Source organism: Hemitrygon akajei, chromosome 27 (genome assembly GCF_048418815.1).
Source record: "Hemitrygon akajei chromosome 27, sHemAka1.3, whole genome shotgun sequence".
Taxonomy (NCBI): domain Eukaryota; kingdom Metazoa; phylum Chordata; class Chondrichthyes; order Myliobatiformes; family Dasyatidae; genus Hemitrygon; species Hemitrygon akajei.
The window spans coordinates 34,286,656-34,573,775 of NC_133150.1; the positions used below are offsets into that span (position 1 = coordinate 34,286,656).

The 287,120-nt window shown below is 42.1% G+C and overlaps 1 protein-coding gene and 2 long non-coding RNA genes across 4 annotated transcripts; 1 reads left to right on the plus strand and 2 right to left on the minus strand.

Annotated features, from left to right (window-relative positions):
* Positions 1 to 57,738: 57,738 nt before the first annotated feature.
* On the minus strand, positions 57,739 to 186,845 carry LOC140717246 (cyclin-dependent kinase 18-like). Of its 2 annotated transcripts, XM_073030605.1 has the most exons (16): positions 186,525 to 186,845; positions 150,674 to 150,821; positions 113,216 to 113,340; positions 111,157 to 111,282; positions 107,713 to 107,769; positions 106,673 to 106,787; positions 99,665 to 99,759; positions 97,008 to 97,070; positions 92,341 to 92,464; positions 88,721 to 88,841; positions 79,994 to 80,091; positions 78,099 to 78,204; positions 77,596 to 77,638; positions 68,376 to 68,466; positions 66,416 to 66,493; positions 57,740 to 63,939 (listed from the first exon to the last, which is right to left on the minus strand). In XM_073030605.1, exons 2-16 carry the CDS (start codon positions 150,789 to 150,791, stop codon positions 63,902 to 63,904), a joined length of 1,398 nt encoding a protein of 465 aa, XP_072886706.1. In that variant the 5' UTR covers positions 150,792 to 150,821; positions 186,525 to 186,845; the 3' UTR covers positions 57,740 to 63,901. The 2 variants fall into 2 exon arrangements, with proteins under 2 accessions (XP_072886707.1, XP_072886706.1); XM_073030606.1 differs by lacking the exon at positions 186,525 to 186,845 and having other exon boundaries at positions 57,739 to 63,939; positions 150,674 to 150,813.
* A 45,265-nt stretch (positions 186,846 to 232,110) lies between these two features.
* On the minus strand, positions 232,111 to 264,235 carry LOC140717028 (uncharacterized). Its single transcript, XR_012096420.1, has 3 exons — positions 264,166 to 264,235; positions 260,717 to 260,823; positions 232,111 to 232,567 (listed from the first exon to the last, which is right to left on the minus strand). It is a non-coding gene; the product is annotated as an uncharacterized lncRNA (long non-coding RNA).
* Positions 242,239 to 262,198, plus strand: LOC140717027 (uncharacterized). The gene is made up of 4 exons (XR_012096419.1): positions 242,239 to 242,351; positions 243,615 to 243,713; positions 258,005 to 258,126; positions 261,696 to 262,198. It is a non-coding gene; the product is annotated as an uncharacterized lncRNA (long non-coding RNA).
* Positions 264,236 to 287,120: the final 22,885 nt, after the last annotated feature.

The window sequence follows — 287,120 nt, forward strand, 5'->3', positions numbered from 1 at the left end:
GGGAGTCCTTACGCAGGATTCCCTTAAGGTTAATTTGCAGCTTGAGTCTATGGTGAAGAAGGCAAATGCAATGTTAGCATTATTTCTAGAGGATTAGAAGATAAAAGCAAGGGCATAATGCTGAGACTTTACAAAGCACTGGTAAGGCTTCATTGGAGTACCGTGAGCAGTTTAGGGCCCCTTATCTTAGAAAGAATGTCCTGAAACTGCAGAAGGTTCAAAAGAAGTTCACGAAAATAATTCTAGGCTTGAATGTCTTGTCATATGAGAAGTGTTTGATGGCTCTGGGCCTGTATTCACTGGAATTCAGAAGGATGAGGGGCGTCCTCATTGAAACCTATCAAATTGTGAAAAGCCTTAAATGAGTGGATGTGGAAAGGCTGCTTCCTATGGCAGGAGAGTCCAAGACCAGAGGACACAGCCTCAGAATAGAGGGGCATCCTTTTAGAGCAGAAGTGAGGAGGAATTTCTTTAGTCAGGGAGTGTCACAGTCTGGTCTGTGGACCCGAGTTCCCAGTAAAGTCTGTGTCCAAGCCAAACCAAGTTCAAGTTCCAGATCAAGCCAAGACCAAGTTCTAAGTCAAGAACTAAGTCAAGACCCAGGTACCGAGTCCCTGCCAAGACCCGAGTTCCCAGTCAAGTCCAAGTCCCAAGTCCTAGCCCAGGTTGTATCCTACCTCTATGTCCATGTTGTCATCTTGTCCTTGCTCCTTGGCTTCCCTATCATATTTCTTCAGTGTTTATGTCTTGCATTTGGGTCCACTCCTAACACCCCCCTTGTGACAGAGAGTAGTGAATTTATGGAATTCTTTGCCAGAAGTAGCTGTGGAGGCCAAGTCTTTATATTTAAGGCAGAGATTGATAGATTCTTGATTGGTCAAGACATGAAGGGTTACGGAGAGAAGGCAGGAAATTGGGGCTGAGAGGAAAATTGGATCTGCCATGACGAAATGGCAGAGCAGACTAGATGGGCCAAGTGGCCTAACTCTACTCCTCAATCTTATGGTCTTATTGCTTGTTGCTTATGATTCATCCTGTTAATTTCCTTATAAATTTCAATCAAATAATTTCCTTGAGTAACTACAATACTAGATTGTCTAAAACACCTCATAACTAAAGTCCATCAGTGGTAAATGTTCTGCTTCTCCTTCATTGAATGTCTCCTTCTTGAGATACAACAGCTGTACCTGTCTATGAGAGCTTAATACCCAACAAAAAGAGCAAACCGTAGCACAGAGAGGTCCTTAACAAAATTGTCAATGACCTCAAGCTCAGCACTGATGCCAACAGAGTCTCATTTCTAACTCTCCCAGATCTAAGTGCTGCCTTCAACACAATTGACCACAGCATTCTCTTAGACTGCCTTTAAAACTGGGCTGGCCTCTTTGGTAGGGCACTTAATTGGTTTCTTTTGCATATCTTAAAGAGATAAAAAATATCTGTCTGTTTTGGAGAACAATTTTCTAAGAGATACGATGTACCATTTGGTGGTGCTCAGGGAAGTGGTCTTGGGTCCCTGTTTTTTCTGCTTATACATGTTCCCCTTATGGGAAATCATTAGAGAGCATAAACTTGACATCCACAGTTATGGAGATGACACGCAGTTGTATATCTCAGCTGAGCCAGATGATGGTAACACCCTACCTTCTTGGTGTGGCTGCAATAAACAAATGAATGAGCAATAATTTCCTTAAACTAGATGAAGATAGAACTAAAATACTTTTGGGTTGGTCCCAAAGCCAAAAGAGATAAACTTCTTGATAAACTCAGGAATTTGGCTTCCCTTGTAAGTCAAAAGCACCAAGCCTGGATATTATTCTTGATTCAAGTCAGAATTTTAAACTCTACATAAAGAATGTGACCAGAGCAGCATTTCTACACATAAAAACTATAACAAAGGTACTACATGTCCATTTCTGTCATGTAATGATGCTGGAAAACTTAAGTCACGTCTTTATATCGAACAGACTAGATTACTGCAGTGCATTTTTCACTGGCCTTCCAAAGCAATCTATTGACAAACTTTAACTCATTCAGATCACTGCTGCTAAACTTTTAACTAAAACCAGGAAACATGAACACATCACACCTAACTTTCATTGGTTTCCCGTATTTATTAGAATTGATTTTAAAGTTCTCTTACTTGTTTTTAAAGCACTAAATAGTCTTGGACCAGAATACATCGCAGAATCATTTCTGTTGTATAATCCTCCTCGAGCTTTAGATATCCTTCTTCTGGTCTCTTAAGTTTAAATAATTTCCCTCAAAAGATAATCAGCAGGTCAGCTTTTTTTAAACTACAATTCTAAATTGTGGAATTCAATACCTGAAACTATAAGGGATGCTAAAACTAGAAGGTGACATTTTAAACACCAGCGCAAAATCTACTTATTTAACCTTGCTGTTAACTAACATCTTTTTGTCTTTTATTTTACGTTTATTTATATCTTTTTTGTATTTTCATGTTTGCACTTTATCCCTCTGTAAAGCACTTTGAACTACTTCATCTGTATGAAGAGTGCTCTATGAATGTGTAAGTTATTATTATTAATAAAAATAAAATAACTGATCAGATATGGATGATGGGAAAAGAAGCTTATCATTTCCTGATTCCCCTCTTCTACATTTCTGAAATGGAGGACTTAAAATATCTGCTATGTTATTTGAGATGCTGGGATTTAGATTGGGACCTAATGGATGAACAGATCTATCCCTGGCTCCAATCTCACCTGCCCCACAACTCCATTCAGAACCACCCTCTCAGAGGGAAGTTGCGTAAGATCATAAGACACAGGAACAGAATTAGGCCATTTGGTCAATTGAGTATGATCGGCTATTTAATCATGGCTGATTTATTATCCCTCTCAGCTCCATTCCCCTGCCTTCTCTCCATAAACCTTGACACCTGACTAATCAAGAAACTATCAATCACTGCCTTAAATATACCCAATGACTTAGCCCCCATAGCTGTCAGTGGCAATGAATTCCACAGTTTCACCACCCTCTGGTCAAAGAAATTCCTCCACATCTCCATTCTAAAGGGACGTCCTTCTATTTTGAAGTCTGCCTTCAGGCCCTAGACTCCCCCACTATAGGAAACATCCTCTCCATGTCCACTCTACCTAGGGTTTCCAATACTCGACTGGTTTCTGTGAGATCCCCTGCCTTTCTTCTGAACTCCAGTGAGCACAGGCCCAGAGCCATCAAACGTTCCCCATACGTTAACCCTTTTATTCCTGGGATCGTTCATCATAGCAATAATCTGAAGACAAGGAGAGTTCTCTGTGCTGTAAATATTTATTCATGCTGTAAATATTTATCCATCAACCAAATTTGGCATAACATACTATGGGAGTTTGCTGTGTATTTCTTATGCTGCAATGTCTTTCTTCAATGGCTGAAAACCATTTCAGTCATAACTGAGGCATAATAAAAATAGAACTCCACTCTCACAGGAGTAAATCGTAGCGATACAGGGGAGTATTTCTCTCTTGTCTTTATGAAGCAACTCAAAACTGTTATGCTAAATGTGATCTAATTCCAATTGCCACCAAATGCTCTCCCACATCTCCAAGAGTTTTTGTAAATGCGGTTCCAGCTTCACATAGAATTGCAACTTTAATCTTCATTGTTGTAAGCTCAGCTGCTTCGCTCATCCAAGATTACTTCTCTCTGTTCATTAACCCAGTTTGTCAATGGGCCCTGGTTCAGCTGGCATGTGTCTGGCTTCTAGAGTCTCACCCATATTCCACAAATGCAAAGTACTGAATCAAGAGTATGAAATCAATTCAAATAAAATGAAGGTGTACAAGGAGTGATGTTAAAGAGTTTGAGGAGTGGCTTTGATAAAATAGATTTAGACTGCTTTAGCCTCTATATACCTTTTCAACCTCTGGTTCCAGCTTTTGGACAAGCCATTTGACTTTGGAGGGATTTATGCCTTAGAAATAACTTATTTTCATATCATATTCCATTAGAGGCTACTGCAAAATAATCAGGATGGGAAATTCCAAACAATTCTATCCTTAGTTTATGATACACACAATGTAATTCCCACTATCTTTCACATTTTTTTCTTTTTCCATTGGCATGAGGATTGTGTCAAAGAATAGAAATAATTCTGTTGTGTATGCAGTCCAAAATGATACTGAAAAGCTAACCAGAAAATGTAAAGTCAAAGTAAATTTCTTATCAAAGTATGTATATGTCAGCATATCCTACCTTGACATATGTTTTCATACATGTGTTTACCAGAAAGTAAAGAAATACAATAGAAATTATGAAAAATTATATATAAAAGTGATAAACTACCAATATGGAAAAGAAGAAAAATTGTGCAAATAATAAAAAAATAAATAATATTGAGAATTTGAGTTGTAGAAAATTAGTCTATAGATTTTGGAATCATTTCAGATTTGAGGTGAGTGAAGTTATCCATGCTGGCCTAGGCTCCTGATTATTGTATGGTAATAAATGTTATTGGACCTGATGGCGTGGAACCTGGTACCTGTAAGGCTTTCCTATAAGCCTTCCCTGAAGGCTCTTGTATCTCCTGCCCGATGGTAGTAGCAAGAGGAGAGCATGACCTGGATGGTGGGGGTACTTGATGATGGATGCTGCTTTCTTGTAGATGTGTCCTATGGTAGGAAGTGTTTGGCCTGTGATGGACTGGTCTATATCCACCAATGTGCAATCATAGACATTTATAATAAATAGAACAGTCAATGTAACATAGAGTACTCTCAAATCAGCGTGAGTTAATCAGTCTGATGGCTTACTGGAAGAAACGGTCCCGGAGCGTATTGGTCCTGGCTTTTATGCCAGAAGGTACAGGAACCTGAGGAAACACACTCAATGTGTTAGGAAAACCTCTGACATGAGATTTTTAAATGGACTAATGATGCATGAACACCAACTCACTTTTTGCTCTTTTTTTTGTAATACTTATTTTTAAAAAAGTCTTTCTTATTGTAACTTATAGTAATGTTTATGTGCGGCACTGTAGTGCTGCTGCAAAACAACAAATTTCACATCTGTCAGTGATAATAAACCCGATTCTAATAAACGCACTGCGGTGATTTCCCAGCGTAGCACCATCATCATGTTCCAAGTGCACAATTCACGATTCAAGATTATTTATTGTCATCCTTCGGTACACAAGTGTAAAGGAGAACAAAGTAATCATTACTGTGCATCCATTTCAGCACAAAAAAAATAAGCATAAAGAACACAATAAAAAACCAAAAAAATCACAATAAATATAAATACAAAAGCTATCCTATAAAACACATGTACAAGTAACTTATATGCTGTAGATAGAGTGACCGTATGTGCATAAAGAGATGCTAAGTGATGTGTATGTAGTGGTGATGGGTGGGTTAATGGGTGGAAGCGTTAATTAGCTTGATGGGTTGGGGGAAGTAACTTTCCCTGAGTCTAGTGGTCCTGGCGTGGGTGCTGTGTCGCCTCTTCCCTAACGGGAGTGGGAGAAGCAGTCCATGAGCAGGGTGGGTGGGAGCCTTCATGATATTGCTGGCCTTTTTCCAGCACCGTTGTGTGTGCATGTCCTTGATGGCGGTAGACAGCATTGGGCAATTTAACTACCCGTTGTAGAGCTCTCGTGTTTGTCGCAGTGCAGTTTCTGTACATGCGGTGATGCGGCAAGTTAGAACACTCTCAGCTGCTGGGGATGGTTTCTCCTACCTAGAAAATAGCTGGTTCCTTTCCAAGTCACACACGATAATGAACTGGAAATACATCAAAGTTCCTTCTATGAAACTGGGTCAAATTCCCTCAGCTCACTTCTTGTGAGTACTTTTACTGGAAGAACTTCACCTATGCATGATGCCTCACTAAAGTCAAACTCAATTTTATTGCCATTTTCACAAGTACAAATCAGGGAGGCGGAACAAAATTAAGATGGTGCTGAACGGTGACACCTTTGCTTGCATCTTTGGAAACAGCTCTATTTCCATCTTTAATATCTTTATTTTTTCCTTTCAGGGTTCTTTTGAAGACCCTGACCTGGAGTTACACGCAGACTTCGGTTCTTTGCGGGAATGGGACCCGTTCTCGGGGTTTCAGAACTGGCCATTTTTTGGCAAGCCAAAGGCTCGGCCTAAGAGTCTGGCTCGAATTCGGAAGCCTAAGATCTCAGGGGTTCGGAGACGGGTGGATCGAGGGTTGATGTCTGGGCAGGAGACCTGTCATTGTCATTGGGGGGAGTCGGGATATCTGCTGTGGGCCCGAAGACCTGGGATCTTTGCGATCTTCAGACACAAAGCTCGAAAAAGCAACGTAATGGACATCGTAAACCAGCGAGTTGCTTGTTATGTCTCCCCGCTCACTGGGAAAATGGAGACACCTTTTTCTCCCTTATTAGGAAAAGAGAGAATCTGCAGTATGTCAAATGCTGGGTGTAACTAAAAGTCTTTGGAGTAACTGCAAGTCTGCGTCTTAGCTATTGCTTTGCTCACACTTGAGTGCTCAGTGGCAGTGCTGATGCTTGTTTATTTTTGCCGGTGGGGGGAGGGGGGGTTTGTTGCTTGCTGCCGCTTACACGCGAGAGCGCGGGTAGCTGGGGGGGACTTTGGGGTTCTTACATTTATCTGTTGTTCATTCTTTGGGGCACTTCTCTGTTTTCATGGATGTTTGTAAAGAAAAATCATTTCAGGATGTATATTGTATACATTTCTCTGACAGTAAATTGGACCTTTGAACCTTTGAACACGTATGCACAGACACAATAATAAATTTACTTGCAGTAGTTTTTCAGATACATAGCATGATATAAGTAGCATTTATACAAAAAAATCAATTAAATATAAATTAGATTCAATTTTACAAGAAAGAACACAATTAGAACTAACAAAAACTAAATCCATTCAGTGCAATGTGAACATAGTGTTCCTAAATTGTAGTGATTTCAACTGTAACGCTGAGTCGATCCAGCATTTTGTGCGTGTTGCTTTGGATTTCCACCATCTAGAGAATTTCTTGTGTTTATGTTTAGAGTTGTATTGGTTGGTTGAAGAACCTGATATCTGAAGGAAAGTAGTTGTTCCTGAGGCTGGTGGTGTGAGACTTTAGACAGGCGGTAGCTTGTTCTTCAATGAGCTAAAATGGTGGGAACTATTGGTCAAGGTGATCTCCAACACTAATTCACCTGTTTTCAGAGGACCAAGCCAAATGGGAATTTTCTGAATCTTATCTAGAAACATAGAAAGCCTACAGCACAATACAGGCCCTTTGGCCCACAAAGCTGTGCCGAACATGTCCTTACTATAGAAATTATCTAGGGTTACCCATAGCCTTCTATTTTTCTAAGCTCCATGTACCTATCCAGGAGTCCCCTTAAAGGCCCTAGCGTGTCTACCTCCACCACCGTTGCCAGCAGCCCATTCCATGCACTCACCACTCTGCATAAAAAACTTACTCCTGACAAATCCTCTGTACCTACTTCCAAGCAACTTAAAACTGTGCCCTCTCATGTTCGCCATTTCAACCCTAGGAAAAAACCTCTGACTATCCACACAATCAATGCCTCTCATCATCTTATACACTTCTATCAGGTCACCACTCATCCTCTGTTGCTCCACGGAGAAAAGGCCGAGTTCACTCAACCTATTCTCATAAGGCATGCTCCCCAATCCAGGCAACATCCTTGTAAATCTCCTCTGCACCCTTTCTATGTCTTCCACATCCTTCCTGTAGTGAGGCAACCAGAACTGAGCACAGTACTCCAAGTGGGGTCTGACCAGGGTGCTATATAACTGCAACATTACCTCTCAGCTCCTAAACTCAGTCCCATGATTGATGAAGGCCAATGCACCATATGCGTTCTTAACCACAGAGTCAACCTGCGCAGCAGCTTTGAATGTCCTATGGACTTGGACCCCAAGATCCCTCTGATCCTCCACACTGCCCAGAGTCTTAACATTAATACTATATTCTGCCATCATACTTGACCTACCAAAATGAACCACTTCACAACTACCTGGGTTGAACTCCATCTGCCACTTCTCAGCTCAGATTTGCATCCTATCAATGTCCCTCTGTAACCTCTGACAGCCCTTCACACTGTCCACAACACCCCCAACCTCAGTGTCATCAGCAAACTTACTAACCCATCCCTCCACTTCCTCATCACGAAGGGTAAGGGTCCCAGAACAGATCCCTGAGGCACACCACTGGTCACCGACCTCCTTGCAGACTGACCTCCATCTCATTGCTCATTCTGGAATTTTCCTTTCTGCCATATTTACCACATTTACACCAACAGTGTAAATGCATTTCACTGAGTTTTAGGAACTTTGAGAGCTGCTGATGGTAATGAAAAACGCCACATAACCGCGTTGAATTAACTCATCTCGGGCTTCCAGCCAGGCGCAGGTATTGATTATAACCAGCGGTTCGATAACATCTTCATCATCAGTTTGTCGTCAAAACATTGGTTATAACCTGTATCCAGCTGTAAGTCCGAGAAGAGTTTGATCCGCTTCCGTCTGGTAGGCGCTTCAGATCCCTCCAGACTAAGACTAATAGGCACTGGAGAAGTTTTTTCCCTACTGCGGTCACTTTGCTGAACAGTTAACTGCCGGTTAACTGTCGGCTAACTATTACTTGGATTGCACTACCTGTATGTATAATCTATATTTTCATTTATATTTATCATTATTATTGTTATGAGCAGAGAGACAACATCTGCCGGAAGTAAATTCCTTGTATGTGCATAGGTACTTGGCGATTAAAGTCTGATTCTGATTCTGATTCTGATCATATATGCCGGGAGAGCACTAGATCCTTCTTTTACATAACCCTGTATCATTTTTGCAAGTCACAAGTTTAAGGAGAGAATGAAAAGCTTTAAATAGGAGACTGAAGAGCAACCTTTTTCACACAGATGGGGGTATGTAGATAAAGAGAGCTGCATGAGAAAGTGATTGAGGCCGGTAAAAAAGAACAGTATTTAAAAGACATTGAGGCAGGTAGATGGATACGAATGTTCATAGGAAGTGTTGCAGGTGGGCTGCACAGTAATGTAGTGGTCACTGTGATGCTTTACAGAGCGGCGATCGAAGTTCCATTCCCACTGCTGTCTGTAAGGAGTCTGCACATTTTCCCCATGACCATGTGCATTTCCTCCCACATTCCAAAGACATGCGGCTTAGGGTTAGTAAGTAGTGGGCATGCTAGCTGGCACCAGAAGCATAGTGACACTTGCGGTCTGTCCCCAGCACATTCTCCATGTTGGTTATTGCCGCAAAGGATGGACTTCATTGTATCCTTTGCATTGTACAATTATAGGCCGTATTTTGGGTAATGATGTCTGAGTACAGAGAGGAAAGTAAGAACCTGGTGGCATGGTGCAAAGACAATAACATATCCCTCAACGCCAGCAAGACGAAGGAATTGGTTGTTGACTTCAGAAGGAGTAGCAGACTGCACGACCCCATCTACATTGGTGGTGCGCAGGTGGAACAGGTCAAAAGCTTTAAGTTCCTCGGGGTGAATATCACAAATGACCTGACTTGGTCTAACCAAGCAGAGTCCACTGCCAAGAAGGCCCACCAGCGCCTTTACTTCCTGAGAAAGCTGAAGAAATTTGGCCTGTCCCCTAAAATACACACTAATTTTTATAGATGCACCGTAGAAAGCATTATTCTAGGGTGCATCACAACCTGGTATGGAAGTTGTCCTGTCCAAGACCAGAAGAAGCTGCAGAAGATCGTGAACATAGCCCAGCACATCACACAAACCAATCTTCCATCCTTGGACTCACTTTACACCACACGCTGTCGGAGCAGTGCTGCCAGGATAATCAAGGACACGACCCACCCAACCAACACACTTTTTGTCCCACTTCCCTCCAGGAGAAGGTTCAGGAGCATGAAGACTCGTATGGCCAGATTTGGGAACAGCTTCTTTCCAACTGTGATAAGACTGCTGAACAGATCCTGACCCGGATCTGGGCCGTACCTTCCAAATATCCGGACCTGACTTGCACTACCTTACTTTCCCTTTTCTATTTTCTAATTATGACTTATAATTTAAATTTTTATTATATTTACTTGGATTCGTACTTCAGGGAGCACGAAGCGCAGAATCAAATATTGCTGTGATGATTGTACGCTCCAGAATCAATTGTTTGGTGACAATAAAGTAAAGTAAAAGTTTCAATGTTTCCATGTGTTTATGACAAATAAAATTAATCTTTAAAACTGATACAAATGGGACTGCCTTAGAGGAAACATTGGTCATCATGGACAAGTTGGGTTGATGGTCCTGTTTCCATACTGTATGACTCTATAACACTAAGTTATGAAACTGAATTACACATTATAGAAAGCTGAGGAAACAACATAGGCTGGATTGTCACTGAAGTACTGAGGGAGTGCAGGTTTATTCAGATGTCGTCTTTCAGTTGCAATTAAACCGAGACCCACTAATCCTTTTGGTGATTAAATTAATTGCAGAGTATCCAGAATCTAAGATCAGTGATCCAGAGACATCCGATAGTGTAACTCAGTAAAAGCTGTAGAGTTTAGCAACTAAGTTAATGTGGAATGTAAAGCTAGCATTAGTGGCGGTGGCCAAGGAAACACCAGATTGTTTCAAAGCCACCCTTTAGGTGTTGGAACTGCTTCTATGTTGTATGTCAATGATTTGTATATGGTATATGTCAATGATTCAGATGACAGAATTGATGGCTTTGTGGCCAGCTTCGTAGATGACATAAAGATAGGTGATGGGGCAGGCAGTGTTCAGGAAGCAGAGAGTCAGATTAGGACAACGGGCAATGAAGTGGCAGATGGAAGAGTGTAGGAAAGCGCATAGTCATGGACTTTGGTGGAAGGAATAAAGGCATAGACTATTTTCTAAACACAGAGAAAATTGAAAAAATCAGAGGTGCAAAGAGTCTTGGCAGTCCTTGTGCAGGATTAGCTAAAGGTTAACTTGCGGGTTCAGTTGGTAGTAAGGAAGGTAAATTCAATGTTAGCATTCATTTTGAGGAGTCTAGAATATAAGAACAAGGACGTAATACTGGATGTGCTGCTGAGATTTCAGGAGGCTTTGGTCAGACTGTGCTTGGAGTATTGTGAGCTGCTTTAGACCCCTTATCTAAGAAAAGTTATTCCAGCATTGGAGGGGGTCCAGAGGAGATTCACAAGAATGATTCCGGGAATGAAAAGGTTAACATATGAAGAGTGTTTGATGGCTCAGGGCTTGTACTTGCTAGAGTTTAAAAGAATGAGGGAGGATCTCACTGAAAGCTATTGAATATTGAAAGACCTGGAGAGAGTGAATGTGGAGAGGATGATTCCTAAAGTGGGTAAGTCTAGGACAGTGGGCACAGTCTCAGAAAAGAGGGATGTCCGTTTAGAACAGTATTGAGGAGGAATTTCTGTAGTCAGAGGATGGTATATCTGTGGAATTCATTGCCACGGATGCTGTGGAGGCCAAGCTGTTGAGTATATTTAAAGCAGAGATTGATAAGTTCTTGAATAGTCAGGGCATCAAACGTTATAAGGAGAAGGCAGGAGAATGGGGTTGAGAGGGCTACTACCTAGTGCATAGGTGAGTAGTAGAATCCGAGTGGATTTGATGGGAAAGTGGGGATAATATAGACGGAGGATTAATGCAAAATAGGTGCTCGTTGGTCAGCGCAAACCTGTTAGCCAAACGGCCTGTTTCTCTGCTGTGGATCTCTGTTGCCATAGTTAACATGCACCTGTGCTTCATCTGGTCTCTCACTCCAGTCTGAATTCTAAATGTCCTGCATACTTCTTGGCAATCATGTATAGCCAACAAGTAACACCATTGTCACAGGATGTCCCTATCTCAAGGATGGATAGTAAATGAATAAATGCAAAGGCTCAAATTTCAATCAATTTATTATCAAAGTACACAGGAACATATATGGCACCCATATGTTACTCTGATATCTACTTTCTTGCAAACGTTCCAGTAGGACAAAGAAATACAATAGAATCATTGAAAAACACCACAGAAAAGCAACCTATGTCCAAAAGAAGGCAAACCATGCAAATACAAAAAGAAAGTAATAATAAATGAATAATATTGAGAACATGTGTTTTGAGTCCTTGAAAAGTGATTCTGTAGGTTGTGCTCAAGGATCAGTTCAGTGTCGAGTTGAGTGCAGTTATCACACTAGTTCAGGAGCCTGATGGTTGAGGGGTAATAACTGCCCCTGAACCTGGTGGTGTGGGATCTAAGACTTCTGCTCCTCCTTTCCAATAGCAGCAGCGAGAAGAGAGCACGGCCTGGATAGTGAGGGCACTTGCTGCCGGGTGCTGCAGTGCTCACTGGTGTGGAGGGTTTCTCCTGCGATGACAGAAAGGAGTCAACGCTGATGAAGGATAACACCAAATGGACTTTACATTATTTACCCTGAAACTACCAGGTAGAGGAGATTACCTGATCATTTAACCCATTACAGCGCGTGGGATCCAACCGTGCGGACAAAGCTTCCACATTTCCTAGACAGTAATCGTGACCACACAGTATATTACAAAGTACGGAGCTTTGGGACATTCAGAGCTCATGAACGAGATAATAGGCATGTAAGTCATCCCTTCCACTGACGTTGCAGCCTTTTCTTTCTGCACTTAGCAGATGACGTGTGTGTTTGCTCATTTGCCGTCTTTGGTTGGGTGACAGGCATACAGATACAATGCCAGATTGCAGATTAACTAGTGGCACCTTCCTCTGAGTGGCTGAGTGAATAAAAACTTAACTGTCAGGGCATCATGCTGGAACTATATTACCCCATCTGTGAGCACTGATGATTAAATATTCACCATTGAATACCTTTTAATTTTAATAGGAGGAAAACGTTAGTTTAGTCAATCATTACTTGTTGCAAAATAAGTAAGGGATGAGAAAACAATCTGCATTTACTTGGTTATTTAAGCGTTTTTGCTCTGATGTGATACAGGATGCATGGTGGCCAATGTGTGCACAGGAAGGTCACCTTCAAAAGCTGGTGCCTGAAGGAGGTGGGATCCATCATCAAGGACCCTCACCATGCAGGATATGCCCTCATCTCATTACTATCATCAGTGAGGAAGTACAGGAGCCTGAAGATGCACACTCAAGTTTTAGGGACAGCTTCTTCCCCTCCACCATCAGATTCCTGAATGATCCCTGAACCCATCAACACCATCTTGCTGCTGCTCTTTCACACTATTTACTCATTTCTTCGGCAACTTACAGTAATTTTTATGTCTTGCCACAAAACAACAGCTTTCACGATATATGCTGTTCCTTTCCACGCCTTGTGACGCATCGCGCAGCAGCTTTGCCGTTTCTGCAGCATTTTTTGTCCGCTTTTTACGAGGCCGAGTTGCTAGTTCGATACTCAGCCCAGTACGGATGGAAAGCGTGAAAGGAGCCGGCTGGATTCGAACCTGGGACCACCCGCGTCGAAGTCCGGTGCGGATGCCCCTGCTCCGCCGGCCGGCTTTTCACGATTTCTGTCAGCGATAAAAACCGGATTCTGATTCCGACAGACAGGAGTGACTTCAACAAACAGATAACAGAGCTAAATTGCACCGTCCACAAAAATGGGCATGAGGTTGAGGATTAAAAACGGAAAGTGTTGAAAACACTCAGCAAGTCAGGCTGCATCTGGGCAAAGACAGATAGATAGATAGATAGATAGATACTTTATTCATCCCCATGGGGAAATTCAACTTTTTTCCAATGTCCCATACACTTGTTGTAGCAAAACTAATTACATACAATACTTAACTCAGTAAAAAAAAAATATGATATGCATCTAAATCACCATCTCAAAAAGCATTAATGATAGCTTTAAAAAGTTCTTAAGTCCTGGCGGTAGAATTGTAAAGCCTAATGGCATTGGGGAGTATTGACCTCTTCATCCTGTCTGAGGAGCATTGCATCGATAGTAACCTGTCGCTGAAACTGCTTCTCTGTCTCTGGATGGTGCTATGTAGAGGATGTTCAGAGTTATCCATAATTGACCGTAGCCTACTCAGCGCCCTTCGCTCAGCTACCGATGTTAAACTCTCCAGTACTTTGCCCACGACAGAGCCCGCCTTCCTTACCAGCTTATTAAGACATGAGGCGTCCCTCTTCTTAATGCTTCCTCCCCAACACGCCACCACAAAGAAGAGGGCGCTCTCCACAACTGACCTATAGACAAACAGAGTTACTGTTTCAGGTCAACGACCCTTTGTCAGAACTGGAAAAGAGAAAACAAACTTGTTAGTGTAAGTAAGGAAGATATGGATAAGACAAAGGGAATACTTAGAATTAAAGAATCATAAAGCACAGAGCAAACCACCAAGTAAATGATGATGACCATTCTATCTGAATCCCATTTATTACCACTTAATCTGTGGACAGTTATGCCTTGGCTATTCTTGTACTTATCCAGATCCTCTTGTGTAGTAAATCTTTGCCTCTACCTACTTCTCAAACAGTGCTTTCCTGATCATAACAACCCTCTGGATAAGAAAATCCTCCTTAGTTCCTCTGCAAACCTCACACACTTCACCTTAAACCTTTAATTCCCCCACCGAACTGTCTGTCTTCACTCTCCTGTAGGGCCAGGGTGACATCAAATGCAGATCAGAAGAACAGCACTTCATATTTGGACTGGATATGGTGTGAACATTGGATTCTCTAATTTCAGGTAGCATTCTCCTCCAAAGTCCCCTTCTCCTCCTCCTAATCTATCAAGGCCTTCATGGGCATGGTCTTCTTACCAAACTCCCTCCTCCACCTTAGCCCCCATTTCTCACACACTCCTCTCATGAGGCCCCCTCCTACCATTTTCCTCCTTTGGTTCCAAAAAATTTCTTTTCCCATTGTATTCCTTTATTTATTTTACTTTATTTAGATACATAGAACGGTAACAGGCCCCTCTATGAGCTCGCTCTGCTGGATTATACCCATGCGACTAACCTGTACATCTTTGGAGTGGGAGGAAACTTGGACCGCTGAAGGAAATCCACATAGTCACAGACAGAATCTTAAAAACTCGTTACAGGCAGTAGCATGAATTGAACCCGATCACTGGTGCTCCCACAACTTTATGCTACCTGCTACACTATCATCCCACCACTCTTTTACAGCCCTTTATTGTCTCTACAGCCTCTGTCACGACCCTCACCCTTCATTCTCCCACCTGATTCCACCCACAATTAATCCCTCCTCACTGGGATCTTCCTTTCACTTGTAGCACACAGAAAACACAGGAGGAACTCTGCAGGTCAGGAGAGGAATAAACAGTTAACATTTCACACCAAGTCCCTTCAATAAGATTTATCACTAACTCCACCTTTCGCCTGCCAGCCTTGGCACCACCCTCCCCCCTCACCTCTTTCCCCTCCATCACTTGGTTCAAATGAACGGTCCTGACCCGACGAAGGGTCTCGGCCCGAAACATCGACAGCGTTTCTCCCTATAGATGCTGCCTGGCCTGCTGTGTTCCACCAGCATTTTGTGTGTGCTGTTGTCCGAAACATTCACTGTCCATTTTCCTCCACAGAGGCTGCCTGGCCCCTGAGTTCCGCCAGTGGCTCATTGCTGCTCTTCTGGTTAAATCTACCTGCATCTCAAGGGTTGTTACTGAAATGGGTTTATAATTGCTTCACGTACCAAGGGACAGTGAAAAGCTTGCCTTGTGTACTGTGCATACAGATCAAATGATTGCGCAGTGCAGTGGGAAAGAGCAAGGTAAAACAGTAACAGTACAGAATGAAGTGTAAAAGCTACAGTGCGGTAGAAAGTGCAAGATCACAATGTGGCTGCGTTGATTGTTAATGCAAACGATGTGTTTCACTGCATGTGACGCTGCTGTTGTGATAAATAAATCTGAGTCTGAATTTGAATCGGGATGTGAACGATGAGGTAGGTTGTGAGTCTTATCGTTCAAGAGCTCCCGATCAAGAGGCTGATAACAGGGGTAGAAGCTGTCCTTGAGGCTGGTGGTTCGTGCTTTCAGACTCTCGTACTTTCTGCCCAATGGGTGGGGGGAGAAGAGAGAATGTCCAGGGTGGGGGTTATTCTGGCTGCTTTACCGAAACAGTATAGACCGTGACGGTGGTGGGGGAGGGAGGGTGTGTACTGCGGTTAGAGTCACTGCTCGTACAAGTGAATCAGAGCACAGAAATGTTGGAGAGGTTCAAGATTGTCCAAGACAAAGCAGACGGCTTGACTGAGCATCCAAACCTCTGCTGGTTCTTACTCCACTGGCAGCAAACAGCAAACTCGTGCTGCGGGACTGTGCAGTCCAATGGCGTGCCAGCCTTCAGTCTGTGGCTTCAGGCAAGGGCAAGGGCAGCATATGCATTGGAACACCAGTTGCAAATTTCCATTTCAAATCTCACGTTATCCGGACTTGGAAATCTATTCGTTGCTGCTTGCTCTGCCTATACCCTGGGACGTCCTGCCCAGCCACACTGAGAGAACACCTGCATCACACAAACTGCAATGATTCAGCATTACAGCTCACCAGCTCTTTCTAATGGGCATTCAAGGCTGGATGATACACACAGTGCCGCTATTGACGAGTTACTAAATAACTAGAAACATGGAATACAAAAAGGTATGCAAAGTTATGCGTGGTATAGATAGGGTAAATGCAAAAGCAGGCTGTTCTGCACTGAGGTTAGAACAAGAGATCATAAGTTCAGGGTGAAAGGTGAAAGGGGAACCTGAGGGGGATCTTCTTCACAGAGGGTGGTGCGAGTGTGGAACGAGCTGCCAGTAGAAACGGCGGATGTGGGTTCAATTTCAACATTTAAGAGAAATTTGGTTAAGTACGTGGATGGGAGTGTTATGGATGGCTATGGTCCAGGTACAGGTCAATAGGACCATGCAGATTAATCGTCTAAATGGGCGAAAGGGCCTATTTCTGCCGTGTGATGATCTATGACTCTATGGGAGAGCGTGACTTACAAGATTTTCTGATCGTAGGCTGGAGGTTAAGAAGTGGGGAGTTCAGATTAGGAGTGACGCCCTGTGGACAGAGGGCCCACCATTTAAATTCTCCACAGCCACTGGGAGCTCCGTGTTCAGGAGCCAAATCCCACTGACCTGAGTACTGCAGGGATTTCAGCGATCAAGCATGGGTGGTCAAGGTCACCGAGTGCCTGTTCAAATGCCATATCCTAGCAACCACTCCAGTAGCTTTAGGCATTGTTCAATTTGTCACACCCCCAATGCTCACTTACCAGCGATGTCATGCCTGTCATTCATCTGCTCCACCTTACCATCACTCGGCATATTTTGTGCCTCACCCTTGCCCCTCCCCCCACACATCCTGACAGTCCAACCTTGATAGCCAAAACACTCAGACTTCCTGCCCATCACCTCCCTCTGATTCGCCCCTCCTTCCCTTTCTCCCATGGCCTATTGTCCTCCCACGCCCGCCCACTCACCAGCCCTCCCACTTGGACTCACCTATCACCTGCCAGCTTGTACTCCTCCCCCACCCGCCCTAACCTTCTTGTTCTGGCTTCTTCCCCCAGTCCTTTCCAGTCCTGATGACAGGTCCCGTCCCAAAACTTTGCCTGTTTATCCTCCTCTATGGATGCTGTCCGACTTAGTGAATTCTTCTGGCATTTTGCGTGCGCTGCAACAGATTGTTGGATATTGATTGAAGCCCTTCCCTCTCTTTTGGAGAATCAAGTGATGGAAAACCAGAGGCAGGAGGAGTTAAATTGTTTGGTCCCGATGATTTGTGAGGCACCGGCACAGCAGACTGCCAGAGACTAAAGTCAAAATGACTGTTACTAGGATACTATGGTACTGAGCCGCATTGGATTTTGTCTGACAAGAAATTAATGAATTAGAACGTAGAACATTACAGCAAAGCACAAGGGCATTCAGCCCACAATGTTGTGCTGACCTTTTAACCCTCCATTTTTCTATCATCCATGTGCCATGTACAGACTCTTTAACTACAGGTCAGCATTGACCACAGTGAGTGCTAACTGACTCTCGGGTGTGTCTTTTCCCCCTTTGCTTCCGGTGAATCTTCACCAAGTGCATGCTTATATCAAGGTCCAGGTCCCCAGTGGCTGCACACCCCAAACTTCAACTGGCCCACTTTCCGGCCACCATCATGGACTGACTGCAGTGTTCCATACAGAACCTGACCAAAGAGAAAGCCATTCGGCTTCCAACATTAAATTACCTCATAGCTGATCTGCATCCTGCATTTCTAACCATTCTTATCAATGACTTTGCATGATGAGCTCTCCAAGATCTAAAATTTCAATTTAACCCAACCCCTACTGTCTATGAGATCTCCACTACTCTTTGTGTGAAGGAGTGATTTCTAGCACCATTATAGAGTCATACAACATGGACACCAACACTTCAGCCCAACTCTTCCTGGCTGACCAAGATGCCCATCTAAGCTTGTCCGACTTGGCTGTATTTGATCCCTGTCCTTCTAAGCTTTTCCTTATTCATGTACCTGCCCAAATATATTTTAAATGCTGCTATTGTACCTGCCTCGACCACTTCCTCTGGCAGCTCATTCCATATACCTGACACTCTCTGAGTGAAAAACTTGGACCCCCAGGTCACCTTTAAATCTTTCCCCTCTCACTGGTGAGATCACTTGGGCTCTCATTGAAACCCAGCAGAAATTGAAAGGCCTTGACAGAGTGGAGCTTGTTTCCAATAATAGGGGGAGTCAAGGACCAGAGGGCACAGTCCCAGAATGCAAGGGCGTCCCTTTGGAACAGATAAGAGTAGGAATTTCTTTAGCCCGAGGGTGGTGAATCTGTGGAATTCATTGCCACAGATGGCTGTGGAGGCCAAGTTTAAAGCGAATGTTGATAGGTTCTTATTAGTAATGGCATCAAAGCTTGCAGGGAGAAGACAGGAGAAAGGAGATAAGAGGGATAATTAAACAGCCATGATGGAATGGCAGAGCAAAGTCGATGGGCTAAATGGCCTAATTCTGCTCCTATGCCTTATGGTCTTATTACAGTCACCTTAAACTTAAGCCTTTTATTTTAGAACATAGAATGTGGCACAGGATTAGGTCATTCTGCCCACAGTGTTTTGCTGAACCAGCTAAAAAGCAAATAAAAAGCCCCTAAACATTAATCCTTCCTACCTACACCATGTCCATACCAGGCAGCGCATTCCAGGCATCCACCACTCTCTGAGTAAAAAAAACTTCCCCCTCATGTCCCCTGGAGCCTACCCCCTCTCACCTTCAATACATACCCTCTGGCATTAGACTTTTCAACCCAGGGAAACAAATACTCTCTGTCCACTCTGTCTATGCCTGTCGTAATCTTGTAAACCTCCATCAAATCTCCACTCAGCCTCCGACGATCCAGAAAAAAACAACCCAAGTTTATCCAACCTCTCGTGATAGCACACACCCTCTAAATGAGGAAGCAGCCTGGTGAACCTCTTCTGCAACTTCTCCAAAGCCTCAACCTCCTTCCTATAGTGGGGCAAACAGAACTGTATGCAATACTCCCGATGTGGCCAAACCAGAATCTTATAAAGTTGCAAGATAACCTCCTGACTTTTGAACTCCTTAGTCTCCTGTACTCTGGGTAAAATTCGCTCTGATGCTTCCACCAGTCTTACAGACTCAGGCAAATTTACATTATCATGTAAATCTGATAACCAGTTGGCCTGTGGGACGTTGTACGATAACAGAGCAACTCAGGGAAGCATGTGTCTCACAAGGGGAACATGCAAATTCCAAACTAATTGTGCTAGAGGTCAGCATAGAACCTTAGTCCCTGAGCAGTGAGGCAGCTACATTGCCTAACACAATAACAATTAGAGGCAACAACACACACAAAACGCTGGTGGAACACAGCAGGCCAGGCAGCATCTATAGGGAGAAGCACTGTCGACGTTTCGGGCCGAGACACTTTGTCAGCGCTTCTCCCTATAGATGCTGCCTGGCCTGCTGTGTTCCACCAGCATTTTGTGTGTGTTGTTGTTTGAATTTCCAGCATCTACAGATTTCCTCGTGTTTGAACAATTAGAGGCAGGCAGCATCTATGGAGGGAAATGGACAGCTGATGTTTTGGTCGAGACCCTTCATTTGAAATTAAAAGATATGGGGTAGATATGGTACGATAGCAGTTAGCTTAATGGGTATTACTGTGCCAGCTATAAGACCAGGGTTCAATTCCCAGCTCAGGAGCAGAAAAGCCTACTATAAATAATGGGTATAGCCCAACCCATCCCAAGCAAAGTACTCCCCAACATTGAGCACATTCAGAAGGAGTGCAAACAGAAGGAAGCAACATCCGATATCAAGGACCCCCTACCATCCAGGCCATCTCTTCTCGCTACTGCCATCAGGCAGGAGGTACAGGAGCCTTAGGTCCCGCACCAGTAGACTGAGGAACAGTTATAACCCTAAAACTATCAGGCACATGAACCTGCATGAATATTGTCCTCTCCTATCAGATTCCTTCTTTTTCGGCCCTTTACTTTGTCCACCTATCACCTCCCAGCTTCTTACTTCGTCTCCACTCCTGCGCCCGCCCACTCACCAGCCCTCCCACTTGGACTCACCTATCACCTGCCAGCTTGTACTCCTCCCCCACCCGCCCTAACCTTCTTGTTCTGGCTTCTTCCCCCAGTCCTTTCCGCAATTCAGAACGAATTCCGCAACCTACAGACTTGCTTTCTCTTCGAGAACTTTACAGCTCATGTTCTCAGCGTTTATTTACTTGCCTGTTTATTTATTTATTTTCAGAGTTTGTCATCTTCTGCACATTGGTTGTTTGTCTGTCTTTATGTATAGCTTTTTCATAAATTCGAATGTATTTATTTTCCTGTAAAATAACTTCAAGAAAATAAGCCTCAGTATAATATATGGTGACATATACAGTATGTACTTTGATAATAAATTTACCTTGACTTTGAGTTTGGTTTTCCATAAGGAATTTGTACATTCTCCCTATTCTCCTGCGGGTTCTTCATTTTCCTCCCACATTCCAAAGATGTATGGCTTAGCGGCAGTGAGTTGTGGCTTGCTATGTTGGTGATGGAAGCTGACTCCAGTGACTCCTTGCTGATTTGATTTGATGCAAGCAGTGCATTTCACTGTATGTTTTGACATACATGTGACAAATGCAGCTAATCTTTAAAATTTTTAAAGGTAGCTTTATAAAAAGGTGTAGGGAATGGCAGGGTAAGAGGTGGCTGGAGGTTAGTGTATCAAGGAAAAAGGGTGATAGGCAGATGGCGTGGTGGGGAACAGTGGGACTACCTTTGTAAACTGGGAAGTGATTGGTAGAAGTGACAAAAAGATGAAGATCGAGGAATCTGATAAGAGAGTATTGAATAAGAAAAGAGGTGAGGAGGGCAGACGTGAGTAATAGGATAGGGGAACCAATGGAAGGTGTGTGTGGAGAAGGTGCCAGATGGAAAGAGACATGGCAATGGAGGCCATGAAAATCAGGAAGGAAGAGTAAGAGGGGGCGCAGGTATCGAAAGTTAGAAGGTTCAGTGTTTATTTCCCCAGATTGTAGGCTCCTCAGGTGCAAGATGAGGCACTGTTCATCTAGCTGCACCCACCACACTATTTTACTAAACACAAAGTACACTGCACTGCAGATGCTGGGGTCAAAGTAACACGCACAACACGCTGGAGGAACTCAGCAGGTCAGGCAGCATCCGTGGAAACGAACAGTCAACATTTCGGGCCGAGACCCTTCGTCAGGACTGAAGAGGGAGGGGGCAGGGGCCCTATAACTCTATTTTACAACCTGAATTACGATACAGGTGAGTGCCACACATTGTACATTGGACACAATTCCAGATCGTTCAGTGTCTGAAAGGATTATTTTCTTCTATCACTTCTAAACATCTCCTTGGGGCATCCACTGGGAATTGAGGATAACTCACCTCCATTCCAACTATTGTGGCTAATGAGCCTAATGTTGGAAATGTAGGTGGCAGCAGGTGCCTGACAGGGCAGACAAGTGTGCTGGTTGTGAGGTGAGGTGCTGCTTCTAACACTTGGACAGGGTTTCTGCGTGCATTCAGCAAATGGTTTCAAGGGTCTCAGCAGTATCACAAATCTTTCTTCTCTGCTGCAAGCGGTCACTGGCTAGAAGTTCCCAGAAGCTAGTGGGAGCAGCGCATTTCTTCAAGGCATATCCTTGATCCTTTTCTCTGTCCTCCTAGTGGTCCTTCTCAGGATAAGGATGAGTGCTTTGGAAGTCTGTTGCTGGGTATATAAACATCACAGCCAGCCCACAGGAACTGGCTGAGAGTAACTGATGACTCACTCTGGCGATGTTGACCTGCCATAGGATGTTGGCGTTGCTTTACCAGTGGATTTAGCAGATTTGGCAGCAGCTGGGCATTACTTTGAAGTGCCTGCTAGAAATAGTCGAGGTTTCAGAAACAGAGAGGACAGGCAACAGCGCTGCCTGGTAGATCATGAGCTTTACACCATGCTTGGAAAGAAAATGCATCTCAGAGTCGTATATGGTGACGTTTATGCTCTTTGACAATAAACTTACTTTGAACTTTGAATGTCTGAGTTGTTGATTGTTAAACATGAAAACATACAAATCTACAGCACATTACAGGCCCTTCGGCCCACATGTAACCTACTCTAGAGAACACCAAAGACTCCCGCAAATCACTACAGAGGTACCGTGGAGAGCATTCTAACTGTTTGCATCGCTGTCTGATATGGTGGGGGATGGGAAGGGGGTGGACTACTGCAAAGGATCGGAAAAAGCTGCAGAGGACAGTACACTCAGCCACCTCCATCGTGGGCACCAGCCTCTCCACCCATCGAGGACATCTTCAAAGTCAGCGGGACACTCAGCCTTTTTGAAGGTGCCCTCGATGGTGGGGTGGCTAGTGCCCATGACGGAGCTGGTAAGTGTATGATCCTCTCCATCTTTTCTGATCATTAAGGGTCCCCACCACCCAGGACGTGCCCCCTTCTCATTTTTACCATCAGGGAGGAGGTACAGCAGCCTGAAGATGCACACTCAACATTTTAGGAACAGCTGCCTCCCGCCTGCCATCAGATTACTGAGTGGATATTGAACCCAAGTACATTACCTCACTATTTTTTGCACTACTTATTTGATTTATTTTTATTTCCATCTCTTATTGTATATACATTATATAACTGCTGCCAGAAAACAATAAATTTCATAACATATAGTATGTTGGTGATAATAAACCTGATTCTGATTCCTCAATTGATCAAAGGCTTTCTGACGCATTGAAAGCAAATTATATGTACTGCTCCAAGATAGGCCATTCAGCCCAAAAGCCCCTGCTGCTGTTTACATTCCCTGTATTGCCTTCCATTGTCTCATCTCCCTTGTGCAGGCTTTTTTCTCAGAGTACCTAAGCGTTCATGGCTTCCTGCGCTGGTGATCTCACATTCTAAAAGCTTTCAATAACAAGGGACCTCACTTCCTCGTGTTTAATAATATCATATTTATGACTCATGCTTTTGGATTCTCCTATAAATGGAAATATTCTCACCAGATTTACTTTGCCGAATCCATTCATAATTTAATGACATCACCTCAAATCTCCACTTTCCAAAACACAACCTTCAATACTGCGTAATTACTACATTTCTGGATTGGTATCCGGTACTCGGGGGATCGATCCCAAGACAAAAGTTCAAATCCCACACTTGCATCTTGGAAATTTAAATTCAAGTAATTTGTAAATGTAGAATGTAAAGTTAATGTCAGCAAAACTAATCTGAATGTTGTCATATAAACCCATCTGTTTCATCCAGGAATAAAAATGTGTCATTGTATACTCATAATCATATTATAAATGATAGCTACTAAACCCTTTTGACAAGGATTGAGGGCTAAAATTCTTTCTGTAATGTCTAATGGACATTCTTTCGAAAAAGACTTTAATTCATTATACAAGAAATTTCTGACTTGCAAATATCTAAAAAAATGGGTTTTAGGTAAATTATATTTATTAGATAGCTGTTCAAAGGACATAATATTATCATCCAAAAACAGATCACGAAAACATGTTATACCTTTTGTTTTACATAAAAGAAAAGCTTGATCTATAGATGAAGGCCGAAAGAAGTAGTTAGATATTATAGGACATGACAGCATAAACTTATTCAAGCCAAAAAATTTACGAAATTGAAACCAAATTCGTAATGTATATTTGACTATGGGATTAGTTATCTGTTTATTCATTAAGAATAATTAAGAAAAATTAAGAAGGAATGGCAAGAAGAATTGCATTGTCCTATATCTACTGAGCAATGGGAAAAAATTTTATCATTGGTAAATTTGTCCTCTATCTGTGCTAAACATGCCCTAATACAATTTAAGGTTGTACATAGAGCTCACATGTCTAAAGATAAACTTGCTCGATTTTATTCTTATGTTAATTCAACCTGTGACAGATGTCATTCTCATGTTCCTTCATTGACTCATATGTTCTGGTCTTGTCCTTGTTTACAAAATTATTGGAAAGATATTTTTAATATTATTTCAAGAGTTTTAAATATTAATTTCCAACCGCATCCTTTTACTGCAATTTTCGGTTTACCAATGATAGATAATAATCGTCTAGCCGCTTCATCTCAACGAATGATTGCATTTGTTACATTAATGGCTAGAAGATCTATTTTACTGAATTGGAAAGAAATTAACCCTCCAACTGTATTTCAGTGGTTTTCTCAAACTATCTCTTGTTTGAGTTTAGAAAAAATTAGAAGCGTGGTTTTTGATTCTTCAGTTAAATTTGAGGAAACTTGGAGACCATTTATTCAACATTTTCATATGAGTTAAATGGTCTGATCCTTTAATTATCCTTAAGTATTTGGATGGAGGTTCAGAGTTATCGGCACTACTGTATGTATTTAACATTATGCAATGGCCCATGTTGGTTAGTTTTTTTAAAGTTTTTTTTTAGTTTTTTTCTTTTTTTGTTTTTTTTTTCTCTTTTTCGATTCTTTTACATTAATACTATGAGTTTGGGAGGCCTTATATATTGATTATTATATATCTGATTGTCTATTTAAACTATTAATTATGTACTCTCAAATGTTTTGTATTCATATTTCACTTATGTTTTTCTTAAAATTAATAAAAAGATTTAAAAAGAAAGAAAGAAAAATGTGTCATTGTTTACTTATGATTGTAGGCCTAAGAATGTGGAAAATCCTTAATTGTCACATAAAATGACTAGGGGGCCTTATACTTTGCCAACAATGTCCACATGCTTTAATGGATTCTTTTAAATATGTAAACAAACAGAAGGACATAGAGCAGTACAGCATGGGAATAGGCCCTCTGGCCCACAATGTCTGCACCAATTACAAGGTTGAATTCAACTGAACCTCCTCTGGCCAAACATGATGTGCAGCAGGATGTCGGAGATTGTTTACCAGTCTGTTGCAGCGAGTGCAGTCTTCTTTGCTGCTTTATGTTGGCGGATCAGCCTCGGTACTGGTGATGCAAAAAACACTAAATAAACTCATCAGAAAGGCTGGATCCGTCCTTGGCTACAACCCGGACTCTTTAGAGTTAGTGGTGCAGAGGAGGTCACTAAACAAGCTGTTATCCTTTATGGACAATCTAGCACATCCTCTCCATGACCTACTGAATAAGCAGTGGATCCCCCTTGCAAACAGGCTCATTCAGGCCCGCTGTCACAAGGATCGTTATAGAAAATCTTTCCTACCAAATGCAGTAGGCACATACAACAGTTCATCGCTGTGTAACAAGAGAACACACATCATAGTACAATAGTCTCTGCTTTATTATTTTATACATTATTATTGCACATTGGTAAATTATTATTGTGTATATCATTATTTAAGTATTGTATTTAAGTTAAGTATTGTATGTAATTAGTTTTGCTACAACAAGTGTATGGGACATTGGAAAAAAAGTTGAATTTCCCCATGGGGATGAATAAAGTATCTATCTATCTATCTATTTTGTACTTTATTATTAGCTAAGTCAGCACACTGTTAAGTGTGTTTTTAAATGTTTCTGCTGTAATGAAAGAATATTCCTCTCAGGATCAATAAAGTACTTACTAGTATAATTAATAATAATATTATCCATATCCCTCCATTTCATGTATATTTATGTGTCCACCTAATAGCCTCTCAAATGATTCTACCACATATGCCTCCTCCACTATCCCTAGCAAGCCGTTCCATGCACCTACCACTCTGCATAAAGCTTTACAGCACCAGTTGTAGGACCGGGGTTCAATACCCACTGCTGTCTGTAAGGAGTTTATACGTCTCGCCGTGACCATGTGGGGTTCTGCCAGGTGCTCCAGTTTCCTCCCACACTGCAAAAACGTACGCGTTAGGGTTAGTGGATTGTGGGCGTTCTATGTTGGCGCTGGAAGCGTGGTGACACTTGTGGGCTGCCACTGGCTTATCTCGGACTGTGTTGGTCATTGACGCAAACGGAGGATTTCACTGTGTGTTTCATTGCACAGTTTGCCTTCTCTTACACATCGGTTGTTTGTCAGTCTTTGTTTGCTGTTCAAAGTTCAAAGTAAATTTATTATCAAAGTACATATATGTCACCATATACAACCTTGAGATTCATTTTCTTGCAGGCATACTCAGTAAATCCAAGAGCCATAATTTATTCAATGAAAGACCGCACCCAACAGGGCGGACAGAAGACCAACAAACTGTGCAAATATTAAAAGAGATACTTGGAGCAGACTAAATGACAACAAGGAAGCATCGAATGGCTGGCTCAGAATTGGAAACCTCTGGTGTTACCAGCTGGGGCTGAGAAAAAATAAAATACAACAATAATTAATTAATAAACAAACAAACAAACAAACAAACAAACAAACAAACAAGCAAGCAAGCAATATAAGAGAACATGAAATGAAGATTTAAGTGTTATTTGGTAACTGGAAAGGCATAACATGCAGTACTGTGCAAAAGACTTGGGCACCCCAGCTATATATAAGTACCTAAGACTTCTGCACAATACTATTTTGTATTTGTAGTTTATCTTCTTTTGCACATTTGCTGCTCCCCAGTCTGTCTGTGTGCAGTTTTTTCACCGATTCTATTGTATTTCTTTGTTCAACTGTGAATGCCTGCGAGAAAATGAATCTCGGGGTGACATGTACAGTATGTACATTGGTAATAAATTTACTTTAAACTTCGAGTTAACTTTTCAGGTCTGGGGTCCTTTTCCAGATCTGGCAAAGGGAGAATGCCAGGAAGCTTTCTGTGTCGAGAACATGGGGGAAGGTGGATGGATCAAAGGCAATATCTCCACAAGACAATTCCAAATAAGTGGAGTTAGGATCAGATTATGCTTCTTTGTCTGTGTAATGGGTTTTGAAAAGCCAAACTGTGGGACATGGGGGACATGGGCAGCAGGTTAGCCTATACAAATAGAAAAAGTTTTCATACAGACTGAAATTCTCTTGTCTAAATTATCCACACTCCACCTTTGTCATTACTGAAAGCTAGCTTATTTTCCTTTCTTTCCCAGTTCTGACAGTGGGATTCCATTATGAATGTGCACAGAGGGACATGTGATGGAAAAGTTAACACAGTACTTTCATATGTAAGATGGAGACACAAACGACCTGTACTTTGCCAATACTTCCCTTACCCCTTCACACTGGCTGTCTCCCCATTGCACAGTTTTAATCCGAACATTGACGGTACAGATGTTGCCTGACCCATTGAGTTCTTCTAGCAACTTTGTTATTTTTTTCACTTTCAGATGTACGGTTATTTTAATTAATTCAATATTTCAAATTCAAGTTATTGTCATGCACATACATAAACAGGGTATAAATGCCATTAAAACAAGCTTTTTGCAGCAGCAGCATGGTACATTGCAAACATGACAAACATAAATTAAAATAGATTTTACATAACCTTCACAACAAAATAAATATAATGACATTGGTGCAAATTGAGACAAACGTAATCTGAGATAGGATGGGGTTTTACAGTTCCTTTGGAGAACCTGACGACACTGAGGAAGAAGTTGTCATTGAACCTTGAAGTATATGTTTTCGATCTCCCATCGTTCCTGTCTGATCCCAGCAATGAGAAGAGGGCCCGGCCAGGATAGTGGGGGTGCTTAGTGAAGGAGGGAGTTTATGAACAACAATGGCATTTATTACCTGTCCCCAATTGCCCCAGAATTGAGGAAGCAATTAAAGATTAACCATATTTGTGTGTTTGAACTCAAACAGATCAGACCAGAGAAGGACAAAGATTTCCCTCTGTATAGGGCTGTAGTGAATTACCACAAATAGTTTCCACAATAATCTTGTGGTTTTACTGTTATTCTTATGAAGAAATGCTTGTTTAATTACTTGATTTTAATTTCTGCAGCTGGCATTGTGGGATCCTAACTAACTGGATTAATAATCTAGAACTCTTGACAACTAATCCAGTCATTTAACCATTATGCTACTTTATGTTACTTTACTTAACATAAACCTGGCTCACTTCATCAAAGCAAGTCACGAGCCAAGGCACTAAAATTAACTTTTAATAATTATTCTCTTTGGTAAGAGACCTAGATTTGAGTTTAGCCCAGGAATTCCACAGTTGTTCATTTGCTAAAATGCATCAACTGCCTTGTCTATGTTTTATGTGCAGGTCACATTGATCACTTTATAGAACAATCAGTCTAGGACACTCCTTCCTCCCAACTTATCTAATTAGATAAATGAGTCCTATGAAATTCAGGTGAAAGAATTTGCATTGGCATCTTGATCTAACAATAGAACTTCAAAGGGTGAAAATTTTCAGCTTGCTGCACTTAGGGAGTATTTCTGCAATTTGAAAGATGGCATTTGGTAAATCTAATCTAAACTGTACAGAATTAACAGCATAGAAATAGATATGCTGGATCAAGTAGTCCAAAATGATATTTATCATCCCCACAAAGCTTAATCCTACCCTAATAAACACAGGAAACACACTCAGAAGGACAGTACAGTCCATGTTAAGAAGAGTAGAATTGATGTTTAAAAACGCAAACACAAGGGAATCTGCAGAGGCTGGAAATTCAAGCAACGCACACAAAATGCTGGTGGAATGCAGCAGGCCAGGCAGCATCTATAGGGAGAAATACAGTCGACGTTTCAGGTTGAGACCCTTCATCAGGACAAATGGAAAAAAGAAATAGTAAGAGATTTGTCTCCCCTCCCCCTCCCACTTTCAAATCTCTTACTATCTTTTTTTCAGTTAGTCCTGACGAAGGGTCTCGACCCGAAACGTCGACTGTACTTCTTCCCATAGAAGCTGCGTTCCACCAGCATGTTGTGTGTGTTGGTAGAATTGATGTTTCAGGACTACCTTCCATTGATGGTTCAAGTCATCTCATCCTGTTAACGCACCAGGCAGGTCTTCCGCTTCAAACCCGGCAGATCCAGTCAGAAGAGGCAGCGTTTCAGCTTTATGGTTGGAGGGAAGCTCTGGGCTCCTAGAGCAGGCTGAATGAAGTGAGTGCGGCTGCAAGTCGCCAGTGCAAGAGGGAAAGCCTGGGCTTCTTCAGAATCTGGCTGAAGGGCCAGTGTTGCGCTGAGGTGTTCTGTGATCCATGTTCCAATTCCCAGGTTAGGAAGTCTGCCTGCCCGGCCTCTGCCAATTTAAACAGTGTGCATATTGAAGTAAATAGAACGACATACCCTCTGAAAAAATAATGAGGAGGCACTTCTTATTAATCCATGTACTAGTTAATTGCCTTTACGAGTGTCACTGTTTTTAAATTTTAATCTTTCAGCCATCTCTTAATAATTTGCAGTTTTGATACTATTTTTGTTTATTATAATTCTTGAATGCTTTGGACAGTGGGGCCTCACCAGCAATCAAAACCATTAGAAGATAAAACATGGAACCCTACAGCACAGAAGAGGGTATTTGGCCCAAAATTTTTTTAAAAGGCTTACAGCATGGTAACAGGTCCTTCTGGCCCAAAGAGCCTGCATAACCAATTACACTCATGTGACTAATTAACATGTTTGGAATGTGGGAGAGGAAACCAGAGTGCCCCTAGGAAGCCTACAGGGTCATGGGGAGAACATACAGACTCCTCTCTCCTGTTCCTCCATCTCGCATTCTTCATCTCTGGACGTAAACCGTCTACTGATATGTTTTATAAACGTACCGATTCCCATGGCTATCTTGACTACACCTCTTCCCAACATGTCTTCAGTAAAAATGCTCTTCCCTTTTCTCAGTCCCAGGATGAGGCTTTCCTTTCCAGTACATCAAAGATGTCCTCCTTCTTCAAAGGACAGAATTTTCCTTCCTCCACAATTGATGCTGCCCTCACCCACATCTCCACCATTTCCCATCCGTGCGCACTCTATCTTCCTGCCACCTCAAATGTGATAGAGTTCCTCTTGTTGTCATAGAGTCCATTCTCCCATACGGATGCGAGACGTGGACACTCACCAAGACCATGTGAAAGTCACTGGATGGTTGCTATACACGAATGCTCCGGATGGCTCTTGACGTGAGTTGGCAACAGCACATGACGATCGTCGAGCTCTATGATGACCTACTGATGCTCACCACTAAAATCGAGGCAAGAAGACTGTAACTAGCGGGGAACTGTCTACGCCACCCTAAGCTACCTGCCAGCCTAGTCATCACATGAGAGCCCAAGCATGGGAGGATGAACCCTGGGCACCCTCCCAAGACTATGGTCAACACACTCCTAGAAGATAGCGGCGCGGCTAATGTAGATGAACTGAACACACTGATGAGGGAGAGGAAGGAGTGGAGAGTCCGTCATCGTGCCCGACGCCAGCCCCTGAGTCAAGTAGTAGTAGCAGTCCTCTGGTCCTCACCTACTGTGCCACGTACCTCTGCATCCACACATCATTCTCCACAACTTCCACCATCTTCAACAGGATCCTACCACCAAATTCATCTTTACCTTCTCACCTTTCACTCTCCGCTTTACACAGGGATTGCTCCCTTAGTGATTCCTTTGTCCTTCCCTACTAATCTCCCAAGTTGCATATATCACTAAAAATGACAGATATGTTACACCTGCCCATTCACCTCCCCCTCACCTCCATTCAGGTGAGGCAACACCTACCTGTGAATCTGTTGAGGTAGTCTACTGTATCTGATGCTCCTGATGCAGCCTCCTCTACACTTCACCTGCAAATGTGTTGGGGTTGTCATATCCTGTGGTCCTGATATGGCCTCCCCGACACTGGTGAGATCCGAAGTAAATTGTAAGAACACTTTGGCAAGTGCCACCCCTCCATCAATCAAAAGTGGCATTTCTCAGTGGCCAACCATTTTAAATCTAATTCCCATTCACGTTCCGACATGTCAGTTCAATTTTCCATGATAAGGCTACTCTCAGGGTGAAGGAGCAACACCTCGTACTTCATCTAGATAGCCTTCAACCTGATGACATGAATATTGATTTCTCCTTCTGTTTTTTCCTGCCCCTTTCCCTCTTCTTCTGTTCCTCACTCTGGCCTCTTACCTCTCCTCACCTGCCTATCAGCTCCCACTGGTGCCCCTCCTCCTTCCCATTCTCCCATGGTCCACTCTCCTCTCCTATCAGATTCCTCCTTCACCAGCCCTTCACCTTTCCCACCCATCTGGCTTCATCTATCACCTTCTAATTAATCCTCCTTCCTCGTTCCCCACCTTTTCATTCTGGGGTCTTCCCCCTTCCTTTCCAGTCCTGAAGAAGAGTCTTGGCCTGAAACGTCAACTGTTCGTTCATTTCCATAGCTGCTGCCCTCCTCCAGCATTTTGTGTGCATTGATCCATGTCCCTGTTTTCTAGTTATTATCCCTCACTTTTCTTTCCTCTACAACACATGAATACACCAAGTTCCTCTAATCACTGCGTCCTCTGAGAACAGGAATCTTCTGAAGAGTGACATCTCTCAGCTTGATGAGAACATCAAACTGCTCCCTGATGGAAAATCACTGGCTCAAAGCAACTTCAGGTAGCTTGGTGGTGTGTTGCAGGGTGAGACCCCCGTTTGTCGGGGTTGACCATGGATACTGCATCCTAGCTGTTACATGGCTGCATGATACGGGGAGAAAGCTGTTGATTTCAGCACGAATGTCTTCTCACCTTCATCTAGGTTGAACAAGTTAGGTCTCTATTCATTGGAGCGTAGAAGGTTGAGGGGGGATTTGATCGAGGTATTTAAAATGTTGAGAGGGATAGATAGAGTTGACGTGAATAGGCTGTTTCCATTGAGAGTAGGGGAGATTCAAACGAGAGGACATGATTTGAGAGTTAGGGGGCAAAAGTTTAAGGGAAACACGAGGGGGTATTTCTTTACTCAGAGAGTGATAGCTGTGTGGAATGAGCTTCCTGTAGAAGTAGTAGAGGCCAGATCAGTTGTGTCATTTAAGGTAAAATTGGATAGGTATATGGATAGGAAAGGAGTGGAGGGTTATGGGCTGAGTGCGGGTAGGTGGGACTAGGTGAGATTAAGAGTTCGGCACGGACTAGGAGGGCCGGAATGGCCTGTTTCCGTGCTGTGATTGTTATTATATGGTTTACCTTGTCAGATTGCACAATCTGTTATGGCGTTGCCTCGACATGGGAGGGTTTGCATCACAGGCAGGCAGGCTGCTCACTCCAGTAGCCCTGGTGGGTAAGTCACACCCGCAGTCTGTTTCTGTGTTGGCTGGCTAATCTTGGAGCTTTCTCCCTGCCTCTTCTTCTCTCATTTCTCCCTATGTAGCTGTTGTCTGACTGTGATGGGAAGTGTGCCCTCAAGGGTTGAAGCCATTCTGGAATGGGGCCCAGTCAAATACTGGCAGGTGCATTAACATGGGTGAGGCCCCTGGGGGGAATGATGCATGTCCTTTTCAATATATCACTCTGGGTGCAAACCATCTGAACAATTTTTATTAAAAGTACTTTTGGCTAATTCATGCTAGTCGAAGTGTCAGCCAAGGCTCTGGGATCCACTCTCCACACCACTTTGTTTCAACGTCCCTCCTTCTCTCTCCTTCCAATCTAGCTCTTATCCAAGCTTGTGCTAACACCCCCTTTTGTGACTCACAGTCCTTTTGACTGTGGAGACACAAGAGACTTCACATGGAGGAAACCTGAAGCAAAAAACAAGAAGCTGGGGAGCCCTGTGGACCAGGCAGCATCAGTGGAGGAAAATTGGCTGTCCATTGACTTCCTTCCGAAGTTTGTTTTTGACTCCTTTTGATTAAGTTTAACACACCTTACAAATGCACATCAAAGTTCAAAGTAAATTTATTATCGCAGTACATTTGCTGTTTGTCTCTTATATACAATCCTGAGATTCACCCTTTCGCAAGCATTCACAATACAACAAAGAAATATAATGGAATCAATGAAAAACTTCACACAAACATAGACTGGCAAGCAGCCAATGTTCAAAAGAAGACAATCTGTCCAAGAAAAAATAATTGGGCCGGATCAGGTCTGCAGCCTTGCGACAGTTCTGCAGAGAAGAGGCCGCCTGCCCCAATGTGTGGCACACGCTACGGAGCAGCAGCTACACACAGGAGCACGGAACAGACGGAAGGTCAGAAGGCAGTGTACTCGGCCTCTTGCTGTGCACTGGGCTCAGCCCTGAACCTGGCTTTGGTCCCATAAGAAGCTGAGCCGAGGGCCTGGATGCCTTCACGTCCAGACCCTCGGCTTCATACCAGCCGCAGATGGTGCTGCAAGCATGGCCCCTTTCGTGAGCAGGTACATCATGGGACCATCAGCAGGGCAGATCAGGTGGAGCGCAGATACTCAGAACTTCACAAAAGTAGGCAATGAGAAAGGATATGATCCAGAAAAGAATGGGGCCACCCACCTTCCCCAACAAGTTAATTGAAGACAACTTATTTGCTTTTTACTTTGATTAGTTGTAATTAAATTAATTTATAAGTTGAAAGTGCATTTATTATTTTTTTCAATTTTTGTATTAATTTTATTTAGATAGAGGTGTACAAAATGATAAGGAGCATAGATCAAATGGATAGCCGGGGACTTTTTCCCAGGGCAGAAAGGCTTAATACGAGGGGGGCATAATTTTAAGGTGATTGGGGGAAAGTCCAGGGGGAATGCCAGAGGTACGTCTTCTTACACAGGCATGGAACCCTTTGCCGGGATGGAGGTAAAGGCAGATACATTGGGGCATATAAGAAACTCTTAGATAGGCATATAAATGATAGAAAAATGGAGGGCTGTGTAAAGGATAGGATAGATTGATCTTACAATAGTTTACAAGGCTGGCACAATACCGTGGGCCAAAGGATCTGTACTGTGCCGTAGTGCTTTACGTTCTACATTCTAATTATTTTTATATTTTTCAACTCTTTCTAAATGCCACTGATCATCAGAGACATTTGGGTAAGGATCTCGGCAGCAAAAGGCCTCGAGTTTGTGGACGGAGCCCTAGATTGCAACACCGATTGGAACGGCTGTCGCAGTCAGACCTGGGGACGTTAGGAGCTGCAGGTCTGGGCAGGACCAGTGTAACAGCAGCGATTCTGCAAGAGGTGAGCGTGAGCTTGGTGCGACCTGACTCAAGTTTGCCACGGAACTTCGAGCGTTGTGTGTAGTGGGAAGGATGTGATTAAGTTAGGGAAAGCACAGAAAAGGACATTGCTTGGACTGCAGGGTAGGAGTTAAAGGGGAGATTTGCGAGGCTAGGACAGTTTGTACTGTTCGCAAGGAGGCTGAGGGTTGACATTATGGGCATTTATAAAATTTTTAGAGGCCCACGGAACACTGCTAGGAAGTCTTTATCCCAGGGTAGGAGACTCTAAAACTAAATGGCACAGTTTTGAGGTGAGGAGGGAAAGACTTAAGGAGGTTCTGGGGGGAGGCAAGTTTTTCAATCAGAGTGTAGTGGGTATAGGGAAATAGCTGCCAGAGGCAGTGGTTGAGGCAATTATAATGAGAAGGTTTAAAAGACAGTTGGATAGGTATATGCATAGGAAAAGATTAGAGGGATATAGGTCAAATGGGGTTAGATACCACAGCCATGCAGTTTGGTTGGATGGACGAATTGGACCGAAGGATCTGCTTCGGTGTTGCATAGCGGCACGACTCTCTGAGTCTAACCACAGTAGGCAAAGGCACTAAAGTTCTTGGCACTGGGCTAGGTTTTTAGCTAGATGCAGATCTCAATGTTGCTACTTTTAATTCAGTTAAGGTCAGACCCAGATCAAGAGCAGCAGAGCTGAATCAGCTGAAATCAGACTGATTCAGTCGTCCACTGTGGAACCAAGCATACCTGATTCCCTTCAGAGCAGAAACAAAGGGTGAGTGATTTTTTTTTGGAACAGCTCAAGAGACTTGTGCAAAAACAATGCAGTCAAGGGGAACAACAAATTACTTTAGAAGTGAAAACTTTGAAGGAAAATGTAAACTGTCTTTCAAGTCCAATGCCAGGAACTAACCTAATATTCAAGATAAACAAAACTAGTCAGGGACTTTAACCAAGAATATGTTGTTAACATAAGAAATAAAAGCACGTATTTAGTTAGCAACTTCCAGGGAAGCTCATGAAGTGCCCTCCTGTAATGGGAGATTCGGCAAAGTCTGGGGCTGGGAGGGAAAATCAATCAGCCATGATGAAATGGTGCAGCAGACTTGATGGGCCCAATGGCCTAATTCTGGTCTTATGGTCTCACAAGTGATGATGAGAAGATAATCTTGACAGAATGACAAATATTAGGAGGACTTTAGAGGAAAGCCTTCTGTTCTGACCTGAACTAGTAGCACGATGTCAGTTAAATTCACATTCTTTTATGGTAGGTCGTGGATCTGGGGGTCATAGAGCTTTCAAACTGATGTCAGGACTGAACAGTGGCATGCACAGAGTAATGTATAGGGCATCGTTGTTACAACAAAGGTTTGCCAGAAATAATCATTAAGAAAATGAAAGATCTCAGCATCTGTTTGTCTTTATAATTTGTGTATATCTGATCTGGGAGGGTGGAGAAACGTCTCTACCAAAGGAGGTGTGAGGTGCTCCTTCCCTCCATTCCCCACCACCCCCCCCCCCCCCCCCCCACTAGCCGGCAGGTCACTCCTGGGCAAGGTGTAGAACTTGCTTAGTGCCCTGATCGGTGTCACATGAAAACAGGATCAGGTGGTGGATGGTCGTACATATCACAAGTCCTGGTTACGCGACCACTGACGCCAGGCAGACAATCTCTGAAGAGTACTGATAATGGCTGGGGTCACCCGTCCTGTAAAGATAATGGCAAACCACTTCTGTAGAAAAATTGCCAAGGATGATCCCGGTAACTGTTAGTGGGAAGACAGTGATTGCCCACGTCATATGTCATGGCACATAATGATGATGGTTGATCTCGTCCCTCACTAAGAACCAAATTCTGAAAACATGCCTCTCTCCTGCCACTGTAGTACTCCTGAACAGACCTCTTGTGAAAAAAGATTAACTCTTGCCTTGTGATTTACTTTTTCCTTATATGTGCATCTTAACTGCACTTTCAATAACACTGTATTCTAAATCCTTCTATTACTACCCCCCTTTGTACTACATTGATGAACTTACAAGAGCCTCAGGACTCACACCACTAGGTTCAAGAACAGTTACTACCCCTCAACCATCAGGTTCTTGAATAAAAGGGGACAATTACAACCAATTGCCTCATCATTGTGATGTTTCCTTCAGCCAATGATCTCACGTTAAGGACCCTTCATCTCATTATCTCATGTTCTCATTACTTACTGCTATTTATTTATATTTACATTTACTGTTTGTATCCTGCATGCTGGTTGATTTTTCATTGATCCTGTTTTTGCTGAGTGTGCCCACAAGAAAGTGAATCTCGTGTTTGTATATAGTGGCATCGGAGATAGCCTTATGCTACAGTCACTTTTCTTACCAGGGATTCCATTATGTAATTAGAAAGAGTAACACATACAAAGTGCTAGAGGAACTCAGCAGGTTAGGCAGCATCTATGGAGGGGAATAAGCAGTCGACATTTTGAGCCAAGGCACTTCATCAGGACTTAATAAAATTGTGATTATAAAATTGGCCATATAAAATGTAACTAGTTTCCTATTAATTTGCCAAGATCTTGGCCTAATAATGGGAACAGATGATACTTTTCAGACTTAACAACTGATGCAAACAACCCCAACGTCCAGCTCATAAAATTCAAAGCAGCCAAGCTAATCAATATGAGGAAAAGGATTCGATAGTTCTGCTTGAGTTTTTCTCTCTTATAAGAACAGCACAAACAAGGAAAGTTGGACCAGTCGTATTTTAAATGGCGAAGACACTTCACAGAGTTGCACAGCATAAAATAGCTCCCTTGGCCCAACACGTCCACGTAAATCTTTTTGTCCATCTACACAAAGCCCGCGAGGAGCAGAGAGAGATTAGTGCAGGAAGGTTTGTCCTGTGGTTAATCGTGAATGCCCTCTGCTGGAGAGTTTGTGTCTTCAGGATTGCACTGTGTCGGGTTGTTCAGCACATAGAACCAACACTGCGGGCAGATAGACGCAGAGAGAACATTCAGACTGCTCACAGACAGAGCCAGAGGTCAGGAGCACGCCACTGTGCCATGAATTCAGGCAATACATTTCAAATTATCACAAACTGCAGAGTAAATGGCCTTTCGTTCTTATGGAACTCATCGTAAATCCATGTCCGCTGGTAATCAACCTGTAGTTCCCTCGATTTTCACTCTGACGCCGTTATCAGTTTGAACATGTCAAATCTCCTCCTGACCACTAAAAGAACAATACAGTCCACTGGCACTCAGACCGTGCGATGTTCTGTGAAAACCCTTCTGCAACCAGTGTGGTTCCTTTAAACCAGGTGCCCATGAGCAGGTAATCTAGATTGACATTCTACATACCCTCCCAGGTTAATGTGAGGAGCCACAGTAATGTTTTAACGAATTCTGTCTGGAATACTGGGCAAATACATCCAAGCCAAAACCATTAAAAAGCAATCTGGCTGTTTCGCTATTTGAAGAAGGTGTCTGCACAAAGGTGACTACGTATCCCTAGTATTAGGTTACAATACTACCAAGCAGACAGATAATGGAGAGTACAGCGTCCTTGATTTTCTTGTGAATTATTCAGTTTTTGGGATCTGGCCATCACTGGCAAAGTCAAAGTCGAGTTCACTGCCATTTTCACAAGTACATGCACACACTGCTTCAATGAGAAGCATCCTTTGGCAGTATCAGAGGCGCATAGCTTCATATAAGCAGCCTTCACAAGAAAAGTATAAACTATACACATTTTTCTACAAGAAAGAACACAATTATAACCATAAAAAACAAGGCCCACTTTAGTGCAAGACTACAGTATTGCTAAACTGTGGTGCTTAGGATTGTGTCAGTTGATTCAAGAACCAAGCAGTTAAGAGAAGAGGCAGTTCTTGAAACTGGTGGTGCAGGACTTCAGGCTTCTGCATTTCCTACCCAACAGTAGCTGCGAGAATATGGCATGGCCGATAGCGAATTAATCTTGAGGAAATGATGGTGTGTTAGAAACACGAGAAAGCCTGCAAACACTGGACATCCAAAGCAACACACACAAAATGCTGCAGGAACTCAGCAGGTCAGGCAGCATCTATGGCAGCGAATAAATAGTTGACATTTCAGGCTGAGACCCTTCTTTCGGGAGCCTTTTTCGTGATAGTGAGTTGCTTTCTTGAACCTTTGCAGTCATTCCAGAGAAGGCGTTCCCACAACAGCGTTGGCTTGTGAGATGTGCGATTTAGAACCAGCAGCGATCAAGAAGAGGGCGCCATATATCCAAGTTGGAATGGTGTGTAATTTGGAGGACAACTTGTAGGTGGTGGTTTTCCCTCTGCTGCCCTTGTCTGTGAGATGATGTCCATGTAGCCATAGCGAGCAATTGCAGCAGATGGTACACACTGCACTGGTGAGGGAGGGAATGAATGTTAGGATGATTGATCGTGTGCCAAACCTATGAGATTCACTGAGAATGCAATCATCCTGCTAACTATCAACTCCTTATATACTTTGAAGATCATGAAAAACCCTTGCGGTATCATGTGACTCAGTCATCACTGCCTGATGAAGTTCCGATGAAAGGTCACTGACTTGAAACTTTGATGGTTTCTCTCTTTACAGATGTTGCCTGACCTGCTGAGTATTTCCGACACTTTTTGTTGTTGTCTTTTTCAGCCTCCAGCCTGCTCGTGTGGCCACATATTTACAGAGCTTACATCTACTTCCTATACCCCTGACTCCCTCAAGGAGGCAAAATAAACTTGGCATGTACCCATCGACCTTTGCCAGTTTTTATTGATGTACCATAGAAAGTATTCTGTCTGGATGCATCATGGCTTGGTATGGTAACGGCTCTGAAAGTGAGCACGAGAAACTGCAGGGAGATGTGGGCGCTGCTCAGCAATCACATGAACCAGGGTCCCCTCTATGGAATCAATAGAGGGGAGCCTGGTTCTGGCAAAGACTACAGTCAATGTTTCCAGCATCTGTTGGCTTTCTCCTGTTAGTGATTGAACATCCTTGTGAACTCCTTTGCCGCCCTCTCCAAAGCCTCCATGTCCTTCTCGTAATGGGGTGACCAAAAATGAACACAATACTCCAAATGCAGCCTGAGCAAAGTTTTATACAGCTGCCATTATGTCTCTCATACTCAATGCCCCAACTGATGTAGACAAGCATGCCATACACTTTCTTCACCATTTTATCTACTTGTGTTGCTCCATTCAAGGAGGTATGGACATGGACCTCAATTCAATCCGTGCGTCAACATTTTAAGGGTGCTGTCATTGTGCATACCTCTTTAACTCACCCTCCCAAAGAGGATCACTTCATACGTGTATGGATTAAACTCCATCTGCCCTTCTTGGGAATCTCTGGCCTGTGACTACTCAATGTAGAGGAGGAACATTTGGGATGGCATTGAGAACCTTGTCTCCATGTGTGGGGGTCGCATGGAAAGCCTGTGTAAATGGGAGAAGGAGCATGGCGTCTTGCAGGCTGCTGCCCCATTTGCCCCACCAGCACCTTCTGCCCCTTCAGTGGAGGAATTTACAGTTCTCATAATCCTCGGCCTCCTCAGAATCCACAAAACTGGGAACAAATCATCCTCCGTCCTGAGGGGCTACAGAAGAAGAAGAAAAAGAAGAAGGAGAAGAAGGAAGAGGAGAAGAAGAAGGTGGAAGTAGCAGGAGGAGGAAGAGGAGAAGGAGGACAAGGGAAAGGAAGAGAAGGAGGAGGAGGGGAAGGAAAAGAAGAAATAGACTTAAGTAGCTGAATCTGTCAAGTTTCTTATTAACCCACACCCAGGATGTTGATGGTGCGGGATTCAGTGATTGTGCAACTCTGGCAGGAAATAGATATTCTAACAGCAGCAGAACAGTAACTTGGATTACCTATTGGCATTGTTCGTACCTGTGTTAAAATTAACTTAGCATTTTGGTTCAGCAGATTGTGAAGCCAACGTCCAACAGTGTCTGTCAATTTCTTATCATGATTAACAACTCCCAACCGAACACAGTATCATGATGTAATTTGTAAGATGATCACAAAAGGTTGCATTGAAGTGTTCATGGTCACCTGTCCCTTTGTTATCCAGCCCGTGGTGATAGGAAATAGAGACGGCTCTGAGGCTGTCTACAAGAAGGGTCAGAGCCGTCTCTATTTCCTGAGGAGACTGAGGTCCTTTAACATCTGCCGGACGACGCTGAGGATGTTCTACGAGTCTGTGGTGGCCAGTGCTATCATGTTTGCTGTTGTGTGCTGGGGCAGCAGGCTGAGGGTAGCAGACACCAACAAAATCAACAAACTCATTCGCAAGGCCGGTGATGTTGTGGGGGTGGAACTGGACTCTCTGACGGTGGTGTCTGAAAAGAGGATGCTGTCCAAGTTGCAAGCCATCTTGGACAATGTCTCCCATCCACTCCATAATGTACTGGTTAGGCACAGGAGTACATTCAGCCAGAGACTCATTCCACCGAGATGCAACACTGAGCATCAGAGGAAGTCATTCCTGCCTGTGGCCATCAAACTTTACAACTCCTCCCTCGGAGTGTCAGACACCCTGAGCCAATAGGCTGGTCCTGGACTTATTTCCACTTGGCATAATTTACTTATCATTATTTAATTATTTCTGGTTTTATTTTGCTATATTTCTACTCTATTCTTGGTTGGTGCAACTGTAACGAAACCTAATTTCCCTCGGGATCAATAAAGTATGTCTATCTGTCTTTCTGTAACTGTAGCAAGCTACTCCAGCTCGTGGGCATGTGTATGCACACACACACACACACACACACACACACACACACACACACACACACACACACACACACACACACACACACACACACACACACACACACACACACACACACACACACACACACACACACACACACACCTGACAGCAGTTCTCTACTCAACAAGACATAATTGGTACAGCACTGAGTGTGGTTATTTAGTTATGTCAACCAGTACTGTCCTCAAAGCCCTGAACACATCTTGCGCTGTTGATCAGGAACTTACACATCATGTTTGAATTATATTTGTGATTTTCCTGTGAGTGCTGCTTATATGATGTTCTGTGCCTGTGATTCTGCTGCGAGTAAGGTTTTCATTGCACCTGTACATAGGTGTATTCGAACATATGGCAATAAACTTTAAACAATTTCCCGCTGACTGCCTGTCCTCTCCTGGGTGCTCCAAATTCCTCCCCTATCCCAAAGACTTGTTGGATAGTAGGTTAATAGGCCGCTGTAAAATAACTGTGATCGAAGCTAGTGGCAGGGGAATTTGATAGTACCAGTCGGCACAAGAGAGAGAAAACAGGTTACAAGAGAAATGATTTGGAATGGGATTGATCCAAGGGTGAGCATAAACTCGGGCTACGTCCACACTAGACTGGATAAATCTGTAACTGAAGCGTTTTCTCTTTGTTTTGACCCTCTGTCCACACTGAAATGGTGTTCTCCACCCTCGAAAACGGAGCTTTTCTAAAACACCCTTCAGAGTGTGTAAATTTGAAAACGCCGCTTGGGCAGAAGTAGTGTGGACAGGGTAACCGGAGATTTCTAGAAACGGTGTCATGACGTGCCGGAACAGACGGCGGCATTTCATTGTTTTCCTGAACACAACCCCCCCACACAACCTAACAATTTCAGAACAGACGGTGAGACTGAAGCCAGAAGAGTTAGAAATGTACTCACCAAATACTTTGACCCATAACTTACTGAATAAATAAGTATACTCACCTTGATGTGTTTTCTGTCCTTGCTTGTATGAAGGTGGCTTACCTATTTATGCAAGTAGTTCTCTGACAATAGATGTGTTACAGCCTAATGTAACATTGTATGGAATTACAAGATAACACTGATACAGACATGTTTTATACATTTAACAAGGTGCTTTATTAATACAACAGAATTAGTCAGTTTTTCAATATTCGTCGTCAGCCGGGTCATACTGTGGCCTGAACAACTCCCTTTTATGTCATAGAGTAAGAGAACCAGGCAGCATTCTGTATTGCTGGTGCTACTCATGTTGCAACATGTGTAACTAGGCTCTTGAAACTTGGAATAGAAAATGAAGCTAGGATCTTCGATTTATTTCACTGGTATTAGCCATCAGTATTAACCACTAGAGAGCAGCACTTGTACTATCAAGGTGTCTGTTTTATTTGACTGCGTGTAAATATACATGCTTATGCAGTCAGTGCCTCTTGTGTGTGGCATGTATTATTCATGAGAGTGAAGCTTCTGGGTGTCTACGACAAGCAGGCAGCATCCAGGACTTGGAGTCAGGCACGCCAGGAGTAAAGTTAGTAAATAATTTGTCACGTAAAGGGTGGTAGTTGTGTGAAAATCTTCCACGGACCACAGTTATTAATATTAAATCTGAGCTTGATAGATGCTTGCTACCAAAAGTATTACGTTTATTATTAATAATGTGAAAGGACAAATCAAAAGTCAGATGTTGGGTTGCGGCTGTGATCTCACTGAATGGTAGAACAGGCTTGTGGGCTGAATGGCCGATTCCTGCTTCTGTGTTCCTGTTTTGTTCATTTGTATCTGTACAAAGCTGTGTGAATGTGTCTATGTAGATCTGGTGCAAGTGATTATATATAGGTTCCTATGATACCAGGGGTGTGTGTGTGTGTGTGTGTGTGTGTGTGTGTGTGTGTGTGTGTGTGTGTGTGTGTGTGTGTGTGTGTGTGTGTGTGTGTGTGTGTGTGTGTGTGTGTGTGTGTGTGTGTGTGTGTGTGTGTGTGTGAGAGAGAGAGAGAGACTCTATGCTTTTGGAATGGAAATGTTTTTTCGGGACACCTGTGTACTTTCGCAATAAATTATTGAACGGAACTAATTATCCTGAACATGCTGACAAGATGAAAAACCACCCAGAACCTTGCTCTGACATAAATAGTTTACAGATAATTATTAGTGTCTGCTGAGGCAGGGTACCGTGAGTATATGAATGCCTGGCATCCAATCTGATTGTTCTGGTGACCAGAGATCACTGTATTATTGAGGAGGACCAAGTGGGGTAGGTTGGGAAATCCAGATAGCAGAAGTATCTTTACACGGACTTGGAATGTTATAGAAACAATTGTACACTCACCCATCAGAGGGGTTCAGCTGCTGTTGTTGGTCAGATCCAAGCTCCACTTGTAGACAACTGTCATCTTCCTGCAAATGCAGCAGTGCGGCTAGGTTTGTAGCGATCTCACCTTTGAGTTAAAAAGTTAAGGGGTCAAATCCCACTCCAAAGAACAGAGTGATATATATGATGAACTCATATTGCAGTATTAATCAAACACTCTACCTTGGAGGTTGTGGCTATCAGCTGAGACTCAAAGTTGAGCTCCACCTGTCTTGGGGAAGGTGAAGTCTTCCTCACCACTAGTCTTCAGTTAAAATGGGAATCCTCTCCCAATACTTATCTTCTAATCAACTTCATTGAAATGGGAAATTGAGTCATCCTTATACGAGCATTTGTGAGACCTTGTATTCCCTGCAATAACAGCGATGATGACAAAATTATTCTTTTGGCTGGAAGACTGCCCCAGCTACTGTGCTGTCTGCCTACTAATATGATGGACTTTGAATTCAAGACTTTAGGCCTACTGTTCCAGGATTTGGATCTGAGGACTCAATTTGGTTCAGAATGTTGTTGTTCACTTCGATTATTTGCATGATTTGTGTGTTTTTTTTCTTTCTTTTGAGCATTGGGTATTAGTTTTATATTTTTTAAATCAGGTTCTTGCTTTGTGGCAAACAAATCTCAAGATTGTAGAATTTATACATTCTTTGATAATAAGTGCACTTTGAATCTTTGAATTAAAAGCTTTTCAAGGCATCCTGATGGCAAGAAAGTCTCTATTTAAATTCAAGCTTTTTTTTTTGAAATTCCTCAGCAGTAATCATTGCCTCTGCAGGAGAAAGAACGAAGAATCTATTTTGCAGGGTTTGACCTCAATGGTAGATTCAGTCTAATTTCTGTTCCAGCTGCAGATGAATTAGTCAGTGACAAAGGTGAAAAGACACCCTGCCAAGAGTTAAAAAAAAAACTGAAAGACTTCAAAAATTAGTAGCAGCTCCTTTTCAATCCATGTTTGTCTTTGTTCAGTCAAGTGAACATGTTTGAGACATATAATTCCACTCTATCCCACCTGCGACGTCTGTACCAGGTGCATTGCACAAGAGCCTCAGTGCATGTTAAGGATTATAATGAGCAAGGAAAGAGGCACAGATGAGACAGACCTTACATCTTGTGTATGCTATCAGCTGTTCTTCGTCCCAGTTCCAAGGCTAGCAGGTGCAAAAGGGAGACGACCCCAAAGGTGCTGGAAATCTGGAGCAACACACATACAAAATGCTGGAAGAACTCAGCAGGTTAGGCAGCATCTATGGAGGGAAATGAATAATTGAGATTTCAGGCCAAAACCATAAAACCATAAGATGTAGGAGCAGAATTATCAGTCCATCAAGTCTTCTTTGCCCTTCTATCACCACTGATTTAATCTCCCTCTCAATCGCATTTGCCCCCTTTTACCATAACATTTGGCATTCATACTAATCAAGAACCAATTAGGCTCAGCTCTAAATATATCCACAGCTATTTGCAGCAATGAATTCATCACTCTCTGGCTAAAGAAATTCCTTCTCATCTCTGATCTAAAGGGACTTCCTTGTATTCAGACGCTTCGTCCTCTCATCCTCGCCTCTCAACACATTGGACACATCCTCTCAACATCCACTCTACTGAGGCCTTTCAATATTCAATAGGTTTCAGTGAGATACCCCCCCCCCCCCCCCCAATCACCCACATTCATCAAAACTCCACCAAGTACAAGCCCAGAGCCACAAACGCTCCTCACATGTTAATCCTTTCATTCCTGGGATCATTCTGGTGAAACTCTTCTGGATCGTCTCCAATCCCAGCCACCCTTGTTAAAAGGTGGGAGAGGTCCACTGAAAATCGTGAATAGTGTTGGAGCATCCTAACAAGAGATTAATTCATCAGTTCTCTCACAATGAGGTGGCCACTCTCTACTGCACTGGCCTCGGCCCACTCTGATCAACCTGAGGTCATAATACAAAGCCATGCACAGCATAGAAGTGGTTTCTCTCCACTTCAAATGAATATTACGCAGTGCATCTGTTATGTACCTCTCGCAACATTTGCAGGTGCTTCTGAGTGGACCTTGTTCCAACTGAAATATTACACAGGCAGGAGGGATCATCCTGCAATATATGGTCCATCGTCAGATCAGATTTCTCACCACATAGCAGCTAAATAGCCCCTCGTGCCCAGACAAGTCAGAGAACACATAGTCAATCTTCATCTAGTAATTGAGGACTTTGTGTATAATACGTAGCAATCATCAGCGACTTTGTCTGTTTTCCACAGTATATGTGACTTCCCCAAGGACTTTGATACCTGCCCTGATATTTATTTATTTGTCTGTCTGTCTGTCTGTTTATTTATTTATTTATTGCAAAAGCACAGAGCAAACCCTTTTAACCCTTCGTGCTGCACGGCCCAACAATCCCGTGATTTAATCCTAGCCCAAGCACAAGATAAGCAACACACACAAAATGCTGGAGGAGCTCAGCAGGTGAGGCAGCATCTATAGAAAAAAGTACAGTCGACGTTTCGAGCCCCGACCCTTCGGTAGGACAGATGCTGCCAGGCCTGCTGAGTTCCTCCAGCATTTTGTGTGTGTTGCCTGGATTTCCAGCATCTGCGGATTTTCTCTTGTTTCTAATCACAAGACAACTTACAATGACCTATTAACCTCCCAGCTGGCACGGCTTTGGACTGTGGGAGGAAACTGGAGCACCTGGAGGAAACACACACAATCACAGGGAGGACGTGCAAACTCCTTACGGACAGCGAGGGGAATTGAACCCAGGTTGCCTGCACTGTAAAGTGTCGAGCTAGCCAGTATGCTTCCAGCCCACCCTAACAACATACGTTTACAACATGATATCATCATGAGACGGGGTATCTTGCGGAACTTCCAGTGATGTGAGCTATTCTGCACACGTAACTGAATGATTTTCCATGTTTCAATTAGCTTCAGATCATCAAGTTAGATATGGCCCTTGTGGCTAAAGGGATCGGGGGTATGGAGAGAAAGCAGGTACAGGGTTCTGAGTTGGATGATCAGCCATGATCATACTGAATGGCGGTGCTGGCTCGAAGGGCCGAATGGCCTACTCCTGCACCTATTTTCTATGTTTCTACGTTTCCATCAACAATAACAATGGCTTTAAAATCATTGCGATCTCTCATCTGGCTGCCAGGTATTGATTGGGCTGTTATCATGTGCACCCTTGATCTACGTACATCGTTATGGACATTGGTGCCTCACTCCATGACTGCTTGCTCCATTAATAATGGCAGGTTTTCCCACTAAAACCTCCCTCTGCAGATGAAAACAGGTCCCAGTAAAGTATTGCCAGTACTATATTTGACTCCTGATGAAGGGTTTCGGCCCGAAACGTCGTCACTACCTCCTCCCATAGATGCTGTCTGGCCTGCTGAGTTCTGCCAACATTTTGTGTTTTTATGTATTTCCAGCATCTGCAGATTCACTGGTGTTGCCAGTACTATATTTGTAGCCTTTGTGATCTGAAGGCCTGGACTGATTGAGATCCCTTCACGTTCGGATTGAAGACCCTGACCTCAAGTTACACTCTGACTTCAGTTCTTTGTGGGAATGGGACCCAATCTCAGGGTCTCTGTGGTGAACTACATATACCTGTCTGGACACGCCCCCTGCTGACTGCTCCTGTGGCTCCTCCCACAGACCCCGGTATAAAGGTGATGGAGGTCTGAGCCCGGCCTCTCAGTCTCCAGGATGTAGTATGGTGGTCACTCACTGCTCGTTCCTTCTTCCAGTCAATAAAAGCCGATACCTCGTTTTTACGTCTCAGAGTGAGTTATTGATGGTGCATCAGTCTCATGATCGGCCGCTTTTTGATAGCCCAAGGACGCAGCATTACAGCTCTAACAACCTGGGCTCAATTGATCCTCATGGCTTTTCGCGGAGCTTGCAGGTTCTCTCCGGTTTGTCTTTGGCTGTCGGAGTTCCAAGGGCATGCAGCTGAGTGGCTTGTGTCATCACAATAAGTTGCCTCTGGTGTGTAGCTGAGAACTCCTGTGTGTGACTTTCTTTAACGTGGGATGGCTGACGCCTAGGCAGCCACCACATAGAGTCTGACAGAGCCCAGTGGCATGGAATGCAAGGAGACTGGGCACACTTCACCTCTGCAGCCCTCCTCCGCCTTCACTGCCGTTGAGATGTGTCATCATCTTCCGCCAGCTCCCCTGAGCAATTCTGTTGCTCTCCCCTGAACCAGGACCCCACTGAGAATCATCAGCCCGAGGTCTCCACACCAGCACTGACCTCATCACGTCCGGAGATCTCAGCTCCAACCTCAACGTTCCCCAGTCCTACACTGTCCACCTCTACCTTCCAAAATCAGTCCTGATGGAGGGTCTCAACCCGAAATGTCAACTGTCCATTTCCCTCCATAGACGCTCCCTGACCTGCAGTGTTTGTTGCTCCAAAGACCACCAGAAGGCACCACAGTTAGCACAATGCTATTATTGCTTGGGATGTCAGAGTTCAGAGTTCAATTCCCGCCACTACCTGTGAGGACTTTGTACGTTCTTCCCATGACCATGTGGGTTTCCTCTAGTCTCCTTGCAAAGACATACCAGTTGATAGGTTAATTAGTCATTGTAAATTGTCCTGTGATTGGGCTAGTGTGAATCAATGAGTTTCTGGGCAGCACAGCTCATTGTGCTGTTCCTTGCTTTTTCTCTAAGTAAACAAACTCTTTACAAACCTTCCAGGCAAATGTGCGCTCAGCAGTAGATGCGTCTCACCCCCAGGGCAGTTGTCTCATGATCAGCAAGCAGTGGCACATCCAGTTCTCCAGCAGGGCTCTTCTCACTACCAGTCAGCCAAAGTGTCGGTACTTGTTTGAAACTTCTACCAATGTGGAACTCTACCAGTGGTTTGATGGTCAGCTTATGAAAACATCCCTCATGATCCAGCACCTTCTTTTCACAAGAGTTTCTTTGCTAATTTGCAGCAGTTTGTACCCAACTGCCTGAAGAATTGTACACGCAATTATGCAACAACTAACCACGTGATAGAGTACTCCTGAGTAATAGAAACCCATAAATCAGCATTGACATTCACTCTCAATTACATCAACAGTTATTGAATAATGCAGCACAGAACCAGGCCATTCAGCCCAACTCACCCATGCCAGCCAAGATAGCCCCAATAGATTACATTGGACCTACATCCCATCCATGTAACTGTCCAAGTTTTTATTAGAATTGCGATTGTACCTGCCTCAGGCAACTAGTTCCAGTTGTGCACCAGCCCCTGCATAAAAATGTTGTCTCTCATGTCTCTTTTAAATCTTTCACCTTAAACCTACACCCTCTAGTGTTTTTTAAATTTCTTTTCCATGGAAACAAGACTGGCTGGATTCATCCTATCTATGCCCCTCATGACTATATATAACGTGATAGAACTGTGGGCGTTCAGCCCCCAGACTCCTACACTCCAAGAAATGACGTCCTAGCATGTCCAGCAGCTCCGTTTAACTTAAGTCCTCAAATCTTGGCACCATCCTCATAAATCTTTGCTGCACTTGTCGTCAGCAATTAACCGGACTCTGAAAACTCTCACTTGCTCTTCTACCTTGTGCATTGTCATGTAGTGGTTGGCGCAGTGCTTTATAGTACAGGCAAACTGGGTTAATTTCCCACTGCTGCCTGTAAGGAGTTTGTACGTTCTCCCGGTGACCGAGAAAGGTTTTATCCAGGTGTTCCGGTTTCCTCCCACAGTCCAAAGATGTATCGGTTAGTGGGTTAATTCATCACTATCCTGAAAATTAATTAATAAATTGTCCTGTGATTAGGCTAGGGTTAAATCAGGGGACTTGAAATGCCAAAAGGGTCTACTCTGTGCTGTATGTCAATAAATAAATGAATAAATAAACAAACAAACAAATAGATGGAGAGATAGACAGATAAATAAGGAGAACAGCATAGCTCTGTCACCAAACTGTTTTGCGGTTTGAAAAAAGAAACGACATTTTGACACAGAAATTGACTAGTTGGATGCAGATATTGACCAATTAGTAACCACAAGGACATTCATATTCCTAATTTGCATAATCAACCACACTATGAAAACACAGTTATTAATAGCCAATAGAATATGCAGGTTAAAGACCAATAATACTTCAGAATTAGTAAGGAAATTGACCAAGAGTAGGTGTCACCCTAGAATCTTTCATTTGCATCCTATCTTGTCTCAGTATGCCAAATGGCTCCAGTCCCCTGTTGTACAAAGGGAAACTGCGTTCTTCAAATAACTTTCTTACCTGGGTTGACAACACACAATCTGTAAACGACCCTTTCCTGGGCATTATCTTTACCCTTCTCTTGCTGCACTGTGGCCTGGTACAGCCACTGCGAGGGCTGGGTGGGAAAGGACCACAATATAGAGTTCTTCTGCTACTGGACAGAGAGAGGCTGGGTTGGATGAGGAGGTCCCTCAATTACAGTACAGTACTAGCTGTACGATAAAAAGCAGAGGGTGCCACAAAAGTTGCAATAGTCCTATTAGTGTTAAGGAATGGAAAAGGGGAGCGCTGGAAGTATTGACTATGAATGTAAGTATAAAAAGGCATTGCACACAGTTTATTCTTGTGAATAATACTTTATTATGAATGAAGTTTACTTTGATAGAAAAATTGTTGCCATAACTTCCACTTTCGAACACTTTCTAACCCACATGATGAAATGTCTGGACTGGGCATAAAGTAAAGCTCTGGCCTAATTAAGGAGAGCCAGCATGGGGCTAAGGCAGTGGATATATTGATTTTAGTAAGGCTTTTGACAAAGCCTCTCATGGGAGGCAAATCCGGAAGATTACGATGCATGGGATCTGTGGAGAATTGTCTATTTGGATTCAGAACTGGCTTGTGCATAGAAGGTAGAGGGCAGTGGTTGAAGGGATTTATTCAAGCTGGAAGCCAGTAATTAGTGGAGATCCGCAGAAATCTGTGCTAGGACCTCTGCTGCTTGTGATATATATAAATTACCTGGATGAAGATGTGGATGGGTGGGAAAGTAAATTTGCAGATGATACCAAGATTGGTGGAGTTGTGGATAGTGTAGAAGACTGGCAAAGAATACAGCACGATATAGATCAGTTGCTGATATGGGCAAAGAGGTGGCAGATGGAGTTTAACACAGATAAATATAAGGGGTTGCACCTCAGTAAGGCAATTGCAAGGAGACAGTATACTGTTAAGGCCAAGATCCTTAACAGTACTGCTGAGCAGAGAGATCTTGGGATCCAAGTTCATAGCTCCTTGAGAGTGGCTACATAGGTCGATAAGGTGGTTAAGAAGGCTTATGGAATGCTTGTTTGTATTAGTCGAGCCATTGAGTTCAAAATTCAGGAGGTTATGTTGCAACTTTATAAAATTCTGGTTAGGCCACACCTGGAGTATTGCAAACAGTTCTGGTCACCTCGCTATAGGAAGGATGTTGAGGCTTTGGAGAGGGTGCAGAAGAAGTTCATCAGGATGCTGCCTGGTTTAGAGGGCACGTGCTGTCACGAGAGGTTGGATAAATTTGGGTTGTTTTCTCTGGAGTGCTGGAGTCTGAGGGGAGATCTGATAGAGGTTTCCAAGATTATGAGAAGCATAGAGAGCGGGCAGAAAGCATCTATTTCCCAGGGTTGAAATGTCTAATACCAGAGGGCATGCATTGAAGGTGAGAGGGGTAGGTTCAAGGGGAATGTGAGGGGTAAGCTTTTTACTCAGAGAGTTATGGATGCCTGGAATGCACTGCCTAGTATGGTGGTAGAGGCAAATACCTTATAGGCTTTTGAGAGACGTTCAATTAGGCAGATGGCTGTAAGGAAGATGGAAGGATAGGGACATGTATAGGCGGAGGGATTAGTGTTTGGGTGTGTTTGATTTGCTTTTTGACTGGTTCAGTATAACTGTGGGCTGAATGGACTGTTCCTGTGCTGGACTGTTCTATTTTCTATGTTGTATGTTCTCATTTCATTCCCCCCTCCACCTTCCCCCTCACCTCCTCACCTTGTCTCACCTATCACCTGCCAGCTTCTATTCCTTCCTCTCAAACACCACCCAAGCCCTCACCCACTGCCAGCACCTACTCCTTCTGGTTTCTCCCCCCTTCCTTTCCTGTCCTGATGAAGGGTCTCGGCCTGAAGCATAGACTGTTTATTCTCTGGCAGAGATGCTGGCTGACTCGTTGAATCCCTCCAGCATTTTGCGTGTAATACTCAAGAGCTCCAACACCTGCAGAACCTCTTGTGGCTTATGAATGAATTTTAGTGCTGGAAGATACATTGGAATCTCTCTCAGAGGAAAAAAATCCCAAAATATCAAAGAAATACTTGTAAGCAGACGACTTTTATTTCACCTGGGAATATGTTCTTTGACCAGTCTCAATGCATATTTTTATGAAATTACAAACAAAGTGGTTATAGAAAAAGCAATTTATATAATTTACTTAGATTATATTATTAGGGGGAGAGAGAGACCCTGTAGTATGTCGGGTGAACAATTAGTTTCTGTTGTACTGCAGATCATGGTCTGTCTGGGGGGCTTTGCTTGGTGGGTGGTGTTGCTTTTTGTTGGAGTAAGTGGGGAAGTGGGAGGGGGAGGGTAGATGCTCTGCTGCTGCTTGTGCATGGAGGGTCTTTGGGGTTCTCGTGTTCTTACCGTCACTCAGTCTTTGGGGCACTCTTAGATATGAGTTAGATATGGCCCTTGTGGCTAAAGGAGTTAGATATGGCCCTTGTGGCTAAAGGAGTTAGATATTGCCCTTGTGGCCAAATGGATCAGGGGATATGGAGAGAAAGCAGGTACAGGGTTCTGAGTTGGATGATCAACCATGATCATACTGAATGGTGGTGCAGGCTCAAAGGGCCAAATGGCCTACTCCTGCACCTATTTTCTATGTTTCTTCTGTTTCCATGGATGTCTGCAAAGAACAAGAATTTCAGGCTGTATGTTATATACATTTCTCTGACATTAAATGGAACTACCAAACTATCTATGGACCTCAACTAGGTCCCCCTTCATTCTCCTCCGCTCCACTGAAAACTAACCCGTTCTCTGTCCATAAGTGAAACACGCCATCCCAGGCAGCATCCTGGTGAATCTCTGCACTTTCTCCATTATGGCTATATCTTTCTGACTAGAAATGCACACACCACCACAGCTGTGGCCTAACCAATGTTTTAAAAAGTTCTATCAGAACACACAGAAGTTATCATCGACCCTGAGTGACAGGAAGGAACTCATTCACTTTTTTCTTGTTCTGCTTCGGAATTCAGAATCAGTTATATGCAGGAGTATTGATTTTAACAGTTGTGACGAGGAATCCCTTGTTGAGTAATCTTTCTTTAAACTGTATTCCTGAAAAGTTCCAGGGACTCCTTAATCCTTTATCCAAATAGTTAATCACTAACTGGAACATTGTGCACTGTGTAGCACATACAGTAATAAAGAAAATATCTAACCAACATTTGACAGAACAGCTATTTAATATTTTACCAGTTCTATCAAACCCTCAGTGAATACGTTTCATTGTGTGCAATATTCAGAAATGACTCAATCTATGGTCAGACTTTTAAAAATTTAGGACTAAGTGTACCTTCATAATTAGATTAACTGTATGGTGACAAAAATATCTGCATAATAGACAACTGATTACAGAAGAGGGTGTTTGTAGAACAAGTGTAGAAGGCTACAGATGCAGACTTGAGCAACCCCTGGTATTTACGAGGAACTATAGAGTTGTAAGTACTGGCTGGTACAGAAACCATATATATATATAGACATGCTTGAAGAATTTTCAATTTAAATTTCATCTTCATCCAACATTAACCAAAATAAATCTGCTTCTATATGTTACCTTTCCATTATCTGGATAAAGACTTCATAGTCAATGATTGGGGTCAAGGCCTCAGTTTTAATATCTTCCTTTAAGCATCTTAACTAACATAACATTCGTTGCCAATTCAGTGCTCTGTAAGGTTTAATTAAACATATAAATCTTGAGAAGAAAGCTGGTTCTAAATTAGAGGAGAGATTTTTATAAATGAACTAAGTTGACATGGGTTATTAAGATGAACAGTAGTAGCTGAAGTAAATTACAACAGACTATCTGTTCTATTAATATGCACAAAAGGTTCTTGTTGAACTTGCGTCTGCGGTAGGGGGTTGGAGAATAGGCTGAGGAGAATTTTATTGACTATAGTAATGATGCTTTTATTAGTTATTGATTTCTTAATGGCAATTAATCATTCTGAAATGGCAATGTGGGGCCTATCATTTCTGTTTGTATTTCATGCTTGTCTTATCCCATTGATGATTGGGGAAAACGCTATTGATGAAAAGTGTACTTACACTGCTATTAAACCTTGCTATAAGGCCATAAATAGAACTTCCATTTCTGTAGCGGCATCTGTCCCTTCTGGGTTTCCCATGACAATGAAGTACTCTGGAATTATCATCTTTGTAAGCAGGAAACACAAAGCAACATACGCACAATGCTGGAGGAACTCAGCGGACCAGGCAGCATCAATGGAAGAGGGTAAATATTTGATGTTTCAGGTCGAGACCCTTCACAGGACTCACTCTCTTCCACAGATGCTGTCTGACCGGTTGAGTTCCTCCAGCATTTTGCGTGTGTGTTGTTTCGGATTTCCAACTTCTGCAGATTTTCTCATGTTTGTGACGAGATGCAAACGTTTGCGGACACTGCAAGACAGGATGGTCAGCTGCAAGACCATTCCTCCATAGAGGCAAAGAGATGATTGACGCCCCAGTTTGAGACCCTGCATCAGGAGTGAGAGCGTAGAGGGAAGAATCTGGAGCCAGCATAAAAAGGTGAGAGAAAGGATGAGGCGGGGCCAGTAGATGATAGCAGGGTTGTCAACAAATGGTCATAATGTTGCTAAACTGTAGAGATAAGGGTTGGTTCAAGGGAAGTAGTTGTTCTTGAATCAGGTGCTGTGGGACTTCAAGCTTCTGGATCTCCTGCTCAATGGTTGCTGTGAGTAGAAGGCATGGCCCGGATTGCGGGGATCTTGGATGATAGATATTGCCTTCCTTAGGTAGCATAGAAGAGTGGAGGAGACAGTGGATGGGGCAGAGGGAGTTTCCATAAATGGCTAAACTAATGTAATGATTAATTAAACAATTAACCTCTGAAGTAACACACTTCAGATGCTAGAGGAACTCAGCAGGTCATTCAGCATCTATAGAAGTGAATAAACAGTTGACCTCGCGGGCCGAGACCCTTCATCAGGACTGGAAAGGAACAGGGAAGATACCAGAATTTAAAGTGGGGAGGGGGGATAGGAGGATAACTAGAAGGTGATAGGAGAAGCCAGGTGGGTAGGAAAAGGAAAGGGTTGGAGAGAAAGGAATCTGATAAGAGAGAAGAGTGGACCATAGGAGAAAGAGAAGGAGGACAGAACCCAGGGGGAGGTGATAGACAGGTGGGAAGAGGCAAAAGGCCAGAGTGGGGAATCAAACAAGAGGGGTGGGGGAGAGAGTTCTTTTTACTGGATGGAGAAATCGAGATTCATGCCATCAGGTTGGAGGCTACCCAAATGGAATATAAGGTGTTGCTCCTCCACCCTGAGGGGGGGCCTCATCGTGGCACAAGAGGAGGACATGGCCCGACACATCAGAACAGGACTGTGACTCAGAATTAAAAAGTTTGGCCACTGCGAAGTTCCAGTTTTAGTGAATAGAGGGGAGATGCTCGACGAAGCAATCAACCAATTTACAACGGGCCACACCAATGTGGAGCAGCCCTCTCGGGGAGCACTGGACACAAGTAGATTCACAGGTGAAGGGTTCCCTCACCCGCAAGGAGTATCTAGGGCTCTAAATCAGGGGTGTCAAACTCATTTTAGGTCATGGGCCGGATTGAGCAAAATGCAGCTTCATGCGGGCCGGATCAGTCGGACGTGTGCGAACGCAGCTTTCATTGCCTCCGTTTTTTCAGCCTGCTCTCATGTGTCTCAGTCTCTGCTATAACTACAAAGTGTTTCACTTTACAAATTCCGTTTCTTATGAAGAAGACTGCCGAGCAAGACTGCCGAATAAACACTAAAAACCCTGAAAACCTGGTACCTGAATAAACTCAGCATTAGCCATATCGTACGCCATAGGCGCTTCGATTACTGGGGCCAGCTTTAATAGTAATTAGATATTATCTCGTGGGCCAAAGATAATTCCACCGCGGGCCAGATTTGGCCCGCGGGCCTTGAGTTTGACATATATGCTCTAAATGGAGGTTCCACAACCAGAGGTCATCTCTAAAGGAAAGATTTCCTTTGTCAGTTACTATGTGGTCTTTATTCGCTCAATGTCAGCTTGTGGGTATGCACTGTCCTTGGATTGTTTACCTTTTATGTCTACTTGTTTTTCTTTGCACAATCCCTGGTTTCTCACTTTGCTTTGCAGATGTCTCATTCAGCATCATGGGAATTGTTAAGTTCTTTGTATTTATCATTTTTCTTCAATGTGGGATAATTTAGTTAGCATGTTATTTTCAAAGTTTGGAATCCCTACATACCCCAGAAGGCATGCCAGCCTCTCTCTGTTGATAAAACTCAGATCGAGACCTTCTGTGTTTCAGCAGTGATTTCTGTTCGTCAAGATTCTGGACAGTTCGTCTGATCTCCTGTTAGTTTTTTTTTAGTTAACTTATATAATAAATCATTAGTTTTGTTTGAATTGCCAAAGTTTCTGTGATTCCAGCACTTGAGTTTGCCAGTGCTTCTCACAGGAAGTGAGTGAGGAGGTGAATGGGCAGGTGTAGCATTTTGACTGCTTGCAGAGACAAGTGCCGGGAGAGACGAATGGACAAGGAAATCGTGGAGTAAGTGACCCCTGTGGAAAGCAGAGAGAGGGGGAGGTAAGGACATGTTTGATGGTAGGGTTCATTTGGATATGGTGGAAGTTGTGGATAATGATGTGTTGGATGCAGAGACTCATGGGGTCATAGATAAGGACAAGTGGAACTCTATCACTGTGAGGGCGGTGGGAAGATGGGGTTGCACAGATGCTTGGGAAATGGAGTTGGTGTGGGTGACAGCAGCATCAATGACAGAGGAAGGTTAACCCTGTTCTTTGAAGAAGGAGAACATCTCCGATGCCCTTATGTTAAATTCTGAAGTCTTACTGACTTCAGGAGGAAGAAGCTAATGATCCATGAGCCAGTCCTCATTGGAGGATCAGAGGTGGAGAGGGTGAGCAACTTTGAATTTCTCAGTGCTAACATTTTGAAGGGCGTGTCCTGAGGCCAGCACATAACTGCAATTAGAAAGAAAGCTCAGAAGTGTCTCTAATTCCTCAAGAGTTTGCAAAGATTTGACATAACATCTAAAACTTTGATAAACTTCTAAAGATGTGTTGTGGAGAGTGTATTGACTGGCTGCATCACAGCTTGGTATGGAAATGCCAATGCCATTGAATGGAAAATCCTACAAAAGTAGGGGATACAGCCCAGTCCAACATGGGTAAAGCCCTCCCCGCCATTGTGCACATCTACATGTCACAGGAAAGCAGCATCCATCAACAGGGACCCCCACCACCCAGGTCATGCTCTTGTCTCACTGCTGCCACCAGGGAGAAGGTACAGGAGCCTCAGGATTCACATCACCAGGTTCAGGAACAGTTATTACCACTCAACCATCAGGCTCTTGAACCAAAAAGGGACAACTTCACATGTCCTATCATTGAAATGTTCCCACAACCTATGGATTCACTTTCAATGACTCTTCATCTCTTGTTCTCAATTGCTTGTTTATTATTATTATTTCTTTTTTTTGTATTTGTACAGTTTGTTGTCTTTTGCACACTGGTTGAACGCCCAAGTGTGGTCTTTCTATTGATTCGATCACGGTTTATTGATTCCATTGTGGTTATTATTCTATTATAGATTTATTGAGTATGCCCATGAGAAAATGAATCTTAGAGTTGTATATGATAACATATATGAACTTTGATATTAAATTTACTTTGAACTTTTTAACTTTGATTTGCATAACAATTAATCTGAAACAGAAAACTGTAACTCACAGCAACTCAAACAACAGATCCTGGCTGAATACAACTAGTAAATTACCAGGAGACACCAATCAAGAATTTTTTTCAAAGCATATTTTAATAAACATTGAATAAATTCCAGGAGTGAGACAATATTACATTTTTTTCCTTTCTCTATAATATATGGTGGAGTGATGGTACAGGCTGTACTATTCAACATTCACATAGAATTCACAAAACAGAAGTCAAAGAAACCCTGAGCTTCAGAAGAATCTCTGTTAAATACACATACCACTCCCCATTGCTAATTTTGTGAGCCATAGAAGTTTTCAAATTGTTATTGTACATATACTAAGACCAATAATTCCTTATTTTGATTAGGATGTCTTGGATTTCTCTATTGGTGTTCAAGTGTTAACAATGGTTGCTTGAGGTTTCATTGTGCATAAGTGAGTGTGGACCTATCAGGGTGAAAGATATTAGCCAATGGAACATTCTGCAGACGCCGAAAATCCAGAGTAACACACATATAATGATGGAGGAACTCAGCAGGTTAGGCAGCATCTATGGACAGGAATAAACAATTGATATTTTGGGTCCAGACTATTCATCAGGACTGATTATTGCTTTCCATAAACACCGCTGGACCTGTTAAATTCCTTAGCATTTTAGCCACTGGGATCATCATTTCCTTCTGTCACAAAAACCAATGGAATGTACCTAAACTCTGGACTAGCTACATTTAACAATTTAGAAAGCAACACAACTACTCAGACTTTGGACCAATCTCACCTGCCCAGTCTTTGGACCAATCTCACCTGCCCAGTCTCTGGACCAATCTCACCTGCCCAGTCTTTGGACCAATCTCACCTGCCCAGTCTCTGGACCTATCTCACCTGCCCAGTCTCTGGACCTATCTCACCTGCCCAATCTCCAGACCAACCTAAGCTAATTAGCCTCAAAGCCAATCTCACCTACCTGTGTCAGGAAGAGAGGCCTCCCACCACACCATCTTAATGTTCCTTCCAAACAATGAAGAAATTCCAGTCCCAGTTACCCAAATTCACTTGTAACCAAAGTCAACATTCAAATGCTTTTTAAAAATTACTTATTGAACCTGCACAGTAACTTTCTGCAATGCCTCAACCTTTGGGTTGTTCCAGCCTTATTTTCATTAACATATCACTAACAGCCTTGTGAACATGAAGCAATTAGTACCAAAGACATTGCGTCAAGACCTTCTTGAGCTCATCACATACACAGTCTGGGTCCTGTGCTTTCACCATCTTTCTGTACTTATAATGACAAACAAATGGCCTATCATTCTTTAACAGTTTTTAAGATCACACTTTTAACACAAGGACACCAGCAATCTGGAAAATCTGAGTAGGAGCTTAGCCATCTATTTTTGCTTCCTAAATCATTACAATGCACATTAATTTTGGGTGAACATCAAGTAACAGAAGCATTTTTTCCTGTGGATAGGAGAGGGCAATAAAAAGTACACATTATGATAAATACCAGATGAAGGGTCCTGGCCCAAAACGTCAAATCTTTTCTCTTTTCCATAGATGCTGACTGACCTGCTGAGATCCTCCATCATCTTGTGTGTGCTACAGATGTTATACTGTGGTGACACTCCTCACCTGCGTGGCTCTCTGTAGAAGAAGCTGGAATGTTGTTTTTATTTAGAGATACAGTGCAGAACAGGATCTTCAGGCCCAATGAGCTGTGCCACCTGGCAACTCACTGATTTAACACTAAGCCAATCAAAGGACAATTTATAGTAACCAAAAACCTAACCAGTACGTCTTTGGACTGTGGGAGGAAACTGGAGCCTCCAGAGGAACCCATGAGGTCACAGGACAATGCACACACTCCTAACAGGTGGCTTTGGAAATGAACACTGACCTCTAACCCAGCAAGCAGTAATAGTGTCACTCTAACCTCTATACTACCACATCACCCCACAGATGCTGGTTGTTGAAGCGTGTAGATAATGAAAATAGTAACCGATGGTGAAATTCCCAGTACTTGGGTAATGGCAATTACCCATTCATGGAAAATAATATCAGAAAGAATTATTGGCAAGGACTAGTTTTTGGAAGAATGTTTTTTCTATTAGACAGAAATCAGTTGAAGCTCAGAGTTTCTATGTATTACTTGTATCACATTAGCTAAAAATAACATATTTATTGTATTAACTTCACAATACCTGTTTGACACCAGGAGAATTTCAAGTTGGTATGATTTTGTGACCTCTGTATGTCCCAGGGTCCTCTGTATATAATGGAATCATGTTGGAAACACAGAATTTAATGTTATGCTTAGCAAGATCCTAATAGCAGCAAAGTAATCATGATTTAAATTATAATTTGAAGAGGATTTTAATTAAACTAAGTTTAGTCATGTTGGTTGAGTAATTAGTCGTGGTTTGCAGAAAACTGCCCTGTCCCTCTTCAAAGTGGTGGAATCTCCCACAGCTTCCCACAGAAAGGAAGAGCCAAAGAAGTCTGGGCTGCCTCAAGGAAGATGAATGACCAGACTTATTCACAAGTACAATAATGATGTCTGGATGATTCTACTGTCAATGGTAAATTGTCAGATTTTGCAAAGCCACAAAACATTGTAATGGTTATTGCAACAAAGGTATCTATGTAACATGGCTTTAATGACTGCGCTTTGAAATACTTATTGTCTCCCAAGTTTTATCCAACAATAATGTCAGAACATGGAAAATTATGGGGCAGATTAACTTCAAAATACTATGTATTAGACATGTTGGCAAAATTGAAGTCCATCAGATAAAGGAACAGAATCGGCATGGGTGCAAAATTGACTAAAGTATACTGAACAAAGAGCTGTGGAACAAGGCAGTTTCTTAGACTCGAGGGTGGCATATGACAGAGGAGTCAGTGCTAGGAACTCCATAGCTTATAATATAATGATGGAGACTGGGGAAGAAATGTAAAGTGCATTTTCAAATTTTGTCAATGATCTTTAAGTTTCTTTTTTAAAAATACATTCTCAGGATGCGAATGGACAGGCCGGGCCAACAGTTATTGTCCCTCTCTCTGAGGCAGTTCAGAGTCAGCCACATTCACAACGAAGTCGTTGTGCAGCTGCACAGCCCTCCCCTCAGACACCTCACGCACGGCATCTGCTCTACCCAAGACGGAAGGGAAGCGCAGAGAGTTCTGAGCAGAGCCCAGCCCATTGCGCAAACCGGCCTCTCCTCCACTGACTCAGCCTACACGTCCCGCTGTCTCGTGAAACCTGCCGGCATAAGCAAGGACCTCACTCACCATGATCATTGCCCCCTCTCTCGCTCAGCAGAAGATACAAACACTCGAAGGCATGTACCAGTGGACTCAAGCATAGCTTCTATGCTGCTGTTAACAGACTCTTGAATGAATCTCTCTTAGGTTAAAGATGAACTCTTCATCTTCCAATCCACCTTACAGTGGCTCTTGCTCTCTATTCCTTTACCTGAACTGCAATTTTCCATAGCTACTACACTATACACTGAGTTCGGTTTTTCTTTTTACTAATTCAGTGTACTTAAGTATGGCATCGACATACTGTATCTTGGCACATGTGACAATAACAAAACAACTGGCAAGGATCAAGATCCATAGCAAGACCCTAGCAAGTATAAATCACCTTTCATATCTCAAGAGCTACCTCCCAATGAAGGTAGATTTCAATGGTCAAAACCACCTCCAGTACATCAGCACAGTTTACAGCCATCTCAGGCAAAGGATATCCAAACACCAAGCATGTTTGGGACCTAATGGTAACCCTGCTCAGTACGAGAGGAAGTGCAGGCATGTTGTTTGGTGTGCGTGCTCGGCTGAGTGCCCAGTGAGGTGGAGTTGTCATCTGGGGGATTATGACTGGATACCTCCAAGTCTAAGCCATAGCAGTGATCCCTGCCCCTCTGCATGCAGTATATTGGATCATGCATGATCATCTACAATGGACTCCACAAAGCTCCAGAGAGGCATCACTAATATATCACTGCAAAACTTTCCAACTCCTTTGGCAAAGACATGGAATGCGTGTCAGAGTCTGTCTCTCCCAGGCTTGTCCCCAGTATCAAGGATCTGGTTACACCTGACTGGCCTACATAAAGCCTGGAAACCCTGAAGATCCTGGGCCCACCATCAGTCAGAATTACCTGGCCCTAAGTCCAAAACAGGAGTAACCCTGCACAGAAAGCACCTACCTTTTATATTATTAAAACCCCATGCGGTACTTACCCATGGCAAGATGCCAAATGGTATCAGTACCTGCACACCAATTTCCTTTACCCAGCTAAGCATGTTTTTCATCATTATCTACTCCCAAAGGCTATGCACCAATACTACTTACTCTTCCACATTTCAAGCTTAACACCATTTTGTCTTACAACCACCATTTAGTGTTACACATTTTTGGCACCATTTGAAAAAAAAAGAGTCAAATAACATTTCTGGCAAACAACTATTTCCTTACAGCCCACTATCAGCTTGGACAATCCCTAAGCTCACTGTTAACTCGAAACCCCTGGGCCTTCTTTTAGCCTGAAGCGCCTGTGCTCACAGTCAGCTTTGTTCCCTGAGCACAGAATTGCGAAGGCCCCACAACTATTGGACACACTTTCAGCCCCTGTCCATTGGGTCCAATATAAGATTGTTTCTCCCGGGTGCTGCAGCCCAGTTCAGCTAGAACCCTATGAAACCTTGACTCACAATGAGTCCATGCTCACCGGACTTGCTTCACGTCTACGACGATAGACAGGCCTTCATAGCCTGAGGTGCACTTGTTTCCTTTGGCCTGCCATGAGTCTGTGGACCATGGGTTCATTATAAGCCTGTGCCTATAGGCACACTGTGATCCATGTCATCGTGTCTTCCCCCTTCCACCCCACACCCAAAGACAGAAGATGCAATCATGCATAGTATGTAGAATGGTACAGCACAGTGCAACCGGCTCACGATGTTGTGGTGACAGGTTAACCCACACTAAGATCCATCTCTTCCTTCCCACATAGCAATCCATTTTTCTTCCATACATGTGCCTAAGACTCTCTTAAATATCCCTAATGTATCTGCCTCTACCACCAATCCTAACAATGCGCTCAATGCACCCACCACTCTGTGTAAAAAATCTAGTTCTGACACCCCCTTTACGTTCCTCCTGAAAATCCTGTCCTCCCATATTAGCTAATTCTGCCCTGGGAAAAGTCACTGGCTGTCCACTCAATGTGTGGCTCTCAACATCTTATAGATCTCTATCAAGCTTCCTCTTATCTGTCTTCTCTCCAAAGAGATGAGCCCTAGCTCTCTCAAGCTACCTTCAGAAGAGAAGCTCTCTCATCCAGGCAGCATCCTGGTAAATATCTAAAGCTTTCCCATCCTTCCTGCAATGAAGCGACCTGAACTGAACACAATACCGCACATTTTTTTTTAGAAAAACAACATTACATCTCAGCTCTTGAACTCAATCACCCAACCAATGAAAGCCCACTTACCATATGCCTTCTTTAACATCTATTAATTTGCATGGCAACTTTGAGGGGTCTGTAGATATAGACCCCAAGATTCCTCTGCTTCTCCACACTGCTAAGAATCCTGCCATTAACCCTGTACTCTGCCTTCAAGTTTGATCTTCTAAAGTGAATCACTTCATATTTTTCTGCTATTTCTCAGCCCAGCTCTGCATCCTGTCAGTATCTCATCACAACCTACCTACAACGACCTTCCACACTATCCACAACACCATTTGAAAACACCATTGTGGAAAATGGAAGGTGAAAGACTTCCATCGGCCTAGAAGAGAGGGCTGCTGAATGCTGACCTGTCCTGATGTCTTGGGAAGACAGCTCCAACACAAAAGCTGCTCTGAGATGACAGGATACGGCATCCAAGCCTCACAATCAAGAGATGTTCAGATTGGCATTTTGGCAATTTGAGTCAATGGAACAGTTTGTGGCACTTAGGCCAGGCTTCACTAGATATTGAGTTAAGGAACTGAGGTGACCTGATGGAAGCATGATATGCATGGACCAGTGAGAATCCAACGGCAGCATGAACTTGATGTGATGAATGGGCTCCTCCTCTTGCTGATGACATTTCCCAATGCCATTTCATCACATTTTACTGATGTTGATCTCACAAAGCCATTGTCTTGTTTGACTGTGGCCTCACCTTGATCCATGACACGTTTCAAGAGGGCGAAGAGCTGTTGTTCCTTCATAACGTGGCGGTTGGCACATCTAGAATAGTACACTCTGTCTTCGATTCTTCCCCCTGTCTGGTAGACAAATACTATGGTCAGTGTCTTTAATTATTCCCATTATTATTCATTGATAATTTACCTTCAGAACCTGGGTGAGTGAGGGAAGTTGCACTGAGACATTATCAGCAATCTTGGCTATATCCAATGCTCCACAAATTCAGAATGAACTCTGCTTTACAGTAACCAGTGCTTTAATTCTAGTTATGGCATACTTATCAACACCTAAATCTCACTAACCACTCTAACAAGCCCCATAATCCCTTATAAAATTCAAAGTTCAAAGTATGTTTATTATCGAAGTACATATACAACACTGAGTTTGTTTTGCAGGTATACTCAATAAATACATAATAGAATAATATCCATAAACTGCGCAAATAATAAATAAATAAATAAATAGATAAATAAACAAACAAACAGTGTATCGATAACATGAGATGAAGAATCCTAAAAGTGAATCCTTTGGTTGTAGGAACACGTCAATGATGGAGCAAATGAAGTTGACTGTAGTTATGCTCTTTGGTTCAAGAGCCTGATGGTTGAGGGGTAATAACTGTTCCTGAACCTGGTGGTGTGAATCTTGAGGCTCCTGTACCTTTTTCCTAATGGCAGCAGTGAGATGAAAGCATGTCCTGGGTGGTGGGGGTCCCTGATGATGGATGCTGCTTTCTTGTGACAACACTCCCTGTGGATGTGCTTAGTGGTGGGGAGGGCTTTACCTGTGATCGACTGAGCCGTATCCATTGCATTTCATAGGATTTTCTGTTCAAGGGATTGGTGTTTCCACACCAGGCTGTGATGCAACCATCAATGTGCTCTCCATTACACATCTACAGAATTTTGTCAAAGTTTTAGGTGTCATGTAATGACATCTTCACAAAATCACTGCCATGCTTTCTTTGTAATTGCATTGCATGCTGGGCTCAGAGCAGGTCCTCTGAAACAATAACACTGAGGAATTAAAGTTGCTGACCCTCTCCACCTCTGATTCTCTGATGAGGACTGGCTCGTGGACTTCTGGTTTCCTCCTCCTGAATTCAATCATCAGCTCCTTGGTCTTGCTGACACTGAGTGAGAGGTTTTTGTTCTGGCACCACTCAGCAAGATTCTCAATCTCCCTCCTTTATGCTGGCTGGTCACCACTGTTGATTTGGCTAATGACAGTGGTGTCGTCGGCAAACTTAAAAATTGGCATAGGAGTTGTGCTGAGCTAACCTCATTGATTAGGTTTGAGGGGGTGGTGTGGTATTGAATACCAAGCTGTAGTCATTAAAGAGCATCCTGATGTATGCATCTTTGCTGTCCAGACAAACATTGAGGGTTTTTAAGGAGGAGATTAACAGGTATCTAATTAGTCAGGGTATCAAGGGATATGGGAAAAAAGCCGGAAATTGGAACTAGACAGGAGAATAGTTTAGCTCATGGTGGAGTGGCAAAGTGGACTCGATGGGCCGAATGGCCTGCTCCTGCTCCTTTGTCTTGTGATCTTGTGATATTCCAGGGTTGAATGAAGAGCCAATGAGATGGCAATTTGAGCAGATCTAAGTCACTTTTCACGCAGAAATTAACATGTTTCATCAACAACCTCTCAAACACTACATCACTGTGGACATAAGCGCTACTGGATGACAGTCACTGAGGCAGCTTACCATATCTTGGGCGGCAGTATAATTGAAGCCAGCTTGAGGCAGCTGAGTACCTCAGACTACTAAAACAAAAAGTTAAAGATCTCAGTGAACATTCCAGCCAGTTGATCAGCACAGGTTTTTAGTACTTAGTCAAGTACCCCACCTGGGCTGGATGCTTTCACCCTCCTGAAGGACGCTCACACATTGGACTCAAGGGACTGAAAGTGCAGCATCATCATGAGCTGTGGGAGTTCCTGATAGTTCCTCCATGTTTTGATGTTCAAAGCGAGCATAGAAACCATTGAGGTCATCTGGAAGTGAATCCCTGTTGTCACCTATGTTGCTTGAATCCTGGTGATGTTCTGCGGTCTACCTACTTTATAGCCTCCAAAAATCCTAACAAGGAGTGCAAACATCTGGTGGATTTTTGTTCAGCTGTGCAGCCTCTTCCATTCACTTGAATCTATTGTTTAGCATTTAATTTGATTTTTTTTTAAATCATCCAGATTAGCAATGTAGTCCCTGTTGCTCCACACTAACCAGCACTCCAAGCTTAATTATTCCATTATAATCAGTATTGTAATCTCAGTTACCTGAGCACTGATGACCCACAGTAACAGTACAGTAATCCCAACTATTTCACATTGATTTTACCTTACATTATCCCATGTGAACTGGAACACTAAGGCCTAGTTATTTTGCACTAACCAGTATTCCCAATTCCCACACGAACTGGAGACAATCTCTGAGCCTATACCATCTACCTCCAGTGACAAACACCTTTACTCAGACAAGCACTCTCTACCTTCTCTAAACTGATAGAAAGCATGCCTCAACAGTATGGGTCCTCGCACAGAACTCACCAGACTGGGGATATGAAGACCCTCGGTAACCTGGGTCCTTTTGCAATTGGATTTCTTTCAAAGTAAAAATACTGATATCTGGAAAGAAAAAAAAAACAAAATAGTTAATTGCACATACTGTAAGCATAATAATTTGGAAATCCCAACCATTTTATAAAATCTGCCGGCTGAAAGCTGCTCCTTCCCTCCGCTAGCATGCAGGTCATCGTCGGGAGGGTGCTGCACCTGCTTAGCAACTCCCCTCATGCCTCTCGTGAAGCCACAGAAGCTGGTGGTGGATGGTCATACGAGCAGCAGATGCACATCACTATGCGACCACTGACGCCAGGCAGACAATCTCTGAAGAGTATCGATAATGGCTGGGCTCATCCACCTTGTGAAGACACTGCCCAGAAGGTGACAAAAGCAAACCCCTTATGCAGAGAAAATTGCCAAGAACAATCATGGTGATGTAAAGACTTGCCCGTGTCGCACGATAAACTGGCTGAAAGGAAATCCTGTTCCTGGCATTATGAAAATATAAAGGGTTACGTTGTTCTATCCGTTTCACCTTTGTATCTTCATAAATGGGTTAGTTACATACAATTACAAAGCATTCACTACACAGAAATAGGCCAAGTTACAAAAGCCGATTTCCCATTATTCTCAGCTCTTGAATCTGAAAAAATAATTTATCTGTTTACCCTAAATACAAGGGGTGATCGATAAGTGCGTGGCCTAAAGTGGAAGGAGTCAATTTTAGAAAACTTAGCACATTTATTTTTCAACATAGTCCCCTCCTACACTTACACACTTAGTCCAGCAGTTATGGAGCATACGGATCTTGGACCTCTAGAAAGTGTCCACAGCAGGGGTGCTTGATAAGTTTGTGGCCTAAGGTAGAAGGAGATGAGTTATACAGCTCCCGTTACATGCACATGCAGTTCAACTCTTTGAGTGATTATGCAGAAAGTTTGAAGTTAATAATTCATTGGGGTGATTGATAAGTTTGTGGCCTAGGGTAGAAGGAGATGAGTTATGTAGGGTGGATGTTTTCAATGGCTGGAGGGATCTAGAATGAAAGGTTTAAATTTCAGTAACAAAGCAAGAGATTTAGGACTGAGACGTGAAACAATTTCTCCACTCAAAGATGGTAAACCTATGGAGTCTATGGTTGTAGAGGCCAAGTTGCTGAATGTATTTTATAAGGAAATGCTTATATTTCTAGATCTAATAGGTATCTGCTCATTAGACATATTTAATGTGGAAATAGATTAATATTTGAAAATCTGAGCAACTGGGGGTATTAGGAATTGGCTTTTATAACAAGGCTGTATCTCTGTAATGAATGCTTTGCATTTGTAGGTAACTAGCTCATTTGAGGGTGAGATGGATCGGGCAATTTAACTTCTTGTATTTTTGTGAGGCCAGGATATGGATTCTCTTTACTTTCCATCATTTCCAGATTGGGAAATGATATTGAGATAGAAGATCTGTCATCACCTACCGAATAGCAGAATAGTGAGTGGCCATGTACTGATCCTATTTTCTCCGTATTTTCAATGAGATGTGGTATACAGTAAACCTCACGATGCTGAAATAAATTATCATACCAACTATTTTGACAAAGGGTCTCGGCCCGAAACATCGACAGTGCTTCTTCCTATAGATGCTGCCTGGTCTGCTGCGTTCCACCAGCATTTTGTGGGTGTTGCTTGAATTTCCAGCACTGCAGATTTCCTCGTGTTTTCTATTTTCAGTGATGAGTTTAAGGGATAAATACTATTCAAAAAAACAGTATACTCCCTGGTATCATTGATACCAGCAGTTCCAGCAGTTCTTCATTCAACCTGTTTCTGACTCAGGGTGAGTGTATGAACCAAGGAGATCTTTCTTTCTCTTAAGATCCCAGTGATACTAACAGTTATGTTTTTCAACAAAACAGAGCAAGAAAACATCTCACAAATAAGAAGGAACTCACTATCTGGGACAAGATGCACCCTCTCTCCTAAGCTCTTGAAATAAACGTGCAGGAGGGCATCCTCGGCCGAAATCCTCTTCTTAGCTTCATACTGTTACAGGGATCAAATTGACATGTTAGACACATTTATGCTAGGAAGTTCTATATTTTAACTTACCACAACTTAAGTCAAAACAGGATAGATCAAAGAAAAAGTGCAAGCCTTCCATTAAGTAAGTCTGTTTCTAATAAGTCCTTCTTTGTAGCAACATATTGGTTTCACTCCTGCCTTAAAATGAACCCTTTTATGATCAGCAGGAGATCAAAGCTAGCAGACTAATCCCAATATTTTTCTGCTCTCCCAAGTTTTCCTACTTTGTGGTTTCGCTGGTGTGTGGCAGGCCAGATGAAATGTGCATCGTTCCCTCGCCACAGTATCCTTGTGGTTTCCCACTTGCCTCGGAACTCTGGAAAAGATTCTGTAACCTAGCCAAGGTAACACCTCCATTCTGTAACCTGGCCAGGTTTACACCTCAATTCTGTAACCCAGCCAAGTTTACGTCTCATCCATTTGGTGGGGCTCAGTTTAAATTTTATTTTATTTTTTATTTATTTAGGCATACAGCTTGGATAGGCCCTTATGGCCCAACAAGCCACATCGCCCAGCAACCTACATATTTAACACCAACATAATCACATGACAATTCACCTACTAACTGGCATGTCTTTGGACTGTGGGAAGGAACTGGAGCACCCAGAGGGAATACACATGATCACAGGGAGAATGTACAAACTCCTTACAGACAGTGACAGAATTGAACTCCAACCTCTGGAGGGCCTCGAGCTATAATAGCGTTGTGCGACCTGCTACACTATTGTAATGGCCCATGGTACAGGGAAGGTGCCAGCCGGAAAGACACTAAGAAACAGGAACCAACCAGGAGGCCATTCCACCAAATCTCAATCCCAAAATAAGTAATTCCGTCAGCTCACTAACCACTCCCCCCTTCCCCCCACCCATGCCCCAAAGCTTATTCTCTCTCACATACACATCAACTTTCCATTGACTTCCTTACCTACACTAAGGGGTAGTAAGCAACTCCAGTGGGCAGTTAACCAACCAGAATGCCTTTGGGATGTGAAAGGAAGCTAAAGCATATCAACATAAGTAAACATTATCAAAGTATGTTTAAGTCACCATATACTACCCTGAGATCATTTTCTCGCAGTCATTCACAGCAGAACAAAGAATAGAATAGAATCGTTGAAAAACTATACAAAAACAAAACTGACAAACCACCAAAGTGCAAAAACAAACAAACTGTGCAAATACAATACAGTAATTAAATAAATAATATCGAGAACGTGTGTTGCAAGGTCCCTGCAAGTGAGTCTATAGTTGTGGAACCAGTTCAGCGTTGAGCTGAGTGAAGTTATCCACGCTGGTTTAGGAGCCTGATGGTTGAAAGGTAATGACTGTTCCTGAGCCTGGTGGTGTGGGATCCAAGACTTTTGTACCTCCTTCCCACTGGCAGCAGCAAGAAGAGAGCATGTGTAATCATATGACAGAAAACCACACAATCACAGGGGATTGTGCAATATATTCACAATTGCAATTGCAAATGTGCAATATTCATCTGATGTCAGGATCAAACCTGTGTAGACGGTGCTATGAGGCATCAGCACAAACTCCTATATTCAAACAAATAGGGATGGTTTTTGAATTAAATGAGGCAGTTTAGGCAGTTGCATCATAGTTACGTTTTGGACAAAAATCATAAAGACTAAATTATTGATGTGCAGAATGCAACAATTCCCATCATGGTAAACTTTGAAAGAAATTTGAAATCAAAACCTAATCTGGGTAGTGGTGATTAAAAACCCACTTGGTTCACTTATGCCCTCTGTAAAAGAAACCTGTCTTTTGGATGATCCTATTCAAAAGCAGTTGTGAGGAAAAGTCTTGGCCCAAAACGTCAACCGTTTTTTACCCCTTCATTGACTTGCTGAGTTCCTCCAGAATTTGGTCTGTGTTGGGAAAAAAAACCTGTCATCTTCAACAACTTAACAAATCCCTGGAGGAATGCAATGGATTAGGCAGCATCCGTGGAGAGAAATGGACAGTCAACCTTTGAGTCAAGACCCTTCACCTGGACTGATGCAGAACATCAACTGTCCACTTCCTTCCACAGATCCTGCCTACATGTTGAGTTCCTCCAGCACTTTTACTGTTCTCCATATTCCTATATTTACAGCTCCTTGCGTTACCTTTATCTGGCCTGCCCTGTATATGCTCTATACATGTGCTCTCTTAATACCTAGTTTCATGTCCCAACAGTACAACCATATCTTTGCTAATTAAGGATGAATGCTAAATGATGGTGCAGCTAATGACTCTCAAATCCACAAACAAATTCACTACAGTATTAAGTCGGATGAGTCGAGCACGTGATCCATCTCTGCTCTCTTCAGAAATCCCCAGATTCTAAACAACTCAATTCACTACAGATGATATCCAGATTCTGCATTGAGTACTAGTATGAGCAAGAGCCTAGGCACCTGCCAACATTGCAGCTGTAGTTCTAGAGATCTGTGACACCTCCAGCCAAGCTGTTCCAATATTGGCCTCTAAAGCATAATTAGACCATTCAGCCCATCTTGACTGCTATGCCATTCTATCATGCTTGACTTATTATTAGAGAAGTGGTTATTGGTGAACTCACAGTCCCCTGGGAAGACAACATCGATGAAGCCCATGAGCGCAAGTTAACCGAGTATGCAGAAGTAAGATCAGAGTGCAGAGACAGAGGGTGGAAGGTCTCATGCTATCCATACGAAGTAGGTTGCCGTGGTTTTATTGCGCTCACTTTCCAGAAGTGGCTGCGTGACCTTGGCTTCACTAGAAGAGAGATCAAGTTGACCAGCAGGGCTGTAGCTGAGGCAGCAGAGACAGGATCATCATGGGTGTGGACCAAGTACGTCCAGAGGGGCAGATAGTCGGGCAGTGTATTCATCTTTTGCAAACCCTTCAATAGTTGCATAGGCACCTGAAGAGTAGACTATCTGCTGGATGAAAGTGACCAACAACTCTGATAGAGGCAGATGCCAAGTTGTTAAGCTCATCAGTGGGAGGTGGTGCTTTAGCACTGCTGGCCCACCACTTCGAGGGAGTCTTGATCATAAGCAGGCCGAAACTCCTGAGGACAGGTGGCAGATCAACTGATGATCCCACTGGTGATAGCACAGGACAGTTAACATCTCAGTCCACGTGTGTTTTCAATTCAAGTCCCTCTCAACTCCAGATATTGTCAGATATATCCAACTCAAGAGATTGCAGCACACATCTGATCAGTGAATTACTACATGTAATCAGCATTGTGAAGGAAGGTGGCATCATATTTACTCTCCAACAACCTACCCCCGTGGCCAGTGTAGGGATTCGCCAGGAGCCATTCAGTTGCAGACCTCATCACAGCCTTAATCCAAATACGGGGCAAAGAGATGAATTCCAGAGCTATGGTGGGAGTCACTGCCTATGACTCTGGGACAGCATTTGACCAGCAGAGCATGAAGATACCCATATAAGAGCATCACAGAGAAAATAGTACAGTGGTTAGAGCCAGACCATGCCCGGGGAAGATGGCTGTGGTTGTCAGAAACCAACTATCCAAACGCCATGACATCGGTGCAGGAGTTCCTGCGGACAGATTACAAGGTTCAACCATCTTTAGCTATTTCAACATTGATCTTCCTCCCATCGTGAGCATAGAGGTGTTCACTGGTGACTGAACGATGCTCGGTTCTATTTATACATTCCTAATGTAATGCCCTGGGAAAGGTTTCACTACTAATGTAATGGCTTCTCTGTAGCCACAGTGTGTTCAGGTTATGACTGGAGGTAAGGGGAGCTTTGGATGAGGGGAGGTTCTTCTTTCTTGTGTGCCCGAGTGCAAGGTACTCATGGGCATTTGTTTGGCGGAAGATGGAGAGAGAAGATGTCAGAACGGAGAGGTCGTAGACTGCGGGTCTGAGTGGATGTGGAATGGGGTCGAGAGTTGACAATGCCCGGGGGAAATCGATGGAGGATGAACGGATGAGAAAATTGTGAGCCCCAACGTGCACATTAGACTATTTTATTAAAATGGGCACTTTTCTTTTTGTTTTCTTTACTAACTCTCTAGTCAAATTAAGAATTATAAAGCTAAATCATTTAATTGCAAAATGTGTACTGTTTGTTATTTCGTGGTACTGATTTGTAACAGGGGAAAACATCATGCAGCATCCACACAAATGAGATTTTACAAGTTTGCAGGCCAAAGAGTGTCTTCCACTAGATGTAACATCACTGACCGAACCTAGGGTTACACTAACAAAAGGGAACAGCCCCCTGCCTTCATGGAGCAAAACCTACACAACATACAGACGTGGGCTGTTAAGTGGTAACCAACATTCAAAATCTGAAGGAAATTAATTATCAAAGTACATATTTGTCACTGTGTACAAGCCTGGGATTCTTGCAATAGAAGAGTTAGGCAGTGGCCTTCTCTGCACATAGAGTGCAACCTCCTACCTTGGAGAAAGCAATACTGTTGAATGCCAGTCCCACCACCAATAACCTGGGATCATCAATGACTGGAACCTCACTTGTACCAGCCATATAAATTCTCTGGGTAATAGAGCAAGTCAAAGGCTGGTATCCTGTGGATCATGAATGATCTCCTGATACCTCAAACCCTTTCCATCAACTACAACTCAAGTCAGGAGCGAAGAAAAGTTCAAGTTTGAGTTTAATTGTCATTCAAACATACATGAATACAGACAAATGAAACCACGTTACTCCAGGGTCAAGGTGCAAAACACAGTACCAACAGTCACACACAGCACAAGGTACCTATAGCACATGTAAGATAGAAGTAAAATACAGTCCAGAAAAAGAATAAAGTCCAAGTCTCCAAGTTTATGAACGTTGCAGCTGTCTGCAGTTGAACACAATACAGCTTGTGTACTGCCGAGCGAACACTGGGGGACAGCATCAACTCCAGTGTGGACGTGTGATGCACTGCACCACCTCTGGTACTCCAGCGGAGCACCTGACTCTATTGCCTCCCCCTGGGCAGCAGCAAACAGGTGAAACCACAGCTTAAAGCTTAGTCCTCTCTATGACCGAGCCATGCTGCCTCGCCCCGACATTTGCAAAAAGCAATTAGGATGATCACTCATTGTTAAGGCTGCACACCTCCGTTGTGCACCTACAACTCTCTGTCAAAGGCAACATCGCAGTCCACACCAAGTCCAGCTCCTTCAGTTTCTCAGCCAACGATGGTGTAGACCTTATATTCTTAATGTCCAGCAGAGTTTTGGGATCATAAAAAGTGTTTAAAAGCACAATAACTCCTTTGGTTGACCTCATAAAAGCTGCTTTATCCGAGCATGCTTCCATATTACCAGACGGATCGTGGATGGATGATGATGGATCACGCGAATCTCGAGGTCAAGCAAAACAAAATATCTGCATTATTACCACTTTATTCTAAAAAGATATACCCTCCAGCACTGGCACACTATAGCTCAAGTGTGTACTGTCTACAAAATTATCTACAACGACCCCACGCACCTTGGCCATTCCCTCTTCTCCCCTCTCCAGTCAGGTAGAAGATATCAAGGACTGAACGCATGTACTACCAGGCTCAAGCTGCTGTTATCAAAGTTCTAAGTTCAAAGTAAATGTATTATCAAAGTACATATATGTCACCATATACGACTCTGAAATTCATTTTCTTGGCGCTGTACCCAATAAATCCAAAATAGAATAATAACCATTATAGAATCAAAGAAAGACCCACATCAACTTGGTTTTTCAACCAGTGTGCAAAAGACACAAGCTGTGCAAATATTAAAAAAAACAATAATAATAAATAAATATCAAGGACATGAGATGAAGTGTCCTTGAAAGTCCATAGATTGTGGGAACATTTCAATGATGAATTAAAGTTAGCCCCTTTGGTTCAAGAGCCTGATGGTTGAGGGGCAATAACTATTTCTAAACCTGGCATTGTGGGTCCTGAGGCTCTTGTACCTTCTTCCTGATGGCAGCAGTGAGAAGAGAGCATGTCCTGGGGCTCGGTATTTCTGATGATGATGTTATCAGACTCTTGAAGAGACTTCTTGCATGATAAGTTGTACTCCTGATTTCCACTCCAACTCATAAAGATTTTTCACTTTATTTTCCTGAACCTGACTTTTTCAGTAGCTTTTACACTTTATTCTGCATTGTTATTACCTTATCTTGTTCTTCCTCCATGTACTGTGTAATGATTTTGATTTTTATGGACAGTGTGCAAGACAAGCCCTACATTGGGTCTTGGTATATGTAACAATTATAAACCAGAGCCAAAATGCACCAAATATACTTGCCTGGGCTACTCTGATAGTACCTGCCAACTTATACCCTCACCAGTACCATGAACTACCAGGAAATGGATAGGAACATAGGAACACCACCATCTCCAGGATCCCATCAAAGTCACACTTCATCTCAACTTAGAAATACAATGGGGTGGTACGGTAGCATAGTGGTTAGCACAATGCTATACAGTACAGGCAACAATGGTTCAATTCCTGCCACTGACTGTAAGGAGTTTATATATTCTCCCCGTGACCGTGTGGGTTTCCTCCCACAGTCCAAAAATATACCATTTGATAGGTTAATGAGTCATTGTAAATTGTCCAGTGATTAGGCTAGTTGGCATGGCTCAATGGCTGAGGGGATCTATCCCAAGCTGTATCTCAATAATTAAGTAAATAAATAAATAAAACTTGACTATTGTTCGGTCCCTGGATCTAAATGTTGGAACTACCTCCCAGCAGCTCCATTGGAGAGCCATCACCAGAAAGGCCAAAGCAGTTCAGGAAGGCAGCTCACCAGCACGTTCCCAAAGGCATTTAAGGTTGGGCATCAAATGTCGTTAATCATAAACATGGAAAAGTCTGCAGATGCTGGAAGTCCAAAGCAACATGCTCACTAGATGCTGGAGGAACTCAGCAGCACCTATGGAAATGAATAAACAGTGGGCATGTCAGACCAAGACCCTTCTTCAGGATTGGAAAGGACAGGGGAAAATGCCAGAATAAAATGATAGGGAGAGGGGAGGTAGGATAGCTAGAGGGTGATAGGTGAAGCCAGGTGGGGCAGAAAAGTAAAGGGCTGGAGCAGAAGGAGAGGAGAGTGGAGCATAGGAGAAAGGAGAAAGGGAAGGAGAATGGGGCCCAGGGGTAGTTGATTGGCAGGTGAGAGAGGTAAGAGGCCAGAGTGGGTAATAGAAGAGGAGGGGAAGGGGAGAGAATTTCTTTTTAACCAGAAGGAGAAATCGATGTTCATGCCATCAGGTTGGAGGCTACCCAGATGGAATACAAGGTGTTACTCCTCCACCCTGAGGATGGCCTCATCATGGCACAAGAGATGGCCATGGACCGAGATGTCAGAATAGAATGGGAATCAGAATTAAAATGTTTGGCCACTGGGAACTTCCACTTTTGGCGGGTGGAAATGTTGTTGACCCTGCTTGTGATGCTCAGATCCCGAAAGCATGTCAGATTCTATATCCATATATAATCCACTCTGAGTGAGCAAAGTGCTCTTTAATGACCTGTCATACACAAAAAAAAATGAAATCTTGATATCCTAATCTACCTCATAGTGATCCTTGCAGAATTTGGCTACCAGGACTGCATTTTCTCTGCATTTGTAACACCATATTCTGCAGTCGGTTTTCATTTTTACAGCCTCAATGTACTTTTGTAAGGAACAATCCATCTGGTTGGCATACAAACCATATCCCAGCAGATGTGATAATAACAAACAATCACAATTCAAATAAGGAAAAAGCCATTGTAAAACACCGACACAAATGATTCTGCAGATGCTGGAAGTCTTGAGCAAAACTGTTGGAACTCAGCAAGTCTGGAGGGGAATAAGCAGTCAATGTTTCAAGCCAATACTCTTCCAGTGATGCTGCCTTACTTACTGAACTCCCCCAGCAAGTTTTTTGTGTGAAACACAAACATTTCCATCTTCTGAATTTGCTGCACGTATCCTCTCCCCAAATAGACTCCCTTCTCACTAATCTAGTCTAGACAGTGTTATTTTCAAAGTCATTAGACTAAGGACTGTGACAGGTCCACCCTCCAAGTCGTTCTTGTGAGCTCATTTAGTTGTTTACTCAACAACATTGCCTTGAGGTACTGAGAGATATACTTGGCTTATGTGTCCAATTACTCTTCTCCCAAGGTAAGTTGTCTTGAATCCAAACATATATTGATAAATCTGTTTGGTTTTGAAAAGACACTGCAATCTGATTTCTTCCATTGTCCAACTAATGACGTTCGGACATGGGCATGTCACAGTTTATGCCAGATTCAGAAGAACAATTCATACTGAGAAGTGTCTATTTAGTTTCCATAGTGACATGAAATGGCTAAAATACTGTTCTGACTACATTGTACTGTCTAGGGAAGTACAATTTCAATTGTGTAGTCCCAAAATAAACAATGCTACATTATCTTTATTCTGGGTTATAGTGATTGCTTAAGGTTGTCATGGCCATGGCCAAGGGAGGTTTTGGGGATAAGCGCCCACTACCTACTAAATGGTGTGGGCATCTCAAATAGCCAAGTTCAGCTCCTGACTTTCACATGCAGCACAGCTACTAAGCCCGGCGGAAACATTTCTACTGGCAGGAGAAAGGGCAAAGGTGATTTACTGGTGCCTTAAAATCAAGAACCATGAGGCTTGTCAGCCATGGTTGGCAGGTCATCCAGGAGGAGGTAAATTCTCATCTCAAACTTCCTTACGGCTATACCCACTGATGAGGAAGGCTTCAGGAATATGCGCAAGGAAAAGTGCGGAGCTGGAGTCCCCAGGGCAGTCCGAAGTTGAGTTCAATGCTGACTGTCAACTCCCGTGGCACCACTGGTGCCAAACTGTATCCGTCTCTACCATTCCTTTGGAGTCATCAGCTGTATGGAGAGGGGAAGCCTTCTGGACAGGCAACAGCTTGCTCTCCATATCGTACTGCCCTGGCCTGCATGTCACATAGATAGCTAGGATGCAACAGCCATGGTCAACCCCAACCACCAGAGAGCCTAAGGGTTATAGTGAATAATACTTCACACAAAGAACATTGATCAGAAAAAGTTGAATATATATATATATTAATAAATCTTCAATTAGTTATGCTCTTACCAATAAAAGATTGGAAAGAAGATCTAATCCTTCAGTATCCAGCCTAGAAGAACAAATCAGAGAATTTATGAGCTTGTCACCTGAAAAGGAGATTGAAATGTTGTCATAGACAATGATTCAGTAACTTCAAATCTTCAAGTGAGTGAAAAAGAATCTAGTGCTTTCCCGGCGTATATGACGAATAAACTCTTCTTGGGCTTCCAGCCGGGTACTGGTATTGATTTTAACCTACGCTTCAATGATAAATGGTAGAGTTTGTCATCAAAACATTGGTTAAAATCAATACCTGTACCCAGCTGGAAGCCTGAGATGAGAGCAGGGCTGGGCACGCCAGCTTGTTTTTTGTTCTCATGTCAATGGAGAGGTATTTAGCACATATGTGATTCAGAGAGCTGCTTCCTATCACTAAGCCATAGATGGTGCCCCTCTGCTTACAGAAATGTCATGAAATATGCTTTACACCATTTACAGCATGAAATGAGCAGGGTAAATTACCAGTGTACCTGGGAACGTGATGTATCATTGGTTGAGGTTGGTAATAAGGAAAGCTATAAGCTTTGAATTCTTCATTTGATGGTATTCCTGGCCATGTATCTTCTGTGGGAGTTCCTGAAACAATATGTTATAGAATTTGTATTGTTAGTAACTGTGTACAACTGATTTGTTGATTAATGGTCTGATCTGTGTAATTTATTGTGCTTTTACCTATGGACATGGTGTTAGATGGAATGTAGCTGCATAGATGGTGCTTTCTCAGGTATGGAAGACCATGTGCCTTTTAAAATCAGAAGTCAGGTTTACACAATAATTTAAAATAAGTGTCTGTGTTTGTGTTTATATCAAAGTCCTCATGTTAAGTGAAAATACAAAGGATTTTCTGAGTGTAAAAAGGGGTAGGGAGACAGAGCAGAAAGCAAAGGTTGACCATAGTATATTCCAAAATACCAACAGATTCTTGTCCCACCATGCTTACCAGCTCCTGAATTCCACATCCTCTCAAGAGGATAATGAATAAATGGAAATAGAGGGGGAGAAAGCAGAAGAATTAAATGGAGAAAATACAAATTGTCAAACAGAAAGGAAATCCAACATACTTGTCAGATAGCAAGGTCAGGCACCAACTGAGTATCTTACATTCACCTTCACCAAGGAAGATAATGTTTCTGGAGTCTCAGGAAAGGAACATATAACTGAGATGTTTAGTAGATGGTTTAAAATTGTTAATGGGATGGTAGTAGAGAGGCTAAGGGTAGAAGAGAGATTAGTTGTATACAGTTCAGATAGATAAATCATGGGTTCAAGTCGGCTGAGAGGTACTAGAATCTCTCACAAACAAGAGAAAATCTGCAGATGCTGTAAATCCAAGCAAACACCAGTAAAATGCTGGAGGAACTCTGCAGGCCAGGTAGCATCAATGGAAAAGTGTACAGTTGATGTTTCAGGCCAAGACCCTTCGCAGGGCCTGCCCTGTCCTGCTGAGTTCCTCCGGCATTTTGTGGGTATTGACATAAGAGAGGAATTTGCTGAGATTTAGGTCATACAGTAGTATTCCAATAGCCTGTAGACAGTGATTGACTACCAAAAGATGGAAAATTGTTTACAATTTTCCTTACAGTTACCCTTACAAAGGGAAGTGTAAGGATGATCCCTGAAACTAGGCCTATTTCTTTAATTTTTGCATTCGGGATGCATTTAAAAATGATAATCGGAGAGAGTCACAGGGACATATAAAAGAACTAACATTTTGGAAGGCAGCCCTGGTGGGAAATGGAGGCAGATTCAATCCTGACACTTAAAAGGGTCTGGATAACCACTTAAAAATAAAGTGTTTGCAAGGACGTGGAAAGAAGAGACGAGGCAAAAGCAGACTCTTATTGCACAGAGTCAACAAAGGCTCAGTGGGTTGAATGTTGTAAGCTTCCTCTGATTCTATGGAGATTGGAAAACAAAGCACAGAAGTAACTGAATAATTAACTACAGCATTCATCACGATATCAAGTGGTTGGAACGTGCTTAGATTTCACAGATATTTCTTTGATCTGTGGCATGGATGATAAAGATAAAAATGAGATCAAACAAGTCAGAAAATTGAGTTCCACTAACCCAAGGCTAAAACAACGGTAACAATATGGCATTGATTAAGTTATTACATTAATTAGTATTTATAATTCTGTAGTAAGAAATATGATAACCCATCTAAAGAACCTCTGTAAGGTTTGTAAAAAAAAGATTTCAGCTTATGTCTGATTTATTCCAACTTTTGTAGCTGTGAAGCAGCTAAGCTCCTTGTCTAAAATATGTTAACACTGACGATTAAATTCTAGCATATCACTTCAGGATCTGTGATTGGATGGGCAAGCTTGGTCCCCAAATCATAGTATATCAATGCTACACTTACCTAAAAGCCTGAAAATTAAGTGTAATTCTTCCTTCACGGTGGAACCAGGGAACAATGGCCTTCCAGCAGCCATTTCATATAGAATGCAGCCAACTCCCCTAGGAACACAGAGTAGAGCAAATGATAGTGAAACTATTACACAGCCAGCCCTTGCAGTGTAGAACAGAGATAGACAGCCTAAAATAAATTATAAGCATTTCTGAGGTTTCTGTCACAGACACGGGTCAAACCAAAGTACTTCACCGTTGGGGAAATAGTTTTGAAGTGTGGTTACTCTTGTAATGTAGGAAACACAACGGCCAAGTTCAGACAACGAGTTGTTGAGGTTTAGGGAAAGATTAACTTCAGACATATCTCTCTTTGAGAAGTCATTTGAGGGATAAACACTAACCATATCACCACAAATAACTCTTCATCTGCTCTTTAAGATATGGTCATAGTACTTTCGAAGGTTCATTTTAATATCCATGTGTATATACAGTATACAGCCTGAAATTCGTACTCTTCACCATAGAATGAATGATAGAAACATCAAAGCCCCCCCCCCAACCCTTCCTTCACACACATAGTGGCATCGATCTCCTTCTCCCGCCACCCACGCCAGCAGAAGCACTGACCCCCCCCCCCCCCCAACCATGCAAGCAACAGGAGAAGCCACAAAGCCCGCAGGGGTCCTTGACCCAGAGCCTATTGAAACTAAGACCACAAACCAGCACTTCAGTATCTCGGACATCAACCCAAGAGAGCTGTGGTTTAATAACTCATCTGAAAGACGGCACTCCAACTTTAGAACATAGAACAGAGAAAAGTATCACACAGTACAGACTTCACAGCCCATTATGTTGTGACAACATTTTAACCTATGCCAAGATCAATCTGATGCCCTTCTCCTGCAGAGTCCCCTTTTCCCTTTCATCCACCTAAGACTCTTTTAATTATCCCTAAAGTTCCTGCCACAACCACCAGCCCTGTCAGTGTGTCTCATGCAGCTGCCACTCTCTGCATGAACAAACATACCTCTGACACCCCCCTATATTTTTACTCCAATCACCTTAAAAGGATGCCCTCTTATTTTAGCCATTCCACACTAGGAAAAATATGCTGGCCATTCATTCTATCTGAGCTTCTTATATACCTCCATTACGTCACCTCACATCCTCCTTTGCTCCAAAGAGAAAAGCCCAAACCTGCTCACCCTTTCCTCCTTTACATGCTCTCTAATCTAGTCAGCTTCTCCAGTGTCCGTCTGAAATACGTGCCCAAGTCTCCAAACCAGCAAGCTTTTGATCAGCTTTGGTGACCACAGCTGTCTCCCAAGGCTGAACACTGACATGACGCTCCAGCAAGGAGTTTCACAAGTAGCAGCTCAGACTGGGAGCTAAAAACACAAATCCTATGGATGGCGATTTGCTGCGTTTCTGTTATGTGGAACTGTTAAAAATGCTGCGTAAGAAAAGGAGGAATCAGACACCAATTAAAGCATTTCAGAGCTGGGAGCCATTTTGCAAGCTGTGAAAGCAGATTACAATTACACAACATGGAGAATTCAATGAAAGCAGAATAGTTTCAGAAGGGGACATTCATTTGCTTCATGTTGAGATGGAGAATAATACATCACAGAAGGGTTTGTACAGACCCTTGGAAGAGTTATCCAATTAATACCATCCTTTTGCTCTTTCCCTAGGGCCCCAGCAATCTTTCCTTTTTCAAGGGATTATCTAATTTCCATCACTAAATCCACGTCCCTCTCAGTCAGTGCATTTTTGTTCATAATTATTCACTGCACAAAAGAAGCATCTTTCTCCCAGGTAGCTGGGTAATTACCTTAAATCTATGCCTTCTGCTTATTAACCTTCCCACAGCAGGAAATGTTTTTGATGATTGAAACAAAGATCTTTTAAATTAGTTAATGATTCTTTTACTTACTTAGGGATTAAAATCACAAAAAACCATAAAGAATTATTTGGGTTTAATTTTCTACCCTTAATTGATCAGATTAAAGGATTGTTTACTAAGTGGTCACCATTATCTTTATCTCTGATAGGTAGGATTAATGCTATTAAGATGGTTATTTTACCTAAATTTTTATATATTTTTCAAGCGGTACCAATTTTTATTCCGAAATCCTTTTTTACTAATGTTGATTCAAAAATTTCCTCATATATATGGCAGAATAAAAATCCCAGGTTAGGTAAAACATACTTACAGAAGACAAAGAAGGAAGGTGGGTTGGCATTACCCAATTTCAGATTTTATTATTGGGCAGTTAATATTAGATATTTGTTATGTTGGTTGAAAGAATGGGATGGTCCTTTTGGCCCTCATTGGGTGAGTCTGGAAACTAAATCGGTATCAGGTTATGCTCTGGGTTCTATTTTAGGGACATCTCTCCCTTTTGCTCTTTCTAAATTGCCGAAACGAATTGACAACCCGATAGTTAAATATACCTTACGTATATGGTTTCAATTTCGGAAATTTTTCGGGTTGACTCAATTCGTTTTAAATAGTCCTATTGTAGCTAATTGTTTTTTCCATCCCTCAATTATAGATCAAGCTTTTTCGGCTTGGAAAACGAAGGGTTTATTAAGATTTTCCGACTTATTTTTGGACAATTGTTTTATGTCTTTTGAGCAATTATCTAATAAATATAATTTGCCTAGATATCATTTTTTTAGATACTTACAGGTTAGGCATTTTTTAAGTACGGTACTTCCTACGTTTCCAAATTTTGTGTCTTCAGATATTTTGGAGAGTTTGTTTGAATTAAACCCTTTTCAAAAAGGGCTTATATCAAAACTTTATAATATAATTATGAAGATACGTTCAGTGCCCTTTGATAAGACCAAAAATGATTGGGAAAGAGAGCTCAATCTTATTATTCCTATTGAGAATTGGGATAAAATTCTTCAATTAGTTAATACATCATCTATATGTGCCAAACATTCATTAATACAATTTAAGGTTGTACATAGGGCCCATATGTCCAAGGATAAATTAGCTCATTTTTATTCTTATATAAACCCTATTTGTGACAGATGTCAATTAGAAATCGCGTCTTTAACTCATATGTTTTGGTCATGTCCGCTTTTGAAAAAATATTGGAAAGATATTTTTGATATTATCTCTGCGGTACTGAACATCGATTTACAACCCCATCCTATTACCGCAATTTTTGGTTTACCGATGATGGACTCACTCCATTTATCTCCTTCTGCCTGTCGAATGATTGCTTTTCTTACTTTGATGGCTAGAAGATCTATTTTGTTGAATTGGAAGGAAATTAATCCTCCCACGGTATTTCATTGGCTTTCTCAAACTATGATATGTCTAAATTTAGAAAAAATTAGAAGTGCTGTATTTGATACTTCTATTAAATTTGAAAAGATATGGAGACCATTTATTCAATATTTTCATATGATGTAATATGGCCCTGTGCCAAGCTTATTGGTTTTTTCAGCTTTAATTGTATGTATGTTGAGAGGATCGGAGTTGACGACATTGATGTTTATGTATTCTTGTGAGATACTATAAACAGCCCTTTTTTTTCTCTCTTTTTCTTTAGTTTTTTCTCTTTTTTTTGTTTTCTTTTTTTTCCCCTTAGATATTAGATTAGTAGGATAGTAATTTTGCATATATTTTGTTTTCTTTTTCTTTTTTTATATATTATATATTATGAAATATCCAGATTTACCTTGTTCATATATATACTATATGGTTCATGTTTTGGGAAAACTTATTTATATTGTATTCATTACTTATGTATTCTTTCATGTGTAATGGGAATTTGTAAGCTTGTAATCCCTTTATTAATATATTAACTGTATTTTGTTCATAATATTTTAATACTAATAAAAAGATTGAAAAAGAAAGAAAAGAAACAAAGATCAGGAACGGGGAAGTATCAGGTGCTCTAGGTCTGTATGTGTGAGTCAAAATCTTCATGCCCGACTACATGGGTGGATCAAGAGACCTGGAAATTCCAGAATAATGAGTGGATAAGAAGATGGATCTCTGCAAGTATCTTTACAGGAAAGGATTGTGGATTGAACTCCAACAGGTTTCCCTCCTCGTCAATACACACAAAATGCCAGGGGAACTCAACAGGTCAGGCAGCATCTATGGAAATGAATAAACAGTTGATGTTTTGGGGCTGAGACCCTTTATCAGGACTGAGAGGGAAGAGGGAAGATGCCAGAATAAAAAGATGAGGGTGGGAGGGTGGGGAGAAAGGACTCTAGCTGGAAGGTGAAAGGGGAAGCCAGGTGGGTGGGAAAGGTGAAGGGCTGGAGAAGAAGGAATCTAACAGGAGAGGAGAGTGGCCCAAAGGAAAAGGGGATTGAGGAGGGGACCCAGGGGAAGTAATAGGCAGGTGAAAAGAAGTTTAAAAAGTCAGAAAGGGGAATAAAGGAGGGAGGGGGGAATTTGTTTACTGGAAGGAGAAATCCCTCCTTGTCACAATTCAATGATTATTCCACAAATGGGGAGGCCAAGGCAACAAATTTCTACCTCACTGGAGTGACATTGCCTTTCCTATAGGATGACTATGTAAAAATTTGGGGTGGAGTTAAAACTATCTCCATCCAACGTTTCAGAATTTGCACACTCAGGCGACCTTTCAATGCTCTAATAAGAAACTAGGAGAATGGGAGCAGAAGTAACACACAAGGGAGCTGAAGAAACTCGGCAGGTCAGTCAGCATCAAAGGAGGGAAATGAACAGCCACTGTTTTGGGGTTGCCAAAGCATCAGCTGTTCATTTCCTTCCATAGTTGCTACCTGACATTGAGCTCCACCAGCTCCTTTGTGTATGGTTCCAGATTGCCCGTATCTGCACTTGTAACTCCAAGAGCTGGCGTAGACCGCTTGGCCTCTCAAGCGTGTCCCACCGTTCCATATGATCGTGGATGACCTTTCCCAGGCCTTATCTGTGCAGTTCTCCATAGCACCTAATTCCCTGAACTTTCAAAAAAAAATCTACCTCCTCTTTAAATGCCCTCAACAACCAAGCCTCCAGAACAATCTGGAGTAGGGACACTAATACTGATTAACACACACAACATGTTGGAGGAACCCAGCAAATTAGGCAGCATCTGTGGAGGGGAATAAACAGTTGATGTTTCATGCAGAGTCCCTTCAAAGGAAGAGGGCAGAAGGCAGAATAAAAAGGTAGAGAAAGAGGAAGGAGAACAAGCTGACAGGTGATAGGTGAGACCAGGTGAGGGAGAGGTGGGTGGGTGAGTAAGGGGGAGAAGTGAGTAGCAGGGAAGGGACAGAAGAAGGACTCTGATAGGAGAGGACAGTAAACTACGGAAGTAAGTCAAGGAGGAGGGAATTAGAGCAAGGTTACGGGCAGGTGAGAAGCAGTAAGAGAGTAACAGAAATAGGAAGTGGAAAATGAGATAAGGAAGGAAGGGGAGAAATTATAAGTTAGAAAAATTGTCACTTATGCCATCAAGTTGGAGAGCACCCAGAACTGAGGTGTTGCTTTCCAACCTGAGTTTGACCTCATGGCAGCAGAGAGTGCCAGGGCCAGACATGTCAGGGTGGGAATGGGAAGACAAATTGATAAGGGTAATCTCCAGGAGATCCTGCTTTTTGCAGCAGACAGTGCAAAGCTTCTCAATAAAACAATCCCCCAGTCTGTGTCTATTCTCATTAAGGTAGAGGAGCAGATGACTCCAACAGACTCGCAAGCAAAGTGTTGCCGCACATGGAAGGACTATTTGGAGCTCTGAATGATAGTAAGAGGGGAAGTGTAGGGGCAGGTGTAGCACTGGTTATGATTACAGCGATGAGTGCCGGGAGGGAGATCAGTAAAGAGCGACAAGAGGGTTGCTATTTTCTGGGTTCAATTCCATTTTCCTTCCCTTATTTTTCATTGCACATCAATGGGAAACCCGGCCTTACATTGAAAAGATGAGGAAACAGAAGACAGGGTACTGAATTTCCCAAATTTACCAGGAGCAAAATGTAGCTTTTAATTTGCAGGATCAAGCTCAAGGTCTTCTTCTTTTTCACAGAGAACTCCATAAAAACAGGGAAAATTATTGACTGGATTGTGGTGACAAATAGCTTAGCAGGCATCCTGCCTTTTAATACAGGCAAATGATCATTTCCGACAAGGAAGAGTGCAGCCACTGAACATATTGCACTGCCACAGACAATTTGCATTGCCATCAACATCCTGAGGATTACTTTACTAAACCAGCTGTAATAGCTCTGAATCACTGATTCAGAGATGTGAGTTTGCATTCCCTATGGTTCTGGGGAATTTAAATTTAAGGAATTAAATCAATGTGGAATTAAAGCCAGAGTTAGGTATGGTGATCGTAAAACCACTAAAACAATGCAATAACCCATCCAGTTCACTAGTAGTCTTCTTAACCGCTTAAAGAAGGCGAGAGAGTTGAAGAAGCTTCGGGAAGGACCATTCGGATTTGGCAGCTGAAGAAATGGCTATCAATGGTGGAGTACTAATAAGAGGACAGAGACTGGATCCCGTGACAAGTGATTCACCTTTTCATTTACCAAAGCCTTTACACAATCTATATGGCACCAGCTGGAAATCTGGCAAGATGCCCCTACTTGCCTGGCTAAGTGCAGGTAAGATACCACTCAAGAACATGGACGTGGTCTGATCTGATGATTTCAACATCCACCACCTCAATTCACTCTTTCCAGCATCAGCAAGCCATGCCAGTCAATGCACCACCTATTCAAGAGACTTACTTTTGCTAAGCAATGAAATTCAAGTTAGTCAACCTAAATTTTATTGCTTCGCAAAATAAAGCATTCTTCAGTGTTGTCGGCTATTTCACTCCAGATGCTGGAGTTTGAAAGAAACATCCACAGAAGTAGCTTGTCAAGGCTTCTGCAAATGTTTTTTCCACATAAGTGACTTCTTAAGGAAGAGTTCGTAATTTTGCTAAGCAATATATTTTTGGTCGAATGACTTGATACTTGATGCTAGCCAAAGGCAAAAGTCAAAGTCAAGTGGTCATAGTGTTACTAAAATAGTGATTAGGATTTTGCTGGTTGGTTCAAGAACTGAATGGTTAAAGGGAAATAGATGTTCTACCAAAGATTTCCATTTCTGGTTGGGTTCCAGCAATTAACTTCTGAGATGCATACCTTTGTCTAAGCACATGGTTGATTCTTCATTTTGGTACGCAGTGATAATATTGAGTCCCTACTGAGGAGCATCGTTTTCAATACATCATGAGATAGCACAAAGCCCAAGTGGGGGACTAGAGTTCAAACTCTTCAGAGAGAGAAACTGTTTTAATGTCTATAGGCAACACCCATTTTGCAGTTGTTGAACTTGAAAACAGAAGTGAACTAACTAAGTTGTTTACAACAATTTAAACAGTGCATAGCATTACCGATGTGAAACTATATCCACTTGCGGGAGACATTTCAGAATAATTTGGCCTAGTTGTAAAATTAGAACCAACTCATGTGAGATCAGGTGATGACAGGAAATACTTCTTCACACAAGGAGTGGGAATTCATGACATCCACTGGAATGACAAACTTCAAAACTCAAACCGATAGATTTTTGTTACCCAGATGAATTGTAGAAACCAAGGTAGATGAAGTTTTGGGAGAGGTCTATCATGATCAAGTTATATGAAAGAGTGAGTTTGATGGGCTGAAGAACCCAATGCTATTCTGATGAACTTAGACTCAGGGTAATACAGCACAGAAACAAGTCAATCTATTCCATAATGACTGGTCTCTCTCCCTAGCCCCATAGACACACATGTGAATCATAGTCCCCCATACCCCTCTCATCTATATACCACCTATCTAAACTTCCCTTAAATGTTGCAAAAGAATCACTCTGCCACTGGCAAACCTATCCACACTGACACTACTCTGAGTGAAGAACTTCCCCCTCAGGTTCCCCTCAAATATTTCACCTTTCACCCTAAACCTATGACCTCTAGCTCCAGTCTCACCCAACGGTGGGAAAAAGACTACATCTATATACAATATACTCCTCATAATTTTGTATACCTCGATCAGCTCTCCCCTCATTCTCTTCTTCTCCAGGGAATAAAGTCCTAACCTATTCACTTTTTAACAATCACTCAGGTCCTCAAGTACTTGCAACATCCTTGTAAATTTCCCCTTCCTGGAGTCAAGGTTATTGACATCTTTCCTGTAATAGGTGCCCAGAAATGCACACCATACTCCAAACTGACTTCAGCATCTTATATAACTTCAACATAACATCTTAAATCCCATACACCGTCCTCGGATTTATGAAAGCCAATGTGCCAAAAGCTCTCTTTATGACACTACCTACTTGTGATGTCAATTTCAAGGAATAATGAATCTGTATTACCAGATCTCATTGTTCTACTGCACACCCGAGTGTCCTACCAATCACTATGTAGGTATTACCATGGCTTATCCTGCCAAAATGCAACACTTCACACTTGTCTGTATTAAGTTCCAGCTGCTAATCTTCAGCCTATTTTTCTATCTGGTCCAGATTGGGCTGCAAATTTTGCCAGCCTTTCTCACTGTTCACTAGGCACCCAACACTTTGACAGGAAGATCGGAAGAGTAGATAGGTTCCTACTTTAGATCTGTGGATGCCTGTGCCTCATTTACCGCTATACAGACAGTAGAATTTCACAGATTTTGACATCATCCCATCCTGCACAGGAAATGCCGTTAACAAAAAAAAATCTAAAAGATTTCTGAATGTTATTCTCACCATACGTCGATCTGGGTGGAATATTCTGTTGAACCCATCAGGACATCTGGGGGTCGATACCACAAGGTCACCACTTCATTTGAGTAGGTTTTGGTAGGGACAGATTTTGCCCTTGCCAGACCTGAGAAAGAAAGATTTCGTATATTTGAGTAGCGCACTTACTATTTATTACTTATTTTGAGACAGAAGGAAGCAATTAGGCCCATTAAATCTATGCTAGCATTGATCCAGGCACTTCCTTCAGTACCCTGCCCCTTGTCTTAGTTCCCTATATCTTTGAAACATATTCGCTCTCACATGCCCATCAATTCCCCTGTGAGTTCCTCCAGCAGAAAATTTGTTGTCAGGGAAGAGCAATATATAGAAACATAGAAAACCTACAGTACAATACAGGCCCATCATCCAACAACGCTATGCTTGTTCTCATTTTAGAAATTACCTAGGGTTACCCATAGCCGTCTATTTTTCTAAGCTCCATGTACCTTTCCAGGAGTCGCTTAAAAAACCCTATTGTATCTGCCTCCACCACCATTGCCGGCAGCCCAGTCCACACACTCCCCACTCTCTGCGTAAAAAAACTTCCTCCTGACATCTCCTCTGTACCTTCTTCCAAGCACCTTAAAACTGTGCCCTCTCATGATAGCCATTTCAGCCCTGGCAAAAAGCCTCTGACTAATACCTCTCATCATCTTATGCACCTCTATCAGGTCACCTCTCATCCTCCATCACTCCAAGGAGAAAAGGCCATGTTCACTCAACCTATTCTCATAAGGCATGCTCCCAAATCCAGGCAACATCCTTGTAAATCTCCTCTGCACCCTTTCTATAGTTTCCACATCCTTCCTGTAGTGAGGTGACCAGAACTGAGCACAGTACTTCAAGTGGGTTCTGACCAGGGTCCTATGTAGCTGTAATATTACCTCTCGGCTCTTAAACTCAATCCCATGGTTGATGGAGGCCAATGCACCGTATGCCTTCTTAACCACAGAGCCTTGAGTGACCTATGGTCTTGGATCCCAAGATCCTTCTGATCCTTCATGCTGCCAAGAGTATTACCATTAATACTATATTTTGCCATCATATTTGACCTACCAAAATGAACCACCTCACATTTATCTAGGTTGAACTCCATCTGTCACTTCTCAGCCAAGTTTTGTATCCTATCAATGTCCCTCTGTTAGCTTTGACAGCCCTCCACACAATCCACAACACCCCCAACCTTTGTGTCATCAGCACATTTACTAACCCATCCCTCCACTTTCTCATCCTGGTCACTTATAAAAATCACGAAGAGAAGGGGTCCCAGAACAGATCTCTGAGGCACACCACTAGCCACCGATCTCCATGTAGAATATGATCCATCTACAACCGCACTTTGCCTTCTGTGAGCAAACCAATTCTGGATCCACAAAGCAAGGTCCCCTTGAATTCCATGCCTCCTTACTTTCTCAATAAGCCTTGCATGGGGTACTTTTTCAAATGCCTTGCTGAAATCCATATACACTATATCTACTGCTCTACTTTCATCAATGTGTTTAGTCACATCCTCAAAAAATTCAATCAGGCTCGTAAGGCATGACCTGCCTTTCTCAAAGCCATGCTGACTATTCCTAATCATATTATACCTCTCCAAATGTTCATAAATCCTGCTACTCAGGATCCTTTCCATCAGCTTACCAACCAGTGAAGTAAGACTCACTGGTTTATAATTTCCTAGGCTATCTCTATTCCCTTTCTTGAATAATGGAACAATATCTGCAACCTTCCTGTCCTTCAGAACCTCTCTTGTCCCCATTGATGAAGCAAAGATCATTACCAGAGGCTCAGCAATCTCTTCCCTCACCTCCCAGAGTAGCCTGGGGTACATCCCATCCAGTCCCGGAGACTTATCCAACTTGATGCTTTCCAAAAGATCCAGCACATCCTCTTTCTTAATGACTATGTGCTCAAGCTTTTCAATCCACTGTAAGTCATCCCTACAATCGCCAAGATCCTTTTCCGTAGTGAATACTGAAGCAAAGCATTCATTAAGTACCTCTGCTACGTCCTTCAGTTCCATACACACTTTTCCACTGTCACACTTGATTGGTCCTATACTCTCACATCTTATCCTCTTGCTCTTCACATACTTGTAGACTGCCTTGGGATTTTCTTTAATCCTCTCTGCAAAGGCCTTCTCATGGTCCCTTCTGGCTCTTCAAATTTCATTCTTAAGTTCCTTCCTGCTAGCCTTATAATCTTCTAGATCTGTATCGTTGCTTAGTTTTTGGAACCTTTCGTAAGCTTTTCTTTTCTTCTTGACTAGATTTTCAACAGCCTTGTACACCACTGTTCCTGTACCCTACCATCCTTTCCCTGTCTCATTGCAATGTACCTATGCAGAACACCACACAAATATCCCCTGAACATTTGCCACATTTCTGCCGTACATTTTCCTCAGAACATCTGTTCCCAATTTATACTTCCAAGTTCCTGCCAGATAGCTTCATATTTCCCTCTACTCCAATTAAACACTTTCCTAACTTATCTGGTCCTATCTCTCTCCAATGCTCTGGTAAAGGAGATAGAATTGTGATCACTATCTCCAAAATGCTCTCCCACTGAGAGATCTGACACCTGACCAGGTTCATTTTCCAATACCAGATCAAGTACAGCCTCTCCTCTTGTAGGCTTATCTACATATTGTGTTAGGAAACCTTCCTGAACACACCTAACAAACTCCACGCCATCTAAACCCCTTGCTCCACGGAGATGCCAATCAATGTTTGAGAAATTAAAATCTCCCACCATGACAACCCTCTTATTATTATAACTTTCCAGAATCTGTCTCCCTGTTCCTAACTTCCACCCACAAAGACTCCGTAGACAATCCCTCCATGTCTTCCTCCTTTTCTGCAACCATGACACTATCTCTGATCAGCAGTGCCATGCCCCCACCTCTTTTGCCTCCCTCCCTATGCTTTCTGAACATCTAAAGCCTGGCACTCGAAGTAACCATTCCTGCCCCTGAGCCATTCAAGTCTCTGTAATGATCACAACATCATAGCCCCAAGTACTGATCTGCGCTCTAAGCTCATCCGCTTTGTTCATGATGCTTCTTGAATTAAAATAGACCATCGGTCTGAGTGTTTTCCTTCTCTATCACTTGCCTATCTTCCCTCTCACACTCTCTACAAGCTTTCTCTATTTGAGAGCCAACCGCCCCTTCCTCCATCTCTTCAATTTGGTTCCCATCCCCCAGCAATGTCTACCCACCGGGGGAAGTATGCAGAAAAGCATTAGCTGTCAGCTCCCAATTCATTCATGGTCACTATAAGATTACAATAACAAATCCCCTGCTCTTGGAACTAAGCTGAGGATCAAAGTTCAAAATTCAAAGTACATTTACTATCAAAGTATGCAAACATTATATAACCTTGAGATTTGCCTCCTTACAGGCAGGCACAAAACTAAGAAACCCAAAAGAACCCATTAAAAAAAACAACAAACACTCAATATGCAGAGAGGAAAAAAGTGTGGACGTCCCCATCTCTGGATTTACGTGTCCTTGAAGTTCAGCAATGCAGACCAAACATAGATGAAAGATGATTGTGAAAAGAGAATGATAAGAGAACACTTGCCAAAATCAGCTAATTTTAACTCTCCTCGTTCATTGATGAGCAGGTTCTGTGGCTTCAGGTCTCGATGTAGAACCTTCCGCTTGTGGCAGTAGGATAATCCTCTCAGCAATTGGAACATAAATATCTGTCAGCAAAAGAAAAATGTTGCATTATAGATAAAAAGAAGACCAGATTTATATATATATATATATATCTTCAGTTTATTTTTACATTTCCATTTGGTCTGATTAGTTTAAATTATTTATTCCCCACATGAGCCATCACTAACCCTTCTTCATCTAACTCTGTTCTGTTCATTGTACTTACCCAGTTTTATCCTCTGAGCTTATGCAATTAAATGCCAGTTGCCTCAACAATTCAAATGGTAGCAAATTCAACATTCTACACATCTTGAGGGTAAATAAGATTCTACTAAATGCTTGAGTTGGTTTGGAGACTTTAGTTTTGAATCAATATTCCAGTCTCATTATAAGACATCATCATCACTACATGCCATGTTACATGATGTAGGTGTTTATGGTCTTTCACCGTGATTGTTTTTGGTAAATTTTTCTGCAAATGTGGTTTTCCATTGCCTTCTACTGGGCAGTGTCTTTACAAGAAGGGTGACCCCAGCCATTATCAATACTCTTCAGAAATTGTCCGCTTGGCGCCAGTGGTCACATAACCAGGACTTGTGATATGCACCAGCTGCTCTTACGACCATCCACCACCTGTTCCCATGGCTTCATGTGACCCTAATCAGGTGGGGTGGAGTGGGGGTGGAGTGGGGGTGGGGGGGGGGGGGTTAAGCTGGTGCTAACTTGCCCAAGTGTGACTTCCAGGCTAGCGGAAGGAAGGAGCACCTTACACCTCCTTTGATAGAGACACTTCTCCACTCCACCACCCAATTATAAAACAAAGTAATAGAAATTCAGTGTCTCTCTTGCAGGTGACAGGATATATTCCTTGCCTTCTTCCTTATACATTTTGCCTAAATGTCTAGAACTTTTAGTGAGCATATATTTGTTTTAAATCATGTGGGGAGATGAAATGTGAAATAAAAGCTTTTCTGAGGAATGTCAGTGGGAGGCCAACTTTATACTTCATTCACAATCAAGAGAAGAAAAGTTCAACCTCTAGGGTCAGAGGTTGGCTTGCAGATCTCTGCTGATGTCAGCCAAGACACGTTACAATCACTTGCTCAATCCCCAGATCATGAAGCTGGGGGGTGGGGTGGGCAGAACTGTCTCTAAAAGTTTCTGTCTGTACAGGCTATCAAACAATATTTGACCAAAGTTGACCTGCAGCCACCAGGAAAGCAGAGGCTTGACCCTTGATACCATGTGTCCCTGGCTTCAGAAGACAGCGGAAGTTAGCGGAAAGTTCAAGACTGAATAGAGAAGAATAAACCTGATGGTAGAAAACCTTGGCAAAAACTTTCTCAGATGCTTTGCATGGCCTTTGATTAATAGTGTTTCTTTACAACAACTGATATTCACTTACTTTACTGCAATAATTATTTTATTTATATAACCCTTTAATGGAGTAAAGTCTTTCAAGGTGCATTTCTGGAATGTTATCAGATAAAATTTGCCTCCACACCATATTAAGATCTCACAGCAGAGGACCAAACTTTTGGCCAAACAATAGATTTTAAGATATATTCATATGAAACATATAGTGAGATGGAGAAGGTGAGGAAGGAAATTCCAGAAACAATGGAGTGATGAAAGTCTAGAGGCACCATCACTAGAAGACCCTATAGAACCATAAATCATTATAAAATCATGATCAGTATAGATGAGGTGAGTAGCCACAGACTTTTCCACCAGGTAGGGTAATCTGGAGGACATTGGTTTAAAGTGACAGGGAAACAATCGAAAAGGGACCCAAGGGGCAACATTTTCACACAGAGTGGTAGTACATGAAACTAGCTACCAGGAAAAGTGTGAGAGGCAGGTACAATTGTGACAGTTAAAAAAAACATTTGGACAGGTACATGGATAGGAAAGACTTAAAGGGATATGGGCCTAATGCAGCCAAATAGAATTAACTCAGATTGGCAACTTGGTCAGCATGGATGAGATGGGATGAAAGGCTTGTGTTCCATGCTTTATAGCTCTATAATTCTATGACTGAATGCGGAGATCCTTCAGACACTGTGAAGTTTAAAGAGATGAAGTCGGGTGGCTGTGGAACGACTTGAGTTTATTAATTGAGGTGTTGCTAGGTGGGGTTTCAGTGTTATGAGAGATGTGGACAAGGAAATGCATGCATCAAATAGCAAAAATATGCTCATGTTGGGGTTGTACAAACCTACAAATTACTGTAGATGTACTTTTTCTTTATTTCTTTCCGTAAAACCATGCAATTTAAAGTCAACGATTTACCTGATTATCAAGGGCATCAAAGTTTACGGGGAGAAAGCAAAAGAAGGGTGTAGAGAGGAATAATAAATCAGCCATGAGCAGACTGGCCTAATTCTATTCCTATGTCATATGATCTTTGGGTCTTCTAGTTTCGGGGTTTTTTTCAACATTTAATCATTTACGGAAAATTAGCAGACATGTTTCTGTCATCTGGGTGTAGCAATCCTGAAGTACTTTAAAGCAATACTTTCAGTGTGTTGAGTAAGACTTCTCTTTGTTGCCAAAATCTGAGTTAGTACTGGATTTCGGATGAGCAAACTTCCGGGATTTACTTCACTGAGGATCAAAGTTTATGAAGCATTAACTTCAACAAGCACCTCTAGTCATTAGGCACAGGAATGATTAGTGAATAAAGCGAGTTTTATTTCAAAGTAAGGGATTGTCAACATTTAGAAATTTTCCAGAATAGCTTTTTCAATCACAAAGGTCGGACACAGGGCTTCTACAGGACTCAGCAAGGAATATTCTCAAGGAAACTCCACAAGAACTTTGTCACGGACAGGCGGTCCCAAGCCTTAATGTGAAAGGAGGAAAGTTGTGCATGGGGCTATCAAACCTATCCCTTAAAAAAACACAGCGTTACAGAAATACCAACAGAAACTTCAAAGACTTCATCCCTGGAAATGGAAGGATCTTCGAAGATGTGCTACACCTAGGGTCAACTTGAAAACCTGACCCAGAACAGAGGATTTTGGTGAGCTGCTGTTGGCAGCCTATGCACCAGTTGGGTGAATGGACTTAAGAAGAAGAGGAAGTAAATCCATAGGAAAAACTTAACCTTTGGGAATTAAAGACTATACAATGCCGGACACCTCTGTTGAATGCACAGAGGTGTTTGGCATGGTAAAGTCTTTAATATTCTGTAAATGTCCTTATTCATTAGTAATAAAACTACCAGATCTGGGGAGAATATTGCTATTAAACTTACAGTCAAGATTAATCCAGTTAACAATAATGACAGACTTATTAAACAAATTTGCCTGGATGTTGCCTGGATTGGGGAGAATGCCTTATGAGAATAGGTTGAGTGAACTCGGCCTTTTCTCCTTGGAGCGACGGAGGATGAGAGGTGACCTGATGGGGGTGTATAAGATGATGAGAGACATTGATCATGTGGATAGTCAGAGGCTTTTTCCCAGGGCTGAAATGGCTAACACGAGAGGGCACAGTTTTAAGGTGCTTGGAAGTAGGTACAGAGGAGATGTCAGGAGCAAGTTTTTTTACGCAGAGGGTGGTGAGGGCATGGTATGGGCTGCCGGCGACAGCAGTGGAAGTGGATATGACAGGGTCTTTTATGAGATTCCTGGATAGGTACATGGAGCTTAGAAAAATAGAGGGCTATGTGTAAACCCAGGTAATTTCTAAAGTAAGTACATGTTCGGCAGAGCATTGTGGGCCGAAGAGCCTGTATTGTGCTGTAGATTTTCTATGTTTCTAAAATTTGACATGTCTACATGAAGATGCAAGAGAAGATGGTTGAAAAGTTCAGTCAAAGATAGGGCTTTCGGGGAATCTTAGAAGTGGAAGGTGAACTAAGAGATGGAGAAACTTGGGGAGTGATCCCCACAGTTAGGGATTTTGGTAGTTAAAGAACAATTGTAACCTCCACTCGTGGAATAGAAACAGAAGAATAGTGAGGTCTCCAATGGTTAGAGAACCAGGATGAAAGATGAAGACCAAGAGGGTTTTGCAAGCAAGGAAATGACCTTGCTCAATAAAAAACTAGTGAAGATCAGCAAGCATAGAGAACATGAGTGAGAGCCATTATATAGTGAAGAGAGTTAAGGTAACCATTTGTTTATGGGCAGTGGAAAGGAGGTCCAGTGTACAATGGAATATAATGCTAAGGGTTTTGCCAGCAAGTTATGGTGGATCTGCAATGTCTCCTTAGTAGAGATAGGAGGATTTCTGACAGTACAGATCTTTAGTTAGAAGTCTTATCTCGGGGTTAAATACAAGAACAGTGTGAGAAGTCAGGTATGAACAGAGTTAATGACTAGGGATAACAAATGAACTGCAAAGAGTCCCCTCCTTTCTAATTAACCCATGGGTAAGTAGTGATACTGTATCTTGGGGATGAACTGAGAGCAGAAGAGTTGTCACCTAGTTAGTTCACAGATGAAAATTCACAATTATTCACACAGAAGCACACACAGCTAGATGATTAGCTTAATCAAAAGGAAGATAGAGCACTGTTTGTTATTCTGAACAGTGCTCAAATACCTCAAGCAAAATTGAGTTGGGAAGTGATCTCACCTTGACATTATACATGCTCATGATGTTCCCACAGTTGTCCATATACTGTTTTAGGTCGCTGTCCTGCAAAGCAAGTGGACAGAGTGACATTAAGCAGTGGGGGATTGGTTTTGTAATTGCTGTTCACTAAGCTTCACTCTTAGAAGGGAAAGAAGAAAATTTTCTTGGGTGCCGGAACCTTTTACTGTTCCGTTGTTTGGTCAATTTGAACGCTGAACTAGATAGACTGAAAAGACAGGATCCAGGGTGAGAGCCAAGTTTGCTTGCTCTCTGTGACAGTCACTCCTCTTTCTATGGTGCTGACGCTGTGAAGAGTGCCCACTATTATGATGAACTGATAAGCGAGGCTTTGGATCTACTCCAGGGTTCGAATCTGAGGACTCAACTTTTAGTTTGGAATGTTGTAGTCCACTTCAATTGTTTGCAAGACTTGCATATTTTCCCTCTTTTTCTTGCACATTGGGTGCTGGTCTTTTATTTAATTTTTTTTCTTTAATTGGGTTCTTTTGGGTTTCTTGTTTTGTGGCTACCTGTGAGCAAGCCACTCTCAAGATTGTATAATTATATATTCCTTGATAATAAATGTGTTTGAAACTTGAATAAATAGTTATTTCTTGCAGCCAATTTGCACAGAGCGAGATCCCACAAACAGCAATAACATAATGATCACAAACAAGAGAAAATCTGCAGATGCTGGAAGTCTGAGTAACACACACAAAATGTTGGAGGGACTCAGCAGGCCGGGCAGCATCTATGGAAAAGAGTTGGTGAAGGAAAAGACCTGCTGAAGGGCCTGTACCCAAAACGTCGACTGTACTCTTTTCCATAGATGCTGCCTGGCCCGCTGATTTCCTCCAGCATTTTGTGTATGTTAATAACATAATGATCAGTTGTTTGGTAAGGTTGATCAGGTGATAAGTGTTAGTGAGGGTAATGAAGAGAACCTCTCTACCCTGCTTTGAAATGATGCTCTGATATCTTTAAGGTGCACTTGTCACACTTGGATTAACATCAGATCTGAAGTACACCTCTCCCAGAACACAGTTTGTGCCGTTTACTTACCAAATCAAACTAGTTGCCCATATTCCAGCAAACTTCACTCAGCAAGAGTTAAAAAATAGCAAATCTCCCTTAGCTGGGAGAGGCAGCCTGGATTTTATCATCAAGTCTTTGGAGTCAGGCATAAAACCACAGTTCTTTGAGAAGAGATTGTTTCTCATTGAGTCATATTAACCCTTTGAATCAGTCAGGACATAGAGTCCCGTGCACTTGACACACCCTACGGAACTATAGTTACCCAAATCGTCATTTGTAAGGGATATATTGGGCCAAGTGTAAATTCTAAATCTTAGAATTAGGCCATATTGCCTTTTTAATCCAATGAGTCAGCAACTGTTACAAAGAATGAGAAAAAGCTTGAAATGATCATGGATTAGTGGTGATAAATGGTGAGGCTCTTGGATAATTTGCCTCCAATCCAGTTCTGTAAGTTTTGCTGAGCCAAGGTGAGACCTGAGGACTCTGCTACAGGTAACAGGGAGATTCATAGGGTGGTCAGGTGATGTAGTATGGGATGTAATATGCTCTGTCCACCATTGACACTGGGTTCCTGTGGATTCCCTTCAAGGACTTGAATAGGGGCTGCAACCACTTCCATTTGATATATTCGTGGGTCATGTTCTTGACCGGGTCACATGAATTACAGGACTGGAGTCCAGTTCAAAGATCAGTTCTGCCAAAGATTTTTAAACAGCTAGAACCTGTTTAAGATCACTTAATGAGGCCACACTCAGGTTGGAGAAGCAATGCCTTAATTCTTTCTCAGTAGCCTCTGACCTGTTGGCATGAACTTTGATTTCTTTAACGCAGTGATTTCTCTCCCTTTCCCTTCTCTCTTTTTCCATTCCCTATTCTGGTTACTCTCTCACCCCTTCTCTTCTCCTCACATGCCCATCACCTCTATCTAGTGCCCCTCCTTCTTCCTTTTCTCTTGTGGTCCATTGTCCTCTCCTATCAGATTCCTTCTTCTTCAACCTTTACCTCTTTCACCTATCACCTCTCAGCTTCTTACTTCGTTTCCCCTCCCCTCCCCAATCAACCCCAGCTTCCCCCTCACCTGGCTTCACCTATCAGCTGCCAGCTTGTACTCCTCCCCCTCTCCCCTTCCCCAACCTTCTTATTCTGGTTTATGCCTCCTTACTTTCCAGTACTGATGAAGGGTCTCAGCCCAAAACAGAAACTATTTATGCCTCTCCATAGATGCTGCCAGATCTGCTGATTTCCTCCAGCATCTTCGTGTGTGTTGCACCTGTTGAAAAATTTTGTGCAGGTTTGCTCTTTGCAGCATCTCAGAACATAGAATACTACAGCACAGTACAGACCCTTCGGCCCACAATGTTGTGGCAACCTTATAACCTACTCTATGATAAGAACCTTCTCTCCAACATAGCCTTCACTTTCTTCTACCATCCATGTCTCTATCTAAGAGTTTGTGAAATGTCCATAATCTCAATCCTAGGTCCTCAATGTAAAGTAGGTAGAATCCATATGGAGAGAGATCCAGTGGGAGTCCTCCACACTGCCAGCTGTTCTAACCCATTTTCCCAATTTAATTTTTTAAAGCTGAACGGAAGAGTTGCCATAGTTGGGTGCCTTACCAAGTACTCAAACACCAGGGTGAGGGAGCGTTCCGTGTGGATGATGTCATGCAGGGTGACAATGTTTGCATGCTTCAGATTCTTCAGCAGGGAAACTGTGGAAGTAGAACCGAGAAGTTAATCAGGATAAATGTCCGTCCTTGAATGTTGGCTCAGCCACACGCTCTCCATGGAAGAGTATTCTAAAGAATGCGGATAACAGTCTCTGGATTCGCTGTCCCTCAACAGGCAGGTTTTATCTCTTGCTATCGTTCTTTGTATCTCTTTCCAGTCCCTCCCTCTCATGTATTATCCCTTACAATCATGCTCAAATGCAGCCCGTGGTGACTAATTTCCAGTCACCTATCATAAATGGATGTGGGGAAGCTCAGTGGTCCTGCTGCTGCTGACTCTGGCATGAACTGCTTGCCTTCCTCACTCTGGTGCTCCCTGTGAGGAGTTTGCATGTTACCCATTTGACTACAGGCATTTCCTCTGGACACTCCAGCTTACTCCCACAAGCCAAAGGCATGGCGGTGTGTGGACGAACTAACTACTGTAGGTGTCCTTAGTGGAGAACTGAGAATAGATGTAGGAGAATGAGTGGGGTTCGGGTTGATGGAAATGCTCTGAGATCGATGATTGAATATCCCCTTTCTTTGTCATTAGGAAGTGGAAGTGTGATTGAAGATCAAATCACCCACACTGATTTTCTCATTTGGTCACAATTTCTTTCACATAGCATTTAACTCACAGATTTTTGCTCTCAGTATCTCTCTCACTCTCACATCTTTCTCTCAAATGCTGTCTTATTCAATTTCTGTCTTCCTCATACCTTCTCTCTCTCTCTCTCTCACATCCATGAATGAGACACACACACACACACACACACACACACACACACACACACACACACACACACACACACACACACACACACACACACACACACACACACACACACACACACACACACACACACACACACACACACACTCAACATTTCAGGCTGAGACCCTTCATCAGGACTGGAAAGGAAGGGAGAAGAAGCCAGAATAAGAAGGTGGAGAGGGAGGGGAGGGAGGAGGAGGAGTCTAAACTGGAAGGTGGAGGGGAAGATGGATGGCTGGAAGAACAGGGATGAAGAGAGAAGCTTGGAGGTGATAGCTGCAGAAATTAAAGGACTGAAGGAGGAATCTGACAGGAGAGGAGAGTGGGCCATGGGAGAAAGGGAAGGAGGAGGGGCACCGGGCGGAGATGATAGGTAGGTGAGGAGAAGAGAAAAGAGGGGAACCAAGGAGGAGAATGGAAGAAAAGGTTAGGGGGAGGGGGCAAACATGCACACACACCTAACTTTCACTGTCTCCCATAATAAAGGCAGGGTAGGAGGTCTGTAATCAGACAGAGTTCAATCCCTGGAACCCCAGCATGTTCACTCATATATCAATGCAGAAGTCTGGTCATGCTCGAGTAATAGCTGTCCATCAACAACGCCTTTATTTTAAAGACCTCAGTAGTCTCAGATGCTGGAGCACCAACAAACAATGTACAGAGAAACTTGGCAGGTTGAGCAGCATCCGTGGGAGGAAAGGAATTGTCCATATTTTGGGTCAAAGCCCCATATCAGGAAGAGATTTAGGGGGAACATCAAGAAGCCAACAAGTAATTTCCTGCCTTAGATGCAGCCTGATCTCTACCCTCTTCTTTTTCCCAAATCTCTTTGTTGTTCTAAACTATCTCTGTCCAAGACTTTCAACACCTGTTCCCATAATTCTTTAAAGGCTTTTTGTTAATCCGTGTCTTATAACTCTCTGGGAAAATGTTTTGGGTTACTTTTACTATGTTAAAGTCAATGTATAAACACACGCTAGGACAGTTGTGCAATGCCTGTTAATCTTTGGTCAATTATTGCAGGTGACATGTCAACTGGCCCTGGTTACGTGCTTTCCTCAAATCAACCTTTCAGTGTTTAGGTAATCATGTAACACAAGAGGAAATGTTTAATCGTTACAATCCATTAACGGGTGTCAGTTCCAAAGTTGAGAGCAGCACGAGTAGTATAGAGTAGGTGTGGAGAATTTGCAGATTCAAGGCATTCAGATTTGTTTATTTATCACATGTACATTGATTTATACAGTGAAATGCGTCATTTGCATCAACAACCAACACAACCCAAGGATGTGCTGGGGGTAGCCTGTAATTATTGCCACACAATCCAGCACCGACATAGCATGCTCACCATGTTCACAGAATAACATAAGCAACATTAACAGCAGCAACAAAATAGCAACAGCTAAGCAAGCCCCATTCCCCCCCTCCACACACACACACACACACACACACACACACACACACACACACACACACACACACACACACACACACACACACACACACACACACACACACACACACACACACACACACACACACACACACACACACACACACACACACACACACACACACCACTCCAACCCCCGGAAAGGCCATCTCCTGCCTCCAGCCATCTCGTGGATAAGCAGACGTTGAGCCTTCAGCTTTCCCAGTGGACTTGAAGACTTGCAGACCCAGAGCTTTGGCCATTGGGCCACAACGATCGGACTTCCATTCAACCTTCAGGGTATGATCTTCAACATCAACCCTAGATCTCTATGATGATAACAAACGACCAGGAGCCTGAACTCTGGTGTCATCATTTCACATACCAACAGACTCCCTAGCCTTCTTACTTCCTGCCTGCATTGAACTCCAATCCTGGAACCAACTGATGATTCCCAGACCTGGGGGATGGGGGGTGGGGACGGTGGAGGCACCAGTCCTCATCTTTCTCTGCCACCACGAAATCTCACCACAGTTGTCCTTCATTTTACGTCCATGTCACGGGCCTTCAAATGTGGACCAGTGGTCTAGACTCCTTCCTGACCTCTAACTCCTCAACATCTCTGTCCTTAAACCATCATCTGACCCTTAACTCTCCACTCTGTCTATAGAACCATCCCTACGAACTTAAAAAAACAACTGTCTGAGCCACGACCTCGACAGAGACTAAAGTTAGAAAGGAAATTTATTATCAAAGTACATATATGTCACCATACACAAACCTGAGATGCATTTTCTAGTAGATATTCACAGTAAGTACAAAGAAACACAATAGAATCAACAAAAGACCACACATGATGATAACCCTAAATCTAGTTTTAGTTACCTCCGATATGAAGAAAGGTTTCCTGCAGTCTACCCTGTCTATACCTCTCACTATTTTATATACCTCAATCATGTCCCCTCTGCTCCAGGGCAAACAGGCCGGGCTTGTCCACTCTCTCCTTCTAGATGAAATGCACTATCATAGGCAACTTCCTGGTGGATCTCAACACCTTCTCCAGTGCTATCATATCTTCCTCTAAGTGGTGGTGACCCGATCTGCATGCTGATCTTCAGCTGAGATCCAACCAATGTTTTGTAAAGTCAATGTTGTATAAGCCTTCCTGTTCTTCATTCGTTTCCCTGACTAATGAAGATCAAAACTCATGTGGTCTCCTAACCACCTCACCTACTGTGGTGCTCCCTTCAAGAATCATTGAACTTGTACAATGTCCAGCCTGTTCCCCAACATTACCATTCCAAGATTATGTTCCAGCTTCATCAATACTCCCAAAACTTATCGCCTATCATTCATCTGGATGATCTGCTATTTCTTAGCCTGCTTCACAAATACATGGATATCATCATATCACAGGGTGGCTCAGTAGCCTAGTGGTTCACAAAGCACTATTACATCACCAGCAACCCCGTTTCAAGACCACCACTGTTTGTAAGGAGCTTGTACATTTTCCCTGTTATCATGGGTTTTCTCCGGGTGCTTCGGTTTCCTCCCACAGTCCAAAGACGTAGAGTTTGGTTGGTTAATGAAACACATGGGTGTACAGTAATTGGACAGAATGACTCTTAGGCCATAAGAACCTGTTACCGTGTTGTATTTCTAAATATATCATGCTACTCTCAACAACTCCAGCAACCTTCACATCATATGCCAGCTTACTGACCACATACACATCCAAATAATTCACGTATTTCACAAACAGCAAAGATCCCAGTCCCTGTGGAACACCATTGTTCACTTAGCATCCAATCACAACCCTCTGTCTCTTACTGCCAAGCCACTATGTGTATACCTGTCTGGACACGCCCCTCTGCTGACTGCTCCTGTGGCTCCTCCCACAGACCCCTGTATAAAGGCGATTGGAGGCACTGCTCCTCCCTCAGTCTCCAAGATGTTGTGGTCACTTTTGCGACTAATAAAAGCCGATCGTTTGCCTCCCGTCTCCGAGGGTTATTGATGGTGCATCAGCCACTTACAGACTTAACTTATCAACTTGCCCAGGATTTTATGAGCCTAATCTTTGGGCCAGTCACCTATGTGGGACCTTGTCAAAGGCTTTACTGAAGTTCATATTATCAAACATCTACTGCACATCACTACACTTCGCTATCTCTTCAAAAATAATTTGGCTAGATTGGCCTGACAGGGTCTGCCCTTCACAAAGTCGTGTTCACTTCCTTTAATAGTCCCGTCTTTTCCAAGTGATTATTAATCCTGCTTTTAATTTTATTTTCCCCAATATCTTCCCTACCACTGATTTAGGTTTTTTTTAAGCCCAATTGCCCTTGCAAAGGGGAACAAGATTTACCGTCCTCTGGCCATCCGATACCTCAGTCAAAGTCCCAGCATCACTTCAGTTGCCTCTAGTACAGCCTGAGATAAATCTTAACCAGCCCTGGGAATTAGTCCACTAAGGAATTGAATATCTTCTCTTGTTTACTCCAACTACAAAGTCTGTTTCCTTTATCGATACCAGTGAAAAATTTAGGATGCCGCCCAACACTTCATCTAACTCTTCAGGCTTCACACACAGATTGTCATTGCTGCCCTGTATAGGAATTACACTTTATTTGGTTATTTTGTTGACTTCGAGATGCCAGTAACAGGTCCTTCCGGCCCAACAGGCCTGCACTGTCCAATTACACCCATATGACCAATTAACCGACTAACCCATATGGAATGTGGGAGGAAACCGGAGCACCCGGAGGAAACACACACAGTCACTGTGAGGACGTACAAACTCTTTACAGATAGCAGCGGGAATTGCACCCAGGTCACTGATGCTGTAACAGCATTATGCTAACTGCAATGCAACCGTGCTCCCCCTTAAAAGAATGGCAACAATAAGTAAATAGTGTAAAAGACATATAGTTTGGACAAGATAGTATTCATGGGTTCATGGACTGTTGAGAAATGTGCTGGTGGAGGGGAAGAAGCCCTCACTATCCCTTTTAGTGTCATAGAAAACTGCAGTGCAGAAACAAGCCCTCCGGCCCATCGAGTCCATGCCGAACCATTCAAACCGCCTAGTCCCGTTGATCTGCGCTTGGACCACAGCTCTCCATACCCCTCCCAACCACGTACCTGTCTAAACTTCCCTTGAATGTTGAAACCAAAATCACACCTACCACTTGTGCTGGCAGCTCATTCCACATTCTCACCACCCTCTGAGTGAAGGAGAATGGTGAGGGAGCTTTGACTATTTGTACAAGTGCAAAAGTGCCATCCAATGCACCACAAGATGTGAAAAGGAACAACTTTGTGCATTTACATACATAATCTCCCTTTGTTTTCTCCATTTAATACTGTACTAACTTCCTGTTCTTTGTCTTTTCTATAACTATATGCTAATGCTTGCACTCTTGTCAATTTAATTAAGCGTTATGTTGGTGATTCACCCTACCCAACTCCTCTCCCAACTTTACCTAATGGGCTGACTTTCCCAGTCTGAAATACTGGGAACCGTGATGTTCTGCCAGTGCAGAATGAATTAATGACGGGTAATACTGCCATCTATTGGCCGAGGAAATTAAAACAAAATTCCATTTATAGTTCCACATCAACTATAAGAGCACGACAAGCCTTCCGAGGTACCAAGTCACAACAATCGGGAAGATTTCAGCAAAGTACTAGCTTATGCTGATCAGTTGACTAAAACTAAACATCATTCATTGTATGGGGTTTCTTGTTATGAGGATATCTGTGAAGAGTAAGAGTTTCAGGTTGTATACTGTATATATTCTCTGATATTAAATTGAAGCATTTGAAACATTTCTGATAAAGTATTAGTTTATGCTGATCAGCTAACATATTATCTGAGCCTATGAACATCAGCTCCTGTTCCTGCTTCTGGTGACTCGGAGAACTTGAATTTAAATATGAGGTTTTTCAATAGTTGAACAGTCAGTGTCCAGGTATTACACATCTATCCTGAACAAACACCTGGGGAAAGAACAGGAGGGGGTCTGGACATTGCTAAGGTTCTCCGCTTTTCAAAGCCTCAGGGAGCCAATAGAGTATTCACAATGTGGAGCTACCGCTGTAAGAGAGCTAGCTGAGCTAGCTCCCTCAAATAGCAGTGAGGTAAAAGGCAATAGTGTCTATCTGAATGCTAAACATTGGCAAGACCCCATGTTCTTTGAGAAAGCACTAATCCAAAAGACAGCACCCTTGGTAATGCTGCACCAAGTCTAATTGGATGAATTTTGAACCCACCAATAGCCTTATCCAGGATGTTTTTCAGGGAGCTGATGCCAGGATCTCTCAGGCTGCAGACAGCAGGCTCCTTTAGATTAGTGAGTGGCAGCCAAGAATAGGTCCAATTAGAGACTGTAGCCTGCTGGCTCTGAGATCAGGAGAATATGTATGGCAGGGATTCAAGAAGTTAAGTGAAGTCTTGGATTTTTCCAAAGCCTTTGGAGACCCAACAATATCTCCTAAATACCCGAGATACAAGGTCAAACACAGGGAATTACCAAGCACACCTTCTTAATCTGAAACAAGAGAGAGAAACACAGAATCAGAACCAACCCTGCACAGGTCAGGTTTGCCTGAACACACTACTTACTCCTCGCACCAGCAAACCAGACTCCTGCTGGAGCTTACATCGATGATACGTGGAGTGGAGTTCAGGAATTGAACTGTACCTTCACGAATTGCAGTGCATGGTGCTCCCTCTTCGTGTTCCAGTCGGATTTCCTTTAACGCCACCAGGTTTTCTGTCAGCTTGCTTTTTCCCTTAAACACGGTGGCATAAGTTCCCTGAAAGAAAAGTGCCAGGATTCCTGAGAGAGTGGGCAAGGTAGGACATAGAACATTACAGCACCATTCAAGCCCTTCAGCCTATGATGTTGTACCAACCTTTTAACCTACTCTAAGATCAATTTACCCATTTCCTCCTACATAACCTTCCATTTTTCTATCATCCAGGTGCCTATTTAAGAATTTCTTAAATGCCCCTAATGTATCTGCCTCCTCCACCATGCACTCACCATTCTTTGTATAAAAAACTTACCTTTTACATCCTTCCTATACCTTCTTCCAATCTCACAAAATTATGCCTTTGACATTACCTCCTTCTGCCCTGGAAAAAGAGTCTGGCTAGGGACTCAATTAGTCAGTAATCCCAGAGGACAGTTTTTACAAGAGTCAGTCACCAAGTCTAAGTCTTTAACCAAACCATAAATTAAATTAAGTCACTCAGCTGGACAAAGGACAGGTTATTCGAAGAATATAAGAAAGTAAGTAGGAGCAGTAATCAGCCATCTGACCCATAGAACTTGCTCCACTATTCAGTATCATTTAGCTCCACCTTCTGTCTTTTCCCCATAACCCTTAATTATCCTGCTATGCAAAAATCCATCTAGCTGTGTGTTAAGTATATTTAATGAAGTAACCTTTTCTGCTTCTCTGATATGAATGAGAGTCAGCCTTGCAGATATATACTTGGAGGAGTTCATCCTTGCAAGGATAGCTGAGATAATTAGGAGGTGGGACAATAAGATTTTGTGGCTAGATAGCTAACACTGAAATCTCTCTGGTAATTTAAGCCAAGAGGCAGAAGTAATCGACATTACTTCAATATTAACCCGTTTCTTACCGATTGTGGAAAATGTCCTCTGACGAACCTAAGAGGAAAGCAGATAGCACGTGAAAGGAATTAGGCAGCAAGGGAGTTCAGCCTCACCTCTCCTAGCTTGTCCAGTTTGACGTAAGTCTCCAGCTTCCCAAATCCAATGTCTGACTGGAGAGAATGAAACAAAAATGACTTTAGAGATATATCATGGTAAGAGGCCCTTCCAGCCCAATGAGCCTGTGCTGCCTAATTACCCCATGTGACTAACTGACCTACTCACCTGTACGTTTTTGGAATGTGAGAGGAAACCAGAGTACCTGAAGGAAACCTACACGATCACGGGGAAAATGTAGAGACTGTGATGGAATTGAACCTGGGTCGCTGGAGCTATGATAGTGTTACACTAACCGCTATGCTACTGTGCTACCCCATCTTTAGTTTCACAGAAAAATGGAAGCTCTGAACAACAAAAATCTCAAGCGGTCAAGATTTTTTGAGGAAGGGTTCACCAAGTAGCATAGGAAACCTAGTAGCCGATCTATACACAGCGGAGTCCCCAAACCACTAAATATTAATGAGGACAATAAAGGAGAACTTCCCTGTTCCTCACCAAGTTGTGGCATGGAATCTTCTATATCTGCCCAAAAGGAGGTGCAAATCATTGTTTTGACATCTCAGCTGAATGAAAACAACTTCCACTGTATAAATCTCCGATGGTCCACACTGGGATCGACGTTAACCTAGATTCTGTACCAAGGTCACTGGACCAGGATCGTAAAAGAATATCATTGATGCAAAGCCAGCACACGTGCATTGTGGATGCTATTGACAGCAGTAACAGCTAACAGTTGTGTCGATGTCCCTGTGAGATTACAGGGTTGTTCCTGAGGAGGGGCATGAAGACCCAGTGTGAAGATGACAGGGGACTGATGGCATGCTGAACTTCGTGAGTAGTCCAGATCTGAATGCAATTCCCTCCCCAGTTGCCACCCTTACTGAGCAGAGGGATTGAATTAAGACTGCTGGAGATTCTATTAAATTAGGAAGATAAAGTCACCACTTGATGGCAGCAGCCAACACTGGCTCAGAAGACCGAAGTGATATTTTGCAGCCCATGTTAGCTCCTCCTTTCAAAAATGGATGGAATACTTTCACTGAGAAAAAGCTGTTGGAGGCTCAAGAGGAAACAAAAGAGGAGAGGCATACTGTTCAGTCTTTTGTCACTCAAACAGATCTGCTCTGACCTCAGCTGCTGTGTGAAGATTGCACCTTCTCACTGCGACTGCATGGGCTTCATAATCTTAGAGCACTGCCGCACAGAAACAGGCCCTTCGGCCCATTTAGTTAGGGTCAAACTGTTGCTCTGACTTGTTCCATTGACCTGCTCCTGAGCAACTGTCCTCCATGCACGTGCTGATCCAAAATTCTCTTAAATGTTGGAATCGAACCCGCGTCCACCACTTCAGCTGGCAGCCCGTTCCACACGTGCACCATCCTCTGAGTGAAGAAGATCCTCCACTCAGGTTCCCTTTAAATACTTCACCTTTCACCCTTAACTTATGATTTTTAGTTCTAGTCTCACCCAACCTCAGTGGAAAAAGCCTGCTTGCATTTACCCTATCTGTACCACTCAGAATGTTGTATACTTCTATCAATTCTCCCCTCATTCTCTTACACTCCAAGGAAGAGAGTTTCCTTTGTTTTACTTCCACATTCCAGAGACATGCAGGTTGGTAGATTGACTGGTCATTGAATTGGCCCAAGTGTGTCAGTAAGTGGTAGAATCTGGGTGTGAATTGATGAGAATGTGGAAAGCATTTTAAAAGAATGAAGGATTAGAATGAAGGAATGAAGAATGAACAGAGAAGCAGTTTCAGTGACAGGTTACTATCGATGCAATGCTCCTCAGACAGGATGAAGAGGTCAATACTCCCCAATGCCATTAGGCTTTACAATTCTACCGCCAGGACTTAAGAACTTTTTAAAAGCTATTATTAATGCTTTTTGAGATAGTGATTTAGATGCATATCATATTTTTTACTGAGTTAAGTATTGTATGTAATTAGTTTTGCTACAACAAGTGTATGGGACATTGGAAAAAAGTTGAATTTCCCCATGGGGATGAATAAAGTATCTATCTATCTATCTATCTATCTATCTATCTATCTATCTATCTATCTATCTATCTAATGAAAGATTTTATGTAGATGTGTGTTTGACGGTTGATGCAGATTTGGTCAGCCAAAAGTCCTGTCTCTGTGCTTTCTCTGTGTGACTATATAACTAAAGTTGAACTTAACTCCAGTCTCCCAGCTTGAACCCAAAATGTATAATCTTGCCTGAATTTGCACGAAAACTTTCTTCAAATTTTCATAAGAAATTCAATCTAAAAAGTTATATTGTGCACTGTGTTCTAAATTCCCTTTACCCTTAGAGTGAAGAGAACTTTCTTCACTTTAGACCCAATTCCCCTTCTCATATTTCTAGCTTCTGCCTTCTTTGTTCTGAGCTCCCTCGAGCAGAGGAAGTAGTTCGTCCCTTCCTATCTTATCACCTTCTACCATCAGGAAGAACATCCTTAACCTAGTGAGTTAATCAGTTTAATTACTATTTGACATGCAAACAGAAAATTTTGTAAACTTTGCAGAGAGCAATGCTGCATGATCGGCTGTATATTTAGTCACATAGCCATTGAACACAGCAGCACAGAAACAGACCCTTTGGCCCATCTAGTCCATTTTGGCCTGGTTTTCTGCCTAGTGCCATCTACCTTCAGCCAGATGATAGCCCTCTGTACCTATCCAAACTTGTCTTACATGTTACAATTGAACCAGCATCTATCACTTCCACTGGAAGCTGATCCCACACTCACACCAGTGAAGAAGTTTCCTCTCAAGTTCCCCTTAAGTCTTCATTACACCCTAAACCTATGACGGGTCATTTGGAGACACTCCCAATCTGAGGGAAAAAGCCTGAACACATTCCCTCTGTCTATACTCCCAATAATTTTGTATACACTATGAGATCTTCCCTTTTTCTCCTGAACTCCAAGGAATAAAGTCTAAACCTATCCAAAGTTCAAAGTTCAAAAGTAAATCTATTATCCAAGTACCTATACAGTATGTAACCACATACTACCTTGAGATTCGTTTTTCTTGGAGGCATTTATAGGAGAAGAAGGAAATACAACAGAATTTACAAAAACCATAAACAGACAAAGAACCAGTGCAAAAGAAGCCAAACTATGCAAATATAAACAAATAATACTGAGAACATGAGCTGTAAAGAGTATTTGAAAGTGAGTCTGTATTCAGCCTATTCCCAAATACTCTGTTTACATTTAAGATTCGCAGCATCCGCAGTAATTTTGTGTTTGGTTCCTGGTTGTAAATAACACTCTGTGCATAAATAGGTGTCTTTTCCAGCTCCGGTGAAATTAGTTTACCATGTCCCTGTAGCTGGCAAGCAAAGCAGGCTCAAGGGGCCGAGTGTTTACAGCTGTCCCTATGGAGCAGGAGAAACAGGAACCTCCAGCCCTCCCAGTGACCAACTCACCAAAGAGGCTCTGCGGGAGTTCCTGCTCTGAGCTTTGGGGAGGGATGGGCTCTCCAGTCGCAGTCTCTGTAGGAATTCCTCCGGGAGCCTGATGTCCATCGGGAGTGACAGCCTCTTGCCCAGGTCCTGGAAGTGAGGCAGATGGTGGGAGGTGCCGGATGGCATTGGGAAAAGGGAAGCAAATGAGAAAGTAATCAATTACATTGTTGTTCCAGGAAACATTTGGAGTAAACAGCATTAATTTATTTATTTTTATTTACTTAGAGATGCAGCCCTTCTGGCCCAACAAGTTGCGCCACTCAGCAATTCACAAATTTAACGCTAGCCTAATCACAGGACAATTTACAATGACCAATTAACCCACTAACTGGTCTTTGGACTGCAGAAGGAAACTGGAGCACCCAGAGGAAAGCCACATGGTGTAGACTCTTTATGGGTAGCATCAGAATTGAACATCGAACTCCAACACCCTGAGCTGTAATAGCGTTACGGTAACTGCTGCTCTACCACGGTGCCCCACCGTTAAGATGCAAATGAAAGAGGAACCGAAGAAATGGGAGCAGGGTTAGGCCATAAAACTCCTCAAACCTGCTCCAGGAACAGGGTTAATCTACCTCAGTCTCAGTACCATCTTTCAGCATAGAGCCATACAGCTCAGAAACAGGCCCGTCTGCTCAACTGGTCCATGCCAACCAAAATGTCTACCTGAGCTAGTTCCATTTGCCCATATACCTCTAAACCTTTTCTACTTGTGTTCCTGTACCTGTCCAAGTATTCTTCCAAATGTTGCTGTTGAACCTACCTTAATCACCTCTTCTGGCATATACACACCACTTCTACATGAAGGAGTTGCCTCTCAGGTCCCTTTTAAATTATTTCCCTCTCACCTTAACCTTCCCACTTTTTTTGATTACTTTTCCCCACGGAAAAGGCTGTCTGCATTTATCCTTTCTCCTACACTCCAAGGAATAAAGTCCAAACTTGTCCAACCTCTCCCAAAAACTCATGCCCTTCAGTCCTGTAACATTCTTGTGAATCCCCTTTGCACACTTTCAAGCTTAATGGGATCTTTCTTGAAGCAGGGTGACCAAAACTGCATGCAATACTCCAGGTGCAAACCTCACCAACACTAGTCCTATATACCTGGATTTCCTGAATGACCGGAAAACTACACATCACTGTTTTCAATTAACACAGTAAATGAGCTTCCACAGCCCCCAAAGGTTCCTTACGCTCTGAGTGATGATGTTCCTCCTCAGTTCTGACCTACACAGTCCGTGTCTAATGGTGGATAAACAGAGAATGGGGAATACATTCTTATGTTGGTGAGATAACATGAACAGCAAGAAGGAGAGGTCCATGCTTATCTCTTCTGTGATGTACATTATATCATAAGACTGTATGATATAGGAGCAGAATTAGGCCATCAACCATCATTCATGTTGATTAACTCCCCTTACCAATTAAGAAGCTATGAATCTCTGTCTTAAATAATCCCAGTGGCAGCTTCCACAGTCCTTTGTGGCAACAAATTCCACAGATTCATCAGCATCCTCCCTATGTCCGCTCTGTCCGGCCCTTTCAATATCCAGTAGGCTTCTATTAATTCCCCCATTATCCTTCTGAACTGGATCAAGTACAGGGCCAGACTCATTAAATGCTTCTCGTGCGTAAAGCCTTTAATTTCAGGGATAACATATATAGTTCTACACAGCTCTCCTGTCACAGCAATATTTAAATTTAACAAATGAGATTTAACAATGAGAAGCAAGAATGTCATCTTGCATTTATATAGTACCCAAGCAGTGCAAATGTTCCCAAGTGCCTCATTGCCTTGCTGTTATAGAGACAGTCTAGTTTCACTTGTGAGACTGAAGACTAAATAATGACGCAAGACTGTCATCATCCACTTTGTCCCATGTGTATGTTCTCCAATTTATTTAATTATCAATGAAAGCATTGACCCTAAGCCTTGATCAACTGAAGTAGCTAGGGTCATGAACTTGGCCTTGCCCTCCACTACGAGGACACCAGCCTGAAGCAAGAAATGGTACCCTACCTCCATTGAGAACCTGCGCTGTCGATTGTTCCTGTAGTGCAGCAAATTTGGTGAACGGACACCCTCTGGTGCAACTCTGTCCGAGTGCACGTTCAACGTCAGTGGAAGATTTTCGCGTGCAATATCTAAATAAAGAGAAGCCTGAATCACTGAACAGGGTTTGTGTTGTAGGATCTGGCTGAAGTATCAAGCCATTGAAATGGTAATGCAATGGCTCATTTTCTGTAATTGAAACAAGTCAATACTTAGTTCTTTTGCCATCTCAGGTGGGTTATTTCATACGACAGAGATTCAAAATGTTTCTAAGACTCCAAAGAAATGTTAACCCATCAATCACAATAAAACTGAATGAAATTTTCTGATCATTATCATATTGGCTTTTGTGGGAGCTTGCTGTATACAAATTCACTGATAGTTACTGCTTCCATTTTACAGTAGGGGTTTCATTTCAAAAGTTCTTAATTTGCTGTTAAAACCATTTCAGATATGCTGAGGTTGTAAAATGAGCAATACGGTAAATGCAAACCCTTCTTTTGCCTTTCTCTTCAAATTAAAGGACCATAAGACCATGACATAGGGGCAGAATTAGGCCATTCAGCACATTGAAAAAACTCAGCCATTCAATCATGGCTGATTTATTATCTTCTCAATCCCATTCTCCTGCCCTCTCTGTAACCTTTGATACCCTGATTAATCAAGAACCTGTCAACTTCCACTTTAAATGCACTCAATGACCTGGCCTCCACAGCCACCTGTGGCAATGAATTCCACAGATTCACCAGCCTCAGCTAAAGAAATTTCTCCTCATCTGTGTTCAAAATGGATGGTCCTCTGAGGCTGAGGCTGTGCCCTATGGTCCTGTAGGAAACATCCTCTCCACATTCACTCAATCTAGGTCTTTCAATATTTGATAGGTTTCAATTAGATTCTCCCGCCCCCACCCCACCCACCTCATTCTTCTGAACTCCAGCAAGTACAGGCCCAGAGCCATCAAATGCTCCTCATACTGTATATTAACCCTTTCATTCCCAGAATCACTCTCGTAAACCTTCTCTGGACCCTCTCCAATGCCAGCACATCTTTTCTTAGATAAGGGGCCAGAACTGCTCACAATGCTCCAAGAGTGGTCAAACCTATGCCCTGTAAAGCGTCAGCATTACATTCTTGCTTTTATATTCTAGTCCTCTCAAAATGAATGCTAACATTGCATTTGACTTCCTTACCACCAACACAATCTGCAAGTTAACCTTGAGGGAATCCTGTACAAGGACTTCCAAGTCCCTTTGTACCTCTGATGTTTAAATTTCCTCCCCATTTAGAAAATAGTCTAGGCCCTTATTCTTTCTACCAACACTTCCCTACACTATATTCCATCTGCCACTTCTTTGCTCATTCTCCCAATCTGTCTAAGTCCATCTGAGATCTCCCTGCTTCCTCAACACTACCTGCTCCTCCACTTATCTTCGTACTGTCCACAAACCTGGTCACAAAGCCATCAATTCCATCATGCATAAAACGTAACATGAAAAGAAGTAGTTTCAACACTGACCTCTGTGGAATTGGCAGCCAATCAGAAAAGCCCCCATTTATTCCCATTTTTTGCCACGTGCCAGTCAGTCGATCTTCTATCCATGCTAGAATCTTTCCTGTAATAGCATGGACTCCTTTGTGATAAAGAAGCCTCATATTATAGCTGGGAGCTTAACGTCCAAGGATATACATTGTAACAAAAGGATAGGCAGGAAGGCAGAGGGCAGCATTGCCCTGTCGGTAAAACATGAAATCAAATCATTAGAAAGAGGTGACATAGGATCGAAAGGTGTTGAATCATTGTAGATAGAACTAATGGACTGCAAGGATAAAAAGACCTGATCGGAGTTGTATACAGACCCCCAAACAGTAGTAAGGATGAGGCCTACAAATTACAAAGGAAGGTAGAAAATGCATGCCAAAAGGGCAATGTTACAATAGCCATGGGGGACTTTAATATGCAGGTAGATTGGAAAAATCAGGTTGGTGCTGGATTACAGGAGACATAATTTCTAGAGTGCCTATGAGATGGCTTTTTAGAGCAGCTCAGGGTTCAGCACACTAGAAGATCAGCTATTCTGGATTGGGTGTTGTGCAATGAACCAGAACTGATAAGAGAGCTTAAGGTAAAAGAACCCTTAGGGGAAAGTGATCATAACATGATTGAATTCACCATGAAATTTGAGAAGAAGCTAAAGTAGATGTATCAGTATTACAGTGGACTAAATGGAATTACAGAGATATGAGAGAGCAGTTGGCTAGAATTGATTGGAAAAGAACACTGGCAGGGATGATGATTGAGCAGCAAGAGCTGGAATTTCTGGAAGCAATTTGGAAGGCATAGGATATATACATCCCAAAGAGGAAGAAGTATTCTAAAGGAAAGATGTCACAACCATGGCTAACGAGAGAAGTCAAAGCCAACATAAAAGCCAACTAAAGGGCATATAATTGAGCAGAAATTAGTGGGAAGTTAAAGGATTGGGAAGCTTTTGAAAAACAACGGAAGGCAACTAAAAAAGTCATTAAGAAGTTAAAGAAGGAATACAAAAATAAGATAGCCAATAATATTAACAAGGATACCAAAAGTTTCTTCATATACATAGAGTGGATATCAGACTGCTGGAAAACAATGCTGGAGAGGTAGTAATGTGAGACAATGAAATGGTGGGCAAACTGAATAAGTATTTTGTATCAATCTTCAATATGGAAGACACTAGCAGTATGGTGGAAGTTCCAAGTGTCAAAGAGCTTGAAGGGTGTGAAGTTACCATAACTAGAGAGAAGGTTCTTTGAAAACTTCTAAAAGAGATAGCTGAAGAGATCATGGAGGCATTAGTAATGATCTTTCAAGAATCACTAGATTCTGGAATGGTTCTGGAAGAACGGCAAATTGCAAATATCACTCCACTCTTCAAGAAAGGAGAGAAGCAGAAGAAATGAAACTATAGGCCAGTTAGTTTGACCTCAGTGGTTGGGAAGATGTTGGAGTCGATTATTAAAAGTGAGGTCTCAAGGTACTTGGAGGCACATGATAAAATAGGCCATAGTCAGCATAGTTTCCTCAAGGGAAAATCTTGGCTGACAAATCTGTTGGAAGTCTTTGAAGACATAACAAGCAGGATAGACAGATGTTGTGTACTTGGATTTTCGGAAGGCCTTTAACATGTGCCATACATGAAGCTGCTTAACAAGCTACGAGTCCATGGTATTACAGGAAAGATTCTAGCATGAATAAAATAGTGGCTGATAGGCAGGAGGCAAAGAGTGGGAATAAAGGGACCCTTTTCTAGTTGGCTGCCAGTGGCAAGTGGTGTCCCACAGGAGTCTGTGTTAGGACCGATTCTTTTTATGTTATATGTTAATGATTTGGATGATGGAATTGATGGCTTTGATGTTAAGTTTACTGATGGTTTGAAGATAGGCAGAGTGGCAGGTAGTTTTGAGGAAGTAGAGAAGCTAAAGAAGGACTTAGACAGATTAGGAGAATGGGCAAAGAAATGGCAGATGGAATATAGTGTCCGGAAGTATATGGTCATGCAAATTGGTAGAAGAAATGAAAGGGCTGACTATTTTCTAAATAGAGAGAAAATACAAAAAAAACTGAAGTACATGAAGCTTAGGAATATAAAGGGAAATTCTAGGCAGCTTCTAGAATAGGTTACATGGTTGGCATAACATTGTGGGCTGAAGGCCTGTAATGTGCTGTAGAGTTCTATGTTTCTATGAGGTGCAAAGGGAATTGGGAGTCCTTGTGCAGGATTCCCTAAAGATTAATTTGCAGGTTCAGTCTGTGGTGAGGAAGGCAAATGCAATGTTAGCATTCATTTCAAGAGGACTAGAATATAAAAGCAAGGCTGTAATGTTGAAACTTTATAAAGCACTGGCGAAGCCTCACTTGCTGTATTGTGAGCACGTTTGTGCCCCTTATCTTAAAAAGGATGTGCTGAAACTGGAAAGGATTCAAAGGAGATTCACAAAAATGATTCCAGGATTGAATGACTTGTCATATGAAGAGTGTTTGATGGCTCTGGTCTGCATTCACTAAAATTCAGAAGAATGACAGGTGACCCGATTGAAACCTATTGAATGGTGAAAGGCTTTGATAGAGTGGATGTGGAGAGGATGTTTCTAATGGCAGGAGAGTCTAAGACCAGAGGACACAGCCTCAGAATAGAGGGATGTCCTTTTAGAACAGAGATGAGGAGTAATTTCTTTAGCCAGAGAGTGGTGAATCTGTGGAATTCTTTACCATAGGCAGCTGTGAGGCCAAGTCTTTATGTACATTTAAGGCAGAGTTTGATAGATTCTTGACTGGCCAGGGCATCAAGGGATATGGGGAGAAGGCAGGAGATTGGGGCTGAGAGGAAAATTGGATCAGTCATGATGAAAAGGTGGAGTAGACTCGATTGGCCAAATGGCCTAATTCTGCTCGTATATCTTATGGTAGTGGTCACCAACCTTTATAAGCCCAAGATCCTCTACCTCGGCCTTAGTGAAAGGCAAGATCGACCTACTAAAGTTAGTCACACACATGCGTACCAGGCAGAAAAGACCAGAAGTAAAACCCCATAACCCGGAAGTAGAATTGTACACTGTGTAGTTTCACTTAACAGAATCACGTACACTCATGTGCACACATGTGCCCGCGCAGGGCTTCATGGTCATGGTAGTCTTTCTCGTGGTAAACACAAGTGTCCTGTATTTGACTGCTACTTTTGTTCCTTATTTGGGAGTGAGAAATTTGACTCATAACTACAGACAGACAGTTTGAGACAGTCTGTGAGGTGTCTGTCAGTAAGACTGCTCCTGTACTTAGATTTCACAATTTTCATCTGTTGCAGCACAACGCCCTCGCAAACCTCCTGACAGACTGAATATTTGAATGGACAGTTTCCTTTGTTAGACAGAACGTTGAATCTGACTTGTTTTTCAGGTGCTTTGTACTGGTAAACTGTTACTGAGACACTAGTATAAGTTTCAGAGGTATGCAAGATAATGACACCACTGTTTTTTGTTTCCTACTTATTTACATTTGGGGAATGTTGGAATTTACCTCTTTGCAATTAGGTAAAGCTTCGGGACCTGATGGTTATACGGTAGAGTTTTACAAGACCTTTCATGAAATGCTTATACCACATCTTCATCAAACGTTTACCGACTCTACATCCTCTGGGAGCCTTCCTAAAACTTTTTATGAAGCACTAATTTCATTGATTCCAAAAAAAGGAAAAGACCCACTGGAATGTGTATCCTATAGACCTATTTCTTTACTGAATGTAGATTTTAACATTCTCTCTAAGATTCTAGCAAATAGGCTTGAGACTATCTTGCCTAATGTTATCTCAAACGATCAAACAGGATTTATTAAAAATAGGTATTCACATTTTAATATTTGAAGATTATTAAATATCATTTATTCCCCCTCAGCCAAAGAATCGGAATGTATTGGATTTTTGGATGCAGAGAAAGCCTTTGATAGGGTGGAGTGGCTTTATCTATTCCAGGTTTTGAAGAGGTTCAATTTTGGTCCAGGATTTATTTCCTGGATTAAATTGATTTAATCTGTAGCTGCGGTTTTAACTAATAATCAAAAGTTTCCTTACTTTCGATTATATAGAGGTACCCGTCAGAGTTGTCCCCTTAGTCCTTTATTATTTAATTTGGCTTTAGAACCACTTGCTATTGCTCTTAGGGATTCTAATTCTGTGCAGGGTATTAGGAGAGGGGATAAATTACATAAGGTTTTGTTATACGCGGATGATTTATTAGTTTACATTTCAAATCCTAAGAAATCTATTCCTTCTATGTTATCTATATTTATGGAATTTGGTACTTTTTCTGGATATAAACTTAATTTACATAAAAGTGAATTATTTCCTATTATAATTATTCTGATTATTATGATCAAATACCTTTTAATATTGCCAAAAACCATTTTACTTACCTTGGTATCAAAATTACAAAAAATTTTAAAGACCTATATAGGCATAATTTCTTCCCTTTAGTTGAATATACTCAACAGGCACTTTCTAAATGGTCACCTATGTCGATGTCATTGATAGGTCGAATAAATGCTATAAAAATAGTTATTCTACCAAAATTTTTATATATATTTCAAGCAGTTCCCTCTTTTGTTCCAAAAACATTTTTTGATAAAATAGATTCTTTGATTTTATCTTATGTTTGGAATAATAAAAGCTCTAGAGTGAATAAACTTTTATTGCAAACATCAAAAAAAGATGGAGGACTGGCTTTACCAAACAGATTTTATTATTGGGTGATTAATATTCGTTATATTACTTTTTGGATTTATGATATAGACGACCAAGATCGCCCTTCATGGTTACAGTTGGAGGAAAATTCAGTAATGGGGTTTTCGTTAGCTTCTTTATTAGGAGCTCCTCTTCCGTTTTCGCTCTCCAGAATAGGTAAACAAGCTCTTAACCCTATTGTTAAACATACTTTAAAAATTTGGTTTCAATTTCGTAGATTTTTTGAATTAAATGATTTTTTTACTTTTTAGTAATATTTATTCTAATTTCTTTTTTAAACCATCAACTTTGGATAAGGCTTTTTTAACATGGAAAATTAAGGGAATAAAAACTTTTTTTAGATTTGTTTTTACAAGACTGTTTAATGTCTTTTTCACAGTTAATGGATAAATATGATATCTGTAATACACATTTTTTTCAGGTATTATCAGGTTAGGAATTTCTTACATGATTTTTTATCGAATTACCCCTTGACCTGCTCTTCAAATTTGGCTTATGTTATTTTGCAGTTTAAACCTTTTCAAAAACGATTAATAGCTATCATTTATAAACAGTTAATGAATGCTTGCATGTCACCTAATGATAGGGTTCAACGTACCTGGGAAGTAGAACTTCAACATTCACTTTCAGATAATCAATGGAGTAAAATTTAATATTTAGTCAATAATTCATCTGTCTGCGCACGCCATATCTTAATACAGTTTAAGATAGTACATAGGGCCCATATGTCCAAAGATAAATTGGCACATATTTTTCCAAATATAAGCCCTATTTGTGACAGATGTAATGCAGAAATGGCTACTATAACTCATATGTTTTGGTCATGTGTAAGTTTAAATAATTTTTGGAGGGATGTGTTTGGAATATTATCTAAAGTTATAGATATGGATGTTCAACCTAATCCACTTACAGCAATTTTTGGGATTATTCCAGAGGAAGCAAGCAAAGTGTCTGCTTCCACCCAACATGTGATAGCTTTTTCAACTTTACTGGCTAGGAGAACTATTTTGCTACATTGGAAAGAATCTAACCCACCTACTGTTTTCTATTGGCTCTCCTCCATTATTTCATGTCTAAGCTTGGAGAAAATAAGAAGCTGGACATTTGATACATCCTTTAATTTTGAACAAGTCTAGCAACCTTTTATTCAATATTTTCACATGATTTAATTTATTTTTATTTATTTATTTTTATTTATTCTCTTTGGGGAAAATCCTTATCCATGAAGGTTCGGAGATGACTGGAAGGATGTGTTTTTTTTTCTCTCTCTGTTTTTTCTAATTTTATCCTCAATTGGACTTCCCAATCTTTCTTTTTCTTTTCTTTTTCTTTCCTTTTTTTCTCTTTTTTTTGTTTTTTGTTTCAGTTTAGTTACTGGGTTTTTTTTCCCCTTATCAATAAAATTTCCAATCTTTTTTTATGATTGTTATGAGGAGTTGTAGTTTTTTTTTACCATTGTATATATAACAGCATAATATTTTACTTATTTGATTTTGATATTATATACCTTTTGTTTTTACTGTTGCTGTTTATATGTCTTTTATATTATCTACTTGTTAAACTTCTCTTCCGATTTGTATATTCTTTATTTGGAAATCAATAAAAAAGATTGAAAAATGAAAAAAAATGGAATTTAAAGGGGGACAAGTGTTCTAACATGAGCATTATAAAGATGTTAATACAAATTAGGATGATGATAATATAGCAATACCCCCCACTACGGAAGCTGTTTGTAAAGAGAGGTTGCTTCTGGGTTGCGGGGTTTTACTTCGGGTCTTCTCTACCGCGGTGCATGGCAGCGGAGCTACACACATGCACACTGGGCAGAAAGAACGGAACTAAAACCCCACAACCCGGAAACAATCTCTCAACAGTATTTGTGTATTTATTTTTCATTTTTTTCTGGGATCTACTGGGAAAATCTCAAAGATCGACCAGTCGATCGCAATCGACGGGTTGGCGACCATATCTTATGGTTTTATATGTGGCACCTTGTCGAAGGCCTTCTAATTCAAGTAAACAGCATTCTCTAGACTTTCAAAATGCATTTTTATGACAGTATTTGCATGACTGTGGAAACGTGGCAACATTAACACAAGATTCTACAGATGCTGGAAATCCAGAGCAACACACACACACACACACACACACACACACACACACACACACACACACACACACACACACACACACACACACACACACACACACACACACACACACACACACACACACACACACACACCTGGAGGAACTCCACAGGTCAGTCAGCATCTATGGAGATGAATAAATGAATAAACAGCTAACATTTTGGGCTAAGACCCTTCTTCAGGACTTGTGAATCCTGCCCAAAACATTGATTCTTTATCCTCTCCGTGGATGCCGCCTGACCTCCTGAGCTCCTCCAGCATTTCATATGTGCTGCTGTGAGAATTTGGTCATGTTTTTTAAAAGTTGTGTTTTGAAGATCCTTTTCTACTTAGTTGCATGCAACATTGGTGAAGCGATTCATCGATATCTCTTAGCATTTGTGACTATTTACTAACACCTCTATCTTGGGTTGGACCAATTAAACAGGTTGCCAGATTTCTCCTGAACTGCTTTTTGGCATTTTTACTATTGTTCATGGAGTAGATATCTTGCATATTATCATTAGCTGCTTAGAGAAGGGATTTTCAATTAAATTATTACTTCTACTGTTTAAGCCTGTGTAACTTATGGACTGTTCTTTGTCTATCCTATCTGATATTTGGTCATAGAATTCTATCTGTGACATTATCTGAAATATAACTATCTTATAAATGGTAAAGGGGCATAAATGGACTCCTGATCACCATTGGTTATGAGGAACTCATATACAAGCTGTGTTTTTCTTGTGAATGTTATGTATTTGATGCTAGGTGCCTGTGATTCAGCTGCAAGCAAGTTCTTCATCTCACCCTTGCGTACGTGTAGTTGTGCATGTAACAATAATCTCACCTTTGACCCTGACTTTGACTGTACCTCTCCACCTTTCAGCACATCTACGAGGAGCCCTCCCACAAGACAGCAGCATTTGTCATTAGGAATCCCCACCATCTGGCCCATGCTCTCTTCTCGCTGCTGCCATCGGAAGAAGGGACAGGAACCTTAGGCCCCACACTGCCAGGTTCAGGAACAGGTATTACCCTTCAAACAACAGACCAGCGTGGAGGATATCACTCACCTCAACACACTAAACACAACCTATGGATTCACTTTCAAGGACTCTACAATTCATGTTCTCAGTTTCATTCATTCATTCAGTTATTTATTTATGTATTTACGTATGTATCTATTTATTTATTTATTTATTTGTTTTTTATTTGTATTTGAACTGTCTGTCTTTTTTAGTACATTGGACGTCTGTCAATCTTTGAGTATGTTTTTCATTGTTTCTATTGTATTTCTTTGTTCTACTGTGAACGCCTGCAAGCAAATAACTCTCAGGGTAGTATATGGTGACATAATGTACTTTGATAATAAATTTACTTTGAAGTTTGTATAGTCCTAAGTTGAATGGAAGTGATTGCACAACGCTCCTGCAACTCACACCTGCAAACTAGTAAGTGACTAAGATACCCCTTGGGGAAATAAGGCACTCATTATGTTTTGGAGAGAAGGCTGTGAGCTGACGTTCAGCTCCATTTCAATGACTAAAGCTTCCATTGTTCACCGATTAAAGCGACAAAGGAGATTGAAATGCCGGCTGCCTGCCCTGTTATCATTGCTGCTGGAGAGGGGAGACTGCCTTTTATTGCTGCTGAGATCACTCTGCTATGGAGAGGGGAGACTGCCTTTTATTGCTGCTGAGATCACTCTGCTATGGAGAGGGGAGAATGCCTTTTTATCACTAATGAGTTGACTGCAACAGAGAGGGAGAATGTTGCCCAGGTTTTCTGCATTTTGGATGTGGACTTGGTCTGTGGACATTTTTTTCATTCTTATGGCTTTTTTTGTATTTTGTGTTTTTCGCCCGATCTTTCTCATTTTTTGTGTGTGGAGGAGTGGGATTTTGGGGGGGGGGTCAATGTGCCTATTCCATTTTTGTTCTCTTTTTTGTGCAGGGAAGAGGGATTTGGGGGTTCATGATCGTGTTGCCGTTCTTTTCTTTCTTGGTTTTGTGACTATCTGGAGAAGAAAAATTTCAGAGTTGTATGCTTTGATAATAAATGAACATTTGAAATGAACCTTGAACCTTAGTTCAAGCAACTGCTTTGCTCTTATATAAGCACTCTTATTCACTTTAGTTTCATTTGTGAGATGGAAGACCGAATAATGTCATAATCCACTTGTTTCCATGTGTGCACTGTCAAAGTTGTTGAACAGATATTTTAGAAAGCCACACAATTTGGGCAGGTTGTCAATTACTTCCAGTTTTAAATGCCCAAGAAAATGCCTACAAGGATCATAACACCAGTTATTATTAATAATTTATAATGCTCATGACATCCCAATAATGTCCACCGTGATCCTAACTGCAGTTTACATACCACCATTGGTCGACATGAATAGGCCCTTGAGATACTGCATGCCACTGTCACCAAACAAGAAATAGTCTACCCTAAAGAATTTCAAATCATAGTCAGGGACTTCAATCAGGCTTGCTTGAAGAAATCTCTGCCCAATTACTATCATCATATAATTTCTAGCACCAGAGGCCGCAACACACTAGACCTCTGCTATAAGGAGTGCCTACTGTTCCTTGCCTAGACTGCATTTTGGTAAATCTGATCACTTTGGCTGTCCTTCTCCGACCTGCATACAGACACTTGCTGAACAGCAAGACTCCAGGGATAAAGACAACAAAGAAGTGGTTGAAGGAGGCAGGACTGATGATTTGCTGATGATACTGAGCTGGGTGGCAGTGTGACACGTGATGCGGATGTTAGGAGAATTCAGGGTGACTTGGATAGGCTGGGTGAGTGGGCAGATACTTGGCAGATGGCGTTTAATGTGAATAAGTGTGAGGTTATCCACTTTGGGAGTAAGAACAGGAAGGCAGATTATTATCTGAACGGTATAGAGTTGGGTAAGGAAGTAATACAAAGAGATCTCGGAGTCCTTGTTCATCAGTCACTGAAGGTGAATGAGCAAGTGCAGCAGGCAGTGAAGAAGGCTAATGGAATGTTGGCCTTTATTACAAAGGGAATTGAGTACAAGAGCAAGGAAATCCTCTTGCATTTGTACAGAGCCCTGGTGAGACCACACTTGGAGTATTGTGTACAGTTTTGGTCTCCAGGGTTAAGGAAGGACATCCTGGCTGTAGAGGAAGTGCAGCGTAGATTCACGAGGTTAATTCTTGGGATGTCTGGACTGTCTTACGCAGAGAGGTTAGAGAGACTGGGCTTGTACACGCTAGAATTAAGGAGATTGAGAGGGGATCTGATTGAAACATATAAGATTATTAAGGGATTGGACAAGATAGAGGCAGGAAATATGTTCCAGATGCTGGGAGAGTCCAGTACCAGACGGCATGGTTTGAGAATAAGGGGTAGGTCATTTAGGACAGAGTTAAGGAAAAACTTCTTCTCCCAGAGAGTTGTGGGGGTCTGGAATGCACTGCCTCAGAAGGTAGTGGAGGCCAATTCTCTGGATGCTTTCAAGAAGGAGCTAGATAGGTATCTTATGGATAGGGGAATCAAGGGATATGGGGACAAGGCAGGAACCGGGTATTGATAGGAATTGATCAGCCATGATCTCAAAATGGCGGTGCAGGCTCGAAGGGCTGAATGGTCTACTTCTGCACCTATTGTGTATTGTCTATTGACTGCTACAGGATTGCTTCCAGTTGGTGGACTGGGCCATATTCAAGGACTTACCAGTGGATCTGAATGAATTGACCACAGTTGTAGCAGACTTTATAAAAACAGTCATAGATGAATGTGTACCAACAAAATCATTCAGAGTGTTCCCCAACCAGAAGCCCTGGATGAACCATGAGGTCTGCAATCTGCTGAGGGCCAGGTCAGAGGCATTCGGCTTTGGCAACCAAGTAAGATACAAGAGGTCCTGGTGCGATCTCTGGAAAACCATCTCACAGGCAAGATGGCAATTCCAGATCAAACCTGAATCAATGAAACCTGCAGCTGGGCTGGAATGCTATTACCCCTTACAAAGTGAAATGAAGTGATAAAGGCGACAACAGGGCTTCACTCCCAGAAGGGATCAATGTCTTCTATGCATGCTTTCACCACCAAAACAAGGAGGAACCTTTACAAACACCCACAGCCCCTGATGACACTGCGATTTTTGTCTCTGGGGCCAACATGAGAACATCCTTCAGGAGGGTGAACCCATGGAAAACACTGGCCCTGACGGGGTACCTTACTGAATGTTAAAGGCCTGTGCTGACCAACAGGCTGACGTGCTCTCCGATATCATCGACCTCTTGCTTCAGCGGACGGAGGTACCCACCTGCTTGAGGCAGGCTTCAATTTACTGGTGCCTAAGAAGAATGTGGTGACAATGGTCCAGCTGCAATGGCATCTACTGTGAAGTGTTGTGAGAGACCGGTGATGAAACATATCAATTCTGCCTGAGAAGCAACTTGGATCCACTCCAATTTGCCAAAAGAAGCAATAGGTCCACAGCAGATGTCATTTCATTAGCTATTCACTCAACCCTGGAACATCTGGTCAGCAAATATACATACATCAGGATGCTCTTTATCGACTGCAGCTCATTCAATACTATAATCCCCTCAAAAGTAATCAATAAGCTTCAAAACCTTGGCCTCAGTACCTTGCTGCACAATTGGATTCTCGATTTCCTCTCTTGCAGACCCCAGTCATTTCAGATTGGAGCAATGTCATCTCCACAATCTCCATCAACACAGGTGCACCACAGGGATGTGTGCTTAGCCCCCTGCTCTATCAGCTTTACATGTAAACCTGTATGGTTAAGCACAGCTCCAATGCCATATTTAAATTTGCTGATGACATCTCTGTCATTGGCCCAAACAAAGGTGGTGATGAATTTGTATATAGGAAAATCTGGCTTAGTGGTGCCACAGCAACAATCTCTCTCTCTCAACGTCAGCATGAACAAGGAGCTGGAGGTCCATGAGCCAGTCCTCACTGGGGAATCAGAGGTGGAGAAGGTCAGCAACTTTAAGTTTCTCATTTCAGAGGACCTGTCCTGGGCCCAGCACATAAGTGCATTCACAAAGAAAGCATGGCAGTGCCTCTACTTTCTTGGAAGTCTGCGGAGATTCGGCACGACATCTAAAACTTTGACAAACTTCGAAGGATGTGTGGTTGGGAGTATATTGACTGGTTGCATCACAGCCTGGTATGGAAGCATCAAATCCCCTGAACAAAAAATCTTATAAAAGTTTGTTGCCTTATGTTCATTGGTTAATTGTCCGCCCTGTTGGGTGCAGTCTTTCATTGATTCTGTTAAGGTTCTTGGACTTACTGAGTATGCCCGCAAGGTAACAAATCGTAGGGTTGTATTTTGTGGCATATATGTACTTTGATAATAAATTTACTTCAAACTTTGGACTATGCTACAGTATCAAATAGTTTATTTTCTTTTGTAGGTGGATTAAATTTTAATTAGAATAAAATGTCACCGCTTGCCTGGCTCTGCAAGTCACTTGAGTGAACGATTACTTAATTGGATATTGGGATATAGAAGAAAGGCATCAGGTTTGAAATAAACTTCCCATACACATGGAATGGGAAGCAAAAACAAGAGAAGGGAAAAATGTAAAAGGAATATAAGGGGCAACAACTTCACACAGAGGGTGGGATGATTACATAGGAGAAGTGGTTGAGGCAGACGCCATAAAATGTATTTATTATTATCCATCACTGAACTGCTCCCACAACCTATGGATTCACTTTCAAAGACTCTTCATCTCATGTTCATGATATTTATTGCTTATTTATTCATTATTATTGTTATTTTTTTGTATTTGCACAGTTTGTTGTCTTTTGCATATTGGTTGTTTGTCTGGGTGCTGGGTGCAGTCTTTCACTGATTCTGCTATGGTTCTTGGATTTACTGAGAATGCCCACAAAAAAAAACAGATCTCAGGGTTTTATATAGTGAAATATATGTACTTTGATTATAAATTTACTTTGATCTTTCCACGTATTTGGACTGGAACGTGGATAGGAAAGGTGGGAGGGATATGGGCCAAATGCAAGCGAGTAGGTTGAGCTCAGATGGGCATTTTGCTCAGCATGGACAAGTTTCGCCGAACACCGGCGCTCGGTCCTCCAGCAGTGGCGGGATCTCCCTGTGGCCACACACTTCAATTCCACAGACCACTCCCACTCCGACATGTCTGTCCATGGCCTCCTCTACCGTCAAGATGAGGCCACACGCAGGTCGATGGAGCACTACCTTATCTCCCACCTCGGTAGCCTCCTTCTTGCCGGCATGAACATCCAACTTACTGACCTCCGTTGATACCCCTGCCCCCCACCCTTACCCCCATCCCTATCTATTATTTTAGTCTGGTTCTCTTTCTCTCTCTTTTTCCCTCCTCACTATAATCTCTCCCCCCAGCCCTACCTTTCTTTCTCTTTTATTTCCCATAATTTTCCACCTTCCCCCAGCCCATTTCCCTCCAGCCTATCACTTCCCAGCTCTCTACTTTATCCCTCCCCCCACTTCTTATCCCCCCTCGACCATCCCATGTTACTTCACTCCTGATGAAGGGTTTCAGCCCGAAACGTCGTTATTACCTCCTTCCATAGATGCTGTCTGGCCTGCTGAGTTCTGCCAGCATTTCATGTTTTTTTGGATTTAATTTACCGGTAGGTTTTTTTTGACACTGATCAACAGTAAAAGACTCCTTCATGTCAAAGTGAAAACAGATCTCGACAAAGTGATCTAAATTAGTTACAAATATAAAACACAAAATAATTGATTGCATAAGTATTCACCCCCTTTAATATAACACACCAAATCATCACTGTTGCAGCCAATTGGTTTTAGAAGTCAGATAATTAGTTAAGGTATCCTAGCTATATACAAACCTGTGTGCAGTTGAGGTGTTTCAATATATTGTAGTAAAAATACACCTGTAAGTGGGAGGTCCAACTGCTGGTGAGTCAGTATGCTCGCAAAAACTACACCATGAAGACAAAAGAACACTCCAAGCACCTTTGTGAAAAGGTTAGTGAAAATTAGGAGATGGATACAAGAACATTTACAAGTCACTGAAAATCCATTGGAGTACATTGAAGTCAATCATCAAGAAATGGGAAGAATATGGCACAGCTGTAAATCTGCCTGAAGCAGGACATTCTCAAAAACTAAGTGGTTGTGCAAGTAGGGGACTAGTGAGGGAAGTCACCAACAGACCCATAACAATTCTGGAGCAGCTGCAAGCTTCAGTGGCTGAGACAGGAGAGACAGTGAATACAAAACTGTTGCCCGGATGCTTCACTGATCACAGCTTTATGGGAAAGTGGCAAAGAGAAAGCCACCGTTGAAAAAAACTCACATGAAATCTCAGCTAGAGCTTGCCAGAAAACATGTGGGAGACACTGAAATCAGCTGGAAGAAGGTTCTATGGTCTGATAAAAACAAAATCGAGCTTTCTGGACAAAAGGACTAATCGCTGTGTTTTACTGTTGATCAGTGTCAAACACCATACCATCCCTACCGTGAGCATAGTGGTGGCTGCTTCATGCTGTGGGGACACTTCACTGCAACGGGCCTTGGAAGGCTTGTGAAGGTAGAGGGTAAAATGAATGCAGCAAAATACAGGGAAATCCTGGAGGAAAACCTGATGCAGTTGGCAAGAGAACTGCAACTTGGGAGAAGAGTTATTTTCCAGCAGGGCATTGTCCCCCAAGCATAAAACTACATAGGAAAGGCTTAAAAACAACAGAGTTAATGTCCTAGAGTGGCTAAGTCAGAGACCAGACCCCAACCCAATTGAGAATTTGTGGCTGCACTTGAAATGTCCCTTGTGATCCCCATGCAATCTGACAGAGCTTGAGCAGTTTTGTAAAGAAAGTTGGGGAAAAATTGCAGTGTCCAGATGCGCAAAGCTGATAGAGACTGATCCACACAGACTCAAGGCAGTAATTGCTGCCAAAGGTGCATCTACTAAATACTGACTTGAAGGGGATGAATACTTATGCAATCGATTATTTTGTGTTTTATATTTCTACTTAATTTAAATTACTTTGTAGAAATTTGTTTTCACTTTGACACAAAAGAGTCTTTTTCTGTTGACCTGTGTAAAAAAAAAGTGGAATTAATTCCACTATGATTTCGAGAGCCCTGTTGGCAGCCGATGGAGTAACATTGTTTTAGATTGCTCCTGCTCTACTTACTTTATTGTCTCCTACCAGTTTTTTTTTGAAACCTTATTATAATACTTTAATACTGCTCTACCACGGCTGGGAAAAGAACAAAAGCTTTTGCAAAAGAAAGAGAAACAGAAGATGAATCCCCAGTCATTTTGGATTCTATCAGCGACTTCGTTAAACAGCAAAAATCGGAATTTTCCGAGGGGTTTCAATGACTTAATGGCAAATTGGATACAATCCAACAAACTTTAACTGAGCATGAGAACCGAATTCAGGAAAATACTGCAAAGTTGGTGACACTTGAAGAGGATGTTGAAGTTACAATTAAACTCTCCAAAGAGTTATCTATATCTAATGAAAAAAAGATGAAAAGGATTATCAGTCTAGAAAATAGAAAGAGGAGAAATAACTTGCAAATTCTGGATCTTGAAGACAGAAGTCAATTTTATATTCACAGAGATAAAACTGGTAAGCTATTGGCTAATCAACTGAAGCCATTTATAGCCAAGCGGCAAATTAAAGAAATATGTAAAATTAATGGGGATATGACAACTGATCACTTTGAAATTAATGACACTTTTAGGGAATTTAATTCCAAATTGTATAGTTCTGACTCTGTTAATGATAATATTGCAATGAATAATTTTTTAGATCAATTAAATATCCCTAAACTTTTGAAAGATGATCGTAGGCAATCGGATCAACCCATTTCCCAGGAGGAAATTGCTCAGGCTATTTGAGAATTGCATTCTGGGAAATCCCCAGGACCTGATGGATTCTCTGGAGAGTTTTATAAGGTTTTTTCTTCCTTGCTTATACCACACTTATGTTCTACTCTTACAGATTCCTTCAAGGTAGGAAGATTACCCCAGTCTTTTTATGAAGCTTCCATTTCACTTATTCTCAAAAAGAATAAGAATCCTACTGAATGCTCTTCATATAGACCTATCTCTTTACTCAATTTTGATACTATTTATCTAAAGTGTTGGCTTGTAGACTTGAAAATATTATATCTTTATAGTTTCAGATGATCATATAGGATTTATTAAAAATCGATATTCCTATTTTAATATACGGCATTTGTTAAATGTTATACATTCTCTATCTAAGGAAATATCAGAATGTGTGATATCTTTGGATGCGGAGAAGGCCTTTGACAGAGTTGAATGGAATTATCTTTTTACATCCTTAGAAAAATTTAATTTTGGACCTAATTTTATTCATTGGATTAAATTACTTTATTTATTTCCCTCCACTTGGGTTCTTACTAACCTTCAGAATTCTAAACCCTTTAAACTCCAATATGGAATTAGACAAGGTTATCCTTTCAGCCCTCTACTTTTTGATTCGGCATTAGAACCCTTAGCAATTGCTTTTCGAGAGTCTAAAGAGATTACTGGTATGTTAAGGAGAGGTACTATTCATAAAGTGTCACCCTATGCTGATGACTTATTGCTTTTTATATCCAATGTTACAACCTCTTTACCATTTGTGTTCCGTCTACTGACTAATTTTAGTCAGTTCTCAGGATATAAATTAAATTTACATAAGAGTGAACTGTTTCCTTTAAACAATTTAACCAACTGATATTAACCTTCCTTTTAAAATTTTAAGAAAACAATTAACATATTTAGGAGTAACAATTACTAAGAATTATAAAGATTTATTTAGGGGAAATTTTTTAACTTTAATGAATTATGTTAAAAAAACACTTTCTAATTGGTCACCTCTCTCTTTATCACTGATCGGCCAAATTAATTCTATTAAAATGAATATCTTACCTAAGTTTATATACCTTTTTCAAGCTGTGCCTGTTTTTATTCCTAAATCTTTTTTTAACTCTTTGGATTCAATTCTTTCTTCCTATATATGGAAGAATAAAAAACCTCGAATAAATAAAGATCACCTTCAAAAAATCAAACATAATGGAGGTTTTGCCTTACCAATTTTAGATTATATCATTAGGCAGTTAATATACAAAATATTACGTTCTGGATATATTACATTAACCATTAGAATTGCCCTGTATGGATTTCTTTGGAAGTCAACTCTGTTATGAAATTTTCCATTATTTCTTTACTTGGATCCTCGCTTCCTTTATCTTTAAATAAACTGACTGACAATGTGGTGGTCAAACATACTTTGAGGATTTGGTTACAGTTTAGAAAACATTTTGGTTTATTGAGATTCTCCATCTCGGGTCCCATCTTTTCTAATTGTTTTTTAAACCATCTTTAATTGACCTATCTTTTAAAGAATGGGATAGATTGGGTATTAAACGATTTCAGGATTTGTTTGATGGAGGGAATCCCTCCTCTTTTGTGCAACTTTCAATGAAATTTAACCTTTCCAATACTCACTTTTTTGGATACTTACAGATTAGAGATTTTTTAAGATCCCAACTACATACATTTCCTACAAGTCCAGATAAGAATATAATAGATACAATTTTTAATCTGAAACCCTTTGACAACGGTTCAATATCTTACATTTACGGTTTGCTGTTGGGACTGAAAAAGGCCTCTTTAGATAAAATTAAAGGAGACTGGGAAAAGTATTTACAGATGATCATATCTGAAAAGAGCTGGAAGAGTATTTTAAAATTGATTAATTCTTCATCATTATGTGCTTTTCTTTCTTTATTACAATTCAAAGTGATACATAGAGTTCATATGTCTAAAGACAAGCTCACTCGTTTCTATGCAGTTATTTCCCCTTACTGTGATAGATGCACTAATGGAGTGGCCACACTGATTCATATGTTTTAGACATGTCCAAGCCTTGAAAAAGTTTGGAAAGATGTATTTCAAACTTTTTCTGTACTTTTCAATGTTAGTTTTAAGCCCAATCTCTTGACTGTCATGTTTGGTATTGTTGAGGATAGTATTACAAAACTGAAGCCATCTAATTTGCGGGTATTGGCCTTTATGTCTCTTATGGCCAGGAGGGCGATCTTGCTCAAATGGAAGGAGGATGCCCCACCCACTCATGTTCAATGGCTATCTGAAATTATGTTGTGCCTTGATCTAGAGAAGATTTGTTGTTCGATTTCTGATTCCAAACATGATTTTCTAATGTTATGGGGACCCTTACTGAATTATTTTCATAATCTTTGAACTGTTATTAAAGTATGGATCTGAGCCTTTATTAATATATTATATGGTAAGGTATTTTTTTCTCTTTTTTTTTCACCAACCAGCTCATTTTGGTAGTGGGGGTAGATTTTTTTTAATAAAATACAATTATTTTATTTCATTCCATTTCATAATTCAATCTTTTTTTCTACATGATTGATTTGGAATATGGGATACTGTGATCATATTACTATGATTTAAATGTAATGTAATTTGTGTTAGTTGTATCCTTATGAATTTTGTATTGTATTCATGCAATTTATATAATATTAATAAAAATATTGAAAAGAAATCCACTATGATTTAATGTTTTAAAACAATGAAACATGCAAACCTCCAAATGGGGGAAATACTACACACACACACACACACACACACACACACACACACACACACACACACACACACACACACACACACACACACACACACACACACACACACACACACACACACACAGTGATTAATAAGTTCATGGCCTAAGGTAGATGGAGATGAGTTATACAGCTCTCGTTACATGCATGTGCAGTTCAACTCTGAATGATTATGCAGAAAGTTTGAAGTTAATAACTCATCTCCTTCTACCTTAGACCCTGAACTTATCAATCACCCCTCGTGTGTGTGTGTGTGTGTGTATCTATATATATGTGTGTGTGTGTGTGTGTGTGTGTGTGTGTGTGTGTGTGAAACAAGCTCTAATTGGTTAAAATCCAATACAGGATGTCTCTAAAAGGGAAATTTCAATAGCTGAGATATATTTATATATTGGAATACTCAAATTCAGAATCAGAATCAGGTTTATTATCATTGGCATGTGATGTGAAATTTGTTAACAGTAGTAGAAGTTCAATGCAATACACAATAAAGAAGAGAAGTGAGGTAGTGTTCACAGGTTCAATTTCAATTGAAGAAGGGAAGAAGCAGTACCTGAATCGCTGAGTTTGTGCCTTCAGGCTTCTATACCTCCTACTTGATGGCAACAGTGAGAAAAGGACATGCTCCGGGTGTTGGTGGTCCTTAATAATGGACACTGCCTTTCTGAGACACCGCTCCCTAAAGATGTCCTGGGTACTTTGTAGGCTAGTACCCAAGATGGAGCTGACTAGATTTACAACCTTCTGCAGCTTTGTTTGGTCCTGTGCAGTAGCCCCCCACCCCCGCCCATACCAGACAGTGATGCAGCCTGTCAGAATGCTCTCCATGGTACAACTATAGAAGTTTTTGAGTGTACTTGTGACATGCCAAATCTCTTCAAACTCCTAATAAAATATAGCTGCTGTCTTGCCTTCTTCATAACTGCATCAATATGTTGGAACCAGGTTAGAGATCTCAGAGATCTTAACATCCAGGAACTTGAAACTGCCCACACTCTCCACTTCTGATCCCTCTATAAGGACTGGTAGGTTTTCCTTCGTCTTACCCTTCCTGAAGTCCACAATCAGCTCTTTTGGCTTACTGACGTTGAATGCCAGGTTGTTGCTGTGGCACCACTCCACTAGTTGGTATATCTCACTCCTGTACGCCCTCTCATCACCACCTAAGATTCTACCAACAATGGTTGTATCAATAGCAAATTTATAGATGGTATTTGAGCTATACCTAGCCACACAGTCATGTGTATTTAGAGAGTAGAGCAGTGGGCTAAGCACACACCCCTGAGGTGCGGCAGTGTTGATCCACATAGATATGAATACTCCACATGGATATAAATTTGCAGTATTTTATAATCTGGTGTGCCCTGTGCATGGATTGGGATCTATCTGTGCAACTCTAGATCTGGTAAGGAAGTCCTTTGAGAGGTTGGTTATGGCTAGCATCAACGCCTGTCTCAGTAAGGACCAGGACTGGCTGCAATTTGCCTATTGTCGCAATACATCTACAGTGGATGCAATCTCATTGGCTCCTCATGTGACTTTGGATCACCTGGACAATACTAATACTTATGTCAGACTGCTGCTTATTGACTACAGCTCAGTGTTTAATACAATCATTCCTACAGGTCTGATCAAAAAGCTCCAAAACCTTGGTCTCTGTACCTTCCTCTGCAACTGGATCCTCAACTTCCTCACTGTAAGCCCATAGTCTGCGGAGATCGGAAATAACACCTCCAGCTCACTGATAATCAACATTGGCATACCTCAAGGATGTGTGCCTAGCCCACTGCTCTATTCACTCTATGCCCATGACTATGTGGCTAGGCACAGCTCAAATTGCAACTATAAATTTGCTGGTGACACATCTATTGTTGGCTGAATTTCAAATGGTGGTGAGCAAGCGTACAGAAGAGAGTACAGCTGCAACCTTGCACTCAACGCCAATAAGACTAAAGAACTGATTGTGGACTTCAGAAAGGGTAAGACGAGGGAACACCCACCAGTCCTCACAGAGGGATCAGAAGTGGAAAGTGTGAGTGATTTCAAGTCCCTGGGTGTTAACATCTCTTAAGATATCGCGCCCAACGTATCTTGATGCAATTACAAAGAAGGCATGACAGCAGTTATATTTTATTAGGTCACCAAAGTCCTAGCAAATTTCTATGGATGTACCATGACGATCATTCTAACTGGCTGCATCACCGTCTGGTATGGGGTGGTCACTGCAGAGAAGCTGTAGAAAGTTGTAAATTTAGTTAGCTCCATCATGGGCATTAGCCTCCTCGGCACCCAGGACATCATCATGGAGCGATGCCTCAGAAAGGCAGCATCGTCATTAAGGACTCCCATCATCAAGAACATGCGCTCTTCTCATTGCTACCATCAGGGCAGAGGAAAAGGAACTAGAGGCCGCACACTCAGTGATTCAAGAATAGCTTTTCCCCCTCTGCTATCAGATATCTGAATGGACATTCAACCCATGAACATGACCTCACTACTTTTTTGCATTACTAATTTAATTTAACACACACACACACCCCTATATATATATATATATATACATAAAGCTATACTTACTCTAATTCACAGTTTATATTATTATGTACAGTATTGCAATGTACTGCAACTGCATATCAACAAATTTCATGACATACTTCAATGATATTAAACATGATTCTGACTTGTGCTGCCTGTAAGCAGACAAATCTCGTTTTGTATAATTTATACATTCTTTGATAATAAATGTACTTTGAACTTTGAATCCTTTTGATAGGATTGTTTCTGTTTACATGGTTTACTTGCTTATGTTTACATGGAGAACTAGAGAAACTCTAATCCTGGACAATTTTTAAACATAATCAGCAAAAATAAGATGCCATTTTGTGGTTGCACAGCGGATGTTATTACCCAGTATGCACAGACCAAAATTTAATTCAATAATGATCATTTCTCTTTTTGAAAGTTAAATAGTTGAATATCATAACTGTTCACCAGGACTCAGCAAACCCAAGTCATTTTAAACTAATTGTCATGTGCACAATTACAGTGAGATACAGATACAATGAAAATCTTGCTTGCAGCAGTATCACAAGCTTATAGGTACAAAGAATAAAACACAAAACATAATTATACCTTAATTATACAAAACAGTGAAAGAAAATAAAAGGCTGTGCAAAACAAGACATTAGTGTAAAAATCAACACAGCCAGAGACAAGAGGTGGTCCATTGTGCTTCCTTGCCTGAGACTGACACTAAATCTGCAAGATTTTTAGGAAGAACAAGGGTTCTAATTGAAAGTTGCTTCAAAGAAATGATGCAGGCATGATCGGCTGAATAGTCTGCTCCTGTATTGTATACTCCTATTACAGGAGTTAACTTTCAGACATCTATAAACTATAGTAAATAAGGCTCAGATGTGTGGGTTCACTTCAAATGCAGAAAGTCTGGTGCAGTTAATATTATCCACCTTCACAAACATAAATTAAAAGATTGAATTAATAATTCCACTTAATCAGCCTTCTCAAAGAGTTCCATTATGATGCCTTCTTCACAGAATAAACCACAATTGTATCAGCAAAGTGGAGATTCTTCAGCTTGCTTCATGTAATGTCTTCTCAAATTTAGAACCCCAGCTTGAAATTCTTTCCAAGGACTATAAAAGTCCAAATAGACCAGCTCAGGGGCTTTCAGTTTCAATTACAAAGATCTAGTTGTCCCTCCAAACTTATCTTGGAGAAAACAGCAACTGGGGACTAACAAAGGGGGACCATCAGATCTATCATTACACATTGACCTGATTGCATATCTGACTGTACATGGATCTGTCTGTACCTATGTGTATACAAATACAATCTTACTGCTTCGGTAATATCCTCCCACATTTCCCTCCCTTATTGCTTGTACATTGCAACACAAATACAACATAAAGATTTTTACTCCCTTGGATGTAAGAAATATTTTTTTTATTATTATTATGTAAAATAAACCAGCAAATAAAATCAAATTGGGGAAAAATAAGGGCATTAAAAGAAATATACTGTTATACTGTATTTTTGCTTTTTTATTGAATATCTGTTCTTTGCTATTAAAATATTAGAATGAGAAACAGAGGCTATTAAGAATTATCCAGACCATCAAGGAGTCCGTTTTCAGTTCTATTGGTGAGCTGGGCATGTGGGTTTTGCCTCAGAGTCTCACTGTGGTGTTGGAAAAATGGATGACTGTTTGCAGAACTTATATTATGCTGGAATTCTTTCTTACTGTCTACAGAAATAGGAAGCAATAAATAGCCTTTCTGTCATGTTCTTCCCGATATATTTAAACATTGTTATTGTACTCACCTCTGTCTAAAGGCTTTCCATATACCCATCATCCTCTATGGTAGAAATTCCCAACCTGGGGTCCAAGTCCATGGCATAAAAAAGATTGGGAACCCCTGCTCGATGTGAAAAATCTGCCCCTTTAAGATTTTCCTCATATTAAACTTAGGCCTACTAAGAAACAATGCAAAAAATTGCTGCATGGTACATTAAAAATAAATATTATACAGTCTATATTACAAGGCCTCCATTGCTATAGCAGGACGGAGGTGATAGAGAGGGACAGATAGAAGGTCAGTAAAATGTGGCAAGGCTAATTAAGCTATGGACCACATAATAACACTGTCCGCTATACAAATTCACTAGTAAAATGAGAGATATATACTCCCTCTCTTTAAGAGATATATAGTCATTAAATAACTTTGAACAGCACTTACAATTTCTGCTACAAAAAAAACCGATGATAGTATTTTAGTGCCAACATTAGGGAAAGGTTTAGAATGATAAGTTTGTCAAATGTTTTCCTTTATAAACTTGGACCTAAGAGAAGGCTTGCATTTATATAGTGTTTTTGATGAGTTCAATATTTCACAGAGCAATCTGAGATACTTCTGTGTTGTAGCCATTGTTTCAATGTAGAACAATGGTCCCACATTTGATTATGACTTGAAGAGCTTTACTGATTGAGTGATGAACACCAGAAAGGTTCCTGGAAATTAACATTCCTTCTAATTGTTTATTTTCTGACTGCGCAGCCCAACCACTGCTCTGAGCAGGAAATCCTGATGCGGCCTGAAAAGTGTGTGGCTCATTATGTGAAAGAAAACTCCATCTGCGTGGCAACAAAGGCTATGTGCACAGGAACATTTCAGTTTCTGCGCAGCCATGTACCAGAGCAGTTTAGAGAGAACGGTTCCGGGAATAATTTATAAATGGGAATAAGGGTGGTGCTGTAACATAGCAGAGAGCGCAATCACTTTACAATGCCAGCTGTAAGATCAGGATATGACTCCTGCCACTGTTTATAAGGAGTCTGTATGTTCTCCCCGTGACACATCTGGGTTCTCCAGTTTCTTTCCACATTGCCTCATTACCACATTGTGGTAATATTACTTTATGTGTTGTGTGTATGAGTTATATGCATCTTGGTCCAGAGGAACACTGTACACGTGTATAGTTGAATGACACTAAACCGAACTCGAACTTGAACATTCCATCAGGGTTGGTGATTTGCGGACATGCTACGTTGGTGCTGGAAGTGTGGTGACACATGCGTACTGGGTGGCACAAACCTCGTTGAATTGACTTGATGCAAACGACACATTTCACTGCATGCATCGATGTAGATGTGACAAATCCAGCTAATCTTTATATCCTTTGCTTTGGAATAGGAAAGGAGTCGATGTTACACCCTTGTGAAAGAGGAGAGCAGTCTCAAAGACAGTACTTCTGATATTGTAACACTCTCTCGATAACATATTGGAGAGTCAACTTAGATTTCTGGAGACATATATACTGGAAATACTAAAATGAGTGGAATAACTGACTATTTTATTCTTATTTTTTAATTTTTTATTTAGCTAAACAACACGGTAACAGGCACTTCCGTCCCAACAAGCCCACACCACCCAACTACACCCATGTGACCAATTAACCTAGTAAATGATACGTCTTTGGGATGCAGGAGGAAACCGAAGCACACGGAGGAAACTCACACAGTCCACAGGGAGAACATACAAACTCCTTACAGACAGCAGCGGCAATTGAACCCAGGTCACTGGAGCTGTGATAGCATTATGCTAACTGTTGTGTCACCCTCCTGCCCTTGAACTGGGTGATTTATTTCCATGCGCCCTCACTGAATTATCTCGCTGTGGTGTGAAATTAGGTTCGCAGGTTCGGTGTATGGGAACAGAAGACACCCGCTACTGGTAAGTAAGTTAACTACTTATTTGCAGTACGAGGCAGATAAATACTTATCTAAAGCGCTCCCTTGAGTCCTTTCTCACTGCAGCACACTTCCACTGTTGCCACGGTACCGGTCGCATCCCAGTCTATGGTGGGCCTCCGGAGTTAAAGACCAGGTGCTTTCTGTGCGCTAGTTTTATACTCTGCCAGCACCATGACATCATCAGTCGGTGCCGTGAATCCAAACAGCAGGCAGTGGAAGAATTGCAATGCTCCATGAACAGGCCAATCCCTAACTAGCACGGGGGAGCAGCTTTCAGTAAACAGATAAGGTTGGCACTTGCTGCAACACAGCCACAGACAAGCCTCACTTCAGCTGAAGACTTGTTAGTGCAACTTCATGGAAGCTTGCCTCACAAACAGCCAAATAAAACCCATCAAAATACCAAACAGTTTGAATAACTTCTTCTCAAAACCTGAGCCGACATGTTATATGTCAGTTTGATGCAACGTCAGCGGTGGGATGGTGTTAGTGTCAGATGAACACTTTTTTGACTGTAACCACTCTTGATCAGTTGAAAGGTCACTTCGCTTGCTATTAGAATCATGGGCTCCAGCAGCTTCAGATTGGCATTTTCGTTGTTGCTTTGAGGACAGATTTCCTGGATGGCTGCATCTTCATCAGGTAGTCATGGCCACAGGGAAATAGCAAATGTGGACATGGAAGGGGGCAAATATTCTGAACAGTATCTGGAATGTGGACCTGCTCTGTGGCAGGAATCAGAATCAGAGTTTAATATCACTGATGTATGTTGTGAAATATGCTGTTTTGTGGTAGTAGTACAGTGCAATACATAAAAATACAATGAATTGCAACGAGAAATATAAATCAAATATTAAGCAGTGCAAATTTATATAAAATATAAGATGGTCAAGAAGTAGAAGGATAGGTTTAAGGTGATGGGGAGAGATTTAATAGGAACCCTGAGGAGCAAAATTTTCATTGAGGATGGTCTGTATGTGGAAAAAGTTGCCAGAGGAAGTGGTTCAAGCAGGTACATTAACAACAGTTATAGGACATTTGGACAGGTACATGAATGGGAAAATTTTAGACAGATATACTGTACTGTGCAACAATCTTCGGTGCATGTTAACAAATTCTGTAAAGAGAAGATGCTTTCAAAAATAATGTATTGAGAAGTTTCAAAATTTCAAAAAAATTACGATAAAGAGTAGTAAACAGTAAAAAAAACTAAACCTATTCAATAATTGACTAAAAACTGCATCAAGTTTCTTAGGTACATGTTGTGAGGTTTTATATTTAAAAAATCATTTGGTAGGTTGTTCCAAGCATCTTGGAGAACTTGTCACAGTTCTTCAGACTTCAGCTGTCTTGCTTGCTTCTGACTCTACAGATAACCCCAGACAGCATCAACGATGTCGAGATTAGGGTCTTATGGAGGCCATACCATCTGAAACCATATAAAAAAATCTCTAGGGCACCTGAAACTTATACACAGCCAAACATTCATTGTGGGATTCATTGCCACAGACTTCTGTGGAGACCAAATCATTGGGTATACTTAAATCAGAGGTAGATAGGTTCTTGATCAGTCAGGGCATCAAAGGTTACAGGAAAAAATCAGGAGAATGGGATTGAGAGGGATAATAAATCATCTATAATGGAATGGCAGAGCAGACTCGATGCAGTTATAAAGAAGGCAAGACAGCGGCTATACTTTATGAGGAGTTTGAAGAGATTTAGCATGTCAACAAATACACTCAAAAACTTCAATAATTGTACCGTGGAGAGCATTCTGACAGGCTGCATCACTGTCTGGTATGGTAGGGTAACTGCACAGGACTGAAAGAAGCTGCAGAAGATTGTAAATCTAGTCAGCTCCATCTTGGGTACTAGCCTACAAAGTACCCAGGACATCTTTAGGAAGCGGTGTCTCAGAAAGGCAGCGTCCATTATTAAGGACCTCCAGCACGCAGGGCACGCCCTTTTCTCACTGTTACCATCGGGTAGGAGGTACAGAAACCTGAAGTCACAACACTCAGCAATTCAGGAACAGCTTCTTCCTCTCTACCATCCAACTCCTAAGTGGACTTTGAACCTTTGGACATTACCTCACTTTTTAAAAAAATTTCTCTTTTTGCACATTTTTTAAAATCTATTCAATATACGTAATTGATTTACTTGTTTATTTTTTTTAAATCTTATTTATTATTTTTTCTCTGCTAGATTCTGTATTGCATTGGACTGCTGCTGCTAAGTTAACAAATTTCTTGTCACATGCCAGTGATAATAAACCTGATTCTGATCCTGAAATGGCTTAATTCTGCTCTTTGACATTGAACTTACGGTATAACATGGGCAAATTGCTCAGCATTTGGTCCTTGTGGATGTATATGGCTGAATGTTCTGTTTTTGTGCAGTAAAACTCTGACTCGGAGACACTAAGTACATTCGCTTTTTATTGTGTGCAGGCTATGAATATGTGTCTAAACTGTCATCATAGTAAAGAGATTAAGGAGATTAGCTTTAGTTGTCACAGGACCACGGAGTAGAGAAGGTATTTTTTTTCCCCGATGCAGCGAAACCTTTCAGAGAGGGGAGGGGATATAATAGGAGGGAGAAACCATGAGCACTGAAGTTGCTGTGCTAGGAACAGGCATGCAAAAGGCATCGAGCTCTGGGAAAGCAGCTGCTGCTCGCAGCTACATCAGCCTGTGGGAAAACTTCAGAGATTGTAAGACTATAACACATAGGAGCAGGATTAGGCCATTTGGCCCATCAAGTCTGTTCTGCCATTCCATCGTGGCTGATTTGCCCTCTCGGCCTTACTCTCCTGCCTTCTTCGCATAACCTTTGACACCCTTGCTAGTAAAGAACTATCGACCTCCAGTTTAAATAAACCTGCACAGCCATCGGTGGCAATGAATTCCACAGACTCATCACCCTATGGCTAAAGAAATTCTTCTTTACCGAAAGGCTATTCTGAGCCTATGCCCTCTGTTCCTAGACTCACCCATTATAGGAATCATCTCTCCATGTCTCCTCTATCTAAGCCTTTCAATATTCGATAGGTTAAAATGAAATTCCCCCTCATTCTCCTAAATTCCAGCAAGTACAGGCCCAGAGCCATCAAACACTTCTCATACGTTAACCCTTTCATTCCCAGGATCATTCCCATGACCCTCCTCTGGGCCTTCTCTAGTGCCAGCACGACTTTTCTTCGATAAGGGGCTCAAAACTGCTCACAGTGCTCCAAGTGCAGTCTTATAAAACCTCGGCATTATGTTCTTGCTTTTATATTCTAGTCCTCTTGGAGAGTGAAATCAAATGGAAATTAGCATGCTGTAAGCTTCACCGCAGTTAGCAGATGAACGATAATGATTGTCAGTACCTCACCACAAGGGATGCATGACTGATTTATTTTAATTGTTTTTTTTCTGCTGTTTATTAATGGGCTTATTTTTTATCAAGCAGATTAATGAGAATATATAAATATCAAAGGAACCGGATGTGGGACAGTACAGAGACGCTGCCAAGTGCTTTCAGAATTCAAAGACTATTCTCTCTGCCCACCTCCCTTTGATCCTGGAGATTAACACTTGTACCACGTAAAGCCCACGGTATAACCCATTAAGTACCAGGGCCCTTCACTCAGTGGCCACATTATTAGGTACACCTGTACACCTGCTCACTAATGCAAATATCTAATCAGGCATTCATGTGGCAGCAGCTCAATGCATTAATGCATGCAGACGTGGTCAAGGGGTTCAGCTGTTGTTCAAACTAAACATCAGAATGGGGTAGAAACGTGATCTAAGTAACTTTGATCATGAAATGATTGTTGGTGCTAGACAGGGTGGTCTGAGTATCCCAGAAGCTGCTGATCTCCTGCGATTTTCATGCACAAGGTGAAAATAGAGAATAGTCCAGTGAGTGACACTTCTGTGGGCAAAAAAAAGTTTTTTAATAAGAGAGGTCAGAGGAGAAGTTGACTAGAAGGTGACAGTTACCCAATTAACCACGTTACAATAGTGGTGTGCAGGAGAGCAACTCAGAATACACAACATGTTGAACCTTGAAATGGATGGGCTACAGCAGTAGAAGACCATGAACATACCCTCAATGGCCACTTTATTATAATCAAGTGGCCACTGAGTGCTTATTTTTTCCCCCAGCTGTGAGAGTCTTGAACTGGGGGTCAAGTCCAAAGTACAGTACAGCACCGTGATTGATTAGAATGGGAACTACAAATTAAGAAAGAAGAGCAACACACACAAAGTGCTGGAGGAACTCAGCAGTCCAGGCAGCACCTACGAAAAAGAGTACAGCTGCCTTTTTGGGCTGAGACCCTTCATCAGGAAATAAGAATATGAGTAGATTGTTGTGTATTTAATATTTCAGTAATGTTTGAGTAATAATATAAACATATTGTTGAGTAAGCATTCTTTGTTGTTTACATAACATATTGTGGGTTTTGTGTAAAAGTACGGAAATGGCATACGTCAGCACGCCACCACATGATACATGCTCGCCTTCATTTAAACTAAACACCAAGATAGGCTCACATTTCAGACTCCCATCTTTTCCTTTCAATTGGCTTATTGTTTTAGAGTTACAAAACATAACAGTGGTGAGGATGAAGGTTTAATGACCTGTGATGACAGCCTACCTGTTGAAGTGCAGCAAGACTTTCGAGTTTAGAAAAAGTACAGAAGATCATTAGAGTTAAAAAAGTGCAGTGTGGTTTCTTCACAAGAGGAGAAGACGTATGAATTTAAAAAGAAGAGCAGGGCAGCACATGCTTCTTTGGGATGGGACGGACACTGTCATGTTAGAAAAAGGACAAAAAATGTTAGAGTTCATGGGTCATGAACAATGAGTACAGGGTGACAATAAAAGGAGTGAGAAAAAAAAGAGTGGAAACGACTGGCAACATCGGAAAGATAGACAAGTTCCATTGCACAAGAGATGGAATATGTACACTGAATGGAAAGAGCAATATTTTAAAGAAAATGGAATACCCAATTATAAACAAGTACCAGTTATGCTGAGTGCATTGGGTGGAAAAGCATATAGTTTGCTTAGGAGTTTGACTGCTCCAATAAAACCAGCAGAAATGACTCTTACTGATATCATGCATTAATGCAGAATCTATTAGAACTGAAACCATTGTTACTTGCAGAACACATTAGGTTTCATAAACAGAATCAAAAGGAAGAGGTGTCCATTTCAGCATAAGAAGTTGAACAAAGAAGTTGTCTGAGCATTATCAGTCCAGTGATGGGCTTAATGATGCAGTGAGAGAACATTTAGTTTGTGAAATCTTACAAGAAAGCATTCAAAAATGGCTCCTAACTGAAGTACAACTTACATTTAAAAGAGCAGTTGAAATAACTGTATCAATGGAGACAGAAGACAGAGACTCAACTGAGTTGCAGTCAGGAATGAAAGTTAGCATGAACAAAATTGCAACATCTAAACAGAACCCTGCCTGGCCAAACAAATTGTGTTACCATTGTGGCAGGGCCTCACATACACCGAACTGATGCAGATTTAAAGGCGAAGCTTGAAGAAAAAGTAGTAAAGGACACATGCAAAGAACATGTCAGGCAGACAAAAATAATGACTGCACAAGAAAGAGGAAAAGATAAAAAGTCAAATTGCAGCTTCAAAAGGAACACTAATCTGTACGCTGATGAAAACAAATTAGATAATGATGAGAGTGACATAGGACTAAGTAGCCTTGAGATTTACAAAGTGAAAACTAACAATAGACAAGCAATATGGCTTGTGCCAGAATTAAACACCAAATTAATTAAAATGGAATTGGACACTGGCTCAGTTGTTTCAGTCATTACACAAAATGAGTTTGAACACCATTTCAAAGATACTAAACTAAAGCTTGCAGATATTCAACTAAGAATCTATACCAGAAACAAATAAATCCTGTGGGAATGGTATTTATAAAGGTGAAACACAACAACCAACAAGCCACATTGGGCTTGTATATGGTAAAAACAGGAGAGCCAGCATTGTGTGGACATGATTATCTGAGACAACTACAAATTGATTGGAAATCCATCCACCATGTGCATGCCACATCCCCTCCAATAGAGTCAACTGAAAGTGAATTAAGACAGGTAATTTATGATGCCACAGCAGTGTCTGAGGATGGCAGATATATCAAGAGTAAAATAATGTTAAATGAAATTGCTACACTCAAGTTTTGCATGGTCTGTCTGGTTACTTATATCATCTGTGATGAAGTAGCCAGGTAACTAGATCTGATGGAGGCTGAAGAAATTCTTTCCAAGGTTGAGTGGAGCTGATGGGCAATGTCAGTGGTCCCAGTAGTCAAGAAGAATGTGTCTGTAAGGATCTGTGGTGATTTTAAGGCCACCATCAACATAGTACTGACCAAGATAGAGGACATCTTCACATCCTTTCTGGAGGAAAGCACTTCAGCAAAGTGGACTTAGCTGAGGCCTACCTACAGATGGAGATAAAAGAAGAGTCCAATATGTTTCTCATCATAAACACTCACAATGGGACTTATCGCTATAATACTTATTTTTGGATTAACATCTTCACCTGTACTCTGTTAGAAAGCTATGGACCAGGTGCTGCAAGACTGCCCAGGCACTCAGTGTTACTTGGATTTCATCATTGTTGCTACTAAAGATGAAAAGGAACATCTCCAAACTCTTGAGACAGTGTTAAGAAGATTAGAAGATCATGGTCTCAGAGCACAATACAATAAGTGGGAATTCATTAAATCAAGCATCAATTACTGTGGTCACACTATTGGCGCACAAGAATTACACAAATGTGCTAAGAAAATTCAAGCAGTGCTAGATGTCCCGAGGTCAAAGGACATTTCACAGAAGCAGTTTTTTTTAGGATTGGTCAATTACTGGAACAGGTTCTTCTCAAACCCAATCACAGAAGGAGTTTGCAAGACAAACAGCTGAGATGAATTGAGGACTCTTCAAACAAGGAGGTGTGATGTTCTACTCCTGGACAAGCTGTCCTGGCTGTGGAGTACAGTGATTATTTAAATCAGGTACTCAAATAGATGAAGGACAGAACTGGACCACTCTGCTACACGGTGGAGATTGCATCTGATATCATCTGGAGATGACATATCGATCAGTTGAGAAGAGCAGAGGCAAATGAGAAGAATGGTGTTCAGAGCTATTAGAACCACTTGCTCCACCCCAGAGTCAATCCCTGAAACCACCAAGGAGGAGGGCTCAGAACCTGAGATCGTTTCACAGCAACAACTCTCACCTGCCAAGCAGAGTGACCATCTCCCCCTGTCAAAAAAAAAACGTTACCCCACAATAGTATGAAATCCTCTACAGTGATTAAATCTTTATGCCTGAATGGGACAATTTAAAATTTACTATGCCGTGGATGTCAGTATAATAGCTGCATTGCATTGTATGTTGGGTATATAATTCAGATGCATTTTATATTCAGTTGGAGTTTATAGCTAAGAAGGGTAGTGTTGTGTATTTAATATTTCAGTAATATTTGTGTAACATTGTAAATATATTGCTGATTAAGCATCCTTTGTTATTTACATAATGCATTGTGAGGTATATGTAACAGTACGTAAATGGCATACGTCACCACGTGATACTTGCACACCTTGCTTAAAGTAAACACGAAGTTAGATTCGCATTTCAGACCCCTGTCTTTTCCTTTCAATTAGTTTAATCTCTTGGAGTTACAAAACATAACAGAGACCATGTGGTGTGTTAAGCCTGCTTCATCACTCAGCAAGGTCATGGCTGATTTGATTGGCATCAGCTCCTCCCTCCTGCTTGCATCCTGTAAGCTTCTATGGGCCAAGATCTGCCTTTCTCAGCCTGAGAGAATATATCAGCCTTCATAGCTCTCTTATTTCAAGAACTCTTCAAAGAGAAGGTAGTCTTACCAGACATCCCACCTCTCCCGGAAGTTCCGGGAGTCTCCCGCAAATTGATAGCGGCTCCCTGACACCCGCAAATGATATACCATATCCCGGAAATCGATTTTTGGGAGAGCGGGAGCAGTGAATTTAACAGGCGTCATTCGTTCGTTAGCATAGCTAACGTTATTTAAACTAGCTGGCTAGCTGCTAAGGAGCCACTCTATTGCAGACACCCCACCTCTCCAGGGAGTCTCCCGCAAATTGATGGCGCTACCTCCCTGAAATGAGTTTTTGGAGGGTGGGATGTCTGGTCTTACACATTGGTGTTTGAAACTAACAACCCCTTATTGTGAAGACAAGGGATTCTGCAGATGTTGGAAACACAGAGTAAAACACAAAATACTGGTGGAACTCAACAGGCCAGGCAGCATCTATTGAAAGAATAGACAGTCAATGACTTGGGCTAAGACCCTTCGTTGGGCAGCATCTATGAAAAAGAATAAAAAGTCAAAATTTTCGGCCGAGACTTTTCTTCAGGTGTGTGGGAGGAATCTGGGGAACCTGGAAGGAACCCAGTCAGTCATGGGGAGAATGTACTAACTCCTTACAGACAGTGGCAGAATGCAACCCTGACCATATGCTAACCACCGCACTACCGTGCCTCCCCTGTCTCTGAGAAGGTGCTGGAGTGGAGAACATGAGGATAACTTTGGCAATGCTATTCCTCACAGAGCATGTTTCTGTTGCTCCAGCAACAATCCCATCAACAGTACAGGCCAAACAGCACGGCGGCCCAAATACCCTTAATGCCCCTACCCTTTCCCGATCTATCAGCTTGTTGCCCCACACTCTTTAATCTCAACTGAAATGGAGTAAAAGAGAGGGGGAGAGTCTGTCCCCATAGAGCATGAGTGTGTGGTACTCTGCCCTCTTCTACTTCCCTGTACTCAGCTACCACTATTTTCCAGCATATAAAATACACAAGAGGCCAACTAGGCAGTAGTAATGGCACTCTGTGATTGAAAATCGCTGCTCTGTGTGTTTGTTTTATACAATCCAATGTTTCAAAGTGTGCAAGGCACTTCTATAAGATCCCAGTCGCATCTAGTACTCCATTCAAGCAATCAATTTGCCAAACAATTCAATCCCATAGCACTTAGGAAAACAAGCCATTACATTTCCAGGACACAGACTTTAAATAATGTTAAAATGATGCTGTATAAATCTGTAGGAAATATAATGTCACTGGCTTGAATCCAATTGTTGTGCTTCATTATTTCCACACTCTTCTCTCCAAGCTTCAACACCATCATCTGTGATTTGAGTGCTTTAATTGTATTTAGTGAAGGTACACGAAGACTGTGACAGTAACTGCAGCTGCCTGGAGGCTACATAGGCACTGGATAACTACAAAATTGAGCAGGAGTGACACATGGGTTCAAGGGAGCTCTTAATGTGTAGCACTTGGACAAATAACACTCAGAAAACATTGTTTTGTGAATGTTGGCACAAGAGATGCAGTTAACAATAACCATTTATGTTAATTAGATGTCATCCAGGGTGTAGTGAATTTAACGATTAATAGTGCCTTATATTAGCAGAGAACACCCCTTTACTTTGCATTTATAACACAATATAATTTAAAGGCAGGTTATTCAGGAGAAAACTCAATTCAGAAAAAGCATTTACTCACCCAACAGATGATGGAAATCTTTATCAATCTGCTCTGGTAAACTGTAGATTTAAACAACTTTCAAATGGGGAGATTTTGTTTGACTTGAGGTATTAAGGCACGACAAAGGGAGGAAGGCAGATAAATACAGTGCAGGTCATCCACTGTTATTTAAGAGCTAGATGAGGGATGAATACCCTTCTCTTCATAATTTTATTCTTACCTTTTCTGTAGGTAGAATACATGCTGGGTTCTGGATACAAGAGTGTTAATTTGTTCTCTCTCTCTCTCTCTCTCTCTCTCTCTCTCTCTCTCTCTCTCTCTCTATCTATCTATCTCTCTGTCTCCCTCCCTCTCTCTCTCACACACTATCACTCTCTCTCTCACTCTCTCTATCACCCTGTCTCTCTCTCTCCCTCTCTCTCTCTCACTCTCTCTCTCTCTCACTCACTCTCTCTATCACCCTGTCTCTCTCTCTCCCTCTCTCTCTCTCACTCTGTCCCTCTCTCTCTCCCTCCCCCTCCCTCCCCTCCTCCTCCCTCTTCTCTACTCTTTTCTATGTCTGTCTCTCTTCTCTCTATGTCTCTGTCTCTGTCTGTCTGTTTGTATCTCTCTCTCTCTCTCTGTGAACAAGCATTTAACAAAAAAAAGTCAGCTTCAGCTGGTTCTTTGTTGGACTTACTCATCTTTTTGTATGCATGACTGAGTGTAGATCTAGTCAGCATCTGGGACGTCAAATACAACAGCAAAGTGCTTGGTGGACTGTTCATTTAAATACATGCTACCCACTATTTTAGATAAAAGATCAAATCTCATAGAGTGGATCACCACTAGAAAGATGCTTTATGGTCAGCCAATATACACTCAGTGGCCACTTTATTAGGTACCCCTATACACCTGTTCATTAATGCAAATATCTAACCAGCCAATCATGTGGCAGCAATTCAATGCATAAAAGTATGTAGACATGGTCAAGAGATTCAGTTGTTGTTCAGACTAAACATCAGAAGGGGTAGAAATGTGATCTAAGTGACTTTCACCGTGGAATGATTGTTGGTGCCAGACAGGGTGGTTTGAGTATCTCAGAAACTGCTGATCCCCAAGGATTTTTATGCACAACAGTCAATAGAGTTTACAAAAAACAAAATGACATCCAGTGAGCAGCAATTCCGTGGACAAAATGCACCTTGTTAATGAGAGAGGTCAGAAGAGAATGGCCAGACTGGTTCAAGCTGACAAGAAGGTGACCGTAAATCACATAACCACACATTACGACAGTGGTGTGCAGAAGAGCATCTCTGAATGCACAGCAAGTCAAACCTTGAAGTAGATGGGCATCAGCAGCAGTCGACCATCTTGTGGGCATTTCGCTAGGTACAGGAGGTACCAAATAAACTGACCACTGACTGTAGATCTACCAGGATCAGTCATAATCCTACAGTATGATGGACAGTCAGCCAGCTACATCGATCTACAATCTATCTAACAGTGTACTCAGGTTACTCACTATCATTCTTCCTGTTGTTTATCTGGTTAGTGATCTGTTCCTGAAATTCAGCAAGCGACTCCTCGATGGTTTCTGTTCTGTGGGCCGACAGTGAGAATCGACGCTTAAACTTCTTCATTTTATTTATTCCTTCTTCCAATCTATGCAGCTGCAAAAAAAAGAAGAAAGAAACCGTGTCAGCTCAAGCAACGCTTCCCCGCAACCAGAATAAGAAGGAGCAGTACATCATGTGGCCCAATAAACCTAATTCTTTTATTAGTTTCACTGAGAACACTTCTTCAGGCATATGGTGTGTTGGCGTTCATTAGTTGGGGGAATTGAGCTCAAGAGCCGTGAGGTAATATTGCAGCTCTATAAAACTCTTCTCAGACCATATTTGGAATATTCTGCTCAGTTCTGGTCATCTCATTATAGGAAGGATGTGGAAGCTTTAGGGAGATGCTGAGAAGATTTACCAGGATGCTGCCTGGATTAGAAAACATTTATAATCAGGATAGTTTGAGCGAGCTAAAGCTTTTCTCTTTGGCGCGAAGGAGGATGAGAGGTGACTTGATAGAGGTGTTTGAAGATGATAAGAGGCACAGATCGAACGGACAATCAGAGTCTGTTTATTATCCTCTCTCTGGGTGCTGCCTGACCTGCTGAGTTCCTCCAGCATCCTATGCATGTTACCCTGCTCCTGCCTGCTTCTCTGCTCTCTAGTGCTTCGTGAAGATACGCCACCTGAAGCACAGTAGCGAGGTTCCACGATGAGCTTCAGTCCCTCAAGCTGCAACTCCCGAACAAATGATCTAGCTATGTGTCATGTTGCTGTTTGGAGGGGAGTTTGCTGTGTTCGGTTTGGTTGCCATGTTTCCCTGTATTATATTAGTGACCAAAAGAGTTCATTTGCTTTTGAACATCCTCAGGTTCAAGTTTATTGTCATTCAACGGTATACATGTACACCGCCAAACGAAACGAAGTTCCACCAGTGGCACAACACAGTACATATAACTCCCACACAACACCTAAAGTAGTAATACCACAAATAAATTAACAGCTAGTAACATATTTTCCAGAAAATTGTTGTTTGGCTTTAGCATGCATTTGCGACACAAGCTAAAAAGTACACAGTATAACGCCACTGGCGCTTCATAAGTGATGAGACCTGGGTGGAGGCAGGGAGTTCATTATTCTCACAGCCTGAAGGAAGAAGCTGTTCCCCATCCTAACAGCCCTTGTCCTAATGCTACCTCCTGCCTAATGGTAAGGGATTAAAGAGATTGTGGGATGTATTGGTGGGATCATTAACAAGGTTAAGGGCTCTGCGTACCCAGCGCTCTTGATAAATATTTTGGATGGGTGGAAGAGAGACCCCGACGATCCTCACAGCAGATCCCAAGGTCATGAAAGCTTTCTTTCTTTAAACAGGGACATTCTTGTTCTCTGTTACACCCTGGCAACACAAAGGACAAGGATTGTAAATCAGCAACTTCCGGATCACAGCTGCTGTTAAAAGGTTTTGATTTACAATTATGTGCTTTCATAGCCAGAGTATCAGACCATTAGCATGTGACCTTGGCAAAGTTTAACACTGCCTAAAACATTGACACAATCACAACATTTGTTACTGATTTGGAAAAGAGAAGAGAGGGCACTGTATCACAAGGTATTTAAGGGAATTTATTTCCAGGAAAGTAGGAGAATGAGGGGAGATTTAATGGAGGCACAGTATACAAAGGTGTGAGGGATATAGATAGGGCAAATGCAAATAGGCTTTTTCCACTGAGGTTGGGTGAGACTAGAGCTAGAAGTCATAAGTTAAGGGTGAAAAGGTAAAAATATTTAAGGGGGACCTGAGGGAGAACATAGTCACTCAGAGGGTTGAAACAAGTGTGGAGTGGGTTGTCAGCAGAAGCAGTGGATATGGGTTTGACTGCAACTTTTAAGAGAAGTTTGGGTAAGTACATGGATGGCAGAGGTATGGAGGGGTATGGTCCAGATGCAGGTTGCTAGGACTTGGCAAAATAACATTTTGGCACAGACTAAGTGGACCCAAAAGGCTTGTTTCTGAGCTGTAGTACTATATAACCATGCTCTATAAAGAGACAATCCACATGACATTTCTTCAATAAGCCTGAAGATCTATTTTGCACAATTATTGAGGCAAGTATTGGCAAAGCATCAGAGTTAGCTTCCCCCAATTTTCTTCAAAGTAGTGCTATTACCCAGCTGAGAGAGCAGATGGGGTCTCAGTTTAGCCTCTCATCTGAATGGCGTACCTCCAGTAGTGTAGTACTCCCGGGAGGGAAAACTATCATTTCTTAACTCGCCACAATTGTAGAAAAAAAGTTCCAAGCTCTGGACACCAAACCCAAAAGAATGGAGAGACTGAAAGGAGTGAATTTCTTGAAGGATGATTTGAACAGAAGGAAGATTTTGAAGAACTGAAGGAAAGCAGAAATTCTTAGAGAAGGGCTAAAAATTCTAAGAATGCATAAAATTTTAAGCATTTTAAATGGTCAGACCACATCTGTGGAAAGAGAAACAGAGTTAATGTTTCATTTCAGAATCAGAATCAGGTTTAATATCACTGGCATTTATCGTGAAATATGTTGTGTTGCGGCAGCAGTACTGTACAATGCAATATGTAAAAATACTATGAATTACTATAAATATGCACGTAAAATTAAATTAAATAATTAGTGCAATAAGAGAGCCAAAAAATAGAGAGGTAGTGTTCATGGGTTGGTTCATTGTCCGTTCAGAAATCTGATGGAGGGGTGGAAACTGTTCCTAAAATGCTGAGTGCATGGCTTTAGGAACCTGTGTCCGCTCGCTGATAGTAGTTCAGGCTGATGAGGGTTGTTAATAATGAAAGCCACCTTTTTTGAGGCATAGCCTTTGAAGGTGTGTTGGGGCATGGCCTAGTGGATAAGGCATCAGTCTAGTGATCTGAAGGTCACTGGTTCGAGCCTCAGCTGAGTTGTGTCCTTGAGCAAGGCAACACATTGCTCTGCGATGACACCGGTGCCAAGCTGCTTGGGTCCTAGTGCCCTTCCCTTGGACCCTTGGACAACATCGGTGGTGTGGAGAGAGGAAGGCTTGCAGCTTGGGCAACTGCCAGTCTCCCATACAACCCTGCCCAGGCCTGCACCCTGGAAACCTTCCAAGGCGCAAATCCATGGTCTCATGAGACTAACGGATACCTATAAGCCTTTGAAGATCTGAGACCTTTTATCTGTTTTCATTTCCTATTTCCAGCATCTGCAGTTATGGGTGGAATTTCCACAGCCTTTAAGACTGAAGGCAAGGCCACCAATAATATGGAGAAAGAAGGGACAGGAGGAATGCTGTGAGTTTGTGTGAGTTCTGAGATAGGGTAGCATGGCACTATTTGGGGCCTCTTAATGCTGTTGGGTATTCAGTATTTATGTAATACTTGAGTAATCTTGTATATATATTGGTTGGTTAAGCATTATTGTCATTTAAATAATTCATTACAAATTGTATGTATAAATGTGTGAATTGTATACGTCATCCTGCTGCCAATGTGTACACACGCACCGCGCTTAAAGTAAACATGAAGTTAGGCCTGTAGACCCAGACTCCTGAGCCTTTCTTTGAATTAGTTTAATGTTTTGAAGTTACAAAACGTAACAGATGCTATGAGCTTAGGCTGGGGAAACTGACATTGCAACACGAGGGAACAATAATGCAAGATGCTTAGCATTCCATTGAGAGAACACAGGGAAGTTCTGCCGATGACACCACACCTCTGTTAAGACGGCCTGTCAGTGAACAACTTACAATTATTCAAGTTCAAGTTTATTGTCATCTGACTGTACGTATAGACAACCAAACGAGAGAACATTCCTCCGGACCACGTATAACTGTGTCACACACAGTGCATAAAACAAAATATGACCACAAGCAAGTTAGTAAAATATAATTCAGAATGCATGCACTGTGCAGCAAGAGTAAGATGTAAACAATTCGCTGTCCTATTGACAAGACCTCGGGGGTGGCAGGGCATTCATTAGTCCCACAGCCTGAGGGAAGAAGCTCAAGTTCTGTCACAAAGTAAAGATGTTCCAAGGTATGATGGATGGTGCTGTTTTTCTCCACTCCTACACATTCTTACATTTCATATTGCAGGAGTCCCTAATGGAGATTGTAGACCATAGAACTTAGAACATTACAACAGAGTACAGGCCCTTCAGCCCACAATTTTAATCTACTCCAAGTTCAATCTAACCTTTCTCTCCTACATAGCCCTCCATTGTTCTAGATCAGATCTTGCAAAACCCACCAAAAAGAAGAATGGAGGAAAAGCTGATGTGGAAACCATGATTACAGCATCCACCTCTTCATGAGCAGTCTTGAAAATGTAGGTTAATTATGTAAAACATGTAGATGAGAACCTAAAAATGAGAAAATCTGCAGATGCTGAAAATGCAAGCTACAAACACAAAAAGCTGGAGGAACTCAGCAGGCCAGGCAGCATCTGTGGAAGAGAATAAACAGCCAATGTTTCAGGACGAGAGCTTTCGGCAGGTCTTTTATTTCTGCGGAAGGGTCTCGGCCCAAAATGTCGACTACTTTTTTTCCATCCATGCTGCCTGGCCTGCTGAATTCCTCCAGAATTCTGTGAGAGAACATAGCAGGGATTAGAAATGGCTCAGCTTTGGGAGGTCATCACCTTGTAAAATGATTCTGCAGAAGAGAGAGGTCATATTCAACAGTAATTAATTTGTTCATATCAACAACACTAGTTTTCAGAATTAGTTAATATATGGCAGAATTTTAGTAAAATAACACTTATGGATGAATTTTGGTTTCTCTGGACCTGGTATTTCATATGTAATACTTCTCTCATCAGTCAGTTTTCTTGCATCTTCATGTTGAATACAGCACAGGATCTGGAACTATTGTGGTTGCTATGGGTTTTAGTGGTCAGTGGGAGAGCGAGGAAGAGACAGAGCTATCATTTGTCTGACAGGCGCGAGATCAAACAGCCAGCACTGATTTCATTAAAAGCAAAGAAAGGGCACTGTTAGGCTGAATCCATTTGCAGGAAATATTTTTTGCATTCTCTGAACATCTGTTGGATGCTAGAAGAGGCTTTGATCGCTCGCACCAAAAGCCAGAGTAGTGAAGAGAATCCACTTGAAATGCTAGCCTGCACTTCTCTTTTCTGAAGCTGATCATATATTCTCAACAACTTTATTTTCATTTCAGAGCAACTTTGGTCTGTATGTTTTATCCCACTTTTCGATTCTATTCCCTGAACTCTGGGTGTTGAATTCCCTTAGCATCATTTTATCAGAGAATCTGTCCTAGGGCCAGCACATATAGTTAAGACCGAACACAGAAGAGGCTCAATAGCATCTCTATTTTCTTAGAATTTTGTGGAGATTCAGCACGTCACCTAAACCTTTGCCAAAACAGATGTAGATGCGCAGTGGAGAGTATCCTAACTGGTTGCATCATGGCCTGGTATGGAAACAGCAGTGCCCAAGAACATAAAAGTCTACAGACTGTAAAGTGATGGATCCAGCAACAGGCAAAGCCCTCCTCACTAATGAGTACATTTACATAGATCACTGTCACAAGAAAGCAACAGCCACCATCCAGGCCATGGTCTCCTTTCACTACTCTCATCTGGCAGGAGGTACAAGAGCCTTAGGTCCCACACCACTAGGTTCAGGAACAGTTATTACACTACAACCAACAAGCTCCTGAACCGGTGTAGATAACTTCACACTCACCTCAACTCTGAACTGATTCCACAACCTACAGGTGTACTTTCAAGGGCTCCACGAGTCATGTTCTCAGTATTATTTATTTTTTATTTGTACAATTTGACTTCTTTTAACCATTGGTTGTTTCTCAGTCTTTGTTCATCTATAGTTTTTCAAAAATTCTATTGTATTTCTATATTTTCCTGAAAATACCTGCAAGAAAATGAATCTAAAGGTAGTATATGGTGACTTATATGTATTTTGACAATAAACTTACTTTAACTTTGACTTCCATCAGTCTGTCTATCCCTCTCTCATTACTTTATTGAGGTTATCTTTAAAAGCTATTTCTGATTTTTTTCTTTTATTTCTCATCCTGAACTCTCCCTAACATCCTCTGTTTGGTAATGCATCCTCGAGGTGCTGCTTCAGTTCCATTTGCTGATAGCCTTTCGGGACCAGTGCAACAGGAATGCAGAATATTCTAGAGAGTCACGAAAGATACAGGGAAAGGAATTGTCGGAGTTTTTAGTCACAACATTGACGGTGCTTTTCCTGCCACAGATGCAGCTTGACCAGCTAGGTTTCTCCAGGAGATCGGCTGTTGCTCCATATTCCCCATATCTCCAGTCTGCCGAAGGAAGTCAGTGGGCCCAGAGGGAAAATCTTGACTGGTGCAGGGTTTTGACTTGAAAAGCTGACAGTTCCTTTCCTCCTACAAAAGCTGCCCAACCCAGAGCTCCTTCAGCAGATAATTTGTTGCAGACAAAACATTCTGTCCTTCAAGTCTGCTTCAGCAGTCTCAGCTCATAAGTGTTCAGTCAGTACCTTAACTTCATCCACCCACACTGGCTCACCGGGACAGAATTCTAGATTTCTTCTACTGCCTGTATGAAATGGCTTCTGGCATTCCAGCTTTAGTTTTAAGGCTTTTTTAAAAGGCATTTGTGGATTATGAACATGCTTGCAAGGCAATCTCACAATCTTATTACCATCCCTAGCTACCTTAAAGGTCTTCCCGCAATACCATTATCCATTCTCTCCTCTCTTTTATTCTTTATAATTGTGAAAAAACACTTTTCATCCTCTTTTATATTATTGACTAGATTACCTTCATACTTCATTTTTTCTCTCATTGTTCTCTCATTACATTGTTTAGTTGCCTTCTGTTGGTTTTTAAAAGCTTCTCAATCCTCCATCTTCCAATAATTGTTACTGTATTAAATGCTCTGATAAGGGAAGTCAAAGACAGCATAAAAGCAAAAGAGACTTCTCTTTCCAGCCACAGTGCCTTATCACCCCTTTAGAATACTTTTTCATCTTTGGAGTGTATCTTTCCTGCACCTTCCGAATCTCCTCCATAAACACCAGTCAATGCTGTTCCGCCATAATTCCTGCCAGTGTTCCCTTCCAATCAGCTTTGGTCAGCTCCTCTCTCAAGCTCCTGTAATTCCCTTTACTCCACTGTAAAACTGATACATTTGATTTTATCTTCTCCTTCTCAAATGACAGGATGAATTCTATCTTACTATGATCACTGCCTCCAAAGGGTTCTTTTACCTTTAACTTCCTAATCAAACCTGGTTCATTGCAGAACTCCCAATCCAGAATTGTCATTTCCCTACTGGGCTCAACCACAAGCTGCTCCAGAAAGGTATTCCATAGACAATCTACAAATTCCCTCCCTTGGGATCGAGCACCAACCGAATGTTTCCAATCTACCTGTATATTAAAATCCCTCGGATAATTCTTTTTACGTGTTTTTTCTATCTCCCTTTGTAATTTGTTGCCCATATCCTTCAAAGGTCAAAGTAAAAGTATTGTCAAAGTACATATATGTCACCATATATAATATTGACATTCATTTTCTTGCAGGCATTCTCAATAAATCCAAATAGGATAATAACCATAATAGAATCAATGAAAGTCCACATCAACTTTGGTGTTCAACCAGTGTGTAAAAGACAACAAATTCTGCAAATACAAAAAGAAATAAAGATCGAGACTATGAGATGAAGAGTCCCTGAAAGTGAGTCCATAGGTTGTGGGAACATTTCAATGATAAGGCAAGTGAAGCTATCCCCTTTGGTTCAAGAGCCCGATTACTGAGGGCTAATAACTGTTCCTGAACCTGGTGGTGTGAGTCCTGATGCTCCTGTACCTTCTTCTGAATGGTAGCATTGAGAAGAGAGCATGTCCTGGGTGGTGAGGGTTGCTGATGATGGATGCTGCTTTCCTGTGACAATACTTTGTGTAGATGTGCTCAATTGTAGGGAGGGCTTTACCTGTGATGGACTGGGCCATATCCACTAATTTTCAGGATTGCCCTTTTAATGGCATTGGTGTTTCCATACCACTACACATCTATAGACATTTGTCGGAGTTCTTTATGTCATGCCAAATTTTCACAAACTCCTGAGGAAGTAGAGGCGCTGCTGCACTTTCATCATAATAGCTCTTTCGTGCTGTGCCCAGGGCAGGTCCTCCAAAATGATATCACCGAGGAATTTAAAGTTGCTGACCCTCTTCATCTCTAATCCTCTGATGGGGACTGGCCTCTGATTTCCTCTTCCTGAAGTCAATAATAAACTCCTTGCTAACATTGAGTAACAGGTTGTTGTTATGGCACCACTTGACCGGATTTTCTATCTCCTTCCTATATGCTGATTTGTCACCACCTTTGATTCAGCCTACCACAGTGGTGTCATCAGCATTGTTGAATTTGCATTGGAGCTGTGCTTAGCCACACAGTTGTAAGTGTAAATTGAGCAGAGAAGGAGGCTAAACACACAGAGTCCTGGTGCGTCAGTGCTGATGCAGAATGGAGATTGTGGAGGAGATGTTGCCAACCGAACTGACTGTGGTCTGCAAGTGAGGAAATCAAAGATCCAATTGCACAAGTAGGTATTGAGGCCAAGGTTTTGAAGTTTATTGATTAGTTTTGAAAGGATAACGGTATTGAATGCTGAGTTAAAGTCAATAAGGAACATCCTGATATATGCATCTTTGCTGTCCATATGTTCTTGGATTGAGTGAAGAGCCAATGAGATGGCATCTGCTGTGGAGCTGTTGTTCCAGTAGGCAAATTGGAGCAGATCCAAGTCACTTCTCAGGCAGGAGTTGATATGTTTCATCACCAGCCTCTCACAGTGGATGTAAGTGCTACTGGATGATAGTCATTGAGGCAGGTTACCACGTTCTTGTTTGGCACCAGTGTAAGTAAAGTCTGTTCGAAGCAGGTGGGCACCTCAGACTGCTAAAGAGTCCGAATCAAAATCAGGTTTGTTATCACCAACATGTGTCATGGAATTTGATAACTTAACAGCAGCAGTTCAATACAATACATAATATAGAAGATTAAATAAATAAATTACAGAATATGTATATTGGATATTAAAAATCATGCAAAAACAGAAATAATATATATTGAAAAAGTGAGGTAGTGTTCACGGGTTCAATGCCCCTTTAGGAATCGGGTGGCAGAGGGGAAGAAGCTGTTCCTGAATCGCTGAGTGTATGCCTTCAAGCTTCTGTACTTCCTACCTGATGGTAACAGTGAGAAAAGGGCAAACCCTGGGTGCTGGTGGACACTGCTCCTTGAAGATGTCCTGGATACTTTGTAGACTAGTACCCAAGATGGAGCTGACTAAATTGAAAACCCTCTTCAGCTTCTTTTGATCATTTGCAGTAGCCCCCACCCTCATACCAGACAGTGATGCAGCCTGTCAGAATGCTCTCCACAGTACATCTATAGAAGCTTTTGAGTGCTTTTGTTGACATGCCAAATCTCTTCAAACTTCTAATGAAGTATAGTCACTGCCTAGCCTTCTTTATAACTGCATCGATATGTTGGGACCAGGTTAGGTCCTCGGAGATCTTGACACCCTGGAACTTGAAACTGTTCACTCTCATCGCTTCTGATCCCTCTTTGAGGATTGGTATGTGTTCCTTCTTCTTACCCTTACTGAAGTCCAGAATCAGCTCTTTCGTCTTACTGATGCTGAGTGCAAGGATGTTGCTGTGACATCACTCCATTAGTTGGTATATCTCACTCCTGTACGCCCTCCCATCTCCATCTGAGATTCTACCACCAAATTTATCGATGGTATTTGAGCTGTTTCTAGCCACGCAGTCGTTGGTATAGAGAGAGTAGAGCAGTGGGCTAAGCACACACCCCTGAGGTGCAACAATGTTGATCAATGTTTGAAAGAAAAATAGAGGGTTATGGGGTAGTGCGGGTGTAGTACTTTTTTTAAAGGATTATATGGGTCGGCACAACATGGAGGGCCAAAGGGCCTGTACTGTGCTGTAATGTTCTATGGTTCTATCAGCGAGGAGGAGATATTATCACCAATCTGCACAGATTGTGGTCTTCCGGTTAGGAAGTCAAGGATCCAATTGCAGAGGGCAATATAGAGGCCCAGTTTCTGTAACTTATCAATCAGGATTGTGGGAATGATGGTGTTAAATGCTGAGCTATAGTTGATGAACAGTATCCTGACATTGGTGTTTGTAATGCCCAGGTGGTCTAAGGCCATGTGAAGAGCCGTTGAGATTGCATCTGCCATTGACCTATTGTGACGGTAGCCAAATTGCAATGGGTCCAGATCCTAGCTGAAGCAGAAGTTCAGTCTAGTCATGACCAACCTCTCAAAGCATTTCATCACTGTAGATATGAGTGCTTCTGGGCAATAGTCATTAAGGCAGCTCACATTATTCTTCCCAGGCATATAATTGAAGCGAGAGGTTTAATATCTCAGCAAACACTTCAGCCAGTCGATCAGTACAGTACTTGGCCAGATACCCCATCTCGGCCAGATGCTTTTCGTGGATTCACTCTCCTGAAGGCTGCTCACACATTGGCCTCACAGGATCATCAGGGACTGTGAGAGTTTGTGTTAATTCCTCAGTGTTTTGATGGTCAAAGCGAGCATAGAAGGCACTGAGCTCATCTGGAACAACCCAGTTGTCGCCCTGTGGTGAACTACATATACCTGTCTGGACACGCCCCCCCTGCTGCCTGCTCCTGTGGCTCCTCCCACAGACCCCTTTATAAAGGCGATTGGAGGCACTGCTCCTCCCTCAGTCTCCAGGATGTTGTGTGATGGTCTCTTGCTGCTGACAGTGCTTTCTTCCAGCTAATAAAAGCCTATCTCGCCTCATGTCTCCGAGAGTTATTGATGGTGCATCACGCCCATGTCACTTAATTTAACTTTATAAGAGGTGATAGCATTCAAGCCCTGTCACATCTATCGAGCATTCTTTGTTGATTCGAGTTTAGTCCAGAATTGCCACTTTGTCCATGAAATGGCTTTCCAGAGATCTGGTCACTGCAGCTTCCCCTGGTAGGTAGTCCTCCCCCAATAGTATCCAATTATTATTGTGGTGAATGATCACAGGAGTACTCTGCATTGGCTGCACTCTCACTCTCCTGACAGTCACCCAGGTATCTGCCTCTTGCAACTTAAGAGTGACTGCCTCCCTATAGCTCCTACCCATCATCTCCTCATTTCTCTGTATGAGCCGAAGGTCACCCAGCTACAACTTTAGTTCCTTAACATGGTGTCTAAGGAACAGGAGCTTGGTGGATTTCATACAGATGTAGTTATCAGGGATACTGGAGCTTTCACACATCTCACACAAGGAACATACCACTATCTCCAGATCAATTTGCAATGCACTATGAAATAATACCAAAGAAATGTAGTAGAAACTTTCTTACTTACTTACTTAGAACGTCTGCCCAAGCCTGGTGACCCAAAGCCAGACCACTCTAACACTGGCCCACTCCAACAAAGGCCACTTCACTTACATCTCTTTTCTTTTTATTGGCTCCTTGCTGATTTCAGCCAAAAGAAAGCTGAAAGGTCCCAAGCTCTTTTAAACCTGCACACTATGGCATCAATGAACGACCTCTTGTGCTGATTGCAGCCCATCAAAATTTTTTTAATGCATCATTTTAAAGTATGCATTTCCTCAGCTCCAATTTTTCTTTGGTTAAATTATCTTTGCTTTCTAAAATTTGCAAAACAGTTTCAAGCACACATCTTTGTCTTGCCAAACATATTGTGCTTCAGCACGTTGTGAATTAGCTTCCCTCTCACATTCTTCTTCTGTCCTGTTGGAATCTTTTGCACATTGATGAATGTGGTTACATAGAAACAGTTAGCAACGCCAAATGTAACTTTAGAAAATCTCAGTGCTTTTGTTATTTTTGGACTGCCTTTGGTGTAAAACAGTTGTCATGTCAACCCATATAATATTGATCTGTCTAACTCCAATCTGGACTGTACATAACTTCAGACTATGTACTTAGTCTAATTTCCCCGTTTGGTTTATTTCCCTTAAGACTTCTATACTGTATGTTTTATCTACCCTTCCGACTCCTTCCATTCAATTCATGAACCAGCCAGCTAAACCCTAATCGCTACAGTTTGCAACACTATGAACACTTTGCACTAAGATTGATGTTTTTGTTCTAATTGAGTTTCCTCATAATACAGAAGAGTGTAATTTATGTTCTTCTTGTGAATGTTTCTTATATGATGTCATGTGCCTGTGATGCTGTTGCAAGCAAGTTTTCCATTGGACCTGTGTATACATGTACTCTTGCATACGACAATAAACGCCTGAGGGGAGGCATAATACATTTTTTAAGCTAATAAAGTCATTGAGAAGTACAGCACTGAAACAGGCTCTTTGGCCCTTCTAGTCCATGCCAAAAACTATTTAAACTGTCAACTCCGAAAGATCTGCACAGGGACCATAGCCCTCCATATCCCTACTATCCATGTGCCCATCCAAACTTCTCTTAAATGTTGAAGCCAAACTCCCATGGACCACTTGTGCTGGCAGCTCATTCTACACTCTCATAACCGTCTGAGTAAAAAAGTTTCCTCACATGGTCCCCTTAAACTTCTCACCTTTCACCCTTAACCTGTAAGCCAACCTCAGTGGAAAAGGCCTGCTTTCATTTACCCTATCTATACCCTTCATAACTTTGTTTACCTCTAGTCAAATGTCCTCTCAATCTTCTACATTCTAAAGAATACAGCCCTAACCTATTTAACCTTTGCTGTAGGTAGATGACCAAAACTGCATGTGATACTCCAAATTAAGCCTCACCAACATCTTATACAACTTCAACATAACATCCCATCTTCCATACTCAATATATTGATTTATGAAGGCCAATATGCCAGAAGCTTTCTTTATAACCCTATCTATTTGTGATGCCACTTTCAACAAATTACTCCTGTACTCCCAGATCCCTTTATTCTACCACACTCCTCAGTGCCCTACTGTTCACTGTGTAGGAAGCCTTTTAGGACCGAGATGAGGAAAAACTTCTTCACACAGAGAGTGATGAATCTGTGGAATTCTCTGCCACAGGAAACAGTTGAGGCCGGTTCATTGGCTATATTTAAGAGGAAGTTAGATATGGCCCTTGTGGCTAAAGGGATCAGGGGGTATGGAGAGAAAGCAGGTACAGGGTTCTGAGTTGGATGATCAGCCATGATCATACTGAATGGCAGTGCAGGCTCAAAGGGCTGAATAACCTACTCCTGCACCTATTTTCTATGTTTCTATGTTTCTACCCTGGTTGGTCCTACCAACGTCCAAAACATTGCACTTGTCTGCATTAAATTCCATCTGCCATTTTTCAGCCTGTTTTGCTAGCTGATGCAGATCCCTTTGCAAGCTATGATAGCCTTCCTCACTGTCCACTACACCCCCACTCTTGGTGTCATTTGCAAATTTGCTGATAATGGAAAGGGTTTCCATTATTTCAATTGGTGAGAGAGACTAGAAGTCCAAGGCTACTCTTAAATGGCATGGATGCCAGTGGGATACGGCTGTCCGAGTTGTTACTCCACTGAATCAAAACTGCAGATACACTCTGAAGGGGAAAGGAAGGAAGCAAAACTGGTGAGAGGAGGTGGGAGCAGTAGAGCCCAGCACTCGATAGGGAAGATTGGGAACCGATAGGCGATTGAGTTGGTGATGTGGTCGGAAACAGAGGTTACCATAAAAGGGTGATAGTGTTTTTGGTGATTGGGAGTAGCAGTAAGTGTGGAAGGGATCTTAGAGTTAGAGTACACAGATCAGGAAGACAGATACTTTATTAATCCCAAAGGAAACTGCAGTGTCACAGTAGCATTACCAAGTGCACAGATATAAATTTTAGAAGAGAAGTAGAAAGAATTTTAAAAAAGTTACCTTGAACAGTCTAACAGGATAGGGTCAACATAGGTTGACTATTTTGTAGATCCTAATGGCTGAGGGTAAAAATGACCTCATAAGGTGCTTTTTGTAGCAGCACAGTTGTCTAAGTCTATAACTAAAAGTGCTCCTCTGTTCATTCAAGGTAGCATGCAGAAGGTGAGAAACATTGTCTAGAAATGCCAAGATTTTCCGTAGGGTCTTTGTTCTACCACAACCACCAGTGTATCCGGTATGGCTCATAAAAGAACCAGCCTTTCTACTCAGTTTATTGAGCCTGTTGGCATCACCCATTGCCCCAGCACACCAGCGCATAGAAGATTGTACTGGCAACAATGGACTAGTAGAATATGTGAAGGAGAGGCCTGCAAACTCCAAAGGACCTCAGTCTGCTCACGAAGTAGAAGTGACTCCGACCCTTCTTGTACACAGCCTCTGTGTTGGTCCTCCACTCAAGTCTATCATCCAGGTGTGCCCCAGGTACTTGTACGTCCTCACCACATCCATGTCCTCACCATCAATAGTAACAGTAACATGGCCAAAGGTATAGGTGAGGGTGAGGGGTTGGGTGGGCTCTGCTTTCCCTGCACTGGGGAAAAGAATGAATACTAGGCTAGACTTCAGGTTCACTGCTGTGGAACTAAGATCACATTTGTCTCCAAGGTGTCCAGCAGTGGGAAGCCACAACAGATCATGGTCTAGGTGTCCCTATAGTGATCCAAAGAAGCTCTGCATGGGGACTGACACATGCCGTGCTGACATGGAAACTGTGAAGACGTTCTTGGTATGAAGTCCTTTACTGAAATTCAAGGTAACAAGTATGACTTGGAAAAAGCCATCATATCCTGGACTCATTACATGATACAGTAAATACAATAAAACACTTTCCTCAGCTGAATTTCTGGAAGCCCAAATTTAAGATGCCTGCTGATATATGCAAAAAATTAATGAGAGATTTTTCCCAAAGAATGTAACTGAAATGGAACTCTTGTGCTTCCTGCATTACCTGTCCCACCCTGACCTCAATGTCACCAGCATTACCTGTTCCACACTAAAACCAACAACACCTCCATTACCTGTTCCACACTAAAACCAACAACACCTCCATTACCTATTCCACACTGAAACCAACAACACCTCCATTACCTGTTCCACACTGAAACCAACAACACCTGAGTTACCTGTTCCACACTGACCCCAACAAACTCTGCATTATCTGTTCCACACTGATCCCAACACCTGCATTACCTGTCCCACACTGATCCCAACAATTTCTTCATTACTTGTTTCACACTGACCCCAACAAACTCTGCATTACCTGTCCCACACTGACCCCAACAACACCTACGTTACCTGTTTCACACTGAAACCAACCTTTCTCTGCATTACCTGTTCCACACTGACCCCAATAACCTCTGCTTGACTTGACTTCAAGCTATGAGATTTGACGTGTTTGAGTGAACTACGTGCTTCCAGGAGTTACCAACTTGGCAAAGAGAATGAAACTATTCTACTCAGAGTCACCAATGTCAAAAGTTTCAAAGTACGTTTGTACATTTGTTATTAAAGAATGTATAAATTATACAGTCTTGTGATTTGTTTGCTTACAGGCAGCCACAAAGCAAGAAACACAAAATAACCCAATTTAAAATAAATAAATAAAAGACCAATACCCCATGCGCAGAGAAAGGGGGGAGAATACTCAAATCATGCAAATAATATGAGGGGTGATTGATAAGTTCATGGCCTAAGGTAGGTTTTTAGAAAACCTAGCACGTTTATTTTTCAACATAGTCCCCTCCTACATTTACAAACTTAGTCCAGCGGTCATGGAGCATACGGACCTTGGACCTCCAGAATGTGTCAACACCGGGGGTGATTGATAAGTTTGTGGCCTAAGATAGAAGGAGATGGGTTATACAGCTCTCGTTACATGCACATGCAGGTCAACTCTTTGAGTGATTATGCAGAAAGTTTGAAGTTAATAACTCATCTCCTTCTACCTTAGGCCACAAACTTATCAATCACCCCTCGTAGAAGCAAAAAAGAACATTCTGAACCAAAATGAGTCCTCAGATCCGAACCCGCGTAGCAGCCCAGAGTAGGCCCAAACCTCGGTATTAGTTCATCATATTAGCAGGCATGGAGCACAGCAGCTGGGGGCAGTCTTCATAGCCTCAACACCATGACAAGAGGGGTGGACATCACGGTAGAGCAGGTGAAATCAGCTCTCACCTCCAAAGCCATCTATCTGGGCTGACATTTAAATTGTCCAAACAACGTATCATATCTCACTCTAAGACCCAGGCACCACTGCAGCAAAAGAATGCTGTCCTAGACCATGCCACCCAGCAACTTGCTGTGGGCCCAGATTTCGCAGCCCAGCCCGAGGCTGCTTGTGATTTCTCCAAAATGGCTCAGTGTCCAGAGCAATCCAGCCTCGCACCTGGGCCAGTTTTACAGGCATCAGAACTCCTCTGCCTCACAATGCCGGGGACCCAGGCTGGAGTTTGCAGCTTCTTTTGTGACCAGTGCGACAGCTTCCGGGATTTAGATGCTCAAACTCCCTGGAGTACGGATAGCTGACACGGCCCCTTTAAAGCTTCAGGCCGGTCCCACCAATCAGCAATCATGTTTTGAGCACCAAGTATTGAGTATTTAAGCAACAACTAAACTGTGGTTTGATGCTCCATCATAAACCTACTCATGATATTGTCTAGTGTTTGTTTTGAGCTCAGATCCATTGTAATACTGTGTCTCGAACCTTGCTTTGGATATCCCAGCATTTGGGTCCAATTCATCCCAGGAGAGCAGCAGTTTCTGAGATAGTCAAACCATTTCATCTGGCATCAGCAATCATTCCACAGTGAAAGTCACTTACATCACATTTCTCCCTTATTCTCATGCTTGGTCTGAACAACAACTGAACCTCTTGACCATGTCTGCATGCTTTTATGCATTGAGTTTCTGCCACGTGATTGGCTGATTAGATATTTACATTGATGAGCAGGTATACAGGCATACCTAACAATGTGGCCACTGAGTGTATGTGCACAATAGGCAAATTGGCTACTGCAAATAACTCCTTACTATAAGGTACAGCAGAAGAACCAAGAGGAAGTTGATGGGCCCATAAGAGAGAACAAGCTGCAAGGTTATAAATAAAGAAGGAGAAAGGGAATTAAATTGACCAGGAGATTGTATGGACCTGATGAGCTGAATCACATCCTTCTATGTTGTAGTAGATGAACTTCACCGATAGATACCATTTCCTGGAATAAAGGTTTCCTTCTTGGCATGACTAAGTCCCGTAAAATTTAGTTGAACAAAAAAAAAATCCTTAGAAAGGTGGAACCACGAGGAAATCTGCAGATGCTGGAAATTCAAACAACAACACACACAAAATGCTGGTAGAACACAGCAGGCTAGGCAGCATCTATAGGGAGAAGCGATGTCGACGTTTCAGGCCGAGACCCTTCGTCAGGACTAACTGAAAGGAAAGATAGTAAGAGATTTGAAAGTAGAGGGGGGAGGGGGAAATGCGAAATGATAGGAGTAGACCGGAGGGGGTGGGATGAAGCTAAGAGCTGGAAAGGTGATTGGCGAAAGTGATACAGAGCTGGAGAAGGGAAAGGATCATGGGACGGGAGGCCTAAGGAGAAAGAAAGGAGGGGGGGAGCACCAGAGGGAGATGGAGAACAAGCAAACAACTAAATATGTCAGGGATGGGGTAAGAAGGGGAGGAGGGGCATTAACGGAAGTTAGAGAAGTCAATGTTCATGCCATTAGGTTGGAGGCTACCCAGCCGGTATATAAGGTGTTGTTCTTCCAACCTGAGTTTGGATTCATTTTGACAATAGAGGAGGCCATGGATAGACATATCAGAATGGGAATGGGATGTGGAAATAAAATGTGTGGCCACTGGGAGATCCTGCTTTCTCTGGTGGACCGAGTGTAGGTGTTCCACGAAACGGTCTCCCAGTCTGCGTCGGGTCTCGCCAATATATAAAAGGCCACACCGGGAGCACCGGACGCAGTATACCACACAAGCTGACTCACAGGTGAAGTGTCGCCTCACCTGGAAGGACTGTCTGGGGCCCTGAATGGTGGTGAGGGAGGAAGTGTAAGGGCAGGTGTAGCACTTGTTCCGTTTACAAGGATAAGTGCCAGGAGGGAGATCGGTGGGAAGGGATGGGGGGGACGAGTGGACAAGGGAGTCGCGTAGGGAGCGATCCCTGCGGAAAGCAGAAAGGGGGGGGAGGGAAAAATGTGTTTGGTAGTGGGATCCCGTTGGAGGTGGCGGAAGTTACGGAGAATTATATGTTGGACCTGGAGGCTGGTGGGGTGGTAGGTCCGAGTGGGGTGGTGGGTGGATGGGGTGAGGGCAGATGTGCGGGAAATGGGAGAGATGCGTTTGAGAGCAGAGTTGATGGTGGACAAAGGGAAGCCCCTTTGCTTAAAAAAGGAAGACATCTGCTTCGTCCTGGAATGAAAAGCCTCATCCTGAGAGCAGATGCAGCGGAGACGGAGGAATTGTGAGAAGGGGATAGCCTTTTCGCAAGAGACAGGGTGGGAAGAGGAATAGTCCAGGTAGCTGTGAGAGTCACAGTTAGAAAGGTGGTACAGTTATAGAATTACAAAATAAGGCAAATAATATGCGGTTCTTCTGAAATAAAAGAGACAACTTTGCCAATTAAACAGCAGCTCCCTAATCCTAGCCAGATGTCCACTTGCTGCTGACTTCAGACTTTATGAGTTTGTCCATACGGTCAGGTACAGTTTGCACCTATGGGGGAGCATTAATGCAGTTTTATAGTGAAAGCAAATAAAGTCACATTTTATTCGTTGTTAAGCTGAAGGGTTGTGCATGTTTATTAATAATATGGGAGTTAAGAATGTAATTGTGTCTTTATACACTGTTTCAAAATCAACCAGAGATTGCAAGGAGAAAGAATTTTAATCTCCAGAGTCGTTATTTCTAGTTGTCTATTGCACCTGTTTGAATCTTGAAGCTTGTTATATTCACAGTGATCAAATCCATGCATTAAATTAGGAGATTAAGAACAGAACAGGTGATTCAGCACCTGGCTCCTCGCACCTCTCGGTTCAATCATGGCTGATTTGCTTTTCAGGGATTTTGGAGCAGCTGGGTTTGAAGGATTTCAATTCAATTTACCTATTTATTGCACCTAACCTCGGATGTGCATCTTTTAATCTACTTAGGAAGCATCAACTGATTCATCATTATGCCATCGACTGGGCTTAACTACTGCCTATATTTAAGTGTAAGGTGAAAATAAATCACAGCAAAATGAAGCCAAATATTATACAGCACTTTATCTGTGCATGAAACAAACCAGAGAAGCCAATTTTAACTTTCTCAAACTTTGGGCCATTGTTGGTATGTTCCACATTGTGACATTATTGACATTACGTGGAATGAAACAGTAGCTTTGGGCAGATCTTAAACAAGCCTTCTCTTGTTTCTCAACATCCTGAAAACAGTCGGAAGAGTAGTCTTTCCAGATGCAGCTTTATGTACAAAATCATTCAGTTTCAAAATAGCCATGAACTTCGATATGTCTCAGTAAGTTTTTTTTTAGACATGAGGGGAATAGACAGAAACTAGCCACTGGTCCTGGGACACATTCTTGTCTGGATTCCTTTGTTGAAATAATAAATGAAATCAAAACTGCTTTTTCTCTACAAATGTTGTCTGAGTCTTTGAGCATTTCTTGGATTTGCAGAGACAGGTCTTCACAGTCCCTACATCTTGATGCAAAGCATGCTGAAGGCCGAGAACAATTTAAGTTCCTTCTTGATACCTCCCTCGTCATCACCAGACTAACGTATGAGAGCAATCTACAAATACGAGAAGGCTTGTCAAATGAAGCATATAGTCATTAAGCTACATGTATCCCAGGAGAACTTTCATTTGCTGAGTAAGGTAAACATAACCCTGCCCTGTAGCAGAGAGAGCATCTGAAGATGTGGTGCCAGATTTGCTCCAGAGGGTAAGAGCTGAGGCTCTGGCTGACAAAACCATCAGTGAGGCCCATCATTAAAAAGTCAGGACATTCAATCCACTATCGACGCCACAAAATTGGATTTTAAGCACCATTGTTCTGTGGGATCTTGCTATGTACAGATTCTCCAACTCGATTTCCCTCAAATGTCATAATAATTGCACTTCAAAAAGTAATTAATATAAAATGTTTCTGGTGAAAATCACTTAGAAGAACAAGTACTTCCCTTTGCTTCACTCCTAAATGACCCACTCCTCATCTGAACGACAGGCCCCATTTCAAACTCTCTGTCTCATGGAGATGTGCTTAATAATTGCATGTTGTGGTCATATAGAAACATCTGCATGCACATGCAATTACACGCGGACACAAAATTGGAAATTCTACGAGGATTTCTGAGTAGTTTGATTTGAAGGATCACTGCACATCAGACCACTTTTTTTTAATCTACTGACATTAAATGAAAGTGAAAAGATTGCAGATGGTGGAAATCAGCATTAAAAATAGAACATGCTGGAGGCACTCAGCAGATCAAGCAGCATCTATGGAAAGAGAAACACGATTATCATTTTGTGTCCAATCTGAGACATTAACTCTGTTTTTACCTTTTCCAAGGTGCTGCCTGAGCTAGTTTCAACATATTCTGTTCTTATTACATATTCTAATACTGTTTTTTGAGTATACACACAACAAACCACCATTGGTATACTGTATGGCAAACTGTTGAGTTGGATGTTATGCTCGATCAATGTCAAAGCCACAAATAAAATTCAGCATTGCTGAGTTCAGATAATTCACATACACTCTCCTTTTAAATGGAGTATCTTGGGGCTAATAGGAGAATCAGAGGTCCAGACTGTTTCTGGTTTGGTTCACAACAGAATAAATTCCCATCGCAAGCAGCCTGCATCTCCCAAAAGTGGGAGAGAAGGGATTATCACAGCTCTGTCCAGTGTGAACAGGATGCATGCTAAGCAATTCAGTTCAACGGAAGTGTCACAATTCTTACCCAACCCACGTGCAAAAGTGATGCGGACAGAGGAAGAGGACAGGGCTTCTCAGCCAATTAGCACACAGCCTTGCCGATGAACTAATTGTGCAGGTCTTTGATTCCAGCAAGGTACTCAGTGTCTATTCAGAGCTGGGGTTGTAACTAGGGAAACACTAGTGGGGAGGGAGACAAAATATCCCAGGAAATGGTGTTATAAATGCAACACCACACTGAGGGAGAGAGCATGTGACAAGCAATCTAAGAGCAATTGCATGCACTCCTCAAGGGTTTTTGCTGAATGCAATTAGTCAATCATTTCATAGGTATATTATCCATGCGCAGGTCAAATAAGCATCTGTCCTCTCCTTCTAAAAGGGGCAGAATTAAGTGAATTCAACAAGCCCTTCTTACTTTGCACGTGCCACGATGCGATTGAGGTGAAATGTTCCCTCATTAAATGAACAGTTCAGAGAACTAGCTCTAAACTACCAACCTCACGGAAAGGTGGCTGATTTTAGATTCCAACATATCGCCTTCTTCCAAGCCAAAGTTCAAAAGGGAAAGACCGAAGGACTGCTACACAAAAGTTTCTGCAGAGGCTGGAAATCCAGAGGCACACACGCAAAACGCTGGAGGAACTCAGCAGGTGAGGCAGCATCTGTGTCAAACTCCCACACAATGACTCTGCCTACAAAACTCTCTGAAAGAGATAGGTCCAAAGATCTGCAGCCCTTCAAGAAAAGAAATTTCCCCTTACTTCAAACCCCTTATCCTGAAACTATATCCCCTTATTTTAGAAAGCCCCACTGTGGGAAATGTCATCTGAGCATCCATCCTATCAGTCCCCTTCAGAACCTTACATACGGTATTTCAATAAGATCACCTCTTGTTGTTTTACACTCTGAATGCTAACCTGCTCGAAGTTCTTCCCCTGTAGCCCATGAAACAGCCTGGTGAATCTCTCTGCATTAACTCCAATACAAGTATATCCTTCCTCACATATGGCCTCAGTAATGGCACCTGTAAGGATGCATCATTATACCCACCACCCCTTTCAATAAGGTCCAAGATTCCACTCGCCTTCCAAGCTACCTGCTGACCCTGCATGTTGATCTCTTGTGTTTCATGTGATACAACCCCATTTGTACCATAACATACTGTAGTTTGGCTCAATTCAAGGTATAAAGTACATTTATTATCAAAGTACGTATACAGTATACAACCCTGAGGTCCATCCTCTCACAGATAGCCACAAAATAAAGAAAGCCATGGAACCCCTTCAGAGAAAAACATCAGCCCCACCATACCCATGAGCAAATGACAACAAAGGAGCAAAATAAAACACAGATTATAAAACATCAAGCCACAAAGTCATCAATAGAATCCAGGCAGACTCAGTTCAGCTTAGTTCAGTTCAACCTAGCACTGTCACTCGTCATCTGCAATCCGCCCCAATCAAAATCGCCAAAATAGCAACAAATAAAGGAGGAACCAGAGCACATCAGAAAGTGAACCACAGAGTCCGAGCTAATCCTTGCTCACGCCCCACGCTTTAAACAATCAGGTTTTTCATCACTTCTCCCAAAGTGGATCATTTCACATTTTCCCACACACTACTCCAACTTCCAACTTTGTGCTCTCTCACTTTATCTATCTGTACCCCCTTGAAGACGGTCCGCAGGAGGTCCATGATACCAGGAACGAAAGGGTTAGTGGCTCTGGGCCTGCACTTGCTGAGAGGGGGTTTCACTGAGACCTGTTGAAGGCCTAGATAGAGTGGACGTTTCCTATAGTGGGGGCTTCGAGGACCAGAGGGCACAGTCTCGGGACGCAGACACGTCCTTTTAGAACAGAGATGAGGAGGAATTTCTTTAGCCAGAGTGAGGTGAATCTGTGGAATTCATTGCCATAGACAGCTGTGGAGGCCGTCATTGGGTACATTTAAAGTGGAGGTTGATTAGTAAGGGCATCAAAGGTTACAAGGAGAAGGCAGGAGAATGGATTTAAGAGGGATATTAAATCAGCCATGATGGAATGGTGGAGCAGATTCAATGAGCCATATCTCCTCATAACCTAGCTCTCATGCTCTTATAGTCTTCTTTTTACTACTGCAATGCTCCAATGTAGTCAACGTCCTGGTGAATCTCCTCTGCATGCTCAGTATATAACTTAAAAGGCTTAAAGGGGGTAACAATTGAACTGCATGCCCTATCATTTTACCAGGCACCAGCCGAAACAAATTTTCTCAGCTGGCATGTAGGAGGTGCTTAGCTCCAGCAATACCCTTGCTACATGCTAGTATAGCAGACAGCATAATGCTTTACAGCACCAGCAATCGTAGTTCATTTCACATTCTCCCTGTGACCACATGGGCTCTTCTGGGTCCGCTGATTTCCTCCCACATACGGGTTAGTAAGTTTTGGTCACGCTACGTTGGCACTGGAAGTATGGTGAGACTTTCAGGCTGCCCCCAGCACATCCTCGAACTGTGTCGGTCGTTGATGCAAACGACACATTTCCCTACACATTTCAATATATATGTGTAAATAAAGCTGATATTTATAACACCCATCCCACTCCTGGAAGTGAAATTTTTATTAAAACAGCCTGAACTTCTCCCAATCATTTCAAAAAAGTTCAAAGTAAGTTTATTATCAAAGTACATATATAACCCTGGGATTCATTTTCTTGCAGGTATGCTCAAAAAATCCATAATAGAATAATCACCATAAGGGAATCAAAGATAGACCACACAAACTTGGATGTTCAACCAGACTGCAAAAGACAGCAAACTGTCCAACTAAGTCCACTGGCAAAGAATTCATAGAAACTACATTGGTTCTCATTTCATCCACGTCATTGAGTCCAATATCAGCATGACTGTGCTGCCCTGGGTGGTGGCTGGAACAGATGTCAGCAGTGATAAACCACAGCTCAAGACCTTTAGCCTCCAGAAGGCTGCCTGGCTTTGAAAATAGTGTAATGCTTTTTGTCTGCTGTTTCTATTTTGCTCATCAAAGAGAACCATATCAGAACTTATCATAGGATTACATCCCTGTCCATTTTTCAGGCTCTTATTTATTTGATTGCTTTCATACCATCTCCCTGGGAGCTTTATCTAGCCAGAATTTCTGCAAGTCAAGAAAATGCAATGTCAGGGATCAAAAAAATACTGACGCATGTGCTGGGCTCCAAGAAATTAGTCCATTTATGTTGCGTGAATGAACTGCCTTGTTACTCAAGCCAACCAATCTTGGCTTAGCCAAAAATAATAAATGCTATACATTGCCCTGAAAGCCTAATGGTTAAATATACCAACCCAGGACTGTTGAATTAGTAAGGTACTCATTAAACCTACCTTGGCTCTCACCTCAACCACGTCCTGATTTTAAAGTTCTCACATCTGAAATTGTGCATCCCATCCCTTTGCTATAACGCCACCTTATCTTACAATCCTCCTGGATCTCCATGACTTTCTAATGCTATCTTCGTGTACTCTAACTCCTTCAGCTATCAAGGCTCTAGGCTGTGACGATTCCCCATTTCCCCAGTGGAAACAATTTTTAACAAGCACTAAGGTCTCCAAGGCTTGGGGTCAAGTTCACTTTGATAACACACTCATGATTTGTGATTTTGCACCATTTTGGAAGGATCTGTGGACAAAGATGTTCCTCAGCTAGAGATGCTAGAGAATCATGACCCTTGCAATGGCCTTGAATAAATTTGCGATTAGTGGAATAATTAATAATGAAAAATCATTGTTGCCTTATATCATGTGTCAATTAAGACAGGAACACTACCTCACTACTTTTGCACTATGTGTTTATCTTTTTATATATACAGTACTGTGCAAAGGTCTAGACACCTAGATATAGATAGGGTGTCTAAAACATTTGCATAGTACTGTATTTGTCAATGTGGATTAGAGAGAGAGTTGGTAAATCCAACAGGTGCCAATGAGGTTGGAGCACTGCGGGAAAGGTGTGGGGCAGGTGGCAGAGAAGGAGTGCCAGGAATGGGGTGGCATGGGTGCAGATACCATGCAAGGTCATATGATTCCAAACAATTGGGTTATTGATCATTACACAATGTCACTCTGGAGCTCCCCACACCCTCCTTCTCCTTTACCCTTTTCCTAGCCAAGATTCCCTTCTTCCTGCCCCTTCCCACTCTCAGTCCACAATAGAGACCCTTATCAGATTCAGATTTATCATCACTCACATATGTCATGAAACATGCTTTTTTCTGCGGCAGCAGTACAGTGCAATTCATAGAATTACCACAGTACTGTGCAAAAGTCTTAGGCATCGTAGTTATATACTTCACATATATATAGCGTGAAAACCCCAGCAGTTTCTGAGATACTCAAACCACCCCATCAGGCGCCAATAATCATCCCATGATCAGAGTCATTTAGATGACATTTCTTCCCCATTCTGATCTTTGGTATGAACAGCAACTGAACCTCTTGACCTTTTATGCATTGAGTTGCTGCCACATGGTTAGCGGATTAGATATTTGCGTTAATAAGCAGGCGTATAGGTGCACCTAATAAAGTGGCCACTGAATGTACAGTATATTTCTTACTGTAATTTATATTTTATTTCGGGTATTTCACTGTACTGCTGCCACAAAATAACAAATTTCATGACATATGTCAGTGATAATAAACCTGATCCTGATTCTGAGCACCATTTGTTGAGGTGCTGAGCCTGAGCTGGAAGTCTGCAGCCTTAACATCTGAGTCCAAACCCATCATGGCTGTTGACTCTGATGTACCTCTGCAGCTAAGGAGGAAGGAAGTTTATGTGGAAAAGGGCACATCTGTTCCTCTGCGATAAGACTTCCGGTCTCCCATCAGGCTGCTCCCAATTCAACAGGTTTCAAGATTCCTCCAGATACCGCGTTAAGCAGTCCACTTTGGGAGATACCAAGCATCAGGCTCCCACTGGCAAATGTATCTTTGCCCAAGGCAGTGATCACTCAGTCTTAAAGGAGACATTACTTGCTGAGGGTTAGTTATTGTTGAGCTTGAATGCATTAGCTCAAAGGTGGTAGTGGCCGAATTTGCACTAACTTTGGAAAGAGTTGAATGAATATTTCAAGTTGAAGATATTGCAAGACGCTTGGGCAGATGCTGTGGTAGTGGTATTGGCTTTTTCAAACAGTTGGCATCAAAACAATGGGTTGAATGGCCTCCATTATGTTGCATCACTCAATGCATCTATCATCTCATGATTCCCATTTTTTGTTTGTTCATTTGGGTGGTCACTGCTGGTTGCACAGTCTTGCCAGTAAGCTGCTCAACAGTAGAAGGCATCACAGCCAAATCCATGAACTTTGATTTCTCCACTTCTGGCAATTTCTCCCCCTCCGAGCTTCTCTCTTTTACCATTCCTCATTCTGGTTACATTCTTACCCCATCTCTTCTCCTCACCTACCCCAGCTTCTTACATCATTCCCCCTTACCCCAACCATCCACCTTTCCCCTCACCTGATATCACCTATAACCTGCCAGCCTTCCCCCATTTCCTTACACTCACCTTCTCATTCTGGCTTATGCAGTCTTCCTTTCCAACCCTGAGGAAAGGTCTTAGCCTAAAATGTTGACTATTTATTTATCTCCTTAGATGTTGCTTAACTTGTTGACTTGCTTCGGCATTTTAAGTGTGGTCAAGATTTCCAACATCTGCAGAACCTCCTGTCTTTATGAATATCCATCTCCTATCCTCTACCCATCCCAAGTCCAGAGAGCTGGGGCTCGTAGCATTGACATCAGTCTTCATAGTGTGAAATAGAAACCCAAATGATAGTTTTCCAACAACTTGCTACTAAGTAGCAAAGGTCCAACAGAGTGATTCAAGTGTGTACACAAAAAATCCCTGCTTCTAATTACGAGCAGGTTGGTCTAACTTACTTCACTGTCTCATTTGGTTGCTTTCAGTCATAATGTTGTATGTTTAGGTCCCACTGAAAAGATGGGTAGTCACTTAAACGGGACCTTTACTCACATACTTAGGCTGACAGTGCAGTGGTGCTGAAGGAGTGCCACACTACAAGAGATGAGATATTAAGTGAAGTCCAACCTGCTCTCTTGGTTAAAGAAGAATTATCTCTACTGACCTGGCCAGTACTGATGGACTGACATATGAGCAAAAGACCATCCACTCTGGAATAGCATTCATAGATCTGGTCACCTCACTGTACTAGGGGTGTGATCACACTGAAGAAAGTGCGGAGTAGGTTTTCTAGGATGTTGCCTGGGATACAGATGGGGGTGACTGAATGGGCTGTGCTTGTTTTGGAGTGAAGGAGGCTGAGGGTGGGGATGTAGGGAGGCATGGGTTTTGATAGAAGTACACAAAATTATGAATGAATTAAATAGAGTAAATAGAAGGAAACCTTCCCCAAGGCAGAAATATCTAAAACCAGAGGGCGTAGGTTTAGGATAATTGGTATGTCATTTCGAAGGGGGGACTTTTTCCCCCACGTGGAGGGTGGTTGCAACATAGAACATTCTACTTGTTTAAAAATAAGGGATTGCTTATTTAAAATCAGGATCATGCCAGCTTTGGAGGAGGAGGTTAATAAAACAAGCATTTGAATCACAAGGATGGACTGAACACTAGCAAATTGGATTAGCATAAGTTGGAACTTGACGGTTGGCATGGAAACAGTGGAGTAAAGGACCTGCTTCTGTGGTCTATTACTCTATGGCTCTGAATGGTTGGACAGACAGGGTTTATTTATAGCTGCTGAAATTTTGAAGAGTGAGTGATGGTGAGGAGGGTGTGTTAGGATAGGAATGTCCACTCTTGCAGGTGAAGCTACATTAAGGCTTACTGCTTAATAATTAAAGGGCTTGCCATTTCAGAGACAGGTCAGTTATCCTTTCCTCTCAGAAGCTCATAATCCTTTGGAACTCTCTTCCTCAAAAGGTAGAGGAAGCCAGGTCCTGAAATATTTTTAAGATGGAGGTAGACAGACCCTGTTTAAACAACTAGTTGAAAGGGTAGCAAGAGTAGACAAGAATGCAGAGTTGAGATAGGGACGGATAGACCATGCTGCTACTAAATGGCCATGCAGACTCTAAGTTTGTTTGTCTCATGGAGTGAGCTTCTTTCTCAAAATTCTATGGAAATTATCCTGGGGATGAAAGGGTTAATGTATGAAGAGCGCTCGATGGTTCTGGGCCTGTACTCGCTGGAGTTTAGAGGAATGAGGGGGATCTCATTGAAACCTGCTAAATATTAGAAGGCCAACACTGGAGGCTTCCCAGACAGAATATGAGGTGTTGCTCCTCCATCCTGAGGGTGGCATTGGAGGAGGCCATGGACCATTACGTCAGAATGGGAATGAGCGGCCATCAGGAAATCCTGCCTGTTGTGGCAGATGGAGCAAAGGTGCTCGGGTTCTCGATTTACGAACAAGTGGGTTGGGTTTACCAGATCCTGCAGGGTTTCCGCCGCCTTCTGCCACATGGGAGCCTGGTTACAGTCACGTTTCTGACTGGCAAACCATTTGTGTTACAAACAGTTCACAGGAACAGAGCTATTCTATAGCAACACACAGAAAGCTGGAGGAACACAGCAGGTCAGGCAGCACCTATAGGAGGAAATGGAGAGATGATATTTTGGGGTGAAACTCTTCATCTGAACACAATAAAAGCTGGAGGAACTCAGTAGGTCTGGCAGCATCTATGAAGGGAAATGGGCAGTAGATGTTTTGGGTTGAGAGCCTTCATATGGAGTCCAGATTACTGAGTGGACATCCCTCAGCACTGTAATAAACTGCTAGTCTGAATTATGTCCTCCTGCATCTGCAAAGTCCTAGAATGTTACCCACTGAGCCATGACTGACCAACAGCTTTACATAATTTCCTTTGGGAAATCAGGGAGCAATGATGCAGAATCTTCCCTCAAGACAAAGAAAAATGAGCTACTGTTCGGTAACAGATTTCCATTACCTGTTAATGCCTCCCTAAGTCAGCCACAGCCTTCATTTATTTAGTGCCTTGACTGTACCACAGGGGCTCAATTCACCGTGTCTAAAGCCACATAAGCAGATAGTAGGTCAGATGATCAAAGGTTTAACCAAAGAGGAAAGCTGTTTCATGGAATAATAGTTAATGATCTAGAACTCAGAGCCTTAAAGGGTGATAAGAACTGAATCAATTGGGCCCTTTAAAACTGAAGGGAAAATTTTCCAGAGTGCAGGGGAGGGGCTACAGAATTGGACTATCTGGATTGCTCATACACAGTCCTGACACGGGCTCGATGGTCCAAATAGGCCTGAAAGGCCTACATAGAATGGATGTGAAGGAGATGTTTCCTGTCGTGGGAGAGTCCAGGACCAGAGGGCACAGCCTCAGAATCGAAGGGCATCCATTTAAAACAATGATGATAAAGAATTGCTTCAGCCAGAGGGTGGTGAATCTGTGGAACTCTATGCCACAGACCGCCGTAGAGGCCAAGTTGTTAGGTATATTTAAAGTGGAGGTCGCTATGTTCTTGGTTAGTAAGGCAATCAAAGGTTAAGGGGAGAAGACAGGAGAATGGGGTTGAGAGGGAAAATAAATCAGCCATGATCAACTACCAGAGCAGACTTGATGGGCTAAATTGCCTAATTCTGCTCCTAGGATTTATGGTCTTATGATGTTTTGGGACTCTCTAGAAAGACTGGCGAATGCAGGATTTTATTTCAGAATCGGAATCAGGTTTAATGTCAATGGTAAAGGTGAAATTTACTGTCTTTGTGGCAGCAGCGCAGTGCAATACATAGAGGAACAAAACTGTGAACCACAGGATGTATATACTGTATGTATATTAAATAGTTAAATTAAATAACTCATGCAGAGGTAGATATATTCTTAATAAGCCAGAGCACAGGAGAGAAAATAGACTTTGAGTATAATGTGTCATCAGCCATGATCTTACTTAATGGGGGAGCAGGCTCAAAGGCCTAAATGGTCTGTTGTTCCTAATTCACAAGTGCTTAAGTTCTTCCTCAATCAATCGCAATACAAAATATTATCGCACCACTATTTCATCATTTTCTGTGCTCAAATTAGATGCTGGGTTTCCTTCCTTACAATAGTGACCGCAATTGAAATATAGACCATAGAACCTAGAAGAGTATGGCAGAGTAACAGGCCCTTTAGCCCACAATGTTAAGCTGAACTAATTATGACACCTTATCCCTGCTGCATGCATTTAGTCCCTATACCCCCCATTTTTTGCATGTTCATGTGCCTACCTAAGAGCCCCTTAAACATCTCTATTGTAAGTAACTCTACCACCACCCCTCACAGCATATTCCAGGCACCCATGACTCGCAGTAACATAACTTGATCCATGGTTCGTACTTGAACTTTTCACCCTCTCACCTTATATTCCTGCCCTCTTTAGAGGTACTTTATTGGCTGAGAAGTCCTTTGGTGTAACCCAAGGCTCTGGAAAATGCAACACAAATTCAAACTCCTTTCCCTGAATTTTGGACCACTCGCCCTCTCATAGAGAGTGGCGATAATCATCCTCTCTGCAGGGCCCCGGCTAGCGCTGTCGAGGCATCCTTTTACTAATGGAGCATTGCAGTCGGTTACTAAGCAGTAAGTCTGTTGCCCCTGGTTGCGTAAACACACAGTTTGGAACGGAATTGTATTTTCAACCATGAATTGCCTGGTTTTTGAAGAATCTGTCAGAAAGCAATAGGGTAATCACCAAACAATGGCAAAGTTCAGCAAGATGTGATGTAATGAACCTAGGCTTCCAAACACTGCATGCAATCACACAAGTTCGATGTATTCAGTTGACTTTTACTGTGGGGGTGAGGAGATGGTGGGGGGGGGGGGTGCGATGGGAAGAGGAAGGGCTTACCATGAGACACAGAGATGATGAAACCTCCTCTCGCATTTACTTGGTCTACAAACCCCGGGGTTTGTTTCACAATTGAACTGGGTCACCTCAACTACATTTGCACACTGTCCACAGCTGAATGAAAATCTAACACTGTGAAAACGCTCAATTCATCCTCAATCTCTGCAGCCTTTAAAAAGAAAAGCTGCAGTTTCTTCCACCTCTAGTAGGTGGGAGACCTTAAGAATGGAATGGGTACTGGGGAGGGGAGGGATCAAGTTTGAAGAAGAGGAAGATTTTCCTTTGTACTCTTTCCATAATCTCACAGCTTCCCAAATTGGAGAGGTGTGGTCACATCTGCCACGTGGGAAACATGACAACAATTTTGTGCACAGCAGGTTTGCAAAAACCACAAGTTAATACAGGATTTATGTACAGTGGTATATCGGAAGCTACGCACAAAATTCTGAAGGAACTCAGCAGGTCAGGCAGCATCTATGGAGGAGAGATGAGTGAAAAAGGACTGGAAAGGAAGTGGGAAGAAACCAAAGTAAGAAGGTGGATGGACGGGTATGAGTACAAGCTGGCAGGTGATAGGTGAAGCCAGGTGAGGGGGAAGGTGAGTGGCTGGGGGAGGGGTATGAAGTGAAGCTGGAAGATGATAGGGGGAAGGTAAAGAGCTGATGGGAAGGAATCTGTGAGACAGAGGATGATGGGAAAAAGAGAAGAAGAAGGGTCACCAGAGGGCAGTGAAGGGCAGGTGAGGAGAAGAGAAGGGGGTAAGAGGGGAGAGAGAGGGGAGAAGGGGGGATAATTACTGAGAAATCAATGTTTATGCCAACAGTTTAAAAGCTAACCAGACAGGATATAAGGTGTTGCTCCTCTAACCTGAGGGTGAAATAACACGTCAGAGTGGGAATGGGAAGTAGAATTAAAATGAGCGGCCATCAGGAAATCCTGCCTGTTGTGACAGATGGAGCGAAAGTGCTCGGGTTCTGTACTTATGAACAGGTGGGTTGGGTTTACCAGATCCTACAGGGTTTCCGGCACATTCTGCCACGTGGGAACCTGGCTACAGTTGCATTTCTGACTTGCGAACTGTTTAGTTACAAACAGTTCACAGGAACAGAGCCATTCTATAGCAAAACACAAAAAGATGGAGGAGCTCAGCAGGTCAGGCAGCACCTATGGAGGGAAATGGACAGTAGATGCTTCAGATTGCTGAATGGACATCCCTCAGCACCATAAAGGACTGCCAGTCCGGATTACTGAGTGGACATCCCTCAGCACTGTAATGAACTGCCAGTCTGGATTATGTTTTCCTGGATCTGCAAAGTCCCAGAATGTTACCCACTGAGCCATGACTGACCAACAAACAGCTTTACATAATTTCCTTTGGGAAATCAGGGAGCAATGATGCAGAATCTTCCCTCAAGACAAAGAAAAATGAGCCACTATTTGGTAAAAGATTTCCATTACCTGTTAATGCCTCCCTTGGTCAGCCACAACCTTCATTTATTTAGTGCCTTGAATGTTCCACAGAGTCTCGCTTCACCGTGACTAAATTGGCACAAAGCCACGTAAGCAGATAGTAGGTCAGATGATCAATAGTTCCACTGAAGAGGAAAGCTGTTTCATACGATAATGGCTAATGATCTAAAACTCAGAGTATTAAACGGTAATAGAAACTGAATCAATTGAGCCCTTCAAAACAAATTACAATAACTACTGAAGGGAAAACTTTCCAAACTTCAGGGGCCAAATAGACCTGAAAAGTCTACATAAAGTGGATGTGGAGAGGGTGTTTCCTATAATGGGGGAGTCTAGGTCCACAGGACACTGCCTCAGAATAGAAGGCCGTCCCTTTAGAACAGTGATGAGTTGGAATTTCTTTAGCCCGGAGGATGGTGAATCTGTGGAATTCATTGCCACAAGTGGTTATGGAGTCCAAATCATTGGGTATACTTATGGTCAAATGGCTTCTTTGTAACAATTCCATGATCTTAGGTAGACTTTAAAGAACACCTTAAAGGGAGAAAGAGTAGGAGAAAGACTTGTAGAAAGATGGGAGGTTTAGGGATAGAATTCCAGAACATGCTTGAGGGCCACGAAAGAGCAATTATATCTGAGAATGATGGTGAGGTCAGTAATGGAGGGACACGGATTTTTCAGATTTTATAGGACTGGAGGAATTTGCAAAGATAGGAAGGAATGAGATTGTGGGAGCATCTTAGAACACTGCTAATCAAGGGTAAGTGCAGGTCAGTGGATAGAGGCGTGATTGATGAAGGAGGACTGGTGAAGAAATAACTTGCTGAAACACAAAGAGGGCAGGGTGGCTACATAAACACAAGAGGTTGTGCCGGTGCTGGAAATACTGAGCAACACACACAAACTGCAGGAGGAATGCCTCAGGTCAGGCAGCATCTCTGGAGAAGAATAAACATGGAAACATAATATGGAGAAGAATGTTTTGGGTCAAGATCCTGTAACCTTCATCAGAGGTTACAGCTGGACCATGATAGGATGCAAAGCTAGACTGAGAAGTGGCAGATGAAGTTCAACCCAGATAAGTGTGAGGTGGTTTGTTTATGTAGGTCAAATGTGACAGCAGAATATAGTATTAATGGTAAGACTCTTGGCAGTGTGGAGTATCAGAGGGATCTTGGGGTCCGAGTCCATAGAACACTCACAGCTGCTGCACATGTTGACTCTGTGGTTAAGAAGGCATACCGTGCATTGGCCTTCATCAACCGTAGGATTGAGTTTAGGAACCGAGAGGCAATGTTACAGCTACATAGGACCCTGGTCAGACCCCACTTGGAGTACTGTGCTCAGTTCTGGTCGCCTCACTACAGGAAGGATGTGGAAACTTTAGAAAGGGTGCAGAGGAGATTTACAAGGATGTTGCCTGGATTGGGGAGCATGCCTTATGAGAAAGGGTTGAGTGAACTCGGCCTTTTCTCTTTGGAGCGACGGAGGATGAGAGGTGACCTGACAGAGGTGTATAAGATGATGGCATTGATTGTGTGGATAATCAGAGGCTTTTTCAGGGCTGAAATGAGTAACATGAGAGGGCACAGTTTTAAGGTGCTTGGAAATAGGTACAGAGGAGATGTCAGGGTAAGTTTTTTTACGCAGAGAGTGGTGAGTGCGTGGAATGGGCTGCCAGCAACGGTGATGGAGGCAGATATGATAGGGTCTTTTAAGAGACTCCTGGATAGGTACATGGAGCTTATAAAAATAGAGGGCTATAGGTAACCGGAGGTAATTTCTAAGGTAGGGACATGTTCGGCACAGCTTTGTGGGCCGAAGAGCCTGTATTGTGCTGTAGGTTTTCTATTTTCTATGTTTCTATCAGGACTGGTAATGAAGGAGGCAGAAGCCAGATTAAGAAGCTGGGGAAGGTGAAGGAATACCAGTTAGAGGGTGGGTGGGTGGGTGGGGGAGGTGGGGGTGAAGTGAGATGGCCAGGATACCACAGAGAGCTGTGACAGTGAGAAACAACAGAGGTCAGCAGCCTGTAAATTCATCTCTGGTCGATAACACCAAACAGACTGCAGAGCATTGCCAGCATACTGAACAGAGCTTCCAAAATCCATTCTATTGATCTTTACAGACTGCATTCCACAAGCAGAGGGCTGTATGCTGGTGGAATTAGATGGCTCACTCATTCCAACCAATTTCTCAGCAATTGCAACAAGAAAGCGGCATCCATCATCAAGGACACCCACCATCCAGGCCACGCTCTCTTCTCGCTATTACCACAGACAGGAGGTAGAGGAGCCTTCGGCCCAACACCACCAAATCCAGGAACAGTTATTACCCTACAGTCGTCAGACTCCCGAACCGGTGTGGATAATTTCACTCACCTCACCTCAGAACTGATCCCACAACCTACAGGCCCACTTTCAACGACTCTCCAACTCATCAGTCTACAACTCATGTTCTCAGTATTAATTACTTTTTATTTGCACAATCTGTCTTCCTTTGTATATACTTACTTCTCCGGTTTGTATACAGCCTCTCATAAATTCTGTTTTATTTCTTTATTTTCCTGTAAATGCCGACAAGAAAATAAATCTCAAGATAGTGTATGGGGACATTTAGGTACTTTGATAATAAACTTACTTTGACTTTGACTTTGATGGTGGGGAGTGCTTGGGCAGGAGGGGAGACGGGGCAGAGGAGGTGCCTTTGAAGCTGGTGGAAAGAACAATTAATTTTACACGGAATATCCAGCTCAGAAATAGCCAACTTGCACAGTCTCTGCTTCCTCCAACCCTTGGCAATGCCTCTCCCCCTCAGACTTTCACCTAGCTTCCTTTATAAGACATCAGTGCTATTTGCCTTGAATTCTGCCACCAGTGCTGATCCCTCCTTTCTATCCCTTTTCCAGGCAAAAAAGTTTCTGCCGAGTTCCTTATTGGATTCATTACATTCAAGACTCCTGATTTTGTATTCCCTCTCAAGCATACAATAGTTCTAGTAGGTCCCCTGCTAGATCTATAATTGATCCAGTTATTCAGTTATCAACCAGCCCTCAGCCTTGGCATCTTTTTGAGGGAGAGAGACCTGAGATCAATAGTGCATGCTCTGTCTGCAATTGCAGTGTCAAGACCGCTGCACCCTGTGAGTTATCAAATCAACTGGATTTCATTGCATGGTTTACAGCCTCCTTATTCAGCAGTAAAAATGCCCGAACAAACTCTTCCTTCATTGCCTGCAGTATTCTTAAGTCGTAGACAGATTCCTGAGAAGGGTGCCTGCAATATACATAAACGCTACTGCCTTTCCTGCCCTAAGATGCAGTATTAAAAATAAATGCCCCCTGTACCATAGCAGGAACTGTAAAGGTTTGAGAAATATGTAGGGTTTTTAAACTGACATGTCGCAGGTTTTGTTAATTACAGTGATCACTATAAATCAGGATATATACTCACAGCAGTGTCATAGATTCAAAGCAAGAGTTATAAAATTACTTCTAGAATATTCCAAACAGAATTTTAAAAATATACAAGGCAGTCACTCACAGACTTTAACAAGAAGAGACTGGATTGCAGCGAGTTCTGGTTCAGTGACACTGGATTTAAACTGCCTGGGAGCTTCCTTCAGCGAGCATCATACGCACACATACTTCATGGTCTGATGAGAACAGAGATCTCATCAACATAGGCTCCGATATTAGTCCTGCTCCGCCCCCCTTCTCTCTCTCTCTCTCTCTCTCTCTCTCTCTCTCTCTCTCTCTCTCTCTCTCTCTCTCTCTCTCTCTCTCTCTCTCTCACTTTCCTCTCTCTCTCTTTCTCTCTCTTTCTCTCTCCCCGTCCCTCTCCACCTCTCTCTTCTCCTCCTCTCCTCTGCTCTCCTCTCTGTTCTCTCTCTGTTTCTGTCCTGTCTGTCTGTCTATCTGTTTCTCTCGCTCCCTCCCTCCCTCCCCTCTCCTCTCTTCTCTGCCTGTCTCTCTTCTCTCTCTTTCTGTCTCTGTCTCTGTCTGTCTGTCTGTCTCTCTCTCTCTCTCTCTCTCTTTCTCACTCTCTCTCTCTGTCCTCTCTCACTCTCTCTCTATCCTCTCCTCTCTTCCCTCTCTCTCTTTCTGTCTCTCTGTCTCTCTCTGTCCTCTCTCACTCTCTCTCTATCCTCTCCTCTCTTCCCTCTCTCTCTTTCTGTCTCTCTGTCTCTCTCTTTCTCTGTCTCACTCTCTCTCCACATACATTCCCCAGCTGTTTGATCTAGCCTCCTGTCACTCCCTGAGCTATTCGATAATGTTCCCTCACAAGTCATGTGCGCTGTTCCTTTGGGATAGTTTTATCTCTCTCACAACACGACAAACCACCCCCCCCCAAACTCCACCCCCTTCACATTTCCATTGCCAAATCTTCCGCAAAATGTCTGCACCGTTCCAGCAGCCCGTTTCAAACTGTTCTCAGACACAGAGAACCTGTTTAATGCTCAAAATGCGGGGGGAAGACAAGCCTGGAGAACAAGTAACAGAGAAGGAAAGATATCGCCGGCACCCTGCATCATTCTAGGAAAAATGTAGACGGCCTATTTCACTGAAAGGCCAGACCACAGTCCCAGCTCTTTCCTTCACTCAGTGACCAGACCTCAGGCATATATTTGTGTCAATAACAAACTTATGCAAACTCTGTGGTCCCAGCTTGCACATACCTACCACCACTGACCTGCACTGGCTCCCAGTAAAGCAAGACCTCAGTTTTTAACCCCTCCGTGACCTTGCCCCTCTCTATTTCAGTAATATCTCCCCGGCCCATAGAATAGCAATCCGTACAACACAGAAACAGGGCCTTCGGCCTGTGGTGTCTTTGCTAACCACGATGCCATTCCAAGTTAACCCTATCTGCCCGTACATGGTAACAGATTGGTTTATTATTGTCACAAGCATGGAAGGCAGAGGGGAAGGAACAGTTCCTGAATCACTGAGCGTGTGCCTTCAGACTTCTATACCTCCTTCCTGATGGTAACAACGAGAAGAGGGCACGTCCTGGGTGGTGGGCGTCCTTAATGATGGACGCCACCTTTTTGAGGCACCGCTCCCTGAAGATGTCTTGGATGCTACGGAGGCTAGTACCCATGATGGAGCTGACTAATTTTACAGCTTCCTGCAGTGCAGTAGTTTTAAATAATAAAGCGCAAGGTCATAACAAGGCAGATTATGAGGCCAAGATTCCATTTTATTGCACAAGTGATTTTTCCAAGAATCTGATAACAGTGAGATAGAAGAACAGCAGTATGTACTTCAGGCTTTTGTGACTGCTGCCCGACGGGAGAGGACAGAACGTCCGGGGTGGGTGGGGGGGGGGGGTCTTTGATTATGCTGGCTTCTTTACTGAGCTGTAGACAGAGTCCATGAGGAGAAAGCATGTTCTTGTGACGTGCTGAGCTGTGTCCACAACTCACAGTTCCTAGCGGTCACGTGCAGAGCAGTTGCCGTACCAAGCTGTTATGCATCCAGTCAGAATGCTTCCTACGGCAAATTGGTTTATTATCGTCACACGAACTGAGCTGCAGTGAAAAGCTTTGTTACGCATGCCATCCTTACGGATCATTTCAAGGTATCCCTACGTCAAAAGGAAGAGCAAGAGCAGAATACGGAGTGTAGTGTTACAGTTGCAGATAAAGGCAATGCAGGTAGATAATAAGGAGTATGGAACACAACAAGGTTGTTGTGAGATCATGAGTTTGTCTTTACTGTACAAGAGGTCCATTCAAGAGTCTAATATCAGCAGGATAAAGGCTGTCCTTGAGCTTGGTGGCACGTGGTCTCAAGCTTTTGTATCTTCTGCCTGGTGGAATGGGGTGGGAGGAGACTTTGATTACACTGGCTGCTTTCCCAAGGCATGGTCTATATCCCTACATTCCCGAATTGCATCTTAAATGCTGTTATTATGCCACTTCCAACACTTCCCCAGGCACCACGTTCCAGACAGCTATCATTCTTTGTGTAAAATAATTTGCCTCATAATGTTCCTTTAAACACTTCCCTCACCATCTCTAGACAAAGGACCTCACTATCCATCCTATCGATATCTCATACTTTTATATACGGTACTTCTTTCAAAGTTCAAAGCAAATTTATCACCAAAGTACGTATTTGTCACCATATACTACCTTGAGATTTATTTTCTTGCAGGCTTTCACGGTAGAACAAAGAAATACAATGGAATCAATGAAAAACCACACACAGCAAAGACTGACGAGCAGCCAGTGTGCCAAAGAAGACAAACTGTGCAGGCACAATGAATAAATAAACAGATAGATAGACAAAAAGGGGATGTACAGGGTGCCCAGGGAGGGATAGCACCTCTGGCAAAGGGGCTTGTCATGTCCATTCTGGGGCAGCTCACCCACCTTTGGTCCACACTGGACACTCAGCTCTCATCCGTGGCTCCAAGTAGCTGTCTGCATACGACAATGGCCACACCCGGGTACACCGCTTCGACAGGTGGGCTAAACCAGGTAAGGGTAGCCCATGGACTGATACCCCAGTGAGGTAGGACAACACCTGTCCTAGCATGAGAAGTCAGCTCTGGTAGACTGGGTAGATGAGATCTACTGTGAGATCCAATGATCAGACAGGCAGCACTGCAATGCTCCAAGGAGAGTGACGGGCATGACAAGGCACAGAAGGTGTCATGGTCTTACATACATAAATAATATTGAGAACATGATCTTGAAAGTGAGTCCATAGGTTTGAGGTGAGTGAAGTTATCCACTCTGGTTCAGGAGCCTGATGGTTCAACAGTAATAACTGTTCCTGGACCTGGTGGTGTGGGACCTAATGCCCCTGAACCTCCTTCCTGATAGCAACAGTGAGAAGAGAGCATGGTCTGTATGGTGGGGATCCTTGATGATGGATGTTGCTCTCCTGTGGCAGAGCTCCTTGTAGATGTGCTCAATGGTGGGGAGGGTTTTGCTCTCCCGTGTCCATTATGTACTGTAGGCTTTTCTACCCTTGGGCGTTGGTGTTTCTGTACCAGGCTGTGATGCAACCAGTCTGGATACTTTCAACTGTGCATCTATAAAGGTTTGTCAAACTTTCAGATGGCAAATCTGTGCAAATTTTGAAGAAAATAGAGGTGCTGTTACACCTTCTTTGTAATAGCACCACCATGCTAGTTGCAGGACAGATCCTCTTATAACATGAAGGAGTTTGAAGTTGCTGACCTCTCAACCTCTGATCTCTTTATGAGGACTTCCCGGACCTCCGGTTTCTTCCTCCTGTAGTTAATAATCAGCCCCTTGGTTTTGCTGGCATTGAGAGAAAGGTTGTTATTCAAGGTGAGAGAATCGAGGATCCAGTTACACAAGGAGGTATCAAAGTTTGGGTTTTGGTGCTGGTTAATTCGTTTCATGGAGATAATAGTGTTGACAGCTTGTAGTCAATGAAGAACGTCCTGATGTATGCATCTTCCAAGTCCAGATGTTCTAGAGCTGAATGAAGATCCAATGAAATGGTATCTGCTGTTGACCTGTTGTGATGGTAGGCAAATTGGAGTGGATCCAAGTCACTCTTTGTGACTAACCTCTCAAATCACTTCATCACAATATATGTAAGTGATACTAGACAATAGTGATTGAGGCATGCTACCACATTCTTCTTGAGCACCAGTATGATTGAAACCTGCTTGAAGCAGATGGGTACCTCTGAATGATGAAGCATGAGGTAAAAGATATCAATAGACAATGCAGCCAGTTTATTAGTTTAGCTCTCGGCCAGGTACACTGTCTGGGCAAAACGCTTTCCGTGGGTTCACTCTCCTGAAGGATGCTCTTATGTAAACCAAAAGTTGATCTAAACCTTCTTGATATTAATGCTGGAGTAGCTCTCGAACTTTTCATCAGACAGACTTCTGCAGTAGAGGCCCCTCAGTGCTTCAGTAGGTAAAGCCTTTGCCAATGTGGCAGTAGGTCAGAATGGCACGAAGCATTACAAACCCAAATTACAAGATTCAAAGCTTAGATGGAAATGAAAGCTCTTCTGAAGGATTCTTGATGCGAGGGACTTGTTGAGTGGAGAGACAAGAGATAAGCTGGCTGGGTGGTCCTTATAACAATTGGAAGTTTTGGTGACAGATTTAGCAGAAGATACAAAATTATAAGTGGAGCAAAGGGCAAAGGAGTGGTAGAGTGGCAATGATTGAAGGAGCAAGATTTAAATCAAATAAACCAGGGAAAGATAATCAGTCTCTCCATGTTCTCTTCTAAAGGACCTCACACTGTGGTCCTTCCCCATGGAGCCTTTGCATTGGCCACTTCAAGCTTCAGCACATCCTTCAGTGTGTACTCTTATAACTTGGAATGCACAATTCACTTGAGGACATCTCGCAGTGCCATCGATGACGGATCACATCACCCTGACAACGTTAATCTGGAATGAATGCCAACATTGAGTCACTCATCCCAGCAGAGAGTTTGGAGGATTTTGTGGAGAAGTACATAGAAGTGCAATACAGTCCCTTTGGCCCACAAAGCTGTGCTGAACATGTCCTTACTATGAAAATTACCTCCGGTTACCCATAGCCCTCTATTTTTCTAAGCTGCATGTACCTATCCAGGAGTCTCTTAAAAGACCCTATCCTTTCCGCCTCCACCACCGTTGCTGGCAGCCCATTCCACACACTCACCACTCTCTGCGTAAAAAACTTAAACCCCTGACATCTCCTCTGTACCTATTTCCAAGCACCTTAAAACTGGGCCCTCTCGTGTTAGCCATTTCAGTCCTGGGGAAAAAGCCTCTGACTGTCCACATGATTAACGCCTCTTGTCATTTTATACACTTCTATCAGGTCACCCCTGATCCTCCGTTGCTCCAAAGAAAAAAGGCCGAGTTCACTCAACCTATTCTCATGTTTAAATTGGAGATGTATATCTCGGCATGAATCACTATGTTAATTTTCAGATTTAAGCAAAGAAGTAGCCGATGGAGTTTAATCCCAGCAAATGTGAGGTGATGAAATTTGCAAGGTCACATGAAAGAAGACCAACAAATTTCAGGCAGACCAAAGAGCGCCTTTCACCAAGTTGATGACCTTCTGGCAGCTTTTGAAGTCCATCTCTGAGTGTGTCTGTCCCTGTCTATTAGCGGAGGAGCCCTACACTGTGGTCCTTCCCCAGTGAGCCACGTTTCAGTGCATCCCTCATCATGTCCTCCAGCAGCAGGGAGCGTGCCACAGCAGCATTCCTCCACAGCATGAAAGAAGTACAGATGCTGAATGATTAAGCTTATTCAGGAATGAGACCTTGGACCACAGAGACTTTTGGACCGCAGGGGAATATGCCAATCAGTGAAGATGACAGGATCACGGCCAAAGATCATTCACAATGTTACTCAATGGCAGAGCAGGGCTGAGGAGCCTTATGTCCAGTTCCTGCTGTGCCTTATGTAATCACTGCTGTAGTGTTGAGAGCACTGCAGATGAAAAAAGCTATGTGACTAGTTAAATTCCCAAATGCAGTACTCACAACATTCTCCAGAACTCGCTGTGCTTCTAGCCAAGCTTCCCAGTACAGTTAGAACAGTGGCATTTACTTAACAACATGGCATTCTGCCCAGATATATTCTGTTCACGAAATGTAGGACAGATCCAATGCAGCTAGTTACCATCCAGTCAATCCTCTCCAAGTCATTAGCAAAGCAAAGGAATATGTTGTCAATATAGCTATCAGGTTGCTCTTACCAGTAACCTACTCACTGATGCCCATTTGGGTTTTGCCATTAGCACTCAGCTTCAGCAATGACCTTTCTTCTTCCCTCGTAGCTGATTAATTATTGCACAATGCTCCATTAAATTCACAATTCTGTAACATCAAAGTTTCCCAAGTCCATATGCAGCAAAACGTACACAGCGTTCAGACGTGGGCTGATACGTGACAAGTCGATGCTGTGTCACAAATGCCACGGGCAAAGATCACCTCTAACATGACAGTCTGACCATATACCCTTGGCATTCAATGTCAGTGACATGTTACCAATCAGTGGCTACAATTCCAGGTCAGGACTGAATGCTGCAAATATATCACTTTTGTAACAGCACCAAGTTTTTCCACTATCACATTGAGCCTGTTACAGGCTTTTGTCCCAACAGGTCCATACTGGTCAGATGCATCTCCAAGCTAAATCCACAAAATGCTGGGGGAACTTATATAGAGGGGAATATACAGTCTGCAACCCTTTGGGCAGCAACACTTCAAAAGCTTTCCATGAGCTCCCAATGTGTGGCCTCAGGACCTCAATACCATCTTGAATGCTGTTTCTTCACTTTGAGCGCCCATGGGCAAAAGTTTTCCAGAAGTCAGTGGGAATTGCTGCATCTCTTCAAGGAAGCTTTGAACTCATCCACGAATCCCTTTCTCCGCCCACCTACCACCTGTTTTGGGGTCTGGTGTCAGTCAGGTGAGCCACACGGCCAACCCAACATAGATGATGGAGACCATCATCCTGACCATGTTAGCCTGGAAGTGAACACTGACATTGGGTCTCTCGCCCTACCAGTAAGTGTGGAGGATTTTGTGGAGAAGTTCACGTTTAGATTGGAGATGTATATCTGTGCATGCATTTTCAAGTTATTGTTCAGATATGGGAAAAGAAGTGGCAGGTGGAGTTTAGTATGGGCACTGTGAGGTGTCGCACTTTGGGAACTCAAATGAAGGAGAAAGTAGACCCCTTAATGGCATTGTGAACTTGACCTCCATAAAGTGGATACCGTAAATTGGATAAGGAGATAATGAGGGCTTATGGCATGTTTGTGTTCATTTGTAAAGTTGTTGAGTGTAGGAGTCAGAAAGTTTCTGCTACAGCAGTATAAAAGTTTAATCAAACCACACTTGGAGTATTGTGTGAATAATATTGTGGTCACCCCATTATGGGAAGGATATGAAGACTATGGAGAGGGTACAGAAGTGGCTTACCGGGATGCTGCCTGGCTTAGAGGGCATGAGCTGTAAGGAAAGGCTGGACAAAGGTGGGTTGTTCTCCCTAGAACATCAGAGGCTGAGGGGAGACCTGATGGAGGTTTTTTAAAACTATGAGAGGCACAGATAGGGTAGACAGTCAGAATCTTTACCCCAGGATAGGAATGTCATATACCAGAGAATATGATTTTAAGATTAGAGAGAGGAGGCTTAGGAGCAACGTGCGGGCAATCTTTTTATGGTGCCTGGAATAGGTTGCCATGGGGAAGTAGTGGAAGCAGACAGGTTGGTGGAGCTTCAGAGACTTTCAGTTAGTCAAACGGAAATGAAGGGAACACAGAGATATGGATGAGCCACAGGAAGAGGGCACTAAGTATAAGTAGGCATCAAGATCAACACAACAGTGTGTGCCAGATGTCTTGTGTGGTGTTGTACAGTTCCATGTCCTGTGACTTACTCGACTGTATCTTACTGCTCCATCTCACACAGCCCCCAGTACTGAACAGCTTATTGACACCTAGCTGCCCATATCAGGGTTAGGTGTCTGCCCGTAACTCCTAAAGTGAATCCCAGTTGACAATGGCATCCTGTCAGATGGAAAGTCAAAGATTCAGAGCTTCAAAGTACATTTATTATCAAAGTATGCATGCGATATACAGTGCTGAGATTCGTCTTCCCACGGGCAGCTACAAAACAAAGAAAGAGAAACTATGGAACCCATTTAAAGAAAAACATCAAACCCCCAATATGCAAAAAAAAAACAAATCAAACAAATGGCAAAAAAAATGAGTGAAAAACACAGAATATAAAACACCAAACCACATATCATCAAGCCAGTCCAGGCATATTCAGTTCAGTTCGATCTAGCTCTGTGCTGTTCTGTAACTTCAGGCCAGTCTGCCATGATCAAAATCGCACAAAATCACAATAAAAAAGGAGTAACCAGAAATCAGAAACACATCATAAAGTGAACTACAGAGTCCGATCCACAAACTGCATCAATTAAATGTTGCCCAAAACCCCAGACTCCAGCACCATCCTCTGGCAGCATCAAGTGAGGGGGGGGGGGGGGGGGGGGGGGGGGGAGGGAGAGAGGGAGAGGGAGAGAGAGAGAGAGAGAGAGAGAGAGACCCCATTTGGACACTGGGACCTTCCTCCAGGAGCAGCTGATGAAAGGGGGAGAGAGAGACCTTCACTGTCAAACTCCTTCCTCCAGCATCAGGAAGAGAGAGGATGGTAGACGGTGCTGAATACCCGCTCACCATCCACTCTTGCCTTGATGATTTCAATCATCCTCGATACTTTAATCAGTAAGATCGGCAAGAAATAGAGTCAATCTCGGGCTCACACCCTGCCTCCAAGCTATATGCTTCATTTGAAGCCTCATGGAACATCTTTAGAGACCACTAGTCGCCAGATCGCTCAGTCAGCCGGAAAACACAGCACCAAAATGTAGTTCACAGGCTCCAACAGCAGCAGAACCACATATGAAAGCAAAAGAACTGAAGGAAGTAGTTTTGTGAACCATCTGAAGGACATCACCCTTCGTCACGTTGTTTGCTGGCGCCACCTTCCCCCGAACCATCTGATCATTAAATAAATATTGATCATTAATCTGATCAATAGTAATAACTACGTCAGGCTGCTATTTATTGACTAAAGCTCAGCTTTCAACATAATCATGCCTTCAGTTATAATCACCAAGCTCCATAACCTGGGCCTCTGTAACTCCTTCTGCAACTGGATCCTTGACTTCCTCACCAGATTGGAAATAATGTCTCCACCTCACTGACAATCAACACTGGCGCACCTCAAGGCTGTGTGTTAGCCCACTACTCTACTTCCTCTGCATCTACAATTGTGTGGCTAGGAACAGCTCAAATGCCATTAATAAAGTTGCCAATGACACAGCCAATGTTAGCAGAATCTCAGATGGTGATGAGGAGACGTACGGGAGAGCTTTGAGTGGTGTCACTGCAACAAGCGTGGACTCGACGTCTGTAAGACCAAGGAATTGAATGTGGACTTGAGAAAGGGGAAGTTGAGGGAACACACACCAACTCTCATTGAGGGATCAGAAGAAGTAGAAAGGGTGAGCAGTTTCAAGTTCCTGGGTGTCAACATTTCTGAAGATCTATCCAGGGCCCAACATATTGATGCAATCACAAAGAAGGCATGACAGTGGCTATTTTCATTAGGAGTTTAAGGGGAACTGGTATGACACCAAAGAGACTCGTAAATGCCCTATATTTCACGAATACGCCATGCATAGGTTTCTAGCTGGTTGCATTAGTGACTGGTATGGGGGGGGGGGCAATGCATAGATTCAGAAAAGCCTGCAGAAAGTTGTAAGCTCTGTCAGCTCCATTGTGGGCACTATTGTGTCCAGCATCCCAGACATCTTAAAAGACAATGTCTCAAAAAGGCGGTATCCATCATGAAGGACTCCCAACACCCAGGACATGCCCTCTTCTCATTGCTAAATCAAGGAGGGGGTACAGGAGCCTGAAGACACACACTCAACGTTTCAGGAACAGCTTCTTCTCTGCCATTTGACTTCTGAATAGACAATGAACCCATGAACACTACCTCTCTTTTTGCGCTAATTATTTAATTTATTTATATATACTTCTCATTGTAATGAATAATATGTATTATTATGAATTGCAATGTACTGCTGCCACAAAACAAAAAACATCATGACATATTATATGCCAGTGATAATAAACCTGATTCTGAAATATGATTCTAAATTACTGAATCCCTATTGTCATAAGAAAGCACCAAAGAATCACCCATTCTCTCCTTCTCCTCATCATCCTGTTATTAGTCAACTTCTGAAAGCCAGATTAATTACTTTTATATCCATTTCTTAGGGTTGGTTTCCAATACACATTTACTTCCTACTTTTGCATTTATTTAAATTCAATGCTGTCACTTACAACTGACTTATGTTTCTTTAAAAAGAACAGAATTAATTTGACTTTAAGTGGGGATGAGTGAGTGAAGGAGAAGCAGGTTCAGGGGTTCCCAACCCGGGGTCCATGGACCCTTTGCTTAACAGTATTGGTCCATGGCATAAAAAAGATTTGGAACCCCTGAGTTGGAAATGAAGATTGATGAAGGTCATGAAACTTGGAGTTAAGAGAAAATGCAGTCAGGGAAGAGCTCTGAGGTTCTTGGGCAGTTCCTCTCTGAGCCTGTAGGTGGTGCTGTTGTTGCTGCCAGTGAGATGACTGAGCATCATACAAAATGCTAGAGATACTCAGTAGGTCAGGCAGCATCTAAAAGGGAAACAAACATTTGACATTCCATCCTGATGAAGGGTCTTGGCCTGAGGCATCAACTGCTTGTTTCCCTAGATAGACGCTACCTGACCTGCTGAGTTCCTCTAGTATTTTGTGTACATGGCTCAGTACTTTGATCATCTGCAGAATCTCCTGTGACTTCAGAAAGGATGACTCCCACCTTCATAGCGCCTCATCCTCACAGCTCCCTGGGCAATTGCATTTCCAACACTTATGGAAACGAAAACAAGCACCCAGTGTGTGCGGAGCAAAACCCCAAAATAAGATGATAATGAACATTGATGAAAATATTTTTCTTGCTTTTCAGGATACAGGGTTTGCTAGCGTTTATCTTCCATTCTCTTGAGAAGCTGGTGGCACACTTCTATGAACTGCTGTAGACCTCCTGGTGAAGGCAGTCCCATGGTGTTGTTGGGTAGTGAGTGCCAGCACTAACCCCAGTGACCAATGAAGTGCAAATTGGAAGGGAACCTGGAGGCGATTGACGGTCTGCCCTTGTCCTTCTTGGTGATGGGGATTGCGGGTTTTGAAGGTGCTGTTCGAGTAGCCAGAATGGGTTGAAGGGTGAACATTCCCTGGGAAACCAAGGAGAACTCTTTTACAGCTTTTCTTCCCAAAGTGAGCAATATCGCCCCCTGGGGGTGGTGGGAGTTTCTAAGGTTGAGATAAAGATAAAGCGGATGAATGCTGAGCAAACACGAGGAAATCTGCAGATGCTGGAAATTCAAACAGCAACACACACAAAATGCTGGTAGAACACAGCAGGCTATGCAGTAGCGGGAGGGGGGGCAGCTGAAGGATTACAGGTTTAATTTAAGGAACAAATTACTTATTCTAAACAGTTGATCTTCAGTGCCTCACAATTGATTACAATGATCCTGTAATCACCTCGTCTCTTGCTAACCCACTGTTCTCTTAGACTTTACTTGAGGCTGTTGAAAAGCAATGTGACCCTTCTCTAGTTGGCGTATCATAAGAAAGATGGATTGAAGAAATCGTGCTATTTCAGGGCCAGGCCCAGGCATTATTGTGGCTTGCTGCTGTACCACAGTGTTAGATTCCATACTCAATGATGTAACACCTGTGAATTCGGGTATGGCAGACAGTGGATTAAAGTTCAGAAACTGCCCTTTCGACTGGTCTTGATCACCTTTCTCTAACCCACACCCCAACCAAGTTATCACTATCCCATTTAATGTACCCTTGGGCAGAGAGTCAGGTTCTGCCTGACCTATGATGACATCATAACTTTCCCATTATTGATTGTAACACTTGAGGCTGGCTCAAGAAATAGGTAATTGACAATAATTGTTAATCCATTGTGAAAATACCAGAAGCAGACCAGGTGAAAAAGGGGTGTCGACAGTAGAGTGTGGAGTATCTGAAATATGGATTTATACCAGTACCAAGCGACCAACAGCAGACAATGTGCCTGTTGTGTGAGATCACTTTTTCAAATGAGGCAATGAAAAATCCCAGCTCCTTGAACATTTGGAGAGAATACACTCTGCTAAAGCAAACCCGAACTCAGCTTATTTTCAGCCACTTAGTGAAAACTTTCAGAAATGGAAAACACTTCAGAAAATGTTTGCCAGCTCTTCAAAGCAGACAGCAATGGGTTGAGTGCTTCTTACAGCAATTCGTTGTTCATTGCTAAATCTGGAATGCCCCATACAACTGGAGAAGATCTGATCCTGCCAGCAGTAAGAGAGGTTCTGAGTACAGTTTTGCATAAGTCACCAGACTTAATAATTAAAATGATTCTGCTTAGCAAAAATTCTGGTCAAAGATGAAAAGATGAAATGTCTGAGAATGTGGAAGACACATTGTGCTTTACATACTTAGAACAACAGAATTTGCTCTGCAGTTGGATTAAGTCAACTTTGCCAGACAATGAATCTTTGCTTCTTGGTTATGTTTGCTTCATAAAAGATGAAAGCACGTTTCAAGAGTTGCTACTTGCAAGGAGACTATGAAGGATGGGTCAATATATTGGGTTGTTGAGCAATGTTTCAAAGAGAAGGATATTCTGCTCACTAACACTCTTGCTTGTGTAACAGACAGGGCACCTTCAGTGAGAGGACGCCACCGTGGAGTTATTGCTTTCTTGAAAAAAAGCTGTACAAACATATTTACCATTCGCTGTGTAATTCATGGACAACATCTTCTTGAAAAATCCTAAGTGATCAGCTGCATAATTTATTAAATACTATGGCAGTGGTAAATAAGATCAGGTTGCATGCTCTCAATTCTCAGCTATTTTAGAGCTTTGTGTTGAGAATGATGAAAAGTTTGAATGCTTACTGTTGCATAATAGACATCAGGTAGCTCTCAAAAGGAAACTGCCTGAGATGCTTTTCTGTGCTTTTTGAAAACTGTGGTATATTCGTTGAAGACTCAAATGCTTCATTCAGTGATCAACTCAAGAATATTAGATATAACATTGCTTATTTGTCAGAATTACCTGCAAAGTTTAATGAAATCAGTCTTCAGTTACAAGGAAATGATGTTATTAAAGTCAAATCAGTCATCTCCACACTTCTGCCCTATTTGAGTGCAACATTGGCCATCATGACCTTTGCCAATTTCTGAACCTTTCTGAGAGGAAGGGAAAGAAAGAATACTGAATAATGATCTTCAGGTATACTGTGCCTACCTGAGTGAGCTGCATAAACACATCAGAGAAATTTCAATATCTTCTCTCGATCTGAATTCCAGATTGGATAATAAATCCATCCTGAACACTTGTAATGAGGAATTAACAGGAAGAATGGGGGAAGAACTGATCTTGCTACAAAATAACTTCAAGCTGAAGCCAAGGTTTAAAAAAAAATCATATCAATACTTTTGGTTGCAGAAATGAATCTCTGATCGCTAACCTGCACTGTGCAAAAAGGACTTTATTGCCTTTCCAACATCATAGTTCATTTCCAGCACTGTTCTATAAGGAGTCTCAGTACATCCTTCTGATGGAATGTGTGGGTTTTCTCCAGGACTCCCAGTTTCCTCCCACAGTCCAAAGACATACCAGGTAAATTAATTAGTCATTGTAAATTAGTCAACAGCAGGTGCAATCTCAATGGCTCTTCACATGGCCTTAGACCACCTGGACAACAAAAGCATCTATGTCAGGATGCTGCTCATCGACTATAGCTCAGCATTTAACACCATCATTCCCACAATCATGATTGAGAAGTTACAGAACCTGGGCCTCTGTACCTCCCTCTGCTATTGAATCCTCAACCTTCTAACCGGAAGGCCACAACCTGTGCGGATTGGTGATAACATCTCCTCCTCTTTGATGATCAACACATTGCACCTCAGGGGTGTGTGCTTAGCCCACTGCTCTATTCTCCATATACCCATGACTGTGTGGCTAGGCATAGCTCAGATGCCATCTATACGTTTTCGGATGAAACAACCATTGTTGGTAGAATCTCAGATGGAGACAAGAGGGCGTAGAGGAGTGAGATGTGCCAACTAGTGAAGTGGTGTCACAGCAACAATCTTGCACTCAACGTCAGTAAGATGAAGAGATGATTGTGGAATTCAGGAAGGGTAAGATGAAGGAACACACACCAATCCTCTTAGAGGGATCAGAAGTGGAGAGAGTGAGCAGTTTCAAGTTCCTGGGTGTCAAGATCTCTGAGGACCTAACCTGGTCCCAACCTATCCATGCATCCACGGCTGATCCTTTTCTTCCCCTCCTCAGCCCCACTCCCCAGCCTTCTCGCCGTAACTTTTAATGCCATGTCCAATCAAGAACCTATCAAGCTCTACATTAAAAACACCCAATAACCTGCCCTCCACAGCTGCCTGTGGTAATAAATTCCACCAATTCACCACCCTCTGGCTAAAGAAATTTCTTTACATCTCTGTTTTAAATGGATGTCCCTCTATCCTAAGGCTGTGCCCCCTTGTCCTAGACTCCCCCACCATAGGAAACATCCTTTCCACATCTACTCTGTTTAGGCCTTTCATCATTCAAAAGGTTTTATTGAGATCCGCCCTCATCCTTCTAAATTCCAGCGAGTACAGACCCAGGGCTATTAAACGTTACTTGTATGATAACCCTTTCATTCCCAGAATTATCCTTGTGAACCCCATCTGAAGCCTCTCCAATGCCAGCACATCCTTTCTGCGATAAGGAGCCCAAAACTGTTCACAATACTCAAGGTGAGGCCTCACCAGAGCCTTATAAAGCCTCAGCACCACATCCCTGCTCATGTATTCTAGACCTCTTGAAATGAATGCTAACATTGCATTTGCCTTCCTCACCACCGACTCAACCTGCAAGTTAACCTTTAGGATTTTCTGCACAAGGGCTCCCAAGTCCCTTTTCTTCTCAGAAGTTTGGATTTTCTCCATGTTTAGAAAATAGTCTGCACATTTATTTCTACTACCAAAGTGCATGACCATGCATTTTCCAACATTTGCCTCTCTCTTGCCCATTCTCATAATCTAAGTCCTTCTACAGCCTACCTGTTTCCTCAACACTACCTGCCTCTCCACCAATCTTCATATTACCTGAAAACTTGGCAATAAAGCCATCTATTTCATCATCTAAATCATTGATATACAGCATAAAAAGAAATAGTCCCAACACCAACCCCTGCGGAACACAACTAGTCACTGGCAGCCAACCAGAAAAGAATCCTTTTATTCTCACTCGCTGCCTCCTACCGATGAGCCAATGCTCTAACTATACCAATGACTTTCCTGTAATATCATGGGCTCTTAGATTTGTAAGCAGCTTCGTATGTGGCACCTTGTCAAGAGTCTTCTAAAGGTTCAAGCATACAACATACACTTTATCTTTATCTATCCTACATGTTAAATTTTAAGCTTTCCTAAGTTTTAAGATAGCTATAGATAAAGATAAGTATGGACCTTATGGCATCAGAGTGCAACAGGACAAGTTATGAGAGCATTAGGCAGGATCTAGAGAGAGTTTATTGGGAATAGTTGTTTTTAGACAAGTTCACATCTGACATGTGAAGATCAACTACATAGAGTACAGGACAGGTCTGTTGCAGTAAGAAGGAAGGATAAGAATGGCAAGGGAAGAAGTAATGAATTTATTCAAGAAGAAAAATGTAAAGTATGTAAAGCTTCAAAAGATAGTATCAAACAGAGCCCATGAGGATTTTAAACAAGCCAGAAAATAACTTAAGAAGGAATTAGGAAAGCCAGGAGGGGCCATGAAAACTCACTGGCAAGTAGGATTACGGAAGATCCCAAAGCATTCTATAATACATCAAATGCAAGAGGATAACTGGTGAGGATAGGACCACTCAAGGATAAAGGGAGCGGGGGGAACATTTGCTTGATGCGAAGGATGTGGGCAAGGTCCTTCATAAGTACTTCACATCAGTATTTACCAAGAAGAAGGACATGGAGGATATGGAGATCAGTGCTGAGCATATTAATAACAATGTTGAACGGCAGAGGGATCTCAGGGTTCAAATTCATAGCTCCCTGAAAGTGGCTACACCTGATGATAGGGTGGTTAAGGAGGCATATGGTATGCTTGCCTTTATTAATTTAAGTGATGAGTTCAAAAGTCAGGAAGTTATGTTGCAGCTTTATAAAACTCAGGTTCAGCCATATCTGGAGTATTGCATACAGTTCTAGTTAGCCGATTATAAGAAGATGTCAAAGCTTAGGAGAGAGTGCGGAAGAGGTATACCAGGATGCTGCTTGGATTAGAGAGCATGTGTATTAAAGAGAGGTTGGACAAACTTGGGATGTTTTCTCTGGAGTGGCAGAGGCTGAGGAGAGGTCTGATAGAGGTTTATAAGTTTATTAAAGACATAGCTAGAGTATACAGATGATATTGTTTCCCAAGGCTTGAAATGTCTAAATCCAGAAGGCATGCCTTTAAGATGTGAGGGAGTAAGTTCAAAGGAGATGTGCAGGGCAAGTTTTTTTTTACACAAAGAGTGATGGGTACCTGGAAGACACTGCCTGGGGTGGTGGTAGAAGTAGAAATATTAGCGACTTCTAGGAGACATTTAGATATAGGCACATGATTGTGAGGAACATGGAAAGATTTGGGCACTTTGTAGGCAGAAGAAATCAGTTTAGTTAGCCAGTTGATTACTAATTTAAATGGCTCAACATAACATTGTGGGCCAAAGGGCCATTCCTGTGCTGTACTGATCTATGTTCCATCATCAACGTAGTGCAAAATGAGAGCAAAAAAAAGAGAAAAAATAGCAAAGTAGTGTTCATGGGTTCAATGTCCATTCAGAAATCTGATGGCAGAGTGGACGAAGCAGTTCCTAAAACGTTGAGTATGTGCCTTCAGGCTTCTGTACCTCCTCTTTGATCGTAGTAATGAGCAGAGGACATCTCCTGGGTGGTGGTGGTCTTTAATGATGGATGCCGCCGTTTTGAGGCATCACTTGTTGAAGATATCTTGGATGCTGGGGTAGTCGATGGAGCTATACAAAATGTTTCCATATGGAAGAGTTAGTTGAACTGCTTGAGCTAGTTATGCCATATCCTTCACCAGCAACTATGCTGTGCAACATTTCATTTATTTTCAGGTAAAACTCACTATGGAAAATGGATGGAACAGATATTAACTGAATGCTTAATGTTTGGAATTTTAGCCCTACATTACGGGTTTTCAATATTTCTGTCCATTTTTACAGAGCCCATAAGCTGAACAACTGAGACACTAGAAGATAAGAATCTGGCAGTGAGCAGAGTCTGTGGATTATTGTTACCCCAATGAACCTGGTCAGTTCTCAACCATCTCCATCACTTCCTCCTGTCACCAACAGAGAGCACTCCAGCTTCAATTTCCCCTCGCTGCAACGTCTGCATCATACCACACTGTGAATTTGAGGTTTAACGACGTAACTGATGTCTGTTTTTATAGTTCCTTTCACAAAGGAGGACCAGAAAGATTGGAAGTGCAGAGTACAAGCTTAATAGCCAGATTCTTAGTCATATGGGGGTACAGTGGGATCTTGGGGTCCGCATCGATAGACTGCTCAAAATTGCTGCCCAAGTTGTTTAAGAAGGTGTACGGAGCTCTGACCTTCATTAGTCAGGGGGATTAAGTTCAAGAGCTGCAAGGTAATGTTCCAGCTTTATAAAGCCCTGGTTAGACCACACTTGGAGATAACAAGATAGAATGTTCCATTCTGGTTGCCTCATTATAGGAAGGATGTGGAAGCTTCTGAGAGAGTAAGGAGATTTACCAGGATGGTCTCTGCATTAGAGAACACAACTTATGAGGAGAGGTTGAGTGAGCTGGGGCTCTTTGAAGTAAAGGAGGATGAGGGATAACTTGATAGAGTTATGTAGGATGATAAGAGGTATAGACAGATTGGACAGCCAGTGCCTTTTTCCCTAATTTAATACATAATTTTAAGGTCATTGGAGGAAAGTATTTGGGGTAGACTTTTTTACACGAGAGTTGTGGGTGCATGGAATGCATTGCTGGGGTGGTAGTAGAGGCAGATACATTAGGAACATTTAAGACACATGGATGAAAGAAATTGGAGGGCTATGTGGGAGGGAAACGTTGGAGTACATTAAACAGTCAGCCCGACCTCATGGTCCAAGAGGCCTTAACCGCATTGTGCTGTTCTATGTTCTAAGTGGATGAGCTAACTGCTCAATTTCAATGGAATATGATGTTGAACCAAAGCACCCTCTTCCCTCACAGCTTTACCCTGCATTATTTGGAAGGACAGGAATGTCACCTTCCAGGCAAACTCACCACAGACTCTCCTTCAATCAATGTCTCTGACCATTTCCCCGCAAAGGGTCCATTGGACCTTTCTGCGCACCAGCTGGCTTTGTACTTGTCTACTGAACCACAGGGGCAACGTTTTGATGGTGTTTCAGCCCTGAGTCAGGTTGATGTAGGTCTTAGTCTCACTCCAAGGGCTTCAGCGTTCAGTATAGGTTGATGCCATGCTGAGAGATCTGTGCTATCACACGTGCCATTCACCCTGCTATTTACTTCTGCAGATCCTGGCAAGTTCTGCTCCAGCAGAAGAACATAGAACATTACATACAGGCCCTTCAGCCCACAGTACTGTGCTGACCCATGATTTTTCAAGAATCACTTGATTCTGGCATGGAAGATTGCAAATGTCACTCCACTCTTTAAGAAGGGAGGAAGGGAAAAGAAAAGAAATTATAGGCCAGTTAGCCTAACCTCAGTGGTTGGGAAAGTGTTGGAGTCCATTATTAAGGATGAGGTTTTGAGCTACTTGGAGACTAATGATAAAGTAAGTCAAAGTCGGCATGATATCTGTAAAGGGAAATTTTAGCTGACAAATCTGTTAGAGTTCTTCGAGGAAATAGCAAGCAGGATGGACAAAGGAGAGGCAGTGGATGTCATTTACTTGGGTTTTCAGAAGGCGTTTGATAAGGTGCCACACATGAGGCTGCATAACAAGATAAAATGCTATGGCGTTACAGGAAAGATATTGGCATGGATAGTGGAATGGCTGACAGGCAGGAGGCAGCAAGTGGAAATCAAAGGGGCCTTTTCTGGCTGGCTGGTGGTGACTAGTGCTGTTCCTCAGGGGTCAGTATGGGGACCGCTGCTTTTCACACTGTTTGTCAATGATTTAGATAATGGTTTTATGAAAGGTAAAGCTGAGGAAGCAATGTGATTGCAGCAAGACTTAGATAAATTAGAAGAACGGGCTAAAAAGTGGCAGTGTTGGGAAGTGTATGATAATGCATTTTGGTAAAAGGAATAATCATGCAAACCATTATCTAAATGGGGAGAAGATGCAAATTTCAAAGGTGCAGAGGGACTTAGGAGTCCTTATGCAAGACTCCCAAAAGGTTTATTTACAGGTTGAGTCTGTGGTAAAGAAGACAAATGCAATGTTGGCATTTATTTAAAGGGGAATAAAATATAAAAGCAAGGAGATAATGCTAAGCCTTTATAAGACACTAGTCAGGCTGCACTAAAGTATAGTCAACAGTTTTAGGCCCCATATCTCAGAAAGGATATGTTGTCATTGGAGAGAGTCCAGAGGAGGTCACGAGGATGATTCCAGGAATGAAGGGGATAACATACGAGGAGCATTTGGCAGCTTTGGGCCTGTACTCACTGGAATTTAGAAGAATGGAAGGGGATCTCATTGAACCTACCAAATATTGAACAGACTAGATAGGGTGGATGTGGAGTGGATGTTTCCTATGGTGGGTGTATCCAGAACTAGAGCGCCCAGCCTCAAAATTGATGGTGACCCTTTAGAACAGAGGTAAGGAGGAATTTTTTTAGCCCAAGTGTAGTAAACCTGTGGAATACTCTGCCACAGACTTCAGTGGAGGCCAGGTCTATGCGTATATTTAAGGTGGAAGTTGATCGTTTCCTCATCAGTCAGGGCATCAAAGGGTATGGTGAGAAAGTAGGTGTATGGGGTTAAATGGGATCTAGGAGTGGTGGAGCAGACTCAATGGGCTGAATGGCCTAATTCTGCTCCTATGTCTTATGGCCTTATGGACTTTTTAACCTACTCCAAGATCATTTTAGCTCTTCCCTCCCATATAGACCTCTATTTTCATCCACGGGCCTATCAAGGAGTCTCTTAAACATCCCTGATGTACCTGCCTCTGTTATCACACCTGGCAACACGCTCCATGCACCCTCCAGTTTCTGTAAGAAATCTACCTCTGATGTTTATTGACTGATTGATTGAGATACAGTGCAGAATGGGCCCTTCCAGCCATGGCACCCAGTAATCCCCCCAATTTAATCCTAACACAATCATGGGGCTAATTAACCTACCGACCAATACGCCTTTGGACTGTGTGGGGAAACCGGAGCACCCGGAGGAAATCCACGTGGTCTTGGGGAGAACATACAAACTCCTTGCGCCCAGCGATGGGAAATTAACCCTGGGCCACTGGTACGGTAAAGCGGCATGCTAACCTCTACGTTGCCATGACGCCCCTATACTTTCCTCCAATCACCTTAAAATTATGCCCTCCTGTATTCACAATTGACACCTCAGGGAAAAGGCGCTGGCTGTCCACTCTATGCCTCTTATCATCTTATACACCTTTATTAAGTCACCTCTCATCCTCCTTCACTCCAAAGAGAAAAGCCCCTAGCTCACTCAACCTCTCCTCAGAGGACATGTTTTGTAATCCAGCCAGTATCCTGGTAAATCTCCTTTGTGCCCTCTCTAAATCTTGTACATCCTTCCTATAATGAGGCAACCAGAACTAAACACAATATTCCAAGTGTGGCCTGACTAGGATTTTATAGAGCTGCATCATTAGCTAAAGTTTGAAGATGGCTTTTTCTCACTGCATTGCAAATAAACCCTAATGTGTAATGTCAAGTTTAAGAACAAATGTGGAAGAAAACTATAGCAACATCATGCTTTGGATTAAGAGGAGTTCACTTTGTGGGGAAAATGGAGGACTGAGGGAGCTGGCTCTATTTGTTAACAATAACGACTGTGCTGAGCTTTATCTGCAAGCCAGTCAGGCCTCCAGGGAGAGAGATAGCATTATGGGCACTAGACAGAGCTTAGAAAGAAACAGCTTGACCTCAGCCATGGTGATGAAACAAAGAAAGATAAGGAAATATAGTTAGAGAGTGTCTCTGTAACGTGTATTAATCTCCTCTAAAAAAAAGGGCGAAGGCCAAGGAGAAATCTAAAGGCTTCCCAGAGCAGGCAAGGAGAGCCTACCCACACTTAGTGCAGAATAAAACTGGGAGCAATGAACATAAACACAAGGGGTTCTGCAGATGCTGGAAATCCACAGCAACACACAGAAAAATTTGGAGGAACTCAGCAGGTGAGGCAGTATCAATGAAGAGGAATAAACAGTCAATGTTTCAGGATGATGTCAAACCTGCACAGGCAGGCACGTCCTAGTCTCCACCCAGCTAACAGGAATCACTTGCACCCCATTTCCAATTCGTCACCTGTAACCTATTTAAACCCAGTACTTTGTTCATTAATTGAACCAGCCAACCTTAACCAATTGCTCTAGCCTTCAGTTAACTTGTTGTGTTAAGCATCTGTTTGCTCTCATTCTGTAGCCCCTCATTGCTGGTTATTTTGCAGGTTATTAGTAAAATATCAATTTCTGCTAAATTGTCTCCAGTATTCTGCTTCTGGTCCAAGCCTCCTCTAAATTCCCTGACAACAGGGTCTAATGGAGCATCTCAGCCTGAAGCATCAACTGTTGTGGAATATGACCAGTGGATTTCCTCCGGCATTTTGCCCAGGAACATAAGCTAGTCATTACAAAGGCAAAATGGAAGTCAACCTTACTTGAGAAGTGCATACTTGTTAATACAAAAAATGGTTGCAGCAAGTGTTGTAAATGTACTAGAGAAATAAGGGATTGTGCAGTAGAGTGACTTTCTGATGGGATTATATCAAATAGGGTGAATATGGAGCATGACACAGTCCAGTTGTGGTGAATAGTCTCTCATCATCATAGTCAGAGGCTTTTTCCCAGGGCTGAAATGACTAGCGCGAGAAGGCGCAGTTTTAAGGTGCTTGGAAGCAGGTACAAAGGAGATGTCAGGGGTAAATGTTTTACGCAGAGTGGTGAGTGCATGGAATGGGCTGCCAGCAACGGTGGTGGAGGCGGATACGACAGGGTCTATTAAGAGACTCCTGGACAGGTACATGGAGCTCAGAAAAATAGAGGGCTATGGGACTTGAATTGAAAATACACTTGGACTAAGATGTTAACTGTCCTGTGCTATCATCAGTTGATCTGCCACCTGTCCTCAGGAGTTTTGGCCCACTTATGATCAAGACTCCCTCGAGGTGGTGGGCCATCAGTGGTAGCCCTAGGTAACTCCTAAGGTAAGGACATGTTCAGCACAGCTTTGTGGGCCGAAGGGCCTGTATCGTGCTGTAGGTTTTCTATTTTCTATGCTGTAAGTTCAAGTGATATGTCAAGATGGTTTGCTTTACTTTAGGGAAGCACACAGAAAATACTGAGGGAATTCAGCAGGTCAGCCAGCCTCTAAGGAAGGCCCTTCCCAAAACGTCGACTGTTTATTCCCTTCCGCAGATGCTGTCTGACCTGCTGAGTCCCTCCAGCACTTCGTGCATGTTTTTTCCATGGGGGGTGGGGGGGGGCGCAGTTCCAACATCAGCAGAAACTCGTTTTTATTTTAGGGACTTCTAGTCCAATAAAATTTGCCATCTTATTTTAATTTGGTCCAGTAGTACAGTGAAAGAAGTGTATCTGCCAGATCAAGGCTGTTAAATCCTAGTTCCTGGAATCCCCTGTCTGGTCTGGATGCCAGGGTCCCAGTTTAATTTCCTGTCATGAATTGTTTGCTGAGTTCAGTAAGGCAGAAGTTGTGGGAATTGCAAATGGATTCAGTAACTGTGGGTTGGATGGAGGAAAGATTCAATCAAGCTCTCCCATGTTCTCCATACTGCCTTACAGTGCTAATGGAAAGGCTATTCAGCCCATTGAGTCCATGCCAAATCTCAGAGGAATCCAGTCAATCCTATTCCCTCAATTAATTTCACTGGAATCTGGTCTCTATCATTTTTGTTACCTGCTGTTACCAGGTTCGGATATGGCCCAAGTGCAGAGTGAGAGACACTGAAGCACGTCGATAGTTCACAGATTTTAATACGAACAGTGTTAAAGGGAAAATAAAACAATAAACGCTAGGCCAAACAGGGCCATTAACTAAAATTCTCAAAAGGAAAACAAAGCCTACACTGCAGCTGAAAAGAATGTCTAAATATTAAACAAATACCGCTAGTCTTCAGAGTCAGTTAACTTGAAAGTCCAATGTCTCAGGGAAGGCCGAATGCAAAAACAGCAGTGAAGCATTGCTGTGCTCTGTCCAAGCCTCGACAAGTACTACAACGACAAGTATGGAGTTAAATACTATCACGATTAAGTAATAATTAGCTGACACGTGCAAATTCACAAGTGCAATTGCTGTATCTACTGCGCTGCCAAATCTATGGTGACAATTTTCTCATCCACTGCACGCTGATTCCCTTCCCACTGACTTAACCTAGGGCTAGTTTACAGCAGATCAACGAGCATTGGGAAATGGGAGGAGACTATTCAGGGACGGACAGCACCGCAGGTCAGAATTGAACCTGGATCACTGGAGTTGGGACACAGCGGCACTACCAGCTGCACCACTGTTTTGTTCTCCTGTTGGTCACCCTGTGAACTTTGCCAGAGAAGGAAGAACAAAATTAATTGAGTAGTAACAATGGGGCAAAGAGCTCTTCAAAAAACGAGATAAGATGCAACGTGCAAGGAGCTGGAGGAGCTCAGCGGGTGAGGCAGCATCTGTGGAGGGAGATGGACCATTGACTTTTCAGGACAAGATCTTTCAACTTTTCCTTTCAACTTGGCGACGAGGTAGCATACTCTTTAGTGGAAAGTTTTTGCAGCGCCAGCAACCTGGGTTGAACTCCCGCCACTGTTGTTTCAACAGTGAAGTTCTTTCAACTGCATTACTACGCCGCCTTTGGCTCAGTTCCGTAATATTTGCCCAACAAAGTCGCAGAACTGTCAAGGAGAGTGCTCCAGGCTTCCACACCCTTTGTTTGAAGGTGAATTGCCTGAAATGGCCTCCTTCATATTTTATGATTATGTCATCTAGTTCTTTCATCCCGACAATAAGAAAAAAATATTTTTCCCTACCTACTGCAACCTTAAAATCTTAAATCCTTTAATTAATCAGCCTACAGTGGTTCAGGGATAGATTGGCTTTTGTTTCTTGTTCTGTGCCTTAATGCCGTGGTCTTTGATCCTGCCCTCCACATGAGAACATTAGCCTGATAGAGCGCGGAAGACAAAGTGTTGCTCTGGAGAATTGCCAAGTGGAACCAAGGAAAATTTTAATTGTCCCTTATTAACAGGATCCCATAAACTGTGTATAAAATTCAGCAAGACCTCATTAGTAACTTGGCAATATACTTAGTTTCTGAGTCATGAAGTGAATCTACAAATGCAGGAATGTTGACCTTTATCCCCAAAATAGCAACAAAGTCAAGAGTAACAGGGGATTATTAACATTTCTTTATGAAGTCAGACTCATTTTTCTTTGAAATCACAGGTTGATTGTTCAAAGTATTTCTGTCAGTTGTGAGAAACTAGATTTATAGCCTAACCCTCCCCTACATAAAATCTGATTATTTTTGCAGACCACTTCAAGCTCTCTTCCAATTCTCCCCCCTCCCCTCCTCTTTTCTTTTATCCTCGTCCTCGATATCAGTGCCGTTTAACCAATGTGTGGTTTCCTTGGCAACAGTTACTACGCTCACCTTTATGATTTTGTGGAGCACGGCATGTTAGGTCCATTCTAAATGCCAATAACTTTGCAGGTATAAAACGGGAGAGCTAATTCCGAGTTGCTATAGCAACTCCACTAATTGCAGGCGCCTGAGTGAATTCTGAACAAGAATCCAATACCTCAGGCCAGATACAGCCTTCTTGAAACAGTGTAGGTCAATAAAAATACCTCAAGCTACAGCTGAGCTTCTTTGAACCTTGCTTTATTGGGTGAAAAGAGGGCACAGAAAAGCGACCTCCTCGGAGAAGAAGGCTTGGTCAACCTTTTCTAGTGAGCAACCGATTTGTAGATGGTCCAGCTTGAAAGGAGCAAAAGAAGATGTGTTTTTATATAACGCCTTATACAATCTCAGCAGCAGTCAATGTACACACAACAAGCTTCCACAAGCTGCAAATTGATTTTAACAAGACATCAGGCTTTAGTGACATAAAAGCCAAAATGAAACAAAACAAACGAAAAACTGAAGAAACAAAATATTTTTGAAAGCAAAACATTTACAGTAGCATAATTTTGCTTGCCACCAATGTAATCTGATCTGAGTACTGCCAGTATTTTTGGGTTAGGGCATCAGCAAAACCTGCTCTGGGTCCTCTTTGCTACCACATGCATGGAATATTTTATGATGCTGTGGAGCACGTTATGTCAGGTCCATTCTGAAAAACCTTGTAAATATAGAACAGGCCAGAAATGACTTCAAGAGAGAAAATTGAGCCTAAGTTTCACATCTTTTCTAAAATGGTGATAAGACAGTGTGGCTCTCCCTCAGTTCTGCACCATAGTGTCATCATAGATCCTTCTGCTTGGGAGATGAATCCGAGCCTATAACCATCCTATCAGAAGTAAAAGGCCATCCATTTTGTGCGCTCCAAGAAACCAATTGCTCCTCACTCTCTCCAGAGATGAGCTGTGAATGTGTAACGAGGGTTAGTCAGCCTGCACCTTTCTAAAGTCCATCATCTCTTTAGTCTTGTCCATTTTGAGACTCAAATTACTGTGCTCACGCCATTCTACAATTCCTGCTCTCTCTCTCTCTGCTCCATCGTGTTATTGCGATGAGGCCAACCACTGATGCGTCATCAGCGAACTTGGTGACTTGGTTTGAGAAGGATCCAGCAATACAGTTGTGCATCAGCAGTGTGAACAGCAGCGGTGTGATGATGCAGCCCTGGGGGTGGGGGGATGCTGGTATGATGGAGCTGGAGATGTTGCAATCAACAACATCTCCAGATGCTGTTTGAGTGTGGTCTTCCTGTCAAGAAATCCAAGCTCTAGTTACAGAGAGGGGCCCAATGAGGACAGTTGACCCACCAGCTATTGAGGGATGATCATATTAATTGCCAAGCTGAAGTTGATAAAAGCATCATAGGGTATGAGGCACCATTTTCTAGGTGAGACATGGCAATAACTACAACAGGACATACAGTCACACAGCACCAAAGGAGGCCTTTCAAAATATGTTCACTAATAGCCACCCATTTGCACTAACTCCACAGTTATTGTCCCAACATTCTCATCAACCACCCTGAAAGTACCTCTGACTCATGCATTAGGGGCATTTTACATTAACCAATTCACACATTCTTGGGATCTGGGAGGAAGCGAGAGTATCTGGACAAACCCCACAGAGTCATGGACAGGCCATACCAAGTTCACACAGACAGGACCAAAGGTGAGGATTGAGGTAGTAGCTCTACAAGCTTCGCCACTGTGTTGCTTGCAGTAACATTACATTTTTACCTAATACCTTTGGTACCATAAGGATAGTATCAGGTTTGAGAGGAAATCTACTATATGAAGCCTGCACTCCGGGTGTGACCACCTCAGTAAAAGTCTCACCTACAAAGTTTTCAGCCTCCCAAATGGTCCCGAATACATCCAGCTCCAGCTCCAGTTTCTTGACCTTGTCAGTCAGGAGCTGAAGTTGGGTGCACTTCCTGTAGATGTAGTCATCAAGGAGACCATTAAGTACCCTGAAATCCCACATCTCACAGCCTAAACTATCATCCTGCCTAAACTTGTTATGCCACTCAAGCTTCAGTACAAGCCTGCAGCTGTTCTGGTAGTTCTGTTCTGCAGCTGTTCAGTACAAGCCTGACCACTCTAACACTGGCCCACTCACACAATGGCTGCTCCGCTTACACCTCACTTCTTTTTATTGCCCCCTGCCAAGTGCCTAAAAGATCATGATGATTGCAGCCCACCAAAAAGTTCCTCGTCCATTCATCCACCCTACTAATTTTCCTCCTGGCACTTATCCCTGCAAGATTAAAGAACTTTATGTACCCTAAGTGCATCATAACAAAAATTTGTAAATTGAATGTTGGTAAACTGAGGAATGCCTGCACTATTGATGTAAATACAAGGAAGTATACAAGAGAGATGGAACATGCTGGAAATACTCCGTGGGTCATTCAGCAAGTATGGAGAGAGAAACATCATAATGATTCAGACTGAAATCCTTCCATCAAAACTGGGAAAAACTTGTAGTAAAATAAATTTTGAGATGTAGAGGAGGAGATTAAATAGAAATGAATAAGCATGTGAAATTAAGGATGGCAGGGTAGAGATATATCTCTTCCAAACTAAGGCACTCCATCCCCCAGGTCATCCTTGCAAAAGGTGTAGTACTTATCCCCCCCGCCCCCCCCCCCCCCCGATCAGGGTCACGTGAAACCATAGGAGCAATTACGCATTAGGAATAGGAACAGGTTGTACATATCACAAGTCCTGGTTATGCCCCCACTGACAACAGGCAGACAACCTCTGAAGATTATTCATATAGGCTGGGGGCACCAGTCTTGCAGAGACAGTGCCCTAGAAGGCGGCAATGGCAACCCACGTCAGTAGAAAAATTTGCCAAGAACAATCATGGAAGACCATGATTGCCCACGTCATACGATATAGCACATAATGATGATGATGTGAAATTGTCAGATGAAATGAGAAAAAAAATATTAAGGATGTTTGAAATGTGAGATATAAAGCTTCATCAAGTCTGCACATGTGAATCATTCTATTTTTTATCCTGTTCTGTTATGTATTTATATTTATTTAAAGATATAGCATGGTAACAGGCTCTTCTGGCCTAACAAGCCCAATTACACCCATGTGACCAGCTAACCTGGTAACCTATACGTCTTTGGACTGTGGAAGGAAATCATAGCACTGAAAGGAAACCCACATTGTCATAGGGAGAACGTAAGACTTCTTGCAGGCAACAGCAGAATTGAACCCAGGTCGCTGGCATAGTGTTACACTAACTGCTACACTACCCTACTGCCCAGTGATGTCTCCGAGTCATCACACTCAATGTTGAGATATCCAGTGAGAAATGGCACACACCTATTATGTCAGACATCAGCAAGCAACAAGGTTTAGTCCCCTAAAAACACTGACAATCCATGTTAATTCTTCCAACACACTAGGCATTCAGCAGCATTCAATCGTGGTTGAATTTAATCAACGTACTTAAAGTTAACTGAGAAAGGGTTCATCAGGTGACAATGGTACACAGAGACAGCATTTCCCCCAGCTTCCGTGAGCTTAATATTTCAGTCAGCTCCCCAGACAACTTCACAGTGCATTGATAATTCAAAATCCAATTACACACAACACATTTCCTCAGGATTGCTTTACCTCCGGCGTAGAACTAGTTTAATCAAGCCCAGGATTCATTCTTCACTAGCAATTACAATGGCCTGAGTGAAATTGATTGCTTGTTTAATCATGTCGGTTCCTTCAATTTGAATGTCTACGTCTTCTTGAGGAAGATCAGACCGGATCATGCTTCTTATTTTAAAGAAAAGCGAAGTTCCAATTCTTTAAAATAATTTATGTGGGAGAGTTGGTGCAAATCCCCAGCCTTTGCAATGATGAGAAGACAGTGTTTTCTATCAGACATTAACCGGCAGTGTGTAATCTGTACACAGATTTGAGATGACAAGGTGAAGGGCTTTGGGAACACCTTTTAACTTGATTCCTGTTTCTTTTCACAACCCCATTGTATCTCAAAATAGGAAGAGAATAAACTCTGACTGAGCTCCTTTCTTTAATGCCTAGATGATATTATTCACCAGCAAGTACTTATTCATATTGAAATTCTCATCCTTGCATTTATAATGTGATTTCAGTGCAGCAGGCAACTTTCTGGTCCGGACTCTGTGAATACGCTTGGATTCTCTACTGAGCCTAACTCTCACCCCTTCTGCATCATGGCCATTGTTGGACGTTCCTTGGGATCTGGAATGGTCAGAGCACACACACGGCTTGTGCACAAACATCAGAGAGCGCACTGAATCCATCCAATTGATTCACCCCAACACTCCTCTTGGGTTATCACTGGCTCTCCACTCGTGACACTCAGACTTAGCCATCGCTTTCAGCACCCTCCTGCATCACAGACCACATAACTGCGCGATTGACCTCCTCCCGGGCACCACACCCCTCCCTGAGGTCATCTGCTCTGCCACTCCCCTACTGAGAATGACTGTATCACCGAAGCACTGCAGCATGACTTCATTCGACCAACCCAGCCCCCAGCAGGTGCAGGATTCTTCTTTGTCAGGAAGAAAGATAGGCATCTTCATTCTTTCATTGACCACCTTAGACTCAACAAAACCACCATTAAGAGACGTTACCCTCTTGCCTTGATGGCAAACGCATTTGAAGTATTCCATGGGACTCAAATTTTCACCAAATTGGATCTACAGAGGTTTAAAACCTTATCTGCTGGGAGATGAGTGACGTCCATAACACCCACTGGCCAATTTGTATACTTGGTGATGCCTTTAGGACTTTCCATCAGTTCAGCTATTTTCCAACACTTCATAAACAAGATACTCCAAGACATGCTACACAGGTATGTGTTTGTTTACCTCAACGGCATCCTTATTGTCTCCACGGACCCCACGACCTTCAGATCAGTCCTTCCGTGTCTCCAACTGCACTGTAAGTTAGAGATTTGCCAGGCCCTGCACAACAACGTGCCTCTGAGGCACTCCTGAGTGCCCACTCCTTATCCCTCTCCAGCTATCCAGGTGCACGGCAGACTCTGGGGTTTCTGTGATGTCAGTTCTAGTGACCCACCATGTTTGCAGATGTACTTCAGTTCATCGCTGCCTGCCCTTAATGTGCAGTTCCTCCAACCAGTAGCCCTTTGAGCTCTTGATGGCCATGGTCCCACTATGCCATGGATTCCATAATGAGTTTGCTGCCGTCCTATGGGGCCATGGTGACCAAGGCGGCCCACTTCGCTGGTCCTCCCAAACTTCTGTCAGCTGCTGAGACAGTGGACCTTTGCTTTCAACAAGTAGTTCGCCTCCATGGCTTCCCCCAGGACATTTTATTGAACCAAGGCCTAAAATTTGTTTCCTGCCTCTGGCGAGCCATCTGCTCCCTCCTTTGCACCTCAGTGAGTTTGTCCTCTAGCTATCATCTGAAGGCCAACAGTCAATCAGGAAGAGCCAATCAGCAAGTGGGGAAGTTTCTACAATGCTCCACTACCTCTAACCCTTCCCCTGCTCTGGGCTGAACTGTCCCTCAATGTACTCACCTATTCTGCCAAGGGTATGTCACCCTTTGAAGTGCTTCATGGCTACGAAGACCCATTGTTCCCTGTAGAGGAGCCAACGGTGGAGGTCTTGTCTGCTAAGGCTCTGGTTTGCCACTGCTGGAATGTTTGGAAGAGGGCCTGGAGGTCATTATAGATTCCAACCACACCTTCTGCAGCTATGTTAACTGCCATCGGGGCCAAGCCAGGGGGAGCATGTCTAGCTGCTCACCTGCCAAGATCTGCTTCTGCCCCCTTGACTCTAACAAGCTCTTACCTTGGTTCATTAGTCTCTGCAAAATTACCTGTTGCCACCATCCCTCACGATCACACCAACCTTCTACATGGCCTGCCTCAAGCCCGTTGTTCTTGCCCACTTGACCCACGGCAGCCTACACCTCTGGAACTTAGGATGGTGAAGGGTGGTCCACTGTAGACAGTTCACCAGTTGATCAATTCACATCATCATGGATGGGTTGTGTAGTACCTGGTCAACTGGGATGGGTACAGCCCGAAGGAAAGGTCTTGGCTGCCAACCAAAGTTCAAAAGTTCAAAGTTCAAAATAAAATTTATTATTAGACTGAGTACATGCCACCACAAACAGCCCTGAGATTCTTTTTTTTGTGGGCACACTTAGTAAATCTACAGAATAGTAACTGTAAACAGGATCAATGAACAACAAACTGTGAAAATGCAGATATAAGTAAACAGCAGTAAATAATGAGCATGAAATAACAAGATAATGAGTCCTTACAGTGAGACCATTAGTTGTGGGAACACCAGAAACAGAGTGAGTGTTCAAGAGCCTGATGGTTGAAGGGTAGCAACTGTTCTTGAACCTGGAGGTGTGAGTCCTAAGGCACCTGTACCTTCTGCCTGATGGCAGCAGCGAGAAAAGAGCACGGCCTGGGTGGTGAGTATCTTTGATGATGGATGCTGCTTTTCTACAGCAACGTTTCGTGTGGACGTGCTAAACGGTTGGGAGGGCTTTACCCATGATGTACTGGACTGAATTCACTACCTTTTGTAGGATTTTCTGCTGAAAGGAATTTCAGGATGTATACTGTATTCATTTATCTGACATTAAATGTACCAATTGAAAGGTATCGCTGTTCCCATACCATTTTGTAATGGAGCATGTCAAAACGCTTTCCACCACACAGCTCTGGAAGTTTGTCAAGGTTTTTGATGACGTGCCGAATCTCCACAGACTCTTAAGGAAGCAGAGGTGTTGTCCTGCTTTCTTTGCAATTACATTTATATTTCATGTCCAGGACAGCTCCCCTGAGATAGTGACACCCAGGAATTTAACATTACTGACCCTTTCCACCTCTGATCCTCCAATAAGTACTGGCTCCTGGATCTGAGGTTTCCCTCTCATGTAGTCCTCAATCAGTTCCTTGGTCTTGCTGACAGTGAGTGAGAGGTTGTTGTTATGGCATCACTCAGCCAAGTTTTCAATCTCTCTCCTATTGGTGATTCATCACCCCCTTTGATACAGCCCACAATAGTGGTGTCATCAGCAAACTTGTGTATGATGTTGGAACTGTACTTCGCCACACAGTCATAGGTGTAAAGCAAGAAGAGCAGAGGACTAAGTGCACATCCCTGTGGTGTACCTGTGCTAATGGAGACGGTGGAGGAGATGTTTTTGCCAATCTGAACTGATTAGGGTCTGCAAGTGATGAAATCCAGGATTCAATTGCACAAAGCAGAACTGAAGCCCAGGTCTTGGAGTTCACTGATTAGTTTTGAAGGGATGATGGTATTAAATGTTGAGCCGTAGTCGATGAAGAGCATCCTGGTGTATGCATCTTTGCTGTCCAGATGTTCCAGGGTTGTGTGAAGAGCCAATGAGATGGCATCTGCAGTGCACCTGTTGCTTGAGTAGGCAAATCCTAGTGGATTCAAGTTGCCAGTCGGACAGGAGCTGCAACAGTGTCACATCCAGTGTCATCTTGGATCAATCGCTCATCAAGGAGTTCCATTAGACCCATTCAGGCTGCCTTGGGCTATCAGTTGCCAGACATAGGAGGGGGGGGTCCTGTCAGGCCTGCAGAGGCAGACACCTCTCAGTCTCCATCCAGCTAACTGGAGTCACCTGCCACTCATTTCCAACTCATCACCTGAGGCCTATTTAACCCCTAACTCTCATCCAGAGTCCTTGAGCCATTGAACCAGCCAGCCCAACCCAGATGCTTTTAGCCTTCAGTTACCTTATTGCCTGTGAGTTTAGTATTCGTTCTCTCTTGTTTCGTGACCCCTCATGGCTTGTTATTTTGCAGTCTATTATTAAAATTGTCATTTGTTGCTGAATTGCCACCACCACTCTGCTTTTGGATTAAGCCTCCTCCACATTTCCCGACACACGTCCCTCTAGAACAGAGATGAGGAGGAAGAAAAAAAAAACCCCACTAACTAAACTGAAACAAAAAAGAGAGGTTAATTGGTTCTTAATTAGCAAAGTTGTCAAAGGTTACAGAGAGCAGGCAGGAGAATGGTGTTGAGAGAGATAATAAATCCGATATGATGGAATGGCAGAGCAGACTCGCTGAGCGGAATGGCATAATTTACTCTTATGTTTTAAGGTGTTATGGCTTCACTCCTGTGGATCAGATTCTGATGTCCTATAGATTTGGCTTCGTGAATGTAATGAAAAACTGTGTGAAAGTACAGCTTAGAGCTTACAGTCCAGCACACATTTAGCACAGATGTAATTTATTCCCTCTCTGTGCTTTTCATCTTCCTGAGGAGCTAGTCCATTATCTTGTATCGTAATTTACATCGAGTCCATTACACCAGTAAGGTTTGCTAGCCTTTACTTACTGCCCATTTCTGCCTCTTAAAATTTTATTTTAAGCATCATACATTTGCCACTTCTACAGTTTGCTTGTGTTGCTCCATGAGATCACCTCTCAGATGGTTCCTTTACTGGTTGAAAAGTTGCAACTCTTGTTCATCTCCTTCACGTTCTTGTAAATTTCCATGAGGTCAACTTAAAGTCCTCGGCAAGATAGCATGACACACATTCAAATCCACGATGTCTTGTAGCATTGTTTTTCCTCACTTCAGCTACAGAATGCATCAAGTAACTTCGCTGGATCAGGTTTTATCTAATTTGTAGAAAATTACTACTGAACCTAGATCACCATCGTTCCATGCAATAAATTCTAGGTCATATCAACAGTGCATTAATAAATGCTCTTCTCATGCCCCATCTCAATCTTTTTCCAAACACATTAGATCTATGCTATTGGGTTAGTGATCCACTGTCCTGCTGAAAGTCATGTCTCCCTATGTACTCGGTCAGAAAACTCAATGACTTTGAACCTCCATACTAAACCTCCCTCTAATCTTCTTTGCCCCAAGAACACCTCATCTCCTCTAATTTGTCCAGTCATTTCTCATAATCAACCTCCAAGGATGACAGGTCCTGGTGAAGGGTCTCAGCCCAAAATGTCAACACTTTATTCCTTTCCGTAGATGTTGCTTGACCTGCTGAGTACCTCCAGCATTTTGTATATGTTACTTTAAAACAAGGATCACTGTTGATATGCAAATAGCTCACCCTGGTTAATAAGTTCCTGGATGTAGTAGGTTTTGAGTCACTTCAGAAGCATTTTTAATGAATTATTTTTCCTCTGTTCCAGTCTGTGCATATACTTTTATTCTTCTCTGTCTTTGAAAAGAATGACATTTCTACTTACTTTGAATGAAATCCTCTCAGATATCTAAATGCACGCAGGTTCTTATTGATCAGACGTTAATTATGTATCCTCACAACACCCCCTTCCCCCAACTCGCTTTGAAAGGCACACTTCTCTCTATTGGAGTCAACACATTAAACTCTGGCTTATTTTGTACCACTGCTAATGAGGGTGTGCGTGACTAATGGCAGACAGGCCGCCTTTCAATAAACCCTCAGCTTCAGTCATCTATCCCAGCAGAACAGTGACTGGTTCAGTGAAGTAATTATTCGCATTATCGAAAGTAAATGAGCTGGGTCCTTATCACATTTTCATTTGAGGGACCCTTACAGCGTAAAATGTGGCTGTACTGCTTCTGACACAGTGACACTAATTATCCTCATAGGTTGCAGCTAGTATCGCATTCAGATCAGTAATTCTTTTAAATAAATTTACCTTTCTTAATATCAGCTTCCACTGGTCCTTTGGCCCTTAACCTAGACAGGAGTAAACATGGTTAACCTGTGCACATCAGATGCGGGCTAGCTGTGATCAGGTAGCACCAGTCTCTGCAATCAGAATCAGAATCAGGTTTAATATCACCGGCATGTGACATGAAATTTGTTGTTATGCGGCAGCAGTACTTTAATAATAAAAAACTGTTAATGACAGTGAGTGTGTGTGTATGTAACGCTCAGGCTATGGGCTCGTGTTTGTCTAGGGGAAACCCCGTCCGCCCGCCTGCCCGCCAAACCGTGTCTCACATTTGCGTAGATGCTGTGTAACGTACACTGGTACAAACTCATGCATAAAATATCAGGCAGCGCACAATGTACGATTTACAGATTACACTTTATAAAACTTAGTGGAGCTATGTAATTAATAGAGATACAATATAAAAGGAAAGAAAAAGGCACCAAACTTATCAGAGTTCAACCGAGGAGTGCACAACCGTTGGAGCTCAATTAATGGAGTCTTCTTTCCACCATTCGATCTCCTCCAACCCCCTCGACCTGCTGCCTGGGACCAACCACGGTGGTCGACCAGAGCGCGTCCAGCATGTCCTTCCTCTTCAATATTCCTCCCGAAAAGCCCACGCACTGACTCAGGTTCCCACACATACAGATAGAATAACATAGATCCCATTGGTTAGTTCCTCTGTTATCTATAATTATAACCCAGACATTTCAGCTAAACAGAACATTACCTCAGCAGTTAACATACAGAGCAGCCATTTCATTATAACACTACAGAGAAGCCATTTTATATATGCAGCTAACAGTTAACATTACAGTTGATAATCTGAGAACCCTACGTGTATATATAAAATTAAATAAGTAGTGCAAAACAAGAGAAAAAAAGAAAGTAGTGAGGTAGTGCTTATGGGTGTGATGTCCCTTCAGGTCTTAAGAGTCATGAAGAGATACAACTTGGAAACAGGCCTTTAACCAAGGAAGGCTTCAGTGACCAACAAGCACCCTTTTGTACAGTAATCCTATTTTATCTTCTTCACACATTCTCATCTGCTCCATTTCAGATTCTACCACTCCAAGGACAATTTGCAGAGGCCCCTTAATAAATCAACTCTCATTTCTTTGGAATGTGGGAGGAAACCAGAGCACCAGTATGGAAGCATAGAGTCTAATGCTATTACAGCAGCCAGCCGTGAGACTGGGGTTCGATTCCCGCCGCTGTTTGTAAGGAGTTTGCAAATTCTCCCTGCAACCACATGGGCTCCATCCTGGTGCTCCAGTTTCCTCACACGTTCCAAAGACCCAAGTTCGGAGTTAGTAAGTTGTGGATATGCTACATTGGCGTCGGAATCATGGTGACACTTGAGGGCTGCCCAGCACAGTCCTCGCTGATTTGATTTGACACAAACATACTTCACTGTGTGTTTCGATGTACACACATCGACAAAGCCAATCGTTATCTCTTTATCTTTACCGCCGGGTGGAATCTCATATGGTCACTGGGAGAACATGCAAAATACACACAGACAGAACCTGGGACTCTGCTACTGTGAGGCCTCTGTACCATCCCTAAAACAGACATAACATACAAATGGAATCTTGGCCTTCATTGCTAGTGGGATTGAATTTAAGAGCAGGGAGGTTATGCTGCAACTGTACAGGGTACTGGTGAGGCCGCACCTGGAGTACTGCATGCAGTTCTGGTCTCCTCACTTGAAGAAGGATATACTGATATAGTGGCTTCTAAGCTGATACAGAGGAGGTTCACCAGGTTGATTAGACTATGAGGAGAGATGTACCTGAGACTGTACTCACTGGAATTCAAAAGAATGAGAGGAGATCTTATAGAAACATATAAAATTATGAAAAGGATAGATAAGATAGAGACAGGAAAGTTGTTTCCACTGGTAGGTGAGACTAGAACTATCGGACATAGCCTCAAGATTCGGGGGAGTAGATTTAGGATGCAGATGAGGAACTGCTTTTCCCAGAGAGCGGTAAATCTACGGAATTCTCTGCCCAATGAAGCAGTGGAAGCTACCTCACTAAATATATTTAAGACAAGGTTGGTGGATTTTTGCATAGTAGGGGAACTAAGGGTTATGGGGAAAAAGCAGGTAGATTGAGATGAGTCCATGGCCAGATCAGCCATGATCTTATTGAATGGCGGAGCAGAATCAACAGGCCAAAACTCCTGCTCCTATTTCTTATGCTCTTATGTGCAATAAGCATGGAAATAAACTGCTGGAAGAACTCAACAGCTCAGAAAGCATCTGTGAAGGGAAATAGATTGTCAATGTTTTGGGTTGAGACCCTTTGTCAAGATGAAAGGTCATGCTCTAAAACATCGACAGTGAACTTCTGTCCACAGATACTGCCTAATCCACTGAGTTCTACAAGCAGCTTGTTTGGTGCTCCAAATTCCAGTACCTACAACTTCTTGTATTTCCATGAAAATCTGAATGTCGAACTAGACAGAAGTTGGTCACCATTTATCCCAACCAGCAATAATTAAAAGAAAGACCATCTAGTGATCGTCCATTACTGTTGGTTCAATCTCACTATCTGTAATTTGGTTGCAGCATTTCAGACAATACAGGTTTATTTTCATTGACATACATTATGAAATTTGTTTTTTTTTGTGTCAGCAGTACAGTGCAAGACATCAAAAATACTGTAAGTTACAATAAAAAATAAAATAAATAAATAGTGCAAAATTGGAATAGTGAGAGAGTGTTCATGAGTTCATGGACCACTCAGAAATTTGATGCTCGATGGAAATAGAGTTTGTGTCTTCAGGCTCCTGTATCTCCTCTCCGATAGTAGTAATGAGAAGAGGGCATGCCCTGGATGGTGAGGGTCCTTAATGATGGATTTTGCCTTCTTGCGGCATCATTTTCTTCAGGGTCCTGAACAAGGGTCTTGGCCTGGACCTTCGACTGTTTATTCATTTCCATAGATGCTGCCTGATCTGCTGAGTTCCTCCAGCATTTTGTGGGTGTTACTTTTTGAAGATGTCTTTAATGGTGGGAAGGCATATGTCTTTGATGGAGCTGATTGAGACTATGACCTTTTGCAGTCTCTTTGTTATCTGCAGAAGGACTTAGACAGACTGGGAGAATGGGTAAATAGTGGCAGATGGAATATATTGTAGGGAAGTGTATTGTCGTGCACTTTGGTAGGTGAAATAAATGTGTAGACTATTTTCTAAATGGAGAAAATTCAAGAATCAGAGGTGTAAAGGGACTTAGGAGTCTTCATGCAGGATTCCCTAAAGGTTTACTAACAGGTTGAGTTAGAGGTAAGAAAGGCAAATGCAATGTTGGCATTAATTTCAAGGGGACTAGAGGACAAGAGCAAGATGTAATGCTGAAGCTTTATAAGGCATTGGTCAGATGACACTTGGGTGTATTGTGACAAATTTTCGGCCCCTTATCTAAGAAAAGATGTGCTGCCATTGGAGAGGGTCCAGAGGAGGTTCACGAGAATGATTCCAGGAATGAAAGGGTTAATGTATGAGGCCTATTTGATGGCGCAGATCCCGTGCGTATTGGAGTTTAGAAGAACGAGAGGGGATTTCATTGAAATCTAGATAGAGTGGATGTGGAGAGGATGTTTCCTATAGTGAGGGTGTCTAGGACAGAGAGCACAGCCTAATAGTAGAGGGATTGTTCATTTAGAACACATATGAGGAGGAATTTCTTTAGCCAGAGGGTAGCGAATCTGTGGAATTCATTGCCACAGATGGGTTTGGAGGCCAAGTCATTGGGTATAATTAAAGCAGAGATCAATAGGTTCTTGATTAGGCAGGGTGTCAAAGGTTATAGGGAGAAGGCAAGAAAACAGGTTTGAGAGGAAGAAGGCAAGAAAACAGGTTTGAGAGGGATAATAAATCAGCCATGATGGAATGGTGGAGCAGACTTGGTAGGCCAAATGGCCCAATTCTGCTCCTATGTCTTTTGGTCTTATAATCGTTTGCATTGGAGCTGCCATATTGGGTTGTGATGCAGTCAGTACTATGTCTCAAAGTATTTAATTAGTTGTAGGTGACTTAGGACTTCTAGAAATCCTGCAAAAAACTAACATGTAACTGTTCAGAATAGATGCCAGATTTTCAATGCTTGTCATCCCTCATGTGGGCTAATTAGGAGTTAATACTTTTCCCTACAAATCAGTGCAAAGTAAATGAATTTCCAGTTTCTTCAGTCTGTTATTATCACTCAGATCTCTTACACCTGGGATCAGCTTTATAGATATTTTTTATACTGTCCCTGGCAGTGAAATGCATTTTGTGTTCCGCTATCATTAGATGAGGCAGTGTCAATGGCAACTTTCATGGTGTTTACATTGTTGAAGCTCTCTTCTCTTTTAAGTGACCCATAGCCTGAAAAATGAATAGATAACAAAAAGATCTCTGGTAAAATGACATTCTGATTATCAACAGTGACAGTGATGGTCAAGACTTCACACTTAAAGGTCAAGTTCTTTTTCACCATTCTTAATTTTAACAATTTCTATGGCCAAAGTGATAGGAACTTTCAGTACAATGCTCTTTTTTTTCTTCATGTCAGAAGTGGGGATGTTCGCTGATGATGCAACAATATTTAATTTTGTTTGTAGCATGCAGCAATCCCTGCTTGTTCACATCCAGACCTCGAGAATATTCAGTCATGGGTTGGTAAGTGGTAAGTAACATTTGCACACACAATTGCCAGGCAGTAACGATCTCCCACAAGGCACGGAGTTCACCCACTAACTTTGACATTCAAAAATGTTTCCATCACTGAGCCACACTGCATCAGCATTCCGAGACCGAACTAATGACCAGAAACTCAAGCTACATAAATAATGTAAGTTTCGGGAGACTTGGTATCCAGCTGCAAGTGATTTATCTTGTGATACTCAATATCCTTCCTAACATCTGCAAGGCACCTTATTAATAGAATACTTTCCATTAGCCTAAATGTGTGCAGCTCCAACTACAGCCAAGAAGATCATCAATATACAAGATTAAGCAACCCATTTAATTGGCAACCTCTCTACCATTTTAAACATCTTTCTCTCCACCTCAGCCCCACTGATACAGACAGGGGTGTGTATTACACCACTGTTCCTGAAATCAATGACCAGCACCTTTGTTAGGATGACGTGGGGGTAAAGGTTATTGAACAAACATGGAGCTTTTAAGACCAATAGACCATAAGACATAGGAGCAGAGGTAGGTCATTCAGTCCATTGAGTCTGCTCTGCCATTCAATACTGGGTGATCTATTTTCCATCTCAACCCCATTCTCCTGCCTCTATCAAGTAACCTTTGAAGCCTTTACTAATGAAGAGCCTATCAACCTTTGCTTTAAATGTACTCAAAGACTTAAAGTGGAGCTCTTGACCAAGTGGATGCGTATAATTTGAAGGGGAAAGGCGAATGAGACTGATGTGATTGCCCTGTTGGGAGCTGGCAGGAAGATAATGGGCAGAATGATCTTCTGTTCTGCGATAAGTAAGTCCCAAAACTCCGTGCAGACAACAATTTAAGAGCAATTTCACAAAAACCAGACAGCTTAAGAGGTGCTTCATCTTTTCAAATACAGTTAAGCATGAACAAAAATGCCGGTTTTATCAACAAACCCAGCATCCTGAAAAGTGAATAAATATAAAATGTTCCAGGAATACATTTTGGAACCCCTCAGTCTGTAGAACTACTGTAGTTCATCATGTGAGAGTCTAAAATGTGGCATTTACTGCTGCTCATCCTTTGAGAAACAAAGAAGCAATTGTAGTAACACCCACAAAATGCTGGAGGAACTCGGCAGGTCAAGCAGCAGCTATGGAGAGTGTTGTAAGGATTCACCCCATAGGAAAAATGACCAGTTAGGCAGAGAGGGAATCTGAATTTACTGAGTACCTTTATTGGCTCAGATAACAGATTCATGAATATACACAACCAAATACCTGTGTGCACCCTCCATGAACAGTCAAAGAATAGAAAAGGTAATCGCCAGGAAAGGGGTCTACATGAGCCAGTTGTTCCTCGTGGTTCTGATCTAATCTCCACATGCCTGATCTGCAATATTTGGTCTCCAGAGAGTTGTCGCTCCTTTCCTATCAAAGCATCCCATTTTTATACTCTTTCCTCACCAGCTCAAATGTTGAGATTCAATCTTATTAGTTCAATGTCGCCTGAATTACCTGGGTCACCTTCTTATTGGTTCTGGTCCAGAGCCACAACCAGTATTGCTCTATGGCCTTTTCCCTCTGCCTCGTGCCTTTTCAATTTTAGACTGGTCTGGGCTAGTCAAACCAGCATTGGCCAGACATTGCATCTAATGAGATTACAGATGCTCCTCTTACAAGCCTGCCACTTTACATAATAAATAACTACTTGTCTCAGGTTTAGCAGAAAACTCTCTGTGTCCACATTCCATTACTCTGATTAAACTATCTCAGAGCAAGAAATCAATTCAAACAGTTCACAAAATGGTGGCTGCAAGGACAGTCTCGCAAAATGGCCACTTCCATTCCTGGTCATTGATCGTCATTCTCACTGGTCTACAAGAGAAATAAGGAGGTTTAAAGAATAACAATTGAACATTCTATAAATACTCCAGGTGGCTCTGGTGCAAGAGGAGAGAGTTAACATTTCAAGGTTAATCCTGAGAGATTGTAAACCTGGAACATCCCAACCTGCAGAGTATTTTCACCATTTTCAGATGTTACTTCAGATTTATATGCTGTATTTATGGTCACAGTTAGCTCCATTAAGGGCACTAGCTTCCTCATCATTGAGGACACCTTCAGAATGTGATGCCTCTAGAAGATAGCAACCATCATTAAAGACCCCTGTGACCCAGGATATGCACTCTTCTCATTGCTATTATAAAGGAGGACGTACAGGAGCCCAAGATATGCACTCAGTGTTTCAGAAAAAGCTCCTTTCCCTCTGCCATCAGTTTTCTGAATAGGCAATGAACCCATGAACACCACCTCACTATCTTTTTGCTCTCTTTTTGCACTTATTACCTAATTTAACTTATGCATATATTTATTTTTGTAACCATTAATTTTCTTTTTATTATGTATTGCAATGCACTGCCACCACAACACAACAAGTTTCACAACATATGGCAGTGATATTAAACCTGATTCTGATACGATAGATCAAAAAAAAAACACTTCCCTTTATCACAATTCAAAATTTAGAACAGGCACAAAGAATCCAGGCAGATCTTCAAACAGCCTGGGAATGTTAGATCCCTGTAGTTCAGTCATTAGTGCAACTGAACCATGTAGGCTAAGAACTGATCTTCTTAGCGAGGGCCATGGTAGAGATGCTGTAATTGGACCCAGTGTATGCAAGCCCAAAGGAATAAAATGCAGCTAAGGTTTCCTGCATAGAACCTTTCTGTTCTTTGTGACTGTCTGAAACCAATTAATCTCACTCCCTTTTTCTATTCCCATAGTCTTGTTTTTTTTTTCCTCCTTTTCAGTAATTATCAAATTCCCTTTTGAACGTTACCATTTAATGTCACTGTTGCTTTCCTGGCCTCTTCAGTGGCAGTGTTCCAGATCACAGTACACAGTTTAAAAAAATTCCTCTTCTCATTTGTCCTCTGCCTTTTTCCTTCTGCCTTAAATTTGTACTCTTGTTTGAATACCTCCAATAATTCATTCCTTAGGCTTCTAGTCTTTAAGAAAAATGATCCCAGTTTCTCCTTCCTCCAGTCTGATTCCAACAAAACTCCACTCCAAAGTGGAGAAACACTCCAAAGCCACTCAGTGGAAAAGATGAGCCTCATACTTGGTGGCGTTGCCATTGCCATTCAAGTACCATTTCTGATGGGCTTTTTGAACTGCCACAACCCTTTCATCGAAGGGACTCCCACGGTCATGTTGGGACCCTACCTGCCCTGCAAACTACCTTTTCCAAAAAGTCCCCTTCTGGAAAGCACTAAAGGGCTATTAAAGCAAGTATTTCACGTGATCTTCAACATTTCTACCATCCAGGCTGTTAATCTAATTAATCATTTTAATTAGGCCCCCACCCCCCTCTATCTATTAGTCCCATCACTGCACTGCTCTGTAAATACTTTAAACACTTTTTATAACAGCATTCATATTGTACATACATGCTGGTATTTATGTACCTATTCACGTTTTATTCCATATCTGCACTTTAACCTCTAACTTATTCTTTATAAAATTCTTATATTCTTTGCAATGGTTGACTGTTGTTGTTTTTCATTGCATGTCACATCAACACACCACAGTAATTTCCTAATACATGTAAATATATTTGGCGAATAAAGTTGATCCTTGATCCTTAAGAGTTCCAGTGCTTATACCTAGCAATAAAAAAGGACCAACCTCCTCTACCTTTTCAGCACATGCATTACAGATCCAATTAGGATGTTTTCTCAACTTAGAGGAGAACTTGCAGGCGATGGTATTTTTGTGATGGTAGAAGCACTGTGAGAGCAACTGCAGTTCATTGTGAAGTGCTGGAGAGAGTGAAAACTTCGGGGAATCAATCCTGTTGTCTCATTTTCCCTAGATGCTGTGGAGAGCCTTGAATGTGGTGGATACCAAATCTCCTTTCCAAATAATCTACCTATCATTTAAATGTCAAACCTGGTTTAATGTGCCTGATGGAAAATTAGAATCAGTTTATTCCACTTTTAAGGGTGGAGGAAGCAAGCTTGAATCTCTGCCTCACTTGGAGGGGATGATTAGGTTTGTGTACTTTGTAAGTGAAGGGACAAGTTAGGCTGGATGAGACTGCAGCCAGAGGTCATGGATTAAAGGTGAAAGATGAAAAGCATAAGAAGAATATGAGGGGAAACGTCTTCACTGGAGGGTCGTGAGAGAGTGGAACGAGCTGCCAGCACAAGTGATGCATGTGAGTTTGATTTCAATGTTTAAGCGAAGTTTGGGTAGGTACATGTATGGTCTGGGTATGAAGGGCTATGGCCCTGGAGCATTCTGATGGGAGTGGGCAGATTAAATGATCGGCATGGATGAGATGGGCCAGAGGATCTGTATCTGTCATGTACTTTTCTATGACTCTATGACTCTTAAATGTAAATTGATTTAAAGATGAGCTTTATTTGTCACATGCACACCAATCGAAGCATACAGTGAAATGCACCATTTTCATCAGCGACCAGTACAGTCCAAGGCTGTACTGAGAGCAGCCTGCGAATGTCGCCGTGCCTCCGGCGCCAGTGTAGCATACCCATAGCTTACTAACCCACGTGTCTTTGAGATGTGTGAGGAAACCAGAGCACCCAGAGGAATCCCACACGTCCACAGGAAGAACATACAAATCATTACAGACAACGGCAGGAGTTGAACCCCAATCACTGGTGCTGTAAAGTATTGTGCTAAACGTTACACTACAATGCAGCCCAGTGTAGAAACTCCTATGGATGCAATAACTGGTTGAAGGCTGTGGAAGGGAAATCTCCTGTTTTTCTGGGATCTGCACATTCCAGTGTTGTTTGTCATGGGATTACAATCCAGGAGTGATGGTCCAGGAGTGTATATTAGAGATCTCAATATACACTCAGAGGCCACTTAATTAGGCAAATATCTAATGAATCAATCATGCGGCAGCAACTTAATTTATAAAAGCATATAGATATGGTCCAGAGGTTTAGTTGTTGTTTGGATCAGCCATCAGAATGGGGAAGAAATGCGATCTAAATGATTGATGGATTAATCAAGTGTGTGGCTAAGCACAGCTCCAACACCATGTTCAAGTTTGCTGGTGACGCCACTGTTGTGGGCCATATCAGTATACAGAAGGGAGGCTGAAAATTTGGCTGAGTGGTGTCATAAGAACAACCTTGCACTCAATGTAAGCAAGAGCAAAGAACTGAATGTAGACTTCAGGAGAGGGGAAACCAGAGGTCCATGAGCCAGTCCTTATTGGAGGATGAGAGGTACAGAGGGTTTGCAACTGTAAATTCCTAGGTGTTACTATTACAGAGGACCTGTCCTGGACCCAGCATGTAAATGCAATTGCAAAGAAAGCACGACAGCACCTCTACTTCCTTAGGAGTCTGCAGAGATTTGGCACATCATCAAAAACTTTGTCAAACTTCTATAGACGTAAAGTGGAGAGTGTATTGACTGGCTGCAGTATTGCACTGATGTATTGAAACATCAGTGCCTTGGAATGGAAAATCCTGCAAAAGGTAGTGGATTCGGCCCAGCACATCACAGGTAAAGCCCTCCCAGCCATTGAGCACATCTACATGAAACATTGTCATCGAAAAGTAGCATCTGTCATCAGAGATCCTCACCTCCTAGGCCATGAGCTTTTCTCACTGCTGCCATCAGGTAGAAGGTGCAAGAGCCTCAGGACTCACACCACCAGGTTCAGGAAGAGTTATTACCTCAACCATTAGGCTCTTGAACAAAAGGGGACAATTACACTCACTTGCCCATCCATTGAGATGTTACATAAGAACATAAGAAATAGGAGTAGGAGTAGGCCATCTGACCCACAACCAATGATCTTACTTTTAAGGAATTTTTATTTTGTTACTTCATGTACTTGTTATTTATTGCTATTTATCTATATGCACACTTTGTTGTCTAAATAGGTTTCAATAGGTACATTTACTGTCAGAGAAATGTATACAATATACATCCTGAAATTCTTTTCCTTCACAAACATCCACAAAAACAGAGTGCCCAAAGAAATGAATGACAGTTAAATGTTAAAACCTCAAAGTCCCCCAGCTCCCTACTCCCATGTATAAGCAGCAAAAGCGACGACACCCCCTCCCCCACCAGCAAAAAAGCATCAGCACCCTCCACCGAACACTCAAGCATGCAGCAAAGCACCAATACAGACACAGACTTGCAGTACCCCAAAGACTACTCATTCACCCGGTAATTCAACATACCACAGGCTCTCTCTCTCTCCCTAATAAGGGATAAAGAGATGTCTCCATTTCACAGCGAGAGGGGAGACAGAACAAAACAAGACGTCAATTTATGGTGTTAAAAGTCTGTTGTGTCACTTTTTCCAAGCTCTGTGCCCAAAGACGTCATCTCTGGGCACACAACCAGCAGCCAGCTCACTGCTTTCAATCTTCCATGTACTCCCACGACACACCAGTTTTCTGCGGCACTGACCTCGAATCCACCTGCCTCCAAAGCCATGAAAATCCGGCACCCTGAAGGGGCGCTCGTCCACAGGCTGTGTACATGGGATATCAAAAAGCGGCTGGTCGTGAGGCCCTGAGAGCAGGCCCCATTCCCGCGGAGAACTGAAATCAGCATGTAACTCCAGGTCAGGATCTTCAAAAGAACCCTAAAAAGGAAAAACAAGATATATTAAAGACATTAAAAATAGAAATACAGGCAAAGGAGTCGCCGTTAGGTGCCATCATCCTAAACTTCTGTTTGATCTTTCATTGATCCTGTTAGTTACTATTCTATAGATTTGCTGAGTCTGCCCACAGGAAAACAAATCTCAGAATTGTATGTGGTGACATATATGAACTCTGATAATAGCATTTACTTTGAACTTTAAACTTTGTTTGAATATCCCAAAAACTGCTAATTTCCTGGGGTTCTCATGCACAACGGTTTCTAGAGTTACAGAGTACAAGAAACAAAAAAAAAATACAGCAACTGAGAGTTCTGTGGGCAAAAATGTCTCATTAATGAGAGAGGTCAGAGGAGAATGGCCAGACTGGTTCAAGCTGACAGGAAGGTGAGAGTAACTCAGATAGCCACACATTACAACAGTAGTGTGCTGAAGAGCAACTCTGAACACACAAAGTGTCGAACCTTGAAGTGGACGGGCTACAGCAGCAGAAGACCACGAATATACACCTAGTGGCATGTTAGTCTACTTTTGTTCCTGATTGCAACATCTGTAGTCTCTTGAGTCTCTGCTCTGATGGCTGATATCATCACTACAAATGACACAGAGGTATCCACACCCAATATATGAATGCGATGAATGCTGCAAGAGAAATACAGGCTTTGATCATGTAGACAGTGATACCGAGCTGGACGACCTGTGTTTTATCCTGTATGGAACATAATCCAGTCGATGGTTTCTGTATGAAACACATGTATCATGTAGGTGGTACATTAACAGCAGTATAAATTACCTTGGAGTCTAATCCTGTCAAGGTACAAGTGAAAATATTTTGCAAATGAGGCTAAAAGTTGAGAAACTAATGTTAATCTCATTATAATGATACCATTATAATGGATCAAAGAGCAAAGATTAAGAATGTATTTTCAAAGCTGATTATTTTTATAATGCAGCCCAATAAGGTAGATACATTGATTCTTCATTATTCATAATTCATGAATATTACTGACGAGAAAACTTAGATCTTCATGTCGGGGTCATGTTAGGGTTGTCAGGTCTTATTGGTGTGCTTGATTCTCTGAAATTGACTCCATTGATTTGGGCAATTATTTACATACTCAAAGCATAATAACATGGTAATAAATTATTTAACATAATTCTGTGTAGCTTTCAAATTTAATGAATTGGTAAATTAAGAATGCATTAACTAAAAACTCGGAGCAGTGTAACGATTCACTTTCAATACTGGCCATTTATATCCATGCACAAGCAGAAGTGAAGTGCACAAGGGAGGTAAATGGATGTGGGTTTAGTTAATTAGTACAGTGGGAGGTGTGAGGCTTAAGCAAAATCTAAACTTGGTTCTATATATAATATATATATATGAGCATTTTGATTTGTTTCAAATCTGCTCCATATTTTTGTATTGATTGATGTCTGAATTTTTTTTTATTGAAGTGTGCCTTTCTGGGATTGTTGACAGATGGCTCTGGTTTTCTAGTTGTGATGATGGGAAACCTATCATCATTTGTCAGCATTACCCCATGAAACCAACAGCGCTGTCTGCATTACCGCAGATTTGTGGTTAGACACGAATATCCTACATTTGTTAACAATGATTCAAATTTTCTCCACCGCGAGTTTGCTGCCTTCTCCTTCACAAGCAGGGAAAATTAGATGAACAAAGAAGTGAGACATTTACAAACCCCTAACAGGCCTTTCTGTAAAATACTTTTCAGCTCTTTTGAGTTTCTGCATGCAGTCCTAATGAGTTGTTATTGGCCCTAAGAAATTAATTTTACATATGTGGATTGTAATTCACTCATTAAATATTTCAAAACAGCATGTTAGACCTACTCTATTTATTTATTTAGAGATTCAGTACAGAGTAGGTTCTTCCAGCCACCTGAGCTTCACCACCCAGCAACCCTAGCAACCCCGATTTAACCCTAATCTAATCACAGGACAATTTACAATGATCAATTAATTTACCCGTCTTTGGATTGTGGGAGGAAACTGCAGGATGCAGAGAAAACCCGCACATTTCACAGTACAGAGACTCCCAACAGAGGACGCAGTGTTGAGTTCTGAACTCCAATGCCCTGAGCTGTAAGCGTCACACCAAGTGCCATGGGGCACCCTTGATTTTAAAAATCTCTTGATTTTGTAAGTTTAGATATAAGACCATAAGATGAAGTTTGATGGCTTTGTGGCAAAGTTTGCAGGTGATAAGAAGGTAGGTGGAGGGGTAGGTAGTGCTGAAGCAATGTGATTGCAGAAGGACTTAGACAAATTGGAAGAATGGACAAAACAGTAGCAGATGGAATACGGTGTTGGGAAATGTATGATAATGCATTTTGGTAAAAGGAACAAAAGTGCAGACTATTATCTAAATGGGGAGAAAATTCAAATATAAGAGCTGCAAAGGGACTTGGGAGTCCTTATGCAAGACTCCCAAAAGTTTAATTTACACGTTGAGTCTGTGGTAAAGAAAGCAAAGGCAATGTTGGCATTCATTTCAAGGGGAATGGAATATAAAAACAAGGAGATAATGCTGAGGCTTTTTAAGACACTGGTCAGGCCGCACTTGGAGAATTGTCAGCAGCTTTGGGAACCATATCTCAAAAAGGATGCGTTGTCATTGGAGAGAGTCCAGAGGAGGTTCCCGGGGATGATTCGGGGAATGAAAGGGTTAACATATGAGGAGCATCTGGCAGTTTTAGACCTGTACTCACTGGAATTTAGAAGAATGAAGGAGGATCTCATTCAAACCTATCGAATGTTGAAAGGACTACATAGGGTGGATGTGGAGAGTATGTTTCCTATGGTGGGGGTATCCAGAACTAGAGGACGCAGCCTCAAAACTGAGGGGCGGCCCATTAGAACAGAGGTAAGGAGGAATTGTTTTAGCTGAAAGTAGTGAATCTGTGGAATGCTCTGCCACAGACTGGAATGGAGGCCAAAACCATGCATATATTTAAAGTGAAAATTGATAGTTTCCTGATTGGTCAGGGCATCAAAGGTTATGGTGAGAAGGTAGGTGTATAAGGTTGAGTGGGATCTGGAATCAGCCGTGATGGAATGGCGGAGCAGACTCGATGGGCTGAGTAGCCTAATTCTGCTCCTTTGTCTTATGGTCTTATAAGAACATAAAACATAGGAGCAGTATTCGGCCATTTGACCCATTGAGTCTGTTTCACCATTCCATCATAGATGATTTATTTTCCCTCTCAACTACATTCTACTGCCTTCTCCCCATAACCTTTGACGCCCTTACTAATCAAGTTTCTATCAACCTCTGCTGTAAGTATACCCAATAACCTAGCCTCCACAATTGTCTGTGGCGATGAACTCCACAGATTCACAAACTTCTGACTTAAGAAGTTCCTACCCATCCATGTTCTAAAAAGATGTTCTGCATAAGAGGAATATAGAAGGCATGTTCCCAACCTGACATCCACAGACCCCTCAGTTAATGGTAACGGTCGATAACATAAAAAAAAGTTTGGGAACCACTGAGATAAAAGGACATTCTGCATAATATATGATATCCCACACTATAATACATTGCTAAGAGTTGTATTAGAGACAGATACATTAAGAACATTTAAGAGACTCTTAGGTAGGCACATGCATGAAAGAGAAATGTGAGAAAGGGTTAGATTGAATTTAGAGTAGATTAAGAAGTGGGAACAACATTGCAGGCTAAAGGGCTTGTACAAATGCTGTACAGTTCTATGCTCTGTGTTCCATGTTCTATTTTTATATTTCAAATACATTAACTTTATATTTATACATATACAGTTTACAGTACTGTACAAAAGTCTTCTCTTCTTTTCTGCCCATTACACCACTGGCACTTAGGACAGCAATGAAGATCCTCCACCTCTGGTGGTATTCTTGGCTTCCTTCATCATGTCCGTAGCTTCCTCTCGGTTTTCACTACTACCAGTCATGCAAGTCCCAGGTGGAGAGCCAGGAATACCTTCATACTCAAATGTAAGAGTCTTCATTGCTGTTTCCGTAACAATTTTGTTTTACCAATCAGGGTTGTTAGCCCTCTGCTGAACCCTCGAACCTGGAGGACTGCTCTTAGTTTGACCTCTACACTTTGACCTGTTTGGCATGGATGACCCTACCAAGAGCCAAAGCACAAAGTCCTGACTCCAGCCAACAAAGCTCTCTGGGCCATTGAGGCGCACAAGTCTCCAAACCACGACAAGGTTATGGTTCTCTTGGAGGGTGCAAAAGTCTTAGGTACATATATATAGCCAGGGCAGATTTTGTTTAAATTTTAATTTTAAGAATGATTGGCCACTTATTTAGCTTGATGCCTTAACAGGAATTGGATGCCAGGTATCACTGTGAACCAATACCTGACAGCAATGAATACCAGTTTGCTGTGTTGTTCAGTGAGGCCACCTAAGTAACATTGGTACACAAAGAATGTATTAACTTAATGATACTATGAATGTAAAGAAATACATGCTGATCATACTGCATTTCCTCTGTATATTTTATGAAGAAAGTTTATCTTTGAAAAATAGAAAAATCAGGGAAAATGAAACACATATCAGATAAATCATATGACCTTTGTGAGAAGCTTCAGCTGAATTAATGGAGATCATTGTTGCAAAGTCATCAATAGAGTGGATGTGGAGAGGGTGTTTCCTATGGTGGGGGTGTCTAAGACCAGAGACCACCACTTCAGAATTTTTAGAATGGAATTGAGGAGGAATTTCTTTAGCCAGAAAGTGGTGAATTGAGGGAATTCATTGCCACAGGCTGCTGAGGAGGCCAACTCATTGGGTATTTTTAAGGCAGAGGTTGATTGGTCAAGGCATGAAGGGATACCGGGAGAAAGCAAGAGATTGCGGCTGAGAGGGAAAATGGATCAGCCATAATGAAATGATGGAGCAGACTCAGTTGGCCAAAGGGCCTAATTCTGCACCTATATCTTATGGTCTTATATCCTCACACACACCACCAAATCCCAACTACATGTCTTCAGTTCTGACACTGTCTTCTGAAAATGACATTTCAGCCAGTTACATACAGGAATTTCACAGATATTAAAGCATACAAAAATATTAGTAAATATACAGTATATCTTGAATATGGAACAGTCTCTCAGAGGAGGTGGTAAAATCACAGCATTTAAAAAGTATTTCAAAAGGAACTTGGATAGGAAAGGAATAGAGGAATATAAGCCAAATGTAGGAAATTGAGATCAATGTAGATAGGAATGCTGGTCAGTGTGGATGGACATCTAAAGCCGAAGCCCTGTTTCTATGCTGTGCAACTCAGTGAATTCCTCTTCATAGAACCAGTAGGATGGAATGTTAATAAAAGCTCAAAAGCTGGGGCTTGAGGGGAAGAGAGCAGCATTTGGAACAATACCTGGTTCTGGTGAATTTTGTTTGATTAGCCACAGTTAAATCAAAGTCAACATCAGTTATTGAATGATAGTACAGCAAAGGAGGTCATTCAGCTCAAGTCCTTATTGGTTCTTTCAAAGAACAGTTCAATTAGATCCTCTGCCCATCTTTTTTTGCACACCAAGCTTTTGTTTTCCATTTTAAGCAATTATTCAATTCCCTTTTAAATGGAAATATTAAATTTATTTCACACCTATCAGGGGCACTACAATGTACAAGCACGTGATGCATACAGACATCTCTGGATTCTTTGCCAGCTCCTTAGGTCTATGCACTCTGCTTAGCAACATTTTAGCTTGTAGAAACAAATTTGTCTTTCTTACTTCACCTGAACACTTAATGATTTTAATCACCTCTATTGAATCCATTAAGGCCTTTTCTACTCTAAAAAGAACAACATCAGCTTCACCAGTCAATAAATGAGATTGCAATCCTTTATCTCTACCTCCACGATGCATTCATGAACTTTAAGTGTTATGACCAAAATTTGACAAAATACCACAGATGGAGCTGAACAACTGCCCCATAAAGCTTCAGCACGTAGGCTCATACCTTTGTACTGCCTAACTCAACTCATAAGACCCAAGATTCCACAACATTTTCAAATACTTTGTTGATTTGCCACATAACATTCAAAGCTTTGTGAAACAGCTGCCCATACGTTTCTGATTTTGTACCTCCTTCAACATAATACCATTTAGAAAGATTCTCTCTCATTTTAACTGTGAAAGAGTGTAGAGGAAATTTATGATGTTGCTAGGACTTGAGAACCTGAGTAAAAGGGAAAGGTTGAATAGCTTAGGACTTCGTTCCCCCCAATGAGGGGAGATTTGATTGAGGTGTACAAAATCATGAGGGCTGTAGGTAGGGCAAATGCACGCGGGCTTTTTTCCACTGAAGCTCGATGAGACTAGAACTAGAGGTCACGGGTTAAGGGAGAAATGTGAAATATTTAAGGAGAATGTGAGGGGGAGCTTCATCATTGAGAGTAATGAGCACATGAAACAAGCTGTTAGTAGAAGTGGTAGATGCAAGTTCAATTTCAAATTTAAGAGAAATTTGGATAGGTATATGGACGGGAGGAGTATGCATGGCTACAATTCACGTGTAGGTCGAATGGACTAGGCAGATTAATAGTTTGGCATAGACTAGATAGTCCTAAGTGCCTGTTTCTATGCTGTAGTGATTCTCTGACTAAATCTTTCCTGTGCTGAATTTCATCTTCCATTGCCTTTTGATTCTTACAACCTTTTAAAGATGCCTACTGTCTACTGAACCATGGTTCTGAGGATACTAAATCAGTGCTCAATGTTCAGGCACCTATGTCATGGAAAAGTAACTCCTCTCCCCTCAGAGTAAGTTGCCATCTTCTCTCCCTGACCTCTACATAGATTATAATCTTCTCTAGATCACATCCACCACAAATCATTGCAGATGGGAACATCTGATGTAGAAAGAAAAATAAAGAACATTAAACTTCTTCATGTAAAACTTCTTCCAGAGTAAAAACATTAAATACTAGAGAAGCTCTTTTCTCATTAATCCATTGGGACTCCACAACCTATAGACCCAATTTTAAGGACTCTACAACTCTTGTCAGCATTATTAATTTACTTAGTTTTATTATTATTGTGCAGTTTGCCTTAGTTTGCACATCGGTGCTTGTTAGTTATTTATAACTTTTCATAAACTCTATCGTATTTCTTTATTTTTCTGTAAATACCTGCAAGAAAAGAACCTTTAGGTAGTATATGGTGATTTATGCATACTTTGACAATAAATTCAATTTGAACTTTGAAATTGAAACTTTGACACTTAGTGGGTGGATGACCTTGGGATGATTAGCTTGATTTGACATCATGGTTGCTGTAGACATCATGGGCAGAAGGGCCTGTTCCTGTGCTGCACTGTTCTATGTTCTTTGACAAATGTGACCGTAGTGATCAGGACTGTGTTACCCAAATACGAAGGAGGCATCACCGTAATGCATTCTGCCATCCCAGATGCAAATATCTGGCTTCAAACTCATAGTTACTGCCCTACAGTTATAATAGGCTACCAGATGAAACACTCATAACTACAATTCCAAATCTTGCTGCACCTGCAATATTTAAATTGCACCCTGCTCATAAGAACAGATGGTGAGCCAACTACTCATTGCCAGGAAACACCACTATACATCTTAATTCAGTTCTAAACAAACATTCACACTTTAGTTAAGTTGGTATCCATTGAGCCACATTCTCTTCATCATACTGGTTTCAATTTTTCAGTGTCTTTCCATGACACAAAAGCATTGATTAAATGTGCAAAGGAAATTTACTAATTTATGCATGAAGACTTCAAAGTAAGGACCAAGCAGGGACATTGTGACTAGACGTTTGCTCCCAACACTGGAAGATCTAGCCAAAATTTCTTGTTTTTCAAGTTCAGATGAGCAGGTATGATCAACAGCAATAGTTCAAGGGAGATTTAGCAACCCGCCAGTGGGAAGCTAATGCAATTGTGTCTTATACTGGTTGTACATTCTCTTCAGCTGTGGACCGTACCATTCAACAGAGCACTAAACAGAAGTTCACCCTATTCCAGGGATCTTTCACCCACTGAGTTTCAAAGTTTCAAGTATCAAAGTATGTATATAGTTCCATATACTACACTGAGCAACCTCGAAGCAGGAGATCATGGTAGAACTGACAATGCCTTGGAAAGATCAGATTGAGATTAAGTAAGAAAGCCAAATACCAGGAGCTGGCAGAGCAGTGCCAGAGACAGGGGTGGAGGGCATGATGCGAACCTATAGAGGTGGGTTGTAAAGGTTTTGCTGGCTGCTCGCTGTGCAGAACTTACTCTCTCCTTGGAATTACAGGGGCTGAAAAGAAACGAGCCACAAGGACTGGCACAGAGGCTACTGAGCGAGCCTCCACATGGCTGCAGGCAAAGAAGTGTGAGCCATGAGCCAGTGTTGTTGGGACGCAAGACAGGGCCTGATCAGTCTGGGCTGGGTCGCCTGGGCAAGAGTGTCTATTGTTGAAAGACATGAAACACCCGATGACCACAGGTTACATCACTGACGATGTGTCACAACACATCCTAGGATGTATCTCAGCATCAGATTCATTTTCTTTAAGGCATTTACAGGGAAAAAAAGAAATGGAATAGAATTTCTGAAAAGAAACGTAGCTATAGACTGACAAATGACCAATGTGCAAAAGACAAGCTGAGCAAATAAAAGAATAAGTATATAAATAATATTGAGCACATGAGTTGTAGAGTCCTTGAAAGTCCCGAGGTTGTGGAATCAGTTCAGAGTTGAAGTTAGTGAAGTTATTCACACTGGTTCAGAAGCCTGATGGTTGTAGAGTAATAACTGTACCTGGGACCTGAGCATCCTGTACCTCTTGCCTGATTGCAGCAGTAGGAAGAGAGAGTGGCCTGGATGGTGGGGTCTTTGATGATGGGCTCTGCTTCCTGGTGATAGAAATCCTTGTACTAACATTGTGCTAAAATTGTGCCCCCCCCCATCTATAAAACTAACTCAACTCAATAGAGCAAATCCAAATAATCACATGGGATTTGTTGCATATTTGTATTCCCTCCCACCATTAAGTGCAGTTTCACTGGTGAGATCATCACACTGACAAAAATTACTCTACCCTCAACCAGCAGCTCGGTGTTTATAGATTGGACAATCTTGGAGAGTGTCATGGCTGGGATGAGAGCGTCTATTAATATGTGCGCACACTTGCTGTCTGAGACTCCATTAAAAATGGGCAATGAGTGAGTTGTCCCTTTGCTATTTCATGTAATCGCACTTTTATTAAAACATCTGCTGCTGACACAGAGACAGAGAGGCTTGATGATGAAAAGAACTGTCCCAGTTGTGACCATGGCAACGGAGGATCTTGAGCTTAAGTAATTATTAATCCATTTTGAAACCTTCGCTGTGTTGAAACAAGATGGAAAGGTGTAAGATATTTTTATGTATAGCTCTGATCCTGTCCTATTCAGGAACAACATTATAACTTTAAGATGAATGAAAGTATTGCCAGATTTATATTGAGTTACACGGTATAGAAAGTACAATAGTTCTGGAGCATGCCTTGCTTACTAACAGCGGATGTGAAAATGAAACTGGCCGAAGGAGTGGCTGGAAGGGGGACTAAGGGTCAGAGAAAAGATTTAAAGGAAAATAGAGGTATGGTGGGAGCGGAAGAAGGTGGGAAAACAAATGGGTGGAGTGTGGGAAGAAGGGTGGGAGGAGAGAACGAGAAAGGGACAAAGTGAGAGGACACAAGCCGGAGACGGGAGTGATGAAGGTCAGGAGAAAGGTGAGGAAAACAGATTTAAAATTTATAGATTCACTGTATTTGTCATTTATACATCGAAATGTTGAACTGTACAGTGAAATGTGTCATTTACATCAACAACCAAGGATGTGGGGGGTGGGGGAGGGGCGCACCCACAGCTGTTGCTATGCTTCCAGAGTCAACATCGCATTCCCACAATTTACTACCTCTAACCCTGTGCCTTTGGGACGTGGGCGGAAACCGGAGCACCAGGAGGAGCCCCACGCAGTCACAGGCAGAATGTACAAATTGCTTACAGACAGCAGCCATTGAACCCTGATCGACAATCACTGCTGCTGTGCTGCCCACCGTTTAGATAGGTGACGGATGTAAGAAATACTGAGGGCTATGGGCTGTGCAAAATAAGGAAAGAGAGAAAAATGGACATTTCAAAAAGTGGGTGCCACAGTAGCAGTGTGTGTGACACTATTACAGGCTGGAACTTCAAAGTTCAGAGCTTAATTCCAACACCGTCTGTAAGAACTTTGCACATCCTTCCCATGAGCGCATGGATTTCCTCCAGATGTTCTGGCTTCCTCCCATGTTTCAACAACATACTGGTTCGTTGGTTAATTGCTCCTTTTAAATTGTCCTGCGATTTGGGTAGGATTAAATAGGTGGGTTGTGGGCGGTGCAGCTCATTGACCTGGAAAGGTTGGTTCTGCACTGCATTTCTAAATAAAAAATAAATAAATAAAGTTAAGTTCAAAAAGTGAGGTCGAAGGAATGAAGGAAAAGGAGGACAGAAGAAGGAGAAGAAATTTAATTCCAAATAAAATGTCTTAATAAGGAGACTCAATCACTGCATTACATTCTCCTGAAGAGCAGTGTCTGGCGTTACGTAAGGAAGTGCAGCCTAGGTCACGGACAACAGAATAGTTCATCCAGAGATGCTGAAATCAGTGCAAAGAAAAACGGGTTAGTTTCCGAAAAGCTGGTGATCTGCTTACCTGGTGTTCATCCCGCACAGTGAAGGTGAAAGTTATCTTCTGTTTCTGGCTAAATCCCACCCAGAATAATGCAGATCTAATGGATGTCCTTTCAAATCTAATTGATGCCATAAGAGTATTTTCCACTGCTCTTTAATTGCAGTGATAGCAGGAGTCAGCTATAAATGAGATATTAACTTCAATAGTAACCGGATACAAGTTGTAAACCGTTGAAAAGGTCACAAGTTTATGGGAAAATCTTGGTGTTTCATAAAACAATTCAATGATAGTGATTTGTTTTATTATTTATTCACAGTACGTGGGTTCCACTGGCAAGGCTGATATTTCAGGCCTATTGGGTAGTGTTGCTCAATGACACTGATGTTGATCTGGAGTGAAATACCAGCTAGACAAGGTAACAATAGCAAATTTCCTTCTCTGAAGAGCATTTGCAAACCAAATAGGTTTCTCCAGCAAGCCAGTGGCTCACAGTCCATCTGAGAAGCCTCAAGCCTAATGGCATGAATATCAATTTCATGTAACTTCTGGTAACTTCTCCATGCCCCCCTTCTCTCTTTTTCCATTCCCCATTCTAGTTTCCTTTTCATCTCTTCTCTTTTCCCTACCTGCCCATCACCTCCCTATAATGCCTCCTCCTTCCCTCACTGCCATGGTCCACCCTCTTCATCTATCAAACTTCCTTCTTCTTCAGCCCCTTTGCCTCTTCAACCTACCACCTCCCAGCTTCTCACTTCACCTCCCCCTGCCCCACCGACCTACCTTCCACTCTCACCGGGCTTTACCTATCACCGGTCAGTTTGTACTCCTTCCCTCCTCCCTCCTTATTCTGGCTCCTTCCTCATTCCTTTCCAGTCCTGATGAAGAGTCTCTGACTGACTGTTTATTCCTCTCCACAGATGCTGCCTGACTTGTTGCGTTCCTCCAGCATTTGTGTGTGATTTTTTTTAGTTATTGAGGTACGGTGTAGAACAGGCCCTTCTGGCCTTTCGAGCCATGCCACCCCGCAGTCCTGCAATTTAATCCTAGCCTAATCACTGGACTATTTACAGTTCCATGGTCACTTCTGGCTATGTTGCTCCCTACTCACTTTTATTCCTAAATACTTTATTTCTCTCTCTCTCTCTTTTGCCCATTATGTCAGTAGCATTTAGAGCAGCAATGAAAGTCCTCCATCTCAGGCAATGTTCATGACTTCCTTCATCATGTCAGTAACTTCCCAAATATTTTAGCTAACTGAATACAAAATGCCCTAGGTGGCATTTTGGGATTTGAAGCCAAATCTTGAAATCATTATTCCAGGCCCATGACTTGCTAGAAGAACAGCTCAATCACTATACCAGCCAAATCCTAACTGGGAGGTAATTTTCGATAAAATTACATGGGTAATAAAAGTACTCATGTAAAGGCTTGCATTATAATTTGGCTTTCTGATTCTGAAATTGATTGATTCATTGTCAAGATGTGGGTGTTACCACAAAGGAGAACATTTATTGCCTGTCCACAGCTGTTTGAGAAAGGTAGCAGAGAGAGGCAAGGCTGCTTAAGCTGGATTTCTTAAACTGGCTTGCCACCTTGTTTCAGAGCTTGTGCCTTCAAACTCCACTCTGACACCAACACACTCAGCACAAAGATTTAGGCTTAAACTCTGGGGCAGTAGTTCCAAGGAGCTACATAGTCAGATGTGCTCTATTTCCAAACAAAATGTTAAACAAAGCACTATCTGTTGTAATAGATATCAGAAATGTTTCTGAATATTCAGCAGTATCCATAAGGAGAGAAAAAGTTAGCACTGATACCTTCCACCAAAACTAGGCAAAGTCAGGGGACAGGGAAGAGTGCTGGTGTTGGAGTCTGAAGCAACAAACAACCTGCTGGAGGAATATCGTCCCGATGATGGATTTCGGCCCGAAACATCAATTGTTTATTAACTTCCATAGATGCTGTCTGACCTGCTGCGTTCTTCCAGGTGTGTGTGTGTGTGTGTGTGTGTGTGTGTGTGTGTGTGTGTGTGTGTGTGTGTGTGTGTGTGTGTGTGTGTGTGTGTGTGTGTGTGTGTGTGTGTGTGTGTGTGTGTGTGTGTGTGTGCGTGTGTGTGCGCGCGCGTGTGCGTGTGTGTGCACGCACGCGCTCTGGATTTTCATCTACTGCAGAATTTTTCACGTTTCTAATCTGCTGGAGGAATTCAGCAAGTCAAGCACATTTGTGAGGTATATTGTTGGGTCAGCATTGGCACAGCTTTATTCTGCAGAGCTACTTGTAAACCATTGGTACTTCATAAGACGATACGAGGCGTAGACAGCCAGTGCCTTTTCCCTATGGTGAAAATGGCTAATATGAGGAGGCATATTTTTAAGGTGACTGGAGGAAAGCATGGGGATTATGGAACGTGCTAGCAGGGGAGGTAGGAGAGGCAGCTACACTAGAGGCTCTGAAATAGGCACATGGTTGAAAAAATTCAGAATCAGGATAGGATTTAATATCACCAGCTTATGTCATGAAATTTGTTAACTTTGCAGCAGCAGTACAACGCTATACATAATACTAACGAATAAGAAAAAATCTATGAATTACAGTAAGTATATTTATCTATCTAAATAAGTAGTGTAAAAATAGAATTTTTTTTTTTATAAGTGTGGTAGTGTTCATAGGTTCAATGTCCATTCAGAAATTGGATGGGAGAGGGGAAGAAGCTGCTCCTGAATTATTGAGTGTGTGTCTTCAGGCTTCTGTACCTTCTTCCTCATGGTAGCAATGAGAAGAGGGCATGTCCTCAGTGATGGGGGTCCCTAATGATGGATGCCGACTTATTGAATGATCGCTCCTTGAAGATGTCACAGAGACATAGAAAACCTACAGCACAATACAGGCCCTTTGGCCCACACTGATGTGCCACACATGTCCTTACTTTAGAAATTACTTAGGGTTACCCACATCCCTCTATTTTTCTAACCTCCATGTACCTTACCAGGAGTCTTTAAAAGACCCTATCATATCCGCCTCCACCACCGTCGCCAGCAGCCCATTCCACGCACTCACCACTTTCTGCATAAAAAACTTACCCCTGACATATCCTCTGTACCTACTTCCAAGCACCTTAAAACTGTGCCCTCTTGTGTTAGCCATTTCATCCCTGGGAAACAGCCTCTGATTATCCACACGATCAATGCCTCTCATCATCTTATACACCTCTATCAGGTCACGTCTCATCCTCTGTCATTCCAAGGAGAAAAGGCCAAGTTCACTCAACCTATTCTCATAAGGCATGCTCCCCAATCTGGGCAACATCTTTGTAAATCTCCTCTACACCCTTTCTATGGTTTCCACATCCTTCCTGTAGTGAGCCGACCAGAACTGAGCACAGTACTCCAAGTGGGGTCTGACCAGGGTCCTATATAGCTGCAGCATTACCTCTCGGCTCCTAAACTCAATCCCACGATTGATGAAGGCCAATGCACCGTATGCCTTCTTAACCACAGAGTCAATCTGCATAGCAGCTTTGAGTGTCCTATGGACTCGAACCCCAAGATCCCTCTGATCATCCACATTGCCAAGAGTCTTACCATTATATTCTGCCACCATATTTCACCTACCAAAATGAACCACCTCACACTTGTCTGGGTTGAACTCCATCTGCCACTTTTCAGCCCACTTTAGCATCCTATCAATGTCCCGCTGTAAACTCTGACAGCCCTCCACACTATCCACAACACCTCCAACCTTTGTGTCATCAGCAAATTTACTAACCCATCCCTCCACTTCCTCATCCAGGTCATTTATAAAAATCACAAAGAGTGGGGGTCCCAGAACAGATCCTTGAGGCACACCACTGGTCACCAGCCTCCATGCAGAATTTGACCCATCTACAGCCACTCTTTGCCTTCTGTGGGCAAGCCAATTCTGAACCCACAAAGCAATGTCTCCTTGGATCTCAAGCCTCCTTACTTTCTCAATCAGCCTTGCATGGGGTACCTTATCAAAAAGCTTGCTGAAACCCATATAAACTACACCTACTGCTCTACATTCATCAATATGTTTAGTCACATGCTCAAAGAATTCAATCAGGCTTGTAAGGCACGATCTGCCTTTGACAAGACTGGATACTGCGAAGACTAGTGCCCATGATGGAGCTGACTAAGTTTACAACTCTGCAGCTTATTCCAATCCTGTGCAGTAGGCCGCCCCTTATACCAGATGGTGATACAGCCAGTTAGAATGCTCCCTACAGTACATCTTCTGGAAATTTGTGAGTATTTTAGGTAACATACCAAATCTCCTCAAACCCCTAATGAAATATAGCCACTGTCTTGCTTTCATTGTAGCTGCATCGATATGTTGGGTCCAGGTTAGATCCTCAGAGATATCGACACCCAAGAACTTGAAATTGCTCATTCCTTCTATATCCAGAGCACTATGTGGGAAGAAGGGGTTAGATTGATCTTAAGGTAGGTTAAAAGATTGGTCCAACTTTGTGTTCTTTTGTCTACATTCTGAACTGCAAGACGACATTGTTTCTGAGTTAAATTTGAAGTCCAATGGAATGGTATGGAATAGAAATTACTTATAGACCAGACAAGAAAGACAGATTTCAATAACTGGTAAACATCGGTCACTCAGGTTTTAACAACCATTCATGGTGACATTCGCAGATACTCAGTATTAATGTGATGGACCTGTAAATCAGACTTTCAGAATCAATGTACACATCCAATGGGAAAAGATCGTAGCTCAGCTTGATTTCCTACAGTTTCTCACTCTCCAGAGCAGTATTAATGTCATTTTATAGGTAGTAAGTGTCTGCCAAGGTACTTGAGAGGCGAAAAATGAGTTTTAGACAAGAGAAATTCTTATTGAAAAGTCTCTTGCCAATGGTACTGACAGGATGCTGAATAACAGCTCCCCCAAGCCTCTAGCCCATTTCCCAGTAATTAACAGCTCTGTTCTAATGCCCTTAAAATTATACACGGTTGTTAAAAGAAAAATATTTCCTCTTAACTAATGCATTGCAGCTTGGAATGGAAACTGCTCTGTCCAAGACCACAAGAAACTGCAGAGACTTGTGAATGCCGTTGTGAATAGGTACTTCATGAAAACCAGCTTGTCCTCCAAGGACTCTGTTTAATCTTCTGCTGCCCTGGAAAAGCAGGCAGCACAATCAAAGATTACTCACACCCAAGTCATTCTCTGTTCATCTCCATTCAATTAGGCAAAGATACATGGGCTTGAAAACATATTCACCAGGTTCCCAGTGTTATAAGATTCTAGAGTGTACCTCTTGTATGTTAAAGATGAACTTCTGATCTTACAATCTACCTCATCTTGACCCTTGCACTCTACTCTCTGACTGCACTACACCTTCTCCGCAAATGTAACACGATATTCTGCATTCTGTTTTTGCTTTTCCCTTGAACTATGTCAATGCATTTACATTGTGAAATTATCTGTAAGGATGGTTTGTGCAACAACGTTATATATGCTGATACTGAACCAACTCAACATTCAAATAAAATCCCAAGAAGGTAGAAATGGAGTAAACTTCTGAGTTTGCATTAAGGTAATCATGTCTGAATCCCCAGTGCAGTCAGTTAGTTGAGGGGAGATGAGGAATTGTCTCCGTAAATATTGGGCTGATGTCTAGCAAGTGCAAATGCTTTCTCAGAGCTCCATAGATGGCCTGCTCTTAGACAAACCAATGAAATGGCTTTAGTCCACCTAAAAGAAGGCAATCTTGAGTTCGATCGGAAGTCCAGAAGTCAAGACCTAATGGGAGTCTCTGCAAGTCCATGGGGAAGTCAAAGACCCAATGCCTGTGATTCCATGAGTCTACCAGAGGCTAGTGGGTAATGAAAAGGGCTGTCTTGGGGTTAGAGGACAGTGTATGTATGTGTGGGGCTTGTTTGTCACTGCTCGCTTGGTATGCTCTGTTGTATTGTTCTGCCAAGCACAGAGGGCATGCTAGCCTGGCGTTGGAATGTATGACGACCCTTGCAAACTGCCTCCAGCACATCCCTCGGTGTGTTGGTTGTTAATGCAAATAACCCATTTTGATGTACATGTGATAAATTAATCTGAATCTGAAAAAAACAGCAGGAAAAAAAATCACTTTACATACTCCAAATGAGTAAGTGGCTCAAGAATCTCATGCATGAGACTTGTGATGAAACCTACTTCAGAGCAGAACAAAATGTACAGTTGGGACATAAAGTACTTAGAGAAGAAGCAGCAGCGAGAGTACATTTCAAACCAGTTTCCCCTTAATGAATGCAATTAAGGTTTTGCTCCATTGTTGGAGTTGATATTTTTGAATGTAGTCTTCATGTTGTGGAGTCACTGACAAACTGACATCACTGATCACCCCTAAATGTAGAGGTGGTGATGGGCCTCAGTCCACCAACCCACAAAGTGAAGATGACCAATCCTCATAATGACCAAAGAAGAACCAATGGACACCGAAGTCAGGATAATGTATGAACTCGAGGGGAAATTGGTGATGCGGTGCCTCCATGCACCAGCTCTTCTTGTCCTTCTTACTTGGTGGTGGTCAAGAGTTTGGAGGGGATGCAAGAGCTTAACAGTGGTCTAAACACAAGATGTTCTGCAGATGCTGGAAATCTTAAGCAATGCACAGAAACTGTTGGAGAAACTCAACCAGTCAGGCAGCATCAATGAAGAGGAATAAACAGCTGATATTTTGGGCCGAGACCCTCCTTTCCAGTCCTGATGATGGATCTTGGTCCGAACTGTATGTTTATCCTTCTGCGCAGATGCTGCCTGACTTGCTGAGCTCCTCCTGCATTTTGTGTGTGTTCTCTCTGTTCTAGCTGTCATAGCTTAGCTGGTCTGACTTCGAAATGATGGGCAGATGAACTGCTACACCCGTCCAAAAGCTGAAAGGAAATTGCGAAAGATTTGCATCACATTAAAGAAACTCGATTTCTCATTAAAGGGAAAAGAATTACAATCCCCATTCAATAAACACGTACATACACCAATACAACATCACCCCTCCTCCCCTCTATCATACTGCGCTATTCAATCTCATTGCTATAATATTTTAAGAAGCACTTGGCTAATAAATTGAATTATTTGATTACTATGCTAATACCTTGAACAGCAAATTGCAGCAAACTTGTTCTGGCAACTCGTGAAATTCCTTTGACTGCCTTCATTGTATAACCTTGTGGAATTAAATGCTTCATTTTCCATTGATCTGGGGACCATGATGGATACCTCTACAGTCGCATTGTGACACACTATTATTGTAAGTGAAGATCTGAATTAGTTCAGAGCAATAATCAGTGTAAATGGGTGCTCCCTATCAGTTGTTAAATAATTAATCTTTCAAATGTCCTGCAGTCAAACCAATAATTGTTTTCTATGCTATGTTAATGAATTGTAATTTAACTATGATGTTTATCTCATTACAAACATATTTGCATATTCAGCATTCATCCATGCTACTGGATACTTAGGGAAATGTCTTGGTTATATTAAGGAGTATGTGAAAAACTTTTTTTTCTCTTTCAGAGGATAGAGTTCACTGGCTGCAGGATCAATGGAAACAGAACCACTCAGGCTTTGTAAAGGGAGTTAGACAAGCATGAGAGAAAGATATCTACAGGGTTAAAAGGAAGGATTAAGGGAATCGAGTCAAAGAGTCATAGAGCACTACGGCACAGAAATAGGCCATTCATCCCACTTAGTTCCTGCCAAACTCTTATTCTGCCTAGTGGCATCAACCTGCATCTGGACCATAGCCCTCCATACCCCTCCTATCTATGTATTTATTTAAACTTCTCTTAAATGTTGCAATTAAATCTGCATCCACCACTTACACTGGCAGCTCGTTCCACACTCTCACCACCCTCTAAGCAAAGAAGATCTCCCTCAGGTTCCACTTAAACACTTCACCTTTCGCCCTTATCCCATAACATCTAGTTCTAGTCTCACCCAGTCTCAGTGAAAGATGCCTGCTTGCATTTACCTTATCTAATTTTATATACTTCTATAAAAATTATCCATTCCTGTTTGAGAAGTTCCAGAACCTGGGCCTCTGTACCTCCCTCTGCAAATGGATCCTCGACTTCATAATTGGAAGACCACAATCTGTGTGGATTGGTGATAATATCTCCTCCTCGCTGACAAGGAGCACCTCAGGGGTGTGTGCTTAGCCCACTGCTCTACTCTCTCTATACCCATGACTGTTTGGCTAGGCATAGCTCAAATACTATCTATAAATTTACTGATGATACAATCATTATTGGTAGAATCTCAGGTGGTGACGAAAGGGCAAACAGGATTGAGATATGCCAGCTAGTGGAATGGTGCCGCAGCAACAACCTGATACTCAATGTCAGTAAGACAAAAGAGCTGATTGTGGACTTCAGGAAGGGTAAGACAAAGAAACACATATCAATCCTCACAGAGGGATCAGAAGTGGAGAGAGTGAGCAGCTTCAAGTTCCTGAGTGTCAAGATCTCTGAGGTTCTAACCTGGTCCCAACATATTAATGCAGATATGAAGGCAAGACAGCGACTATACTTCATTAGGAGTTTGAAGAGATTTGGCATGTCAACAAATACACTCAAAAACTTCTATAGATGTAACATGGAGAGTATTCCGACAAGCTGCATCACTGTCTGGTATGTGGTGGGGTAGTGGGGGGGCTACTGCACAGGACTGAAAGAAGCTGCAGAGGGTTGTAAATTTAATCGGCTCCATCTTGGGTACTAGCCTACAAAGTACCCAGGACATCTTCAAGGAGCGGTGTCTCAAAAAGGCAGCGTCCATTATTAAGGACCTCCAGCACCCAGGGCATTCCCTTTTCTCATTGTTACCATCAGGTAGAAGCCTGAAGCTACACACTCAGTGATTCAGGAACAGCTTCTTCCCCTCTGTCATCCGATTCTTAAATGGTCATTGAACCCTGAACACTGCCTCACTTCTTTAATACGTATTATTACTGTTTTTTGCATGAATTTTAATCTATTTAATATACGTATACTGTAATTGATTTACTTATTTATTTATTATTTATTTCTTCTATATTATGTATTACATTGAACTGCTGCTGCTAAGTTAACAAATTTCACAACGCATGCCGTTGATAATAAACCTGATTCTGATTTTGAAAATTATCCTACATTCCTGGGAATAAAGTCTTAATCTATTCAAGCTTTCCAAGGTGGAATAGATTGCTCCATAAGGAGCAAACATGAATTTGATGGGTTGAATGGCCGCTGCCTACGCTCTATTGGTTGCATAATTTTGCATTTCATTCAACTGCGCCCTCTAGCCTTCTTCAAACCCACAGATACTGTTTGTCAATGGGCTGGTAATCTGGCTCATGCCATTTGACAAAGAGTCAAGCATTAGAGAAAAGAACAGTATCGATCTGGCTGTCTTTCTGTGCCCAGTTCACTTTAGTCCCAGTAATATCCATTTCTATGCCCTTTTCAATACTGTCCCAGTAGTGCCCTTTGATCTTGCATATTGGGTGCAATTTATAACAGACGGGAGATGCTACAGGATAAACAATGGTACACCATCCATTTTGCATTACTGCCTTCAATGAAATATTCAAAGTTCGAAGTAAAATTTACTATCAGAGTACATACATGTCACCACATATGACCCTGAGATTCTTTTACCTGTGGTTACACTTAGCAAATCTATAGAATAGTAACTGTAAACTGGATCAGTGAAAGAGCTAGAACATAGAAGACAAAAAACTGTATAAATACAATTATAAATAAATTGCAATAAATAATGAGAGCATGAAATAACAAGATAACGAATCCTTAAAGTGAGATCACTGGTTGTGGAAACATCTCAATAGATGAGTGTAGTTATCCACTTTTGTTCAAGAGCCTGATAGTTGAGGAGTAATAAGTGTTCTTGAACCTGGTGGTGCTGGTCCTGTGCTCTTGTACCTTCTGCCTGATGCAGTAGCGAAATAAGAACATGGCCCGGGTGGTGAGGATCTTTGATGATGCATCTACTTTCCTACAACAGCGTTTCATGTAGATGTGCTCAATGGTTGGGAGGGCTTTATCCATGACGTACTGGGCAGAATCTACCACCTTTTGTAGGATTTTCAGATCAAAGGTATTGATGTTCCCATACCAGGCTGTAATGCACCCAGTCAATACAGTTTCACTACACATCTATAGACGTTTGACAAAGTTCACCCATCAGGGTAGTGACATGTACGTCTGCTGATTACCAGGGACAGCAGGACATCAGTGATGGGTGAAGTACAGGGTTTGTGGTTGAGGGTAAATATCATAGCGGGTCGCAATTTTGCTCTCATCCATACAACTCAAACAATGAGATTAGAAGATTAAAGTGTAGAGTTGTGAAGACTACTTGCACATAAGGGCCTTGTATTCTTCATGAATAGAAGACTCATGTTCAATCTAATCCAGATGTTTTAAAAGTTGAATGCATTTAAAAGATCCAGAAGAATCATTTTATTGGATGTGTATTCTTCAACCAGGGTGCAGAATTTTACAATTAGAGATAGATGTCAGGGAGTGAAATCAGGAGGCACATTTTCTACACAAATGGTAGTGAAAATCTGAAGCAGGGATAATTGCAGCTTTCAAGACTGAGATCGATAGATTTTTATTAACTGAAGCTACAAAAGGTTTCATGCAAGTCTTGAAAAATAGAACCGAGACCAAAACAGTGAGGTTGCAACTATCATAGAAGACTGAATAGCCTGGAGCACTTTAATCAAGCCAAGGATGTTGATGAATGGCATCAAAGAGGATTACATTATGAGAGTAGGCACTTATATATTGTAAAGAATATTTCTAGAACCAAATATAAATACAAAATACCTTGTAAAATACAGCACTGCTTCAGTGCTGCTGCAAATGTAAATGAGATTGAGCAGAAGGGCAAGTTTAAAATCCCATCTCAAATATTTATTTTAGATTGCTGCATTCATAGCAAAACACCTGTGGTAATGCAGTCATTACACTGCACACAGAGAGTGCAATGTATGGGGGTGGGAGGTAAATATATTGTTCTGGATAATATGTTTTTAAATGGTAACATACAACACGTTGGGGTGGCACTGTAGCATAATGCTATTACAGTGCCATCTGCCCAGGTTCATTTCCTGCCACTGTAACGAGTTTGTACGTCCTCCCTGTGACCGCGTGGGTTTCCTCTGGGTGCTCTGGTTTCCTACCACATTCCAAAGATGCACCAGTTAGTAGGTTAATTGGACGGTGTAACTGGGCAGTGTGGACTTGTTGGCCTGGAAAGTGTCTTACTGCTTGTTGTTCCTTTCCGCGCCTTGTGACACATTGGGCAGCATTTTTGCCGCTTCCTTCGCATTTGTCTGTTCTTTACAAGGCCGAGAGTTGTTAGCTCGACACTCAACCCAGCATGGGCGGGAAGTGTGTGACGAGCCAGCTGGATTTGAACTCAAAGTCCAGTGCTGATGCCACTACACCACTGGCCAGTAATAGACAGCACTTTCCTGAGAATGACTACCTGCTATGTTTCAGGGATCAATTAATCCCTGATGAATTTACTGAGAATTGGCAGATGGGTTAATATGGGTTGGTGCAAGAATTAGGAACAGAAATTATGTGAAATCTAAAAAAAAGGGCAAGAGTTGGCAATGTGGACAGTAAATGGTGTACGTTGCTCTTGGAATCCCTTCTTTACTGCCAGCTTCACAAATTCTGTCAGAGTATCCATCTAAACCCCCTGCTGCAAGAGCATCCTTTCACCCCACTCAAACACCTATTGCCATCATTTCTAAAAGCTCTTCAAAAATTAAGCTTCCCTTTCAAAGATTCTGCTGCTTGCTGTCTTCCTACTCTGCCATCACACCATTGGAAAGGCAACTTAGCCAGCAACGCATGGGCTATAAGACCATAAGACAAAGTGTTGATGTTTCAAGCAGACACCCTTCTTCAGTGTCCATGTAGTAATGCAGCAGCTGAACTAATAGCCCTTAACATATACATAGCCTTGATTTTTGATGTCCTTCATGTTACATGTCCATCTGGAGGAGGGAAGGTGAGAAGTGAAGGATACAGGTGGATTGCAAACTTAGAATTCAATGCAGAAAAGTTTTAAAATGTGGGAAGACATCATTTCTTTGGCAGTCATGACCCAAAGACTAGCAATGAATATGTTCACAATGCCAATGAAGCAATGTGTCATTCCCAATACTCCAGGAGAACTGAGACCAACAAGCAGTACGATTTTTGTCACTGGAACTTTCTCATCAGCTGGAAGATGAGGACATTTATTTTTTGTTATTTGTTGTAAACTGAGGCTGCAAAGAATTTCTAATAGAAAAAGGACATGCTTAGAAACCAGACTTCCTCCTGCGGGCTCTTGTCCTCTATCACAGTCAAATGGTGCAAAAAACAGAATCCCATGGGAAGTTGCCCCTATGCTAACAACCATGTGTGTTAGCACATGGCCAAGTGGTTAAGGCTTTGGGCTGGTGATCTGAAGGTTGTTAGTTTGAGCCTCAACCAAGGCAGCTTGTGTGTCCTTGAGCAAGGCCCTTAACCACACATTGTTTCAGCACGTTTTTAGCCCAGTGGCGGCGGTTGGTGCAGTATGGACAAGACAAGATAACCTGCTAATAAGTTAAACTGTTTCACAGTGACATCCAGGTAATAATTGGACATGGTGAACACCCCTCATATTGGCATGTTAATCCAAATTTATTAGGGAAGAAAGTTGCACCATTCTATTCTTTGACACCTTGGGCTGAAAATAGAAGCCACAGTCCTCTAACAATCTGACAAACTTCCACAAATGTGTTGTTGAAAGTATTGCGACTGGATACATCATGGTATGATGCAGTGATTTGGATACACAGGAATGTGAGGAGCTGTAGACAACAGTGGACTCTGCCCACATTCCTTTCCACCATCAGTAATGTCTACAGGAGATGCTGGCTCAACGAAGGGTCTTGGCCCGAAATGTTGACTGTTTATTCCTCTCCATAGAGGCCGCCTGACCGGCTGAGTTCCTCCAGCATTTTGTGTGTGTCTGTCAACAAAGATCTCCACCATTCAGCCCATGTCACCTTCTCAGAGCTTCCATCAGGTGGTACAGAAGCCTGAAGCCCCACACCACTAAGTTCAAGAACAGTTACTTCCCTTCATCCATTCAGTTCTTGAATCAGCCTGATCATCCCCCATCACTGTCTTAGTGTAGCAACATTATGACCACTGTGACCACTGTGCAATACGACGGACTTTTTTTTGCTCTAATTGTGCTCTTTCTTGGATAATTCATGTTTAATATATGTTTTCCTTGTGAATGTTGTTTATCTGACGTTGCTGTAATTAAGCTTTTCATTGTATCGGTACATACATGTACAGTATTTGTGCTTAAGACAAAAAACTCAACTATAACTTTGACAGTACAGCATCAATCCATGGACGATGTTGCCTGAACATGCAGGGTCAATGTGAAGTAAATTTCACAATGGAATGACAAACAATAGAGAGAAATCAGAACCTACCCGTCAGTCTGTGACTCACTAAAATAATACATTGGGATCCTAATTTATTGCAGTGGTACAATAAGCATCCCCAAATCACTATTTTGTAAAATAATGCATCAACATTTTTCATCTAATAGGATATCACTCATGTGTCAAAAAGTCAATAAAATATTTAATAAACCAGATTTGGGAATAACTCCAGGATGTTGATGTTTCCTTTATTCTCGCATGCTGAAAATTTATTTTTCTCATGTCTTATGCTAGATAAACTTGGGTTGTTTTCTCTGGAGCGTCGGAGGCTGAGAGGAAATCTGACTAAGGTTTACAAGATTATGAGAGGCATAGACAGGGAGTATCTGTTTCCTAGGGTTGAAATGTCTAATAGCAGAGGGCATGCATTGAAGGTGAGAGGGGGTAGGTTCAAGGGGGATGTGAGGGGTAAGTTTTCTACTCAGAGAGATGGATACCTGGAATGGGCTGCCTGGTGCGGGGGTAGAGGCAAATACATTGGAGGCTTTTAAGAGACATTTAGATGGGCACATGCATGTAACAAAGGTGGAGGGATACGGACATGGTTTAGGTAGAAGGGCTGAGTGTGTGCGTATTTTTAATTTGCTCTTTAGCTAGTTCCACACAACATTGCGGGCCAAATGGCCTGCTCACGTGCTGTACTGTTCTACGTTCATTGTTCTTGTTTCTTTTGAGCACAAGAGTACTGCAATAAATAATTGTAATAACTTTGACATCTTAACCTCATCTCTTCTGAGCTTTCTCAGATATCGCTTGCTTGTTTTGATATTTTGAAGGTCCAATGGCTGGAACTATCCTTACTGCCCAGCAAACCCTTCCCCCGGTCAGTACTTTCCTCCTTGCAAGGCTGAGCTAGGTCAGTTGCACTGATTTAAAGCTGTTGGAAGTGATCGTATAACATTATTTCACAACTCACAAAAATATCACAGATGTGTGATGAAAACCCAGAATAGCTGCCAGGGCCTTCATTAGATCATTTGCAGATTTTCTCACTGGCAGATGGGGGACAATAAACAGATGTTTCTGCAGTACCATCAGGTAAGATTTTATGATTCATGTTCCTTAAAGATATGACTGGTTAATTCATTAGTAAAAGAATAAAATGCAGATTTTTTATCTGAACAATTCTGTATGTTATCTTTTTGTTTGGCATTTACTTTCAGATTCAGATATCCTTGGGGCTGGTGACAGGAGCCTTGTTCCCGGCGCTGAAATTTCAATTGGGACACATTAAAATGCCAACAGACCTTTAGGGTCAAGCAGAAATATTGATTATCTCTACAAGGTAATGTGGCAGAACCTATTTCAGTGATGGTAATGGAGATAGATTACTGCAGCCCCTCTCCAGTCTGTTCCCAAAGCTGCTCCAATGAATGGGAAAAAAATCACCAGCCTCTATAATACCAAGTTATTTATGTTATCGCTGTGATATTTTTTTGCAGCCTCTAATATTTCAGATCTTAATGAAGAATTATAGATACTGAGATCGATTGTCAACCAAGGACTTACCCCCTTACAAAAACAGGCACTATTTAAACTGAAAGTGTGCAATTCATGAGCTTAATATTTTGAATGTAAATACACAAATTAAAATTAATGAATTATAGTCAATAAATTACATGTTGGCATAATGCTATGGTGAAGTTGTTGTATTTTCCTGGACTGAAATGCAATATAGAATTGAATTGGCTTATTATTGTTATAGGTACCAAGGTACAGTGAACAAAATTTGTTTTCTATACCACCAATACAGACCATTTCATTACCACAGCACATTGAGGTAGTACGTGGGGAAAAAATAACAGAATAAAGTTTGACAGGGAAAATTTACTACAGGCATACAATAGGTTGCAAGGCATCTAAGCAGGATAGGATCTATGGAGAGAATTGGTCAGGCGACATTTCAGGTCGAGACTCTTCTTCTTGATTGCATTGGCTTATAATGTCAATTATAAACACAAGAGATTATGCTGTTGCTGGAAATCCAGAGCAACACACACAAACTGCTGGAGGAACTCAGTGGTGGGGCAGGCAGCATCTATGGAGTTAAAAAAACAGTCAACTTTTCGGGTCAAGACCCTTCATCAGGACTGGAAATGAAGGGGGAAGATGGGAGATGGAGGGGAGAGGGAAGAGAACAACCTAGAAGGTGATAGGCGATGCCAGGTGGGTGGGGGGGGGGATCAAGTAAAAAACTGGGAGGTGATTGGTAGAAAAGGTTAAGAGCTGGAGAAGAAGTAAATTGATAGATAAGGAGAAAGGGGAGGAACACCACAGGGAGGTGATAGGCCAGGGTGGGGAACTGAAGAAGAGGGAAGGGGGCGGGGAGAAAATGACAGGAAGAGAGAATTTAATGTTAATGCCATTAGGTTGGAGACTACCTAGAGAGTATATGAGGTACTGTTCCTGCAACCTGAGAGTGGCCTTATTATGGCAGATGTGGAGGCCATGGACCAATGTGTTGGAATGTAAATGGGGACGGGAATTAAAATAGTTGACCACTGGAAATTTCTGCAAATTCATCTGCAAATCTGTTGGAGTCACTACTGCATCCGGTGCTCCTGATGTGGCCTCCTCTACACTGTTGAGACCTGACGTTGATTGGGGAACCACTTTGTCGTGCACCTCCACTTTGTCAGTCAAAAGCAGAATTTTAATTCCTATCCCCATTCCTATTCTGATATGTCTGTCACGGCCTCCTCATCTGCCACGATGAGGCCACTCTCAGGTTGGAGAAGCAACACCTCATTTCCTGTCTGGGTAGCCTCCAACCTGATGGCATAAACATTGGTTTCTCCAAAGTCTGATAATTCTTCCCGTCCCCCTTCCCTCTTCTTCAGTTCCCCATGCTTGCCTCTTACCTTTTCTCCTCACTTGCCTATCACCCCCCCCCCCATGGAGCCCCTCCTCCTTCCCTTTCCCCCATGGTCCAATTTCCTCTCCTATCAAGTTCATTCTGCTTCAGCCCTTTACCTTTTCCACCTATCATCTCCCAGCTTCTTACTTTAAGCTCCCTTCCCTACCCCCGTAGCTTCCTGTATTGCATTCACTTGTCCTCCTTCACCCCCACCTTCTTATTCTGGCATCTTTCCCCTTCCTTTCCAGTCCTGATGAAGAATCTTGGCCTGAAACATCAACTGTTTGTTCATCTCTACAGATGCAGTCTGACTGCTGAGCTCCTGCAGCATTCCATGTATGTTGCTCATGTAACCTCTATTGTCCACTCTCCTCCACAGATGATGCCTGAGCCATTGAGTTCCTCTATTGTTCTGTGTGTTGCCCCAGATTCCCAGCACTTCCAGGCTCCTGTGTCTCCATTTTGAAAGGGCTACAGTATGAGGAGCATTAGATGGCTCTGGGACTGTACTTGCTGGAGCTTAGAAAAATGAGGGGTATCTCACTGAGAGAACTATCGAATATTGAAAGGCCTAGATAGAGTGCATGCGGAGAGGATGTTTCCTCTAGTGGGGAAGAACAGAAGTGGAGGACACAGACTCAGAATTCAAGGACATCCCTTTAGAACAGAGATGAGTAAGAATTTATTTAGTCAAAGCGTGGGTGAATCTTTGGAATTCATTGCCACAGATGGCTGTGGAGGCCAAGTCTTTGAGTATATTTAAAGCAGAGATTGATTCGTTCTAGCAATGGTGTCAAAGGTTATGGGGAGAAGGCAGGAGAATGGAGTTGAGAGGGATAGTAAATCAGCCAAGGTGGAATGGTGGAGAAAACTCAATGGGCCAAGAGGCTTAGCTCTGCTCCAGTGTCTTATACTCTCATTAAGTATTATATATCATTATAAATTTTCAATTATTATTATTATTATTATACTAAATTATACATATGAAAATAAGAAAGAGCATCAGGAGCAATCTAACCTGTTCCATTATTCCTCAAAATCATGGTCAACCTTGTAGCTCAGCTCCACCTTTTTGAACAGCTCCCATCCCATATTCAAAGATTCAAGCTTGCTTAAAGTTATTTCCTGTACACAAAAGTAAGAACAAAATAATTGTTACTCCAGATCTGATGCAGCACAAAAAAAAACACAAAAGATAAAGAACACAATAGCAATACTAAAAAACACACAATAAATATAAATAAAATAAGATAGCTTATATACATAGATTGATTGATGTCCATATAAAGTGACACTAGGCTGTAGATAAGGTGACTGATGGGAAATAATAAAGTAGTGGTAGAGTTAGTGGGTGGAAGTGTTGATTAGTCTTGCTTCTTAGGACTCTTTTGATTCCCTTAATATCTGAAAATCTATTAATCTCTGTTTGGAGTGAAATCCATTACTGAGTCTCCAGAGAAAAAAATTCTAAAAGGTCACCTCTCAGTGTGTGAAGAAAGTCCTACTCATCGCAGGCGTAAATAGCCTACCCCTTATTCTGGTCCTAAACCCTTCTGCTGTGGAAACAGCTTCTCTATTCCAGCTTATTGTACTCCATAATATTGTAAGTTCACTCTCATTCTTCTAAATATTATTTTCGACAACCCCAATCTAGTTAATCTCTCCTCATATGCAAACCCATTATCCTTGGATCCATGCTAGTGAATCTTCAAAGCACTCTGTGATAAATATACTCTTTCAGTAGTTAAGAGACCAAATAGTTAAAATTATGCAACTACTTTTTCCCAAGACACTGTACACTCAGTGACTATTTTATTAGTTACCTTCTGTAGCCCATCCATTTCAAGGTTTGACATGTTCTGTATTCAGAGATGTTCTTCTCTGTTTTACTGTTGTAATGCATGGTTATTTGAGTTACTGTCGCCTTCCTGTCAGCCTGAACCAGTCTGGCTGTTCTCCTCTGACCTCTCTCATTAACAATTTATTTCTGCCCACAGAACTGGCACTCACTGGCTTTTATTTTTCACACCATTCTCTGTAAACTCTGGAGACTGCTGTGCACGAAAATCCCAGGAGATCAGCAGTTACTGAAATACTCAAACCGCTCCATCTGGCACCAATAATCATTCCACGGTCAGTGTTATTTAGATCACATTTCTTCCCCATTCTGATGTTTGATCTAAACAACAACTGAACATATTGACCACATCTGTATGTCTTTTATGGATTGCATTGCTGCTATATGATTGGCTGATTAGATAACAAGCAAGAGAAAATCTGAAGATCCTGGAAATCTGAGCAACACACACAAAATGTTGGAGGAACTCAGCAATCAGACAGCATTTATGGAAAAAAAGTACAGTCGACTGATTAGATATCTGCATTAACAAGCAGGTGTATAGGTGTACCTAATAAAGTGGCTACTGAATATATAACTGCAGTAAGACATTTGTACTCCTGTACACAAATTCTCTTTCAATGAAAGGAAATTTTCCATTTGCATTGCTGGCTATTTATTTCCTTGCATGTTGGCTTTTAATGACTTGCTTACAAGGTTAATTTAAGCACCAACATTACCAATTCTCTCACCACTTAAAAATACTTTCAGCACGGAATTCAGCGGAGCAGTTAGTGTAAATCTAACTAAGCGATCAAGGTTCCATTCCTACCGCTGCCTGTAAGTAGTTTGTACGTTCTCCCTGTGACTGCGTGGGTTTCCTCCAAATGCTCTGGTTTCCTCCCACATTCCAAAGAGGAACAGATTATTAGGTTAATTGGACACATGGCTGTAATTGGGCGACACGGGCTCATTGGGCCAGAACCTAAAAGGCCTGTTACCACATTGTATTTCTAAATAAAAATTTAAAAAATTAATTTCCTACTCTGTACCAAAATGGGTAACCCATACTGTTCCACTTTATATTTTATCTGCTGCCTTTATAGTCACTTATTCAGCTTGTCTGCAATGTATCACCTTCAAGCCGGTTTACATCCTCCTCCCTTCATATTGTCATCCTCCTCCCATTGTCAGTTCATTCAGATATGGCCCAAGTGCGGAGAGAGAGAGATGTTGAAGTGGGTCAATGGTTCACAGACTTTAATGAGAACGGTATTTTAAGAGAAAAAAGAAAACAATAAACGTTAGGCCAAACAGGGCCACTAACTAAAACTCTCAAAAGGAAAACACCACGGCTGAAAGGAATATCTACATATAAAATGAATACCGCTAGTCCTCAGTGTCATTCGACTCAGCAGCCCACTATTCTCAGGCAAGGCCGAATGCAAACAGGCGGCGTAACGTTGCTGAGCTTTGCTCAAGTCTTGACAAGCGCTACAACGGAAAGGAGGGAGTTAAATACAGCCATAATCAAATAATAATTATCTGACACGTGCATATTCATGAATGCAATTGCTGAATCTGCTGTGCAGCTGAGTCCATAGCTGTGACACCCCCCCCCCCCCCCGTTTTATATCACAAGATCAATTTGTGCAGTTTACCAAAGGAACAATGATAAAACGTTGTTCTGCATGCCATCCAAACATATCGTCCCATCACATTGGTGCATTGAGGAAGTACTGCACAAGGGAAAACAATAACAGAACACAGAATAAAGTGTTATAGTTACAAGCAAGGTGAGGTGCAAGCAGACAATAAGATGCAAGGCCTTTGCGATGTTGACTGTGAGAGCAAGAATACACCTTATTGTTGTAGAAGACCATTCAATCGTTTTGGTACATTAAGATAGAAGCCACCCTTGAGCTTTCAGGCTTATATGTTTGCCTGATGGGACGGAGAAGAACAAAGAATGTCCAAGGTGAGAGGGATCATTGATTCTGTTGGCTGTTTTAACGAGGCAGCAAATAGTGTAGAAAAAGTTTGTGGAGGGCAGGTGGTTTTCTGTGATGTACTGGGATGTGTCTACAATTCTCTGCAGTTTCTTACGGTCTCTGGCAGAGGATCCAGATAGGACGCTTTCTGTGGTCTACTTAAAAAAATTGGTGAGGGTCATTGAGATACGCCAAATTATTTCAGCTTCCTGAGGTAGAGGTACTGGTGCATTTTCTTGGCTATGGCATCAATGTGATTGGGCTGAGGCAGACTTCTGATGATGTTCAACCCCCTTGAACTCAGCTCCACAGATGTAAACAAAAGCTTGTGCACCACACCTCTACCTGAAGACAATTAAGGGTCTTTGACATCCTGTGTTCTTTGGGGATGAGGCCTTAGGAAACAACATGAGGCCTCCTCATCATGCGAAGCCTGCTGCTCCTCACTGCACTCCTGTTGCTTGCAGGCTTGGTGAGTCATACTGTCTGACCCTTCTCTTATGGGTGTAGTAAATGCGGCAATTGTGGGCAAAGGGTATAAGTAACAAGTCAGTTCCATAACTGTACAACCCAAAGCCTCAGCAAGGCTTCATCCATTCCATAGAAAAGGGGAGCAAAGAGGGAACTGATAGTACTCACAAGTGAAGAGACATCTGGAAGTTTGGAGCTGGAGCTCAAATAGTTAATTCCACATTAATCTCATTGCTCTGACACAACTTGTTAAGCACTGACTCAGTCAACAAGTGGAGGGTTGGGCAATGATTTAATTGCTGACTGTGTGCCGAGTGGCTGTTCTCTGAGGCAGGAGCGGACAGAGCTTCATTTGCTGCAGTCTGACATGCTCGGCTACCTTCGGTTAAACTTTAATAAGATTGTACAGGTGGGAGACTGAACTTGATACAGAGAACAATCTTTCCCTTTCTTTTCTGTGTGGGATGGGTCAGAACAGTGACCAGGAATTTTCTTGCATGAGGTACACGCAGGGTTGTCAGCTCTTACTGGACCTATTCCCTGAACTCACCGCCTCAAACTGTTCTATTCCTCATAAAGCTACCACTGATACATTCAGCTGGCAGATTACCTTCCCACAACCTATAGAAGGGAGAACAGGCATTAATTCAAATAGCTCCATTTATTATCAGAGCATATATACAGATTACAACCTGAAATTCTTACTCTTCGCAGACATCCATGAAAAACAGAACCCAAAAGAATGAATGACAGAAAAACTTTAGAATCCCTAAGCCTCCGCTCCCCACTCCCTTGCAAAGCGTCAACCTCCCCCTTCACCCCCACCTATCCACTTCAGCAGAAAGTGCGAGGGCCCCCCCACCACCCACCAAGCAACAGCAAAGCCCCCAAAGAGAGAACATGATCTGCGGTCAACAAAAACTATTGTTTACCCGGCCATTCGACATGAAACAGGTTCTCTCTCTCTCTCTCACTTAGCAAGGGACAGAGAGGTATCACCCATTACACAGCAAAAGGGGAGACTGACAGTCACTGCTAGAATAGAACATAGAACGTAGAAACTTACAGCACATTACAGACCCTTCAGCCCACAATGTTGTGCCGACCATGTAACCTACTCTAGAATGTTACAGTCTACCCCATTGCTTTTTAACCAGATGGATTAATTTTGCCTGCAAGTGCAGATGTCTTCCTTTGCATTATATTTTTAACATCTCTTGCAATTATTAACAGAAAAAAAAACTTTGAGGATAATAGGAACAGCATTTTATTACCTTTACCAATTTTCTCCTGAGTTTTGCTCATGGTAGTATTCTGAAAATTAATTCACTTTTAATTTCTTGGGACACAGGTGGACAACTGCAGAGATAAGCAAGGTTTCATCATGGGCTTAGTGAGAAAGAATGTTCCTCAGTTATTGTGTAGGTTGTAAGTATGACTACTCTGTGTATCTATCATTAAATACTTTTTCTCTGCGCTGGCCATTCAGTTGGTTATTTTTGGATTTATTGAGCTAAGAGGTGCAGGAGCCCATTGTGCATGAAAACGGGAGTGAAAAAATATGCGGTAAATCAAGAAATAGTTGAGTTAATGCCAAGCTAGGGCATGAAAAACCTGAAGATTATTGGATCCAAAGACAGGACTGATTTGAGCAAAATTTTTGTTGCAGGAGGAAATCAGTGCAGCATCTGTGGAGGTATGTGGACAGTCGACATTTTGGGTCAGAACCCTCCATCTGGATGAAAAGAGTAGAGGGGAGATAGCCAGAATGAAGAGGTGAGGGGAAGTGATGGGTGAGAGCTGACAAGTCAGAGGTGGAACAAAGTAAGGAGGGATGATTGGCAGATGGAGTTGGGTGTGTGGCAAGGGTGGAGATAGTGACAGAGGCTGTGAGAGCATAGATAGAGACAATCAAGGGCTGCAAACCATAGAGTGTGATAAGAAATGAAATTGAAGGGATCGTGGAAAGATGGGAGCAGAGGGAATAAAAGTCACTTCTCACATGAATCTACTATCACTTACTTCCTCACCTATATCCACCTTTCGCATGCCAACTTTCCCCGCCCGTCTCCCTCACCTCTTTATACAGACTACCTCTGTTCTACTCTGTCAGTCTCAATAAAGGGTCTCAACATGAAAAGTTGATAGTCTGACCCTTTGAGTTCCTCCAGCAGTACATTTTTTGCTCCATATCCCAACAGCTACTGCCACAAGTTTTAAGCGGCTTCTCTGAAAACTGTTGCCTTGTGTTAACTTCTACAGAGGAGGAAGATAATTTCTCTTTCTGGGTTCAAGACCCAGAGATTTCAGGCAGTCACTCCTACTGAAGCAGTGTGAATGTTGTAGCACCTGGAGTGTGGATTTTCAGATGGGATGTTGAACTGTCTATACCACCACCCCAGTCATTCTCTCTTCTCCACTCTCCCATTGGAAAGAAGATACAAAATCCCGAAAGCATGTTCCACCAGGCTCAAGGATGGCTTCTATCCCACTGTTATCAGACTCTTCAACAAATCTTTTGTACAATAAGGTGGCCTTTTCACCTCACAATCTCCCTCATTATGATCTGCACTTTATTGTTTACTTGTACTGCACTTTCTGTCTGGCTTTTACACTTTATTCTGCATTGTTATCATTTTACCTTGTTTTAGCTCAATGCTTTGTGTCACGATTTGATCTGTATGAACAGTATGCATGACAAGCCTTTCACTGTATCTCAGTATACAGAACATAGAACATTGAAAATCTACAGCCCAATACAGGCCCTTCGGCCCACAATGTTGTGCCAACCATGTAACCTACTCTAGAAAGTGCCTTGAATTTCCTTACCGCATAGCCCTCTATTTTTCTCAGCACTGTGTACATACCTAAGAGTCTTGTAAAAGACCTTTTTGCATCTGCATCTACCACCTTCGTTGGCAGTGCACTCCACATGTGACAAGAATAAGCTAATACCACTACCAATGACGGTAATATGTGAAGAGCAGGGAGATCCTCTCATCTCCCCCTGCCCCCTCACTAATGCACAAAATAAATAACCGGTAATTATTTATGGGGTCTTGTCATGTACTAATTAGAACATAGACCATAGAAATCTACAGCACATTACAGGCCTTTCAGCCCACAATGTTGTGCTGACCATGTAACCTACTCTAGAGAAGGCCTAGAATTTCCCTAGCGCATAGCCCTCTATTTTTCTAAACTCCATGTACCTATTCAGAGTTTCTTAAAAGACCCTATTGTATCCAAATTAATTGACAATTTCTTCATTACAAAAGGAACCACATTAGCAGGAATAAGTCATTGGTGTAAAGTGTTTGATTCTATGAGACTAGAACTAGAGGTCATGAGTTAAGGGTGAAAGTTGAATTTTTTAAGAGGAACATGAGGAAGAACTTCACTCAGTGGGTATTCAGAGTGTGAAAAGAGCTACCACCAGAAGTGGTGAGTGCAGGCTTGATTTCAACACTTAAGAGAAATTTGGATAGGTACATGGATGGGAAGGGTATGGAATGCTATGGTCCAGGTGCAGGTCGATAGGACCAGGGCAGACTAGTAGTTTGGCATGGACTAGATGGGCTGAAGGGCCTGTTTTGTGTTGTAGTTCCGGTGACTCTACACTTCAGGACATCCTGACATCTTGCAAAGAACTATATAAGCGAAGACTGATTAAAGCATTTTAGATCCTCTCTTTACTGGATGAATGTGGAAAGGATGTTTTGTCTTACGGGAGAATCCAGAACTGTTTAAAAATAGGAGGGGGTGCCAAACTTAAGACAGAGATCCTCCTGAGGGTTAAGGAGTCATAGAGTAACACAGGATGCCCAACTCATCTGTACCAATCAAGATGCCTACCTAATCTAGTCCCATTGTCCTGTATCTGGCCAATGGACCCTTTCTATTCGTGTATTTATCCAAATGCTGTTACTCTACCTGCCTCAACTACTTTCTTTATAAGATTTTGGAACTCCTTTTCAAAGGGAGCTGGAAGGAAAGTCTAAAATCTGTAGAGACAGAGGTAGATAGATTCCAACGAAGCAAGAGAGGGAAAGGATCCCATGTTAGGTAGGAATGCAGAGTTACAGCTACGGTCATGTCAGCTCCTGCTGCTACCTTGAGCGTGGGAAAGACTGTATGTTTGATTGTAGAGCCATTGGATTAACCAGATAACTCTGCTAAGGAACCAGCAGAGGAACAAAGGGCTGAACGGCATTGTAATCTTAGTGATGAGTACTCCCAGGTGCACAATACCCAAGATAATTCATGCAGCTCAAGTGGTTTTTAATAATGTTCATGCAAATTGAGATAACATGCCAAACCCGAGTTCTTTGATTTTCAAACGGTGAACAAGGCTCTGGAACATTGGAGTGGATTGAAATAGTCTATCTTCTTTCATACTAAACTGAGGGCACATGATGCATTGCTAGGGTGTAATGGTGTTGAATGTTCTGCCATTGCTCATGTAGATTACCATTACTCAAGCAGTCATTGTTGGCGAGCCATCTGCGTCTCAGGGGTGAGAGTGATTTGAGCTTGGCATCGACGTATATTGAGCTGGATACCTGGCTGTACAGCACTTGGTTATTAGGAACTAAGCCCTCATAAATGTGGCAGACAGGAAATGCACATTCATTATAAAAGCAAAAACGCAGGACATGCCATGTTGGTTCACCAGAGCTCTTTAAACTAACAGCATATTATTTACATAAAATCAGTGTCAAATGTATTTTGCAGGATCTTTTTTTCCCCAATTAGGTTTTTCAGGAGTGCGACACTGTGCTAATTAGCTGAATGATTTTCAGCCACTGTTCCTCCCGAATCCATGTTGAAAGAACAAAGACTGCAATGCCAACAAAATTCTGGCCAGCAGTTCCCGATTACTTAAACCCAAGTGGAGGCTCAATTCACAGCCAACCTTATGGATCGTTCATTCCCAGGACACTGTCTGATCATCCGCTCCAACTCAGGATTTCTAAGTCTATGATACCAGACAATAACAACCTGTCCAGTGTCTGATCTTCCCCTCCAATCGAAGACCTGCCACCTGCCAATCCAGTGCTCTTTCATCCACAGCATATCAAAAACACAAGAGATTCTTCAGATACAAGAGGTACTGCAGTTGCTGGAAATCCAGAGCAACAAACATAAAATGTTGGAGTAACTCAGCATGTCAGGCAGCATCTATGGAGAGGAATAAACAGTTGACCCATGAAATCCCGATAAAGGTCTCTGCCCAAAATGTCTATTGTTTTTTCCTTTCCATATTTGCTGCCTGACCTGTTGAGCTCTTCTAGCATTTTGTGTTTGTCATATCATAACAATTATTCTTCATCCACCACATATTGGGCTAATACTCTTCTAGCATTTTGTGTTTGTCATATCATAACAATTATTCTTCATCCACAACATATTGGGCTAATACTCTTCTAGCATTTTGTGTTTGTCATATCATAACAATTATTCTTCATCCACAACATATTGGGCTAATACTCTTCTAGCATTTTGTGTTTGTCATATCATAACAATTATTCTTCATCCACAACATATTGGGCTAATACCTAAACATTGACATTAGTCCAGTCGAGTCACAGGAGACTGCAGATGCTGGACTTCAGATGAAGTCTTGATGTATTATCTGTCCATTTCCCTCCATAGATGCTGGCTGACTCATTGAGTTCCACGTCAGTCCAATGCCCAATCATCACACAAGATCAATATCCAATCGTCTCCCAGGCTATTGCTCACCCTCTAACTCATGGCTCTTCACCCATGGCCTGACTGATGGTCAGTTTTACAGCCTGTCCAGAGATTCTGCTACCACAGTCATTGATCCCCAATCCCAAGCCCAGTCAGCTCAAGCCTCTATTATTCCCCTTTCAGATTAATGTTCCTGGCCTATTACTGAACACAATTCCAAGTTACTTAAATATTGCCAGTCCTCAATCAGAAATGTCCGGGCCTCATTCCTTATCACACCTAGAGACTACTTAAATCCTAAATCAGAACTTTTTGCAGCTTTTCAGTTGATAAACTTTCTAAGGTCCCAAGTGGCTCCACAAATATCAAATTAAAAAGTCAGAAATACTTTTCTACATAGCTTAGAGGTACAATCTGGGCATGAGGGTATCTTTGAGATAATTCAACTTTCAGATATGGTGCCAATTCTTAGATTTTCTGTTATTGAAAGAATATAAGAAATAGGTTCAGAAATAGATGTACACTCCTTCAAGCTAACTTCAATAAGGGCACAACTAATCAGTATTTTAATTCCACTTTTTCACATTACTTCCATGTCCCTTGATACTAAATGCAACCAAAAAAACCATCAACAGCATTGAATATATTCAACAATTTGTGTCCATATCCTTAAGGGATAGAAAAGTCTACATTCACAACCCAATGAATCCAGACTCCCTAGAAATTGCTGAAGTATCTCAAGCTCTAACATAGTTTTTGGCAATGAGGAAACCTTTCCCACTCCTCACTCCCCCCATCATTGCAAAAAGCAATAGGTTGGAAAGGAATTTTATGTACTTTTTTATGTTAATTAGTTAATACGCCCACTCCACCGTTAGCACATTTCAGTAAACGAATGTTTCTGGAACTATGGTCACAGTTGAAAAGAGGCAATAGCAGAAACCAATTTGTACCCAGCAAACTCTCATAAATAGTAAGGAGACAATGATTGCACAATCTATCATCTTTAAATATTCATTTTGGAAGGAAGATTGCATTCTTTCCATGTGCAATGTAAACCATCTAAGATGTTAGAATAGAATGGTTATTATGAAAAATGATGCTATTGCAACCATAAGAAGTTGTGATGAAAGACATTGCACCCAATTGCTGCTGTGTAAATCAGAACATTGGATTGTCATGGAAACAGCAGGAAGATACCCAATTATCATGGCTCTGTGTTAAAGATGGATTCTGTGCGGATAAACAGCCACACTGAGGAACTCCTACCGTCTCAGTGGAATGTGATATCTACTTCTTTAAATGACGATGTCTGGAAAAGTCACAGTGTCAAGTTCTGAATTCTTTGTTTGATTTGTCATCAAACTTTCTAACAGAAAGATAATTACAAGCTGGTAAATCAATCACAGGAGGTGGCTGATGTTATTGGAGAGCATATGAGTTCAAATGATTTATCAGCTAAAATCCCAAGAGTCAGTAGTTAACCCCACGACCCTTCTATGGTCTCATCAGGTAATTCATTTCATTTTTTTTCTATTTATAGCACTTTCTCTGTCCCTATCTATTCTTTTTTCTCGCTCAGCCACTTACCTGTGGGAAGGAAGTCACTCATCCCCTTCCTAGTCCTCAGTGGAAAAGACCAGCAAGAGCAGCTATGGAGGCATCTCATGCTTTGAACTGCTTGTATTTGGAAAGAGTATCCTAGTCTTGTTTTACACATTATCATCATGTGGTGATGAGCTACAGAGATCTCTGCCTCCCCTCCCTGCACAGCAATATTAGATGGCCTTGACATTGATGTTGAAGGACTTTATCGTACAGTTTTCTTTAGCTATACATTTTATTTCTGTTCTCTGTACACCATATACTCACAGATATCAAGAAGCCATGATTATTAGCTGGCTGGAGGCTTGTTAATTGTCAGTTAAACCATATTTTTCCTAGCATTGTTACTTTAATTGATAATGATCAAAGTGGTCAAGAAAAAATGCAATCTCTTTCAGAACCATTTTTCATGACAATTACGAGTTTCTCCTACTTTTACGCACTGCAGGTGTTCAGGAAATGAGTCAGTAATTTCTAGATCTAAGAGGGCTATTTCGCTTGGCTCTGTCTGTAACAGGAGGCTCCACAGGAATCTGTAGATGCTTGGAATCCAGAGTAAGAAACACAAAATGCAGGAGGAATTCAACAGGTCGGGCAGCATCTATGGAGAGCAAATACAGTCAACATTTCAGCCCAAGGCCCTTCATTAGGACTGGAAAAGAAGGAGGGAGAAGCCAGAATAAGAAGGTGGGGAGGGGAAGGAATAAAGCTGGGAGATGATAGGTGAAATCAAGAGAGAGGGAAGGTGGGTGGGTGGGGGAGAGGGTGTCGAAGTGAGAAGCTGGGAGGCGATAAGTGGAAGAAGTAAAGGGCTGAAGATGAACGTATCTGATAGGAAAGGAGAGTGGACTGTGGGAGAAAGGGAAGGAGGAGGGGCACCAGAGGGAGGTGATAGTCTGGTGAGAAGAGAAGGGAGCCAGAATGGCAAATGGAAAAAAAGATAAAAGCGACCGGTGAACTCCACAGATAGTCCCGTGTTACAGTTAGACTGGGTAGGCACTGCTACCGGAAAACTCCTCAGTACTCTGTTTTTGAGTACCAATTTAAATACTATTTGAGTAGAAACATGGGTTGGTGCCTGACTCCCATGTTAAAGTGCAAGGTGATGGCAGAACACAATTCCCCGGCTGCTCATACCTTGAAGGCTCCCATAAACTGAGTGGATACCGAGTTATTTGGATGCAGTAAGAGTCTGCATAATGTCATTTCATGCCTTCTACATACATTGATGCTTCATTTTGGAAATGGCATGTCAACTTGGGTCAGACTCTTTAATCCTAAACTGAAACAATGAATAATAAAGTAGATCTTGCAGTCAATGATTGCAAATGAAAATCATTAGACATTTAACCTTTTTTCCCCTCTTTCTCTGTGTTTTTACTCATCAGGATGACACTGCTGAGTAATTAAATATTCTCTTTCTACCAACTAACAGTATGAAGTATTCCGAGGGCATTTTAACTTTAATGGGTTCTTATTAATGCTATTTGTCTTCACATTGCTCTACTTAGTTGCTTTGGGACAATCTATGCTCAATAGACTTTCTCCATTTATCTGTGTTTACCCTCAATAAACAGATGTGGAGAATTTCTTACTCTTGTACAATAATCTCTTTCCTGATGTGGGGGATGGGAGGGTGGTCACTCTACTTGGCAGGTAAGAGGTCTGACTGTGAAATAATCTCATGTATTAGGGCCTCCTCTGTGGTGGCTGGAGGAGTTGACTCTGGGAAAGCAGGAAGTGGTTCTGCCAATTCAATTTCGTCTCCATCATTTGACTCTGCTCTCCTCAACTGATCGATGTGTCGTCTCCAGATGACTTCTGACACCATCTCCACTGTGTAGGAGAGTGGTCCAGTACTATCCTTAATCTTTCCAAGTATCCACTTTTGATCACCTCTGTAGTCCCCCACCGGACTGCTTGTTCAAGAATGAAACATCGAATCTCCTTGTTTGAAGAGCACCCAATTCATCTCAGCTGTTGGTCCTACATCCTCCTTCTGAGATTGGGTTTGAGGAGATCCCCGTGAGCACAAGGGACGACCCAGGAACAGCGTAGTAGGTAAGTTGTTGGTTGTGGACTGGGCTGCAAGGAGGAAGTTGGCGAGCTTCTGATTCAGTGTCAGTGTAGTTTGTTCTTCTGACATGTGTTCTTTACACTCTGGACAAATCTTTCCACCCAGCCATTTGTAGCTGGGTGGTTTGGTGCAGATGTAATATGTCTTATTCCATTCATTTTCAGAAATGACTGAAACTGTTCCTCAACAAACTGTGGTCCATTGTGAGACACAGTGAGACAACACTTTTACTTTGACCACGCCTAGATGACTGGCATGTAGCTCCTCCAACACTTTAGCTCTTAGCTTGGATGGTACAATAACTCTCAATCCCCACATTTGGAAACCTGTGTTAAGGGCAACAGGAATATCTGCTGTACACTCTAGACAATTAGAGTTGTCATTAGACCTGAGACAGTGTGGGGTCTTTTTTAGTTTCCTTTTGGATCATCTCTGCCGTAATCCGGTGACTCGCAATTTGCATTAGGGAGAATACATCAAAAAGAGTGTCCACTTTTGTAAATTTTTCAGTTATTTCTTTATCCAAGGGTAACTAGGACAATCCATCAGCATTTCTATGATTAGTTGTCCTCTTGAATCTGATCTTGTAGTTGTGTTCTCCATGAAACAGAGCCCATCTCTGCTTCCGTGTTGCTGCTGTTGCATCATGCTCTGAGCCTATAATCTTCTAATCTTTTAATAGTGTCTTGAGATTTTGGAGATGTTTCTTCATCTTCACCATTTACAATGATGTCATCCAGGTAACACTGCATATCTAGGCACCCTCACAGAACCTGGTCCATAGCTCTCTGCCAGATGCAGAGTTCAGGTGCAGATGCTACTCCAAAAATAAGCCTGTTATAGTGAAAAATCCCATTGAGTGTTTATGGTGAGAAACACCTTGGACTCTTCTTCTGTCCCCATCTCTAGGTAGGTCTCAGCTAAGTCTTTGCTGAAGTGTTTCCCTCCAGAAAGGATTCAAAGGTTCAAAGGTCCAATTTAATGTCTGAGAAATGTATACAATATACATCCTGAAATGCTTTTTCTTTGCAAACATTCACGAAAACAGAGAAGTGCCCAAAGAATGTACGACAGATAAATATAAGAACCCCAAAGTATCCCCCAGCTCCCCTCACACCCGCGCATAAGCGGCAGCGAGCAACGATCCCCCCTCCTCCCACCGGCAAAAAACAATATGCATCAGCATCATCACCGAGCACTCAAGCATGAGCAAAGCAATTGCAAAGACAAAGACTTGCAGTTACCCCAAAGACTTTGCATTTCACCCAGTATTCGACATATCGCAGGTTCTCTCTCTCTCCCTAATAAGGGAGAAAAAGCTGTCTCCATTTTCCGAGCAAGTGGGGAGACATAACAAACAACTCGCTGGTTTACGATGTTAAAAGTCCGTTACATCACCTTTTTTCGAGCTTCGTGCCCGACAATCGCAAAGATCCTGGGTCTTTGGGCACAGCAAATATCCTGACTCCCCCAAGGACACATGGGTCTCCTGTCCTGACATTGACCCTCAATCCACCTGTCTCCAGAGCCCCGAGAGCTTAGGCTTCCAAATTCGAGCCAGACTCTTAGGCCAAACCCTTGGCATGCCGAACAACGGCCAGTCCTGAAACCCCAAGAATGGGTCCCATTCTCACAAAGAACCGGTCAGCGTGTAACTCCAGGTCAGGGTTTCCAAAAGAACCTTGAAAGGGAAAAGTAAAGATACTAAAGATGGAAATAGCGATGTTTCCAAAGATGCAAGCAAAGGAGTCGCCGTTTAGCGCCATCTTAACTTCGCTCCACCTCCTCCATCAAAGTTTGCAAAGATATCCTCTATCCTGGGCAAAGGGTATTGATCTACGCTCAGTACTGGGTTGGTGGTGACTTTAAAAATCACCACTGATACTGAAAACCCCATCTTTCTTGGCGACTGGGACCACTGGTGTGCTCATGGGGCCCATTCAATCTGGAGAAGAATTCCTTCAGCTTCCATGTGATCTAGCTCACTGGCTTTGGGATAAGGAACCCCACCAGCTTTGCAAAATTTGGATGTGGTATTTTCATTTAATACTATTTTACCCTTGATATGTTTGAGTTTTCCAATGCCATCCTTGAACACTGCTGTGGCATTATCCAGTACCTTTCTCATAAGTCATCTTCAGTTGATTCTATTGCAGGGGATGTGGCATGCAAATAGAGGATGGATCTCCAATCAAGTTCTAGTTGTCTCATCCAATCACGGCTCCATAATTCTGACCCTCTTGGTTTTAACGCATACAAGCCCAATGTGGCTTGTTGATTGTTGCATTTCACTGTTACAAATGTAATTCCCACAGGAGTTATAATTTATCCAGTATAGGTTCTTAGTTGGATATCTGCAGGCTTCAGTTCTGTATCTTTGAAATGCCGTGCAAACTCATTTTGTGGAATGACTGAAACAGCCAAGCCAGCGTCCAATTCCATTTTAATTAAATTGCTGTTCACTTCTGGAGTAAGCCAGATTGCTTGTTTATTGTTAGATTTTTCATTACAAAACTCAAGGCTACCCAGTCCTGTGCCAGTCTCACCATTATCAGAATTTTTTATCAATAGCATGCAGATTAGTGCGCTTTTGAAACTGCAACTTGACTTTTTTTTTCTTTTTCTCTTCCTTGTGTAGTCCGTTTACTTTTGTCTACCTGACATGCTCTTTGTATGTGTCCTACTATTTTGCATTTTCTGCAAGTTTTGCCTTTAAATCAGCATTGGGCCGGTGCACGTGTACTGCTGCCACATTGGTAAGCCAAGGAGGTTTCTGTTTATATGCAATTTTGTTTGTGCTCGTTTTCATTCCTGACTGCAACTCAGTTGTGTCTCTGGCTTTTGTTTCCATTGATACAGCAATTTCAACTGCTCTTTTAAATGTGAGTTGTGCTTCAGTTATGAGCCATATCTGAGTTCACAAATTAAACCATCTCCCATTCCATCATTAAGCCAATCACTGAACTGACAATGCTCAGGTAATTTCTTCAATTCAGCCACATAAGCTAAGGTGTAAAATAGACTACCATACCTTTTGATTCCACATATGAAACCTAAATTGTTCTGCAATCAACAATTGTTTCAGTTCTAAATGTTCCTACATTACATTCATGATATCAGCAAAGCTCATTTTGGCTGATTTGTTTGGAGCAGTTAAACTTAACAAGCAAACTGTATGTTTTCCCACCCAATGCACTAAGTATCAATGGCTCTCGGTTTTTATTGGCTATTTCATTTGCTTCAAAGTACTGTTCAATTCATACATATCAGTATATATCATCCAGTTATCTATTGTGCAATCGAACACACCTATCTTTCCAAGATAGCCAGCCATTCCTGTCGTTTTTTCTATTTATTATTATCAACCAGTACTCACTGTTTATAATTCTATGAATTTCATCTATTTTCTGACTTTTTTTAACTCGACTGTCTCTCCTTCCCCCCCCCCCCCCCCCAACCCCTCCAAAGAATGACGTGCTGTGCTTCAACAAGTAGTTTGTCACCTTAGGTTCATTTTAAAACTACCTCCTCACTACTATTATATGACTCTAGAAACTGATCAAAAGTAAAGCATGGGAGTCAGGAAACAGATCTACTTAGTTTTTTCTTTCCTTTTTCTTTCGGGAGGTGTGCACATATGACATGGTGGTGTAATGACGTATGCCATTCACGCACTTCTTACATATAACCCATAATAAAATATGTAAACAAAGAATGCCAAATCAAATAATATATTTATATTGTTACTCAAATATTGCTGAAGTACTAAATACATTACATACAGACTAATTTGCATTGAATGCTTGCACCATTGAAGGAACATCATAGGTACCTTCCAACTGCACACAGGTCTATAGTCTCTGGTATCTGCCACCAAACTGGAGGTATGGAGAAAAACCTGGTCCTCCTTCCCCATCCCTATCAGCCCACCCTCAAGAAACTTATCAGCCCCTCAAGGCAGCAGATTATGGGCTGTTGACCCTCTGGGCTCGGTTTGTGGAATTTGCACATTCTCCCTGGGACTGCATGTGTTTCCTCCCACATCCCCAAGAATGTTAACTGGTCGCTGCAAATATTGCCCTTGGTGCATAAGCAAGTGTTAGAATTTGGGGGGAGCTGATGGGAAGTTAGGGAGAATAGAAAAGGATTTGTTTTAATGGTCCATGCAGAGTCAATGTGCATCGGGGTCTGTTTCCATTCTGTAAAGATTCTGTGACTTCTATGTCTCCCTATTTTTATGCAGAGATTATTTTCTTTTGCACATTGGTTGTTTGTCAGTCTTCATTTATGTTTGCTTTTTCATTAACTCTATTGTATTTCCTTGTTCTACTGTGAATGCCTGCAAGAAAATGAATTTCAAGTATATGGTGACATATATGTACTTTGATAATAAGTTTACTTTGAAAGAGTTAATAACACTAAACAGATTGAGGAGAGCAAAAAAGGTGTTTTGATTGGGTGAAGAAGTTTAATGCAGGAAATATCTGAGGGTGGGCACCTCCTCACGCCTTGCACACACAAGAGACTGCAGATAGTGGAACCTGCAGCAACAAACAGTCCTCTCACGGATTTTTGACCCAGAAATATCGACAGTTCCTACCCTGCCACAGATGCTGCTCAACTCATTGCGTTACCCCAGTGGAGAGCTTGTTGCCAATCTCTTTTCACTTTTTACATGCTAGCATTCTTAGCAGATTTTGCCTTTCATTATCACTAACAGCAGTATGCTCTGCACTTGAAAGTCAGTGCTAGAGTTAGAAGATATGTTTCTTAGTCTGATATGTACTCAGCCTGTTTGGTTCAGAGGCGAGGAAACGGAAAATAAATTGGTGCAGAGAAAAAGGCATGTTCACCTCATTTACTCGAGCTAGTGAGAAAGTATGAGAGGAAGTGGATGGGGCTTACAGAGATCAGTTTTATTATGGACTGGCACTTGCCCAACTCATTTATTCAAACTTTTAAGTGTAGATGAGGCCTTTTGAGGCAGGCTTCATAATGGAATGGCTGCTGTCCAACTCACTTAGTCAAGCCAGTGAGACTGTGAGAGATTAAATACAGAGATAAGGGTCATTATGGACAGGCACCAATCCAACAAGTAAGAACAAAATCTAGTAATATGCACCACTGAATTATTCTAATGAGGTTAACCATTGCTTAGTAGTACTCCTGTGTATTTCAATTTATATTCAACTTATTTTTGACCATGGTTTAATAAGGATCGATTTTCCTTATAGTGTTTCAGCGTAGAAAAGTTGGACTGGAAGGCACTTGTGAATGCATAACCAAGTGTCAGCCGGTGTTTCTCTTCAGACGCTCTTTGCTAGTGCATTCCCTGCCAAGGGATCTATGCTACATCCTGTGCTCCTTGTGAGTAAATGACATGCATTCCCTCAGCGCTGATCTCCGATGCCCGAACAGAACTCACAGCGTAGGGTGCGAAAAAAAATCAAAAAGTCCGCAACTCCACAGTTGTTCCTTTATAACTTCAGTTTTATCTTTGTTTGCTGTTCAACAGAGGAGGGTGATGCTTGGCCTGTTTGGTCAAAGACAATTCTTTGTAAGAGTCATTCAACAGGTCTTTGCCTCATCTCCAGGGACATGCCTTTCAGGTAAAAATGACAGCTCTCAGTTCGAGCTTTTGTATTTACAACTGATGTACCTTGAAAACATTTGTATGTTGTACGTCAGATTATTTTTTCCACAATAAAGGTGCCACACAGGTACTGCACAAAGATTATATTTGTATAAACACAAGAAAAAAAGGCAGAGCTGGCAATCCTTCCATTTTGTGTATATATCTTTTTGTATTTTATAGCTACTTGGAATATCTGAAATAGTTCAGACAATTAGTTATTTTTCTGGCCACTTCAGAGACACAGCACTGTAACAGGCCCAATGAACCTGTGCTGCCCAATTAACCAACCAACAGGCATGTCTTTGGAATGTGGCTCTGTAATAATGTTAGCTAACTGCTACGTTACCACACAGCCCAAGATAAGAATATGTTGGCAGACCAGAAGCTCTTTGGTTAAGCACTGCACTGAGGAGAAGATAAAGTCAATACTTCTTAATTTTTTACACTTGAGTCAGAATCCAACCAGATTCTGTGCTTAACAGCAAGTTACACCTTTTGCCATTTCACTTTTCACTAGACTTTGATCTGTAATCCATAAAATTATTTGGCAGAGATACTCAGTACAAAAGAGTCTTAGTAAAAGTCAGCTTTATGGGAAAAGACTTCAATAGAAAGATGTGCATATGAAGGTAAGGCAACTCTCTGGAGCAGAAAAGAGGGTTGTTTATCAAGCTCTGCTTGATATTGAAATAGGCTGATATAAGTGGAAAATCTTTTATTACCTGCCTTCAAAATAGCAACAATTCAAGCAAATTTCTAAGGAATTTGTCTTACACACTGCATATCCTTCTACTGATCTAGGGAATACTAATTCTGTGTGCATTCCCAAACAAATGCAGAAGGTTTTTGGAGAGCTCACTGCTGCTGGTCCATGGCTTGTTATCTCTGAGTGATTCTGGGAAAGGTCCAGAAAAACGTAAAGATAAGTAGTGGTGTTGCGAGAGGAAGTTGGAATTTAGAAAGATGATGATAACATGAGTATCATGAGTAATAAAATGGATAATAAATAGGAAAGGCAGAATGGTTGCAGTAATTATCCAGTGATAATCGGGAGCAGTGAAGCCAGATCAGGAATTGTAAAGTGTGACAACACTATTGGGAAGACTGAGAATGAGATTGTAAAGCATAATGTCAAGAATAACAACTGCAAGAGGACTAACTGTGTTGTGAAGAATAGTATGGATTGTTAGTGTCCTCGTGTGTCTGATAAAGTGGCCACTGACCCTATGTTCATAATCTTCTGTTTATGTAGCACATCTTCAAGGTTCGTTGTGTTGTGCATTCAGAGATGCTCTTCTGCACACCCTTGTTGTAATGCATGGAAATTTGAGTTACTGGTGCTTTCCTGTCCTCTCCAGTCTGGCCATTCTCCTCTGATCTCTCTCATTAACAGGGCATTTTCCCCCACAGAACTGCTGCTCACTAGATGCTTTTATGTTTTTTTTTGCACCATTCTCTATAAACTCTAGATACTGCTGTCCAGGAGTTCAACAGTTTATGAGACACTCAAGCCACCCATCTGGTACCAACAAATCTTTTCACAGTCAATGTCACTTAAATCACATTTTCTCCCCATTCTGATATTTGGTCTGGACAACAACTGAACCTCTTGACCATGCTTTTATGCATTGAGTTGCTGCCACATGATTGGCTGATTAGATATTTGCATTAATGTGCAGACGCACAGCTGTACCTAATAAAGTGGCCACTGAGTGTATGATTAAAGTGGAAGACAAATGTTGCGTAGAGTAATGTGGAAGTAGAGAAGAATTATTCAAAGATGGTAACAATAATGTGTCCCGTGACAAGAATACCAATGGAGTATGAATGAATGAATTGTCATTAGGAATAATGAAAGCAGCATTAAGAACATAAAGTGCAACACTGAAGCAAGTAAAGACTTAGAAGCAATGAAGGTGGAAAACTGGAGATAAATAATTCCAGAAAACACATTCTGAATGACTGTAGCTCAAACTTACATGCTCAGTCCTGACTTTCTACAACTTTTGAATTTAATTTCATAAAATAAAACACTTGACCTTGCAGAAAATTATTTTAAAAGCTAAAACTGAGAACACTTAAAGTTAATGTTCTTAAGGTTAGTATTTCTCAAATACTAACTTTAGACTTCTTTGAGAGTGTGTAACATTCCACCTTGTCATGATCTTACACCTCGTTTACCTGCACTGCACTTCCTCTGTAGTGAAACTCTTTATTTTACATTCTGCTATAGTTTTACTTCAATATACCATGCAATGATTTGATCTGTATGAATAGTATACTAGATAAGCTTTTCACCGTACCTCAGTATATGTGACAATATTAAGCCAATTCCAAAAAACTTCAACAAATTCTCTGAACTGTAAATAAATTGGCAAACGAAAAGAAAGTTGAAATTCATCGACTCAATGAAACATTTTTCTGCAACAATCTTCTCCTCTGCTTTACACATGAAACTAATCTACTGAGGTAATTAAACATTCTCATCAAAGCCAATGACGGCATCAAACTCTCCCAGGTCAGCTGATATTCATCCAAGGTCAGGCAGAATCAGAACTCTGCTTTTCAATGTTACTCATCACCACAGCTGAGAACTTTCCTGTTATTGCTGAGATAATGTATTTTATTTTTAAATCCAATGACAGCATTAAGGTTTCCCAAGCCAGATGCCACATAATGCAAGTGACAATCTGAGCCAAGCCGGCTCCAGCATAACCCTAACAATGTGCTTCTTCTTTACAGAAAGGTAGAAAATCAGCCTCATGCATTAACCTTTGTGGGAGTGCAATTTCATTAATAATTTTCAGAAAGCTATTAATCTTTCACCAGTTTTGGAACATTGCAATTATTTCTGGAGCTGATCTTTAATATAGTGACTTTTACATATTTAAACATTTATATCTTGCTTGGCTACATGTAAGGAAAGGAATGATTCAAGACTATTTGGCCAATTTAACAGAGAAAGGCCCTTTTGTATAATTGGGTCATATGCAGTTCAAAGCACCTCTCTATTACTCTAACAACAAGACTTATCCATGTACTCCAAAGTCATCTCTGACTATACTAGTGTTATATTTCTTATTCCCACACTGTATCCTTAAGCTGTATCTGACTGAACTGAGGCAAACCTCTGGCAGAACTCTACCTTCTTCATTAGAATCCTTCAATTGTGCTACAACCATGGAATGCATTTCAACCTGACCTATTACCTCACATGTGACACATAGGCAGCTCAGCCATCTCTATCTTGGGCACTAGCCTCCCCAGCATCAAGGACATCTTCTAAAGGCAATGCCTCAAAAAAGGCGCAACCGTCACAAAGGGCCCCCATCACCCAGGACACATCCTCTTCCCAATGCTACCGAGGTGCAGGAGTCTGAAGCCACACACTCAATGTTTTATGTACAGCTTCTTCCCCTCTGCCATCAATCTCAAAGCAATTTTTTTATTCAAAGCATACATACCATATAAAACCTTGAGCATTTTTTTTGCAAGCACTCACAGGAAAACAAAGAAATGCAGTAGAATCCATTAAAAAATCATACATAACAAAGTTTAGCAGAGATCCAATGTGTAAAGGAGGACAAATCATGAAAATAATAAAATAAATACAAACAAATAAATCTGCTAACATGAGTTGCAGATTTCTGATTAGATTTCCAAACGGACAATGAACCAACTCATGAACACTAGCTGTTTTTACACGACTTATTTAATTTTTAATACAAGTTTCTTATTAAAATTTATAGTTTTTATTTATTGCACTGTACTACTGCCGCAAAACAAAAAAAATCACAACATACAATATGTCAGTGGTATTAAACCTGATTCAGATTCTGATTCTAGGCACAACCTAGCTCTATAGGCAAGTGCTGTACCTGATGACATACTCAGTGAGCACTCTTTTCTTCCTCTCCTGGGCACTATGAGTATCATCCGGAGCAGGAATCACCCAAATTGAATGTCGGAGAGAGGGAAATATTGCAGGGAGTTAATTGAGTGCAGCAGACTGGATAATAGGATGGAGTCAAGTTTGTGCAAGATCAGGACATTAGACTCAACTTGTTCCTTTTTTTTATTCCCACTTTGTGTTATGCACTATGCAAATTAAGATTTTAGTATCTGAGATAGGTATAATACAGTGACAATCAATTTTCCCACACCACCTTCCTATGGTAGTTCTCACTTTCCTTATCCATGGTGAAGCTCTCCAGACTCTCCATTCTAACTTCAACACAACATAAAGACGAATTTCACTTATCCAGCACTTTACCACACCTCTCAGAGGCAAAGCCTTTTAAATAAATTACTCAGATACTGACAGGAGAAGGGGCAAAGGCAGGTTACTGGCGCCTCAAAACCAGTCGCTTCAGGCAGAAGGGGCTCATCAGCTGTGGATGGAGCTCACTTAGGAGAAGGAAAGCTCTGATCTCAGACCCCCGCTGCTTTGTTGCTATACCCACTCATGGGGAAGGCTTTGGGATAAACCCTGAGGGAAAAGTCCAGAGCTGAAGTCCCTATGGCAGTCCTACATTGAGTCCAATGCTGACTGGGAACTCCTGCGATGCTGCTGACACCAAATTATGTCAGTCTCTGCCATTCCTTTGGGTTCTTCAGATGCATGGAGAGGGGGAGCTTGCTAGAGGGGCAACAGCTTGTTCTCCACATCATACAGCCCAGCTTTGCGTATGGAGACAGCTAGGACACAATATCCATTCCATGGTCAACTCTGACCAATGGAGGGCTCAGACAGATTTGCATGATGCTCTTCCCAGTAAAAGACAGCCATTTCAACTACATCATGTATCAATTTTCCTTTGTATATAGGGTCATTTTTAACAGAGATTTCAACATTGACTTGAACTATGGTCTTTCCCAATAAAGCATTTGCAATGGTTACATCAAACCTGTATGTGTTCTTTTTTCCATGTGTCCTAAACTATGGAATGGATTGTGTCAGTGTCCAACATGCACAGCTCCTTACACTGGAAGAACAATGAGTTTCAGACAGACCAGAGGGCTTCATTCACTGAGCTGATGATCTTCTGGTAGTATGTTGGCACTTGGCCCAGTGTGCATCACAGAGGACAATCCTGTGTTATGTAACTGCTTGCGATGTGTGATGACAAAGACCATTGAATATCTTTCCTAGCTTCCTTGGCACATGTATTATTAAGACCGTAAGAAATTGGAGCAGAATTAGGCCATTTGGCCTGTTGAAACTGCTCTGCCATTTGATCATGGCTGACCCATTTCCTTCTCAATCATATTCTCCTGTCTTCCCTCCACAACCTTTCAATCACAGAATCATTTTCTTGTACCTCCTTTGAACTCTCTCTAATGCCAGCATATCCTTTCTTAGATATGGGCCTCTATTAACTGAGAAGTAACAGGACGCCATTTTCATCACCATCACAGATACAGCACGGAGAGTATGAGATGGTGTTGAGACTCTGGTATGCATTAAGGATTTGGTAGGGAAAGTCCTTCTCATTATGAGCCAGGTAAGATCTTGGTGGCTTGTTGAATCTTTTGGTGGTGCAGCATTCTGCTTAATCACCCTGACAATACTCACAGGGAACCGTCCAATACAACCCACCATCTCCTTTCCCTACAGGCCTACAGGGCATTCCATGTACACCACTACCTGATTAAAGATCAAAGGCACAAATTTCCTAACAAGGTACAGCTATAGTTCAGCTGAAAGGACTTTTATGTTGGTGGCAACGTGGCCAGATTCATCCCTTGCAACTCCAGGTATAGATGGAGCCTTGAATTGTGGTGCCTCTTAGTATTTGCTTGTTCGTGGTCCATGCACAGCTTTGTGTAGATACACGGGATGATTTAAGAATGTCCCCAGTGTAAGGTTTCTTCCTTCTGACTCTTATCTTCACAATTTCTGCTGCTGGGGTCCCAGATCAGGGTCATATTAAACGATGCACTGATTTGGGTTTCCTGCAGTTGTGATACTCATTCTTCACATTACCGCACCTCTGGTTTCCCAGAGGTGGGAGGCATAAAGCTGTTCAAAGTTCAAAATAAATTTATTATTAAAGTAAGAATGCATTACCATATACTACCTTAAGATTCATTTTCTTGCATCCTTTACAGGAAAAGAGAAATACAATGTTAATTTCAAAGAAGTTCAAAGTTAAATTTATTGTCAGAGTACATACACATCACCATATACAACCCTGAGATTCTTTATCTGCAGGCATTCCTAGCAAATCTATAGAATGGTAATTATAAACAGGATCAAAGGACAACAAACTGTGCAAGTGCAGATATAATTAAATAGGGATAAATTCACGGAAAACTATACATAAACAGAAGAAGACTGACAAACACCAATGACAAAAGAAGGCAAGCTGTACAAATTAAAATAATACTGAGAAGATGAATTGTAAAAAGTCCTTGGAAGTGAATCTATAGGTTGTAGAATCAGTTCAGTGTAGTGGTGAATGAAGTTATCCACTATAAGCCCTGTCTGAATTCTTCTTTGGTTAGGATTGCTTTATTTCCCCACATTTGCTCTGTCGTTTGATGTTTTCCTTGGCTGCCAACAAAAGAGAGCTCACCGTTGCTCAAAGTGACTACAGTCATCTCTTAGTGCCTGTAACTCCTTGGATGCTGGCGGTTCTGAACTCGGGAGTTTATCTGTTTTTCCTGATTCGGCCCATTACACTTTTCAGGTTGCTTTCCATCTGATCTGCAGCCTCTGGGCTGGGCTCACTGGTGGGTTTTCCAGGTTCGTTACATCCCTCCTCCATGCTCTCCTGTTGTTCTCCATTCTCCTCCTCCTTGGACATGCTTCTCTCCCACGACACATTGGTATCAGAAGGCTCCAGGTGCAGCCACATGGTGTCCACACCTCGTGCCCAGATGATCAATAAACCCTTATCAACACAACTCCTGGTTCATCATATTTCTCCCCAGCAAGTACTTCAAAACAATAATTCAATAAAACTTGCAGATGCACAGTATATTACAGAGCATCTGTCACAGTCCATTCCTATCATGCTGTTCAATGTGCTTACTAGATTTATATTGTATCAGCAAGAAATCACTTCTTTGCCATATGTATTCCGCACAAGAAGGGGGAGAGGGAGAAATTGCCGGAAGGAATCCAATTCCACACCTTCAGCATGTGGGAAGAAACCAAAGCAAGAGGAGGAGAACCTGGTGCACAAGGTGGAACATGCAAACTCCACACAGACAGCACCATTGATCAGAATCAAACCCAGGTTACTGGAAACTTGAGGCCTCCATACCAACTATACCTTGCTCACAACGTAGTCCTAGTCTACAGAGTATGCCGCTTGGTTTTGGACAACTCTTTGCATTGGAGGACAAGTTAAGATTTGGGCTTGGGAGAGTGCATCAAGCAATGAGTTGGTCAAAGATTCAAAGTACACTTATTATCATAAAATGTATAAATTATACAACCTTGAGATTTGTCTGCTTGCAGGCAGCCACAAAGCAAGAAACCTGAAAGAATCCAAATTTTTTAAAAAAAGACCAACCCCCAATGCATGTAGAAAGAGAAAAAACAACACCTATCATGCAAACACAGAAGTGAGCAACAACAGCATTCCAAACCAAATTGAGTCCTTAGATCCAAATCCCCAGAGCAGCCCAGAGTATGCCCAAAGCCTCGATATTCAGATCATCGTATTAGTTGGGCAAATCCCTGCAAAGTTTGCTGACATGAAGCCCAGCAGCCGGGGGCAGTCTCACAGCCTTAGTGTTGCAGAGAGAGGAGCCCTCGGTCTGTCTGGGCCAGTATTTAAATTGTCCCAACAGCAGATCGTACTTTGCATTAGGACCACTGTGGCAAATCGCTCCAGGTCTAGAACACGCCATCCAGTGATTCACTTCGTGTGTAAATTTCACTGCTGAAAAAGCCATTCTCAACCTCTCCAAATCAGCTCAGCACTTCGAGACCTCCAACCTCATCTGACCCTCAACACCCAACCTTTCTAGGGTGGCATTTAAGTTGTCCAAACAGTGGATCATGGCTTGCATTAGACCCCAGGCTGCGAGCCTAGATTTCACGCCCAAAGAAGCTGTTCTCGACCCCTCCAAATTGGCTTAACGCTTAGAGTGATC

Excerpts from the sequence above, each read along its gene's own strand:
- LOC140717246 (XM_073030606.1), bottom strand. The coding sequence starts at position 150,791 with ATGAAGAAGTTTAAGCGTCGATTCTCACTGTCGGCCCACAGAACAGAA. Across the intron at positions 113,341-150,673 it reads AAACAACAGGAAGAATGATA|ATATTGCACGCGAAAATCTT; the intron begins GTGAGTAACCTG and ends CTCTTTATTTAG. Across the intron at positions 66,494-68,375 it reads GGTGCATCTTGTCCCAGATA|ATATCAGTATTTTTACTTTG; the intron begins GTGAGTTCCTTC and ends TTTTCTTTCCAG.